Source organism: Arvicanthis niloticus, chromosome X (assembly GCF_011762505.2).
Source record: "Arvicanthis niloticus isolate mArvNil1 chromosome X, mArvNil1.pat.X, whole genome shotgun sequence".
NCBI lineage: Eukaryota > Metazoa > Chordata > Mammalia > Rodentia > Muridae > Arvicanthis > Arvicanthis niloticus.
The window spans coordinates 12,467,586-12,755,943 of NC_047679.1; the positions used below are offsets into that span (position 1 = coordinate 12,467,586).

Below are 288,358 nucleotides of genomic sequence, written 5' to 3' on the forward strand. Positions count from 1 at the left end.
CCATTAATTGCTTCAGACATTCCACTTTGAAGATATGCAGGCCTTAATTGGCTTTGCACAACTGGTAGAACTAGGGTTTTACATTTTACCGCATCTTTACTTTGAAATGCATGTGGTATTGCTTGGGCAACAGTCTTATTTGTTTTCTGTGCTTCCCACCTAACAGAAGAGGGAGTAGCATCCATTTTCCTTTAATGGGTTGGATGTACTATGTTATATTCGATATATGCTCTATTGTTGTTTCAAATTTTTTCATAATAATTAGCAATTTTAAAGTTAAATCCTTCATACATCTGTCGCTTACTATTTGCTGACATAATTAGTTTGGCTTTTTAGAAAAGGATTTATTTATATTATTTTTGCATTATGTGTATGTTTGTGTCTGGGTATCAGCATGTGAGTGCAGGTGCCTGCAAAGACCAGAGGCATCAGACCCCCTGGGGCTAGAGTTATCGTTAAAACACAGAGAGCCACTGAACCTGGGTACTGAGAAGCAAACTAGAGTCCTCCCCAAGAGCAATTCAGTGCTAGCAACTGCTGAGCCATCTACCCAAGATCCCTATGCAGATTTTGGTGGATTTTTCCCTTCCCATGAATCCTGTTATTGACAATTCCAAATGGAATTCCAATTCCAGATGGAAGCCATGAACCCTGAGTTACAAAAAGCAGCACTATGAACAAAATTAAGCATAGACTCTTGTTCCCCCTGGAGATTACATTTGAAGAAAAGACTCCAATTAAGGTTGGTACAAAAGGAATAAAATCAGACTATGATTTTTAAATCATTATAAGTAGGCTCAAATACATACTTACTAGCCAAAATGGAATGATTGGAAATAAGTTTTATTTATGTCTGTAGTGTAAAAATCCATGCTTAGGTTTTTTTTTGTTTTTTTTTTGTTTTTTTTTTTTTGTTTGTTTGTTTTACCAACTCTGAGAAATCATTTTATCCATCCTGCTGAATATTGAAGTATTTTGACGGGAAAAGTTGTTAAGATAAATAGTTAGTTGGCAGGTGTAACAATGGATAAGGCAAAACTGTTTAGTCCAATTCATTCAACTTTCAAAGTGTTGGTTGTGTGAAATCCAGCCAGTGTTGTCGTGGAGAATTGGGTGCAATCTATTGATTAGCGCCAGCTGTAGATGTTGAGGCTCTGCATCTCACAGATCCGCTGAGCATACTTCTCTGATGTCATGATTTTGCCAAAATTCAGAAAGCTGTAATGGATCATGTCAGTAGTGGACCACCAGACAGTGACTGACCGTTTGTGTATGGGAGGGGGGGTGCATGTGCACGCAGTTAGGACAGCTGGTGCATACAGGCCACTTTTTAATTTTTTTAATTTTTTATTGGATATTTTATTTACATTTCAGATGTAATCCCCTTACTCCCCCCCAGGAACCCCCTATTCCATCCCCCTCCTCCTGCTTCTATGAGGATGTGCCCCCACCCATCCTCCCACTCCCACCTCCCCACCAACGATTTCCCCCACACTGGGACGTCCAGCCTTCACTGCACCAAGGACTTCCTCACCCACCTTTGCCTGACACTGTCATCCTCCCCTACATATACAGCTGGAGCCATGGGTCCCTCCCTATGTGCTCCCAGGATGGTGGTTTAGACCCTGGGAGCTCTGGTTGGTTGGTATTGTTGCCCTCCTCATGGGGCCACAAACCCTATCACCTCCTTCAGTCTTCTCTCTAACTCCTCCATTGGGAACCCCTTGATCAGTTCAATGGTTAGCTGTGAGCATCCACCTCTAATTTGTGAGACTCTGGCAGACCACTAAGGAGACAGCTATATCAGGCTCTTGTCAGCATGCACTTCCTGACATCCACATCAGCATCTACCTTTGGTGACTGCACAAAGGATGGATACCCAGATGGAGCAGTCCTTCAGTTTCTGTCCCATGCTTTGTCTCCATATTTGCTCCCATGAGTATTTTGCTACCCCTTCTAGGAAGGGCCAAAGCACCCGCACTTTGGTCTTCCCTGTTCATGACCTTCATGTGGTCTGTGAGTTGTATCTTGAGTATTGTGAGCTTTTGGGCTAATCTCTGCTTATCAGTGAGTAAATACCATGTCTGTTCTTTTGTGATTGGGTTACCTCACTCAGGATGATATTTTCTAGTTCCATCCATTTACCTAAGAATTTCTTAAGTTCATTATTTTTAATAGCTGAGTTGTGTAAGTGTACCACATTTTTTTGTATCCATTCTTCTGTTGAAGGACATCTGGGTTCTTTCCAGCTTCTGGCTATTATAAATAAGGCTGCTATAAACACAGTGGAACATGTGTCCTTGTTATATGTTGGAGCATCTTTTGGGTATATGCCCAGGGGTGGTATAGCTGGGTCCTCAGGTAATGCTATGTCCAGTTTTCTGAGGAACCTCCAGAATGATTTCCAGAGTGGTTGTACCAGCTTGCAATCCCATCAACAATGGAGAAGTGTTCCTCTTTCTCCACATCCTCGCCAGCATCTGCTATCACCTGAGTTTTTTATCTTAGCCATTCTGACTGGTGTGAGGTGGAATCTCAGGGTTGTTTTGATTTGCATTTCCCTGATGACTAAGGATATTGAACATTTCCTTAGGTGCTTCTTGGCCATTCAAGTTTCCTCAGTTGAGAATTCTTTGTCTACTCCATTTTTAGTAGGGTTATTTGGTTGTCTGGAGTCTAATTTCATGAGTTCTTCATATATATTGGATATTAGTCCTCTATTGGATGTAGGATTGGTAAAGATCTTTTCCCAATCTGTTGGTTGTTGTTTTGTCTTGTTGACAGTGTCCTTTGCCTTACAGAAGCTTTGAAATTTTATGAGGTCCCATTTGTCAAGTCTTGATCTTAAATAATAAGCCATTGGTGTTCTGTTCAGGAACTTTTCCCCTGTGCCTAGGTATTCGAGCGTCTTCCCCACCTTCTCTTCTGTTAGTTTCAGTGTGTCTGGTTTTATGTGAAGGTCCTTTATCCACTTAGACTTGAGCTTTGTACAAGGAGATAAGAATGGATCGATTTGCATTCTTCTACATGCTGACCTCCAGTTGAACCAGCACCATTTGTTGAAAATGCTTTTTTCCACTGTATGGTTTTAGCTCCTTTAGATCAAGTGACCATAGGTGTGTGGCTTCATTTCTGGATCTTCAATTCTATTTCATTGATCTTCTGCCTATCTCTGTACCAATACAATTCAGTTTTTTTTTTTATCACTATTGCTCTGTAGTACAGTTTGAGGTCAGGGATGGTGATTCCCCTAGAAGTTCTTTTATTGTTGAGAATACTTCTCACTATCCTAGGTGTTTTGTTATTCCAAATGAATTTGCAAATTGCTCTTTCTATCTCTATGAAGAATTGATTTGGAATTTTGATTGGGATTGCATAGAATCTGTAGATTGCTTTTGGCAAGATGGCCATTTTTACTATATTAATCCTGCCAATCCAGGAGCATGGGAGATCTTTCTATCTTCTGAGATCTTCTTCGATTTCTTTCTTCAGAGACTTGAAGTTCTTGTCATATGGATCTTTCACTTGTTTGGTTAGATTCACACCAAGGTATTTGATATTATTTGTGACTATTGTAAAGGGAGTCATTTCCCTAATTTCTTTCTCAGCCTGTTTATCCTTCGAGTGGAAAAGGGCTACTGATTTGTTTGAGTTGATTTTATATCCAGCCACTTTGCTGAAGTTGTTTATCAGATTTAGGAGTTTTCTGGTGGAAGTTTTAGGGTCACTTAAGTATACTATCATATCATCTGCAAATAGTGAAATTTTTACTTCTTCCTTTCCTATTTGTATCCCTTTGACTTCCTTTTGTTGTCTAATTGCTCTGGCTTGGACTTCCAGTACTATATTGAATAGGTAGGGTGAGAGTGGGCAGCCTTGTCTAGTCCCTGATCTTAGTGGGATTGCTTCAAGTTTCTCTCCATTTAGTTTGATATTGGCTACTGGCTTGTTATATATTGCTTTTACTATGTTTAGGTATGGGCCTTGAATTTCTGATCTTTTCAAGACTTACCATGAAGCGATGTTGAATTTTGTCAAATGCTTTCTCAACATCTAGTGAGATGATCATGTGCTTTTTTCTTTGAGTTTGTTTAGATAGTGGATAACATTGATGAATTTCCAAATATTGAACCATCCCTGCATTCCTGGGATAAAGCCCACTTGATCATGATGGATGATTGTTTTGATGTGTTCTTTGATTCGGTTTGACAGAATATTATTGAGTATTTTTGCATCAATATTCATAAGGGATTTTGGTCTGAAGTTCTCTTTCTTTGTTGAGTCTTTGTGAGGTTTAGGTATGAGCATGATTGTGGCTTCATAGAACGAATTGGGTAGTGTTCCTTCTGTTTCTATTTTGTGAACTAGTTTGAAGAGAATTTGTATTAGGTCTTCAGAAAGCTGTAATGGATCACATCAGTAGTGGATCACCAGACAGTGACTATGACCTTTTGTGTGGGTTGGGGGGACATGCGCCTGTGGTTTGGACAGTTGATGCATACAAGCCACTTTTTATATTTTTAATTAATTATTTTTATTTTCTTACATCCAAATGTTGCTCCTAGTCTTCCCTCCCAGAGTTCTTTACCCCATTCCTCCTCCCCTTAGCCTCTGAGAGGGTACTCCCCTTGATGCCCCCTTGGATATCCTCCTTCCCTGGAGCATCAAGTCTCTACAGGATTAGCCAAAACTGTTCTCCCTGAGGCCAGACAAGGTAGTCTTCTGCTATGTATGTGCTGTGAGCCTTGAACAAGCCTGTGTGTGCTCTTTGATTGGTGGCTTAGTCTTTGGGAGTTTCCAGGGGTCCAATTTAGTTGATACTGTTGTCCTTCTATGGGGTTGCCATCCCCTTCAGCTCCTTCAGTTTTTCCTCTAACTCTTCCATAGGGGTCCTTGAGCTCAGTCCAATGGTTGGCTGTGAGGGTCTGCATCTTTCTCAGCCGGCTTCAGGTAGAGTCTCTCAGAGAACACTCAGACTAGGCTCTTCTCTGGAAGCACAAGATAGCATCAGTAATAGTGTCAGGGTTTGGTGCTCTTCCATGGTATGGACCCAAGTTGGGACAGTCATTGGATGGCCTTTCCATAAGTTTCTGCTCTATTTTTGTCCCTACATTTCTTTTAGCCAGAAAAAATGCTAGATCAGAAAGTATGAAGATGGGTTGATGATCCATCCCTCCAATCTTTTCAGATTCCATCTCCCTACTGTTGGGCATTTCAGCTAAGGTCATCCACATTGAGTCCTGGGAGCCTCTCACATCCCAGGTCTCTGGGACTTTCTAGAAGTTTCTCCCTCCCCTCTCCCACCCAAGTCCCACTCTTCTTCTGCATCCTGTGATTATTTTGTTCCCCCTTCTAAGTGGGATTGAAGCATCCTCACCTGAGCCTTCCTTCTTGTCAAACTTTGTATGGTCTATGGGTTGTATCATAGGTATTCTGTACTTCTTAGCTAATATTCACTTATCAGTGAGTGTATACCATGCATGTCATTTTGTGTCTAGGTTACCTCACTCGGGATCATATTTTCTAGTACCATCCATTTGCAAAATTCATGATGTCCTTGTTTTTTAATAGCTGAATAATAAGTATTCCATTGTATAAATGAACCACATTTTCTGTATCCATTCTTCAGTTGAGGGACATCTGGGTTGCTTCCACTGTTTGGCTATTATGAATAAAGCTGCTATGAACTTAGTGGAATGTGTGTCTTTGTGGCATGGCAGAGCATCTTTTGGGTATATGCCCAAGAGTGGTATAGCTGGGTCTTCAGGTAGATCTATTTCCAATTTTCTGAGGAACCTCCAGATTTATTTCCACAGTGATTGTACCAGTTTGCAATCCCACCAACAATGGAGGAGTGTTCCTCTTTCTCCACATCCTCACCAGCATCTGCTGTCACCTCAGTTTTTGATCTTAGTCATTCTGATTGATATAAGTGGAACCTCAGGGTCATTTTGATTTGCATTTACCTGATGATGTTCAACATTTCTTTAAGTGGTTTTTTTGGCCATGAAAGCTTCCTCTGTTGAGAATTCTCTGTTAAGCTCTGTATGAGTCATGTGGGAGAATTGATGGAAAGATTGAGGAACCCAAAGAGGACAGGGATTCCACAGGAAGACCAACAGTGTCAACTAACCTAGACCCTTGGGGGCTTCCATTGTCTGAACCATCAACCAAAGAGCATGCATGGGCTGTACCTAGGCCTTCCCTTACATGTGTAGCAAACAAGCAGCTTTGTCTTCATGCAGGTCCTGTAGCAACTGGAGCAAGGGCTGTCCCTGAATATGTTACCTGCTTATGGTTCCCATCCCCCTAACTGGGCCACCTTGTCTGGCCCCAGTGGGAGAAGATGTACCTAGTCTTATAATGACTTGATGTGCCAAGTTGGGGGGATACTCGGGGGCCCCTCCCACTTCTCAGAAAGGAAGGGGAGGGGAGGGGAAGATAAGGGGAGGAGCTGTGTGAGGGAGAACTGGGAGGAAGAGGGGGATGATATTGGGATGTAAAGTGAATAAATAAATTAATTAATAAAAAGAATTTAAAAGAAATTGCTTGGAATAGCTTTTGGCTTAATGTTATTACCATAGTATAAAATAAATATAAAATATATAACAAATAATAAGCACCTAGTAAAAACCCTGAAGCAAAAGAAAAACGAGCATTAAGATGATATAAAACTGAGGGTGACTCTAGTGAAGACACCTAGTAATGGGGGATATGGAGTCTGAACTGGCCATCTTCTCTAACCAGACAAGGCTTCCAGTGGTGGGGATGCGACATCAACCCAGCCCCAAAACCTTTGACCTACAATGTGTCCTGCCTGCAAGATGTGCTGGGGAAACAGTGGCACAGAACTTGTGAGAATAGCCAACCAATGACTGGTCTGACTTGAGGCCTACACCATGAGAGAGGGCCCATCTCTACAATGCCTAGAGAGCCAGGAACCAGAGGCTGGAGAGCCCAGAGACCTAAGACAGGGGGTAAAGGTCAGTGAAATGATTCCTAATGATATTCTCCTATACTCCTATAGATCAGTGTTTAGCCCAATTGTCATCAGAGAGACATCATCCAGCAACTGATGGGAACAGATGCAGAGACCCACAGCCAAACATTAGGCAGAGCTCAGAAACCCAAAGAACGAGGTGGGGGAGACAGGGGGGCTGGAGAACAGGATGAGTACACAGCCTGGCTCACAAAAATCAACTAAGCACAGCTCATAGGGGGATCACGGGAGCTCGAAGTGACATCCAGGGAATCTGTATGGATCTGAGCTAGGTCCTCTGCACATATGCTTGGTATTCTTATGAGACTCCTAATAGTGGGAGCAGAGGTTGTCTCTGAGTCTTTTACCTGCTTTTAGGATCCCCTTTCTTCTACTAGGTTGTATTGTTCAGCCCTTAATATGAGAGTATGTACCTAGTCTTATTCTAACTTGTTATGCTGTGTTTGCTTGATATCCCTGGGAGGCCTGCTCATTTCTGAAAGGAAAAGAAAGAGTGGTCCAAGGGGGAGGAGATGTGGGGAATGAGGGTCTGAGGGTCTAAGGGTCTGAGAGAAGTGGAGAGAAGGGAAACTGCAGTTGGGATGTAATACATGAGAGACTACTAATGCTATTGCTATTTCTAATGCTAATATTAATACCAATACTGATAGTACTACTACTAATATTTTTTTTTAAAAAGAAAAGATAATGTATAGCTGCCAGGCAGTGGTGGTACACACCTATAATCCCAACACTTGGGAGGCTTAGGCAGGCAGATCCTGATCTCTGTGAGTTTGAGACTGGCCTGGCCTAAAAAGTGAGTTCCACAACAGCCAGGGCTGTTAGACAGAGAAACCTTGACTCAAACCAAACAAACAAACAAGATGATGTATAACAGAACCATGTCCATCTATGAACTGATATCAAATTAAATCAATTTCAACAATGCAAAAATCACAATTATTTCGGAACCAACCTACTATGATCAAAGCAGTCGTACAAATAAATGTAAATTTGTGGCCATAAGACTACTACCCATCAGCTGGGCATGGTGGTACACACCTCTAATCCCAGTGCTCCAGAAACAGGGAGGCAAATCTCTGAGTTGAAGATCAGTGAAGACTACATAGTCAGACTCTGTCTCTAAAACACAATAACAACAAATTATTAATAGGGCATGGTAAGCAGTGTAATAGTTTTCAGATTATTGTTTTCAGATTGTAGTGTTTAAAATTTGGCTACTGACATTCTACTAATAGATTGGTTATGTTATCATCAGTGATTTGTGCTGTGATTTCAAATGGATGTCTACTTTTGAGGTGGCCTTATGATTTTCAGATCCTGGTATCCACAAGTCTGTTTAATCCGTTTCCTCTTGAGTGTAAGTGGGACCCCTTTATGGCTTGTTCTAACCAAGAAAATGTGGCAAAGGTGATGGATTTCATATTCTCGATTATACTATAGTAGACCATTTCTTGTTAGCCAACCTTACAAAATCTGTCCATCTATCTCTGCCTCTCTCATCCTACCCCATTGCTGATGTGCAAGAAGCAACCTGCCATCATAATTCTTAAAGCAAAAGTCCTGTAGGTTAGTAGAGGAGTAATTATGCTTTTTGCATTGTTGAAATTCATCTTAGCCTACCACAAGACCCTACTTGGAGTGGAATCGTAAACCTTCTAGATGACCATTCAGTCTTGACCAAGACTAAGGGGGACTCTTCAGGTAGTCATGACAGGGAAATGAAGCACAAAAAAGGTGACAACAAAAACTTGGTTAAGATTGATTTTGTCAAACTGGATTAAGACGTTGAGGAGTCTAATGCCAAGAGGTTTATTACTAGCATATTTAAACCCAGTATAATTTGGGGGAAAGTTTCCTGCTGTAGTACAATCCCCAGTAAACAGAGAGCATAACTACATTGAAACTCAAGTCAGGGTACATGTCATTTCTCCCAAGAAGATAGGTTCTGGAGACAGGCTACTTGTGTTAGTTTAAGAGCCTTTGGAAGGATCTGGCTTGGTCTCAGTTGTACTGATAGCTTAGAGGTCATTTAGGCTATTAGCCACATCTGGTTCTGGCTGGGGGAGCCTCTAGCTATATAGTTAATGTAAGGGTCATTTAGACTATTAGGTATCTCTGGTTTTGTTTGTAAGAGCTTGGAGAGTCCCTGGCTGTAGATTGCATTTAGATTGCTAGCCACTTCCAGTCCTGCTGGTCAGGACCTTGATAACTGGCCCAGATAACACAGATCACCAGGCTGTTAATTACCTCCAATTTCCAGCTTTCAGGGATGGAATAACAGGTTTTACATCTTTCCCATTGTAAAAAACAATCCTGTTTGCTTAGCATTCCTGGTTTCTCTGGAGGTCTGTGGGCACAAGGACCTTCTTGCTGTGTTCCCAATACAAGACCATGTTGACAACATTATTGAGACCTAGCCAAACTCTGTCTGCAGTCTTCCTTCATAGATATTGACATTTAAAATGTCTTGGATTTTTTTCAATAATTTAATTTGTAATAGGCTCAAAAGGAGGACAATCTCTAGGTATATACTAAAGCACACCACTGTCTAAACTTTCCTCGAAGTTTAAAAACAATATAACCAAAAGAAAAAATGTGTTTTAATTAAGATGATGCAGACTTTCTTTTTAAAAATATTGAAATGTCTGTTGGGAGAGTTGCTCTCTTTTGGGGACCCCTAGCCACCACATTTGGCTGGATTGTAGCTAGACTAATCTTGTCTTCCTTCCCCTCTTCTACTTTTGTCTCCCCAGACTACTCTTAGACCTACACCTACAATTGCCCACCAACATGAGTCCACCTCCATCCCCTCAGGACCTGGCCTCATGACAATTTCATATGCCTAGATGCCATCACAAAAACACACCATGAATAACCAAGAGAACATGGCTTCCCCAGAAGCCTATTGTAATGGGTCCTAGAAAAAACATTTTAGCTGAAGGACAAGATAAGGATACCCCTTAATTATTGACTGTCACCCCTTTCTACCCTATCTTCATTCTGTTGTGACTCCCCAACTACTGGCAGAACCACCCTCTACCAGGGAACCCACAAACACCACATTTGGTTGGAACCCAAAAAAGTTATTGACCAGAGATCCCACAGCTGCCACACTTGGTTAGGATTCAGAACTGCTCTTTGCCAGGCAACCCCCACTTGCTACACTTGTCTAGGATTCAGCCATTACCCCTAGCCCATCTCCATTTCTTTGTGACTCCCCATCTACCGGCAGAACCCTGCTCCATCAGGGACCCCCACAGCTCCCATGCTTGACTAGGACCCATGTTGAGATAATAGCAAAGAAAAAGAGATATCCATGTAAAAAAGGCATGGCCAAAGAGCTACTTCAAGAAACACCTCAAACACTATAATTCCAGAGAATTAGATGCCAGCATAAAAACACACCATAAATAACTAAGACAGTTTATGTTTCCCTCAGAAGCCTATTGTAACAGGTCCAGGGACAGGTAATTTAGCTGAAGCACAAGACAAAGATTTCAAAGTTGTAATTATGAGTATGTTCAAGAATCTTAGAGGTTATGAATAAATACCTTATTGAGGATCATAAAAATACAAACAATCAGATGAAATAATGAAAACAATTCAAGACATGAAAGTAGGATGTAAAAAAGAAATAAAATCACTTAAGGAAAGCCAAACTGAAATAAAACTCAGAGTGAAGAACCCAGGAAACCAGCAAAAGGCTCAGACTGAATGAAGAGGAAGAGGGCGTCTCAGGTATTGAAGGCAAGGTAGAAGGAATGGATATAGCGCAGTCCAAGAAAACATTAAGTCCTGGGGGAAAAAGTCCAGGCAGAAAACATCTAGGACATCTAGGACACTATAAAAGACCAAACTTAAAAAATAATAGGTATGCGAGGAAGGAAATCAAAGGCACAGAAGATATTTTCTAACAGAATCATAGAAGAAATTTTCCTTAATTTAAAGAAAAAGATACCTATCAAGGTACATGAGGTATACAGAACACCGAATAGTCGAGACCAAAAATGGTACTCCCAGGATACATAATAATCAAAGCATTAGCTTACTAAACCCCTTAGACTACTATGTGTATACCAGGCCCCTGCTCCCTACACCTTTATCTTGAGCATTGTTTCTCAGTCAATAGAACCCATCCTTAAGAAGGGTACTTAATACTTTCTACCTTGATAACCTCGACATGATCTAAATGACAGAGACCACACCCTATCCTAGACCCTTAAGCTACAGACCCCATCTTTATGGAAGAGGTCACGTGCTCTTTGCCTTAAGCTTTAGTGTGTACATGAGATTGAGATATTTATCAGAAAACATTTTTCCAAATTTTTACTGTAATTAAAGACATAATAATAAACTGCCTGGTGTCAAACTCTAGAAGTTTGAACCAATACCAACTACTGAGTAGTGTTGAATTGGATTTCCTTCTTGGCGCCCATGTATTATTACTCTGCCAGCCTCGGCATTTGTAGGAAGGCCCACAAGTACCAGATGGCTTCAGCATGTAATTCTGCTAGACTCACAAAGAGTCACAAAGACTCACAAAGAGCCAATCCTCCTCAAAGTATTCCACAAAAAAATAAACTGAAGGAACATTTGTAAATTCTTTTTTATGAAGCTTCTATTACTCTGATATTAAAAGAACAATAACAACAAAAGACCCAACCAAAAAGAAAATTATAGCTAGGTATGGTGGTGTAAACAGACTAAGAGACAAAACAAAACCAAAGAAGCCTCTAAGAACCAAGGAACCAAAAAAAAAAAAAAAAAAAAAAACCAACCAAACAACAAACCATATGATCATCTCATTAGTTGTGGAAAAGGTCTTTGACAAAATCTAATGTCTTTTCTTGATAAAAGCCCTGGAGAGACTAGGGATACAATGGATAAACCTCAATATAATAGTTTACAGTAATCCTATAGCCAACATAAACATAAATGGAGAGAAATCCAAAGCAATCCCACTAAAATCAGGAAAAAGACAAGGATCCCCACTCTCCCCAGAGCTCTTCCATGCAGTACTTGAAGTCTTGGCTAGAGCAATAAGACAAATGAAGGAGATCAAGGGGACACAAATAGGAAAGGAGACCGCCAAAGTATGCTTGCTTGCTGATAGTATAATTCTATATACATTTAGTGGCCTCATCAAAGACTCCACTTAGCAGCTATTCCGTAGCTGATAAATACTTTGAGCAAAATAGGAAGAGACAAAATAAGTACACGAAATATGTAGTCTTCTTATATACAAATGAGAAACAGATTGAGAAAGAAATAGGGGAGACAACACCTTTCACAATAGCCAGAAAATGTACATACAGGTAGCATTATATAGACTGAACAGGTTGTAGTGAGGAACATATATGTCAATGCATATACATATATGCAAACAATAACAATTAGAAAAAAGAGGCCATGAATCTGAAGGAGAGCAGGGAGGGATATGCTGGAAGATTTGAAGGGAAGAAAGAGAAGGAAGATGTATTGGATAATTTAAAAAAAATTTTTTTTAAAAAAATAATAGTATCTTGGAATAACTCTAACCAAGCAAAATAAATACTTGTATAATTAAAACGTTAAGACATTGAAGAAAGGAATCAAAGAAGCCAACAGAAGATGGAAAGATTTCCTGTTCTTATAGGCTGGTAGGGTTAATATTCTGAGGACAGCCATCCTACCAAAAGCAATTCATAGATTTAATGTCATTCCCATAAAATTCCAAGACTTCTTTTTCATAGACAGTAGTAGTAGTAGTATGAAGGACCACATCTGAATGAGTGAAAATATGAATACATATCATAGTATAGAGTGGATTCAGCTATGTGGGGAAATACTGAAGGAGACTTTTTCAGATAGAGAAAGCACAGAGCAATGGGGCTTCATAGTTCATCAGCAGAACGAGCCTGAGCCTAGGCTGAGTGTCAGGAAGCCTAGGAAGCTGTCTGAGCAAGAGACATGGACAGAAGGCAAAGCACATGTAAAGACTTAGAACTTCTTTGTCTGAGCAGCAAGACCATTTGGAAGAGGTTGAGTCAGTTGGCTGCTTGAGAGCCAGATGTGACCATGATGTTACGTACACCTTATTCTCAGAGTGTGGCCTAACACAGAGAGTTACTTCTTTAATGCCCATCAAATACCCCTTTCACTGAACAGAAAGGAACATCATTATCAGTTGCTGAGTGTGGCAGAGACAGTGTCAGGTATATGAGTTCTGAGTGTCATTCCAGAAAGGTCCAGAAGACAGAGATTGCTTACACACCAGGGTACACTTTGTAAAGTAGGGAACTGTTTATAAAAGATTTTTATTGTTTGATTCTTACAACAGGCTTATTTGATAAATAGCTACCAGCATGTGGGAATGTGACTAAATCCTGTCCAAAATAGATAGCATTATCTAATTCATTCACAATCTCATTAGTTTTCTCCGTCTGCCTTTATTTACTCTTACCTACTTTGCTAGAAGAGAAGTGATGTTTCTATATTTGTAAAAAGTCTTTAAATATATAGTCATTTATAAGTCTTTAGAACAATATCCCTTTAAACTTATCTCAAATACAGATTTTTCTCAATTAGAAGTTGTCATTTGTTCTGTCTACTAATGAGTTTAGTCTGCTGGTTCACACTTACCAAACTGATAAATGAAATCAATCAGGGCAGGGACTGGATAGTCTTTAAGCACTTTGATTGATTTCCATTCAACCCAAGGCATTTTAAAGTCAGGAAGATTCTTCATTCGTGGCTTTTTCCCAAATGATTTCCTCAGCAAAAATACAACCAGCTCAGTGCTGGGGGAGGTGAATTACATTAATATTTCTTTAAGATAGGAAATGACTAGTCGAGGGAGGGAAATGAAGATTCAAAGACATGCAGTTCTTTTACTTAGTCAGGGATAGTGAGCTACTTTAATATGGAGGACCACAATTCTGGAAATGAGATGCTCAGGTTACAGTCAGAGCATAGCATCTTACACTTGTCCAGAAGGTGAGGTATTTTGACCAGAGCCTTGTATATAGCCTTCAGCCATGATTGACCAATACACAGAATGGCAAGCTTACCATCTGATGTAAATTAGTATTTTTTTTCTAGTGGTAGAACTCAACCTTGTTGTCTAAAGGATGTTCTGCAGTAATACTTGCTCATCCCTTTGATAGGCATTTAAACATTCTCATTATGTTTTTTATTTAGTGAAAAAGTGAATATGTCTACAAAGCCTTGTATACTTAATAACATTTGCATATTTAAGAAAAATATTTGTATACTTAAGAACATATTTTGATATCTGTATATATAGTAAAGATATATATATATCACACTAGTAAAAGCCCCATTTTCTTTCATGTTTCATGGAAAGAGCACCCTGAAATTTAGGTTATCAGTAACTTTCCAGGATTCAATGCAGTACTGTGGCTAATCACAGTTGTCCTGCTGTGTATTCAACCTCTAGACTCACATCCTACCTTCATGGATATAACTTTGCATCATCAGCATCCTCATGTCCTTACCCCCAGTAATCACCAGACACTTGGTTTCTATAGGTTAAAACTTTTAGAGTCTGTATCTGCATGAGATCACGAAGCATTTTTCATACCATGTTTCACGTAGTTGAATTAAGATGATGCCTTCCAGGTTCATCCATCTTCTCACTAATAGTTGTTATCAAAAAGATAAAGGGAAAAAAAACCCAAGCCAAATGAGAAACCTTACACACGGGTGCTGAGAAGGTAAAGCAAGGTAAGCAGTAAGTGAGAAAAGAGCAAGAGAGTGCTTTGAAAATTAAAAGTAAGAACGTGAAGTGACCCAGTGATTTTATTTCTGACTGGATAACCCAAGGGAATTAAATCAGTATTTTGAAGAGATATCTTTATTCTCATGTTCACTCTACCATTAATCTCTGCTGAAATTTAATGGGAAATAGACTAGTTAATTTAATAGCAAAGATTCATGAGCTTAGTGAATTGTTTACAGCTGTGAACATCCAGAATTGTTTTTGTGCTGCTAAAACAAGATAAAGATTGATTGTATATTTTCATATTATATATATATATGTACATATATATATATATATATTGCTATGCAATCATATATTGATTGCTTTATCAATTTCATTAGGATAAAAGATTCATAAGAATGAGAACTTCTAGCTTTTCTGCTTTTAAATAGATGAATAAATCATTCCACACACTTCTCTCCACATAATTTACAAATAGCAAAACATGCTGATACAATCCTAAATTCTATTTAAAGAGATTAAAAACACTTAAAAATCACAAGGAAGTTTTAAAGATCAAATGAAGACTTTTCTTTTAAATGAATGCCTAGATGGGTCAATAGTGTGAACATATATGGCATAGGGTAAGGGAGTCCACATTCAGAAGATGGGATTGAAGAGCATAGGCTTGCCCACAACTCTCCTCAAATTGGAGCCCAGGTAGACAGCTTGCAAATTAGGTAGCTATTCCCCTTCTACTCAAAATGGAGCATCTTCTTCAGTCTGTATTCAGTCATCTTACAAGTGGCCTGTGATTTACCCCTGGATGGATAATGTTGATAATGGCAGTGTTATGCTTATCAGAAATTTTCCTTTCTGTGGGAGACTTCTTAGCCTGGAAACATTTTACCTGCAAGTGCAAGGAAATCTTTATCCTGTGTGCAGAGCACAGTGAGTGAAGGAGATGATGTTCTGTAGAAGTCCCACCGTATATTCAGGAATGAACTCTGTGCTTGGCATCATGATAATCAGTTTTTTTAAAAAATGGGAATAAGACTGAGGGAAACAAAGAATATTTTCTATAAAAAAACCCAGAGCCAATCTATGTATCTGTGACTAACAAAGTAAAACCACTTAATTCAATAGCGTTAGAGTACATTGGAAGAGTCATACAATCACGATGATGCTCTAATTTTAGAATGTTCTCATTATCATCCAAAGAAATGTCATGCTCCCTAACAAGCGTCCCTCATTCCCTTGATTTTTTAGGCCACGACAATCACTAACGTGCCCTTTGCTGACATAGATTTACCTATTTTAGACATTTTGAATAAACTGAATCATAGAATGTGATCCTTTGCTTTTGGTTCACTTTCACTTAGTAGAACATTTGTTAAAGGACAAGTGGGGCAAGGGCTGTCTCTGACTCTGTCCCCTGCCATTGGATCCTCTTCCCCTAGCTGGACTGCCTGGTTGGGCCTCAGTGGGAGAGGAAGTGCTTAGTCCCGCTGGGACTAGACATCCCAGGGTGGGGCAGTACCCAAGGGAGCCTTCCCTTTTTTCTGAGGAGAAGAGGAGGGGTTATGGAGGGAGAGATTTGTAAGGGTAGGACTGGGAAGAGAGGAGGGAGGGGCTGTAATTGGGATGTAAAGTGAATAAATAAATGAATAAAAAAATTATTTAAAGTTCATCCCTACGGTAGCATTTATCAGTATTTTATCAATTTTTATAGTTGAGTAATATCCCACTAAATGGATCTCCACGTTTGTTTATCTATTCCTCAGTTAGTGAGGTATTTCTTTTCACCTTTTCCTCTAATGCAAATAATGCTGACTTGAGCATCCATGTACATGGTTTAGTTTTAACATGTTATTACTCTTAGGTGTGTACAGAGGAGTAGAATGATTTCATCTTGTGGAAGCTTGCTTTACGTAATTTTGGGAAACTATCAAGCTGTTCTCTAAAGTGTCCCCATCACTTTAAATCCCTATTAACTATGTCTGAGCACTCTAATCTGTCCATAGTTTTACTAGCATTTGCTACTGCTTAGTTTTTATTAATCATTTTATTATAGTTACCTTGGCAGGTAAAAAGGATTAGCCCGTTATAGTGCCTGTCTAGATATTTGTATGAACAGTAAACTTGACCATCTGTGCTTATTCCACGCATGTTTCTACAGACTGAATATTTGTGGCCTCTTGAAATTTATATGATCTGCAAGATGAGGGCATTTAGAGAAGCGGCCCTTGTGAAACACTTCTGGGGAGATGAGATCACAGTCATGTGGCCATCAATTAGATTAGTGCCCTTATAAAAATAGAGACTTATTTCTCCCATGGTATGAGGATGATCCATCTGCACATGGTCCTTTATCAACACTGAAATCTGTTCTACCTTGATCTTTAAAAAAAAATAATTGTTTTATTCTCTAAAGATTTCATACATGTCTACAAATGAAACATGATTGCATTTCCCATCCTCCTTCCAAATCTTCTTGTATCTGTATCTCTCCAACACAGTTTTCTCCAACTTTACCCCTCCTACTCTTTCTCCCCCACCTTTTCTTGATGACCCACTAAGTTCAGTTTGTGCTGGCCATGGACTTTCTGTGTGCTCTAGAACTTAAGAAACCAATGGTTTTTTTTTTGTTCAATTTACTCAGTGTGATGGTATTATGTTACAGAAATGAAAGCAGATTGAGACATACATATTCTTTGGAGCAGTGTCTTTTATTCAAAGTCATGTTTCCTCTTTAGCTATCCAGCTATACCAACACTTTATAGAAAAATAATTGTCTCAATTTTATGTATGCATCTTATGTATGTATATGCACATATGTGTCACAGACTGTGGAGGCCAGAGGTCAACTCGTGATATTTCTTCTATTGCTCTGCACCTTGTTTTCAGAGAGAGAGAGAGAGAGAGAGAGAGAGAGAGAGAGAGAGAGAGAGAGAGAGACCTACTACTTACTGATTTGACTAGAGAGAGGCTAGCCAGTGACCTCCAAAGAGCTGCATGTCTTCAGCACCTAGCACTGGGAATATAGACATGTCCCATCATACCCTGGTTTCACAATGATGATGGGGATCTGAAGTAAGGCCCTCATACTTGCAAGCACATTGCCTACTGAGCCACATCCTCTGCCCCTCCTTTTGTGACTTGTTTCCTTTGTTGAAAATTACTATAATTTGAAGGTTTATTTTTTCTCTTTATTTCAATTTATTTATATATGTCCTTGCGCTTGTAAATAACTATCTCCTTTACTGTTTAATAACACATTTTGAAATTTGGGAGGCTAAGTTCTATACCTTGTTTTCTTTAAAGCTATTTTGGCTATTCTGAGTCCTGTGCAATTCTGTGTAAATTTTAAGATATTATTGTAATTTAAGCAAATGGAGCAAATTTTAAAAAGAATTAGGTTCAATTTGTTAATCAGTTTGAGGCATATGATCATCTTAGTGATATTATGTCTTATAAATGATGAATGTGGGGTATTTTTCTATTTATTATAGCTTCCCCAATTTCTCTTTATCAACATTTTACTTTTTAATGGAAAAAAGTCTTACATTTTTGTATATATATTTCCAGGTATTTTATGCTTTCCTATGCTACAGTGAATCAAATTATTTCCCCTTTAAACCCATTTATTTTGTATTTGGAATTTACTCACAATAATTGTACCTATTTCTGGGAATACAACATGACATTTCTATATATTAACAATGTGTAGATCAGATGAGGTCATTGGTATAGCCATCACCTCAAACATTTATCATGGCTTTCTCAGGAATTATTTTATTTCCTTTTCAGATAACTCCTTTGATTTTGTACACTGCTGTAGTCTGGAGGGGTCTCCAAAAAGTAGGTTTTGACAACTTAATGCTTACTGTAACACTGATGGGAGCCTAACAGGAGATGCTTAGGCCTCCACCTTCAAGACTATATTACTACGGATTATGAAAGGGCTTAAAATTTGAATTTGATCCCTTTTGCTTTCTCTCATCTTCTCCTTCTGTCGTGAGTCACAGAAAAAGGGCCCTCACCGGGTTCCAGAACCTTGATCTTGGACTTTTCAGCCTCTAGAACTATAAGTCAGTGCATTTTTTATTTACTGTAAATTACGGCCTCAGATATACTGTTATAACTGCAAAAATAAACTAAGAGATTTATCAGCCTTGTATTTGGATACCTTGATTGATTTGGACATCTGTGATTAATATGAGGCAAGAAAGACGGTATTTAGGATAAGCATAAAATTAAGACAATAAGATAGTCTTCCTGGTTATGTTTGTGACAAATTAGTGCTAGATACGATGGGTGATTATTTTTATCCTTCAGTAGTGATAGTAGGAATAGATCTTTGAAACCTAGTCCACTATGAGGGCTATAGCAAACCCTGTTGTTTTACTGGTGATAATGAATGGAGCATTATTAAAACCATCCCTAAGGTGTCAGGCTAGAAGTTTAAGGATATGAATAAGGCTTTGGTCATATAGCTGTGTGGGGAAGACTATAGATAAGTAACCACAGTCCTTTTGACTATTTTTCATCAGTCTATTAGAGGATTTCAACGCCACAAGCAAAACATCAGAGACGAGTCCTTTTGTCCTTAGCACCTTTTATTGAAATATGACCCTTGATGACAATATGGCAGGCATATCAATGTCAGCCAAGAAGGGAGTGGTGGAGGACGCAAATGTAGAAACAGTAAGATTCAGAATAATAACAGCATTACATGGAATAGACAATTCCCCAAAATTGTACAGCAAACACTGATTCTTATCTATATACACTGCTCCCACGCCCCACCCCCTTCTAAGGATTTAATCTTCAAATGATACAATATTCTGCCACATCTTTATTACTGGCATACACAGCTCCTCTGGCATAGAAAGAGCTACCAAGTTTCACACAGGTAGACATAGCCAGAAGTATACCCAATGTCCTCCATCTGAGGCTTGTTACTAGAACAGGAACACATCCAGGAAGCCTGGAGTTGAGGATGTGGTTCTGGTACCCCTTTAGGCACCTTTCTTGGCACATGAGGTTAAATGGCAAACAGAAATATGAAGCCAATCTTCAAATAGGCTTTTCATACTTTTACTCTTTCCTTTCCTATGCATCCAATTTCTCCCCCTTTTAGGGTTTTAATTTCAGTCTATCTATCCCATTCCCTTAGCTTCCACTTGGGTATTTACTTTTATGTCTTAGTTGAGCCTTCAATTGTGGGACTTGAGGGGACTCAATTATCTATAGCCCTGGGGATGGGAGAATAGGCATATAATCGAAATCTTGCATTGATTCCCTTGTATCTGCCACCCTGCTTTCCTATTATCCAATGATATTTATGGAAGTATTTGGAGGGAAAGAGTGGACCAACAGCAACCTTTGAGGGGGAGGGTCAATCTTTTAATCTACTTCTAAGCTGCTATCTTCTCAGAGGCCTTGAAAGATGGCTGATCCCAGAAGCCAAGACCAGAGAGAGATAACCCATGCCAAATAGTACTGGAATTTGGCAGCGATGGTCTTCACTGTGGGAAGGCCACAGCAGGAGTAGGACATACCAGTGTTAGTTCAATCTATTGAGCTTTGTAACTTGGTATCGTTTTGAAGTTATCTTTCAAATACTTCGGAAACTCAGCCCTGTATTCTGAATCCAACTATATAAACCATTTTGAGGTGGGACAAGATAAAAACTGAGAATTAAGGCTGGGGCTGTAGCTCAGTGATACAGCACTTGCCCAGTATACAGAAGGTGTTGGGTCCCACCTCTAACAATGCCAAAACAACAAACAAACAAACAAACAAACAAACACAAACCATAGCTAAGAGTATTTTTGGTATCATATACTTAAGGTATAATAAACCTAACAAAGGCTACACATACCCAGCCTATGGCCATGATATCCAGTAAAGTGACGACTGTTCCTTGTTCTACTGTAGCCAAACATATCTTGGAATGACAGAACACATAACTCTCACTATCCTAGTATAAGACATTTCAACTTCCTTATTGATTGTCCTAGGGCTTATCATATTTGAAAAAGGTAAGGCAAGTGTGGCTTTTATTCAAGCAGTTCCTAATTTTCCTTTGGGTAAACTCTCAGCCATCCTGAACAGAATAGAGCAGGACGGCATAACACAGCGTGGCACTGCACAGTACTTCGAGGCACACCACAGCACAGCCCTGCAGACCATAGCATAGCATAGCAGCTACTGAGCTTCACCGCTCAGTATACTTTTAGGGTCATGTTTAAAATAATTTGTGATCTTCCACTTGAGGGGAGAATGGTGGCACTGACAGATAAACAGTGCTTATTGCAGAGGCAGCAGTACTAAAAAGCACACCAATGGCTCATAGAAAAGGTTCCCATCCCTTAAGAATACCCTGACAGCCAAGATTCTCCCATAGCTGTCAGACACAGTGTGCAGAGAATGGAAGAGAGTGGCCGGGATTTGTAGCAGCCGCGACGTTTTTGTGGCAAATTCTTTGGTTGAGTGAAGTAACACTGAAGCTACAGGGAATGTCCAAGGACCCTGAGGAACTCAGCTGTAACAGGTGGCGATGCCAGGGCTTGGTTTTGGGCTTCTGGGGTATTGTTAGGCGATATCATCAAGGAATGCTCCCAGTTGGTGAGGAAAAGAAGACTGAGCTAGACAGAAGGGCGGGTTGGTGATGAGTCTCCTCTTGCTACTGCCCGCCTGAATGCTTTCCCAGGATAGAAGCTCGCTACCAATGTCGGGTCTTGGCGAGAGCAACAGCGTTAGTGCTTTGCATGTCAAGCCCTCTTTCCTGTGGTTTGACTTTCCAGAGTTTCAGTTCTCATGCTCAACCATGGTTGACAATACTAAATGGAACAGTGTAGAGTCAAGCGGTGATCAGTTTTAAATTATGTGCCATTCTGGGTAGTGTGATGAAATGTTGCTCCATCCCACATGGGTCATCAATCATCTATTTATCCAGTGTATCCATGCTATACAGGCAGCCTCTCTTTAGTCACTTATTAGTCTTCTCAGTGATGAGATTAACAATTGTGCTATTTCCAGGCTTTGGTACTATCGAAGATTTCAAGCATCCACCCAAGGGGATGCTTTAGTACATAGGCCCAGAAGACAAGGAGGGATAGCGTATGTCTAGATCCTGTATGAATCATAATTTGCTCTGAGGCCTGGCCCTGGCTGAAAATACTCTCGTGGTTTTGGTTCCTTGAGCTAGCCACTGGCTGGGAAAACACTTGTTTGAAGAACGCCTTCTCCACCCACCTTCCTTCATTGGTGCATCCTGTATCTTTCAGCTATCGGAGAGTACTCTGGTTTCAAAAGGCAGTTAAAGACCATTGAACTCTACTCAGCAATGTTAAGGTTATAGTCATCCAGGCCTCAAGAAAGCACATAGCTAAGCTATGGTTGGGAGGCTATAAGTTCAAGGGGAGAAATGTATTAACTATTTGAAACTATGGTGGGAAGAATTCAAGGCCTTGGCACCACTTTAGCCACGGTGAAGTCAGGCTTACGTTTTCCTTCTGCCTAACTTGTTTTTTTCCTTGCCTCATTAGTTAAGAAAGAAACAGAAAACATAAAAATCAATACAATCAAAGACCATTTGAAATATGATAAGAACCCTCTTCCCCAGTAACAAAGCTGTATTGCAAAGTCAACTATAATAGAGATACGATAGAGGCTCAGAGAGCGAAATCCTGGCATGAGACTCCTAGTGATATCAGGACAGGATACAATACAAAGAGGCAGTTCCATCAAGTGAAGACAGGGCGAAGGCCACAGTAACAATGCTATCAACTAGGTGTTGGGGAGGGTAGACACGGAACTACGTTGTTTAAGCCTGGCTATTTCCAGGGGGAAGAATACTCAGGTAGACTCCATGCTTGCTCCCCTTATATGCAGCCTCCTCTTCGGTGCCTCCCGCTGCCACATTTGGCAAAGGCCCTGAAACCGGTGTGAGGTGAATGTATTCAAGTCAAGCACATCTGTGTGGACAATGGCTAGCTAGGTCACTGTCCCTAGGGAAGAGGGAAAATTGCACAGGCAGCTTAGCTTTGGACCTCAAGAGGGTAGTATGGTGAGGGAGAGTACTGAGTGAAGTCTTTGGTGTTTTAGTACAGAGATGAAGGCACTTTTTAGTCCTCGCTCACTGGGAGTGAGCATGGCAGCGTGGCTGCACCCAGCTGCAGCTCTGCAAGAGAGAAGCTTGGGGCCTTCCCAGGCTCTCCTTGACGGCTTGCCAAGCTAGATGGCTGGACTCATCTGCTAAGTAATTTCTATATACTTGGCTAACAAACTGCTCCTGAAGACTGAAAGCCCTCTTCCACTGGGGATAGGCAGAGGTGCAGTGGCACACTCCTGGTGCAATTAGAAGTTGCTGGGCCCCAAGTGCAGGCTTTCTTTGAGGCATTTAAGCTGCTCTTCTCCAAGCTTGATCTTCTCCTCCAGCTCTCTCTGTTCAATGATGAGAGCAGACTTCATCTTCACAAAGTGCTGGTAATCCTGGAGCTGGTCCTGAGGCAGGTAGCGGGAGACCATGCCGAACACCAGCCTTTCCCTGCCGTCCACATGCTCCTTCAACTCCTTGGCATCTGCCAACTGGTTCGTCAGCTGCTGCTTCTTCTCTATCAGGACCAACTGGGGAAGCAGAGGACCAATTAAATGCCATCCCGGTCACGAGGCATCTGCACAGCAGTCTTTTACCAAGGAAGTAGCCACAGAGCAGCTACGCATTTTGGTAATTAATCAGCCTTAGATACCCTGCTCTGAAGTTCACATTCATGTACGAACCCCCCTTTTCCCATAGCCAGAGAAAGACAAGCACAACAGCTGTTTTGGACAGGGGTGTGCAACCACCTCTTTCCATCTCTAAGGCTGCCTTTAAACCATGGACCACTGCTTGGCTTGGCATAGAAGAAGCCTCTGACAAAGCCAACCTAAGTCCCTTCTATCACTGAACAAATTACACTATGGTGATGTTTCTATATGGTGCCTCTGTGTGAGTGGACATGCGTGGTTGTGTGTGTTTGTGTATATGCATGTTCACAGAGCTCTTACTGTGGATTCAAAGCTACTTGTATAGGCAAAGGTAATGGAGTTTCATTCAAATACAGTCACCAAATGAAATAACCTGTAAAATTGAGGGTCTTTTTGCAGCTCTAAGGGGGTCAGAGGCAAATTTGTTCCTGCTGCTCCTGCTGCTCCTGCTGCTCCTGCTGCTCCTGCTGCTCCTGCTGCTGTGGCTGTTTTTCCTGCTGCTGCTGCTTCTGCTACCACCCCACCCTTATCACCACCATCACCACATCCCCATTAGCAGCTAGCACTAATTCTATATTCACTCTCTTTGGGACCCTATTTTATGCAATTAACTTGGATTATCTCAATCCTCATAGAAAATACATGAAACAGATTGTACACTTATTTCATTTTGTAAATGAAGCAAGTGAGACAGAGTAAGGCTACATTGCCTATAGCCACACACAGCCACCATGCAGAACTAAAAAAGCCAGTGCTTAACACTTTTAATGCTGGTTTTTAGTCTCCCTTAAAAGTTAATGAGGCCATTTCTTCCATTCCCACCCCCAGGAACCCCATCAGTACCTTTTCCTGGTTGGATTCCGAATCGATGCTGTTGAGAGCATTCTCTACCCGGGCCAGTCGTCCAGAGAGTGACAACAACAGGTTGACCACTTTGTCCAGATCTCCAATAAACAAATGATACTTTTCAAACTCATTGGATTTGCAGACAGCTTTTAAGTTGGCCTCTACCTCCTCTCCAAGGGCAGCATTGGCACTGATGTCATCCAGTAGCCCACGCTGGGCCTCCCGCAGGACAGTAAGTTTTCGACTAATGCTTTCAATGAGCTGAATCTAAAAGAGTTATACAGAAGACAAAGGGTGAACATGGACATCAACAGAACCTGATCTGGGCTTAGCAGAGCACGTGCATTCCTAGCACTTGGAAGGTGGATGCAAGGGGATTACAACCTGGCCTGTAGACTGAAACCTTGGCTAAAGGGACAGATTACAAATGGAAGAGAGAGGGGCAAGAAAGGAGGGATGGAGAGAGGAAGGGACATGAGGGGCGGGAGAGAAAAGATAGGTTGGGAGTAAAACCTAAGCAAGTGATAAGTAACTCCAGTTTCTTGAGTAGTTACCGTCCCTCCCTGTTTGGCAGGAATCTCCATGCCACCACCAAAGTTCTTGACGTTAGATGACTGCTACCCATGGACCCAGATGACACTTGTAAAATGCAACCAAGACTACAATAAATAGGAGCTAGAGACCTTCCGAGACCCTGCCTTGGCAAGAACTGTCATCGTGTACTTTCTAGTTTAGGCATTCTGAAATGCTTAAGTTTGGAGTGTTCCTGTCTAATCGTTTGTTTGGAAATGATGAAGGTGACCAAGACTAGAAGGTTTCAAAGTTCACTGTCAGGAGAAGTCAGGAAATCATGATTGAGCCAGATCCACTGAGAGGCAGGAATCCGGTGATGTGGGTGGGAGACATAACTAGGTTTCAAAACATTCTCAACAATGTTGTCACCTTCCACATTCTCATAGAAAAGTCAAAGTCAGTGTTAAAGCGTGACCCTCTTGGATTGTCATTTATTCACGCAGGAGGCCAACCTCTGGGGACTGAGGGAAAAATGTAAATGGAAGGAACACTTTGCTCCTTAGTACCTTGGCTCTACGTCCTGACCCTTTAGCCTGGGGAAAGTGTACTGTATGAAGCTGCAGATTCATCATAGGCTCGGCCAGAGCTGATCTGTTTTTCTGGAACATGGCAAATTGATGACCTTCCTCCCCTTTCTCCCTTACACACAAACATAGCTCTGCCCCACCTGTAGTCATAACAAATCACTCTCTGTTATTTTGTTTTTTGCCATTTCCAGTCATCTCTCTTCCCTTGGCTAGACTTTCATTATGTTTGTCCCTGGAAAGGCCAGGCCTTGAATAAGCAAGGACCAGCTCTCTGCCATGTTCAAGAGACATAGACTCCAAGGAAGAGCATTTGGATCAATAAAATTTGACACTTCCATGGTCCAATTATCTCCCTGACATTTTGCTTTAGATGGGAAACTGGAAGGAGTGTTTTTGAAAATGGCCTTATGTTTTCCTACCAGTCATGTCTTGAAAGAGAAATATGGGCAGACGAACAATTTACATTGAGTTCACATGTCCACAAAATGGTAAATTGGGCCTTTGAGGTTGCCATGACAACTCTATCTGCTTATGAAATAAAATAGGTAAATGCAAGGGGTGGGGGCAAAATGATTCCAGGAAGCTGATTAAAAAAACTAGGCTACTGGTACTTAGAGGAAGAAAGGGAGGCTTGTAACAACAACCACAACAACAACATCCCCATTTATCTATTTTGTATTTTCAAGAGATAATTGACCATCATTGCAAATAAATAATAGTCTGCTAGCCTATAATTTCTCCTTAGTCAGTCTGTTCTCTCTCCCAGAAACTTACAGAGAATACAAATTAATGGCAGTGCCATTGACCAGAGCTCTGATGTACCTTAGGCAGTGAGTTAGCTTGCTTAATTCAAAAGAACAGTATGGCAGAGTAGAAAGCCAGTCCAGGACCTATAATTTAGTCTGTGACCCTTAGAAAAGGTAATCCCTTTAGCTGGCGAAAAATGTGGGGGCAACAGTAACACTTACCTTGCAGGGTTAGAGCCACAACGTAGTGGTCAACACTGGCCTGGCAAGTACAAGGCTCTGGGTTTAGCCCTAACCCTACCAGAGGTGGGGAGGGAGGGAGGGAAGCTGTTGGTTGGTTGGGGGTGCAGCTCAGTATAAAGTGCTAACACATGCTAGGGCCTATATTTGATCCCAAATACTTCAAATAATGCAACTGAGAGACTCTTTCAGGTTTTAGCATTTAGATCAACAGCAAAGCACCAGTTAAACATACATAAGGTCCTAGGTTCAATCCCCAGTGATACATAAATACATATACACACACATACACATACATAAACACACACACACACACACACACACACACACACACACTCCTACCAGGGTTCAGTGCCTAGTTCTGTCTGTCTGTCTGTTCCCCCTTCTCTCTCTCTCTCTCTCTCTCTCTCTCTCTCTCTCTCTCTCTCTCTCTCTCTCTCTCTCATACACACACACACACACACACACACTCCTACCAGGGTTCAGTGCCTAGTTCTGTCTGTCTGTCTGTTCCCCCTTCTCTCTCTCTCTCTCATACACACACACACACACACACACACACACACACACACACACACACACCTACACTGTGATGGCCTTAAGGATTAGACAGAATAATTACTGGAACTACTATCGATTAGAGAACAGACTGAGGAGAGACTGTTTGATTTCCATACTGAAACACAGGGATGAAAGACATGCTGGAGGGTGTGGAGAGCCGGTTGTCCTTCAGACACTTAACTGAATGCTAAAAATCTCTGGGATATACCAAAACCTTACCTTTTTTTGAGCCAGTTCATAGTCAACTCCCTCCTCTCCCAGGCCTGCCTCTGCCATCTCAGGCTGCTGTTTTAGCTTGTTCAGCAGTTCTGCCTTGGCCACAGAGATATTATAATAAGCCGAGTAAGAGGTAGGGATTCCTGAGGACCCCGTCGGAGGTGAGAAGTGCTGAAACTCTTGTCTGTGGAAACAAAAGGTGACTATTTGAGTACTTCTGTTGAGGGACCACGGCGATTTTTCTTTGCTTAGTTTTCTCTACCTATAATCTTTGACAGCACTTCCCATAGCTGGTATGATATGATAAAACCGAAAGCACCATTCAAACACAAACAGGTAGCACGAAGGTGATCTAAAAGCCAAGTGAACGTAAGCTTTAAGAACGAAGAAGTCTATTTCCATGTCCTTCTATGTCCCTGAACTTAGTATTTCACAGGACTTCTTTATCATTTGGCTTAGTCATTAACACCCCATTAAAATATAGACGAACTTACGAGACCTCAAAATTGTAGACTTCTGATGATAAATGAGTCCTCTTAATAATTCATGACCTTCAGCGAGGGGACACAGAGAAGTAAGTGTTCCTCTAAGCCTGGCGACCTCTCCTCTAACTAAGAACAAAGCCTGCTCACCCCAGCTCTATCTGATCTGCTTGTTCACAAAGGGCCCCTGACTCACCTCAGACTCTTTTCTTTTATCCTGATGCCACTCCTGCTTGAAATGGCCCCTTTGCTGTAGATGTCCCACAGCAAAGAGGTCACCTGTGACCTTAGCCATGGTCACCACTCTGAATGCTGAGATTAGCATCCCTACCAAGGACTTGTCACAGCCTACCACATTTCTCAAGAGATCTTCTGATACTACCTCTTGTAGGACAGCCCTTCCGCTCGAAAAGGGACAGCACCCCTCCACTTGTGGCATAGTCTCACTGGCCCCAGCCTTCTGTGTGGGTTCAGAATGACATGGAAGATGAACCCAGTGACGCCCAGGGGCTTGACAAGTGTCTCAGCAGACCTTGTTATCTTGGGATTAACAAAGCCCAAGGGGATAAAATTTTGCTTCTCAGAGCCCCAGCCAGTGAAAGAGAATTTCCTTTCAGGAAAAAAGTAGTTCTGGCCCCACCCTTGCTTGGATTTAGCCTCTTCTGCCATTAAGGCTTCTGGTCTGGTAGAAGCGAGGGAAAATGAAGGCTATGTCAGGTTTTAGTAATGAAAGAGAGAACAACTCTGCCCAGGGTTTATGCAAGGGCAAAGTCCACCCCACTTGGGTCCATATGTCTGTGTGTCTATGTGTCTATGTGTCTCTGTGTGTCTGTGTGTGTTCCCTTTGCTGGGCAGCTAGCTATTCCTACCATCCACCTGTCTGTATCACCAGCCCTTTCTAACCCCTAGCTGTTTGAAAGGGAAAATAGGAGAAACTCATTAGTCATTTCTGCAGCTATTTGTAGCTCTTAGATAAAGGTCAAATATAATGGCTAAAATGGCTCCAAAGCTATTTACTGATTCATGCTATGCTGTCTCTTAATTCATCACACAAAGGCAACCTGGGCATGCCAATATTCCTCACTTCTAGAGACATCTATTTTACACAGGCTTTCAAGATTAGAACTATAATACGAATATATACACAGTGCTTGTTTTAACCCAGAAACTGTCTTAAGACAGGTAACACACATATGCACATATGGACACACACACAACTGAATGATCATCGTAACCACTTTACAGAGAACTAACATGAAGAACCAAGAGGTAAAATGAGCTATCACCACCCCCTCCACAGTAGACAGTGAACTGCACACCGATAGCAATCTGACTCCATACCTGTGCCTTTATCGTTTATAGTTTGTGATAGTGACAAGTGAAGAACGTTGATACTCTACAAGCCCTTGTTTGTAAGGAACTTTCTAGCTGGACTATGTCTTTGATATCAGAGAAGAGAGAATATTGTGGAGGTAATACACACAAATGAATATTGAGAACTCCTGTTTATAAGAACTCATGGTACATGTCAATGTTCTGAGTCAGAAACTGTAAAGATCAAAATTCACGCACTCCATGGAAAGCCAGTTTCTCAGAAGCTATGGCCCTGCACCACACTACAGTAGGTCATGTTAAGCGCTGTGCTCTAGGGTTCTTTTTCTCATTATCTTCATGAACAGGGACGGGATTACAAGAAATCTCTAAGAACCTAATCTGAATTCGAAAGTAAACATGACGTGAAAGCTCAGAACCTTCCACGGAGCAATGACAGACGTGCTCAGACTCCACAAAGCCGACGAGATCTGTACTGGCACTAGTTATTAGACTGGAGCAACATTTGATTATTTCCATGACTTCCTTTCATATATGTCACCAAGTCTGTAGCTAAAACGTAAACTGTGGTACAGATACTGTGGTTTACCATGACTAAAATTTGGATGTCTTTATTTGTGCTTCACACTGAAAACCATACATATCTATTGACCCCAACACTATCTCGTACTTTCCTAGGGTCTGAAGAGAATCTTTTCCAGGATCTGAGATCCCAAAATGATGCTGTGGGCAATGAGTGAGACTCCCTGGTTTCTGGTTAGCTGTGAGCCTGTGAGAGACTTACGCCCTCTTTCTTACTTCCCTTTTCTCATCTGACATGTGGAGGGGGTAGTTATAACCCTTTCTTAGGTCTGTTTTGGGGAGACTAAATCAATGCCCCAATAAGCCCATCCTAAATTTAAAAGACTTATAACTACACCTGACCTTCCAAACCTCACAACTTAGCAGCACAACTTACTGTCGAATGTCAGCATTTCTTTGACGATTACAGGGCTGCCTGCCGCTGCTGCTTCCTAGCACCACAAAAGGTTGCCATACAGCCTCTTGCTAGCTTAGGAAAAGGGCAACACTTCCTGACCTTAAAGTGTCATTTCTACTGTGTTCATGTTGCATTTGAACATTGTAAACCCTAAGAAAGAGTGTATCGCATGTGAGGAATGATCTGTCTGTGAAAACACTTAAAACCATGCTCAGCACACAGCAAACAAGTGACGAAACATCAGCTGTGATGGAAATAATGCTCTTCTTTAAGTCTGTATCACTTGAAGAAACATCCAGAATTGATTTTGGCAGATAGAAGCCATGGCTCTCTCTCTGTGTGTGTGTGTGTGTGTGTGTGTGTGTGTGTGTGTGTGTGTGTGTGTGTGTGTATTCCCTTGCATTTTATAATTTGTTATAAATAAATCTTGGGAGTAGGTTATAAGATGCCCAGTAATAGTGATTTCTTTCTCAGTAGCCTGGGTCAAGACAATAACAGTTCATAAAGGAGAAAAGTCCACAGTCTGGAACTGTTACTTCTGGCACACATTACCCTATAAGAGAGAAGATAACGTAAAGCCCCAGCCAACTAGAAGAACAAGATCTTTCCAAGAGAGGTTGCAGGAGGAGGAGGAGGAGGAAGATGAGGAAGAGGAGGAGGAAGAGGATGAAGAGGAAGAAGAGGAGGAGGAGGAAGAGGAGGAGGAGGAGGAAGAAGAAGAGGAGGAGGAGGCGGTGGCAGCAGCAGCAGCGGCTATGGCAGCTGCAGCAACCTAGATTTAGAGGCAGACAGACCTGGATTTGAGTCTTCGCTGCATAATACTGAATTAATTAGTCCCTTATTTTGCTCAACTTCAGCTACCCCATTTGTCAAATGGATATATTAATGACCAACAGGGATGTTGGGAAGAATAACTTAAATCATGTACATTAAACGCCAGGCAGTGTCTGGCACAGAGAAAATGCTTAATTGAAGACTTATTTGATTATCTATTTTGTCTTTTGAACTATTAGTTCAGTGCCTACTATCTGCCAGGTAACCTTTTAATCTCTCAGCTGTGATACGTAACAACCACAGCACAGTTTCTGCAACGTATTTTCCAGTCACAATAAGGTGGCTTGAGCAGCAGCCACGTGTGGTCTGTTAAGGGCTTCTCACAGAGCCCAGGAGCTGGGATTTATAAATGCTTTCCTTATGGCACCTCAGAGAACTGCTCAATCAGCTCCAGATAACCAAGTAACAAGATTAGCCTGTCCATAAAAGTCACATAAACAAGGTGCTTCTAATAGCAACTCCTCCCAGGCAAGATCCTGCTATAAAAAGATTTAAAGAAAGCAATTAGGGGGACACCTGTCTGCTCATCCCCAGTGGAGCTCTGAAAGAGGCCAGGCAGAGCTAAGAGCCCAAGCACTGAGCAATGGCGATCATGGGGTTTCTGTTTGGGAGCAAAAAGGACAGACACACAGCGTGATATCCAGATCAGCACTCAAGTAGGAGTCAGTGGCAGTCCACAGTCCTGTTTTCATCTCCAGCTCACCCTGCCAACTATTGCCTACTGTCTGGCAAAGCAAATGCAAAGCAGGGGAACAAGAGGGTGGAAAAGACAAAGAATGCCCTTAGCTGTTTCTTCCGGAGTTGGGGGAAGAATTCAGAGGCCCAGGCTTCTTTCCTGTAGCACACAGGAGCCAGGGTTCAGGGAAGGCCCAGTAGAGACAAAGAACAGTTTATGCGTTCATGGTCGGGGACCAGATATTGATATATAGCTTAAAGATATATGGAGAACAACACCGTATGTTCTTAATGATAGGGATAAAAGCCTTAACTTTCACTTCCTGAGCACCTACTATGTAGCAATCATCTATTCATGTCCTTTACATGTAATATCTTAATAGAATTAGGTAGAGGTGGTGCATTATCATGACTTTTTCCCAAGTAAGACTAAGGATCAGTGTTAGACAGCCGGCAAGTGGCAGAGGAGAAATTCAATTCATGCTGCTGGCTGCCTTGTCTGCAACCCAGTATCTTTCCCAAACACTTACTTTGGGGTCACAGTAGCTTCTTTCTCACTTGTCCTCCATACTCCATGAGTGCCATAATAGCAAGGAGGTTGAACTTTCTCAGGCTGGGGTACAGTGCAGCCCCTTACTGGAGGCACAAAATTGCTGGGGTGTAGAGCAAAGGCCTCTTGCTCTTGGAGGCTTTGTGAACCCTGCCTTGAGGCTTCCTGGTGGCCCATCTTCAGGGACTGTGGCTGCTCCTCTGTATTAGGGGCACAGGAACCAGTGGTTTCTGAACTAAAATACTGGGGTGGTAGGTCCTCCTCTTTCTCTCCCTCCTCCTCTTGCTCCTTCTCCTCTTCTTCCTCTTCACATCGCTGCTGTTGCTGCTGCTGCTGCTGCTGCTGCTGCTGTTGCAGCTGCGCTGCACGGAAGAGCCTATATTTTTCCCAGTTGGGAGGAGGCGGGCGAGGGGGAGGAAAGGGCTTTTTTCGGGCCCCAGGAATATCTGGCTGAGTCTCATTGGCTTTACTAAATGATTCTCTCTGATGTTTCCCCCAGGCCCGGGTGTTTTGAGGCTCTAAACTGATGTGACTCTCAGAGAAGGCTCGGCTCCGCAGTGGGCGGGGCATGGAGGCAACAGAGCTCTCGTCCTCATAAACTGAAGATTCATCTGGTTTGTTCGAGGCACATTTGAAGTCTCCAAGGAGGTCAAGAGAAGAGACTGCTCGGTAGTTTGACAAATCCAGTGCTGGGTTCTCAATGCAAGGTCGGAAGGGAGTAGACAATGGAAAGCTGGCCTTAGAATGAGCCATTTCCCTGCAAAAGAGCAGATAAGCATTGACCAAGACAAGCATGGGATGGATGGGTCTCATATTTTAGATGACATAGTTCCTGAAAGGTTAAAATGGCCACAAAATTCTAGTATGTATAGTAAAAGTAATGGCCATAGTAGTAAGAATATAATAACAATGACAGCAAACATTTTTTGTGTATAAACTAAGTACTAAATATTAGAGCAGTGGTTCTCAGCCTTCCTAATACAGTTCCTTATGTTGTAATAATCCACCCACCGTAAAATCATTTTCATTACTACTCTATAACTGTAGTTTTCCTACGCTTATGAATTGTTATGTAAATGTCTGATATGCCAGAGATCAGATATGCGACCCCCAAGGGGAGAACCGCTGCGGTAGTGTATACCTTCAATGCTTGCCATGGTCCAATTGATTTTCTCCTTATGATAAGCCGACGAGATTGTTTTTACAGTTTGGATCTTATCATTTGAGAAACCGAGACATAGTCATGATAAGTCAATTGTCCAGAGTTAGAAAGGATACGTGGCACAGCTATGATTTGAACTTGAACTATTAAGTCTAAATATATACATGGTACCTCAGTTGGTTTAAAACACTCAGACTGGATATGAAATAGTCTAGGGCTTACAATCCTGGTTGTTCTGCTTCACTTGTTGATTTTCTCTATTTTTTAAATGAAAAGTTTCTCGTGTTTAGAAATAGTGATTTCCATAATGAATATCTATATTCCCATCTACTACCCAGAATCCACGCACTTTAATACTTTACTATCTAAAGTTCATGAGTTCTTTCTTTTGTGTCACTCCTCACTTCCATTGCCCCACTGCCAATGTGATGCAAGGTATGTTATAAATGAACCACATATAGCTCCCCTGCGCTTACATATGCAGTAAAAATATGAAATAAGCTATTCACAAGTATCTGCCACTTTTAGTAAAAAAAAAAAAAAAAAAATTTCCTTCTGAAATGTCAAAAGGAATCATTGAATTCTAGGCTTTTCTGAAAAGTAAGTCTCAAAAGTGAGCAGAGTAATCTATTAATTAAGGAGTATTCTGTTACAGAAAAATTGAAGATGGGATAAAGAAGGATTAATAGCATAAGCAAAGCTCATATGAACTCAAAGACTGAAACAGCAAGCACAGGGCCTAAACAGGTCTGCACCAGGCCCTCTGTGTATATATCATGGCTTTCAGTTTAGTATTTGTATGGAAGTCTGGAGTGTGCAAACGAGTGATTCTTGTGCCTTCTCTTGGCCTCTTTTCCTTCTTTTGGTTTGTCTTTGTGACAGTTTTTATTTTATCTTATTACATTTTGTTATTTTTAAAAAATGAATAGATGAATGAATGAATGAATGAATGAAGATCTAGCCACTATGGAAAAGGTTAACAACTGACCTGTCCTTGCTGGGAGAAGGAGAATCAGTTTTCTCCAATAGGGTGACATGGGGTAGATCAAGCACTCTAGGGCAGGCTTCAAGGTCATGGGTAGTTGACCAACATGTAATAGATTCCATAGGATTTTGTGTATACTTGTATTTGAGTACAGTTTGGATTGGGAGGGTAGTTTTATTTTGTTTTCTTGGTTTGGTGGGGGTTTGTTGTTGTATTAGGTTTTTGGTTGCTTTTTGAAAACGAAAATAAAAGTTAGGTAGGTATGGAGTGGGAGAGGATCCGGAAGGACTTGAGGAAGGGGAAGAATATGATCAAAATATATTTAAATTTAACAACTGTTTTAAATTACACACACATACATATATATCCCATGAAACAGCTACAAGTAAAAGTATATTATTAACAAAACAAAACAGTGAATTTATGCCTTTAATCCCAGTATTCAAGAGACAGGTGGGTCTCTATGAATTCACCGCTAGCCTGGTTTACATAGTAAATTCTAAGACAGTCAGTGCTATATAATAGAGAGACCCTGTCTCAAAAAAAAGAAAAAAAGAAATAAGGTAGACTATTAAAAACACCCTATTAAAAACCTTCTAAAACAAGGAGATAAAGATTATTCAGAAAATCTTTTGAGACAACATTTGATCAGTAAGTGTTATATATGTGCATATATACTTAATGTTCTATGTTTGTATAAATAAGAAAAATTGAAATATAAAACATGCTCTCTCATAAGGAGAAATAGTATTTTTTAAGTTATAAGAGAAAAATCTTCATTTATAAAATGTCAAACTTCTACACGGCAAGACTGATCAAAATTAAATGGCACCTCTTCAGCTGATTATAAAGAGTTAGGCCCTTTAAACTTATGATCTGATTTCCTATAGTAGCCTGTGAGCAATCAACATCATGCTGAGTCCTACTGCCAGGAAATTCTAAGGGTTCAATTAGACCAGCAGACAGACTATGCATTCAACAGTTGTGATGATGACTGAGACTATTTCTTTAAAAAAATAACAGTATACGTAAATGCTAACCAAGTTCAGATAAAATAGAAACGAAACATCATTGTCTTCATCACTAGTACCCACTTGGATCAGAAATTCTTACCCACATATGTTCACTACCCACATCTGGGTTTTGGCCTATTTCCTTACCCTCCCAAACTGTCCAACCTCGCATATCCCTTAAGAAATAAAATAAAAAGTAGTGGGTGAAGACGCCCCTCCTGATGACCTTCTCTATTAATCTTAATTACCCTGATTTTCCTTTGCATTCGTTTTCCTTGAAAAGAAAGAACACCATAATGCTAGCAACTAGAATACATGATAAAGATCTAATCACACTAAAGCTTTCCCTTTCTTCCTTCTTGTTCTTTGGGTGTGAGCTCTCTTTCTCTCTTTCTCTCTCTCTCTTACACACACACACATACACACACACACACACACACACACACACACACACACACACACATACACGCGTGCATGTTAGGCTAATGTTTTATCACTGATCTATGCCCCTAGCCCCCCAGCAAAGCAGTAGAGACATTCCTATCAAAACTGGGAGCAAGGGAATCTGCCCACTTTCCCAATTGGTACTTAATATTGCTTGAAAAATTACATGTGTGTGTGTGTGTGTGTGTGTGTTTGTGTGTGTGTGTGTGCTTTGACATTATGAAGACATTAACAGTGGAAGATATTACGTATAGATAGTATTATTTAATCTGAAAATTCATGATAAGTGAAAACGCAATACCAACAGCAAGAAAATTCAATAAGGTGTCCAGATATAAGATGAATATATAGAAATCAACTTTCTTATACATACAACAATTAGAAACTATTATGGAGAGTAAGATCGTACTGCACTTGGCACAACAATTAAAAAGATAAAATCTCTAGAAATAAACCTAAGCAGGAAATATTGTGGCCCTCTAGGCAGAAAACCAGAAAACTTTATTAAAGGACATAAAACAATACGTGCATGAGCGAAAAGACATACAGTTTCCTAGCAAGGATGACTCAACACTGTAAAGATATCAAATCTACCCAAATTAATATATAAACTTAATATGGGCCCAATAAATTTGCCAGCAGATGCAATTTTTGGAACATTATTCTAAATATTATATGGGAAAATAAAATTGTGGTGATTACCATGAGGAGCAGCAGAGAGTCCCAAGGGAGGACAAAATATGTTCTAAACTTACAGTAAATACGGCAGCCTCACAATTAGAGAGGTGGATTCTTGGTATAAAATACATAACACTGGCTGGAAGTAGTTGCACATACCTGTAATCCCAACATGTGGGGAGGAGACTGAAGCAGGTGGATTGCCACAAGTCTAAGGCCAACCTGGCTTTACTCTAAGTAAGTAATAAAAACAACCAAACTCATAGAATGCTAAAGTGGTAAAGTAAACTCAAACCCATGTGAAGTTTATGGTAAGCTATGCTAGGAAAGATGACTCAATTTGCACACAGTTTTGGGACAACTAGAGAGTTATTAGTGATGAAGTCAAATCTCTGTCACTCCAATTAAGTTCACACACACACACACACACACACACACACACACAATTTCAAATGTAAAAAAGACATTATTATAATTCTAGAGAAAAATAGAAAAACACAAGAAAAGCTTTAATCTTAAGATTAAATTCTAATGTAAGTCATTAAATATAGAAATAATCAAAGAAAGGTAATATAGTTGATTTCCAACAAATTAAAAATTTATGATGAGAAGAGTATCAGAAACAAAACCAAAAGGTGATGATGATATGCTAAGAAAATCTGTTTGTTCTCTATGCAACTAAGAGTCCAGTGCCTTTCAGGGGGTGGAGTGGAGATGGAGGAAACAAGCAACTAATAACTGGCCCAACTTGAGACCCATCCCATGGGCAAGCACCAATCCCTGACACTATTAATGATATTCTTATGCATGCAGACAGGAGAATAGCATGGCTGTCATCTGAGAGGCTCCACCCAGCAGCTGACTCAGACAGATGCACACACCCACAGCCAAACAGTGAATGGGGCTTGGGGACTCTTATGGAAGAATAGGAGGAAGGATTGTGGGCCCCGAAGGGGATAGGAACTCCACAGGAAGACCAACAGAGCCAACTAACCTGGACCCTTGGGGCTCTCAGAGTCTGAACCACCAACCAAAGAACATGGGCTAGACCTAGTCCTCTCTGCTCATATGTAGCAGACGTGCAGCGTGGCCTTCATGTGGGTCCTCAAAAACTGGAACTGAACAGGGGCTATCCCACAAGCTGCTGCCTTCATGTGAGAATATGTTCTCCTAGCTGGGCTGCCTCATTTGGCCTCAGTGGGAGAGGATGTACCTAGCCTCGTAGAGAATTGAAATGCCAGGGTAGGGGGTCTGGATACCCAGGTAGCCACCACCTGCTCAGAGGAGAAGCGGAGGGGTTGGGGGAAGAATCATGTGGGTGGTGTCCAGGAGGTGGCAGCAAGTGGAATGTAAAGTGAATAAGTAAAAACAAATTAAATTAAATTTAAAAAACAAATATATATGTGTGTCTTTGATGTGTGCAGCACACTAACCAACCCACAATAGAAACCAGCAACACAACAGGGAAAGAAAAAAATATATCATTCATAGCAAAATGAGAATGCCTTATCAACATAATAGAAAGTGTTCAACCCCATGTAAACTTTTATACTACATATACAAATGTTAATGAACTATTTTAAAATAAGAAGTTATATGGTGTAAGAACACAGGTGATCTCTTGGTGGAAGTGTAAACTGGTGTCATTTCTACAAAGGTCATTTGTAAAAAAAAGGAGACTCAAGATTGCTTATCATTTGACCCAGCAATTCAATTTCTAAGGATTTTATGTATTTATATATTATATGTATACATATATTCTATGTTTATATTTCAACATGAACTCGGTTGGATACGTATAAATATATTCATTATAGCTTCATGCATAATCACAATGATATAAATATTCTAAATGTCTTTCTATAGGAATTAAAATAAAATAGAAAGAACTAAATATGGAATACTCTAGCTGCTCAAAGTAATGCAATTGATCTGAGTACAACTTACACAAAAATCTATAGAACTATCACAAAAATATAAAACAAGATATAGAATCAAGTGTACAAAAATACACACTAGGTTTTTTTTTTTTTTTTTTTGCACACTAGAAACTTCCAAGTATTTGGTGTAGAACTTGTGGTGTCTTGAATAAAATTGGCCCCCACAGCCTCATAGGGAGTGGCACTATTAGTAGGCATGGCCTTGTTGGAGGAAGTGTGCCACTGTGGAGGCACGCTTTGAGGTCTCAGGTGGTCAAGCCACTCCCAATGTGGCATTTACTTCTGCTGCCAGTGGATCAAGATGTAGAACTCTCAGCTCCTCCTCCAACACCAGGTCTGCCTGCACATTGCCATGCTTCCCTCTATGATGATAAAGGACTAAACTTATAAAGCTGTAAGCCAGTCCCAATGAAATGTTTTCTGATAAAAGTTGCCATGGTCATGATGTCTCTCCACAGTAATAGAAACACAAAGACAGAGCTGTACTAGTGGAACTGATGTAATATATGTAAGTATATGATAATATAATGAGCATGTGATATGTGTGGGTAAGTATATGATACACTTGGAGAATTTTTCTTTATAAATTCTGTTACTATGTACAATCAATATACATCTATAAAAAGTGGAACTAGAAATTCAAAATATTTAGTAACATTCAAGGCTAGCAGAAAGCATAAAACTGATCCACACATACACACTTCTCTGCCTGGAGCCTGATGAATTTGAAAACACACAACCCTCGCTATGTTTTATGAGGCTCCTCTCTCACACTTCTATTCCTTACCCACATATATTCTGCTCCCTTTCTATCTCATTCTTTCTCCTTCCTTTCTGTGACTTGTCAAATTCACATTTAATTATCACTTTCCTGAGAAGTCTTTTTTGATTCTCCACTCAAGTGTGGGGCCAAGTGGATAGATAGTCTCAGAGCCCATCAAACTTCCTAATATAGTACTGCTTAGCTGCCTACCCCTTAATCATGACCATTCTGAAGGTGACAGCCATGGCATGTTCACTACTATATTATCACCAGGATCCAGAATGGCATCTAATGCACAGCAAGTACTCAGAAATTTCTTTATGATTATGGTAAAATAAAAGTCACATCTATTGTACTCTAGCGCCAAGGGCAAAGCCACTAAGCAAAAAGAACAATAAATAATAGGTACATCAGAGAGTGGCTTCCAACTTCTTTTGTATGTCTGTTGGTGGTAGACAGGGGAGTAGTATTTAGCGTATGGCTGTGTTTGCATAGCAAGTATGCTAAATTCCTTACTTCTTTAGAGTGCTATAAGCTAATATAAATTATTAATTTTATCAACCACATAATGCTCTCTAGCTTTATTACTGGCTTATGACTTCTATGGTAGTCTAGCATCACAACATTACTTCTAACGAGGTAGCTGAAGCACCCGTGCTGTGATGAATACTCAAGTCTAGTGAAGGTCTTCCTTAGCTACACATCTCGGAAAAATATGGTGCTTCCAAAAGATGCTACATCCTACTTGTCTGAGTTAGGGTTTAATTGCTGTAAAAATACACCGTGACCATGGTAACTCTTATAAAGTAAAATATTTAATTGGGGTTGGTTTACAGTTTTAGAGGTTTTAGCCCATTATCATCATGGCAGGAAGCATGGCGGGGTGCAGGCAGACATGGTGCTTGAGGACAAGCTGAAAGTTCTGCATCTTGATGTAAAGGCAGCATTAAGAGACTGAGTCACTAGGCCTGGCTTGAGCTTCTGAGAACTCACAGGTCATGCTCTAGTAACACTCTGATGAAGCCAGACGTACTGCAACAAGGCCATACCTCTTAATAGTGCCATTCCCGATGGCCAAACATTCAAACACATGAATCTATGGGGGCCATTACTATTCAAATGGCCATATTCCTTGCTATGGTATGGATCTGGAATGAGCCTCAAAAGCACACATGTTATAGGTTTGGTTATAACCTTAGTGCTATTAGGAACTGGTGAAAATTATTTAGAGGTGGTAACTAGTAGGAAGTCAGGTTGCTGGGCATGCTCCCTCAGAGGGAATTTCAGGACTATTAAGTTTTACACCAAACTGTAAGGTGAACAAGGCCTTCTGCCACCACATATTGTCTCACCATGGGCCCAAAGTAATGGGGCCAGTGGGTCAATCTTCAAAACTGCGAGCTGAAATAAACCCCTACACACTTTCCAATATGTGGTGCCTAATGCCTGAGGATTAGTGAAATATTAATAATCACTGGTACTTTCGTGGGTCCCTTTTCCTTTGTTTTGGTTGAGAGGTCTGTATTTTCAGAAAAATTAAACCATCTCTCCACTGCAGCTGCACTTTTAAACGCTTGACGCTAAGCCCTTACCCATTTTATTTTTGTCCAGGTCATCTCATTTTCTCAAGTCCAGGTGTTAGTGTCCATAGTATTTCATTTATGTTTACAATTCTTGATCTTGTGAATCAAAATGTAAGTATTAGGAAATTAGTAAATCTAAGAGATTTATGAGTAAACGATAATTGCTAGTCTATATCAGAGGTACATGTTCTAAAATTTCTTTCTGGGATATGATCCAAAAGTTGGACACTACTAGCTTTGGACAGCAGTCTTAATCAAGGTGACTCCTAATCAAAATTTTCGGGGAGAGACTGCTTACATGCAAATATATAGAGCTTTGTCCATTATTGGGATTTCAATCTCTGAGGTGGATCCTAGGAACCTAATTTTTAAACAGCAACTGAAGGGATTCTAAGCATGTGCTTCCTGAACCACAGTATAGAAGCAAAAAGCCAGGATGAAGTTTGGTAAGGCTGCTGCTGTTGTTGTTTGGGGGTATAGCTGTTCCAATTAGGTTAGATTTGAAACTAGTCATGCTGTTCCTATTCCTCATCATATATACTGAGTTGGCAATTCCTACATCCTGTGGTTGTATCTCTCCCCCTTCTCCCTCTTGATGTCCAATCTAGACCTTATACGATGCAGTGGTTTCACAAAACACTTATCACTTTCATCCTTTTCTTCAATTATCAAACCTAGAGAGCTGTGGTGGCACACATCTTTAATTCCAGCACTCGAGAGGCAGACACAAGTGGATCTCTTGTAAGTTCAAGGCTAGCCTGGTCTACAAAACAAGACAAAGCAAATCCAGGACAGCCAAGGTTCTGTTACACAGAGCAACCCTGTCTCCAAAACAAAACAAAACAAAAAAACAAAACACAAAACAAAACCAAAAACAAACAAACAAACAAAAACCGTGGAAAGGCAGGGACTAGTATGATGTTTTTCTCATTGATCATATAGAGCAATATGTGATGAGACCTCATTGTGGGTACTCCTTTTCTCTTGTCTATAAGCGTATCTGCTTCTTCTCCTCTCATGTAAGGGGCTCTTTAATGCTCAGGATGGCACTCTACACCTCGAGCACTGGAAGACCAGTTCTTTTCATATTAGGGCTGATTTATACTGCAACCATTTCCAGTAAGTAGACTTTTTGGAGCACACTGTCTCCAGATAAAGTTATGATACCATAAATTAGTACAGCCAGAGCGCTCTCCAAAAGCACACTCTTTTCTTCCAACTGATTTTTATGTTGATTACCAGGGGGTTAAATGATACAAGGCTGACTGAAATAATTAGTTTGTTCATTTCTGAAGTAAACAATTGTTGTATACCTAGTCCTCTGACTCTTCAGACTGCTCTTAAACCCAAACTTGCTTTAAGCAATTACTGGATTTTTTTTTTAAAACCAGACAACAAAATTGTCTTTGAAAGACAATAAAATATCCTGGAATAAACCCAACCAAGAAGATGAAGGAACTCTACAATGAAAATGTGAAACCCCTGAAGAAAGATAATGAGAAATACGCTGTGGAAAGACAACCTATGTTCATACATTGATAGAAGTAATGTTGTGAAAATGACCATCCTACCGAAAACATTTTATAGGTCCAATGTAATACCAATCAAAATACCTACAATAATATTCATAGGAAAAGAACCCACTAAAAATCATATAGAACCAGAAAATACCCCAGATAAATAATCCTGTTCTGAATAAATAGAATAATGGTAGAAGGATTGCCAGTCCAGACGTCAAGGAACTATATCATGGAACTATAGAAATAAAAAACAAAATGGTAATAGCATGAAAGCAGACATGGGGACTAATGGGATAAAATAGAAGACCCAAACATGAGTATTTGGAGCTGATATCTGGCAAAGAGGAACCATCATACAATAAATACACTATTTTCAACAAATGGTACTGGGGAAAATTCAATGTTTTCATGCAGACAGATGAGGTTAGATCACTATTAATTACTTGGCACGAAAATTAGGTCCAAGTAGATTCAATTTGGATCCCAAAATACTAAAACTTCTAGAAGAAAACACAGGCAGTACCCTACAAGGTATGGATGTAAAAAAAAGACTTTCCTGAACAAGACTCTATTAGCCAAAGAGATAAGGCCAACAGTTAACAAAGCGGGAGCCTACAAAACTAAAACACTTCTGTATAACTAAGGAAACAATCAACCGAGTGAATGAGAGGCCAACAGAATGGGAGAGAATCTTTGTCATCCATACATCCGACAAAGGGTTAATACTACCTAGAATATATAAAGAACTCAGAAAACAAAGAGGCAAAACCAAACAAATGACCCATTCAAAAACTGGGCTGAGGACCTGAATGGAGAGTTCTTAAAAGAAGAAAAGAATAGTTAAGAAATGCCTCCAAATAAAATGCTCATCATCCCTAGAAATTGGGAAAATGCAAATAAAAACGTCAATATTCCTTTCTCAGTCAAGAATGACAAAGATAAACAAAACAACTAAAAACAAATAAGGGGCAAAGAAACACTCATTCACTATTGGCGGGATTGCAAACTGCTTTAGCCACTATGAAAATCAGTGTGGAGAATTCTCAAAAAAGCTAAAAATAAATCTACCATGGCCCAGCTATATACTACTCCTTGGTATGTATTCAGAGGATTAAATATTCTACAATTAAGATTCTTGCTCTCTTTCTTTTCCAGGAGGCAGCTGAGTGGCAGATGCCAACATGCAGATCTTCATGAAGACCATCACTCTTGAGGTAGAGCCCAATGACACCATTGAGAACGTCAAGGCCAAGATCCAAGACAAAGAAGGCATCCCACCTGACCGGCAGAGGCTGATACTCGTCGGTAAACAGCTTGAGATGGCCGCATCCTGTCCAACTACAACATCCAGAAATAGTCCACCCTGAACCTGGTGCTGTGTCTACATGGTGGCATGATTGAGCCATCCCTTGGTCAGCTTTCCCAGAAGTACACAACTGTGACAAGATGATCTGCTGCAAGTGCTATGCATGCCATACCCCCACTTCTTACTGCCGTAAGAAAAAGTGTGGCTATACCAACAACCTGTTCCCCAAGAAGAAGGTCAAATAAAGCTGGAGCCATATCTGGCCTGTAACCTTGGAACTAAATAAAGTCCCTTTCCATCAACTGGAGCAGTAAAAAAAAAAAAAAAAAAAAAAAAAAAAAGATTCTTGCTTAGCCAGGTTCATTGTTGCCTTATCCACAATAGCTAGGAAGTAGAAACAACTTAAATGTCCTTCAACAAATGAATAAATAAAGAAGATAAGGTCTCTCTCTATACATATGCTCTACCATACTATTCAGCTGAAATTATGAAATTTGTATGCAAGATGATGGGCCTAGAAAAGATTCTAATAAGTGAGGTATTCCAGACTGGCCCCCAAAATGCTGCATGTTATCTCTCATTGGTAGTTTTTAGCTCCAGATCCTCAGAGGTGAGTGTACAATATGGACTAAGAATAGAAACCAGAAAAGTATAAGTAGACAGGTGATGGGGGATAGCAGAAAAGGAATAACAGGAATCAGACGATTCCAGAAATGGAATAATGAGGGGAGCTTCAAATGGGAAGAAGGGAGGGAGATCAAACCAGAAGGAGAAGGAAGGATGTGGAACATATAACGCCAATTTAGTTTGAGAAAGCCACAAGTAATCATATTTTATATTTGCCTAAAATTATTCAAATTTCTCTTTATGTGTGTACTTTCTTTCTATGTCTCTGTCCCCGCTTCTCTCTCTCTCTCTCTCTCTCTCTCTCTCTCTCTCTCTCTCTCTCTCTCTCTCTCTCTCTCTCTGTATGTTAAAAGAAGTTAACCCACTTTGACTGGCAGCAGTATTCCCCATAAGAATCACAGACTAACAAAAACCATAATACCAGGCATGAGAAACTTCTTTTGACTGTCTGGCTCTGGTAGTCCAAGCAACTCCTAAAATAATATAGATTATCAATGTAGCCCTTGGTTATCTCTCTAGGCTTAGGGGTGAGACCCTATCGCTGAAGATACCCCACACTTAGGACACAAGACCTAGATGTTCAAGCTGTATCTTACCTGAAAGCCTCTTTTCTCTGATCTAGATTTGTGGTTTCAGAAAATATTGTGCAAATCTATGAATCATAACAAGGACTAGCATGGCAAGATATGCATAAAGGTATAAGAAATGGCACTCACATATCTGTGGCAACCAACAGCTGTCTAGTTGGACTTAGGGCCCACAGAAGAGAACTCATGCCTAGCATTGGGAACCTAGCAAGCATCCTGGGGCTAGTGAGATTATAGACCTTAGAAATGATCTACTACCACAACTTTGTTATCTATTTGAGGGTGGGGGTTCAAGATGGTATCTGGGAGGGACAAAGTGATGTAATTCATTTCCAATGAAAATATATTAAAAATAGTTTTTATTAGCTCTTTGAGAGTTTTACACATATTTTGGGATCATATCCCTCCCTCCTCCCACAATTCTTTCCAGATACATACCCCATACCCACTCAATTTGGGTCATTAAAAAAATACAGCAATGTGTGCAGCTCCAATATACTTGAATGTGTATACTTCACTGGAGTGTGGTGAACTTACTAGGGGCTAACTTGCTTTTTATCAATGCATCCTTTTTACTGGATAAAAAGAGTGGGTGGATGAATCTACAATTAAAATCGTTGACAAACTAGGACATCCTGGCTATGTAGTCATTTGGCTGAGCTAGGAGCCTAGGTCTGGTTTCTTGACTGTTGAGCAAGGCTGAACTTAACTAGCAGGCAACACTGCCTAACTTCCTAGATATAAACAAGGATAGATATAAACACTGCTGATGAGTACAGCTCTGATGGGCTTATACTGTGCCTTTTGCCCAGTTATATGCTGTGGCCCAAGTCAGAGACCTCACTCTAATAATGATAATATGCTCATCTATTGGGAATCTTTCTATGTATCACAAAGCATTTCTATACCATTGTATATAGTTAATCTTCAGGAAGGTTTTGTGAGACAAGTATTTCTGAGACTAAGATGGTTACATATCTCATTCAAAGGCGTGTATCTTTTTATGTAAGTAGATTTTGAAAGTCTGCTAGAATTCAGATTCAAGTTTCTCCCACAATACTTTCTGCTCTACTCTCCTGCCTTCTTGGCTTTGGAAACGAATAGAATGTAAATTTATAAGTATCATAGACCAGGGTTCTTCTCAGCATTACTGCGGCACGATGATCCAATAGTCTTCCATTGAATTATGTTAAGCGCAAGCCAGGAATATCAACCTGTAGAGGTTTTAATATTGAAAAGGCACAGGAATTATAATTAGTACAGAAATCTGTAATGCTACTTTGGGACAAAGTAAGGATTTTCTGCTTGGAAGTCAGGGGTAGTCACTGATGGGCAGAAGCTAGAGTTCCTTGCTTCTCAATGCATACTGAGCCCTATTTTAGCTTTTTCACCCATGTAGTCTAATCAATTTTCCCAATACCAGTAAAGAAGGCAGCATTATCTAGTTTGTAGCTAAGAATCCTGAGGATAAAAGGACAAATCATTTTCTTAGAAAGTAAGAAAGAAGAATGTCCCCAGTATTTTGCTCTGGGGACAGTCCCATTGAAGAAAGGATTGCTAGGGAAGACTACTGCATTTGCCTCCAGGTATCTCTGAAGACTCTATTTAGCTCCTCACTGAAGAAAAGAGAGGAAGCATGAAATAAGCAAGGTTTTGTTGATACCAGTTAGGAGGTTATATGGCCGTATCTCAGAAACAAAAGCAAATGGCATGCCAAGGCTGTTCTCTTTTCCTTCTTGGCAGAGGTTGCCCTTTCTTCTGACAAGTAAGTTTTCCTTCTTTGTTAAAAATGTTACAGGGATCCAATTGAAAACTAAGAGCAGTACTGTCAGAGACGGAAAGATCTCCTCCTGCCTCTTCCTCCAGTCTTTTGAAGATTTCTTGCTTGGAAATTTTATTTTTAAACTTACCACAATAGCTTGGCATTCCAGGATCATGGTAGCAAGAGCATACAGGGCCAATGTCTCTTGCCTTTCCCTTCCCCACACAGTCAAGAGATAAGACTGCTCCAAGAGAAACAGCCACTCCCAGGTTATTATTGGAGGAAACATTTTCAAGATCCAGGAAACAAGACCAAAGGAGGCTAGGAAGGAGAAAAGACCCATAGAGCTTGCTGTTGTCATCTCTCCCTGACCCTGAGCTCACAAAAACTTCCAGTTGATAACAGCAAATGCTAAGTGCCAGGACTTACTGTAACCCTTCTTTCTTTCCCCCAAGAGGTGAAAATAAACTGTCATTCAATGAGAGAAACCCTTGCTTTGATGGAGTTGTCATGAGTAAAGCTTAGTTCTATACCCCCTGCCTAAACGACTCCAAATTCTACAAATGAAGATATCAAAGATATAGATGTTACACTGGTAGACAGAACACCTAAGTTTTCCCCCTTCCTAATAGGACAATGATTAGATGAAAAGAAATAAAAAGGTCTCAAGAAAATTATGAGAAGGAATCAGATAATATTTTATGTATGTATATGGGAGGAGGGTGGAATACTATGTCGCGGTAGTAGTGACGTATGTGAAGATTCATGACAGTCTGGTTAGGTATCCCTCTGGATGTCAAAGTTCTGGATTTAAATAAGCAGAAGTACTACCTGGTAGAAAGTTCTAGCAAACCAAATTGTAGTCCAGAGTGTAGTCAAGCATGCCTGGTGAGAACCTGTCTGTCATTGATATACAAATATTTGCAGAGCCTTTGATTTCAAACTTCCCAGGACTGAATGAAGCCGACATGGTCTGCTACTTCTTTAGACTTTCTTTTCATTTTTTTTATTGCAAATTCCAACATTTTGACACATACCCCAAAGCACACTATGTTCTTTCAAGTCAAGCTAGTTACATTTAATCAGATTTTTTTTCATGAATTTCCTTTCAAATTAAACACATGGTTTAGTGTTTACCTTTCTGGAGTAAGGTAACATTATTACATTATTATTATTACACATCCCCATTTCTGTGAAAAATTCAGTATTTGTTTACCTGTCATTGTTAGTGGCTGCTCTATTCTAGTCCATCATTTATGATAGAATACGTTGCTAAGCTTTTTCAATGACCACAAGTAGAAGTAGTAGAAACATTTTTCGAGAAATTAATTTTATCTTTTGGATTATTCCCTTGGGGGTATATTGGGACAGAATATGATGAGTAATGCATTCTTGTCACTATTTCCAGAATGTCCTCTAGGATAACTGAACCAATATATACTGCTTCCAGGAAAAAAAAACTATTTAAACATGCCTTGCCTAGGTAGGATTTTTATAATTTTACTTAGCATTTCTGCAAATTGTTGAAAGTTTAATAAGAATGCTGTAATAACTTGAAATTGATTTTATTTATATTTCTTTAATTGCTATAGAGGTTACAGTTTTCCACGGAGTGATTTTTACAGTTTGCTTTCCTTGGGTGTAAAGTAAACTGCCTGCTTATTTTCTTTGTCCACTTAGAAAGTTAAATCTTCAAACTGACCTTCTCTGTCTATATCCATTCTTTATATATTTTGGACAGGCAACTGTTATCAATAATGTTGTTCCCAGGCATTTCCCTCATTCTGCAGCTTAGCGTTTTATTACATTTTGTCGAACAAAGTTTTTTTCTAACTTTTTTATATTTCAACCCATCCATCTTGTCTCTAATGACATCTTCAACTTAACAGCCACAGATTTATCTTCTATTCTCAGCTGAAATAAATATGCTATTGCACTGCTTTACCTTCTAACTAGAATGTGCTGTCAATCTAAGTCAGGTATACGATCTGGAAGTTAATTAGCCTTCACTCAGATATCTTAAATCACTCCAATTTCTTAAAGAAATTAATTTTTTAAACCAGTTTTTGGTTGTTTCCAGTGTGTTCCATATTTTAAATTTAGCTTGTTTGTTCATAGAATCCTTTTAAAACTTTGTTTGGCATTTAAAGTTAACTATCATGTATCTGATAATGGCACAAGTCCATTATCTCTTAAATCTGAGAGGGCAAGTCCACTGTCATGCTAGATAATGTCTTCTTCCAGATTCATTTCACTATGGATTTGACAAGTTCTATAAAGCACCCAAGATGATTCTAGGTGTAGTACATTACATACTATGTATACTAGTTGTAGTAGATTAACTTGGGAGATTTGTATCATTACCTTATAAAGTCTTTGCAAGCTGAAGCAAATTGCAGATACTTATTTATTTCTATTGTTATTTCTCTCATTGGATTTCTATTGTTCTTTCTTTCATTGATTAAAATGTTGTGTACCCAGTGTTGTATTATCACCCATGTTTCAACACTTGAAATGTTTGCTTTGTCACACTTGTAACAAGTCTGACATGCTTCTAAAGGTTACAATCTTACCCGTAAGGGTTTCCTGGAAATTGACTATTTCTTATGCAACCAGATTCAACTACCCATTTTCTTCTACTCAGTCAGAAAATAGGAAGTGGATCCTGGATCCTCCACACCCAACCCAAGGTGGTATAGGATAGAGAAAAGAGAATCCTCAGCAGAGAGTTGAAACAACTGCACAGAGCTCTAATTTTGTTAAATACAATATAAACCCATGGGTAATGGGCTCTGGAATAAGATGACTGTCGAACCTTGGGACTGTGACTTTAATCTTCTTGTGAGTCAGTTGTCTTATTGGCAAAACTATGCCTTGAATAGTAATAATCACAGAAGTTCATAATAAGTGATAACACAATTTATGTAAAAGGGGTCTGAAAAATAGTAAGCACACAGTAAGTGCTACCTATCATACCTTTGTCTTGTCATTACTAATATAATGATCTCTTTCCTTCTTTCGGTTTCTTCCTTAGCATTAGGTTTCTCCAGAGTGAATTGGGTAAAATAAAGTATGCAATATTGTTGGGATTAACATGGCTGTGTATATAATAAATATATACTGTGAAGTTACATGCAAAAAATAAAAAGGATCCAGGTAGGCAATTACAAGTACAGAAGTCCAAGAGAGATAATCCAGAAAAGAATATCTGTTGGCTTTTAAGTACCTATAATTATGTAACTTTCTCCCCACTAGATCTACTCCTAATGTCCCCCTCCTACTAATACCAAAATGAGTTTGCATTCTCTCTGCATGCAGAGTCAATAACGACTGAGAGAAACGACTAAGAATGGAACGACTTAGAATTATCTGCTTTGAGGCAGATCCTGTAGCTCAAGATTATGCTTTTGATTCTCCCACCTACACCCATCATTCCAGTTGTGACAGAAATGACATAATAAATGTGAAAGTGTTTGTGTGTGGTACTAAGAAAAAGTGTGTGTTGGGGGAAAAGCTCCATCAGGACTTTTCCTTATAAATGACATATCCCCACTGGGTCTTTTCTAGTTCTTATCTGAAAAAAAAAAAAAAAAAAAAAAAAAAAAAACAATAACCCTTTCCTGTATCTTACTAAGTTTTAAGGTTAGCATATAAGGTACTACATCCCATTATGGCATTTCATACATGTATAATTGTAGTTTTCTCATGACCCTTTATTACCATATCCTTTGTACTCTGTCTCCACTGGTCTCCCTCAAGGGCCAACTCCAGCTGTTTTCACATCTGCCTATATATTGCTCAATGTAGAGTCCTCATATGAGGGGAAATACAGTATTGGGTTTTTCTCTTCCCCTTTCCCCCTTCTTCTCCTTGCCCATCTATTTAATACCTTCTTTTCTCTACACAATATCCTACTTTCATGTCATATATATATACACACACACAAACATATATGTATGTTCAACATGAGAGTAAACGTGACAATTCTCTTTCTGAATCTAATTTAATTCACTTAACACTATCATTTTCAGTTCCAGCCACTTTTCTACAAATGGCATAACCTTCTCCCATTATGGCTAAATAAAGTTCTAAAACTCTGTCTCTCTGTCTCTCTGTCTCTCTGTCTCTCTGTCTCTCTCTGTCTCTCTCTCTCTGTGTGTGTGTGTGTGTGTTTTATTATCTGTTTACCTGTCGGTGGGCATCTACACTGATTTCTTATCTTGGCTCTTGTGACTAGTATAGCAATAATATGGGTGCATAAACATCTCAGCTAGACGCTAAGGTGAACTGAAAACATCCCTACCTAGAACATTATATATGAATGTTCATAACAATAGTATTTGTAACAAAAATTAAAAGCAACTACAAATATCTCTTAGTAGATGACTGGATAAAGAAAAAAGTGATCTCATCATGTTATTTGGAAATAAAGAAAAATGAAGTGCTGGAATATGCTACCATGTAGATGAATGGCTAAAATACCATTCTAATTAATAAACATGAGACACAAAAGCGTGTGTGTTATGTGATTCCACCTAAATGAGGTAAACAGAGAAGAGCAAATCTATGAAGACCGAAAACAACTTAGCAATTGCATCAGGTTGAAAATGGGAATGGCAAGTGACTGCTATAAATAGGCAGGAGCAATCTTTGCAGGATGGCAGGAACATTCTAGAACTGGACTGTGGTAATGATTATACATCATTACCAAGCACACTCAAACTGCCTACTCAGAATGAGTAAATTCATAATGACTGAAGATGTTTTCATTTCTTCTTCACAGAACATCATTACAGGCAATCATGCCATGTATTTTCCATACCCAGTAGTTTGCTAAATTTGCTTTCCTGAAGGAACCTTATGACTGCAAACTGTCAAAGCCCATTATTGCTGTCTTCCATGATGGCAGTACATTGACAGATAATTTCTTCTACCACTTCTGCTTTATAATCATCTCCCCCTCATCTTACCCTGGCTGGATGTTCGACAAGCACCCTTTAAAGAATCTGCCTGTAGACCTCATTAACTTCATCACTAACATCTCGGTTCTAGGCTAGCATCTTCTCTAAACCTCCTCCCTCTCTGGACTCTCTCATTTATGTCTGTAACTTCTCAGGCTACCGGGACTCAGCTAGTTTGAATTAGGTCCTTTGTTCCAAAGTTCTGGAACCAGTTTTTTCTACTTGTCCTTCAAAAAGATGTCTTGTAGTTATAAGCAAATAATCTCACATTAACACATGAAAAAATGGTCAAACAAGAATGATCAAGGCAAGCAAATTAAGGTGATTAGCAGGTATAACTGTTGTGTTAGAAAAAGAAAAATTTTCAATGATGGCCATATTTGGTATAAAGAACTATTGTAGTATATTGCAGACAATAATGTAAAATGCCTCTTGAGGAAAGTTTGTTAAACCTGTAAAGGGTCTTAAGAATAATCATATATTGTGACCTTGTAATACAAACGCCAGATATAGATTCTTTAAGAATTGTTGTAGAGATAATTGTTTTAATGAGAAAATTCAAAATGAGAAAACAATCTATAGCTATTCAAAATGTTCTAGATAATAACATTATAGTATAAAAACCTTGAAAACAACTGGATTACTCAACAATTTAGGAAGGACTAAGCTAATTACTATACAATAAGCAGATGAAATATTCTATAGCTGTTAAAATTATAATTATTGAGGAAGCCTCAATGAAAATTATTTATCAAATAATGCCTAGTGTATCAAGATACAAAAGCTCATTTGCATAGTTATTACAACTCTGCCAGGGATAATCATCACACCTAGAGAAAAAGCCAACAGAAAACAGGAGTAGTAAGTAGTAGAAACAAGGCTACTTCTTCTTGTGCTTAATTTTCTGTGGTGCTGTTTCCATAACAAACAATTATGTTTCTCCCAAAGCATCACACACATTTATCTATCTTTTGTTCTGTATTTCTACTGCACCTCCACATCCACCCTCCTTGTCCATAACACATTTTAATCCCTGGATGGCTGCCCATCTTGGTTACGCTCCAACTCATTCAGTTTGCCAATGCTGCCAACTTGCCGAAAATGCCACATTTATCAAGTCAATGTGTCAATAATTTTTACTTTGAATTTATTTGGGTTTGAAAGTTTCATCGTCTTATAGAAGGAATTTTAGTCATTTTCCAGGTCCCATTCTCTTCTTTCATAGCTTTGAATTTATTTTGAATTGATATATATCTTAAGTTGTAGATATTAGTGGGGTACCAGGTATTGCTTGATACATATATACAATGAATAATTGTATATATTTGATATGATTACATGGAATGATTAAGTCAGGATAAACATCTCTCCTCAAACATTTATCATGTCTTTATGGCAAAATGTTCAAATCTCTCTTCTAGCTTTTTCAGATGTACAGTTCATTACTGCTGTCTGTAACCACCACATCATGCACAGCACATCAGAGCTTCAATGTGCTATCCAATCAGAACTTAGTAGTCACCAGTGATGCGTGAACAAGACTTGCTCTCATGTTGGTCATCCTATCTTGCTCTCCAGGCTTACCTATCCTTGCCTAAAGCTTCCTTAATTCTATTTCTCTACTCTGATTGCTGAGCATGTGCCGTCCCTTCTCCTCATCAGCATGACTAAGATACCTAGTGTTAAATTTTGATTGGAAGGGTTTCTCTATATTTACTCATTTGAGTCTCATAAATATTTGATGTTGTTGTTCTTATTCTATCTTACACATAAGAAGAGATGAAGACAGTGACCGAGATAAGAAAGAGATGAGAAGGAAAAGTCACAGAGAGGGAGGGTGTGGGGGAAGGAGCCCATGAACACAGATCTCAACTCAAGCAGTAGTAACTCCTAGGCCCTAACTTTAGTAGTAGGGTTGATTCCTCCAAGACACCTTGCTTAGTCTCCTCTCCTACCACCTTCAGTCCAGTTTTCTTATCCTCCCATGAACTGATGATAAAAAACCCACAATAAATACTTATCATGCGCTGGGGCCTAGTGTTTCTTGGTGAAACTTTGTGTTCTTTTGGAACCTTTGGTAAGGAAATCTTGCTTAAAAACTGAGCTGATACCCTTACCAGATCTGACCCTGAGTGGCTAACTCACCCTCCCTGAACCTCAAATCCTTTATTTGAGTTAGCAATTCTCAATGTGTGGTCCTAGGACTACCTGTGTTACCATCACCCAAGGATGTCAGTTAGCAATGCTGATTTTGAGCCCTACGTCACACCTGTGAAATTAGATTTTTCTGGGGTCCAACTAGCTCTCATGTTTCAACAAGCTCTCCGGATGTTTCTGTCACACACTCTACTCTGAGATCCCACACCCTGATCTAATACCTACCTGCTGGAATTGTTTTTTAAAAAAAAAAAAAAGTTCCGCCATAAAGTTGTGCAACCCAACCCATAGCACATAGGTTGTTTTGCAAGTAATAATATATTATTACCGCTGCTGAACTTTGTGTGGGCTACTCTTGTTCTGCTCAAGCTGTGGGCAGACAATGCTTCTCACTGCTCTTTCACTAGTAGCTCCCACTTTGCTAAGCAAAAGGCAGTACACATGCTAAGTTTTCAGTAAGACTCTTACTTCAAGGACAAGTGAGTAGGAGAAGCATTTTGGAGATTGGTACGATGCAGAATACTGTTTCTGAAGTGAGCCTACTTAGGCAGAATCAACTCATCAGCCGAGGGGCTTTAGGCAAATGAATGTGTTTGTGTGTGCCACAATTGCTTCTCTGTAATGCACGGAACAGAACCTGAACCCACACTGATTATACCCACCCTACAACCTCGCAGTGATAAATGCATTCCACGGTGCTTACAGCATATAACTGAGTTATTTACTGTCTTGGGGTATTGCTTTTTGGTGAAGCACTTGCCTAGTATGCACAAGATCATAGATTCTTTCCCCAGTGTTTTGGAAATTAGAAAGGGAAAAAAACAGGAAAATGTCAGTTAGCATTATTGTTTTTTGTGTCTTTTCACCCATGTAGTGGTAAGGAGATTCTATTTCTTCTTTCGGCCACCAGGTGATAAATACCACTTGCAAAACCTCTCTGTATTAAGCACATGGAATAAAGCTATGCCCAAGGTATAGTATCTTCTTTTAAAGGTTTCAACCTAATAATATATGAAATTTGACAGTATCACTAGATTAAAATAATATCCCCAAGGACATAGTATAAACCAGTCCAGAGCTTTTGGTGGAGGGAGGCTGATCAAGACCAGTGAAGAAACAAGTACCTAGAACTTGGACTCCTGAGACACTCTATTGAGGAACTTATTTGCAGGCTGTCCTTTTGGGATCCTAATGGAAGCAAGTGAAATGGTGAGGGAAAGGGGAGAAGGAAAGTTGGGGTCAGACTGTCTGAAATCTAACACTACCATTCACTATCTGTTACCTCAGTTAAACTATATGGCTTCTCTAGAGCACATCTATAAGACAGACAGCAAAAGTACTGTAGAGAGGAAATGCTAATTCAAATGTAGTCCAATCATCCCAATGACTGATGATTAATAAATATTGGGTATCATCCTCTTTCCCACTGTCAGAGAAAATGAGTAAGTTTCTTCTAAGTAGCAGATTTTCCACTAAGACCCATAAGCTCAGTATCCCTGGATAGTTGGCTAGGTTTCCAGTTCAAGGTATATTTTTCCTCTTGTTTGAATGGGCCTTAAGTCCAATGAGAAAGCTGTTGATTACCACCACAGCTAACTGTAGCTTTTATCCTTCATCAAAGAAGCTTCTGATTGGTAATCCTCACGGAGGATCCCCTAATTGGGTATCCAATACCAAGCGGTCACACCTAAAATCATATACATGCCAGCAACACTAAATAGACTCAGAGGGGTGCATTTATACGTGTGTGTGTGTGTGTGTGTGTGTGTGTGTGTGTGTGTGTGTATTTGACAATAATAATAAAAGAAAAAGAGTGCATGAATAAGGGGAGGCATTGAAGGTGCTGGAGGGAGAGGATATGGGGAAGTTGGAGGGAAGAAAGAGAAGGGTGAGATGGTATAGTTATATTGTAATTGAAAGTAATAGAGTATAATGTAGACCACCTGAAAGAATTCTGGACTATTTAGGGGCCAGCACACCAAGATTCTTTTCATGTCTCTTAGTGCCTTCCCTTGGAGAACAGGCATGCTTGCAACCTTCATTTCTGTCTTCTGTTTTACTCTGGAGAAGGAAATTGGACTCAAAATCATGGACTCAAAACCTTTTCTACTATCTGGCCTGGCTGAAAGAGCATACCAAGATGCAAGAAAGGGAGAGAGAGAGAAAGAGAGAGACAGACAGACAGACAGACACACACACACACACAGAGAGAGAGAGAGAGAGAGAGAGAGAGAGAGAGAGAGAGAGAGAGAGAGAACACCAGGCAAGCAGCAACCCAGAAAGACAGTGACTATCCACAGCTCTGATTCACTTAGAGCTCCTCATCTCTAGGGAATATGACTGTTGGCTACCATTATTCACAATTATAGGAATTAGACACTCTGTCCTATGCAAAGTAGTTCTTTTTTTTCCCCTTATTCCAAAAACGTTGGACAAAGAGCAATGTTTCTCTGTTGATTCCAACTGCTTGTGGCCACTGGGAAGGCGGGCACAGATTAGGTCTTCTTTCTTGTTTCAGCACAGTCTGGTTTGCTATGTCCTCAGGCGTATCTAGACATGGCTGCCTCAGACATACCTTTATAACACTGCTGACTCCTATCTATACTAAAATCTTCTCATCATCTATTGAGTCTATATTCAGATGGTAGTGTAGGGGGCACATTAGATTATATATGGCAACAATTCCTTGGTGTGAATAGCATATCAGTTTCATCAGGGAAAAATCAATCGAACCAAAAGCCATTATAATTTCTAATGAAGCGTCAGAAGCACAAAGTCACCCCAAATCCCTGAGTAGTCACTTACCTCCCAGAATGACTAGTTTTCCTGTTTCCTGTTATTGGCTTCCACTTGTCCACAGGAAATTCCTGTAAGGGAAAATTCTGATAAGTTAGGGAACTTTGAACAGCTAGGTATCTAGGTGGTTTCAAAAATAGCAGCCTGGCCAGGTTCCTTGGCTGGTAGCTGGACACTCCCAGACAGGCTACAGAAATGTGCAGTTGGAGGGCTGCCTTTCCTTTGGGAAGCCTGCTAAGCTACTGCACTCATGCAGAAATCCAGAAAGCATTCAGGGACCAGGGCTAAGAATGCTGAGTTTTCCTCCTGTTCCCCTCCCTTCCCAAACCCCATTCAAAAACCAGTTTAGCATGTTTGCTGTTTGCTCTGGCTCTCTTGCTTGTATTGAGGGATGGAGGTCTTTTTTTTGTTGTCTTAGCTGATGAACCTGTTCACTGCTCTTGCTTCTTCCAATACAGAAAGCATCTTCTTGGAAGCAAAGACTGGGGCGGGGCTGGGTAGGGGTCCTGCTGCAGAAACCCTCTCCCAGTGTGTGCAAAGGTAGAGTGGAGATGTCAGCTACCCTCATCCTGCAATTGCTCTTTCTCCTGTGCATACATCTTCAGACAAGGGCGGACATGAGCTCTTCTCCAGGCGATCAGGTATCGAGTGCCCTGGTTCATATGTTATAGAAGTAGACTGTCTACCTTGGATGCATTTCCAAGGTATGAATTGCTCAGCCATATGTGTCATTTGTAAAAATTTTCCTTTCTTCTCACTAGAACCTAAACCTGAATACATGTTTGCTTTTCAGATTCTTCCTGCTTTTGCATTTAACACCCCTCCACCTGGCGACTCTGAGCTTAACGTGAGAGAAGGCATTTTTCCTAAGCCGCACTGATCTTCTAAATTCATTTTGCTCTAATACTGTTATTATTAGTTCTTTCCAAGGTTTATTGCCTTAGCCCCAGTGGGCCTCTCTTTTGGGGACAAACACCTGGCAAAGCAGAATGAATATAGGTCTTTGGTGTCAGTTACACTGGCTAAGGCATTTATTATCTGTGCTATGTAACGGACATTCTGTCACCATTTTGAACCTGAGTTTGCTATTTGGCAAATAAAGCTTACTAGTGAGGATCAAATGGGATATGTACAGAATGCCCGGCACAGTGTATAGAAGCCTCTGTAGTCGCAACACTAGGGAGTCTATTACAGGAAGACTACTTGAGTGCACGAGAACAGCCTGAATAATACAGACACTGCCTCAAGGAGATGTTACTATGAAAAGGGTGAAGTTTATTTCCTGATTCCAGCTTCCATAAAACTGGAGAACAGTCTCTGGGGGTGGGGCATCTGAGAAATTCTAATAATTTACACTTCAGGCTCTGTCTGCCTTGACATATTTGTGAGAAGTCACTGCCCGCAAAGGGACCATAATTTGTTCAGCCCCAGAAAGCACCAGGATTTCCTCTCCATGTTTGGTCTAGTCCTGTGAAAGTGCTTAGAAAATAGCAGTGGGTAACCCAAACCAAACCCTCCACACACTCCTACAGACCTTCCCAGAGTCTCACCCTCTAGCATCTCCCACTGACCTTCCCAGATTCTCTGTGTTACTTTACTCTTTTGCTTCAACCACTTAGTTTCCTATAACTGGTCTGCGCTCCACCAAAGAAGCAATATTCACAACTGGTAGCAGTTGAGGCTAACAGTAGAACTTGCTACCTTGGTGATAGTGATATTGCTAGAAGCTACCCTGTTTGCTACATAGGAGAAGGCCCAGGCTTTGAACTCTACTCACGAAGAGGCAGTTAATACATACTCCAGCACATAGCCTTTGCAGCTAGAAATGGTGCTTTGGAATCCACATTTGCCTTCACCAACTGAATGGCCTACGCTCCCATTTAACTTAGTTATATGTTATGTTATACACACATACATGATACACATATATAGAATATATGTTATATACACATATAACATGCACATATGTTATGTATAAATATGCATGTGTATACATATGAATGTTTGTATAACATTATACCACAAATATATGGCACTTGCTATATGGTAGTATATTCATGACCAGAGTACCTATTTCTTGATTGCTAGAGGACTGAATGCATTGATAATCTAAGGTACCCAGAATCCAGTGGACAGCCATATATCAGTTATTTTTATGTTGTTCAAATCCTGGCTCTGCACCTTATAAGATGTGTGATCTCTGAGAATCAGTTTCCTCGGCTGTCCCATGTAAGTGTTCAGTGAAATCATCTGGCTATGTATGTAAAACTAACTGGCATAAAATATGTGTGTGGTAGGTATATGCAGATTTCCCTTCTCTAGACATTACTGAACCAGAGCTAGTTAGCTCCATAGCCTTCTTCGTGAGAGAAAGAGCAGTCTCAGCCTTTCTTTAGACAGACACCAAAGCAAACACTTTAATTGTCACAGCTGGAGTATCTGAAACCATGCTGTATGTCACACAGGGTCAGGAATACAGGATTCAGGTGACACGGGTAGAAATGGCACATTCCTATGCACAAGCCTAGTATCTAAGCAGGTAGGCTTAGCCAGTCTGACAGACATTAGGAACCCAATGTATTTTTTTCCTCCAAGTACAAGAGAAAGGGTATGGCATAGGCACAGCTTGTCTATATTGCTACAGCCAGCTGCTGCTACCTATCAATGGAACTTCCTTCTCTTTCCCAGGAGCTGGTCTTGAGACGACATCCCTGTAGCCATCTTTTCCTTCCCCTTCAACCCCCTTCCCCTAGTACTTGCTTATGAGTACTTCTTTCAGCCAAGATTTCTCAAGCCTAAGCCAAATTTCCCTTCATCTTAAAATAGCTTACTTATAAGATGATTACTGTCTGGCAGTCACTGTTCTAAAGGCTTTGCACATGTTCGCCATTTAATGCAACTTATGAAGCAGGTGCTGTTATTACCTTCATTTTTTAGATGGAAAAGATTAGGCACTATAAATTCTAGGGGAAGGAATTTAAACCCAGCTAGTCTAGTTTCAGCTTCAATGCCTTTTGGGCATTATGGACATTTCCTTTTCTCTTTTTGTTAGTATTGTGAATATTTTCAAACATATCAAAAAGAGGAAAGCAGTTGGCACAGAACAACTATGTCTCCTATCTAGATGCTACAGATAACGCTTGGGCTGTATTTACCTTACCACATGCCCGTCTGCTCTTCTATTCATCAACCAGTGCATCTTCCACTCCTAGATGCACTTCAAAATAGGTTCTAACCATTTTATCTGCATAAATGTCAATTTCTTAAAAGCTACCAGCTACCAAAGTACAATTACTGCAAGACTGTAGCCACCAAACTTCGCACAGAGAAACACTGAATACTGAGCACCAACGTTGCTCTCAGTACTGGGGGGACCCAGGCAAAGGCTCCTTCTCCAGGGAAACACATACACAACCTGGATCCTCTATTCTAAGATGTGCAAAACCTTCTATAAACTACCACAGAGCTATTAGAATTCATCAGCGAGTTTAGCAAGGTTATAGGACATAAAGCCAATGTACAAAGTTCAACTTTGTAGAAGTAACAAAGTGTTTTAATTTAATCTTCAGAAAACAATACTGTTTACCATAGCCTCGATGCCTATTAGAATATTAGGAATATGTAAATTAAATATGTGTAAGATGCATAGGTGGGAAATATTAAATTATATGCGTTAGTGTACTTCAAGAATACTTCAGCATGTATGTTAAAGCTTATCATTTGCTTATGCTACTTTAGGCAAAATGTGCTTCCTAGGACATGTACAAATATTAATGTAAATTTGCTGGCTGTTGATGAATATGCTTATGTAAATCTAATCCATATCAAGCTCTTTAATGTGCTTCCATGACTTGTTCCCTTCAACTTCTGTCTGACTACATACTGAAAACCACTGTTCTTCACCTGTTTTTCCCAACAGAAGAGCCATGTTATACACTCATCTTTGATGGTCATCTATGCTGGTTTGATTCCTCAGCTATTGTAAGTACTGGAACTATAACCAAGGGTGTGTATGTAAGTATATCTGTGGGAGGACTTAGAGTCTTCTAGATACTACACATAATATAATTTTATTTAGTCATAAAGAAAAGAATAAGTCATGACATTTGCAGAAAATGGGTAAAACATGTAAAGTGAATAAAAATAATTTAAAAAAACCCAAATGTGTAAGGGTGGGACTGAGAGGAAAGGAGGAGGGAGGCTGTGGTTGGGAGGTAAAGGGAATAAAAATTAAATTATTAAAATATTGAGAAAAGTGAGTAAAACTAAAAAAAAAAAACTACATTAAGCAAAATAAGCCACACCCAAGAAGCCAAATGGTACATGTTTTAGCTCATATGTGGATTTTACGTTTTAATTCCATTAGTACTAGCTGTCTTATAAGGTGGGCATACATTTTCCCTTTAAAATAATGCAACGTCAAATTATAATCCATTCATGGTTTGCTCTAGATCACTCAGATACTAATTTTACCATTTGAACCAATTCCAGTCCTGTAAATTTTAAGGAGCAAAAGTTACTTTTGCCAGCCTCTACAGCTGCATAGGTATGTTGAAATCTTGGTGGCTGGATATAGAGGAGGGGCTACAGCATTGTAAGGAGGTGTGATCCTATTTTAGAAGGGTCAACTTTACTCACCCAAGAACCAAGTCCTCACCTGTATGGCTGCCTTCCTGGATTTCCAAGCATTGCCAGGTGCCATGCCGCTGTCCTCATGGGCACCGTGCTGAGGACTGTGACAGCAACCTGTACACCGGATGCATTGGTGGTGGTGACATCTACAATTGTGGCATTTTGGCAACAAATTTCTCTTTAGCAAGGCAGGACAGATTTCTCCAGAACAACAGATGCAAGGATCATGCCTTACAGTTCCCTGAGAGCTGCAGGGATGAGAACAGGTCCTGTGGTAATCACAATCCCCGTGGTGCAGTGGCTTACAGCACAGGGAGTTGTCTAGGCCTTTGGTAGCAAAGCATTCTGGATAAGTGGGAGTTTCTGACTGAAGTGGTGACAAGGAATGATATGATTGGTCTGCAACATGGTATGGTTGGTCTGTGGAACGATATGGTTGGTCCAGAGGATGGCATCTTAATTCCCTATAGCTCACTGACTGGAAGTTTTGATCTATAGGTTTTGGTCTCTGGGTAAATGGCTTGTTGTTATGCGTGGTTAAGCCTGGCAAATGAGATGGAGATAAAGATTTGCTGCTCTCTTCAAAGAACTTTCTTCTGTCTGCAAATGGCATGAGGATGGCTTCCTCCTCAGCTTGAGGAGCAGACGCTTTCAATTCTTTGTTGTCACCTGGGTTGGAAGGACCTTCTGTGGATAGTGCCACCTGTGGCTGTGTATTATGTTCTGGGGACCATCTCCAATGACCTCTACAGACGCCGTGGTGAGCATTTGCTTTCTCAGTGTCTAAGGTGGAGGAGTCTTCCTTCCACCAGGTGTTCAGGGCCAAAGAAGACTGGCCAGACCTCTGGCCAGGGCTCATTCTTCCCTCTAAGCCTACCCTAGCTTTGGAGCTCTCTGCGGCTTGGCTGAGGCATTCTGAAGATCTAGCCCTGAGAATCATGCTTTTGTTAAAGACTTTGTCTCCAGGGCTAGGGGCTTTTTTATATGAAGGCAGAAGAGATGAGTTAGAAGCAGAGAGTGGAGGGCTTTCTGGAGGCTCTTGGGTCTCTTCCACGGGTTCGTCAGTGTCACACAATTGTGACAACGGGCTCTTACTTTTCTGGAGCTGGGCTTTCCTCCTCTGAATTTCATTCCGTAGATTGGTAGCAAACCTCTCACTCTTCCGGCGGTTTTGGATGGAGCGGCCCCGGGGGCCTCCACTTCTTCTGCCACCCAATCGGCCAGACTCCTTAGGCTCACTGTCACCTTCTTCAGTTGCTTCTGTGTGACTGACTACTTTATGGGCCGAAAAGAAGTCTCTGGTTTGTTGAACAGTGGAGCAAGTGGCAGAGGGCTGCGGGCTAGTCAAGTCACTGCTTGCTCTGCCTGCTCGGTTTGGATCTAGGTAAGTTCGTTCTGATGGGTGTCCATCAACCTCTCCAAGGGGGGCATCACGTTGGCTTTGGTGTACAGAAACCATCAGCTTGTCATCTGTGGGCTTGGTCTTCCTTTCTTTGCTGGTCTGGTCCTGGGTGCTTTCTGTGGGGACACCTGGACTTTTCTTCCCTTTAGGATTGTTGTGCAAAGGGGACACAGTCCACTGGTGTCCATCCTGCCCAGTTGTCAACTCCATCCCCTTGCTGCCTCTGGAATCAAGGCACACCTGCTGCAAGTGAGATGCCAACAGCTGTTCAGGAGCACTATGTCGATGTTCTGTGGTTCCTCGGAGGTGCGGAATGGCACCAAAGGACAAAGTGTTAGCCAGATCTGCTGCAGCCTCCTTAAGCAGGCCGAACTCTTTGTTGGAAACTTTGTCGTGGGCTTTGGGGGAATCAAGAGCTTTGGAGGAGTCTTCTATCAGTAGATGCTCACAGTCATCCTGGCTGGATTCAGAAGGCTTGCTGAGCTCATAGTTCTGGTGCTTCTCATCTGTCACTTGGTCTTGCCCACTAAGGCAGCAGAACTGGTTAGAGCTCCTTGGGGGCAGCACTGTCTCTAAGCCTGGTTGTTCCTTTTGCTGTAAGGAGTCCACAGGTTCAGATGCACGATGCTGCTCTCCATTGAGAAGTTGGGCTCTAGAGGCCTGAAGGCTGTCCCGCCTCACTGGAGGCTCTGGTGGACCCTGTACCATCTTGGCAGGTCCTGAGTAGTGGCCCTCTTCTGAGCAGGATGCATGAGAAGTGGAGGTCACATGACCCCCACTGGTACTGTGGCTACTTCCTGAGGTCTCAGATACATTAGCTTGGTCATCAGTGACTTTAGTTGGCCCTGGCATGACACAGTCTGTAGAGGGTGGTTCCTCTGGCTTAAGGGAAAGGGCACAGTCAGAGGCATTTGAGCTGGCTGAGAAGGAGCTGTAGGCTGAGTCACGCTGGCTGGGGTACATGTTCTGGTCAATGGGTAAGAGGTGGCCCTCGTAGGTTGGTTGACCTGGCTGTTCCAGGCTTTCCATGCTGCCAATAGAGCTGCTTTTCTCAGTGCTGCAATGCCGGGAGAGGGGGCACCACTGTACACTCACGTCACTGTAAGACACAAGGTATATGCATCAGTTAGCCAAGCAGTCAGACACCTTCCCTACTTCAGCTAGTTTGCCATGGAAGAGAGAGAGCAGGTCGAGCCAGTGCCACCCATGCTACAAATAAAAGGATGATGGGGCCTAAGGGAAAGAGTGGGAAATAAGTAAGGAGAGTGACACAAGGACACCATAGGACCATGACAGAATGAGAAACAGAATTTCATATAGAAGGAGAATGAACAAATACCCCAAAGACTTAGAAAGCGCCATGGCAATTATGCACTCTGTCACTGCTAACAGCAAGTGTGACACTGATTCTGGGTAGTCGCTGTCGAGTTAGTGTGTTTCTCTGCCAGGGGGGATAGTCCAGAACATTAGCATTAGAGAGGAAGGAACCCCCTTGGGGCTATGCCAGCTTCAGCCAGACCATTTCATAAACCCATGATTCTGAAACCAGAGTGTGCATCAAAATCACATGGAAAGCTTGTGCTAACACAGGCCACTGGGTCCCACCCCTCTTTTGGAAACCTCTGGTGTCAATGAAACAAGCTCCACGGAGGGAAGTGACTTTGAAAAGGCAATTTTTACAAACTCTAACTAGTGGCATAGTCAGAATCGGAGTGTAAACATTTCTTTATTCTTGAAATTCCAAATCACTTCATTTGTAGTGCTGGTGGTTAGGACTGGGGGTCTGGAACATGCTAGGGAAAGGCTCTGTTGCTGGGGTATATCCCAAGAACCTACTATATTTCTAGATAATAAAAAATCTGACTACTCACTGAGGCCCTTTACAGTCTTCCATTTGAAGCCCAAATGAGATTGTTTTCTTCACTTTCTAACTCTCGAAGTAAAGCAGACTAACAATTTCAGTAAGCTGATAAAAAAAAAAAAGCCAAACTGAGCTGCAATTGGAACCCAGGTCTCTCTCAACACTAAGTCTTAGCTCTTCTCTGATAACACCTTCAAATGGGGAAAAAATAGTACTATCTCTGCCAGAATGTTGCTGCGTAGGTAAAATTAGCTAAGAAATCAAGAGCCCAGGCATCACTACATGGCAGTAGTTGCTCTCAGTTCTCACTGTTGTTATCAATGTCCTTCTACTACTAGGAAGGATTTACGAGTGGGCTTCGCTCATCTATACATCCCTTACCTACTCTCAGCAAAATCACACCAGAAAGACCAAGGAGAAGACATAATCTTAAATGTTAAGTACCATTTCCCACACACAAAGCCAGACTGAGCCAAGAAGTTGCATTAACATTCTTTGCCTAGAACCTCGGAGGTTTCAGGATGCTCTCAAAAAGGCTATAGCTCAGCAAGAGAGTCACAACTGAGCTGTAACAGCATCCCGTGAGACCTCTAAAACCAGTTCTCTCTTGTTCATGCTCATGGCATGGCCTTACCTACCCTTCTCACTAGACTCTGAGCTAGGAATGCATTAATTTCATGTTGGCAAGGGAACCTGCTATTCACCCCACTTTCTGCTGGAATGCAGACATACATGCACACATGCATGCATGCACATAATCAGACAGAAGCCAAATCTAGACTATATTTCTATGTATTCTAGAATAAAGCTGCTTGGGCCATGAGTCCCTGGCTGCTAAAGCAAAATAAAAAATACCAAACTAGAGAAAACTCACTTCTTGAGTTTTAGCCTCCTTGAGCCCCAACAACAAAACCCATTCTTAGAGAAAAGATCTGATTCTTGAAGGGGAAATGCAGCTGAGAACTGCACTTGGGGAAAAGAAACCAAACAACAAGTGGTTTGTCCCTTGGGTGGTTGTTTCAATAAAAATGGACAATACCAGGCTCCTTGCATTGAGCTAGACCCTGTGACTTGGCGAGGCTCCTGCTTTGGAGAGTTTTGCTCTGTGCTGGAGCCAATGAACATTAGAGGAAGTTCCTGGTGACTGACTATAGATAGAGAAAGCTGCCTCTCACAGGAATCAGGAAAAGAGTCCTAGAAAAAACAGCTAGTGAAATAGGAGGAGAATCAAGACAGAGTGGTTATCTTTGCGATTCAAATTAACTACTTCGAAGACGTACTATGAAGAAGTAAAGATGCATGCTGAAAATCATAGTGCCAGCCCGTTAGCATATAATTAGTTAAGAACCCATGGACTCTAGATGGCCATGCCATTTTCTGTTATACCACTTCAGCTCTAAAGCATGCAGCAGGGATAAGATCAGAGCAAGGGTGTTGGTCAGGCACTCAGTCCTCAAGCCCACCTTGAGGGGAGAGTCCCAGACTCACCTTGTGTTGCAACCAGAATGCCAGGACAAGCTGAAGGCTTCAGAAGGAAAATGCATGGTGGTGGCCACGTCAGGGCACCCTTCCAACAGCTTGGCCACGTGCCATGAGTGCGGCCTACTCACAGGGGTGTTTCTCCTATGGCAAAAAAGAGCCAGGAAGTCAGTACTGAAATCATTTCCCAAGCAACTTCCGTACCTACCCCTTCTTTCCATTCAATGAGCTAGATTATCTTACAAGGAACTAGTGTGGACATCTAAGTGCCCCCCTCCCAACTCTACTCCTCAAATTTCCTTCATCCCATGGATAATTTCTAGTGACATAAAATGCGGGCGTCAATGGAAATGTTTTGTTCCCAAACATATCCAAGTATGCACACTAATGCTAAAGACACAGTAGATAGTCAATATTTGTGGACTACACAGGAACTGCTGCAAGCCTACCTGCATTTGTCTTTGAGGGAAAAACATCAAAACGACCAATATTCCCATTTTTCTTAGCAAAAGGAGGCAAGTGATTATGATGCTTGGATAAGTCAGCACTGGAGTCTGAATTGTTTAAATTTTCTTCATTCTATAAGTATTTATTGCATGTTTATTATACATTCTAAAATACATGCAGTTCTAGACATTCAGCCATGAGTTGAATGGTCTACATCCTTGAGAGCTTAGATAGTCATGAAAGAGATAGAGCTAATTAAACTAGAGTATCATAAATGCCCCTAGAGAGTGAAGGTTAATAAGATGGGCACATACCCACAGAAGTCAGATACTTGAACTTGTAGGCAAAGGCATGGAAAACAGTCCAAACTCTTACGAGGAGAAAAGGGACAGAAGGGTAAGAGGTTAGAGTGACAGAGGAGATCAGCTGTTTAGCATGTCAGGAGTAAATATCTGGAAGCAGGTCTGAGGCCAAGGCCCCCAATATAACTAGAGGTTCTGGTGCTAAAACCCAGAACAGTAACTCTTACATTGACTTACTCATAGAAGAAGCATCCATGTCAACCAGCACACTTTGCACTAATAGATGGCACCCCTAGAAGTGGAAAAGATAACCCAGGACATGGTAGAACTAGGACACAGAAAGATGACTGATGGGAAGGAAAACAGAAGTAGGAGAAGAAAGTCATAGATGAGAGGGCAGGAGGGGACTAGAGGGAGAGCATGCAGAAGGACCAGGCAGATGCAAGAAACCAGGAGAGATGACAGAAGAACAACCAAGATGTCAGAAGGGAAGAAACTCTGAGAAAGCTAGCTCACATCACAGCTCAGTCTCCTTGCTCTAATCATGCTCTGTAGTTAGCTCTGTTCTTTTCCAATTCGCCTTTACTTCTGTTCATTTTCCAGGAGAAATTATCCCAGTGATTGGACTGCTTTGCTTTGAATCCAATCTCTAACACTTGCTAGCTTCTGTTGCTGTCGGGAAGTGTCAACTTCTCAGAACTATCATTTCCAGAGCAGTAAAATGGGGATATTCCCAATGGTCATTAACTTGTACATCTTTATGGGCATGAGGCTGTAAATATTATACAAATTAAAGTAAATAAACATGTACTGCTAGTGCCATCTCCTCCGGGGAGTCCATCTCAAGCAATCTAGGTCTCATAATTTAGCCCATCAGAACATGCTATTTTGCATCGCCTATCACCATTTCATGTATAATTAGCTTTGTCCTACCAACAGTACTAAACCAGTAGGAAATGAGACTAAAACTCTAGCATTTTACATGTGTGACTCTACAAGAGTCTAACCATCCGAGTTAGCATTTTCTTGAGAACTGTTTCTTAACCTGGCTAGGTTATTATGGGAATCAGAAACAGTTATTCTCACCTGCCTACATTCCCGTGGGTATTAGAAGAAGTAGTCTCAAAGCATCCAGTAAATAGTCTAGTGTTTTACCTAGTGGTCAGTAAATAGCATGTAGTAGAATATTGGCTATTAGCACAAACTTGTCCCTTTAGATGGCTCAAGGGTACTTCCAACCAAGTGTGCTTGAGAAACTTCTATCAATGTTCTGCTGTACTGGTCCCTTGCCATACTTAAAACAGTGGCTTATAAAGGCCCCTTACTCTCTAGAGTTTCTCCAATAGTAGAAGATAATCCCAGAGGAGACTGAAGAATGCAGCAAGGGCTTTGGAGACACTAGAAAAACTGAAAGACTGGTAGGAAATCTCAGCAGAGAGAATTGGGGTCAGATCCAGTCCCAGCTAACCCCAGCATAAGAAAGAGAAGAAACACTCTTATAGAGCCCAACACCTGGCCTATTATCATTTGTGAACTGCCTTAAACTCAGCCCACACTTGTATTTAAATTCCAGTTGTGTAACCTTAGCCAAGGCATTTTCTGAGGTGCTGCATTTTAGGGCCTTGTACATTAGGCAAGTACTCTACGACACCACCAGAGCTTCAGTTATATATTCTTTATATGTAAAGTAGGGATGATGGCCATCTATTTCTCATGAGTTATGGTCTGGTATACATGCAGTCCCATGTATGGAACTGATTAGCATATTATATAATACAGACTTTCTATTAACTTATCAAAAATAAAATGGGCCTCTACTAAACACTGAAGCTATTTTAGGCACTCAGGACCTCACATCCATCAGCTGGTTTAACCCTCACTTCAATGTCATGTGTAAGAACAATTATTAGTGTCATATTATCAATGAAGAAAGAGAGTTGCAGAAAGCTTAAATTATTTGCCAGAAACACATAGCTAGTTAACCAGTTAAGGTTAGAATTTGGATCAAAACTCAGCTCTCAGATTAGCAAGCTGGTTAAGTATGTAAAGCATTTGTCATACCTGCCTGATAACCTAAGTTGAATCCCCAGAACACATGTAAAAATAGAAGGGAAGAGCCAAAGACACAAAGTTGTCTTTTGACTTCCATAAGCAAGCCCTGGTATACAAACACTCACATATGAGTAACACATTTGGAGAAAAGAAATAATTCAGACACTCAAGCTTTTTCTAGAATACCACTGCCCAAGGGGCTCTGTCTCCGGAAGTTTATATGCATAATATACATAAGGCTTGATATAACCATTCCTCAAGAAGCAATGACAAAGGAAGGTCTCAGTGGTTCTGGACTTAAGACCATTCCCTCTAGTGGAGAAGGGGGAAGATGAGAGATAAGCAGTGTAAAACTAAGCTTAGGCATCAATTATGCTGCCCAACCCCAATATAGGGATGACTAGAATCCTTATCCTTTTCCCTAAAGCTGGGTTAGGCGCTGTCACTGAACAAATTCTGTAAGTCACTATCCTCTATCCTCAAATGCCTGTATTCAGGAGAAAACCAAGACACTGAAGCAAGACATCAATAGGAAAAAAAAAGCTGGAAACTGTGGCTGTACCTACCATGGAAGTTGCTCAGAGATGAGAGATGGCTTATGAGAGTTTGGCGTATCCAGCTAGTTCACATTCTCACCGTCAACCACTCCAATATCTTCTCTTAGCTGGGGACTGTCAACCTTCAACTTAAGACCTCCTGGGGTGTGAGACCAGCAGCCCAAGACCCTATATGTCATCCAAGGAGTTCAGGGAGTCTACAAAGCACTGCCTTCAGGCTGCTTGAGTTTTTCTAAGGCCACAGCCTTATAGAATGTCAGCCCTGTGTTAAGGGCTGGATAAGAGTAAAGACGTTGCTCCAGGAACCAGCCAGCGCCCTAGTGGCAAAGAGAAGGAGGAAAGGCAGTTCCAGCAGTAACCCTTCCCCCACCTCATTCCTAACTCCTACCTCCTCTGCTCCCTGGCCCATCCCCTCCACAGCTCAGAGACCAATAAGGAAGCTGGGCCCCTGGCTACTGCTCGAACTCAGGAAAGGAGTAAGGAAATGATGTTTGGGAAAGATAAAGCGGGTGTCTAAAAAGAATTTTAAAAATACACGTAAGTGAGAGAGAAAAACACCCCAGACGCATACACTTAAAAGAATTCCTGCACTTCCTGGACTGAGTTGACCCCACCCAGCCATCTCCGCAGGTCCTCAGGGCCCTTAGCAGCCTCCAGGACCAGAAAAAAATGGCACTATATCTCATTTTTGGTAAATCTGAGGACCACTGACTAAGACATTTTTCAAGGTAAAGGTCCTTCTAAGATGCAAAAGTTTATAAATATTCCAGGCTTTTACTTCTAGGATGCAACTGAGCATCTGTTCCTTTCCAAAAAACAAAAACAAAAACAAAACAAAAAACGTAATTTTACTCTAAACACTCCAATTCCAGAAATGGAGCTTATTAGCAATACTAGAATAAAGGCATCTGGAGCATCCTCAGATCTTCCATCAATTTACTCTGAACTCTGGTAACCATATTTTTGTGGGCTTTTAGTTCTCTGGAAAATGAACTGTCAACTCAGTTGCCATGAGTGACCCTTACACCTATGGCATAACAGAGTGTAGTGGTTAGAGAGTCAAGCGTGATGTTCATAACAATATCCTATAGGCCAGAACCCACAGCATTATGACACAAATGTGTTATATCTCTAAGCCCAGGCCCAGGTATCAGAATCTATTTTTTTCTTAGGGATGTCAAGTTAGGGTTTTCCCATCATAATTAACTTGATCCCTACTCTAATTTCTTTTGGCCTCTGGCTTCAGTTCCTGTAATTTACGGTCCCCATGAGGGCTTATGCAAGCTCCCTCAAGACAGAAAGTATGCTAGGGCCTTTCCTCTCCGGGGAAGTTAGTCCCTTCCTCTTGCATTCCTCTGTACCTGCCATAAGTTTATCAATTTATAAAAGAACTATTGTACAGCTAAGTTTATAGGGAATGTGGATATGACTTTGAACCTTGACTCCACTTCAAATGGTCTTTCTTGGCCTAGTGGATGACACAGAATTTCACATTTCTCATCTATCAAGTACAACTGGTATGAAATAGACACTTGATAAATGTTAGATGTTACCAATATTAAACTTAACCAAAGAAGACAATGTGCACAATCTTATTAGTAGCAAGAAAATGGGTTTCTTCCATCCCAATCAGGGATGGATGAGAAAGGTCCAGTTAAGAGCAGGCTCAAAGTTAGACCTAGCACTCTCAATCAGCCCTTGTCAAACTTTCCTGGGTATGTGGACGGCTCATGAAGTATCATGTTCTAAAGAGCTCTAGAGTGATGCTGCTTCTTCCTCCTGTAAAACCCACGTAAGTAGCAATATACTGGCAAATAATCTCTGGTCCAAAACATTTTTAAGAACAAATAGTTTATTCTCATTTTAATACTCAGGCTGGGATACCAGTTTTTATTTGTACTCTAGTTGTCAAACATCTTTCTTTTTTCCAACCCTGGCCAAGGCAAGTGCTTATTTGATGTTTGTTGAGCCCTAGGTCTGAGGAAAATAAAGAAGGATTGATTTGACAACAGTCAGACCCCGTGGGAAGACAGCTGAGGCTGGGCAAAAAATGACTAGAGGTAGAAGTGTGTTCTTGGCTTTGGCTATGGCAGGGAGAAAGCGAGAAGAAGTTCAGATAGTCCTCAGGTATTCAGCTAGTCCTGTGGGCACACAGGCAGAGAATCTTTGGGCCAGGAAAGGTAAGACGGAACTCAAGTAATAGTCTGGCCAGTTTGGAATTTTCTAGAGGTAAGAAAAGTTGCTTAGTGGAGTAGAATACCAGATAATATGATATAATTTCCTGTGCCTGGAGCAATGTGCTTTCTTTTTAAGAACTGAGAAGACAAGAACTCAGTAGAAGGGCGGTAGTTACATGCAGGGAGATCATTCTGCACTTGTCTCCCAAAAGAATCCTTCCAAAGACTGTTGTGATGGGTAAGGGGATGGAAACAGAATAGTTCTGGAAGGAGTTAATCTCCAGATACCCTAGTCAGCTGTAGTGCAGAGATATTTTTACAGCACCTCCTGTCTTTGTTCTTGGTTCACCAAACCCCTTCAAAGAGAGTGGATAGGAGGTGACAATCCAAAAGGGAACCCTGGCTCTTTCCCACCCAGGGCAAGAAGAAAATGTGACCCTTATTATTTGGGATTGTGCTCTGGGCTGTAATGCAGTGTGGACTCTTTTCCTCTCCTGAAAGTGTTTGGATAAGGAGAAACACAAAAGGGTGTTGATGACTGGCTCTGTTTACTTTCTGTGGCTCTTTTAGCCACCCCACAAATAGTGCATTCTACCTTCTACACGTGGAGAAGCCCAAGCAGGCAGGAAGAGAAGCCTACAGATGGCTGGGGAGGAGGGGGCAGTGCAATACAGAACAATATATGGCTTGTTTATCTGTCAGAGAAGGGGAAAGGCTCAGTCATGACGGAGGGACACAGAGCTCTGAAGGCCTTTCCCTACTAGACAGCTGGCTGAGGAACATTGCAGCCTGCAGCCTGGGGATCCAGAGACCCAATCAAATGTGGGAAAGTGTCTGTTTCTCTCTCTCTCTCTGTCTGTCTGTCTCTCTCTCTCTCTCTCTCTCTCTCTCTCTCTCTCTCTCTCTCTCTCTGTGTGTGTGTGTGTGTGTATGTACATATATGTGTGTGATTTAATTTTTAAAATTCCTTTTATTCTTTGAAAATATCATATACATGTATAATATGCTATAATCATATACACTGCCCTTCTGCTGCCCTCCAATCCCTCCCCCTTTCTACCTACCATTATTTCCTCTCAATTTCATGTGCTTTTAAAAAAAAAAAAAAAAAACCATTCAGCCCACTTGGTTCTACCCATCGTTAAGGTGTGTGTAGGTCCACCTGCCGGAGCATGGAGTAAGCATTTTAGGGGCTACAACCCTTTATTCTCTCAATTGGCCATCATTTGCCAATAGATCTTCACCTAGAGGTAGAATTTTGTTACCTCCTCACACATCCATGCTGGAATTTTCTTTGGTTTCATCTTGCACAGGTCTTGTACTCCTAGGAACCCTGGACTGCCCTGTTATGTGTGACTGCCCTGTTATGTCTGGACAACATTGTTTAGCCATCCTCATGAAGTTGCTTGCTTGGGTTCCATCAGACATTTGTTTGTTCTCTCATTAAATATATCCCCATGTAGTTTCCCCTACAGGCTTTCTTTGTGGGTCTGTCTTCATTATATCCTATAGATTTGGGAGTGTTGTGTTTACATTTTTCATTCAACACTAGGAAACTCTAAACTTCGTTAACTTTTCAATTGTCTATTCAGTATCCAGAAGGGTGTCATTTAATTTCTATGACAATGTGTGTTTTCTGTGGTTTCTATTGTTTTATAGCTGGACTTAGTCCACTGGGGTCAAATTAGATACAAGAAATTGTTTCATCTGTGCTGTATTTGTTAAGAGAGGCTGTGTCAAAATATGTGGTTGATTTTAGCCATGGTTTAAGAGACCCACTAAGACAATGCTATATTTGCCCTTTTGCTTCTATCATTCCACTCTCACAGTAGAATCTTAAAATCATGGGGTACTTCTTTGTCTAAAATACTTGGAAGAAAGTACCTACACAAATGAAATGGGAGAGTTTATACAAGTTTGGGGGAGTAAACCAATGCTGGGAAGCTGATAGAATTCCTTGAGCATCAAATGAAAGCACTGGCTTTGCATAATCCCATAGGCAAGAAACAGGCTTTTGAAATTCCAAAGCATGAAAGAAATACAGCAAAGCAATATTCAGAAACATTGCCCTCACATCTATTGAGAAGAAAATTGATGTAGGCTGCAAGCATGGGTAGGCTAGTGTAACAACCATGATGAATGGCCAAAGTAGAACAATAACAAGTAGTGATGAAGCAGAGAGGAGATATATGAGACTTAGCAGGATTGAATGACTGATTAGCTAGAGAGAAGGGGAAGGAGCTGGCCATGAAGCATCTGAAGAATGATGACACCACTAATCTAGAAAATGTTATAGTCATGCACGCCTAACAACAACACACTACAGTACAGACAGGGTATGAATATTGGCCACTATCCACAGAGGTCAGGCTATACTAGGAGATATCACTGTCAAAGATGATATTGGCAGAATTGGCCCCCAGCCAAAATAGTTATCATAAATAAAACAAATAAAATATAAATGCTGATGCGGATGTGTGTTCGTGGGGGGTGAGCCCTTATATACTGCTAATAAAACTATAAGTTGGGCCAGTTACTATATAAATCAGTATGGAGATTCCACAGTAAAGAAAAATAGACTACCATATTATCCAACAATATCACTTCTGAGTCTATAACTAAAGGACCTTAAGAAAGATATCACAGAGATACTTGCACAGATGTACTTGGAACTATTAAACTATTTCAGACATCTGGAGTTTGCTCTCAGAATATCAGCCTAGCAAATGGCCTTTCCTAATAGTTTTTTTTTTCCTGCTTGATAGTAGATTACTTCACTTTGCTAATTACAAAAAAAAAAAAAAATCTATGTGACAGGTTCATTTTATTTGTGAGGGTATGGGGTAAGAATTGAACCTAGGGCCTCATACATACAAAGCACAGGCCCCATTCCTCACCTCCATCCTCTGACAAGATTTTATTCACAGCACTAACACTAAGAACTGATAGCTGCTACAAGATGAGACTGTGACTGTAAGGAATAAGTAGAGCATTTTAGGGGAGGCATAGCAGCAGAAAAAAGGGAGTCTACTGAGGTCAGTATCAGGACCATGCTCATCATCAAGTACAATGCGTGAAGCTGTCCAGAAGCTTATACTTGTATATGGTATATGTTGTCTATAAGGAACTTTCATAAACACGATCCCATTAAACCCCCACAATGATCTACTTTAGAAAAGGAGAAGCTCGGGCTTTCTAGACTTAATCACGTAAGACTTGAATGTATGTCCCTTAATCTGGTTTTCAGACGTTTTTCTAAAATACCAGCATTAGCATATCCTGGAAGTGCATCAGAAAGAAAAGTCAGAGGGCGCGCTTGAGAACTTTTGAATCAGAAACCAGGAGGAGGGCACTCACCTGTGTTTCTACAAGCTCTCAATGTAATTTGGTTACATGATCAGGCTTGAGAATCTTTACTTAACCATACATTTTGGAACAGATATTCAAATTGCCTTTCAAAGTACTAGTGATGGCCACTGGCTCCTGCTGCTTAGACAGATGTGGAATCTTGCCCTCTAAGGTAGGCTGAGAGTCTCCCTTCTGTTGGCAGTGCTAAACACATAATAGACAACAGCTGTTTGCAAAGTACCTGGCCTCTAGGGGTAGGAATGGACTTCTCTTTGACGAAGAAGGTTTCAGAACTACAAAAACAATTTCTGGGTCACAACTGTTTTTGTCAGAGGGACATATGGGCTGACAAGCAATTTCCATATACAAACCTTCCCTGGGAGGCCTCACCTGGTTGAACAAACCCCTGGGAATTTTTGAAGTCTGAAGTATTTCCAAACTTCTGGTTCATTAAGTTTCCCATTTCTGTGATTTTTTTTTCTTTTTTTCTGCTTTATAAAATTCACTTGACAATGACACATTTTACAAATGTCTAGTATTCATGATGATTTACATATGCAAACATTTAGTAATGTTTAAATTATGATAATAAATAACACAGGTTGATTTTGTGTGTGTGTGTGTGTGTGCCTATGCACACACGCGTGCATGCAGATGTGTGTGTTATGAGAATATTTAAGATCTAACTTAGGCCTTGGTGGTGGCACATACTCTGGTAGGGAATTCTTAACCTTCAGACTAACTATAAATACATAGTGAGATCCTATCCAGAAAAAAATGTCTACTTTCTTCTAGGATTCTCAAATTTAACAACAAAAATCCAGAGGATTGCACAGATATACTACTAATATTTTGTTTGAGGAAATTATTTAAAATTATTTTTAATATCATAATTACACCATTTCACTCTTCCATCTACACCATGTACAGCCCTTGCTCTTTTTCAAATTCTACAGAATCTTTAAGGAGCACTGATGGTGTTTCGAGAAACAGAAATTGAATCAAAGTTATTCTATGAAGCCAACAATATCATGTGGTATAAGAACATAGCAACAAGAAAACTATAGACCACATTCCCTTATGAACAGAGACACAAAAATTCTCAGTAAAAGCAGTTGAAAAGTGACACCTTAAAAACATCCCAATGCTCAGGTTGGTTGTATTCTAGGGACATATGGATAATATAACACATATAAATAAATGTAATAGCAAATAAATGAGGAAAGGAATGAGAGGATTATCCCAAAAGATACAAAAGCTCCCTAACAATGTCTCTAATATTGAAATAAATAAACGGTCTTTAATAACATCCATCCATGATAAAAATCCTAAAGAAGCTAGAAATAGAAGGAACATATCTCAACACATTAAGGCTAGATATGACAAACATATAGAAAACATTATTCTAAGTGAGGAAGAGGAAAACAAGAATTGTTTTCTCTAAAATAAGGAGGTTGGAGTGCCCATGCTCTCCACTCTTAATAAGTAATTGATGCTTAAAATCTTAGTTACAGCAAAGCAGGCAAGAGAAAGAAATTGATGGAATATAAATAAGGAAGACGTCAAATTATCCATGTTTGCAGATAAAATTGTACTATATTTAGAAGACCTTAAAGACTCTGTTAAAAAAAAAAGTCTGGTAAGATCTGGTAATTTTAGGAAAGTATCAGAATGAAAGCCATCATACAAAAGTAGTAGATTTTCTACATGTCAACAACAAGCATTTTGAGAAAAAAAATCAAAGGGAAACAAATTCCACTTATAACAGACTCGGAAAGAGATGAGGAATATTGTAAAAATAGCTATATTACCCAAACTTGTCTAGAGTTTAATGTAATTCCTTCTGAAATGCTAATGGCATTCTTTATACAACTAAAAAAAACCCACATCTTAAAATTCATATGGAGGCATAAAAGATCTGGACCGCAAAGCTGGCCAGAGCAGAAAGGGAACCTTGAAGAAATTACAATACCTGGTTCAACTTGTACTACAGAGACCTAGTAATACAAACAGCCAAAGTACTGCATAGACATAAATGCACAGAGTAATGTAATAAAACAGGAGTTACAGAAATAAACCCACAAAGCTAAATCCATTTGAGATATGACAGAGGTGCCAAAAGCAAGCACTGAGTAAAAGAGAACCTCATCAAGAGAAAGGGTGCAGGAAAAACTGGGTATCATGAGAATAAAAACAAATGTGGGAAGTGGATATAAAACTTGAGGCCACTACAATAATCATCCATATTCAGACAGGCAAATATTGCATTTTCAAACGTGGAATCTAGACTAACACACACACACAAACTAAAGTGAAGGAAGACTATTTAGAGGAGGGAAAGAACTAATAGAAAAGGAGAGAAAATAATCAGAATAAAAAATTGGAAAGGAAAAGAGACATATACAGTTTCATATGTAGAGCCTAGATTTGATGGCATATCTATATCCTGTACACAACAGAAAACATAAGCACATACAGCGAGGTGAATGTGAACAAAGTATGACAATAAAACCAATTACTCTGTATATGAAGTTTTAAAAATTAATCTTAAAAGAATAAGAAAAGGCTATAGAACACCCGAGAAATGGGCCTAACGAAGCAGCAGCATGTAGAGGCACAAGACAGTGTCTCCCAGCTGACTTGAAAGCTAAGTCAAAAAATTTTAGCTTGTATGACCAAAGGGAGGGGTTGTGGTGAAGATATTTGTATTAAGCATAGTACAGGTTTTCATGAATATGAAGCATTATACCTATAACAAACACAGGCCAGCGCTTCATGCAAATGAAGAATTGTATGTGCACCAACCATAGCACAGTCCATTATGCAAATAGACTGTGTGTGTCTAATAATTTTAGCCCTTCGATGTAAATAAGAGTTTATTGCTGCACCAATTATGGCCCAACCCTTCATGTGCATGAAAGGTTGTTTTTTTCCTGATCATGGCATAGTCCTTTGTGCAAACGAAACGGAGTTTTTGCAGCAATTGTGTCACAGTTCATCACGAAAATAAACAATTGTTTTTACACTAGACCTAAGCATTTTGATGGATCACCAGGAAAAAAATCTCCACTGTAACCTTGAGGAAACTAGCTGCAGAGTCATCTTTTATTCACAGAAGTTGCAATACACAAAATCCTATAAGAAACAACAACAACAAAAAAGCATAATATGGAGAAAGAAACAAACACAAACATTTCCTGTATTCTTTCAGATATGGAATATGTATCAGTGTGTGTGTATATGTATATATGTATATATATGTGTGTATATACATACACATACATACACATATATATGATGAGAGTAGAAAGGTGGAAAGGATAGGGACCAGTAGAACAAGAGATGGCAATAGGGACAGAAATATGAGCAAAGTAAAATGATATACATATATGAAAAACTATCATGAAATAAGTCATTTTATATATTATTTTAAAAATCTACCTTCCTTTCCATATTATTTTATTAATATATTAATAAATATATTATTTTTATTAATATATTGATATATCTCTGACAGAGATATTTAAGTTCTAAGCACCCCACAAAGTAGTAACACCCTCTTCTGCTGTGACTCCAGGCTCTTCCACCTATGGACCACCTGTAGAAGCATGTGATTCTTCTGTAGACTTCTGAGGCACTTCAGTAAGAACCTTAAAAGTCTACAGAAGGCTTATTGTGAGAGCCTGCAAAAGACCTGCACAGATCTACACTAGCCAAAATCCCTGAAGATGAAGTAGGCATAAAGCCCCATACCTAACCAAGAGCCTATTTGTAATTGATACCTGCTCAGTTGTTAAGAGCTCTTACAGAAGACCAGGTTTCTTTTCCCAGCACCCACATCAGATGGTTTGCAACTACTTATAACTCCAGCTCCAGAGGATCTAGTATCCTCTTCTGGACTATGGAGGCACCCATCCTCCTCCCATATACAAATAAAAATTGTGTGTGTGTGTCCGTGTGTGTGAAATCTAATTTTGTACTTAATCCTCAAATTAATATTTTGTTGGTATTTGGAGGTAGGGCCATTTAGAGGAAGTTAGGATTAGATACAGGCATGAAGGGTCATAATGATTTCATTTGTCTATTTCTAAAACACTGATCTAAACTACAAGGCTTGCTCTATTTTGCCATGTAATGATAAATACCCTGCAGGGTACTACAAAGACTACTACAGCAAGACCCCAAGGATGCCTCAGGTGACAAGACATCCCACCCTTGATAACTATAAAAAATAAATTTTCTTTATCAACAATCTCATATTTATTCTAGCAGAAGTAAGAGACTAAAATAGAACACCTGACCATAGATGTGATGGGTAAAGAAAAAGAGAGCCCAGAATGAGTATCAGGCCTCTTAGTACTCAACCTATCACCAACAACAGCAAAGAAACTGTGATTTTAGACCAGCTAGTTTGTAAAATATTCTAATTTTTAAAAGCAATACTTATAGAAGGCAAATCATCCAAATTTTAAGAAGATACAGATAATAAACAAGAGTCTCCCATGTTCCTTTAAAAATGTATTTACCCAAGCAGCAATATGATACAATATTAAAAACATGATTTCACACTCTAGGAAGGAAGATTGTTAATTCATGGGCCAGACTTGATAACTTCTTTGATCCCAAAAAGAAACATAAGCTCCTCCATCCTAACAATGGGCAAAGAGACACCTTGTTGGTGATGGTGTTCTTATAGCAGTCAGGGGCACAGCAGATGGCAGTCCTTTGTTCATCTTAGCTTGATGCCTGGCTTGATGGTCAAAGCTGTTTTATATATAGGACTCATAAAAATCAAATCCAGGTAGGACAGCACAAGTGGAGGAAGACAGATAGAAATTTGGGGGCCACCATGCCATCCACAGACCTGCCCTCAAGCACATGGCACAGGCAGGCCATAGACACCTACTTGTTGCCATGCCACATAGCATGGATAAAGGATATCACCCAGGGGCCCACCAGCCATGTGGCCAGCCTGCAACAGGAGCCACCACAATGTGCAACTATGTGGTGGTCAGATGGGAGAGAAAGAGAAGTGGAGCAGCTAGAGAATTATAAAGAGAGATGGAATTTGAGACTTATGAGTGGCCAACCCAGCCACCTGAGGCCAGGGTGAAGTCCCGTTCTGAGCTGCCACTGTGGAGCATGTCTGGGTCCTTGGCTATGTAGCAGCAGAGGTTGGTATCAAATGTCAGTGGCTCATACTACTACTAGAGAACATAGGGACATCCCTGGTTGGGGTAGCTGACAGGGACCACATGGATGTCTAGGGCCTGTGCAGAACTTGCCCCACCCCTCCCTGGCTGTGGCACTCTAGAGAGCTGGCCCCATCTCTCACTAGCAGGAGCAGCAGTACCCCAGGCAGCTGACCCAGGCGACATGGGTGTGAGTGAGCCATCCCCAGGCACATGAGTGTGGGAGGGCTGGGCCTGACACTCCTCTGCCATGGGTTAGCATGGGCACAGAGGTGATGCCCCCTGTCACTGCCACCTCCAGCAATTGGGAAAGATACCCACAGGGTCGTGAGCTCTGGATAGCTAGCACTGCACCTCACCAGCTTCAGCAGGGAGAGCAAGCCCTGCAAGTCACCTGATCAGCACAGTATAGCTAGCCCTGGTGGCAGGAATGTAGGGAAGCAGGCCCAAGTGTACACAAGCAAGGTAGTGCTGGCCCTTCCAATCACCTGCCATGAGCTGCCGCGGGTGAAGGGGTGATACCCTCCACCTCTTGCTCATCACCAAGTGCAGCACTCCGGAGAGCTGACTCTCGGGTCATGAGAACAGGTGATCTTGCCCTGTCCCTTTCTAGCTGCAGCACTTGGAAAGCTGGCCCCGTACCTGGCCAGGGTAGCACAGAAGAGCTAGCCCTGGTGGAGGGGGGCACAGGTGAGCCAGCCCCCGAGGATGAGAGTGCAGGAGAGCTGAGTCAACCGCTTGTTTGCGATGGAGTGTTGTGGGTTTGGAGGGGGATGATGCCCTCCCTTCCCCCTCTCCACCTGTGGTAATTGGGAGAGCTTTGCTCCCTCACTGGCTGTACCACTCAGGAAAAGTAGACCCTGCACTCAACGTGGGCAATGAAATGGAGCTGCCCTTGATGGCAAAGGCATAGATGAGCCAGCCTCTAGGGTGTGAAATCAGGAGAGCTGGCCCAGCCCCTCTCAAGTAGCACTTAGGAAAGTAGACTCCATGCCTTGACTGGGCAGCACAGTGGAGCTTGGCTCTGGAGGTGTAGGAATAGGTGAGCTGAGACCACTGGATGGTCTGGCTGCAGCACTGCCGGGGAGCTCACTCTGGTGGTGCAAATAAGAGAGAGCCTGCAGGCTCACCAGCTCAGCTACCATCCAGGCCCAAATCCAGGGTTCTGAGTTGGTCCACCTCAAGATCTGTATCATCTAGGAAGAGTTGGGACAAGTTAAAGGGCCAGTTCTGTTGACCCAAAGTTGCAGGATCTCCTTGACACAGGGCAACAACAGGATAACTGGGAGGAGCCCTGATGAGGATCCGATAGTGATGGCATCACAGAAGCCAGAGATCTCAAACCAGACCAATGGCTAATGGCAATAAACATTTGCAAGTGAAGGTTGTGTGGACAGAGGGGTACATGGTGAGACACACTGTGATATAGTACAGCTTCCACAACGACATGTTTCCTATGCTTTGCTTTTGTGGTGTGTGTTTTACTTTGTGGTGGAGGTTATAAGGGAGAAGGGCAGATATGAGGGGACTAGGAGATAAATGGGACTAGGATGCATGATGTGAAACTTACAAAGTATGAAACGTAAGTAAGCTCTAGAACCAAAGTGTCCGAGTTGAATTCACCATCCTTAACTATGTGGCCTTGGCTTAACAGCGCCCCTTCACTTACCTTATCTCTATAATGAGAGTAATAATAACGGAACAGAGAAAGTATATTTTAATACTGACTCAATTCTTGCTGTCTGTACTCAATATATATTGGACATGATTTTATATGCTAAATACTTTTTCAAAAAATTTAGTAACTGTGCAGTATTTCTTTTTTTTAAAGATTTTATTACATATATATATATATATATATATATATATATATATATATATATATATGACAAGCACACTGTAGCTGTCTTCAGACACACCAGAAGAGGGCACCAGATCCCATTACAGATGGTTGTGAGCCACCATGTGGTTGCTGGGAATTGAACTCAGGACCTCTGGAAGAGTAGTCAGTGCTCTGAACCACTGACTGAGCCATTTCTTCAGCCCAACTGTGCAGTATTTCATTGAAATTTCCATATAATACAAATAATGAATATTGAGGTCATTCCTAACTTTCTGCTAATAGAAACTATAATGCAAAGAGTATCTTTGTATTTCTTCAAACATATGTCTGATTACATCTTTTAGACAAAGTTTTGCACATGGAGCTCTGGATCTTAAGTTGTGTGACTGAGGTAATAAAAGCTCATTAAAACCAAAAGAGGTTATGCAATTTGCACTTCTACCAACAGTTTGTTAGATCTATGCTGCCCTTTAAATCCTCAAGGGCACCACCAAGCGATCTCTTTAAAATGCAGATTCTGGTTGAGTGGGTCTGAAGTGAAGTGGCTTTTCTAACAAGCTTTCATTTGATGCAGATGTTGCTGGTCTAAGGCCCATACTTTGAATACTAAGGTATTAGAGTGGATGTTTCTTGGCATTCTTGCTGAAAGTATATATTAAATGTTCAGCTTTTTGCCACGATCCATGAAAATTCTATCTTGTTTCTTAAATTAATCTAGATTTATTTAATTGTAGTAAGTTCCAGGCAAGCCTATGCCACATTGTGAAATCTTATCTCAAAATAAAATTATGAGTGTGGTGAAATATCTGTTCATTTATATTTATATGCCAAATTTCTTTTGATTTGAACTACCTCCTCTGAGGCTTTTTCCTCTGTAAAATGTTTTTTTTTAAAAAAAACTTAGTTTTATTTTTAAGAGTTCTTCTAGAAAACCAGCTCCCATTCCATAAACACTGTGAAACAAAATGCACAATGTCTTCATGTATCAATAACTCACACATACACACACATACACACACACACACACATCACCTTTACTTATATTTTTAGGGTGCTTTAAATTTTAATATTACATAGTCCAATATAAACTTTTCCTTTATGACTCCTAAGTTTTGTATCTTGCTTTAAAATATCTTTAATATTATAAAATGAACACATGGGGGGCTGGAGAGATAGCTCAGTGGTTAACAGCATTGACTGCTCTTCCAGAAGTCTGGAGTTCCATTCCCAGCAACCACGTGGTAACTCACAACCATCTGTAATGGGATCCGATGTCCTATTCCATTGTGTCTGAAAAGAGCAACAGTGTACACACGTACACACACACACATATACACATACATACATACATTCATACATACATACATGCTAGAAAAATTTAAAAGTGAACTCATATACTAAAAGTCATATATACTTGTCCTTCAGTATTTGTGAAAGATTGGCTCCAGGATATCCAAGTCCACAGGTATTCATCTTTTACATAAAATGATGCCATATTTCTATGTAACCTATACAAATCTTCCCAGATACTTTAAATCACCTCTGGATTACATATGGTAGCTAATGTAGTGTGAACAGCATGCAAATAGTTGTCTGACAATATTGTTCAGAGAATCATAACCAAGGAAAAAGCCGGTTCAGTGTGAATGCAACCTGGTTCAGAATGGTTTTGATCTGTGATTGGTTGAACATATAAATGTGAAACCTGTAGACACAGAAAGATGATTATTCTAAATGGTGTTTCTAGATCAATTTCCAGGCTTAATTATGACCTATTAATCAGTTTCTTTACATATCAGCACCAATGTATTTTATTACTAGTCCTGTTCTCCATTATTATTTTTTCACTCGACTGTTCCTGACAAATCTCATATACATACTTTAGAATCAGGTAGGACATGCTTGGCTGTGATGTGTCTTGTAGATAACATGTGGTTGAAAATCATAATGACTGGGAGTCACTAGTCATATAAGTTCATAGATTAAGACTGGGTCTGTGATGAAACTCTAACAGGTTTTTAGGTTCTGTTCTCAGATCAGCAACATCACTGTTGCCTGAGAACTTACTGAGCCTCTATGAATTAAAAATTCTATAGAGAACACAGTGGCAAAATATAGTTCATAATCCTCTAGTGGGATCAAATGTTTACTTAGGCTTCAGGATCATTACTTGAGAGACAAATTAAAGGGGGAAAGGGTTCAAGGTATATAGGAAGGAAACAAGGATAAAGAATTCTTATGATAATTAAATGAAGACATTTCTAGAAAGAAGTGTACAAAAGTATCCAATGTTGCAATAAAGAAACTAATACTTATGAATAAAGTACTGTTTCTAAATGGTTTATGTGCAGTGTCGTTTATTACATAATTCTGTACGGTAGATTATCCTCATTGTATAGATAAAAAATTGTGATTCAATAACTTGCTGATTGATAGATGACTTGATCATAGTTCTAATATACACAAGTGGTAAAGTTCCTTCCCCTAGTTTACTATACTGATAAAAAATACTCATTGGAAAACAAAGGAAGATAAGCCTTAATGTGTCAATCAATCTGGTAGACACTCATTCATCTCAGAACCAACAATACACAGAAGAGTGTTGTGGTGTTAAGTGTGTGACCAGCGGTAATGAGAAAATGGGAAGTGAGAAAATAGCGACAACGGATCTAAGAATATTTTTTGAGAGTTAAAGAGGCTTCATTGTGAAGGAAAAGACATTGGAAGAATGTGAAATTTTAAGAGAAGATTGTATTTTAAGAATAAAAGGAGCATCTGTACATATTTAAATGGGATTCAGATTATTTTAGCTTGTTAATAGAAATGTGTGGGTGGAAGACAATCTTTAGTTCTAGTCTTTCACCAAAACACTATGTTTCTATTTATTTCTCACAGTTTCCAATTGGATTTTTTAATCCATCCATTCACCTGCCCACCTACCCACCAGTCCATCTATCCATTTGCCTGCCCATCCATCCATCCATCCATCCATCCATCCATCCATACACACACACACACACACACACACACACAAATACCTATACATATATAGGGATATATAATTGATATATAATCACCAATCACAAACAAAAATTAAAAGCAACCTTACAGCTTCCTAGTTTATGTTTTCAGGGGGTTTTGTTCTGTTTTAAATCTTAAAGGCCTGACTAAAACTATGAGTGTTCTTTTTCTTTAGCACTTACACTGCATTACTCACCAGGTGGTAGATGTATGGCATCTCCACTTATTAATTCAACCTCCGCACTGCAATTGTCACTATTCCTTTCTCTCTATAAGCAATCACAATACATGAGCAACCTACATCTAATCAAGTTTCTTCCACTATTCTAAAAGTTGATTCTTGCTCTCCTCATTTTACATGTGCTTGACCTCCTTAATAATAGTCCTCAAACCTAGATTACTCTCTATTCTATCCTTACATCTTTATAAAAACCCTTTAAGCCAACATCCTTGTCTTTTTCTGCAAAATAGTACTATTTTCTTCCTTTCATTTTCGGAACTACTCAATACAGGTATTATTCATCTCAATCATCATCAACGTCTTTGTTCAGCTATATTATTTATTTTGTATTGCTTGTTCTTTAAAATTTCTTTCTTTCTTGACGCAGAAACACATGACATGGATGGTGTCTGAGAAGGTCAGGGCATTAGATCCCCTAGGATTGGAGTTAAAGGTTGCTACAAGCCACCCAATGTAAAAGCTGGAAACTGGAACTCTGGTGGACTTAGCAACTATGTCATCTTTCAAGCCCTTGTATTAGATAATCTGATTGATACATGTCTATAATTCATTCTATTATTCTCTCCCACTATCTTCTCTTACTTCTGTCCTACACATACACATACACACACACCCTTTTGTCATAAATCTTCCTATTATCATTTTCCATAGATGGCAATAATATTCTCACCTGTTCTCCACCACACTGTTTAAAATATATGCCAAGTACTCAAAAATGAAAATTATGTAATGAGAACCTGATAAGGGGATTTTTTGTGAATTAGTTTTTGGAAAACATTCACTTTGTTTTTAATCACAAATACAATATGGTATATATTCATATATGCTCAGTATCAGGTCCAGCACTGTTTCATGACATGACAATTTATTGCTTACCAGATACCTTTCAGGAGAGATGCATTGCTTTTAACCGCCATAAAGGTAAAACAATGTGATGTCTAAAGGTTTCTACAGTAATTCTATGATTTACACTCACTGCCTATAGACTGCATTTAAAATCCAAGCTCATTGCTCTAGTCCAAAAGACACAGATTCCTTTCATTTAGTTTTACTTTTAAAAACAGATCTCAATTGTTATTAAGTTATGAACATTACTTTTATATATTTGATGTAAAAAATCAAATTAAGAAAATAGGTAAGCAATATCTTGTTTAGTGTATAATTATAGTTACTATAAACAAGACGAAAATGTATCTCTATGTTCTTGAAATAAACAAAGGGAGATGAGATGCCATAAGGTACTGTATTATCACTCATAATTATGAATCTTGAATCTTGTGTTCCAAAATGAATTGTTTGACATCCATGGAAAACGATAATAGAAAGAAATATGACAAAAGGATGTAAGGTTAATCAACATGTAATTGACAATTAATTATGCACAATTTAGATGTTTTCCTTTATTGGTATTTATGATTTATTATTTAGAAACTCTTACAAACCAATCTATTGGAATACAATTCCTTATTAAAGGTACCTGAACAGAAAATATGCACATATAGGATGAGCTAATTTTTTATGATACATATTAAGATATATCACTTTAGGGAGATTTTGTTCCACCCATGTAATAACCCACAAATGATGAAATGGCAATTTTCTCCAGTGATACTTGGTCTAAAATATACACATGTACACAAACACATTCTTTGGAGGCAGTGTAAGTCTATTGGGAGAAAAAGCCTAGATTAAAAAGCACGTTTTCAGTATCTCCTAATGCACACATTATTAAACCGAGCACATCCCAAAGATGCAGAATATAAGCAACAACATTTTGCTCCCGACTGAGGCTGACTTAGCCTCTGGTCAGAAAAAGAAAATGCCTTCACCCAACAGATGCCTCATAATGTAAGCAGCAGCAATCGCACTGGTTCAGTTGTTAAGTAGTCCCTTGCCTAGAACCTTAACTCTAACCCCATCCAAAAGCCAATTAGCTCAGTTCAGTCTTCTGTGGAGACTGGAGGGCACTTCTGGTCAAGGCAAAGCTAAAGCTAAAGCCTACGCAACATGCAAGGAATCAATTATCATCTCAGACTAATTTTCACTTTCACTCTGGGCTCATACAAGGCTATTGCTGAGGATAACCTTCCCACAGTGAGGCAACTGAAAGCGTATGCACAACCTCTATAAATTGATACAAGGATTTCTGAAGAACTCAGCTAAATACTCGATTTTAAGTTTTCGAAAATATTACTGAGACACAAGTAGGTTAAGTACCACCTTACATGTCACCAGAGAACATACTGCATATGAAGACAGACATATTTGGCTATAAGGGAGTGGACATGTCCCCTCATTCACTCCTTTGGAACCAATCTCATCTGTAAAGCAGGAGGGCATTCATACCTAGTCCTCAAAAAAGATGTATGGCAATTAAAATCACACAATGCACTTGAGAACTACAAGCTTCTAGCACTGTAACTGATCCATAGCAAGTGGGCAATAGACAGAGCTAACATTTGCAGAGGGTCTATTAAATCTAAAATGATCTGAGTTCTGGCCAATCCTCTTTAATGGGAAAGTTCCTTGGAAAAACTTTTCATTCTACATTCAAATGTTTAAGGGCAAATTCTCAACACATTTAGACCAACAGTTGGTTTTGGACTGATAGAGCATTATTTCAATGAGTTACAAAATTATGGTAGTCTTGGTAACTGGAACTTCAACAGTGTCTATATAGTGGGGAAGAGATGGTGTACACATGGGTATTAGATTTGAATTTTAGTTCTAACAGTTATTAGCTGCATAGCCTTAGACTAGTGATATCCATTCTGAACCCTGGTTAAGCTTCATTATTTTGTTCTATAATTTTACAAGGTCTCTGACAAAGCAAACTTTTTCCTCTCCTTGGCTATACTACACAGGTAATACAAAGCTACTTTCTTAGTCCAGCTATGACAGACTAATGGCCAATGTCAGTGCTTATATGGCACACAAATTTTTGTGATGGATGTTTACTGTGGCACAACAGGGGCTTCTTATAATTCGTCCTGCTCTGGAAGATTCATTTTAATGGCTCTCCTGAACCATATATAAAAGATCATTCATTCTCCCCATCACTTCATGAATATGTTTTCCTAGTCATCCCTTAAACTTTCCTTTATCAAACTGTCAACGTTTCCAGAAAAGACAAGGTTATATACAGAAAACGAGCAGGGGGAGGGCAATGTGCTGTCTAGTTTTTTGCTAACTCGACACAAGCTGGAGTCACTAGAGAAGAGGGATCCTCACCTGAGGAAATGCTTCCATAAAAGTGGGCTGCAGACAAGCCTTCAGGGCAGGTTCTTAATAGTGACTGACATTCGAGGGCCTGGCCCATTATGAGTGGTACCATCCCTAGGTTGGTGGTTCTGGGCTCTATAAGAAAGCAGGCTAAGCAAGCCAGTAAGTATCACTCCACCGTGGAGTTGTGGGCAAGATGAGGGAAGTGACTGAAAAAGAGAGGAGAATGGAGAGGGAAAGGGAGGGAGAAGATGAAGAGACCAAAGGGGGGGGGGAGAGGGAGAGGGAGAGAGAGAGATTACAAATGAAACCTTCTTAATCTCTTTAAACATGCATTCACCAAAACTAGTCTGTAAATTTGTTTTCAAAGTGTTGTCTCCAACAGTCTAAGGAATTTTAGGAAGTCTCTTCTTGAAGCACAGAGGGGCAGTCTCATATAAAGAACTTCTACTATATGTAAATGAACCATTCTTATGACTGAGATAATGAGGAGGGAGGTAGATTTTTTTCTGTTCTTTCCCTTGAAGGGGGAACAAAAGCAATTTACCCTATGTAACTTCTCAAAGACCATTCAAAGATATACATTAACTTTATACTTAGGAAAATTGAAAAATATTCTGCATCCTCATCACAAGAAAAAGGGGCAAGAATATATTAAGAATATATTGCTGCATTAGGAGCCAGAGACATAATCATTTTTAGCTGCACAGAGATGCCAGAACAGCCAACTAATGCTTTCCCTTTGATTAGCTGGAAAGCAATCAATGCACTCTTGCTAGATTGGAGCTTCCACTCAAAATAGAAACTGGCCTGAAGTCCAAAAGGCTGGGAGCTCAGAGACAAATTCCCCAAAGGGATCTTGACACTTGCTCAAAGATCCAGACTTGGCAAACTCATCAGGACCTAACTTTAAGGTTTCGACTTAAAGAGGCTGTGAAATTCTAAGGCAGCATCCTCAGTGTCTTTAGGGGTTATAGGCTTCTTCCATTTAGGTGAAACAAAACACTGGCAATGTATAAGGTTTGCTTCATGTGGCTATTTTAGTGAAGACATTATTCCCCCTTCCTTTTTACTTATCCTCCTCTCATAGAGTACCAACCCAACCAAGCACAGTTTTCCCTCCCTTCTTTTTTCCTAGTCCCTCCCTGAAACCTCCCCCCCCATTCCTCTTCATTTCAGGCCTCCCAGGGATATCAACCAAAAGTGGCATATTAAGATGCAATAAGACTAGGCACCTTCCCTCTTATTTAAAGCTGGCCAAAGCGACCCAGTAGGAGGAAAGGGGTCCTAAAATCAAGCAAAAGAGTCAGAGATAGCCTCCATTCCAACTGTTCCAGGAGAGTCCCCCAAGAAGACCAAGCTATACAACCATAACATATATGCAGAGTACCAAGGTCAGACACCCATGCAGGTTCCCTGATTGGAAGACATGATTTCTTAATGAAAATTATAAACAGTATATGGAAATAATGCTTATAATTCTTAAGGAGTGGCACTAAAATATTATCAAGACTCCTGCTCAGGGAAAATGAGATAATTTTGGCCTGTTTTTTTAACAAGTAAAATAATCATTAAAAACACTCTTATCTGTCTTTCTCTGATACCATTCATTAAGAGAAAATATTGCAAACATATACCTGACAAAAGAATAGTATTTTAAATTAAAAAGAACTCATTATCAACCTCATTGTAAAAATTCAAATCACGGTGTAAAAACCAAACCAAGAAATCTCATTTGAACAGTCTTAATGTAATGAAGATGGTTTTTATTACATGAAGCAGACAGACCACTTAGGAAAGGTTGAGTGCTAGGGCATGGCACAGTGTCAAATTTCCTGGGTTTTCTTTTGTGCTCTGTGGAGTGCAATGGTGGGTGCAGACAAAACCACCCCTATGATACATCCATTCCCATCCCATAAAGAGGAGCATCCTAGCAAGATACAGAATGTCTAGAAAATGTCTACTCTTCTCTGAAGAACTACCACAGGAAATCTGAGGCTCTGTCCTCACTCATTAACAAAGGCTAAATGACGAGCCTGGATTTCCACTCTGGCACTCTTTAACAATGTAACCCAATCCTTAGCCCACTGACTACTCAGACATTGGCAGTAAAGGCTACATACAGGATCAGGACTTCTACACACAGTGGCCTTCATTGACCCACAGGATCAATGAGCATTTCAGGGAAAAAAAAGTGTTATCTGCCTTAACAGGTCAAGAGCAAAGAGCTTGTCCTTCTTCCTGTTGAGGTGGCATCAGAAGAAGGTATACAAAAAGCAGCAAAGGACATTTGAGTAGACATCTGGCAGGAGCGAAGAACCTTTTCTTGGGTGTTGTTAATAGAGATCAAATGGACAGCCTGGACATCTGCCTACATGTGGCATGGGCCCTATCCTCTGAGAACGTGGTATAGGAGGAAACTAGCAAATGCAAAGTTCAAATGAAATCATAATTTATAACAGAATCTTCCAAAGTGTGCATTTTAATGGAAAACCATTCACCAATGCTATAAACCAGGAAGATCTTAAATTTAACAGTAACAACTAAAAGATAATAGATACCAACAGTAAAAGTAAGACATGTTACCAGTATATAACAAAAGCATCCATCATAAAGATACTTCAGTAAGTAATTACCAGGTTGCATGAAATGAATGACAAGTAAGAACCTCTCAGCTAAGATATGGCATGTCTTGACAAAAATATATAAATATAAAGAAACATCAAATGGCAATTTTAGAACTTAAAAAATAAAATAAAAGTTCCTAAAGATTCTCAGAAGCAGTTTCAGAGGCAACACAAAAGGAATCAATTAAACTTTAAGATAGCATTAGAAATTACCCAGTATGAACAGCAGAATGAAAATTGACTACAAGATGACTATAGCCTCAGGAATCTTTGGGCATGTCATGAAAGAGCTGATATTCATATCAGTCAACTGGAAGGAGGGAGAGGGAGGACAAGGCTGAAAAATGTCCTTGTAAAAGAAACAATGGCCCCACGCACAAGTGGCTGAACCTTTCTGTATTTGACAAAAGATGTTTTGCGGTGAAGAAATTCTAAGAGTTTATTACTGGAAGACTGACTCTAAAATAATGGTTAAAACTAGTTATCTAAATGAAAAGGAGATGAGCGCAAAGTCCTGGTTATCAGGAATAAGCAACATGACAATATATGCATTAGACCTTGAAGAACATTGTAAAATAACATCAACAAAGTAAGAAATTATATATGAGTAGTATACATATACATCAGCCACTAACAATCCATATGAAAAGAAACACTTAAAATATTAATGATGCCCACCTATGATGCCTCTGAAGCACAACAATAGTATCAATTTACCGAGAGAGCATGCGCGTGAACACACACACACACACACACACAACACAACACACACACGCCTACATATAATTCTAAGAAGTAGAATTGGAAAAATGGAATTGAGGTGGTTTTTTTCATCTTTTAAAAATTGTTAAGATAGTTGAACAATTACATAAGCTACTTCAAAAGTCAACAATTGAAATATGATTGTTAACATCTTTGTAAAAATGGAGAGGTATTTCTATGCTTTAATGCTTTTTGGTTGTTAACATAATTCAAGTTCTCCATTGGTTCATATTCCAGAAGAATAGTTTATTTTCAAAGCTTGCCAGTCTCAGAAAACTGCATTAAGAGAAACAGAACACAAAGGAGAAACAGATCAACCCACAGTTATCCACAGTGCTTAGATATTTCTGTGCTCTTCTATGAAGAATGGATAGGGAAAAGATTAAAATCAATAAGGAAACAGTAGGATTTAATCATACAATTTACCAATAAGATCTAATTGAGATTTATAAGAAACATTACATAACAAAAGAATGCAGATTGTTCTCAAGTGCTCATGAGACATATACTGCAATAGATTATATCTTGTTCCATTAGGTAAATCAACAATTTTTAAGGAATTTAAATCATATGTAAGTACATTTTCCTTACACAATGAAATTCAACTAGAAATTAGCAATAAAAAAACAACTAGAAATGAAACAACACATTATAAGAAATATATGAGTCAAAGTAGCACTTTCCCAAGCAATCACATATTTCATTAACTAAATGAAAATAATAATACAGCAGATTAAAATTTGCAAGGCACAGTTGAAGCAATACTTTCAGGAAATTTATTGTCATGAATTACTCGGTTAGGACAAAAAGAATGAGGCTAAACTAATCAGGCAGAAGGGCGAGAACAACAAAAAGTATGTAAGAGCACAGCTCAGTGAAACTGAAGCCAAAAATTACAGTAGCCAGAGGCAGAGGAATAGTGAATTCGAGGCCAATCTGGGCTATGTAGCAAGTCTCAGGCCATCTTGTATATTAAGACACTGTCTACAATGAACATTAGAGAAGAAGTATATGAATTACCTAAAAAAAAAATTAGCCCCAGTTATACATAAAATCTTTCTGAAGAAGGAACAGGGAACTCTTCCCCAATTCACTTTATGAACTGAGAATGGCTTACATGTGAAAACTAGACATAAAACAAACAAACAAACAATCCCACGAGACTTCATGAAGAATGAAGGACACAAAAATCCTTATGAAAATATTATAGAACAGCGTTCTTTATTGTACAATATTATATGTGATCAGGAATAATGTATTCCTATGATGCAAAAGCAGCTAAATATTTAAAAACTGGTCAGCATCCTATGCTCTATCAATAGATTAAAGAAAACTCAAAGGATCTATTGTATTCACAAACTGAAATGCATTTGATAAAATTCAGCATCTATTTACAACCTTCAGCAAACATGGAATAAAGCAGAAATTTAAAGGGGCCCATGAGCTAGGGCAAAATGAAGCTTCAAGGAAGAAGAGTGGAGAGGTTACTATAGTGCATGTAACATGAATATTGGAACAGAATGGCAAGGAGTGGATAGGTACAAGTGTGTGGGGAGAGGATAAAGGAGATGTGAAAGAGAGGGAAGACTCAATTCATCCATACCAAGTATATACAAAATGACATAAGAAAACTTGGTACTTCATATGATAACTGCAAGCAATATTATATAGAGTGATTGGGTTGCACTTATGTATTTAGAAATATATATGCATATACATATAGATATATGTATGAAACAATACTTAATAGGGAAAAAGTGCCATGAATTTGAAAGAGAGCAAGGAGGGTTTACAGAAGGGAAAAAGAAGGGGAGATGATATAATTTTATTATAATCTCAAAATAAATGAAATAATTAAAAATACTAATGTAAAAAATAAAAGATGGGAGTTTTATTACATGTTAAAGAAGATGTATATAAACTCTGCCATTAATATCATACTTAATAAAAAGCTGGCTGTTTTTCTCTTAACATCAGAAACAAGGGAAAGACAGACATTTTACTCATTCTTCAAAACACTGCTGCAATGTATAAAGATACAATAGGAAAATTTAAAATATGCTGAAACACAAACAAGATGGGAGAAAAACCTCTTCCTATTTACAGAGGACATGTTAAAATCTCAAGAGATCCAAAACAAATAAAGGAAACTCAAAGAACTAATAAATGCAGCAGATTGAAGTATAGACTCAACATTTAGAAAGTAATCATACTTTGAGCAGTAGCATCAGACATGTAGAAACAAAATTAATTATTTTTATTTTTGCTGCCAAAAATAATAATATGCTTAGATATAAATATAACATAAATGTATAGGATGTGCACACTGAAAACTACAAATAACTTATGAAAAAAGTCAACATATATCCAAATAAATGGAGAGACACTGTGTTCCTGGATTAGATGTGTCAGTGTAGTAAAAAAAAAATGCAATTCTCAAACTCCTGTACATAGTTACTGAAATCTGTATTGAAATTTCATCTAGTATTGTAGAGTCCATCTGCCACATTTCAAGAATTATACTTCAGTAATCAAGGCTAGGTGGTATTGGTGGAGACTTATACAATCTTCCACAAATGAAACCAATAGAAATATCACTAGATATATGAAACTTATTTCTGAGAAAGTTGCAAAATCAATTCAATAAGGGCTAGCTAGAAAGATGGCTCTTGCTCCTCTTCCAGAAGACCCCAGTTTCTAGTAACATTATTCGACAGCTCCCAACTGCCTATATAACTGCAGTTCCAGGGCGTTCTGCTTCAGGCCTCCATAGGCATCTACATGGATATAGAGTGTATGCATGTGTACATGTAAGCATGCACAAACATGTACACACGATAACAATAACAATAATAACTAAGAAATTCAATAGAGGAAAGGTGGCGTTTTGGGAAGCAACATTGTCACAACTGTGCAACTATACATCTGAAAACAAATTTCAAGACTCATAATTATGTACAATGCACCCACATTCAAAATGGATCAAATATTATTTTATGTAGGTGTAAAAGTATAAACTTTTTATCTTTAGACTTGGAACCAAATATCAAGATTCATTAAAGGAACTGATAAGCAAATTGATAAGGATTTTAAATGACATAACTCATTATTTTAGTAATATTTACCATTGACTATGCTGCTTTAGGTGCTGGGATTTCAATGGTGATGAAAGGATATTCCCTGCCTTCAAGGAGCTCACAATTTGGCAGGGCATAAGGATGACAAAACTGATGGCTAATCCTTTTGTGTCCTATGGGAATAGTGGCTAGTGATAAATGGTGGAGCGTTAATACAGCAGAAATTTTATTAGTCAAAGAACAGGTGGGAGGACATTCAAAGCAGAGTGAATAGCATTGTGCAAAGGCAGAGTCCTGAGACTGGGCACCTGGTTAAGATGCTGAAAAGGGATAAAAGAATGAGATTTAAAAGAAAACCTATTAGAGGTAGTATTAACAGGATATTGTCGCTGATGTGATAAAGATGAAGTAAGAAGCTGACAGAATGGAGAAACTGAAATGCTTCATGACATCGTACTCTAAGGGAAAAGGCCACTGGATATGATCAAGCCTAGGAAAGAGAGGAGGGAAATATCAGGATATATTGCATTTGAACTTTCTATGTAAAAGTATGGTAAGAAAACTGGAACTACACAGTTGGCATTCAGAAAAGACTTTAGGGCTAGAGATATAAATGCAAGATGCATCAGTGTTCAGGTAGCTGAAGCTATGCTAGTGAATTATGTTTTATACTCAAAGGACAAAAAGGAAAAGCATATTCATTTTCATTCTCATTCTCTCTCTCTCTCTCTCTCTCTCTCTCTCTCTCTCTCTCTCTCTCTCTCTCTCTCTCTCTCTCTCTAACAAAACACTTCATAAATTGATAGAGAAAAGTCCAAAGTTCTTTTCTGACTGCTTGCCAGTTAGTGTTCACAAAAGTAGTTTCTTCAATGCATCAACATTTAGAGAGAACTCTGGCTTAAATGAGAAGAGATGAAAAGGCTGTAGTTAATTCATTTCTCTGCCATTGCTGCCAACTCCCTTCTCCTCTGTCTCAGTAAGACTTCCCTGGGGAGGAAATAATTTGCTGAAGTCAGTAAAGAAAATTCCATAGCTTTCCTTAGTGCATTAGCGTTGACTACACAAAGTGACTTACAAGTCCCCTAGAAGATCTGGCTAAAATTTCTGCTGCTACAAATGTCGCTATGTCTTGTGGTCTTTAACAGAAAAGCAAGACAAACATTCTCTTGTAGGTATCACTAATTGTGTTTCTGGTATGGATTTCAAGAAAAAGATTTGTCAAGAATAAAGTGGCTGGTAGAAGGCCTTAGGGTTGACAAGGAAAAATGGGTGGATAGAAGAAGCCATGCGAATCAATTCCTGGCATTCTAAAGGGGTATATTTTTTTTCTAGAGAATATTTTCAGTACTTAAAAGCTGCTCATAAATCATTTCTTCTTGTCTTTTGAAAAACAACATGTAAAGAACAAATTGAGCAGGGTGGTACAACTCTGGAATCCTAGCATTCAGATAGGAAGAGAAAGAAGCTTGTGAATTTAAGATGCGCCTAGACTACATAGTAAGATAGTGTCTTAAACGGAAGCATCGCAAACAACACAAAAAATTCCAAACGAATACAAAACAATAATAATCTCAAAAAACAGGCTTTGTTTGTGTTTGTTAAACCATTTGAGCAAGCGTTGACATTTTTCTAAGGATCAAAACCATTGTCTCTTCAGGTTGAAAAACCTCATTTACAATGCTTTCATTTGAATGGCTTTTCTATCCATTGATAATTTTCTAGCACTTTCATGATTGCTCACTAAATTTTCTGTACCCATCTTTAGAGTTATGATAGGACCACTTACCTCTCTGATAACAACCGTTTGACTGTTTTTCAAAACATTCTGTTCTATGCAAGGGATATGAGACTCTGGGAAAATAAGACATTTCAGAGGAAAAAAATGTGTCGGACACTGTTGTTAAAGGAAGTGAGCTGGTCTGGGATGTTAATTAAGTCCAGTTATTGTATCTAAATTAAAGTGGTGTTTTCCTAACTGTAGCGTTAAAAGCTCAAAAGTGAAAGAGATGTGCAAAAGAGAAAAGGCTGAAAAAGTCTCTTGTTTAAGGAAAGTGAGAAAAATCTACTTTTTTATCCTTAGTGCTGTCACTTCCTAATTGAAGCTATTCTTTTTTTTTTTCCTAGCAATTCTGTCTAATGGGGCAGGACAAAAATAAAACAAGGAGGAAATTTGAGAGTGAGGCAGCGAGACATGTAAATTTGGACCTTCCCACTGGTTAGTACCAACAGCCAAGGCTAGGGGAACAGCTAGCTTATCAGCTGTGACCAACTTGGTGAGAAGGACACTTAATCACTAAGAGAGGCAGCCTCTGGTATTTGAACAAATTCCAAGAATAAAAATATGCTGCCAGGAGAGCACTGTCATTTTATTTTAATTTAGATTTGTGGCAGACTGATAAAAGACAAGGTGAAAGACCACCGCTCTTGGTAGTGTCTATATACATGTATACACATATGCAGGTAACAACGGTTAATCAAAAAGAGGCCATGGATTTAAAAGACAGCAAGGAGGAATACTGGGATGGAAAGGAGAAGATAATGCAATTACATTATAATCTCCAAAACAAAAATAAACATTTTTAAATTACTCTAAAATTTATTGTAGACATTGGCTAATGTTAAGCTAAGCTGTTTTTAATATCAATATCTGTGATTCTTTTTTAAAGAGCAAAGCATAATTTTCTCTCAGTGTGACAAAGCAAACAGAAACTTCTTTGACTTATATGAGAGGATAAGTTGGAAAAAAAAGAGCTAACACAACTTAATATGCTGGAATCCAAGTATACTACCTAAATTCTTTAATTTCATCCTCAGAAGAAATCGTTGAAAATGAAATCAGAAGGTGACTCATAAAGATAACAAGTCTGACCTATCAGTTCATTATCTTATATTGGTATTCCTAGCTGTTCTCCCCCAAGGGACCATTCATTAATTAGCCAACTTCTCATTTACTCACTCAATCATCAAATGCTGTCTGTCATCCAGGCGCTTGAAGCTACATCCTGGAGATAGATGGTCAATAACTCAAGGTTCTAACTTTATAGTGCTTTAGGGGTCTCTGACTAATTTTTCATGTTTTATGGAGTTCTGCCTTTCAAGCTACTGGATTCCTATTATACATTCTGTTATCTTCCTATCAATGGGAATTCTTTCTATGGATGCCTGTGGTCAAGTGTGAGTCATTCAACAGAAGGAAAACAAACAAAATGATCAGCCTGTTTTTTGCTCTGACACAATCAACCAAATTAGTGTAGGAAAAAGCGATTAGGTCACATCCAGTCTACCCCTCTGGGAATAGAGCAAAACCACTCCTTGTATTATGTTACATTATTTTCAATGACATTGTCCTGTCTAATTGTTAATAATTAAAATGACTCAGTGGCAGAGTTCCAGTATTTCTTTCCAAAGTTTAGCCCACAACACAGAATTATTTTTGCTGTCAAGATTCAGTTTCTCTGAGAGTTAGCTTAAACATCTGTCTTGATTTCCTCTACCCATGATCTGATCTACCCTGATCTCATTCCATGCAATTCCTATTTGTGGCTGACTTTATACCATTCAAATACAGATATAAACCTATTATACACACTTCCCTCTCCCGTCCACTGTGGCTGTTAAGCTACTTTGAGGGGAAACTGTAACTCAATACAGCTTTGAGTATCAGTATTTCCTACTCTCTGCAGAGAAACACCAACTAATCCCTTTTGTAGTTCTTGGGTTAGACTTGTCAGATGTCTATTTTTTTCCTGGGGAGAAGGTAGGTACTAGAGGCCCTAGATTATATTTGAACTATCTCTTGTCACCTCTACTGCTTTGCTTTGCTCTTCTGCAGTAAAGGAACATGTCTTTAGATCTCTTTTTTCAAACACATCTTTTGGAAGAGGCATAATAGACAGTTTTCTCATAGGATACTTTAAGAGATTCTGTTGACTTTATATGGGTACAGGATTTGTGAATGTATTCACTCTCATGCTTCACATCTGTTGGAAAACAGCAGAGTCCTATCTTGGGCAAGTGACTATAGAAAGGCTATATGACTTTGATAGGTCACTCTTCCTCAGGAAACAGTATAATACATGATAAGTAGATTCCGTTCTGCAGCTTACTACTTCTGCCACCTTTCACTTGGAGAAGGACTGTTGATCTGGGAATGTAGCTCAGTGGTACAGTATTCGTCAATCATGTCCAATGCCCAACACCCTCCCTATACCACAAAAAAAATTGTCTACATGTATAATTCCTCACCTTCAATTGCCTCTTCTTTTGGAGAGGGTGCTGGGGATGAAATTAAGGGTTTGTGGGTATTAGGGAAGTGATATACCACTAAGTTACACACCCAACCCACTCACATTTCACTTCCTAATATGTTAACAACAGCTTTTCTGCCAAAACCAACTAATAACCTCTAAATTCCACAACCCAACAGTATATTTTTCAGTGTTCATCTAACTTGACTGCAATACTTGACTCGACAGTAGTGGTTAATGAATCGCTCCTTCCCACTCCCTTGGCTTGCATGATACCACCCTCTTCTACTTTGCTTCCTCCGTGTCTAACTGCTTTTTTTTTTTCTATCATTTTAAACCTCTTTACTCCCCAAACTCTTGGCTCTTTTATTTAATTAAAAATCGGAAGCAATATATAAAGAGGTCTCTCCCCATCACCATGTCAGCGATTAACCTTTACTTGCCTTGCTATGAAAAGTAAATTGTGCTCGTTGACCAAAGGTTTTTTTTTTTTCTACTTCTGTTCTAATATTCCGAAAGACCTTGCTGTCATTATTTCTTCCTTTCTAAATTTATCTGTTTTGACAAAATTAGTCTCATTAGCAGTTAGATACTTTATGGTTGTGATTTAAAAGAAAACTTCTCTCTTTATAAAATGAGTAATTGTAATAACTGGCAAATAAAATTTTTATATATTTCTTCCAACTGCCTCTTACACTAATACTTCATTTCTTTACCTCCCATTAGTTTAGCAAACAATCCATTTAGGCCTCTGTCTCCAAGTTCCATTGTCCAAGATGCTAATAACCTCTATGTTGCCAAAATCAATAGTAAATTCTCAGAATTGGTGCATCCCCAACAATTGACACATCTGAGCATTCCCTTATGTTTAAAATCAGTATCTTCATTAGAGCTATGAGGTTTTTGTAGCATCTCCCTGTCTCAACTTACTCTTTTTTTGTTACTCCTTTTCAACCCGTCTAAGGGATGTGCAATAATGTCCCTTCTTTGCTGTTTATATCTAATCCATTACTGATATAATCTACTCTCAAATCTTTGGTGATTAGAGGTAAGTCCAAAATTTGGATATTCAATTTGACCCACTTCCTGAGCTGAGCTCTAGATATCGCTATTACTTAATATTAGTAGACTTGCCAAATTTAATATGCATAGAATCCAAACAATTAGGTTGACCTTCCCCACCCCCATCAAATGTGTTTGTAAACTCTCCAGTCTTTTCTGCCTTAGCAACTGGTACCATACCGTTATTCAAGACTAAATTGAGGAACTTCTTTAAACCTTTACCTTTTCATTCTTTGCCATAACCCTGTTCAACTCACACTTCACCTATCAAGTCCGAAGAAACCAATTGTAAATCCTAATAATTTTTGCCATCTTTTTGACAAAATTTAAGTCAACCGACCACTATCTCCTACCTGAATCATTGCAATTAATCTCCTGATTTTTGATGCCCTCTCTCCCTGCTCCCTCTTTCTATACAGTAGCCAGAACAGTCTTAACATTGTCCTATTTGGAACCCTTTCACAACATGCCCATTATAAACCATTTAGAATTCTTATCAGACCCTATAAGTCCTTATGCAAGTGTACTTCTGATTACCTCTTCAACAGTCTTCATATTGCATTTACTTGGTTACTGTATTCCAGTTTCGATTTTGTTGTCATTTTGTTTGTTGTTTGTTTGAAGCTTTGGTGATACTATGTTTTCCTACATTTAGAGGTCTTTAGAGTTGCCATTCTTCTACCTTATAAATGTTCTTCTCCATAATTTTCATAGAGCTGCATCTTTCTCATCATTTAAATTTTCACTTACCAATCTTCAGATAGAGGCTGAGAAGATAGCAACGTACCTAACATGCAAGCAAGAGGATCTGAGTTCAGCTCACTCAGACTGATGTGAAAGTCAGGGGTGGGGGCACGTGTCTATAATACTAGTGTGCAGGTGGGAACAAGTAGATCCCTAAAGCTCTCTGGCCAGACCATCTAACCAGCTGGTGAGCTCTGGGTTTAGTGAGAGATCCTATCTCAAAAAAAATAAGGTGGAGAATGATAGAGGAATGCCTATTTTAATCGATGGCCTCCATGTACATGTACATGTACACACAAACACACACACACACACACACACACGCCCCACACACCTGCAGAGGGACCATCCCTGGCCTAGTTAAAGTTTCTTGTTGCATCTCTATCTTTTTTATTAATCATTTTATTCATTTACATTTCAAATGATATCCCCCTTCCCAGTTACCCCTTCACAAACTGCCCATCACATCCCCCCTCTCCCCCCTCCCCTGTGCCTCTATGAAGGTGCGCCTCCACCCATTCACCCCCTCCCACCTCACTATTCTGGCATCCCCCTACCTAGGGGCATCAAGCCTCCACAGGACTAAGGGCCTCCTCTCCCAGAAATGTCAGATAAGGCAGTCCTCTGCTGCATATATATCTGGAACCATGGATCCCTCTATGTATACTCTTTGATTGGTGGTTTAGTCTCTGGGAGTGCTGGGGGGTCTGGTTAGTTGATCTCAGTCTTCCTATGGGGTTGCAACCCCCTTTAGCTCCTTCAGTCCTTTTCCTAGCTCTTCCTTTAGGGTCCCTGGGCTCAGTCTGATGGCTGGCAATGAGTATCTGCATCTGTATTGGTCAGATGCTGGTACAACCCACAAACCATATGAAGCTTAAGAAGACGAAAGACCAAAGTGTTGATGCTTCAATCCTACATAGAAGGAGGAACAAAATAATCACAGGAGATAAAGGGAGGGAGGGAGGGATCTGGGAGGGGGAAAGGAGGGGGAAAGGGGGACAGGATCAGGTATTGAAAGGGACAGGAGAGAAGTCCAGAGGGTCAGGAAATCGACTAGAAATATGTAGCAGTGGGGGATGGGGAATTGGGGGTAGCCACTAGAAAGTTCCAGATGCCAAGGAAGCAAGAGGTTCCCACAGGACCCAACAGGGATGACTTTAGCCGAAATACCCATCAAAGGGGAAGAAGAGCCTGTAGAGACCACCTCCAGTAGATAGGTACGGGCCCCCAGTGGAGGGAAGGGAAGGGGCCACCCACCCATCTCAAAATTATTAACCCAAAAATGTTTCTGTCCAGAGGAAACACAGGGACAAAAAATGAAACAAAGACTGAGGAAAGGCCATCCAGAGACTGCCCCAGATGGGGATCCATCCTACATGCAGACACCAAAACCCAACAACACCAGTGCTGATGCCAAGTATCACCTCTATCTTAATAATTTCTGTGCTCTTAATTAAACGTCTTCATTTTCCTTCTTAGCACCTATCACTACTATCATGTATTTGCTTCCCTATGGTATTTGTTTATCTATCTCCATTAGATAATCAGATTCATGTGAGGAAAGATTAGTGTGCTCAATGCTGTATCCTCACTTCCCACAGTAGTACTTGGCATAGATAGAATATAAATTCAATAACTATCCTCATATTAATTAATGAAGGGATCTTCTCCCTGTGCCTAGTTAATAAATATATGTCACCAAGCATTAAGTACTAGACTTTTTCCATTTATTTTCTTTTACTTCTGTTTCTGGAAAATACCATCCATCTCTGTGGCTTCCATTACCATCTATCCGAATAGCTTCCCATGTAATTGCTGAGTACAAACTTCTTTACTATATTCAAGAACCATAGTTGTAAGTACCTATGATAATTTCTACTTAGAGTGCTTATATGGTTCAAATCCTGCATGGTCAAAATTCAATTATTTTCCTTCTTTTTAATATAACAAATATAATCCAAGAAGTAATGGTGCACACCTTTAATCCCAGCATTTGGAAAGTGGACGTAAGAGGATTTCTGTGAGTTTGAGGCTAGCCGGGTCTACAGAGTGAGTTCTAGATAGCCATAGCTACACAGAGAAACCCTGTCTTGGAAAAACCAAGTGTCTAGTGCAATGCTCACTATTAATGTCTTATAACTCCATCTAGCCTGTTATGGAATTTTCGACTTACATTTGATTCATATCTTTCCTTTACTGAGTGTACAACCTCAACTTTCAAGTATTTGTATACCTAGAAATTCAACACCCCTGATATTCTTGGCTTCTACTTTTTATAACAGAGACCCTCATTTACCTTGCTTGGGACACACACTTTCAACTCACTTAGCAATACAGTAGTTGCTCAACGTGTAATCAATTTGCTAGGCACTGGGATGGCCATGATGAAGATACAAGAATGATCACCATATAGATTTTGCCCAAAACTCACCTGGGAAAACAAATAAGCAAGCATGCTATCATAGTCCTTAATACAGGAAACCAGAAGTGTTGTCTATGTGAGAAAACAGAATACATTTCAAAGCTGCACTGGCTCAGGAAAGCTTAAAATTGATTCGGAATGGTTGAGTAAGAGTAAGCAAAGCAAAGCAAAGGAGACAAGAGTCATGATTTTGAATTAGAAGGAGCAGATGTGAAAAAGGCCAAGGCATATGAGAAATGATGGTAGACCTGGAGAAGTATGAGCAGTTGAAAGTGGCTGTAACTTAGAGAGCAAGTTTCTGCACAGATGGTGGAGATACAGAAAATTAAGAGGCCTGTTCAACCATGTTAAGGAGTTTGAATTTTGTCCTGAACGTAATGGGCAACCTTGGGTGGTTTTGACAATCGATGAGTTCATCACTAGATTTGCATATCAAAAGATGACTCTGGTTGTGACACAGAGATTAAATTTAGGAAGTAAAGAGAATGACAAGACTGAAGATAGGTTAATACGATACTACACGAATAAGAAAAAAAATGGGAGAAACTTTCAGCAGATAAAGATGAGCAGGACTTGACCAATTAAACATAGAAATCTGAGTGGAAAAAACTAGATTTACTGTGAACTATTTATGTTTATAGGGGCACACAATGAGACAGGGTTTTTTTTTTTTTTTTTTAAATACATTTAAAGGTGAACACATATTTTCAAAATGGGAAGAACCCATGCAGGTTTGTAGCATTAGAGAAAAAAGAATCACAGGGAAAAAGGATGACAGGCTAGCAATACCACAACAAGGAGAGTAGAAATTGGAGAAGTATTTTTTCAAGAAGAGGACAATAAGAGCCCCAGCACAGATAGAAGAATGTGCAAAGGGAAAGTTGCATTCTTGGATTCCAGGAAGACAAGATAGAAAAAAAAAATCTCACGTGTATCCAGCTCTGGAGCATTTATGCTAGGACAGAGCACTTGTATTTATTTCTGGAGACAATTGGGGCATATTTGAGAAAGGGAATTACATGACCCAGGCTGGCACAATAGAGATCTCATAACTCATGAGGTTTACCCGAAGAACAATTATTGCTGATTGAAATAAATACTTCGATGTACTTTAGGAAGATTAATTTGGCAGAAGTGCAAAGAATGGGTTGGAGGGCATCCAGATAAGAGGTAATGAGTCCCAGGCAATAGTAGGAAGAAGGTGAAGGAGATGGATGACACGGATATTAGAAACACTGCAGAGGAAACTCAGAAAGGACTGGGGGTATAAAAAAGAAATTGAAGAGATTCTCTCGTTGTGAGTTTGACTTATAGAGATGGGAACAATGCCATGGGGGTGGTATAAATGGGCTATCAGGACAGAGGTAATGCACATCTTGGAATGAAAATCTGGAGCTCAGGAAGAAGTAAAAGCTGGAAAAAGGCTCTGGCAGTCTTCTAAATCCAGAGTTGTCCAAGTTCAGGTAAAAGATTGACTCCCAGGCTTACTTTAGGTACAGGAAGGAGTTGTGTCTCTCAAGTGCAGGAAGGCTCCCTAGAGGAGACAGCAAAGGTGTTGCAAACCTCCTGAAGTCTTAGAAAGACCAATTGGTAGACAGAAAGTGTGGCTTTTTAGTGCTACGTCATCCTTTTGCATTCCATGGCCATAGGAAAGCCCTTCCTCATTGTAGGTCACCGTAGGGTTCTGGAGTACAACCCAGTAGACTTACATGAAATAGGAATTGCAGGTACTTCTAACAACGTAGCCCCCCCTTTGGTTGAAGCTTCATTCTGGTGTATGGCCAGTCTTTGGTTTAGCAAAGAAATGTAGAAAACTTTCTGGATGGAGGAGCAACACAGCAAAGAGAAAGGATGGGCAAGTTGCAGGTCTGAGGCTCAGTGCTGTAAAGGGACAGATACTAAATATTTATAAAAGTATAAATATATAAGGTATTTTTATATTCATTTTCTAAAATACAATATTTTTATTAATTCTTTGGGGATTTCATATGTACATACAATGTATTTTGATCCTGTTACTCCTGCTCCTAACCCCCAACTTTTCCCAGATCCACTTTCTATTCCACTACCCACTCCTAAATTCTTACCTTCTTTTTTCTATAATGCATTAAGTCCAATTTTGTACTGCACATATTCTTATGGGTGACGTGTCATCACACTAGACATATCCAGGGCCACACCCTTAAGAAAAACTGACTCTCCAGTCCCCAGAAGCCATCAACTGTCAATAGCTTCTCAGCTAGGGGTGGGGGCTCATTATCCCCTCCCCACTCTACACTGGAATGTTGCCTGACTTGATACTGTGTAGTAATTGTGCAGGAAAACACAGCTGCTGTGAGCTCATGACTGCATATAGTTCTGTCATAGCCAGAAGATACTGTTTAGTTCTGGGCATGCCCAGAACCTGACCTCTGGCTTACAATTTTTTGTCACACACCGCCCCACCCCCTCTGCTTCCACAATGGTTCCAGAGCCCTTGGAATAGGGGTATAATATACATGTCCATTTTTATATTTAAGTTTTATAAACCAAAGTAGACTGGAGAACTGTTTTTTACATCCTGCTATAGGGACACAGAAAAGACTCAAGGATTTTTTTGAATATAGTCTGCTACAGGGAAGTGGCTATGACTAGCACTACATGATAAAGACATGACAATGAATAAAGACCATCCTCAGCCTTCATGATTCTTGTAGCCTAGCTGTCGGAAATTTTCTGAACCATACGGGTTATACTTGCTTATGATTTATTGGTCAGGGAGGCCCCAGAGGCATCCTAAACAACATAGGCTATTACCATTAGCTTTAGGTCACCCACTATAACTAGACAGTAACACCATATTGCCAAAGGCATCATAGACTTCCACTGCAGGACACAAAAAATCAGTCTTGAACTGACAAGAAAGCTCTCTGTTAACCAGCTTTTGTAGTGTTGGAAGGTGTTTTGCAGGCTGCTGGGGGAGAAACGACATTATTTTGTACAGCTCTGGACTCTGTATGCTCCAGTACTAATGTGCCCAGAAAAATGTATGCACTGGGGTCATAGCTGCAAGACTGGTTATGAGGGCTAACTAATGATTCTCATCATTGAGATTTTTACCTGATCCACAGGAGGGAATTCATACCTGGTATTATATACAGGGATGAAATACATTTGAACATGGGTAAAAACCCATGTCTAGGGAAGTCATAGGCCCTTGGGCAGAACATATTGATGTTATTATTCTAAATAGTAAACTGCCTTTTAAATATTTATGTTTATGTCCACAGATTTGTGCTGCTTCTAACCTTTGTTAGAGAAGCTTCTTATGTGAGTCATAGTTAATATAGAGACTCAGTACTGTTGAAATACTGGGAAAAAGAATCTGTGTGTGCTCAACCATAGACAGGAGACCTATATCAACAATGTCTCTGCCCCCAAAGATTAGGAAACATTGCAAAAGATGGGGCAAAAAAATGTGAGTGCCAGAGGATGAAGAGATATGTTGGGAAATGCTAGCCTCTGGATTTGATATGGCTGTTGCACAGAGGAACTCAGAGAAACGGATCTTCACATGAGCAAGCCAGTTAGAAATTCCAGTAATGAAAGGGAAAGAAACTCTGGAGGCCCTACCCCAAGCTGAGAAGATCTACTAACAGTTAATGGCTGCTAGGAGATGGATAGTCACTTTTCTTTAGGAGGTTGGAGGTATGGCCACTGGTGCGTAGGTTCCTCATGTCCTAATATATGATCTCTTACCTATGTGCATAACGGAAGGAAGGAAATATGTAACTGGAAGGGAGATATGATAATGGGGTCCTGGGTGGGCAGTTGGAGGAAAAAGTGAGGGGTGGTTATGATCAAGATACATCATATACATGTATGAAATATTCAAAGAATAACAATAAGAAATACAAATAAATAATACAATACTCAGTTAGCGGGCTGTAATAAACAGGTGGTAAATTAGACTAGCTTACTAAACCCTGGTATAATCCTGTGGGGAAAATACACTAGCAGTTTATTTCAATGTATTGTGGTACTGACTAAAATTCTATGGGAGCCAGAGAAGGGCTACTTGAATCAACCACTGGTGTCAGAAAAGGTGTCCTAGAAATGGTTAGCCCAGGGCTCTGCTTTCAAGCTTGTGGATGTTAATTTGAAGGAATGTAGAAAAAGAACTGAAAATGGCCAGTTCTGGTAAGAAGTAGAAAATTGAGAATCATACAGTTGATAATCAGCATGGAATCCAAGATTCTTGCAAACTTCATTGCTTCAGAATAAATAAGCAACAAAGTATGCTAAGAGAAGTTCAAGTGTGAGCAGAGATGATGATAAATAGCTCACTGTCTTAACTGCCCTCTGAGCAAGGAAGGTCAGAGACGTTTTCGGCAGGGGATGGATATAATTGGATCAGTATTCTGGACTCATCTTTGTACTAACACCTTAGTAGACAGATCTAAGACAACTGAGAGGACAATAAATAGTTCAGAGAAGAGACAAGGAGGGACTGGACTGGGGTAGTCACAGAGAAAATAAAGAGTGAAGATTCTGGAACTGTCTAAAGGGCAAATAGAGCTCTCAGTGACAGACAGCAAAGACTAAAGGACTATTGTGTTTCTCACCTGAATGTCCAAGTAGATGGTGGTGCTATCAACTACTATTGGGGGCAAGGGGTACGAGGTTACAGGATGAGTTCAGATATATACTTCCCACTGCAGGGATTCTGGCCATGTACTGCACCCTCCACTGTACCAGCCCTTCAGCAACAGGTTTCACATGCACCTTAGAAAGCCAGAATTGGAATTTCCTGTGTGATGAACTGTATTGGTCTTCTGAATGTATGAATTTGAATCTGAATAGAGAAGAGGTTGTTACTGTCGAGTTGCATTTAGTTTTTCTCTACTGATTCTGGAGAACTGAACCCTGATGCCTCAAGGCAGTGTTTCTCAAACTGTTGGCTTTTCATTTAGAAATGTGATTAAAATATGTAACTGGAAGAGCTCCCACTAACCAAGAGTTTTCACTCATTAGACCCAATAACGCGTCCAATAAAATGCATTTGTAACAACTTCCTATGTGATACTCACTAATGAGTACCAATTCTAAAACATCTATCATATAATTAATTTCTCTCTAATGGATCTATGCATCTTCCCTAGAAAAACTGAAACAATAGTCACAAACTATACTCTCTGTTCAGTGACTGAGGAACCCTGAACAAGAAAGACTGTAGGTATCAGGGGTCAATGAGAACAGGGACTAAAACCATGTTCTTCAGGATTGAGTTTGCAGACTCAAGCAAAAGACAGGCATTTAATAAATAATTGCTGGCTTAAATGCTTGTAAGAGCTAACTATGGTGCTTCATGCCTATAATACCAGGACCTTGGAGGCTGAGGCAGGATGATCATGAGTTCAAGACCACCTTGGGTAAGAGTTTGTTTCCAAAAGGGGGGAAGAGGTTGGCAAGTTCCATTGCACAATCAGGAGAATCAGTTCTTGATACAGAAGGGGAAGTATTCCTTAAGATGACTACCCAAGACTATGAAGTGTGTGGCCCTTTAAAAAGAACAATGGAGTTTCTTAGTATTATGGCATCTTAAATTGTGATACAAAAGATGACCATGAATCAGATGCAAAAGTGCATCATACAAATGGAAACATCATCTGGAGGTTGACTGATAATACTTATAAGGAAAATAGGATAATAAAGACTGTTGTAAATTTCAAAAAATAAAAGATACCCCAACAGAGTAGAGGAGTAACTAGAGCAAGGCAAGTGAAGATACTGCTCATTTAATTATTTCTAGGATTTTGTTTTGTTTTGTTTTGTTTTGTTTTGGAGGCAAGAATCTCATGTTGCCTAGGCTGTTCTTGACTTCACTATGTATCTAAGGCTGCCCTTGAACTCCCGATTCTCCTGTCTCCACTTCCCAAGTCCCACAACCACTAGTACTGGGATTATAGGCATAGGCCACCACATGTGGCAAAACAAACTAGTACAACTGAGAAAAACACGACAACAAAAACAAATGCACAACAAAAACCTATCACAATATTGTATTTTTATCCATTATTTTTCTTTTCTTCCTTTGCCCTCTAGGCTTAGTTTGTCTGTTTGTTTATTGATTTTTGCTACTGGACACTGAGCCAAGGGCCTTGTGCTAAGTAGGCACTCTACCACTGAGCTTTGCTTTGTGAGACTGAGAATGGAAAACTGAACTTAGGGTTTCACATATGGCAGGCAAGTGCTCTACCAAGGATCTGTAGCATCAGCTATTTAACTACCACTTTATGCAATGTCTGTGGGGTATTCACATAATCAAAATTATTTGTGCACGTTTTCAGTGGAACTTTGGTTTTGAAAAGTCACTCATATATGGCCTTTATATGACATGCATATTTCTTTTTAAGGACACTGTCAAGTGTTTTGCGTATGTAGCTGATACTGTGAGTGGGAGGTCTTTCTTTGTGTAGTTTTTAACAGGTCATTGCAGTCTAGTGTTATCTTCAAATTAAGTTTGTTTTTCTTTGACTTCACCTTTAAACTGATTCCAACACCTTACAGTTTGCTCATTAGAGTTAAATAAAGTCCAACATGTGTTCATTTCTAAGTCTGTATGAGTCAAGATTTTACCTTTTTTCAAAAAGTATCTTTTTGGCACTTGAAATAAACTATTATCCTATGGTTCTAAATTACATTTCATAGGCTCATATTTATGTCCTTTTATCAAAACTCAATAATTAAAGGATTGTATGTGGGAACAGTGCATTGGGTTCTAGCACCAAAGTAGTGCTGACTTCAAAAACAACCTGAATAATTCGGCAACAGTCTCAGATTTATAACCTTGTGATGGAGTCTAGGCTTTTGCAAAAACCTTGAAGGTATTCACCAATTCAAAGTATGTGAACCCAAATTACTTCTGGAAATTTCTGTTTGGGTATTGGTACTGTTTTCAAAATCCTTTTATTATACAGTGTCTCAATAGTTTTAGCATTTAAAACTGAAGTAGATATGTTCAATTTCTCTGTGATTTCAAGATTTCCTAAAATATAGTCATTGTAATCTGTAGTTAACTCCAGAAACTATTTTATGATGTTATTTATCACTTATCATTTAAATTTTATTTATGATTCATCTTTGTTTACTTGATTAAATTTGGTAGAGGCTTATCTATTGAATCCATCTTCCTAGTCCCCCAAATCAAGCCCTTGGCATCAATATTATATTAGATCCTTAGATATGTAATTGTATTCTTCATTTTTAATAAAGCATCTAATGTTATAAATTTACTTCTGAATACTAATCTCAAAGTTTTGACAAGTCATGCTCTCACCTTTATTATTTTTATTAGTTTGCTATTTTTCTCTGATCTGATATTTGCATGCAAATGTGTTCTGATGCATAAAAGCTCTTAAAGATTTTTGTTTAAATTTGTAAAATTTGTACATTATCAGAAACAAAGCCAATGTCACTTCTGCTGCTAAAAATTTGCATATATTTTCTCTGCAGCATATCATGTAATCATTGTTAGATGTTCCATGAATACCTGAAAATAATAAACTAGCTATAAAATATTTATAAATTGCATTAATTAGAATGAATGACACGTTTTCCAACTCTTCCAAGTGTTTGCATTTTGGTATTCTTTGTTTTCAAACTTAAGTTATATCAATGTCTTCAATACAGATATTTTCATAATTGGTCTTTTTACAGTGCTAACATTGTTTACTTCATATATTTAAATATCATGATTTTTAGTTCAAAATGGTCACTCAGTCACAGAATCCTAACCCTAGCTGAGGAGCTGGTGGTACTCAAGAGCTGCGAGGAAAGGAAAAGGTAGATTCTTTGAGTATGACCCCCGGTAGATCAAAAACAGTGTACAGGCAGCATTGATTAGATTGGTAATTATTTTAAAAATCCATGAAGGTACAAAGATGGGTGAATATAGAATTGGGGTACTGGATCTGGGAATAGAGAGGGAGGAAATGAATATACTCAGAATACAATGCATAAAATTCTTAATTAACAAAATATTCAAAATAGTTTATGACTATGATGTCTTTAATGTGGTTTAATAGTCTATCCATGTATAATAAACCTTTTGAAAACAGCACAGCATTATGGTTCTTATTTTTCTTACTCTTGTCAAGTAGAAAAGTGGCCTGCTAAGATGCCTTTTCAGGAGCATGGATTGATTGGAAAGAGATGAAACTGAATGCTGAGAAGCCAGTGGGAAGGCGCTCAAAATAGTACAGGTGAGAAACCAAAACTGATTGAATTAAGACAAAACAAGAGAGGTTTAGAGCACGTTAGACATGTCATGGCTTGAAATTACTTACATTGGAGAAAGGTGAGACAAGAGGAGGCTCAGAGATAGATCCTTGCCTAGCATATACAAGGCCCTGAACTTGCACACATACAAACATGTGCACACAATAGATAGATAGATGATAGACAGACAGACAGATAGATAGATAGATAGATACATACATACATACATACATACATGCATACATACCTAGATACATAGATAGAGATATAGATAGATAGATAAGATAGATAAGATACATACATACATACATAGAGACAGTTGGATTGGATTTTCAGAATAAGCCATTTTCTAAAGTCTCTCTGAATGTTCATGAACTTCAAAGGACTTAAGGCAAGACCTAAAGCCCAGCATTGTCAGTGATTTACTTAAACCATGTACGCCATGGTTTACTCATGTCTAAGTCAATAAGATGAACACAAAGTATAAGCACATCGCACTTCTTTTATGCTCCAATTTATGATGAACGAAGACCTCTTTCATAAACTGGAGGGGAAACTGGGACTAAAGTAGTGACTATAGCTTCCTACACCATGCCCACAGCAGGCCAGAAGGGAAGGTTAAGTTTTCCACAAGAGGGCAGCACCACTTCATAAATTATGCATTGAATGCCTCAAGCAGAAAGGGTTGAAGTGGTGGAGGTGCTGCAAGGTAGAAAAGGTAGGCAGGTACTGAAGCTTTTCACACCATGAACACCAAAGGTCCCTGCTATCTCCAAGTTTATAACCATGGCCACTCCTAAGTGATGGTTTGTAGTGGCAGCTAGTGCTAGTAAAGGGAATGAAGACAAGGTGAGAGGTTAAAACCCTGCATCTTCACACTCATCAGTGGGAGTAAACTCAGACTTCTCTGATGGTATTCATACTCTAAAAGTGGGTTTGCCTCTCTACAACCAGCATCTCATGGAGAGTATTGTTTTCTGTTCAGATACTGGCTGCCCCTAATTGTTTTCCCAGTAAATCAGACTCTATAGACTAGGATGCAGTGTACGCTGCAGTTCTAATATATTTCCCATCTAACAGTGTTTGCCTACCCTGATTATGTTTCTCTTTTACCTCAGAGAAGCGAACTGAAATTCCCTGATCAAGCATTATGTACCTCTGGTCAAACCACCTTATCTTGGAAGCTAAGCACGTTCAGATCTAGTTAGTACTTGGAAAGGAAAAACCATTATGTAAAAAAACGTTTTGTATAAGTTATATCATTTCATCTTCACAATAATAACACCATTCAAGGAACCCAAATCTCCATGTGATAGAACAAAGGAGTAACATCCATGAGCCTATCACATAAGGAAGAACTCTTATCAAGTGATCCTTCCATGAAGTCTTAAAATATAAATCATAACCAACCCATAGAGGAAAAGACTAGCACAGTCAAGGCCATGGATTCCATCCCTAGGATAGGAAAAGCAACCCTTCATACAAAATGGAATCAGTGATAGATGTAGCTATTATGTAGTATACAGCGCTACTTACTATGATGCCTACATTTGGAAAGACAGGACTTAATGCTAGGTACCAGAAGATCATGCAATAAACCAATGGGATGCTATATAATCCTCCCAGTGTAACCCAAACTGTTACCTTTTCTCTTTTAGGAAAAGACTGGATAAATTCACTATTACATGAGATCAATAAAAGAACTGATGCTAGCTCTCCTTCTGGCTTGGTTGTTGGGGTGTCATGGAGATAGGAAGCTTTTGTGGACAATAAGGTGATGTGTTAGGCTTGAAGCAACATACTGGACTTGGAATGCTATAGGTACATCTCAGTGTAAATGTCCAAGAGGAAACTGGTTATATGGTCTGGAGCAGAAGAGACAGAATCATCTACATACAGATACAAATTGAAACAAGAGGAGCTGGTGAAAATTTCCATATAATAATTTCCATATTATGATGAAGTTAGAAAAGGTAGAATGGCCAAAGCCACAATATTTTTAAGACATGGTCAAAGTAATGGTCAAGTGATAAAGGAATCCAGTTAAAATAGGAACCAAAACAGTAGGACACAAGGACATAAACAGATGATGATAAAAGTCGGAGTTTCATAAAGGAGTTTCATAATGTGGACCAACTGAATCAAATGTCCTTTCCAATGCCATTTATGATAAAGACTGAAAATAATCTACTGGCTCTGACAATAAGGCAACATTCTGTGAGTTTGATAGTCATTACACTTGAATTACAGATGCCACAGGGATCTTAGAGTTAATGGAAGGTAAAAAGGTACATGGAGGAAGGACAGACTCTGCTTTTGAGACTAACTAAAAAGAAAAGGAGGAAAAGAGCAGTAGCCAGAGGGAGAAAGAAAGATCATAGGAGGTAATTTACATTTTTCCACTAACAGTATATTGTAAATAATTTATACCATATGATATGATGTATTATAATGATCACTTTTTAATAATAACAATGGTGTAGAAACTTTGGCATGTATATAAGATAAAAAAAAAAAAAAGGAAACTAACCACTGAAAAAGAAAAGGCCCAGAGTAGAAGTACCTTGTACTTTTTGAGTCCATGAATCCTCAGAATAGCAAATGAGTTCTCAAGAAGCATTTGTATGAATGTGTGCAATGAGTGTATGGCAGTGTCAAAATACGAACCAAAGGTCCTTTGTCTATTCTGCTTTAGTTGTCTGCACAATTCTGCTCAGATGAAATACCTGTCTTCTTGATGATAATGATAGAGTACATTTCAATGGCCTCTGTGCCTGTGCCTTACCTCCTGACAATCAGCTTGAGGATCCTGAAGGAGCCTTTGATAAGGATGAGGGCCTCTTGGCGGGAGCCATACAATGGAGTGCCATTGATATTCACCAGCTCATCACCAGTCCGCATCTTCTGGGACAAGGCCGCCTTGCCTCCATCTTCAATCTGTGTTGCAGAGAACAAAATAGAAAGCAGGTGGTGAGGGGACTTCTGCAACGTAATTTTATGTCCTGACTTCTCCCAACTTGCAGCCACAAGTAGGATTGGGAAATAGTTCCATTTAGTTCCAAGAAGTGCTGAGGAGCTGATAGCAGGTTACTGAAGGCTCTTGAGAAAGGAGGCAAGACAGAAATAAGGAAATTCCTCCCTAAAAGAATGAATCTGGGAAGCCAGTATTTCTGAAAAATAAAGGGGTGCTTAGAAGGAAGTCCATACAGTAGCTGAAGCAGCCCCATGGCATTGCAAGATGTGCATACAAGTCAAAGCTCCATCCAAAGCTGGCAAATCTTTTCCTTCCTTTACATAAGCTTTGAAATCTGACGAACGTGTGTTTGAATTCTGGCTCTACTCCTTTCTAGCTGTGAGATCCTGAGAAGGTTACCTAACATCAAATTGCCTTATATGCAAACTGGAGAGAGAAAAAGCACCCACCTCACCTGATTGCTTTATCACCTGTTTGAGGGCTCAGGGTTCTGAACTCGGCATGAGTTCTGATGATTATAACAAGGAGGCTGATACTGAAAACCTGAATGGTGACTTCCAGTTCAAAATTCTGTAATCAGCATCCCTAATTCTAAACATATGAAGTAAGAACAAAGTAGATTATCTTCATCTCGTCAACACATTCCTAGCATACTACTTGCCAAGGGCATTCGGCAAAAGCTAGGTATGTGTTTACTAATCTACCACAATCTAAACATTCCCTGTGAGGAGGGTAATCTTGGCAGAAGCAGTTTTCAGGCTGGGGGACTCTGAAAACAAAACTAGGAGCAAGAGCCACTAAGATAGGCAAAGCAACTCAGAAGGGCCCTGAAGACCTGGCTTTCTAGTGAATTTTGTACATAATGTTCTACTTACCGCAGAAGTGAATTCCACCTGTTAGACTATTAATTCCATCTAGAGTAATGGGGACATCGCATTCATCATTAACCTATTCCCCAAGCGCTTAATGTACTTTAGCATGCACAGAACAATAAACACACTAAGTGGCAGAGATACACAAATTAAAAAAGCTCTCAGCTCCCAGCCCCAGAAGGGAATTATTGTCTAAAGTTTATATGCCCACTGAGAGCTCTGGTTAAATAAAAATCCAGCCCACCCACATTAAGTGTTTTGGGGAATATGGGAAGTAAGAATGATTAAATCACACAATTCTTAGGGGATAGAAGCCTCTAAGCGAGATCACTAGGGGCTGACTTTTACTGTGGCTATGTTTATACTTCTTCCATTCTAACCTTTGCCCTCAGTCTTTTATCACAGTCTCTGAACCTGTGTCCACACAACAAAAGTTAGAATATTGCTTTAGGTTGCTCAGCTTTTGTGAACTGTCAGGTAGGATCTTTTGAGTTCAAAGAAAAAAATATATTAATTCAGGATTTTTTAAAGCTCCATTAAATAAACTGAAATTCTGGGTAACTCACAGACTTATTAAATATATTGCTGATAACCCAGCATTCTTTAAAAAAAAATGAACCTTTGAGAAATTAAAGGCTAGCCAATTCTCATTCTCTCTCTCTCTCTCTCTCTCTCTCTCTCTCTCTCTCTCTCACACACACACACACACACACACACACACACACACACACACACACACTTTTCCAGCACATGGACAACCATTCAATATAAAACAACCTAATAATGGCAAATGGGGAACAATTCATAGCAAATTAATTAGGATTACACTGTTGTTTCCTTGTTATTAGCATTACTGCTTCATAAGACACTACTGCTTGCCTTAAAAAAATTATTTACTAAGCCACATGTAACTACACATACTAGTGAAGGGAAGGCAGAAGAATCGGGAGTTCAAGGTCAGCCTTAGCTATCTAAGAGTGTTTTTAAAAATTCCAAGAAGAACAACAACAAAGAAATGGCAGAGAAAATTGAAGGAAAGTACTGTAGTTGAGTTTCAGAAAATTGACTTGAATGACTCATTCTTCTGGCTTGCATGAGAGGCCCTTAGCTTTAGGCTTTTTTCAGTTAACAAATAATCATAAACAGGACTAACTAATGAATGCTAATAGGTTTTTCTCCACTGATGCACATTAGTCTTAATTTACTGTACACATTTTGTATTCATACAACTCAATTATCCATATTACTGCTACCCATAAAAAGCCGTCTCTTCTATGTATATTGATGTTAAGTAGAACCTCTTGTTAAGTATTCAGTTATAGCAACGAGATGTGTTTTTTCCAGGCCACAAGATAAAAAAAAACCTTTTAACCTAAAATGCTTAATTAACACTACAATTGAAACTTCCCTATTGCTATGGTAGCCACCACTATCTGCACTTAGGTAGAGACTATTTATTTTTGAACTATGCTTGTAGGCCACCTGTTTGCCTTGTTCTGTATTCCACATCCCTTTTCAGTCACCAGCAGAATATTCCTCACAATAGATGTGTTCAGTACAATTCTGAGGATGCGCTGATAAGAAATAAGTGATTTTTTTTTTTTTGTGGTCCAGCACAATTCCAGATCCCAGGTGTATACACATTAGGAAATAAAGTTCCATTTAATTGAAGAGCCATTGAAGTATACCTCAAACTAGTCACTTTTCAGTGGCAGGCTATTTGTTGGCCTGTATAACTGACTCTGTACCCATCAGGATGTTTTGCATTAATGCCCATTTCCTCTCCTCTATATTTCCCCTCTGCTCCATGTCTGGATTCTTCTATTTATTATTTATCCCTCTGACAGCTAGACTTCCAGATCAGTAGCTGAAACACACAGTTATTTTTATAGACTATAAAAATGTTCATGTTCTTAGTAAGGAAAAACTAAGAAAAAGAATGAAAAAGAATGAGGAGAAAGACTAGAGGGGAAATCCAGCAACATAGAGGAAAAAAATAATCACAGTGGATGAGAAACTAGACAGCATATTAGAAAGAGTCAGCAAGGAAATTGATATTAAAGTAGGAAAAAACAGAAACGTTGGAAAATGAAAAGCTCAAGCAACCAAATAGACTCAAGCAAGCAGAAGAAAGAATAATATAGTACAAGGTCAAGGAAATGCCACACCCAAGCACCAATCTGGACAAATCCAGACAAAAATGATCACAATAACCCAGAAGTCCAGGACATGATCAAAAGACTAAGCCTAAGAATCCATGAAACTAAATTAACCAAAGGTGCCTACAAGCTGCCAAAAGGGGAAACCAGTGAATTCCTACCCAGCTGCAAAGCCCAGGAACCACAACAATGACCAACATAGCAAGATGTCCTCAGTGGTGCAGTAATGGCACTTATATTTTAATTGGACTTAAGGTCTGCTCCACAAGACAGAATTCATGCCTGGCATTGTAAACTTAAACTATGGAGGTTATGAACCATAGAGAATTTACTACTGCCAATTTCCTAAACCAGTATAATTTCTAACTCTATTCTAAACTCTCTCTCCACCTCTCTCTGTGTGTATGTGTGTGTGTGTGTGTAGCTCTCACCCATCATTAGTGAAGCTTTTTCTTTAATTTGGCAGCAGGTAGAAATTCTTATAGAAACTTACAACTGGCCAAATACAAAGAACAACTGACTGTGTGGTGCTCATCCAAAACTGACACATCTAAAACACAGAGAATATTACAGATGAGAGAAACAGAAAGATCTTAAGAGCCAGGGATGAGATGGTGTCTTTTATGCACGACAGGGAAGCTGCACCCATGAAATTTCAACAATAAAGTCACATACACAAGACTTGCTTATGACAACACCAGTAGACCTGCCAACTCAGATGGGGAGAAAGCTCCCAAGCCCTTGCCCATAGATGAAGGAAATAGGAAATTAATGACCTCGGAGAAAGGGAGAATCAGTGTTCTTGAGGGATGAGCTTCCTGATAGGTTATCCAAACCTTAGCAGTCAGCCAGAACTAAATAGACTCAGGAGGGTGGGGGTGAGGTGGGGAATGGGAAGTGGAAGGGGAAGGGGGAGGGGGAGAGGGGTAGAGGAGAGAGAGAGGGGAGAGGGAGGGGAGGGGGAAAGGGAGGGAGGAAATATGGAGAGAGAATGGATGTAGATAGTATGTGTATATATGTAACAATAATAATTAAATAAGATGCCAATAATTTGAGAGGGAGTAGGGGAACATGGGAGGGGTGGGAAGAGAGGTATGAAAATGATGTAAAAACAGTACTCAGGTTTGAAATTCTCAAAAATAAATAAAAATTTAAATTAAAAACAAAATAAAATCTCCTAAAAACTAGAAGGCAAATAAGCAATATTAAAAGGTATACTGGGGAAAGGCTAACTCTTCAAGAAAAGCAGAACTATCAGGATAACGTCAGATCTCTTGTCAGTAATGCTTGAAGCCACACAAGCATGAAATGACATACACCAAATGCTGAAAGCAATTAACAACTAAGACTGTTATATCCAGCAAATTTATAATTCATAACTGATAGAAAATAAGGACGCCGAGAAACAATCACAAGGTGAGGCTGTTCATGACAACCAAGGCAGTAGTCCAAAAATACCAAAAGAAATACTAAACACAGGCGAAGAAGAATGTCTCATTCAAAATAACATAGGAAAGATATGAACAAACAAAAAGGAAAGGTAGCAAGAAATCCATCACTTCTAATATAGCAAATCAGAAACCCCTAATACTAATGCAGGAGAAAGTAAAGGAAAGAGCAATAATCCAGACAACCAGAAATGCCATCATTAAAATAATAGAAATCTGTAATCATCTCTCAGTAATAGCCTTAATTATAAATGTTCTTAACTCACTATCAAGGAGACACAGACAGGCTCCCTGGACTTAAAAACAAAACGAAAACAAATCTAGACAGAGCTAGCTAGCTCTTGTCTGTAAGAGATATATCAGGATTGAAGATGCCCACTGACTGAGAATCAAAGGATGGAAGTCAATCTACCAAAGAAGTAGAATCTGAAACAAGCTAGTGCCGATATTCTGCTATTTGATAAAGTAAACTTCAAACCAAAATGAGAAGAGATAAGGACTATTACATATTAATAAAAGGAACAACAGCTTATTAAGATGTAGCAATTGTACATAGTGTTTCATTTTTAAAAGTCAGTGGGCATAAAAGACGGTAAGTCCTGATAACAGTGGACAGTTTCAAAAGTTGACTCTTATCTTTAGATAGGTCATCCACAAAAATCATCCACAAAACTAAAGAAACTTCAGAATTAAACTAAACCTTAAATCAAATAGGCCTAACAAATATCTATAGAATACTACAACCACCAAAACCATAATACACATACTTCTCAGAAGTTCTTGGAATGTTCTCTAAAATATACCACATTCTAGCACAAAACTAGATTTAATAAGATTTATGGTTTTGAAATTATGTTTTTAATTATTTTATGTGAATGTGTGTAAATGTGTTCATAGAGCCCAACAGAGTATTAGGTAATTGTGCGATGTTCAAATGTGGTTGCTAGGAATCAAACCCCACTTCCCTGAAAAAGTAGTACAAACACTTAACTACCTGAGCCATGTCTCCACCCCGAAACAAGTCTTTAAAAAGTCCAAAGAAATCAAGATTATCTCCTGTATTATCAGAGTGTATTTAAATAAAAGAAGTCAACAGCAAGAGATACTACAGAATCTACATACATACTTAGAGATTGAGCAGTATACTATTGAATAACCAATGAGCCATTTAAAAATCAGGGAGGAAAAATTTAAATTCCTATCATAAAATGAAAGAACAATTTGCTATATGCACTTTATATATGAAATGTGTATAGTTATGAGCGCTTACAGTTGTTTAAGTCAGATATATTTCACATAAATATCCTGATGATGCAACTCGGGATTTTAGAAAAATAATCATAAGGCAAACCTTAGAGCAGCATGTAATAAGAAATGACAAAGATCAGAACAGAAATTAATGAAACTGAGACTGAAAGAACAATAAGTAACATCAATCTTTTGTACAGTAATTATGTAGGGGAGAGTTTAAAAAGCACTATGACTAAGGTGGCATACAAGAGAGTTTATCTAGGCTTATAGTTCTAGAGGGTTAGAGTCTTCAATAGAGGCATAAGGTCATGGCAGCAGGAATAGGAATATGATATGGCTCATATCTTGAGCCATAAGCTTAAAACGGAGAGACTGAACTGAAAATGGCACAAATATTAAAATTCTCCAACTTTTCTTCCAATGGCATGCCTCCTCCAGCAAGGCCACACCTGTAAACTTCACCAACTGTCCTCAATTTCAAACAGGTATTCAAACCCCCAAGACTATGGAGGACACTTCACATTCAAACCACAAATTATAATTAATTAACAAACAAGACTGATTAACCCCCTAGGACAAACTAACAAAATACAAATAATATCCATATCAATAAAATAAGAGATGAATGGGATTGTTAAAAAAGATTCCATGGAAAGCCACAGGTTTATTTGAAAAGGTAGGAAACCTAAGAAAATATGGACTTTCCTAGACATATTTAGCCAACCAAAATTAAATCAAACCTATATAAATAGCTTATGCAAATCTCAGACTGAATCAGCCATAAAACTCTCCCCACAAATAAAAGCTTCAGCTGCCTAATTCTACCAAATCTTTAAGGAAGAGCTAACACCAATATTCCTAAAACTGTTCCACAATATAGAATGTGAAGGGATACTACCAATAAAACTATACATCAATCTCACTAATGGTCATAGATGCTAAAAATTCTTACAAAGTGTATATAAGAAAAGAATATCTGGTGTGTTCTGAATGTAAGGTTTTGGGCAACTGTTGGTATCAATATACATCACACAACTCAGTGTAAATGACTGTTAATACAGTCATTCAGGGTTATGACTTGGCTAGTAGAAAATAGCCATGTAGCTCCAAAATTGCATAGAAAAATCATACAAAAACCAGGTAGTTTCTTCAATGTTAGAATGAGTTGACTGGCCTTGGAATAGTCATTTTCCCTCTTTGTAGACTCCCTTCCTTACCTTACTGATAAACTCTGGGGGCCTGACTAGTTGATCTCTTTGGATATGCCATCTCTGGGATTTTACAGCTCTAACATTTAATGGTGTGGTAGTTTGAGTGACAATGACAATGGCCTCCATAGGCTCCTATGTTTGAATGCTTGGTTCCCAGTTGGGAGAACTGCTTTGGGAAGGATTAGGAGGAGGTGTGACCTTGTTGGAGGAGGTGTGATATTGGAGGTGGGCTTTGAAGTTTCCAAAGTCTCCTACCATTCTCCTTCTGTCTGTCTCTGTCTGTCTCTCTGTCTCTCTACCTCCCTCCCTCTTGCTTGTGAATAGGATGTAAATTCTCAATTACTGCTCCAGCCCCATGCCTGCCTGCCTGCCTGCTGCCTGCTGCCATGTTCCCCACTGTAATGGTCATAGACACTAACCCTTTGGAACCATGATCCCCTAAATTAAAGGTTTTCTAAGTTCTCATGGTGCATTGTCACAGCAATAAAAAAAAAGAACTAAGACAGTAGCCTGTGTAAAGTTATCAAGGGCAGGTAAAATTCCTCTGCTAACACTCTCTTGGCTTCTGTTCTCCTTGTTCTTTGGCTTTAGCTGTGTTCTACTCCACCCAAACTGATTAGCATCCATCTCTCAGTTCTCTTCAGTTTTCATCCTTTGTTTCAGAGTAGTCTTCCAAGGTTAGAATAGTTAATAAGGCACAGTAGGGACAATTTAAAAAATCCCAGAAAATCTCACTCTTTTTTTTCTGCTAATGAACAGGTGATTTGGAAATATTAGAAAAATTCTCTGAAAGTTGACAACAAAGTGGTAAGTCATACCCTTAAAGGCAAAGGCAGAGGACAATGGGCTTAGCAGAACGTGCTGAACTTTAGTTAGCTAAATATGAGCAGATATTTGTTTGGATCTCTTAAAATAATGTTTAGGAGATATACAAAGGCCAAAGAAAGAAACAGGTAGCTTAGGTTTATATTTTAAAACTTCATTCAGTAGGAAAAATACCAGTTCTAATAATAGCCAACAGATGCTGAATGTTTTGACGATGGTGTAAGAACATCATAAAAAATATGAAGAAATATAAATATCCAATAAATACATGAAAAAAATAAGAAGAAATATCTTTAGCCAGTTGGGAAACCTAAATCAAATTTAGATTTAGGGGCTGGCAAGATGGCTCAACAGACAAAGGTGCACACGGACAAGCTTGACAACCTGAGTTCAATCCCTATGGACAACATGGTGGGAGGGGAGAAATGACTACTGAGAGTTATTCTCTGGTCTCCACATGTGCACCCACACACATAGAAATAAATTTAAATTCTAAAGTTATATTAAGGCTCTATCTTATTCCAGTCAGAATGGGAATCATAAAGAAAAAACAAAACACTTCAACAACAAATGTATAAATTTGGGGTAAAGGAACTTATACATTTTGGTTAGAATATAAGTTAGCCCAGCCAGTATGACATTCCTCATAAGCTAAAAATAGAACTACTGAATTACCCAGATATACCACTGCTGGGAACAGACTCAAAATGAATCAAAGGCAGCAAACTACAGAGGTAGCTGCATACCCATGTTTGTTATACCACCATTTGTAATAGTCAAGTTATGGAATCAGTCTAGGAGCCTAGGTACCCACCAAGAGATGAGATTTAAAATGTGATATATATCTATATATGTGTGTGTGTATTGATATGTGTATATATGTACTTATATATGCATAAATATGTACATATATTATATATGTATTAATATAGTATATAAATACTCAATACACACAGTGGAGTTTTATTTAGTCTTTGAAGAGAAAATATTTGTGTCTCTGACTTATTTTGCTCAGTATTATATTGCTGGTTCTACCTTGTCTTAGTCAGGGTTTCTATTCCTGCACAAAACACCATGACCAAGAAGCAAGTTGGGGAGGAAAAGGTTTAGTCAGCTTACATTTTCACACTGCTGTTCATCATCAAAGAAAGTCAGGACAAGAACTCATACAGGGTAGGAAGCAGGAGCTGATGCAGAGGCCATGGACGGATGTTACTTACTGGCTTGCTTCCCCTGGCTTGCTCAGTTTGTTATCTTATAGAAGCCAAGACTACAAGCCAGGGATGGCACCACCCACAATGGACTAGGCCCTCCCCCCTTGATCACTAATTGAGAAAATGCCTTACAGCTGGATCTCATGGAGGCATTTCCTCAAGGGAGGCTCCTTTCTCTGTGATAACTCCAGCTTGTGTCAAGTTGACACACAAAACCAGCCAGTATACACCTATTTTCCTGAAAACAATATATTAATAATATATTTTCTCTCATATGTATCAGTTATACATATGAATAACAAAGTTATACAAATGAAACTGTTTTTGTCAATTGTCCAAGATTCTGGCCAAATTACTAGACCATAATCCTTACTCCACCAGTTTGTCTCTATTTTTAAGAAAGTAAAAATCATACCCATTTGTTGATGCATTCTTTCTATAAACAGAAAAGATTGGCCCATATGTATGAATACATACATATACAGAAACACAAACACAAAGAGAAGAAACTGTCTGTCTGTCTGTCTCTCTCTCTCTCTCACACACACACATACAGAGAGAGAGAGAGAGAGAGAGAATAACTTTATAGCATCTTTGAAAGATTTTCAAGTTTTAATAACACTCAAACACATGTTCTGCACTCTGCCATTTTGGGCTATCAGTGGAATAAAATGTAGAGATGAGGATAAGCTGGCTTTGGCAAGTTCAACTATTAGGAAATTCGCTCACCAAAGAACAGGTTAAGTCCTTGCTCCTTCAGAAACGTGGTGTGAAATCATAAGCACACCTCAGATTGTGGGCTGTTTCTGATCTTCCCCCTCTTCTCTGATGCTATCTGTTAAGATCTCTTCATGCCACGAGAAATTAATCAGGGTGCCCTGAAAAGAGCAGATGTGGGCTTTGAAACCTCTGCAATGCCCTTGCCATGGCTGTCAACACTTTGATTCTAGTTTATAGACACTGTCTACCTTAACTTGTCTCTCAAATTACTCTCAATCACCAAAACTGTCTAGGAGAAAGAAAACAAGACAAAACAGAACAAAACAAAACAAAGATTTCTATTGCACCTAATTTCATCTTCCCTATTTTATTCCATAGAGACAAATCAGAAAACAAAAATCTGTCTTTTACATACATGCTAATTCAAAAACCACAGGCAGTTTAAAATATGTAAGAAGTCCTATTTAAAGCAATAATCTGCACTCTAATATATCTAAAATGAGGAAATGGACATCCGGGGAGAAGCCTGTCGCCAGCTAAGAAGCAGGTAAGCAAATCCTACAAGGAGCTGTCCTGTGGATCTGTCCCAAGCACTCCCCTGATCTTGGGTCAATAGAATTCTGATGTGGCCCACAGTGTCCTCTATCCCTACAGACAACCATCTTTCCCAACTGCTTAATCACCATCTAGTTTACAAAGCCTCAGAACAAAGGAATTTAAAGCTTTGAATCATTCTATTTCTCCAGGGATTAGCCCAAGTCAAATTCTGAGCATCTTTGCCAAAACCTCTGTGAGCCCAGAGCCAAGCTCAGCTCTAGGAATTTGTTGATAAGAATGAGGCAAGGCATTTAAATGTGGTGTCTCTACTCAGCAACCAAAAGTAAGACTGGTTTTGTTCCTGCCAAAGGAGATGGTCCTACTCCCTCCATGGGCCAGGTAAGACAAGACTGTGTATGAGAATGAACAGAGGGTCTCTTTCACTATTAGCAGGGATGCTGATAGAGGTCTATTTGCACTTTAGCCACGAAGCCATTTATTTATGATAAAGTCTTTTGCTGATATTAAGGTCATTAAACATTCATTATATTATCGGAAAGTAAGATTCTTTTTATTGGGTATGTATGCTGAAAACAATTTTACAGGTAAAAATGCTTACTAAAAACTATAGATCATAGACCTAGAGAGTTTAAAAAAAAAGAAGCTTGTAGAAAATATCATAGGAATAATATTTTGTGACCTTGAAGTGGGTAGAGGCTTCTTGGTAAGGATGCAAAAGTCAGAAATCACAAAAGAAAACAAAACTTGTATTTCATCAAAGATGACATTAAATAAAGTAAAAAACACAAAGCACAAGGAAGGTGGGAAAATATTCAGAACACATATCTGACAAAGGATTGGTGGGAAATACCTAGAAGAGGTTGTGGGAGGGGAAAATATGAACAAAATATATTGCACAAAAATTTAATAAAAGATAGAAGACTAGAATATATTATACACTTAGAATACTGAAAACTGCAACCAACAGCCAATTAACAATTGGCAACAAATTCTGAGCATTCACTCTACTAAACAAGAGAGCCAAATGCCAAATAAGCACATAAAATATGCTCAATATAATTTTTGATCATGGAAATGTAATCTTAAATCACAGAAAGTATCACAGTGAGTCCTCTAGAATGGCAAAAGTAAATAAATAAAAGACTCAAAATACTACCTACTGAAAGGAATAAAAAGCAACTTGAACTCTTAATATTGCTGTATACAACTATACAACCACTCTAGAAACCCCCATATCCAATATATACCTAGGGATACCCAAGGGAAAAATGCCTATGTTCATTAAAAGTTGCTTATTCACAACAAAGGAAAACTGAGAACAACTTAGAAGTCCACTGGTACATATATTTACACAAAATAACATAGTATATAGCAATAGAACACATGAATCTCAGGAACATCATATTGTGTTACGTGAAAGAGACCAGTATATTATATGAGTCCATGTGATATGACATAAAAATCAGGAACAGTAAAAGGTAACCAATGGGGAGAGGGTGGAGATAAGAGACAATGGTTAAGAGTGTTCATTAGTCTTATAGAAGATCCAACTTTGGTTCCCAGCACCCACTTTAGGTTGGTCACAACTGTCTATGACTCCAGGTTCTGGAAATCCAATGGCTTCTTATACATGAACTCACACAAAGACACACATTGACACAACTTTGATGGTTTGTACTATTTTAGTTCCAATCATACTGAGTAGCCAAGAAGCGTGGGCAATCTGATGAGAGGGCAGTCTTCTTGAGAAGACTTACTTTTCCCGTGTGACTTGGCCTGGTGAGGTTAAGCTGCTAGAGATGTGTGTTTTCCTGGACCATAAGAAAAAGATATATCTGTGATTGACAAGAGGAACAGCAAAGGATGACTCTAACACTCAGTGAGGACTGATCCTATGTTTAGGATATGCTGGGATAGAAAGTGACAAGAGCTGTAAAAAACTAAACCAAACATTTGCCCTTTACCAGTTGGCAGGTAAAAAAAATGAAGTGTTGATCCTTGTTTTGTTTTTTTTTTTCCTACAGAAAATGTCAACCCCAGGTGCAGGTGTGGATGAAAACTGTCTCAAAACAGAGAGAATCGTAGAATGTGTTCATACATTAAAGCTCTATTATGGAAACTACCATTTACAAGAAATGTTTTGTCTTGCGGAAATATAAGCTTTCTTCTACTCTAGAAATTTTTAATGTTTTAAGGACTGATTGACATACAGTAAAACACACAAGTCTCAATAAATATTAAGACATGTTCGTCTTCTATAATCAACAGTTAGATAAATATAACATTTCAAGCACCCCCAGCAAATTATTCACATGCCTTTACAATCATAGTTAGCTAATTTTCAAAGTTACCTTCATTACTTGTTTTGGTTTGTTTGTCTTTTGGTTTTTTTTTTTTTGTTTCTTTTGTTTTGTATTTAGTTTTAATTGCCCATGACTCCTAGCTGCTTGGTATGATTGAGACTAAAGTAGTACAAACGATCAAAGAAACTTAAAAAGTTGATGTGATAGAGAAGGGATAGGGCAGACCAGGGTAGATAAAACCAAAGGAAAGAGTGGACCTAAATACTAAAATTTGGCCTATCTTTCAGAAGAAGTTGTCATTGTTACATAAGACTAAAACTATCTGGGATAAACCAGAAACTCTAAATATCCTCCAATATGAAGATGGCACTATATGAAAACGTAGAGGATAAGCCTAGGAGACTGAAAGAACTAGCATTATTTTACACAGAACCCAGTGGAGGAAGGAACACTACACTGGGAGTTGCTTTCCCATTTATAGCTCAATGGGAAAGCAACTATGTAACATCTGTATGGCTCCAAGTACCAGCCCTGGGATCTTAAAAAAGAAAACAAAACAACAACAACAACAAAACCTTATATTGACATATCAACTCATTGGCATTCATGAACTATACATAATTACAAAATCAAAACAAGGATATATGTTAAAGTCTAACAGATTATTAGACAGATGATAATTATTTATGCTTAGATTATTTCTATATTATCAACCTATTGCTAATATGCAAACTCTTAATCGATCTGATCTAAACCTACTTTCAAAATAGCCTGCTGAATGAAATAGAAATGACCTTCTGATCCAAAAGGACATGATTAACTATTTTGAATCTGAACCATCTGCAAGCCAAGTTTATTAAATAACTCAATGGTAGTTCTCCAAAGCCATTATTCATAACCTATTATGCAAAAAAGCCAAATGTTTGTACAGTCTAAAGAGTGTACAAACTCAGCATTAGTCATTCCTTTCTGAAAAGGGATTAAAACATTAAATAATCTTCAGGGGAGAGACTAAAAGGCATCCATGGAAACCAGTGGCCTGCTTTGGTATAACTAGAAACCACTTGATCATTTTGCTAGGTACTTGAGGTGCTCCACCAGATGTGGAATAAATGAAATGGAGCTTGCTTTCTGATTTAGCTGGCCATCTATATTCTATGTCCAAACATTGCTCCTGTCTGGGCTCCCTTTTCTCAGCAGTGATTTGAATCTCTGGTCTACATGTATCCCTCTGGTCAGTGAAAAATTAAGAAGAAAAGGATTGTTTAACTCCCCTGCATCCTCTGCCAGGCTACCAAAGCCAAAGGCTCTCATGGAAAAACAAAGCAGGGTGTATGTGTACAGTGTAACAGTAATATTCTTTATTTGCCTCAGGACAGATCTATCTTTAAATTAAACTGCCACAGTTACTGTGACTTTCACAGAGGGCTGCAAATCTGGGAGTAAGTGAGCCATCACACTGTCAGTTCTGAGTTTCCTGTTCGAATAGGAACTGTGAAGTGATGGCACATCGCCTACCTGCTCTGTGAGATCCACAAGTCATGGATTATAACAGCAGATAGCATTTTCCCTTTGTAAAGCCAGGATTAGCTTTGGGGTGGGAGAGAAACTGATGGACATTTGATGCCCAGATCTGGGGAACCAGTAATGCAGAAGTAATTTCTTTCTGCTTTTGAGGATTGAGTTTAGACAAAAAAAAAAAAAAAAAAAAGAGTAAAGCATTTTATTTATTGTTATAATTCCTATCCCTGATTATTTGTAGTTCTCTAACCTTAAGTTCAGCAGTTAAAGCCTTGTCTTTCACCCAATGACAATGGAGGCCATTTGCCAGGAGACACCACATACCTTGGCGCTGAGGGTGTTCTTCCCAGGCAAGATCACTATGGTGCTGCTTTATGTCTCTCACCTAAAGAAATGTGATTCAAATCTTCCTGAGCCATCCATCCCTCCACTTCTCTCTTACTCCTCTGCTAAGGCATTTCAGATTGTCTTGTGTGTCTAGTCCTCCCTAGTGTCCTCCTAGCTTTTCTGCTCTGTCTTAGTCCTTCTTCCTGGGCCTCCTGTATAAACTTAAACTTAGCATTATTATCTGGTATTCATGTTCACTAATTAAATCAGACAGACTAAGGAATGCTTCTTACAATGTAAAAATCTCAGAAGTTCAATGGGATCTGACTATACACATTTTACTGAAATCCTTTCATACAGTTCCAACACACACACACACACACACACACACTAGTCATTACCAACATTTTGTGCTACAGAGAAGTAAAGAAGTAAAGCCTAAGGATCTTTGCATTTCCTGTTGAGCAGACTGAAAATATTCTTTGTCTAGATCCCTATGTAGATCCTTTCAGCAACCTCAAGTCATGACTTCTCAGAGGCCTTCCTTGACCTTCTCTATTTTCCCCATACTAACCTCCATTATAATAGCTCAACCATAAAACATCATCAGCTTATATCATGCTATTTATTTCTATATATGTTAACTTTCTGTCAAGATTATAGTGAGAGAGAGCCATTCTATTCTTACATATCTATTGCTGGCATCTAAGACAAAAATGTCAGTACAGAGCAATTTGCAGTTACTCAATAAATATTCATTGAAAATAGAAGTGACAGCAGGATATCGTCCAATTTATTTGCCTGGTTCGTCAATTTAATTCTATTTTTACTTTGTTGATCATCTAACTGAGTGAGATTTAGGGATATCACATGGCTTGATCAAGTTAGATATATTAGGTATAAGAATTTCCTTTGATGAAATTGTGACAAAACTATTTATTTTGCATGGATAGGTTGCTATTCCAGGATAATTAACTTTGAGCTCAACATTCCTTGTTTGTCATGAATTGCCCAAAGAGTAAACATTAGATTCCTAATTTAATGTAAGGAATGAAGCCTTTAAGGAAACTTAGGTGCTTTCCAATAAATACCTTGTGCCAAGATATGATTCTCTTTAGGTTTTTTGTTTTTTTAACATTCTAAGCTTTTGAGATATCAATGTAACATATATATAAGCCTTTACAAAGTAACCATGAACATTGGGAGATTTAACTACCCCCAGCATCTGGAAATTCAGAATAACCTGTATTCTACCTGCCTGCCTACAGGCATTACAACAGACTTTTTCAGTCTATTATTTCTGGAAAATTCTAAGAGCAAATACAGACCATGAGTATGAATCAGATTTTAACTAGTTCTTTTCAACTCCTAAAAGTTGTGTCTATGGGGTTCTCCAATGTTTAAGGAAGAGTTTGCCCCAATCTGACTTCAGGTGACACTAGTTCCTATTGAAAGGCCATTTGTTCAGTAGATTAAGAATTTTATCACCAGGTGGTGGTGGCGCACACCTTTAATCCCAGCACTTGGGAGGCAGAGGCAGGCGGATTTCTGAGTTCGAGGCCAGCCTGGTCTACAGCGTGAGTTCCAGGACAGCCAGGGCTACACAGAGAAACCCTGTCTCGAAAAACCAAAAAAACAAAAAAAGAATTTTATTGTTTAGTGGTTGCCATATTTATGCCTTTTCGTGATTCTCATATAAACAAATTCATGGGTCAGAAAACAATCCTCTATCAAGCCATGTTTCCAGGTTTGGGGTTTATTATGGCTATCATGATATAACTTAAAATACCTGAATATCTGCAGTATGCATTGGGAACTAATGGACAATAAGTGATAGTGAAGGTTTGTCAGGTCTGATCCAAATTACCTGTGGCTGCTGTGAATTATATGGAATTACACAGAGTTTAATGGTTCTCTGGCAATTTGCCTTGGCCCAAAGCCAGGGTTGCTAATGCTTCAATCAAAGTGCTCTCCCTACCCCCACCCCAAGACAGTTTCTGGTCCTGCCTGTGAAGAAGCCTTCAATGCCTCTCACAAATGCCAAAGAGTTCCCTGACCCTCATCTCTTCATCCTCCTTTTGCTCCTCCTCCATCTGTACACCATGACATATTAATGGCCTCTGCAGCTTTGCAGAGACACATTGCTTGGCTAGCAGTTACAAAGAGAAGACTTTAAGATTTGATTAAAACAGAAGAGCCAGCAGAGAAAAGATGAGAAGAAATATCAGTTGGCTCTTGCCCTTTCTGCAGTAGGTACCATCAGCTAGATCAAAATTATCCCGATGGCCAAGAGCCCTGGCTCTACACTGCAGCATTACCTACAATAGCAGGCCTCCTGAGCCTCATCACAACCTTTAAATGGCTGTGGGAACACATCCCACCATGAGCAGGTAAACTGCCCAACAAAGAGAATCCCATTGTGCAACAAATTGCCATCCTCTGTTTTAGAAACCTCACGAGGCTGGGATTCTGCCACAGACTGTTGCCATCACTTTGACTGGGTTGAGAGAGTGGGAAAAGGCCAAGTATGCAAAGGCAGAAAAGAAAGAAAAGAAAAGAAAAGAAAAGAAAAGAAAAGAAAAGAAAAGAAAAGAAAAGAAAAGAGGCTTTGATAAACCTGCAAAAACATAATTTAAAATCTTGAGATGCACTGTTTCCTCCCCTGATTCTTCTCACCAATCCCTGCTCACCACCAACGCCAGCCAGTCCTCCCCAATTGCTTTTAAAACTTCCAGTGGAGCTTCAGGACTAGTAACTCCTATTCTTTGGCAAAGGTGAGGCCTAGATGCTTTGTCTAACCAATTCTAAAGTCCCACTTACTGGCTGTACCAGGGAGAAAGCTCATTTAAAAAGACTAGCTGCCATAGCACCAGCAGGAGGGAAGGGCAGAAACCACAGGATTCCTACTCTGCACTGATTGCTGCTAACTCATTTCAGCTGCTAAGGAGAGGCCCTGTTGGGGGAGCCACAAGAGGAAATGGGTTCTATGTACAGTCCACCTTAAATTGCTCACAATTGTGTGCTTGAAAATAGGCTCCGCTAAACAGTTCACATGCCTATTAGGACAAGCTGTAAAGCTTTAGGCTTTGCTGCACTTTTCGCCCAGATTGCCTGAGTCACTTTCCTATGGCAAAGATGATTAAACAGTTGGCAAGTGAGATATGTGCAGGGAAGATAAAGGAGCTCCAAGGATAGTTAAATCTGGACCCAGAAAGGATGGTTTAAATAACAATGACTTTTGGGCACATAAAGGATTTAGAGGATGAAGACCAACTGTTCTCAATTTGATTGAAAACAGGGTGGGGGGAAAGGGAAGAAACTGAAATGATAATAAGAGGTCCTATGATAGAAAGAAGGAAGAACTTTCTGCCTGCAAACAGATCTTAGATGGTGCGGAGCGGTCAGTCGATGATGGCTATGGACTATTCTTTGGAGTGGCTCTTCCAGTGGTAGAGGGGAAGAGTGAAAGGCAGCTGAAAGTGACACTTCAGGACTCTCCGGTACCCAGACTTTTCCTGTCTGTAACAGTTCAAGATCTTGAGAAGGGTCACTGGCATACCCAAGGGGAAAAAACCAAGAGCAATGCGCAGCTTACTGCTGCTTCCAAATGTTGAAATTCATCCCTGACTCTTTAGACATTTCTATGAGCCAAGTCTGTATGTACTCCAGTCCCCACAATCTAAAGGAAAAGGAAAGGCTCACTTTTGACTTGCCAGGGCCCCTAGGCCATGCATATGGGAATAATAGTTTCTGAGCCCAAAAGCAGGACATGGTCTAACAATTATATTTATGGGGACAAAAGGACAGAGTATGTGAAATCAGAGCTGTCCTTGGGAAATGTGGGATGTATGGTCTCTATAGCCACATATTATCTCTTCCTGAGGGTTCTGACACAGGAGAGAGCTAATTAAAACTGTGCTGTGTTGTTTGGGCCTGGATTCTTTCTTTGTCTGCAGCAAGATCAGTTAGGACTGTGAAAAGCCCCAGCACGAACCTAAACTCCTCCTGTGTAGGTCGCTGTGTATACTCCCCCATTTCAAAACTTCATAAAAGGGCCCTGCCTGTTAACCATAAGCCGCTCTATCAGACATTATAGAAGGGAAGAAATGTAACCTAGTATAAGAAATACCATTCATTCATTCATTTACTAATTCCTTCCTTCCTGACCGCAGTGGTTCTCAAAGCATCAGCCCTAGAGCAGCAGCTTTATTGTCTCATAGATGCTGGTAGGAAATGAAAATCACCCTAGCCTAATGCCTACTGAATCACAAATTCTGGGGTGGAGCCAGTAATGTGTGTTTTAATTCCTCTAGGTGATTATGATGAGTGCTAAAGTGTGAAAATCCCTGGATTAGGCATTCTCCTGGGGATGCTTACATTGATAATCAGCAACAATGCCATTAACCAAGAAAATGAAAGCCACAGGCATGTTTGTTAAGGACAAGGATTAGCCATGAGTATGTCTGACAATCTAGCCTATAATGTCTCTCACAATACTGGGATTATAGAGTCATCTGACCCTTACCAAATTGCTGTTCGACTTGAAACTACATAGGTTCCATGTCAGTAGATTCAACCATTTGTAGACTAAAAATAATTCAAAAAGTGAGAAACTGTCTCTGGTTTGGTGATTCTTAGATGTCTCTTCTTTTGCTATTTCTTAAATAATACACTAGAACAACCATTTGCACAGCATGGGCACTGTATTAGGTGTCCTGGATAAACCAGAAATGCTTCTCAGTGCAAACATTATGCCTTTATATATGAGGTACCTGAGCATCCCGAGATTTTGGGTATGTGTTTGGAGGGTTTCTGGAATCAATCCTTCATGGACGCTTAAAAATAAATAAATAAATAAAATTAAAAAAAAAAAAAAAAAACAGGGCTGGAGAGATGGCTCAGTGGTTAAGAGCACTGACTGCTCTTCCAGAGGTCCTGAGTTCAATTCCCAGCAACCACATGGTGGCTTACAACCATCTGCAATTAGATCTGACGCCCTCTTCTGGCTTGCCTGAAGACAACTACAGTGTACTCATATATGTAGAATAAATAAATAAAATCTTAAAAAAAAAACTTTATAAAAATAAAAAAAATTAAAAAAACAACTGTAATCAGAGGCTGGGGTTCAAAGGGATAACTTGTTTTTGCTAATAGTCCTTTTTCAAATAAGCCAAAGGGTTTCTCATCTAAATGCTACTCAGATATGCACACACTACTCCTGAGCATTTGTGACTATATTAGCCATTAGCCTCGATGTGAGTCTGAACACACTAAGGCTCACTCTACCGACTGAGCCTGGAATAGTTTCTGTTCAGCGGCAGTATGTTTTACTTTGAAAGACCCATAGATAAAAGCACAACCACTTAATGCTGGTCCTTAAACCTTACTAACATTAAATTACAATTAAATAAAACAATTATTGTTCCATCCTGATCTAAACTGATCCATTTAATCATAATGTCTGTTTAAACGGGGGGGGGGAGAAATGCTTCTGGGTGAATTAATTAGCAAAGTGAAGGGCACTGAGCACCAAATCTTATTACGTGCCACCTGCTTCTCCCCTACAGGATCAGTTAGTAAGGAAAAAAAGAGATCTGAGCACAGCCTTGTAGTTAATCAACTACTTCTGGCTGCCAGTAAGGCTGCTGGTTCTGTTAGAAAAGACACATAGCATAGTTAATTCAAATCAATGCATGAGAGGCAGACACCAGCCTGGTCGTCATAGCAAATACCAGACCAACCAATATTACACTGTTAGATTTGATCTTAAAAAAATCAGCACATGAAAATTTCTGGGCCAACCTAATATTTTATGTATTAGTAGAGATTTCGGGGTACTCACATGCATAGTGTATCAAAACTTACCCTTTGGTACATTTAAGATTTCTGTATTTCATTACATATAAATTTTGCTTCAAAAGAAGAGAATTTTAAACCCCGAACATTGGTAAGTAATATACATATTGCAGCTTTTGTGAGGAGCAGTTCTTAACTGACTTGGAAATGTGCCAGAAAATAATAGACCTACTAAGTGTAGTAAATAAACAGGTAATTAAATCTATGCTAAAGACAGTAAACCACCACAGACTTTAATAAAACTCCAGTGTCAGGCAAGAGAAACCTCCTCTCCAGTTGTTGGTCAAAGGAATTCAAAAGACCCAATAATAATATAGGATTTTGCTGCATTTTAGCTGTTTCCCAGATATTGAAAGGCAGTCGCTATTGATGGATGAAGACTGAGGAACTGGTCTGAATTCGACCTGGATATCTTCTCTCTGAGGACTAGCCCTCATAGGATTAGAATGATAGATGCAAATTGCCATGGAAGAAAAGCAATCAATAGTTCTGTCCAGTTGTAAAGTCTACAAACCACAGCAGTGGCCAGTATGGAAAGAGATCCCAAAAGGCACAACAGTGGTACTTGTATTGGAGGGGTAACCAACAGCCACCTAATTGATCCAAGTCCCATTCAGTATAAGGGCATTTATATCTGGCACTGTAAACTTAGCCAACTGCCCACGGCTGGTTGAGGTCATAAATCTTAGAGGAGAACCTACCAGTATCACTTTCCTAAACCAGAACAATTTCTAACTCTATTATAAATACATATCCTTACATCCACAAATAAGTGTAGTGTTTACTCCTTCATCAGAAAAGCTTCATTTTGCAGAAGACAGGGACCATTACAGAAAGCCACAATGGGTCAAACAAAATGCAGATATCAACTGATGATGGGTTGCCCATCCCCAATTAACACATTTACAATGTAACTTCAACACGTAAGGATCAGGAACCATTCTGGAATAGAGGGCAGAAAGATTATAAGAGCCAGAGGACTGGGACTAGGTAATCCTTTCTAAAAAAAAAAAAAAAAAAATGATCAAAATATGTTTTATGAAACTCTCAAAGAGTAAAAAGAATTTATATTTTTAAAATATGGTAAGATGTTTAACAGAATCTAGGTGGTAGGTGTTTGAGAATTTAATGTAAAATTCCTTCCCATTTTTGTATATTTGAATTTTTCCACTATAAAACGTCAGATATAGATGCAAACAGCCTATTGGTTTAATTATAAAACAAACCTTTCATTAATTTATTCATTTCACAAATAATATGTGTGTGTGTGTGTGTGTGTGTGTGTGTGTGTGTGTGTGAGTTACACACTAATTCAAATCCTGACTCCCCCATATAGTACAACAGTGTGACCTTGGGCAAGTCACTTCACCTCTCTGGAACCTGATTATTTAACTATTAAATTATTTGTTTTTTTTTTAAATGGGGATAATGGGGACTCAGAGTAGTTACAGGTGGAATAGCATGTAAATTGCTGTCCACTTAATGAGTGCTCTGTTAACTAGGGAACTCCGGCTAAAATGCTCCAGCTAAACCATACCACTGTTTTAGGCTAAGCCTAAGCTCTGCAAATGGTCACCTCTGGCTTTAGTGAGTCCTGTGGCAGGTTTAGAGCAACCTGGAAACTGGCTGTAACCCCCAAGAAAGCAAGGTCAGACTCCTGGGGGAAGCAACTTAACAACAGACTGGTGAATGACAGTCTCAGGCTTTTATAGGGGTTAGAAACTGTTAAGAGTAAAGCATACAGTCCAAGAAGCTCTTCAAAAGAACACATTATGAAACTGCTGTACAACAACATGCAGTACAGGAAACCATACCCCAAATGTGCAGCCAACGCTTTCAAAGTTTAAATCCAATCAGGCTATGATTAAAGCATTTTAAGGAGGAGACAGAAGAGAGTGAATGGGTCTCCATAAGACAGTGATGTCAAGCAAGTCTTGGGCCTTAGCATATACTCAAGGCTTGCTTTAGAAATTAGAGGCCACAAACTGACCTGTCCTTCCTGTGCCACCAGCAGCCCTTTTACAGTATACAGAACTCTTAATACACTTGAAAACACCAACATATTGCTGTATATCTAAGGATTACTGACCACTTTAAATGCACTTTAACAGTTTGCAAATATGATTTAATTTACTATATGTTAAGACAGCCGTAACAAAGATAGTGGTACTATTTAATGATAGGATCTAGGAGAGTATCACTAAATGATCTTTTCTTTTTAAAAATAAATAATAAATAAACTCCTACAGAAGCCCCAGCCAGTTATCATGGACCCGCGCTGTTTGTGTGCTGCAGAAGATCATGAGGCAACTTCAGAGAAACCTGTTCTGCCCTCAAGGAGCAAAACACAGTGATACTTTGAGACTTGGTTACCACTGAGGAGTGTTTGCAGACTACTGATTAGGAGCTGCAGGAAACCTTGGTGGTTCACAACAGATGGCTAGGAGGAAGAAAATAAGAAAAACGATAGTGCATCTGTCAATCATTAAGAGAGTGAATTTTATCTATTCGACCATGAAAATGCTAGTATGTATATGTTCATTAGCTCAAGTTAGCCATTCCACGATGTGAACAGATTTTAAAACATTTCTGTTGAATACCATAATGATACTTTTGGTCAACTAAAAAAGATGTTTTAAATTTTCAAATTTACTGTAGCACGTGCCCCAGATACTTGTGGGAGTGAAGTTTGAGACCAGTTTGGTCAACAAAGTGAGATGCTGTCTCAAAAACAAATGCAAAATATATAGACCTTCAAAGTGTCTGACATTTTGTATGCATGACAATATGTTCTAGCGTCTTACAGGATCCCTATTGCCAGCCTTCTGGAAAGCACATTCCATATAATAAGTCCTGTGATTTCTAACAAAAAGAAATGAATTGTATCAGAGCAGCTAACCGAGTCTCCCAAGGCCAAACAGCTAATATGAACTCACGGATTCTGAAAGGACACAGCTGTTCTCCAGGGTACACACTGTTCATCTATCTATTAAGACAGACCTGAGAATGTCTTGATACTTACATGGTGTTCCTATTCTGTCTGAACTCCACCTCCACAGTTACCGGGCAACAACCAGGTATGCTCCTCCCCACAGTTACCTGGCAACAGCCAGGTAGGCCTGGCCCACTATAAAAGGGGCTGCTTGCCCCCCTCTCAGTTGATCTCTTGCCTCTAGCTCCTCTCTGTCCCCTCCCCCTCCCCCTTCCCTTCCTCCTCTCTCCATGTGGTGGTGGCCAGCCTCTACTTCTCTGCTCCTCTACTTCTCTACCCTCTCTTTCTCTGTCTCTACTACCCTCCTGGCTCCCCTCCCCATGCCCTGAATAAACTCTATTCTATACTATACTGGTGTGTGACTGGTCCCTCAGGGGGAAGAGATGCCTCAGCATGGGCCCACTGAGACACCCCTTCCCCCATACCTCTCCACACACTCACAGAACGTATTCCCTTTGTCTCTTTATCTTTTTATAAACACTTCACATGGTTTCCTGGACTCCATAGTTCTTAGATCCCATTTTACTCAGCTCAATAAGAACAAGGCAATAATTTACCCACTTGTTACTATCGATCTTCATGATCATCTGAATCAATCTGAAGCCTATCCTTCCTTCAGACTTTTATATTTTAGTTACTTGAAGCCTACCTGGTTATTTATGGAGTGGTTCCAACAAAGCCAAGTTAAGTAAGTGTGTGTAAGAGTGTGTGTGTGTGTGTGTGTGTGTGTGTGTGAGAGAGAGAGAGAGAGAGACAGAGAGAGAGAGAGACAGAGACAGAAAAGGAGAAAAGATGAGGAGAGGAGAGACAGACAGAGACAGACAGACAGACAGACAGACAGACAGAGTGGAGACTGAAACAAGGGCCTTGTGCATGCTATGCAAGTACTTAACTAAGTTACATCTCTAGCCTTCTCAGCTCTGTTTTCACTTGTTATGACAGGGTCTCACTAATTTTTTCAGGCTGACGTTGAATTTGGTTTGTAGCCCAGGCAGGGCATGAAGTTGTTATCTTCTTTCCTCAGCCTCCTAAGTGACTAGGATTACAGGTCTGTGTCCCTACACCTAGCTCAGAAAATCTTATTTCTTAAAGCTGGAGTTCAGCCCTACTGAGTCTGGCCTCTATAGTAATCAAAGCCTGGCTTGCTATTGTGAGCTACTCTCTTGTGGTGCTGAAGACAAGTCTCAGTGGGAGTCAGAGAAGTTCCTGAAAGGAAAGTTATGTTGGAGCTTATAGTAGTGCATGCTTCTATTAGAACCCCAGCCTTTGGAAAGCTGAGGATTATCAAAAGCTTGAGGACAGCCTGGGCTACATAGTAAGTTCCAGGTCAGCCTGGAATATGGAGTGAGATATATCCAAAAACAGTTACTGCTTAATAACTACCAGTTATTAAAGCCATGCTAACCCATAACAGCAGCAGCTGAGGACCAGATCAGAAGAAAAGTAATGTATTCTTCATATCAACCCTATAATTCCTTGCCCTCCTGGCAGTGCTAGGGGTAAGGAGGCAAGAGCACTTACATCCGTACCATTTCCAACAAGTATTCCTCATTCCACCTTAGATGACTTCAAGTTGACTCCTCTCTGGAAGGCAGCAGTCTTGAACTGCTTGCATTAAGATGGAAGTTTTCACCTCCAAGTCCCAAAGCCTTTCTCACACTGTAAGGCAAAGTTCTACAGAGGTGTCTATATATCTCCGTTCTATTAAACGCTTATTGTATGGTCAAGATGATCCTGGAATATCCATTTATTCAATAATAGAATACAAAGAGCCTGGGCCTGTTCCTTCTAAGTATACTAAAGCCATGAAACACATTCATTAGATTTGTATAAAGATCTGAAAAGTACCTTTTACTACCCTCAGGCCCCAAGCCTGGAGTTATTTATAGGATTATGAACAGGACTAAACAGGGCAGTCCAACATAGCCACCATGTATGCTGAGTGGCCACTGTACACTGGGATCTGAGCTGAGTTTGGGGGTATGAAGATTTCTGGATTCCTAATACCTGTGGGGAGAAGCGTTAAACAATGAAACTAGAAAAACTTAGTAAGGATGGGATGAATGTAGAGGAGATTTTCAAACTACTGAACAAACAAACAAACAAAATAAAACCAGTTCAACTGGAGCACCAAACAAGCAGAGTGAGTCCAGACAAGAGATGGAGCAATGTCACCAAGGCCCCTTATTGAGCTGGACACTAGAGGTGGCTCCAAGAACAGGGAGAAAGTCAGCTGAAGGCATAAGAACTCATAGGAGAAGCCATTATCAAAGTATTTGGTGTGTATGTGTGTGTGTGTGTGTGTGTTCATACATATATACATATATACATATATATATATGTATATATATATATATATATATATATATATATATATATAAAACAATCGTCATTGTCCTATCACTGCATCCCAGTAGGATGCAGCAGTTCTTAAATGCCAGTAGAATGAGCATGACAGTTACCTTGTGAAGATCCAGGAATATGGAAATGTCATGTAGACTGAAAAGTAAGTATCCTTAGTGACTGTTTTCACTATGGGAAGATTATCAGCAGTGCAAAAAGGCTTTGAAGGCACAGGGGAAGATGGATGATAGGCTAAATTACTACAGTGACAAAAAGCATGTATTTATAGAGAGAGGTCCAAAGACGCTTACACAAATCCTCAATTCTACATATAATCTTTGTCCTCAAGGATCGCCCAAGCCTTTTGCTTTCTGGTTTGGATTCTCCATCCTATTGCATCCTTACATAGTCTCACATGCATGAATGCATGCACATGGGGATGGGGTGTACACTTGTTTGACAGACTTTACTTCAATGTACATACACAACTAGTAGCTGTCTGTCAGGCTGTAAGTATAGTAGGTAACAGGCCTAGTAAGAAAATTCCATTTAAATTCAGAAGCCCTATTTCTAGTTGTAAGAGACTAGTTTTAGTGTGGTCAACTGCCTTCATAATCCTATGCTTTGAATAGGCCACTCTACTATTCCAAACACAGTCACATAATTATCTTGCTTTTTTCTCTTAATAATGGCCCAATGCAATCAATAATGTTGGCACTGTATGGCTCTAATAGATGAAAAAACTGAGCATCACAGAGAAGGAACCTCCAGAAGATCCCTTACAAGAACTAAATGCCTTCTGCATCCTGGTTTCATGTTCTTTTCATCCTCTATATGGTCTATTTTGGATACAACTTAAAAGTATTCTTTCCACTTCCTGTAAACCAGTAATTATTCTATCCATTTTAATGATCATTTCTAAGATAATACTTAGATATATTAGTTAAACATATACAGTAGGAATAATTAGAACACTTAAAATACACAGATGACTCAGAGACACCAAATCTATTCCCTAAAGTCTTGCTCAGGTCTCACCATTGCCAACCAAGAATTTTCCCCTGTTGACACCAATTCAATAAGCTCAGCCCATTGCCTTTTAAATGTTTACCCTCAGGTTATCAGGTGCTTTATTCTCTACCATTGTATGTTCTGATAATCAGTCTCTGGTTTCTAGTCTCTTTGTTCTCCCTTTCTTATCCCCATCTAGCGCAAAGCTGGATACAAAAAGGAACACTTACTAAAGTGTTATTAATGGATGGCTTGATTCATTAAAGTCAGTGTCTCTGATTCCCAGGTCAGCAATGCATTCTAAATGTGTGTTTATGTGTATGTTTAAGAATGTGTGTGTGGGGGGGTGTAGGGGCTACGTGCATTTTGATCCATTCACCACTCATCCAATGGCCCTGAGGGTCACTAACTCAATGCTGTCAAAATGCAGCATCAGCACATAGTTATTTTACATTCCAGCAGGAATTGAAGCAAGGAAACTCTTACCCCTAATTTTTCAAAATAAATATTTCTCTTGATCCAAGTGGTACATTTTTGACATCTTGTGTACATTTCTGAAATAAAGTCCAGATGAGAAACCAGTTCATATGTATGTCCATCCCAATATAAGAGTAGTCAATTCCTGCTCATGGTCACTCTCATTTCTAAAACCCCAAGTGAAATGTGCACAGAGACAGACAGACAGACAGACAGACAGACTGACCAGGGCATCAGGCTGCAGGAAGATGGTAGGTCAACATGCAAAAGATTGTTAAAACAATCTCATAGAGGCTTGTGGCAAGTCTGGTAAGACTAGGGCGTGGGAAAGACAAGAATAAGGTGCTATAATGGCATCTGTCTCCTCTTGTGCCTGTCCACGTAGATTTCTTAAGAGTCATAAATGAGAAGGCAGCTACATTTTGTACTTAATAAGACAGGACACTTGTATAATACCCTTTAGAAATAAGGGAGATCAAAGAAAGTAAACCCAAAGAAGCCAACTAGATGACTACAATACAAAGAACATCAAACTCTTGATCCTTTGGAAAGAAAGTTCTTATAGTTCTAACCATGGGTGAAGGAATATTTTTTCCTATTTCTCTTATAGTATCCATCACTGTCCAAGTACACAGCATTTTCCAGGTATATTGAGTGACAATATCAATTCTTTTTTTTTCCCCAGTATCAATTCTTTGGTTTCAGAGGTATTATTATTCTCATTTTACAAATGGCAAAACTGGTACAACTTTACCCATTATCATAATTTTAACACAGATTCTATCAGTTTTTCCCCTTATGGCTGTGCCTTCCCAGTGTACTCACACACTTGGTTTTAAATACTGTGCAGCAAACCCTAACAGAGAAAAAGCAGGCAGGGCCATTCATTCCTTGCTAAAGGAGTAGGAGATTCAAAGAAAGAAGAAGGATATTCAAGTAAATGATAAATACCTCCAAAGGCTTCCCTTAGGGAAAGACAGGCGACAGAACATGAGGCAGAAACAGATGGAGCCAGATTGCAAATAGGTTCCTGTCCCACATTAAGTAGTGTGGATTTTCTGCTGGGAGATATGTGATAGAGTAGAAGAACCAGAAGGGGTCTCTAGTTGGGAAAAGGCATGGTGGCACTGAGGACAACTGATCCTAAGGAGCAAAGGAAGCACCAACTGCAGGAATATGAACAGGGGGACAAGAATGTATGGCAATAGTCAGTCTGAGGCCCAGCTTTGAAAATGCTACTTGCAGTGAAATCATCACCCCCCCACCCCCCCCCACCCCCCAGTATTCCATTTCAAAGCTGGGCCTGCAGGCTTTGCAGCACCCATCCTCCCAGCCTTGCCTTAAACACTACATATGTTACTTCGACATACAAACTACTAACAAGTTTTGTTTGGTCCTTTGGGGCTTCCTCATTTGTCTCCACTTTCTAAGCTGAAGGCTTTGTAGCTCCCCTGGGCCCAGCTTAGCCCAGATGGCTGGGGCAAGCAGAGAGAAATCAGGTAGGCTCCAAATACAAAGGGCCTTGATTAGCACTGTTCGCATTCCTCACATTGCATCGCAATTCACAGCGAAGCCCTACAGGAGGGTTTTATGAAAGGTTTGGGATGAGTTTGGGGCTGCTTTTTCTTTCTTCTTCTTCTTTTTTTTATAAGTGTGTTTCTGGGCTATAGCTATTTCCGCTGTCCTTGAGTTAAATAACAGCAGAGGGAAAGAGTTTACAGCAATGCAGAAAAGATGTTTTTTACAGGGACTAGGGATCCAGCATGAAAGACCACAGCAATAATCACAAAAGGACAGGGAAATGAGGCTGCCTGGGGTAGGGCTGATAGGGGAAGTCTCAGCTAGCACATGTGTACAGAAGTTGGGCAAAATTACCTGCTTGATTCTCTGGCCAGCTCTAACCCTCAGTGAATTTGCAATCAACATGCAGAGCTGAGTTTGTTCTGGTCATATGCACCCAGTAGAGCCCTAATATAATCCTAAGGTGTGGACTTTCTCCATTAACCAAAGAAACTGAAAGCATACAATGAGTAACATGTATTTCATGGATAAAAGCAGTCAGCAAAACATTCGTGGGAAATCCTCCCTTCTAAAGGACAGGATGCTCATAACAAAAACCTCCTAGGCTTACATCTTTACATGTAATATATTGATTTTCATTATCTTTGTCTCACAAAATAATGGATTCATTACATTTTCACTTATGTGTATCACTGTACTTTGCTGATATCTGCTATCCATTACCTACCCTTGTGTTCCCCAAAACTGGTTCCTCCTCTACCTAAATAATCACCCTACTTTCCTGTTCATATAATATATACAAACATTATACTCTACTATAATTTATTATATGTTTTTGAAATAGAGTTCGGGTGAGAAATTGTGTATGTATGTATGTATGTATATATTTATATACATACATACATACATACATACATACATACATACATATCCCAGTCTAGATTCATATACATGAGCAAAGAGCAATTTCATTCATTCCTGAAATCTCAATTGCAGAGAAAAAGTGAGGAAAGAAGAGTTTATTGTCTTTTTTTCTCTCTCCATTTCTGTCATTTCATTTAAGGCACACACACACATAAACAAGAGAGACACAAAGACAGAAGCAAAGAGATACAGAGGGAGACAGACATAGAGACTGGGGAAGAGACTGAGACAGATTCTTTGACCATTTTGTAGTCAACACTTTTATTGAAATATAATTTATATATCATGCAATTGTCATATAAAGATTCATTCATTTTAAATGCAATGGCATTATTATATTTTCAGACTAAAACAATGATGATCATCAACATCTCATAATGACCCAAAAAGGAACTTTTTAGCTCATATATAACCTGTCTCTATGTTTCTATATCCAGTCCTATGATGCCTCCACAAATCATGGCTCAATAAATTTGCCTCTTCTGATAAATTGAATAATGGTCATTTATGCATCTCTCTCTCTCTCTCTCTCTCTCTCTCTCTCTCTCTCTCTCTCTCTCTCTCTCTGTGTGTGTGTGTGTGTGTGTGTGTGTGTGTGTGTGTGTGTGTGCATGAAAGCCTGTCAACTACAGGTTTTATTTCCTGGGTGCTGTCAATGCAATTGTTTTCACGACATCTCTTGTTTATTGGCCTGGAGCTCCCCCAGTAGGAGACTGGCTAGCCTGCAAGCTTCAGGAAGCCACTTAGCTGCCTTTCCAGTCAGATCACAAGCACCTATCTATATATAGCATCCAGAGTTGTTCCTTGGTTCTGGGGATCAAACTCAGGACCTCATGTTTACACAAAAGCATGTTACCAACTAAGCTATCTACCTAGCCCTGGTTTCTTTTACTTAGCATAATATTTCCAAGCTTCATGCATATCATGAAACATATCAGTATTTCAATTCTCTTTATTAACAAATAGTATGAGACATACCACATCTTCTTTATCTATTGACCTCTTGAGGGACTTTTGTGTTACTTTAGTGTTTTGCTTTTGTGGATAAACATTCATGTATACATTTCTATATTGAAGCATTTTCATTCCTTTCAGGTGGTAACTAGGAAGTTATGATGTACATTATAGGCCAATGTAAGTTAAGAAAAAAGCAAAGGAACTATGAACATGTTTTCCATGTTTCCCAACATGCCTATTCAATTTTATATTCTTATCAACGTTTATAAAGACTGGCAATCACTTAGCTTGCAGAAACTATGAAAAAGTCAACCATTTAAAGGCCCTTGAAATTGTCCTAATGGCACACAGGAAGTGGAGAAATGGTTACCCAACTATATCTACTGAACTCTGGTAAGAACAGTACGGCTCAGTGGCATTTATGACATGACTTGTTGCTAGGCCACCTCTTTTCCAATGTTATAAAAGCTCTATTCCAGACAAATATGTTAAGAGACAGGCTCCCTTTATCCTCTAGAGTTTCACTGCATCAGGGGAGCAGGTTGCTTCTGTTAGAGAAGTATAGCTCTAGGATGTTACCACTAAAAGGATGGGTGTTGTCCCCCTCCCCACTTCTACCCATAAGAATGCTTTGCTCCAGGAACTAATGAAATAGCAAATGCTCCGGAAGTCTAACAGAGACACAGCTAAACAGAGCCCTCCTGGGGTCACCAACATCTGGAAGTCTGGAAGTCTGTGTACATATGTGCTTATTTGGGAGCAATCTAAGAAGGCAGGCAGCATGTAAAATATTCTCCATCTACACAAATCGATCAGATCAAGGGTCTTAAACACAACCTTGATAAAAACAAGCTATTCTTATCCAGGATCTGCTCATGGGAAGGTAGATCTTAAGAAAAATCACATTTGGCCTGGTGGTAGTGGCTCACACCTTTAATCCCAGCACTCTAGAGTCAGAGGTCAGGTGATCTTTGTGAGTTCGAGGCCAGCCAAGCTACACAGAGAAACCCCTGTCTCAAAAAATAAAAATAAATAACATTCAACTCTAGAAGCCCAGATAGAAAGAGAACATCTGACTAAATTTGGGGAGGGGGAAATCATATATATCCTGAACTCTGAAAATGAACTGCAAACTACACACAAGTTTAAGAATGAAGAGTCAAAGTCTAACAGACTGTGGGGAGTAGGCATGTTTGATGGATAAATGGTTCATGTGATCTCTATGAAGAGCGATCTCGATGAAGCTAGGTTAAGAGATAAAAACAAATAAAAATGTAAGCATGGACATCAGAGAATACACATTGTAAGAGAACTGGACTTCACAGAATTAGTCCAAACATCGTCTTTGTCATCGTTGTCATCATCATAATCAACAACAACAGCAACAACAAAATCAGATGGTTAAATAAATAACAAATTATAGATATTTAAGGATAGCATGACCATGATCTAAAACTGGCACACAATTTCAGTGACAGAACAAACATATGGCTAGTGCACACAAAGCCCTGAGTTCAATCCCTAGCAGGTTTATTTGCAATTATATAATGAAAGAAACAAAAAACTCTTAACTCATATACAAGAAAACACAGACATTGAAAACAGCCTTTAAAGAAGCCCAAATATATGGCTTATCAAAGATTATAAGGAAGGTATTATATCTTCTTTTTTCCTCTGGCTGCTAGGGATCAAACTAGGGCCTTGCCCGTGTTAGGTAAGTGCTCTAACTGAGCTATACCCCAGCCCTACCAGCTGTTAAAGATACGTTAAAATCACTAAATCAATGCATATTGAAAGACTTAGTAAATTATAAGCAAAAATCAAATAAAAACTACTCCAGTAAAGGGACCAAAATTATAAAGAGGACTATACAGAATTCTGGAGCTGCAAAGTACAACTACGCAAATGAAGTACACACACACACACACACACACACACACACACACCAGAAAGAACCCAAAATTCTCCTGCTTGATTTCCCTTCTTTTTTAATTTAGCTGCTCTCCAGACTACAATGCCCTTTCTTCCCTCCATCCCAGAAGGTAGCTTTCTTCCTGGGAGCAAGAGGGCTGCAATGCTCTCATGTGCACACAGCTGTGCATGCTTAGGATAATTTCCGGGTAATTGAGGTAAAAAAGTGAGCACCCCTGCCCTCCTCCAACCCTCCATGCAGGTACACCAAACTTTGACCATGGTTAACTTAGAATACAAGAGACCTAGTAGTCCTTCTCTGAATAGCTCACATCAGGTGAGGTGAAACCAAAGGGACCACTGGCCACTGACACCTCTCAATCTAACATTTGGTTCCTATAGTGAGAGTGTCATGCAAGGGGAAAAAATGCCATTTTCCTCACCAGAGTCCTGGCTCTGATACTTTTGACTGGCCATAAAAAAGATAGCTGCTGGTGAGTATGGTTATAGACTCTTGTAATTGCAGGGCCCATGAGGTAGAAAGAAAGGGATCACTGCAAGTTCTAGGCCAGCCTGGGCTACATATTGAGATTTTTTTTTTATCTCATAAAAGTGAATAATAGCTGGGATTAGTGATGCAAACCTGAAATTCCATCTGTGCAAGGAACAGAGACAAAGAGTATCACAAGTTCAAAGCTAGTTTGGGCTACAGAGTGTGTGCAAGGCAAGCCTAAGAAACTTACTGACACCCCAACACACACACACACACACACACACACACACACACACACACACTTCTTAAAACTTAAACAGGCTGGGGCTGGGAGCCCTTACAGTAACAGAATGCCTGGAACTCTGGGCTCAGGCTCCAGTATTGTGAAAAGCAAGCAAACAAGCAGGCAATCACAAAGCCTCACTGCTACTAACCCCTTCCCAAAGCTGCCACGTTTATACTCGAGACAGCACCAATAAGAGTAAACCTAGAAGCACACTAAGAACTGCAGGTTATAGTGAAGGGAACTTGGAAGAAAGAAGAAACATGATCTATTACATTACAAGTGAGATCGGGGATGTTGTGTGGTGAGAGAGCTGGGAGGAGCCTTTTTAGAGTCAGAAAAAAAATCAGTGACCCCCCCAAATTACTCTGTAGAAATAAGACAATCTGTTTAAACTGATAGACTTCAAATCCAAGGACAGTACTATAAACAACAGGACAATTGGTCATCAACTGGTGGGATTTCAGAGCTGGATGTGGCCAAGGAAAAAGCATAGAGAACCATACAAGTGTCTCCCAAGGTGGTTCAGAGCACATGTAATGCTGTGTTTCCCTGAGGTGTAGTATCAGGGATTTGAAACAGTATATGGAGGCATGCTTTAAAATACTCCAGCTAGTCATTAAATAAGCAAAATAGCAAGCTTCAGAAGGGTCCAACAGGCAAAGCATTCTGACAAAATGTCCTGAGTGATAGAAAGAAACAGCAAGATGTATGACACATACACTGGAGGCGGGGGGAAGTAAGCAAAAGAAAAAAAAATCCTGTGACAGTGACCAGATGTTAGATTTAGGAAAAAAAATATTTCAAAGTGACATCATATATTCACATAACTAAGGAAAGCTTGTTCAGCAAGTAAAAGGTATAATATAGTTAAAATGTCACATGCAATAGAAAATATCAATAAAGAAATAAAAATTTTATAAGATCTCTCTCTTTTTTTAAGATTTATTTATTCTATGTATATGAACACACTGTAGCTGTTTTCAGACATACCAGAAGAGGGCATCAGATCCCATTACAGATGGTTGTTAGCCACCATGTGGTTGCTGGGAATTGAACTCATGACCTCTGGAAAAGCAGTCAGTGCTCTTAACCGCTGAGCCATCTCTCTAGCCCGGAAATAAAAAATTTAAATGGAGATCCTTATATGTTGCCCAAGCTAGAGCTAAACTCGTTGGCACAGGTGATCCTCTTGCCTCAGTTTCCTGAATAACTAATAATATAAAGGCATGCATGCCCTAACATGCCAAGTGGAGGTTTTCATATTAATATATTAAGTAGTCCACGTTTCATTTAGTATATAAAAGTAAATATCATCTGGGAGAATTGTCAGATGAGGAACTGAAAACTCTGAGACTATCCTTTATCCACTCAAATATATAACTACCAATAAGGCAGTTCCTCCCACACCCCAAAGCCCTCCATAAAAGAGAATTCAAAAAATTATTGCTTTTCATCAATGTGGTTCTGAGTCCTCTGATTTATATTGCACTTATGCAACCTCACATTGCCCTGTTAGAGGAATTAGGAGCACCATTTACATAAATGCCCCTCTTTCAAAAAAAAAAAAAAAACCCACAGGTTACAAGCATATTATCGAGAAAACCTGTGAACCAATTCAAAGTCAGCCCCATTCTCTGACTGTTTACATGACAGTGCACAACAAAATGTGGGTTATATTCCAAAAAAAAACATGATGAGTCCCTTTGAATCTTGTAATATTTTTTAAGTTCTCGAAAAAAGCTACACCTATAAATATAGCCCTCTAGCTGTGGTGTTTGGTTGGCAGTGACAATGGTTTTCGGTTGGCAGTGACAATGACTTAAATGCTTTTACAAGGGTCACTTTACAAAACTGAGACCATGCCACCATCCTCCAGCTTATGCTGCATCTCGAGCAAGATATCCATTGTCTAAAGGCCTAAAAATGAATGAAACTGAGCAGGTCAATTTTGCTCAAGCCAGAAAGGATTCAGGTTCAAAGTACTTACTATCTCTTCTCAGTAGAGGGCAGTGGTGGGCAGGGTAAGGCTAGCAGTAAGAATAACCAAAACAATAATAGAGTGCAGTGGTGTACCCACTAAGTCCTCAAATACAATACTTTAAGTTTTATAGACAGGATTACATAAATCCTGATAATTATCCATAAAGGAAAGACCATTAACAATGTAGCCTCCAAGAGGTTAAATAAAGGAAACACAGATCTGGTGCCCTCTAATTCAAACTATATACTGTTGTTTCCTAAGAACTATTAAATTGCAAAGTCCTCTAACTGGGAGCTTATAGATATGAACTCTAAAGGAGACTTATGTAGGACAGAGTAGGGCCCACATAAGGTATAGACATAAGATATAGGTGATGTTAAGTTATCTGGGCTGCATAGAACAACAATAAATGTTTAACACAGGTAACATGCAAAAGGTATAAACTTTGGAGCCAGATAGAAACTGCCTAAACATAGTTGAGATTAAAAACTAAACCATTTCCCATATGGGTAACAGTTGAAAGATCCAGAGAACATCAATCCAGGACATCTGGCATTAAGAAGGTCCTCATACACGTTTTGGAGAAAAGTGAATGTAGAAATATTAGGGGAAACCTAGCACTTGGCCTTAGCTATTCAAAGTGAAGCTACTTGTTAGTGCTGCTGCCCTTGGTTCTCTCCCAGAAGAAGGTATGACCATATTGCCGAAGACACCACACATTTCAGACACACTATTTAGAAGAATGGAGCTGAAACTGACCTGAAAGCCTCCTCCCTTAGACTATCCAAAGGTGCTATGGAAGCTTTCAAGGAAGAGAGAATAATCAACGGCCCTACTAGCCACAACAATGGCCAGCAAGGCAAGCCATCTCCAATGTTTTACAGGTTACCAACAGCCCTCTAATAGGACTTAAGGCCCTCTCAACAGGAGGGAAATGGTTCCTGATTGCAAACCCAGTAGCTGATGAGGTCATAGACCCTAAAGGAGAATCTCCCGCTGCCATTTTCTTAAACCAGTATAACTTCAAATCCCATTCTAAATATGTAAGGAAATAAGGAAGAAGTCACAAAGTTGAAAAGGAGAGAGTGGCATAGCCATGACGTAAATACAGAAGTCATGCATGGGAGCCCGAGTGGCACAGTCTGTTAGTGTGCAGTATTTATACAGAACTCATGTATGAAAGTCTCAAGGTTAACAGGAAAATAAGTGTAAGAAAATGGCACGAACAGTTCTGTGTGGCTCGAAATGCTAGGTCCTGAAGCAACAAGAAGTAGATGAAGATGTGATCTTCTGAGACATAAATCTTAATAGAGAGCAACTCAAAACTGGCAAGAGTCACTGTGTGAGACTTGGCCATAAAGGTGGACTCCAGGAATCTTCTCTTCTCTCGGAAGCTCAGATTCTGAACTAACAGATTTCTACCTGATTGCGATCCTTCACTCGTGTTATGTGGAGGTCTTAAAAATTCCCAAGGACGGGTGGGTGGGCATATTCTTAACAGGTAAAAGCTACAACATTGGAATCACGAGAACAACTCTCCTTAGAGAGATCTGTCTACAGGGCTCCTAAGAAACTCTAAGCGAAATTCTAAGGGTACTTCACACGAGAGAGCCAGTACTGCTGCACTGGAATATGTGCATTGGACAAATTTGCTTGAAGGCTACAAATGCACTGTTTGCTCAAAGAAAAAAATCACATGGTCAAAAGTTTAAGTGTGGGTACTATATGTGATACCCAGGTTCAATCCTCAGTGAAGGAAAGAGTCCCTCCCTTAAATATACACATGTGGGGTATAATAGCAAAGCTTAATGATGATATAATCTAAGGATGGGGAATTATAAACATATCTGGGTAAATGATTCTCCTACTCAATCAGCATTTACTTGGATGAATATTTACTTGGATGAATATTTATATGTCAGGATCTGTCCTGGCCAATGCAGGAAACAGACGCAAATTGGGCATAACTTCCAGTTTTAAAAGGTCACAATTTAGTAGAAACATGCCCATAGACATTTTTTTCTCAGTATGATCAATTCTAGTATAGAAATATATACAATAGGTTGTGTGACTACAGAAAAAGTAGGGCCGGATGAGAAAAATGTTAGTGTGCATTCCATATGAGCTGGACCCTGAAGAAGAGCTGAGCATTCTCCATGTAGAAAGGGGGAGCAGACATTCTTGAATAAGGTAGAGCATCTACAAAGGCACAGAGATAGGATGATCTTGGTATGCATAAGGCAGGCAATTTAGTTTTATAGCTCATAGGAAATGCTTGGTATTCCTACTATAGGAAACTTTGAATTACTGATCCCTGAACTGGTTTCCAGTGCTAACTCAAACTTGGCTGTTCCCTTGCCATTGGAATGCCAGCAATTTGATGACCACTATCACAAGAGTTATCAGAGATGTAATAGCCTGCAAATGAACAGCAGAAAAACCTCTTGAGTGCACTGAACCGACTGTAATGCACCAACACACATAAGTAGGCATCTTAGTATCTCAGCCTCCTTCTGGAAATAATTCCAGAAATGGAATGCTTGGTATGGAGAGCCTTGCTAGAATCTATACCCAGATCTTGCCACCATAAGAACTTAATACTGAGAAACCAAAAAGGAATGCAATCCATGCTAGGCCTCACGGTCAACAGCCACTATTAAGCACATCCCTCCCATGCTCCGCTGGCTACATAGCCATGATGAAACTCAACAAAGTCTTAGTTAGAACATTATGAGATTTGCTTTTGTTTGTTTGTTTGAAATTCAACTATATGGTTCTCAAGTATAAAGTTTATAGATTATAATATCACATCACGTTGTCTAAAGTTTGGGCAAGAGATATTTAAAGGACTCTGATCAGATATCCTGGCTTGTGGCATTATAGACTTTTCCTCAAGAAGTAAACTTCCAGAGTTAGGGTTTTAGCTCACTGGTACAGTACAAAGCCATAGGTTCAGCCCCAGCACCAGAGAAAAATAAATGTCATGGAGGAACTTATAAATTTATGAGTAGGATCCTTTTAAGAAGGGTCAAAGAACTACTGTCTCATACCATTGCCTCTTCTAAAGCAATCAAAACTCTGAATTATTTCTAAAGTGGATCTTAATTGATCTCAATTATTTTCAGGACTGTAAGAGAAGAAAACGTATGTCTAATACTCATCCCTCATCCTTCTGAAGGATATCATCGGGCTGGAAAATGGTAGAACAACTGTACAACTCTTGCCATTTAATAAAAGCTCTCAAACACACCATGATTTAAAGATAGTCCTGAAATAGGCAGCTAGAAGATTCCAGCTGCTAAGACTTGTCAAGCCATTAAGACATCACTCAGTACGTTATAAAATTTCAAGACTTGTCTTCAATATGTCACTTAAGTTTCTATAAAGACATACAAATGGGAGAATATAATTTGGTGTCAAGTTATACATCTTTGTTCATTTTGACAAGTCACCTGATTTTGTTAAGGCTTGTGAGGCAATGATTGGATTCTAGCTGTAGTTGAAATCATAGAGTCATGCCAAACATGGTTTGCAATATGGATGGATCTATGTTGTACCACCACTTTGAATGACTGTGAAATTATTGTTCCTAGGCTGATGTGATAAAAGACAAAAAACCAGAACAACGGAATCTTTATCTTCAGAAGTATCTCACATTCAGCCCTCAGCTATACATCCTGGAAAAACAATAGAGAACTAGTTTCTCCACCCACGGGTAGAAGAAATCAGCTCTAAGTTGCCAAAGGGGTATCTACCAATCTGATACAAGAATGCTAGCTAGCTAACGTGCTAACACTAATCTTCTACCCAGGAAGAGCTCATTGTCAGGTCTGGGTCCAGCACATTTCTACAGTGAGTTAAAATAAGGGGTAACTATTGCTTTTAGCAACGTTGGGCTATCCTATTGACAGCTTTTTGTCTACTCTTCTACCATTCAACATAACAGTCTCCAATGCCATGAGGGAAAAATGGTCTTACCACAGAACTGTTTCTGATCATGCCTATACACGTTGTCTAGACAGCATAATCATTGCTTCCTTATAATTAACATAGTATTTTATTTTCTCTGACTTTTTCTTGAGCTAAACAGTAAGGTTTAAAATAGCAGGTTAGGTCAGTGGGAAAATGGGCCAGGGAGTAAGGCCTATCTAATTCTGAACTGCTCCTGCCCTTGAGTAACTACGTAAGTCCCATAAATCTGAGTCTTAGTCTCCTTATCTATGTAAAGTAGACAGAACAAACTGCGACACACAGGATGCCCTAAAAATATGTAAGGGCTGAACACATTTCTGTAAATAGAATTTACCTTGCCCTTTCCTTTGTACTGTTCCTACATCATAAAAGAGCACAGGATGTTCTGAGCAGGTAGTCACTAAATCTTGAGTAAAAATAGAGTAAAAAATCATTGTTCTGGGCTTTTTGTGCCCAACCGTGGAGATCAAGCTGTACCCTGCTGTATGGTACAGCATATACAGAAAATCATTTTTAGACCATGCCTTATCTCCAGTGACTCCATTTTATGAATCAGAAAATACTGAGGCAAAATAACCCTGCGCTTCATTTGTACAAGTGATCCACTATGATTTGCCTCGCACAAACTCCAGGGTAAAGACTGATAAATAAAACATTAGCAGCTATGAACTTACCAAAAACTAAACCAGGAGCACATGGACGCATGAGCCCCTGGGCTGAAGGTATAGTTCAGGGATGATGCTCGCCTAGATTTGATCCCTAGAGCCAAAAGAATGTCAAAGAAACCAGTGTATGAGTTTATCAAATATACCAGATTCTGAAGAAATGATGCAATGCCCAAACCTGGTTCACATAAAAAAGGAGGCACTGAATACTGATATCCAGTGGCAAACAGAACCCAGTTATCAGCTTATCTATCGACACCCAGTTGAGGTATGTTTTATGGATAAACAGATAAAGTCCCTTAGCCCCTTGGCTTCCTGTGGCCCTCTTGAAGAGCAGTTCCTCCAGACCCAACAAGACTGGAAGGCCCTTTGTGTTTTGAACCTGCCCTGTACTTTGGCTGCACAGTGTTAAAAGAGTTGTTTACATTCTTTATGTTAATACCTAATCCAACCACCTATGGAGACTCTTCTTTGCATCTCTGTCCTTCCTCCTGCTTTCAGTGAGGCCTAGTTGAATCCTGTGATATGTTTAACCCATTTAAACCCAGTGTTAGCCATTCTGTTACCCAGATATCACAGAATGAATAGTGAGTGGCATGTGGTCTGAGGGTTCACATTAGTAATTAAGACAGGAATCAAGGAACCTGTGTTTACCAATGGCTACCATTACACTTGAAATTAAGAGAGAATTAAAGCCAACAAACAAAATAGCCACAGCTTTTGAAAACTTAATTAAAAATCCAAGAGATAAATGTGTCTGTCTCTGTTTCCTTTCGGACTCGGGTTGCTCACCACAGCAATCTTTGAGTGACTTCCTGCTCTGATACCCTTCCCATCTTAAAGCCTGGCTTGGTTTCCCCTGGATTCACACTATTCTTTGAGGCAGACTCTGACTGGTGGGAAATGAATTCTTTAAGAACCTTCTTGTCTGACAGACCAGAAGGGTATATCTCACCCACAACCTAATCCTAAGAAATGTGCCCCTTTTTCCCTTCTTTTTTCTCTGGGTTTGTGTCTGTTTTGGAGCAGAAAGACAGCCAGCTGCCTTGACTTTACCAGACTGCAATGACTATCGGACTTGGGGGGGGGGGGGTAGGGATGATTGATATGGCTTATTGAGAAAGGTTTCCCCTGAAACGCCATGATTCTCATGTCTTACCTTTCCTCTATACATGGAGAGAAAAAGAAAGCCTGCCTTCCCTGGGGGCCCTCATTTAAAAGCATATTTCTAAGTCATGAAAAAAGAAAACCTACTGAAAGTCTAAGATAATTCTAAAAGCCTTTTATGTGAGAAAATACATTTAAATTACTGTCTTCTAAAAGAGAAAACCTGCTAATTCTGAATCCTATGTTGTGTTAAACTATCTGTACAACAACAAAAAGTCTAACACAGAAACTGTAAGGTCAAGTCAGAGCCTAAATTCCTGTTGCATTACTTCTTCCAAGGGGACAACCACGACAAAGAACCTTGTTAATTATTTCTTTACCCTCTGTCCCAGAGGTATGTTACAGAGCTGAACCATAGCAGTTATGAGAGTGCAGCTTACAGACCAGCATCCATTCACCTTCTTAACAAATACAGTCATATATCTTCCACACTGGAGAAAAATGATGGAATTCCAGAGAGATGGACTGTTCTAGAACAGAGGTTCTCAACCTTTCTAATGCCACAACCCTTTAATAGAGCTCTTCATATTATGGCCCACAACCATAAAATTATTTTGTTGTTACTTTTTAACTATAATTTTATTACTCTTATGGATCATAATGTAAATATCTGATATATGCAGGATATCTGATATCACACATATACCCAGTGGTCATGTCCCACAGATTGAGAACCACTGAGTGAAGAACCACTTGGTGAAGTGGGTTCTTCTTTGGTCTTTCCTGTGAATTAAAGAGCATAATTGACTAGCAGGTAGTTCTTTGATGACCCTGAAGCCCCTAGTTTAAATCACTTTCTGCTTTAGTTTGTAGTTAGTCTGCAGAGGTTTGGGCTGGCCTTAGCTCAGAGAATGTTTGCAGGATGAAAATGATGCTGTTTTAAGAAATCTTCTCTCCCAGCAGGAATGAAAGGGACCTCGCAGCTCTAGCATCTTGCTTTTCCAACAGCTTATGATCTTTACATGCTTGAATTTACAAAAGAACCAAGGAGATAACAAGGTGCTTAACAGTAGTAAAAAGGAATGGTGTGTTCTTCCGCAAGTTGGATATCCTGAGATTCCAAGCCTGAGATGGAGATATGTATTGCTGCGACTCCTGCATAATGCTTTAAAGCCCATGGTTACTTCTAAGTGCATCAGTTGCTTTGTTTTTGTTGCGCTGAGAATTAAACATACTATGTAAGCACTCTACAACTGAGCTACATCCCGAACTTGGATTTTGTGGAGCTTTCACTTTTCATTTTCAAAAAAGGGGCCTTGCTGGCTGTGTTGCTCCTGAAGAGACCCTTATACTTCAGCCTCCCATGTAGCAGAAGTTGTGCTTCTTTCAAAAAAATATTTTTGAAAGGCAAGGCTGTACAATATGATCCTTACTCAATTGATTAAAAAAAAAAAAAGAAAGCATTTTTGATAAGGTTTCAAGTGCTGAAAGCCAAATAAGAATTTTGAGAATTGGAGATAGTGGAGATTAGGTTATTCCCTAGTGTAAAGCTACTTCATATATAACAGCTTTCAGGCTGTGTCTTCAACTGAGTGATTCAATTTTGCAAAGCAGCAGCTGCCTGACTCTATTTTGAATACAAATATGGTGACATATTGACTTTGTATCTTCTTTGTGCAAGACAACCCACCACCTGTCCAGCACAAAGGAGGAGGCATAGATTAGATTAATAAATAACTTATTCCTATAAGTTAAAGGGAACAAACTGCAAACTAATTCAAGTTGAGGGGTATAGATGCACTCTTTCAGAACAGTAAGACACTCCCTTGAATATGAGGCCCACAAGAAAAGACTGCCCATTTACACTTTAGCCTAGACAGCAATCCTGGGTGGGGGCAAGACCTGTTCATACAGGTAATCCCTTTCATCTGGTTAAAGATCTACTTGGAACTTTTAGAGCATCTTAGGAAGAAGGCCTTGTTTTATACCAAGGTGGTAAAATAAACTCAGAGATGCCCATGCCAAAGATTTATATCTGAGGCTCCGGGAAATTATTACACATATATTCCCTGGAAAGACTTATTCAAACCTCAGAAGAGTGGAGTGAACACAAAAAGTACCAAACCTGTGCTTGTACTTCCATGTCTGGATATTTTCACTGTCACCTTGATAAGATTTAGAATTACCATAGGGGTGTGTGTGTGTGTGTATGTGTGTGTGTTTATCTGCTGTCTGTGTCTATCTGTCTGTCTGTCTTCTGTCTGGTCTGCTTCCAGAAAGGCTGATCACCACAAGGAAAATTCACCTTGAATGCATGCAGTTACCATTCCATGGGTTAGAGTCCCAAACATAATAAAAAAAAAAATAGAAATGAACTTTTTAGCACAAGAACGTGTCTCTCTGTGTCCTGACTACAGATACAATGTAACTCGCTGCCCCATGACTTCCAGACCACGATGGACCATAACCTAAAACAATGAGGCAAAATAAATCATTCCCTTCCTTCAGTTGCTTTCGTCTGATATTTCATTGTATCAACTAGAAAATTAGCTAATACAGTTCAGTTCACAATGATGCCTGTTACTGGGTTTCAAAACTGTGGAACACTTCCAATGCATTAGGACCTTCGTGGCTTCTTATGCATGACTAATCTGGGAATACCCTAACCATAAGATGGAGGGCTTTCTATGTGGCCAGAGGGATCTATCACAACTCAGAGGTCTTACAGTCTTTCCTCTTAGAAATAAGTATTTCCTCAAGTCCCCCATTACACTGAATCCTCAAGAATTAAATAAAACTGATCCTGATATAAAAAGGGGGGAAATAAGCATATATCATGACTGGATGGAAAACACCATCCAGCTCATGATATATGCTTGAGTGATAGAGAAGTTTGGGGCAAAAAAAAAAAAAATCAAAAGGACCTACTTGGTACTATTTGTTGTGGCTCTTAAGAGGAAACAGAGGATCTGGGAGGAAGCTAGGACACACGCAAAATCCATTGGCTGTTTGCCTGGAGTCTGCCAGACTAGGACTGAATTATAAAACCCCTAGAGGAATCCATAGACATAGGCTGACAGTAGAGAGCATCTCTTTGTATGAATGAAAAATTGTATTAAGAAACCTGCTAACTATGGTAGAACCAGAGAGGTTAGTCAGGAAGGAGAGACAAATCTTGTCATATTTCTCATTGGGCTACTGAAGAAGGCCTTTGAAATATTAAGGTTGCCTCAGCTGTCCCGTTCTACCATTTATCTTTGAACAGAGAGAACTACATAAGTTAAGTAAGCATAACAAAGCTTTATCTCTTGACATTTTTTACTTCCATCCAGGGCCTGTCTGTTGATATAAAGTACCTACATTATGTTTACTACGGCATATATTATCATTTAATGCAATTCTGCCCGATGCTCATGAGAATCACTTTGTCTGTGTGTGTCATCCTCTGTCTAAAACAGTATGCGGCAGAACTCAATAGATCCCCAGAATTCCTGAAAGTGAGTGTGGCAAAATCTGAGGCCAGTTAATTTTTCAGTTTGTCACTCATTCCATGTTACAATTTTTATGTGTGTTTGTAGGCATGAGAATGGGTATTCATGTGGCATGGCACTTGTGCGGAGGTCAGAGGACAACTTAAGGAGTCACATCTCTCTCCCCATTGTGGTTCCAGGGGTTGAACTGGAATTGGAGCTGGGTCTTTAGAACTGTGGAGCAAGCACACCTTGTACCTGCTGAACCATCACTCTGGCCCTAAAATTTCTACTCCTGGCATGCCTAGTTTATAAAATGTGTCTGAACATAAACTTTTAGAGATGATTTTTAGCTTGAAATGATGGCATTAAGATTTAGGACCTATATTACTTAGTGTCTGTTCTTCGTTCTCCTGCCCCAGGGTTTCTTTGGCAGACACACACACACACACACACACACACACACACACACTCATTTCAAAATGAAGCTGCTGCCACCACCAACTGAGCAACCATTAAAAAAAAAAAAAAAAAAAAAAAAAACCTTGAAGTTTACTTATGTGGAAAGGTAACCCAAAGATGATGAACACAAATGAAAAAAGAGATGACAGACTTTAACCTTGCCTTTAGTGAAAAATGAAAACACAAAATATGTAGGGACTAAATATTTTGCTTGTGTTTCAGATACAGTTTCTTATACTTTAATTCCAATTTAGTAATTTTATTAAGAAAGGAATGCTTGGCAACAGCCTGAATTGTTTGGGGGTTTCCAGGGCACCCCTTTGGCCAACAACTCAATTAGATGTAACCTAATCTTGGAAACAGAAGTTTCATTTGCTGACATGTTGGGACTCTGCCTCTCCCATTATTTGGTGATTTCATTTAGATCTTCATATATGTATATATTGTAAGAAGTTTCTGTGCTATTAGGTTTCTATATTACTCCTCAAATACCCCTTACTTTTAGCTTTGTCTCACCATATTATTTCCCTCAAATTCCTTTCCCCTCTCCATTTGATCCTCCTGTTCTTCCACCCATTCATAATCATCTATTCTATTTCCCTTTCCTAATGACATCTCTATGCACCCTCTAGTTTCTTACTCTATACCTACCTTCTGTGGGTCTACAGATTATAATCTACAGATTGGAGCTGGTTATTATGATTAGAGCAGCAATGAATTAGCAAGTGTCTCTGGAGTACAATGAAGCATCCTTTGGGTATGTGCTCAAGAGTGGTACAGCTAAATCTTAAGGTGGGTCAATTTTATCTTTCTGATATTGATTTCTATAGTGGCTGTACAATTTTGTAGGTCCACCAACAATAGACAAGTATTCCCCCTTACTTATTCCACAGGCTTGCCAGCATTCCTTGTCACTTGTTTTATTAATCTTAACCATTCTGACAGGTATAAGATGAAATTTTAGAGTCATTAGATTTGCATTTCCCTGATGGCTAAGGATGTTGAACGTTTCTTAGCCATTTGAATTCCTGTATTGAGAATTCTCTGTTTAGATCTGTACCCCATTATAATAATTGGGTTGTTTTCTTGATGTCAGTTGTCATATAAGGGTAGCTTTTTTTTTTTTACATATTTTTCTCATATTAGCCTTCTATTGGATGTGTAGTTGGTAAAAATAAAATCTTTTCACATTCTATAGGTTTCTACTTTGTCCAAATGATGGTGTCCTTTGCTGTTCTGAAGTTTTGCAGTTTCATGAGGTCCCATTATTAATTGTTCATCTTAGTACCTGAACTATTGGTGTTCTGTTTAGAAAGTCATTCTGTATCAATAAGTTTGAGGCTATTCCCCACTTTCTCTTTTGTCAGTTTCAATGTATCTGACTTTAACGTTGAGGCCTTTGATTCATTTGGAGTTGAGAATTGTGCAGGGTTTTAAGTATGGATTTATTTGCATTCTTCTACATGCAGCCATCCAGTTAGACCAGCACTGATTATACAATTCCATGCTATTTTTATACTATGCCTCTGTAGTACAACTTCAAATTGGAGATGGTGCTAAGTCTAGCCTTCCTTTTACTATTCAGGATGGTTTTAACTATCCTGAGCTTTCGGCATTTCCACATGAAGCTGAAAATTGTTCTTTCAAGATCTATGAAGAATTGTATTGGAATTTTATGGTGATTGCATTGAATCTGCAGATTGCTTTTCAGATGGCCATTTGTCCTATGTTAATCCTACTGAGCCAGGATGAGCATGAGATATCTCTTCACCTTCTGATATCTTCTTCAGTTTCTTTCCTCAGTGACTTGAAGGTTTTATCCTACAAATCTTTCACCTGTTTAGTTATGTTACCCCCAAGATAATTATATTATTTGTGCTATTTTGAAAAGTATTACTTCCCTGAATCTTTCTCAGACCATTTGGCATTTGTATATAGGAGGGCTACTGATTTTTTGGTTGTTGCTGTTGTTAATTTTTTAACCAGCTACTTTGCTGAAAGCGATTATCAACCTTCGGATTTTTCGTAGTGAAATTTTTTGGGTCACTTATATATAGTATCATATCATCTGCAACTAAAGATACATTGACCTCTTTCTTTATAATTTGCATCCCCTTGATCTCCTTTAGTTGTTTTATTGCTTTAGCTAAAACTTCAAGTACTATATTAAATAGGCATGGAGAAAGTGGCTAGCCTTTTCTTGTTCCTGATTTTAGAGGAATTTCCTTGAGACTCTCTCCACTAAAGTTAATTTTGTCTGTGAGCTTGCTGTTCACTGCCTTTATTATGCTGAAGTATGTCCCCTGTATCCTCAATCTCTCAAGGAATTTTATCATGAAGGTTATTGGATTTTGTCTAAGGCCTTTTCTGCATCTTATGGGATGATCATGTGGATTTTGTCTCTCAGTTTGTTTATACAGCAGATTGCATATGTAGGCTGAATTTTCCCTACATTCTAGAATGAAGCCTACTTGATTATGGTGGATGATCTTCTTTTGTGTTCTTGGATTTATTTTGTTAGTATTTTATTGAGAACTTTTGCATCTATGTTTATAAAGCAAATTAGTCTGTAACTGGATCTTATTGGGTCTGTATCTAGTTTTGGAATCAGGGTAACTGGGACCTCCTAGCTTGAACTGGGTAATGTTCCTTCTGCTACTATTCTGTGGAATAATTTGAGGAGTACTGGGATTAACTGTTCTTTGAAAACCTTATAGAAGTTCATGCTAAAGTCATCTGCCTTTGCCCCTTTTTTGTTGGGAGGCTTTTAATGACTGCTTCTATTTTACTAAGGGCTATAGGTTTGTTCAAATTACTTATCTGATTTTGATTTAACTTTGGTAAGAGGGATGTATTGAGAAAAATATTAATTTCTTTCAGATTTTCCAATTTGGTTTTTAAAGTACGTTATTATTTTCTGGATTTCCTCAGTGTCTGTTGTTATGCCACTCCTGTTTCTTTTTAAATTTTGTTAATTTGGATATTCTCTCCCTGCCTCTTAGATAATTTGCATAAGGATTAATCAATCTTATTGATTTTTCTCAAAGAACCAACTCTTTGTTTCATGAATCTTTAGATTGATTTTTTTTGTTGTTTCTATTTTATTGATTTCAGCCCTGAATTTTATTATTTCTTGTCATTTACTCCTTTTGGGTGTGACTTCTGTTTGTTCTAACACTTTAAATTGTACTGTGAAGTTGCTTGTATGAAACCTCTTTGTAGGACCGTGAAAGACAGCCTGGTTCCTGGTTAGAAAGGCTACCAACCCCAGTGACCTGAAGGTACAGAAGACATTTCACCCTGCTCCTGTCATATAGCTACAACCACATACCCCAGCCCTCCATAGATGTGTGGCCCCAAGCCCCGCCCCCCCACCCCTAGGTAGAGGCCATGACCTGTATGTAGCCTCAAGACGGATCTCCATTTTAATGAGGTACCTAAAGACCTGGAGGACTTAGCCAATAAACTCTACTTTCTAGACACTCTTCCCTGCAAAATGTATTTAACCTCAGGCCCACACTGAGAAGTGGGGTACAGTCATCCAAATGCCTTAAAACCATGGATTGCCTCTTTTCACTGGGATCTGCTGTGGGGAGCCATGGTAAAGGCCTACACTTAAAAAGTCGCCATCTAATCTCCTGCTGAAAGCCTCTCTGCTGGGCTCCAAGCCATGACCAAGACAATCCAAACCCAAGCCAGCTGTCCAACAACAAGCCAAGGACTATGCCCGCGGGACCAGCAGGAACTCCCCCTTCTTTGCCCCCTCTGCCCCAGGCAAGATACAGCCCACAGGCCCCAACTCTGTTCTCAGCTTTTCCATGGCTCTCAGTGGCGCTTGAGTGTCCAAGAGCCTGAGAACCAGACAGCTCAGCCCTCCTTGCAGGCCCGGGAAACCCCAAACCAGCTCTGGCTGTCCTGCACCTCAGACTGTGCTCCTCCACCCCCAGAGCTGTGTTCCCATAGCCCGACACCCACCAGGCGGTGAAAGCGTGGGGTAAGCATGATCAAACTTCCAGTGGCCTGCCTCCCTGAGCAGCCAGAGCCCTGTGGCAGAGCAGATGCAGGACCCCACTAACCCTACACCTCTCCAGGGTTTTTGTTTTTGTTTTTGGAAGGCATTTAATGCTATGAACCTGACTCTTAGAACTAACCTCCTTGTGTCTCAAGTTTGGGTATGTCGTATATTTATTCTCATTTGATTCTAGTTCTTAAATTTTTTTGACCTGATTTCCAGTTATTCAGTTTCTTTGAGTTTGTAAGCTTTCTGTTGTTTCCTGTTGTTGATATCCAGCCTTGTTCCGTGGTAGTCAGATAGGATACAGGGTGTTATCTAAATTTCCTTGTATCTGTTGAGACTTGCTTTTTTTGTCAGAGTATGTGGTCAGTTTTGGAGAAAGTTCTATGAGGTGCAGAGAACGTGTATTCTTTTGTGCTTGGATGAAATTGGTTGCTCACCACAAACTGACTAAAGACCAAATCCACTACTAAAGACTACACCACTACTCAAGAGAATACCTGACAACACACTGACACAGACAAAAACTGACAACACATTGAACATGGAGAAGCCACGCTGGTGCCTACACAGAGCCACTACCTCCTACCATCATTGGTACAAGAAGGTACTCTGCATGCTACCAGAAGAGAAACATAACACCAAGCCATCCACAAACCCTTTGATCTACAATGTTTGTAAGATATGCTAGTGCAATCATGGCAGAAAGCTTGAGTGAGTAACCAACCAACATCTGATTTGACTCACATCCCACTCCATGAGACGGAACCTGTATTCTACACTGACCATGAACCAGAGACTAAATAGCCCATTGACCTAGGATAAAACCAAATGATTCTGGTCTAAAACAGATTTTTAAAAAAAAAATGTGGAAATAAAGAAGCTCCTAATGCTATTGTGCTATACGGATGGATCAGTGCCTTGTTCAGCCATCAGAGAAGCTTCCTTCTGCAGCAGACAAGAATGGGTGCACAGTCATATATTATAGGCAGACAGTCCTTGGAACACACAGCTCTAAATTAAATGCCTCCAACAAATCCCTCCCCCCTCAGTGCTCAGATAAGCCGTGGAATAAGAGGAAGAAAGTGTTTAAGAGCCAGAAAGTGGGGAGGGATTTAAAGTGGCAATGGCTTGAGGGACCACAGGTGAGTCTGCAGAGCTCACAGCATCTATGGAACAATTTTTTAAGAGGTAGGATGATTTTTAAAACAAAATGGACTCTTGAAACTGGAAGGAGAGATGGCAGAGCAGAATCTCATGCTCAGTGAAAGATGGGGAGACGAGACAATGATGATGAAGGGCATGGAGCACAGCATCACTGGGTACCCACTGGCTCTAAGCACAAAGATGGCACCAGGTGAGCCTGGGGGTGGCTGGCATCAAGGGCAGGGAGGTATGTGGTAGCCTGGGACCTCTCCTGGAACCTACCCCTGAAGCCCTGCCTAGTCACAACACTTCCCTGACTGGGCAACAGCAAGATATATGAAATGAGTCTTAGTGATGGCCCACTATTCATGGTGCTACAGAAACAAGAAACCTTGAACCAGACCACTGGCCATTGTAAGTTTGACCATGTTCCAGTGAGTATATGGGCAACACAAATTGGTATATTATCTTTTTCTTCTTTTGGGGGACAGGAGGTCACAATGATGGGGGTGAACCTGGGAGGACTGGGAAGTGAATGTGATTGGGGTGTATTATGTAAAATTCTAAAATAATCAATTAAATCATTATGCTGGGAAAAAAAAGCCAGAAGGGATGGGGGATAGAGAACAAAGCTCTCTGAATCAGCTGAGCGGAGATCATATGAACTCACAGAGACTGAAGTAGCATTCACAGGACCTACATGGGTCTGCACCAGGTCCTTTGAATATATATTATGGCTTCAATTTTAGTGGTTTTTATGGGACATAAAAGGGGAAACATATGGGTCTCAGATTCTTTGCCTTCTCTTGAGCACAAGGAAGAAAATGAGGAGGAGAGAGAGCAGAGGAAAAAGAAGAGGAGGAGGGAGAAGGAGACTGAAGAACAGGAGGAAGAAAAGGAGAGGAAGATGCTAGTGGTGGTACCTATATACCTATATGTAAGTAATTTGATATAAAGGGTTTTTTCTCCACCCCCCCCCCTTGGATACTTTATCTCATCTGTCAATATGCTGCAGGCATTAGAAGGAAATTGCAAAAGCAGGCAATGGGCCCCCAGAGAGTTCAAATTAACTTTTGACTTTGGCTTTGAGGGTTATGAACAACAGAGATAAACTAGAGACAGTCTAAAAGGCCCAGAGGAAATTAGTATAAACATAAGAGCAATTCTAGTTGGTAGCTTTAGCTCTGCAAAACAATACATTTCCCCAGGCAATTCTCTCACCCCACTACTTTAGAGAAACTCCAGGCAGAAGAGCACTCTAAAGGGGCAATGCTTTCAACAACTGTGAAAAACCAAGTGTACTGGAAAGGAAATAGCCTCAGTATGTTCTAAAACCTCCAGTGTTTCATATCCTCTGCAAAAAGGGAAGATTACTCTAAGAGACGATATCTCACCTTCTGCAGGGAAGAAGATACTTCAGCTCCCATGGTGACTACTCTTAAAAGACTGAAGCTGCAATAGGTTTTCTAGCAAAAAGCCCCACTCAAGTAACTACAGACCACCTTTGAATTTGAACTGCCTCAGATAGCTCTTGACATGGTACATAAAATTGTTAATTTTTCTTTTTAATACTAGAGTTCCATTCTCTGGCCTAATCAATAACCCAAGAGCAAGAAACAGCCCAAGATTAAGAAATATTGAAAACTCAAAACAGTTACTTCTAGCCCCAGGATTACAAACTGCCTTATATATGCTCTAATAATAAGGTCTAACATTGAAAACCCTCACCTGAAAGTTAAAGGCCATTCCTACACCCACACCTTACTTTTCCAGCTACTCTGAGCCATGCTATTAGGAGGCCTAAAAGCCACAGATATTACGCAAATGCTTTTAATAAGATGAAACTTAATAAAAATGGCTAGTGGGTTCAAATGAAATACAGGATTCTAGTGCTCCAAATGGGTCAAAGAAAAATTACTGAGGGACTTTGTAAGTCATGTCACCTGGTAAGAAAGATGTTAACTGTTTTAGTCAGCTCTGCCTTTGGGGTAAAGGGTCTATAAAGTCTACACTCCACAAATTGGTAAAGGCCTGATTGTTGTTTTTATAACTATGTAAGAGGAGGCACTAAGCCAATACCTTTCATTAACTGTTTCAATATCAACGATTAGATTATGATCAAATGTTTCCCTGCCAAGCATATAAACATTATCTTCTGATAATGACGAGACACCGGCTTGGGGTAGATAAAGGCTTGCCTCACCTGCAGTAGAAAAAGTAAAGACTTTATTCTCTACACCAAAACATTTTCCTTCTCCACAGTGTCAAGCATCTTAAAATCGAGGACTCTTACAACTGTGAACTGTTAAGGCTTAAAAATTCTCTTCAAATAAGAGAAAACTTCTTGAAATGTGGAGATAAGCCTTATTTATAGGTCTATCAGTAGCTACAATCTGAAAGTTTTAGGTTTGTTCCCTCATTTTTCTTTAAGTGTGTTAGCATGATATTATATCTAATATAGTTATTGCATAATACTGTATTAAAACATTATTTTATCCTTTAAATCTATTCCACCACTGTATTCCTTCTTAGAAATATTCTTTTCTATTTGGTCACATTCTCTCTGTGTAAGCATCAGTTTGTCTATTTATGCTTGTTTGTTTTACAGCACAAGAGATCTTCCTCCTAAACTCAGAATGTTAAAATGAGGACAGATGCAGTACAAGACCTGATGTTCTCAGATATTAAAACAGAAGTTCAAGGTGGAACATGCCTAATGATCAAAGAGAAATGCTGATTTGAGGCTAACAGGATACAGCAGTCCCAGACAAAGCTTCTTGTGCTACAAGGATTCCAGCCAATCCCTACCACAAAGGAACCAGACCTCCCTTTCCAAGATATGCAGAATACATAAGAGTTTATGGTTCCTCTCAGGTAGGGAATATATCCCACTACAGGATAGAAGTTATACATGATGGATCATCATTTGGCTTGCCCAAAAGGCTTCTGGACTCCAGCTCTCAGTGAAGAATTAATGTCACAGAAAGCAATAGAGAAACAGAAAAGACCTTGTTCAAAATGTCATGGAATTAGGACATGAAAAAAAATTAGGTAGCAATGAGAAAGGCTGCATACAAACAATGCAGCCCAATGAACACTAGGCAGCAGTACTGGTGCAGGTGCACAGGCACTCCTGATTGTCCAAAGATAACCTCTAGCTCATTAAAGTACCTAAGTACACATTCCTGTGCTGCAGATGCTAGATGTTGATACATACGACACAGAAGTTGTATGTAGAACTGTACATAACTGAACAAGAGTGAAAAGCCCACACTGTTCAAATAAGCCAAAAGTCCACTATGCAAATGGTCCAAAAATATCTCACTAGGGGACGTCCCCAGCTCTTAGTAGGACAGTGCTAACTGGGCCACTAGTCCCCTTTTATTCTTCCCTACATGTTACATGGAAAATGCATCTTTTCCTAACACAGAGACTGCTCTGTTCCACTCATGTGTCTCTGCTCAAGTTCTTGTTCAAAGACACAAGAACCTGAAAATCTCTGCCCCGAGGTACCCTGAAATGCCCATATGAGTCACTATCGCTGTCATCTGAACACCTAGTGTATATGCCAATGGAATGTTGGGTAGAAAACTTTTAGGTGTCCCCTGGCTTCAGTGCAACAAGTCTCCAGTGCTAAATGTGGATCACTTGAATTGCTGTTCACCCATGCTTCTCTCCATCTGGACTTTGTCTTCCACCTTGAACCAGGGTCCTAGGCCTTTGTGGCTTGCCTTTACCCCATTGAACGTATCTTCTACTTGCTTCTACTAGTTCTGTAATTGAGTTTCTTAATGTTTCTTATTTAACCACCTGAAGTGACTCTCTTTTCATCATTATCAACTGTCTCTAAAATTTACACTTCTTAAAGAATACTTTTTTAAAGCCTGTGTCTATATGGCCCTTATTCGTCTCATACAAAATAAGCATTTTATTGAAAGCATCTCATTTATACAAGGAAAAAATTAAAACTTTGGGAGTTGAGAATTGTAGGGATTCAGTGTCTATGTCTGATTTTAACCCTTTGGTAGATACTCTAAACTACACACACACACACACACACACACACACAATGTGTAAAGAAGCATGTGTGAACTGAGCGTTCATCTTAGTAATTAAGACTGAAGTAATGTGTCGGCCGTGGCAACCATCTTCCAGTTAACTCACCAAAACGATGAACACAAAGGGAAAGAGGAGAGGCACTCGGTATATGGTATATGGTATATGTTCTCTAGGCCTTTTAGGAAACATGGAATTGTTCCTTTGGCCACACACATGGGAATCTACAAGAAGGGTGATATTGTAGACATCAAGGGAATGGCTACTGTTAAAAAAGGAATGCCCCATAAGCATTACCACCACGGCAAAACAGGAAGTCTACAATCTCACCCAGCATGCCGTGGGCATTACTGTAAACAAGCAAGTTAAGGGCAGGATTCTGACCAAGAGGATCAATGTGCAGATCGAGCACATCAATTGAGCAGAGACAGCTTCCGGAAGCAGGTAAAGGAGAACAATCAGAAGAAAAGGGAAGCCAAAGAGAAGAGTACCTGGGTTCAGCTGAAGGGCTAGCCTGTGCCACCCAGAGGAGCACACTTTGTGAGAACTAATAGAAAAGAACCTGTACTGTTGGAGCCCATTCCATACAAATTCATAGCCTAATGAACAAAAAAGAAATAAAGGACTCGGACTGCAAAGTGAAAAAAAAAAAAGATTAAAGTAATGCTTCTTGCAAATTTATTGTTATTCAACTAATCCTGACACTAATCCTGAAGAACCAAAACATATCCATGTATTTGTGGCACAGTGGACTTAAAACAGAAATGATGGAGTCCATAAGACAATTGCTTAGGGCATCATTTATCTTCTGGTACTAAATAAGATACTCCCACTCCAGAAACCTTGCTTAAGTGCTGAGCAGTGGGAGAACGTGAAGCTATTTAACACATCCTGGTAATTCCAGATTACCAGGCATTGTAGTTATGAGGAACAGGAATAAATGGAATAAGAAAATATGTTTTTACTTGATGTTTTCACAGTGTGAGAGTCCTCCATTCTTTCTGAATATCCAAATTTCTGACATTCAAGATTTAATTGGGATAGAGAGATGGCTCAGTGGTTAAGAGCACATACTGCTATTGCAGAAGATGGATCCCAGTTTGGTTCCCAGCACTCACACTGAGCAGGTCACAACTGCCTATAACTCCAGCTCCAGGAGCTCTCATATCTCTGACCTATGTAGGCACCTGCACTCACAAGTGTGTGTACAAACGCATGCACATGTACACACTTTAAAATAGTAAAAAAATGAAAGTTTCAAAGACTTAATAAATATTTCCTGAATCAATACAAATCACAACATGGAAAGTAATGCAGTATAGTGGAATACATATGCAACTTACAGTTGCAGAAAACTGTAGTTCTGGTTTCCAGCATCTCTACATACTATGTAGTACAGGACAACCTCCATGAGTTCTCCAGGCCAAATAAGTGTGTGTGTGTGTGTGTGTGTGTGTGTGTGTGTGTGTGTGTGTCCATTATACAAGATATATATTGCCATTATAGGGCCATGGAAAGGAGAACATAGAAGACACAAAAGATAGAGTTAACATTCAAGAAATAATATTTCTCTTCTTCCCAAATTATATATTTTAAAGTTGGCAAAGATTTTGCCTGCATGCATGAAGACCGGTAGATGGTTAATATTTAACATGATATGTTTTCAGATTGGTGTCAATCATATGTGTGTGCATGCCTCTGTGTGTGTGTGTGTGTGTGTGTGTGTGTGTGTGTGTGTGTGTGTGTGTTGACATGTTTTCATTTTTCTTAGGAGTGAAAATTCTGGATCATATGATATGGTAGTTATCCTTTCTTCTTTGTGAAAAATTACCTGATATAAACAACTTAAACAAGAAACTATGTATTTTGTGTAAAGGGTTCAAAGGCTTCAGACCACAGCCCTTGGTTCTGTTGATTTTGTGCCTAGGATGAGTCAAACATTGTGACAACAGCAGGATGTGCCTCATGGTGGACAGGTATCACACAGAGAGAATGGGACCTGAGACTGCATATGACCTTCAAAATCATCTCATTAGTGACCTAATTCTCCCAGTTATACCTTACCTCCTAAAGTTTCCACATAAATAGCACCACAGCTGGGAACCAAACATTTAACACATAAGTCTAAACATGGATTTCATATTCAAATTGTGGCAATCTACTCTCGGCCCCCAAGGGCAAATGACCATCTCATAATGAAACCTTCACCTAGACCATCTCCAAGCATCAACAATATCTGAACACTTCCAACACTGTTCAAAACTCCAAGTTCAAAGTCTCTTCTGAGACTCAAGGCAAACACTTAGTGAGCCCCTATCAAAGCAGAAAGTTATTACTTTGCAACATAGAATCTCACAGGGTAAAACAGTTGTATTCCAAATTGGAGGAATATGAGAACAGCGAGGAAGAACAGGGTGATTACAAGACCAAAACTCAGCATTAAATCCTTTAGTTACAGGTCAACATCTGGAGCATGTGGTATTGTGATCTAAGTTCCAATGAGGCTGGGTGGCCAAGGCTACAGTTTTGCTTGCTGCAGTACACATGGCCTCTCTTCTTGGCTGCCTCTGCTCATTGCTAGCACCTTTACTCAGTAGATGTTCCCTGTCCTTGGCATCTCCAACTTCCTTGAGTCTCCACTAGAAGTTAGATGTCTGTACCCTCACAGCTTGATGCACTGTCCTTTCAGAAGTTTTCTGCAACGATCCTGACTGTACCACGTATTTACTGCCTAGCCTCCCAGTCAGTCCTTTGAAATCTGGATAGAAGCCCTTACGCCTCTATAACTTCTGCATTTGTAAAAACGCACCACGTGCATGGCATCAAATTCTGCTAACAGATGAAGAGCAATACAAACACTTGGATAATGGTTGTAGTGACTCCTGAATGCTTGTATGGTTGACCATGGGTTAACAATTTCCGTAGGTGGCCCTGTGTAATCGGGGAATCCACGAGCTCTTTTCTCAAAGAAGTCTTTCAAATTAATTAAAACTCTTGCATTATTTAGTCTAGCTTGGGATGTAGAGTCTTGAGAATTCTTGGAACAACATAGAAGCATATTTTCTATTGTCTGGATGCAAAATAATTGGCTTCTCTAACTGATCTAATCTCCATCACCACAACCTTATTAGCAATTTTAAACCACTTCCTTTTCTGTCCAACTCTGGATTTCAAATCCTTTCCTAATTGAGTCTCACACAAAGTCTCAAGACAAGGACAAAATGTGGACAAATTACTTTGTCAGAGTAAAACATGAGGCTTTTATCCCAATTCCTAGCTGTGTTATAGTTCCCATTTAAAACTACATGAGCACAGCCCTCACTGTCAACACCCCTATTAGCACCTCGGCCATCTGAGCTCCCACTAGACTACACATTAAGCTCTATTTAGAGCATAGTAGTCTTCCCCTAGGCTGTTCCTCCAAACATTACCAAATTTCTTTCACAGATTAGCAAGTACTCCATTCCTCATACCAAATTTCTTTGTTAAGTTGTTTTTTTTTTTTTTTGTGGTTTTGATAAAATACCTGCCATACCAAATAACATATTCAATTTTTTTGAAGGTTACAGGCCACAGTCTTTGGTGTCATCCATTCTAGCCCAACGGGAAACAAGAACACCATAGAGACTGGAGCATGTAGCAGAAGATACTTACATGGTGGCAAACAATAAGCAGGCAGAGAGAAACAAGTTGAGTGCTGGGTATAACCTTCAAAGGCTGGTTCCAATGATCTACTTTCTCTATTTAGGCCAGACCTCCAAAAGTTCCCTCTACCTTATGAAATAGAATCACCAGCCAGAAGCAAACACTCAAGGCTTGGAGAAAGATATTTCAGAATCAAACCACAACATTGTAACTTTGTGTTTAACATTCTGAAGAGCTGCCAACTCTCTGCCAAGGAAACATACCATTTCGTATCTCCACCATCAATGTATGAATACATTTTAATCCTAATACTCTACCATTATCAACAATACCCAGCTTTAGTTTTTTTCATTGTAACAATTTTAAATATGTGAAAAATGCTGTTATAGTGGTTCTGACTCTATTTCCTGAGTGACTAATGTTGCCGAGTAGCTAGCTATTCATGTGCTTATTGGATAATAGCCTATGCACTTTGAGAAATGCCTATTCAAATTCATACCCTGTCTTTGAAAGCATGATCTCACTCAGGATGTAAGAGGCCTTTATATTTTTTGTCTTTACTATCTTTCACTGGTATGTTTCCTTACCATAATCACTCTGTCTGGCTAATCTGAAAGGTCCTTTAGAACAGGGACTGTGTTTTGTGCGTAGCCATCTTGAGTTCCCAGTAAAAGTCCCAGTAGAAAATTCATTGCGTGTTTTTTTTTCTTTCTGAATAAATGAAATATTGCCACCAGAATACTTTATAAATGTCATGTCTACCTTAAATCTTTTACTTATCTCATTTGGGTAGAATATCGGAGTTTGTTACATTCCCACAGCTTCTGGATGCTAACATTTGCATGTGTGTGTACATATGTGCGTGTACATGTGTGTATATGTGCATATGTGTATACATGTGCCTGTGGTAGGAAGTGTACCAGGAATCAAATCCACAACTTCATGAATAGGAAGCAAGCATTCTACCTCTGAGCCGCACTTCCAGTTCCTGCTCCTAACCTTTCAAATGATACCTGTCATAATTTTCTCTGTACTTTATTATAGTTACATAAATATATACATTATTACAGCTATTACTGTGCTTCTCTTGGGAGAAAGATGGAAAGGAAGAGAGAGAATGCCAAAAGTGTGTGCTGAGAGAAGGGGGAAGGAGGGAGGGAGAGAAGGAGACAGATATAGGAAACAGACAATCATAGATATGGGGAGCATAGTCTTTGCTTCATTTAAGGGGAAACAACTGTTGTGGTACAATGCTAAGCACACAGAAGGAGTTGAAGCAGTATCTGCCAAATTGAATTGCTAAAACATTTGGATATTAGTATGGAGATTTTACTTTAGATCCATACCTCATACCATATACTTAAATAAATTCCAGATGGGCCAGGAATTAAACACAAAAAAAGAAAAAAAAAATACCCTGGGGGAATAGGGAAGACAGAATCACATATTTGTCCCATCTGTGGTGGAGTGGTAAATTTTTGAATATTGAAAAATGAAAGAAGCATCACAGGCAGGATGGATGTATTTGAATACATAAATGTAAAAGAGAACACTTTTCCATAGTGAAAGATGATAAAGCACACAGAAAAATGAAAACAATAAAATTGGAAAAATGTGTGACAAATACAAATGATAAAATTGGCTACCCAAAATATAAGGAATGGATAAAAATATACAAGATCAATGTCCAGACTTCCTTGAAAAGTGATGAAAGAAAATGACAGAACAAAGACACAGTAAATTGTGACATTTAAAATGAAAAGCCTTGTTAAATAAATTCAAAAGGGAACAAACGGACAGTATATTTACTAACCCATCAAAGTAGCAAAGATGTTAAAATGATACCACTCAGTGTGCCGGGGTTCTGTGCAAACAGACACTCTTATAGAGTATAGAATTTGGAAATACAGTCTGGCAACATACTATCTATCTATCTATCTATCTATCTATCTATCTATCTATCTATCAGCAACAGTAAAGCAGTTTTACCTTTCAGCTGAGCTAATACATTTCTTATAAGAAACTGCAGAAAGCAATAACTTTCAACAAAAGAAATACAATTTTAATTGCAACTATTCACAATTCTATAGTTCATGTGTATAAAAATTTTTAAATAATTTAAAATGCCCAGTAATAGTAAAATGCCTTAGCAAAACCTCGCAGGCATATTAATATCACAATCTTGAATTTTAGCAAGGAAAGCTCTTTGCCTCTTTTACATGGTCTGTCTTCACTGTTGTGGTATACTCATACTAGTTGTCCATACTCTGCTTTGACTGTACCTATTTCTAGAATATTCTACCTTCCCAAACTTACCCACCCTGCTACCCCTAATTCTAATTCCTTGATTTGATTCTGCTATTACTAAAGAAGTAACAGACTCCCAGAAACATGAGGGTCAGTGACACACACCTATAGTCCCAGCTACCAGGGAGTCTGAAGTGGAAGGACAGCATAAGCCCAGTTCAAGGCCAGCCCTGGCAACAGAGACAAACCTTGTCTCAAAAATGCAGACTGAAAAGAAGGTTAGGGATGGAGGAAATAGGATGGATAGGAGGGAGGGAGAAAGGGAGAGAAAATGAAATAAAAGAAAAGAAGGAAGGGGTGGGAGGGAAGGAGGAAAGAAGAGAAAAAAAGGAAGGAAGGAAGGAAGGAAGGAAGGAAGGAAGGAAGGAAGGAAGGAAGGAAGGACGGACCAACCAGTGGGTTTCTTGACAGTCAGGACACAATCCTCACTCCTGTACCACAGGTGTTACGGCAGCTATTTCCAAAGCCCCAGCCTTTTTAAAAAACTACAACTGTGATCCAAGCAATGTTAGGAGGAGCTTCAAGAGAAGTGAGGAATTACTGAAAATGGTTTGCTTGAATTGTAGGCTCTTAGCAAAAGTGTTTGCTTTTAATGAACATGAAGCATTTTAATAAAATTCTTCTTGTTCGGCCAGGCGGTGGTGGCGCACGCCTTTAATCCCAGCACTTGGGAGGCAGAGGCAGGCGGATTTCTGAGTTCGAGGCCAGCCTGGTCTACAGAGTGAGTTCCAGGACAGCCCGGGCTATACAGAGAAACCCTGTCTCGAAAAACCAAAAAAAAAAAAAAAAAAAAAAATTCTTCTTGTTCACAATACAAATATTTTCATATGAAAACACCTCTAGTCAGGAAAGACAGCATTAGCCTCTATAAATTAATAATATTAAGAAAAGATGTGGCCATGTCAGGAATAAAGAGGAGCCTAGGAACAGTCCACAATAAATTCATTTATTATATTCATGCTCATTTGTCTGTTATAAATGAAAATACATTTAAATGGATGTCTGTTTTATTTATTAAAACTCATTATTGCTTCAAAATAATGCACTTGACTTTCACAAATATATAAACATTACACCATCTTGCTGATTCTCTTTGGGGACCCAATCTCAAACTTACATTTATAAAAACAAACTCTTAGCTCAATTAGAGTTGCTTCAAGACTGAAATCAAAGCAGAACAGACATAGACTCTCCCATAATCACCTTAGAGCTATTTTTGTGAAAGAGTGGGGCACCAGCAATACCAAAAAAAAAAAAAAAAGGTCAGTGCACACATAAAAGTCAGCGTACATAGTAAAGGCAGTGGGAAACAAATAGAAGACCACTCATTCTTGGTGGGAGTGTTATAGAATGCTATATTCATTTTGAATAGTACAACCAACAAAAATCAAACATTCGGAAGAAATTTAAGCTGTGCAAACTTGGCCTTGATGGCAAGGAGATTAAAAAAAAAAAAAAAACATAATAAAAACAACCACAGATTCTCCTCCTGGGACCTGCTCCCTAGATAGGGGTGGGTGTTGAAATTGCTATTTGCTGTTGGAAACAAGAATCTTAAGAGCTTTAAAGGGCAGAAATAAGAGTGATACTTGAATTCAGGCACTCTGTGAATGCATGTATTTCTTCTACAGAACAGTACTGTTCATGAACCCCCCAGGTTTTTTCTCTACCTATGAGCATGAGCCACTTAGGGCTTTGATCAGCAACAGTTCCTGCACTATTAACTCAACCTTAACTGTGCAGTGGCTCCCATGTGCTGAGCATCTGAAATAAACATGCAGTGCAGGTTGATGGGCAGGAAAGGAAAGAGCTCACAGATCCTTAGCAGCACACCCCTTTTCAGAATCCAAACATGCTCAAGTCTGGCACCAACAGTCTGGTAAACATGCATATGAATTAGGTTGGCAGGTTGATAGATTTCTCATCACAAAGTTAGGTTTCTTGAACTCTCCAGAAAGTGGAAGGGAATATTTGGCCAGCAAGCATACCAGCAACAGGGCAGGAGAGTGAGACCTGAGGATGTTGGTTCAGCTATTTCCTGAGCAGATCAGAAGGGAATGCTTTCAATTATTGTCACACAATGGGCCAGAGGAACCCTAGTCTGTTCTCCCAAAACAAAGGAAAAAGGAGGGAGGAGAAGAGGGAAAGAGGAGAGTGCAGGAAAACTAAGGGAGAGACAGAGGGAAGGGGGATAGAGATGGGAGGGGGAGGGGAAGAAAGGGAGAAAACAGAAGGAACAGTGGCCCTGGGAAATGATGAAAGAAAGGAGAAAAAGCACTACAATTAAGTCAAAGCAAGGATTAACAATTGTAATAACTATAAAGGTTACTTTTGCATAAAATGAAAATAGAAAAGGTCAGCTCAGGAAATGGTAACACACTAGCTCAGTCACTCACAGTTCATAGGCCTGAGTCATCTGGCTTTGCGGGCCCACAGAATCTAGCCTTGTTGCTTGGGCTTTTATGAGGCATATCTGTCCTGGTGGCAGCTCGCAGACTGGCAGGGCTACAACTGGCATGGCCTCAGGTCATAAACTAATTATGGCACAATCATTCCTTGTTCTAGCCATTCTGCCAATTACTTCATGAGTGGAGAGGGCAGTTCTGAACACAAAACGTCCCCTCCAGAGCCTTCCTTCCTGGGGTGTTACTTGGGATTTTGCAGGGCCATCAACAAACTCAACAAGCCTGGCTGCTGCTCCTCCTGCTTTAACGTTCCCAGTCATTGTGTCTCTGTGCTCTATGGATCTAGGATGGAAATCTCAAGACGGAAGTTATTTCAAAGGGCTTAGAGTCTAGAAGAATTGGAGAAGATAAGAACCATTCAAAATCTTTCTCCCTCAGTATCAGCATGGTAGCCCTGAAATAATATACATACATGCAACATTACACAGGACGAGGAGGTTATACTTATTCATTTAAGGATGTGTTTGTTTTTCTGTGTCCGTGTCCGTGTGTCCGTGTCCGTGTGTCCGTGTGTGTGTGTGTGTGTGTGTGTGTGTGTGTGTGTGTGTGGAGAGTAACAATGTTTTAAAAAAACATGCATTTGAAAGACAGAGAAACAGAGGCGGGGTTGCATGAGAGTTGAAAGACAGAGAAAGAGAAGTGGGGGTTGCATGAGAGAGGTTGGAGGGAGGTAAGGAAAGTAGGGGGTGAAGTAATTATAATTTAAAAAATTAATTACCATAAATTTTTAAAGTTTTTTCTTTGCTTTTCTTTAGTCCATTTGCATACCTCAAACCCCAACATTTTCTAACTAGAAAGTCCTTTTAGAATCTGGACACTGGATTGCTTTTCTGAGTGTACCCCTCATACTTTGAGGGAGAAGGGGGGGTGATGAAGACATTTTCTTCTACAGTCAGTGCAGTTGCCTTTTATTCTTCCCTTCTACCAATGGAGGATGAGTTTCCTGCTCTCAGGACTCACAAGTCAATTAAAGCTTTATGGGACCCTGTCTATCTAAACAGGGGCTTAATTACTACCCTCCAGCATGACACCTCCCTGCCCCGGGGTCTGCCCCACTGCACTCCAATCAAACTTCCTGACAAAGTGCACACAAAATACATGCCTTTACACATGCATACCCACAGACCATAGCCAAAGACTTCCAGATAGCCCCAGGGAGTCAAGAATGTGTACCTAGATATGCACGCAAACACATGAAAAGGTATGCACGTTAGTTTACTTGCAAACAGAAGAGACGGTACACTGTAAAGGCCTGGTGAAATTTCACAGGCCAGTGAGCTGGAGAATTGAGTAAAGAGAAGAAAGAATAAGTCTGAAATCTTCACAGAGCAAAAGGCAGGCAGCATACACGTAGCTATTGGCCGGTGACAGGTAATCTGCTAGGACTGCCAAAGAATGGATTCGGAGAGAACTCAGGAAACTTTAAAGATCACCAGGCTCCATCAGTATAGTATGCTGCTGGTGATTTGACAGTAATACAGTCGAGGTCCCAGAGTAAATTACTTCCATGCTTATTATTGCTTATGGAGAACATCACCCAATTTAGACTTAGACATTTAAACACTCCTAATCCCTGACACAAATCAGAGAAAGCATTCCTGCCAGGAGTACCCTTTGTAAGGTGGAGCCTTGCCAAGCACACAGGCATCTGCACCCCTCTGTGGTCACATATTCTGCCTATTTGCCTCATATAGGCCCCACAGTCTGTTTGCATTCCCACACCTGGCCCCACCTTCCAGCAGAGGCCAAGAGCATCATTCCTGGACCAGTGCCCAGCCTTTGAAGTCAGAGAGAATGTAGCCTGTTAGATGAGGAGATCCAGATTCAAGGCTTCTCAGCATACACTTCCCCCCCCCCAGCCATTCTTATAGAAAGTTAAAGTCAAAAGGCACTATGGCTGTTGGGGGTGGGGAGAGAGGGAGAGAGGGAGAGAGGGAGAGAGGGAGAGAGGGAGAGAGAGAGGTAGAGAGAACAGAAGCTAGAAGAGTGGATGGGTGAGTTAAGCCTCTATTGGCTGGCCAGAGACTTAAAGATTGTCAGGTTCCTTAGAAATGTGAGAATCTTTACTGAAGGTGTGGCTAAGGAATTCTTAAATAGGACACTAACCCACAAGCTTCCCTTAAAATGTCTTTCTCAGCTGGGAGGGGTGGTGAAAGCCTGTAATTCCAATACTTGGGATGTGGAAGCAGGAGGATTAGGATCAGGGATACAAGATTGTCCTTAGCTATACAGTGAGTTTTAGGCTCATCTAGGCTACCTGAGACCCTATCTCAAAATAAAACCCACAGGGAAAAACGTCACATTCTACAACACTATTGCCACTAGTACACACAGAGAGAAAGTAGCCAGTCATATAGGTTTAACTTGCCATTTCTGGCCCTACATTCTAGCAGTGGCCACTTACAGTTAGCACAACTCAGGCCTAGAAGGACCTCTGGAAAGCCCTGTGTACTTCAGTTTCCCTAGAATTTGGCATTGCCTAAAAACAAGTTGGAGCTGTTGCATGGAAGTAGTCATATTTAAAAGCAACTGTTTCTCACTGCTCAGCCATCCATGAATTAACATTAGAAATGACATGGCTTCATCAAAGTCACAAACCTCTTGTAATCAAGGCAAGAAGACAGGTCATCAACGACCAAAGGCAAACCATTTTGTAGTAAGACCAGTTGTGAAAGTAGAAAAAAAGCAACTGTTTCTCCTTAACAAGTGTTTCTTCGTTTTGGCAGGTTGGTGCCAAATGCATGTTTTTAACTATATGCATTTCACTAGAATTGGAGCAATTAAGCCTTCCACTTTTTTTTCTAGTAAAACAACCCAGTAAGTATATGAATATGTATGTATACAAACAGTAATTCAAGCACTGTTTATAGTAACCAAATATTAGATGGAAGTTAAATGCTAATTATAGCATTTATACTGTGATACTGTGTGCTCCTTGAAATGATTACATATAGAATTAGAAAGTTATTCTGCAATACACTGTTAAGTATAACATCATGAAGTATAAAACAATGTACTTCATATTATCTAGTTAATATATGTATGAGCACGTAGGAGTAAAGTGTGTGTGTAATAGATACATTCTACTAAGTATGATTTTAAGGAATCAGAGTGTGGTCAACTTTCATGAATTATTTAAGTTAACAACAAAACAACAAACATAACTTCTCTCAATGATATTTTAAAAAATAAAGCTATATTCACTTGGAAAAGAAGCAGAGATATACAGGAAAAACAGTAAGAGTAGCCAATACTTACTTAATAATTATTACTATTGTTTTAAGTATGCTTATATTTTAATCCCATTACAACATTGTTAGGTAAGTAAGGTTTCTCCTGGTTTGATTAAAATCTTTTCTTCCTCTCAGGAAATGCAGAAGCACAAAGGTGAGTGAGGCCAACTCCCTGCCTCCACATACTATGGAATCTGGTCTCCAGCAGTGTAGCATAACAGGCCTGCTCTCCTGTAACGCTGACCTGAGAGCAAAGTCTGGAATAAAATGTGTCTTGTGACCAACGGTTCAGTGAAAGAAACAAGGTGATTGAAAATACATGGCCAAATTCTTCCTTCCTACACTTTGTAAGCTACATACACACATACACATATACACACAGACACACACACACCAAGGTGCACAATGTCTGGTAAATAATTAATAATCTGGTGCGTGCATGCATGTGTGTGTGTTTGTGTGCACGTGCATGCAGGCACGCACGCTATGTTAGGTACTGTCCCACATCTTAAAGTTCCACTGTTACTACTACTGTTAGTACACCTGATACAAAAAAATGGTAGCTAATGTTTTGTCACATCCTTACTGGCTGTGACAGACGCCAGGTAAATACTTTATATATAATACAAGTTGTACAACTATAAATCTATTAAAGGTAAGGATTAATATAAAAATAAAATCGAACAAATCTAACGGACAAAGTCTCTAGAAGTCTCCACAGATTCCCTATTTACCACAGGGAAGTTGATAGTCATCTTAGAGGTAAAAATGTTTAATTACTTGGGTACCTGCATACATTCTTCCTTTTGACCTTTCCTTAAGCCACTCACAAATTTAATAAATTACTGTATACGATTCTGGACAAAGATGCAATCTTGCAATTCAATGGTGGGTCAGTGGTAATTCCAATTCATACTTGTTGCCTTACATGCTAATTTTAGTAACTAACTGAAAGGGTACATCAGATAATGATAATATAGTTCATGTCTAGTAAATGATAGACATTGTCTTGATATCTTGAGATTCAAAATACCCCTCCCTATCAGGGAGGTGCCCATTTTCCAGGTAACAGTTCAGAGAATTGTGGACCCTACTGCTTCAGTGAAAGACACTTCCATTCTGGTAAATAATCATATTTTAGCTAAAGCAATAGCCAGGTTACGATGAGTAAGAAAGGTCGTAGGTAATGAGCGTGAAAGCTGATCTAAGGAAAAGGAGTTAACCTAAAAGTGATATTATTAAAGCTAAGCATGAGGAAATTAACCTCCACCAAACAAATGGGCAGGAAGGCACAGTTTAGAGAAGAATGTCTTTTGGCCTAACGGAGGCCTTCAAGGTACACAGTGTCCAAATGAAGACCAGTTGTCTCCCTGGATGCCCAGTCTCAGAACATAAAACTACATTCTTGGAGATGATATGTGTGGTGCTAGAGGTCCGGGTGTGGGTCACTATCTACAAACTTTACACAGAAGCAAACATTTCAACCTCCTTACAGACTCAGAATGCTGCCAACTCACAATGTTCTTGTTCACAGGTCCGAAAGGTGATTGTATTTCACCTGAATCTCAGAAAAAGCCATCGTAAGGACTTGAGAATAGAAGTCTGGATAGCAAAAATGACCAGAGGCCATGCATGTAGAGTAACCCTCATTCCCCACAGCCCAAAGTAGGTTGTGGAAGTGCTTCCTCACAAAGTCTGTGGCTGTTGTGTTGGTATTTCCTACTTGGAACATTCTTTCCTGGAGGGAAGCTTCTTTAAGGCTCAGGAAATGAAATCTAAAAGTCCCAGGAAGCTCAAAAATCCTAAAAGATTCTCAAGGCCCCTTGCCAGAGTCATATAAGCAGTAATAATTGTAGGGAAAGAAGAGTTTCCCACAGGCTAAGCTGTGTGGGCCAATGCTATAGAAAGCACATAGATTGGGTTTTTTTTGAGTTCCTACCCATGCTCATGTGGACTTTCCCATGCTATAGCTGCCTTTGAATCCTCCATGCTCCTAAAAGGGACCCTGATAAACTCACTTACCAGTTCACTAAGCTCTACTTGGATAGAGTAATTCCTTCCGTTGGTCACTGGTACCCTATCTGGGTTGAATAGACATATGTTGAAGTCTTCCCAGAAAAAGCTGTACAACATTTTCCCTGTCCAGAATATTTCATATTTCTGCCCATTTTCTAGACCTACCAGGTGGCCAAAAAGATTTACACAAATTTGGAAGATTTTTTTTTAAAATAAGTCTTCGAAAAGACTTATTTTTTTCCTATTTTTTTTAACATTTATAACAATTTTCAACTTTAAATATATTTTGATCATATTCTTCCCCTCCCCCAAGTCCTCCCAGATCCTTTCCCCCTCCCTATCCACACAACTTTGACTTCTTTTTCAAATAACAAAACTGAATACAACAATAAATTTCTCCCAAATCAAGAAAACAAAATAAAACCACACACAAAAAGGAAACAAGTAAAAAAAATTCTAAACTACAACCAAATAAAAACACTCAAACACCTGTGGAGTCTACTACATGTTGCTCGACTACTCCTGAACATGAGGCCTGTCCTGTAGTGGTTGACATACCCAGTGTCACTCAGTTGAAGAAAACTGATTTTCCCCCTCTGAGCAATTATAAATGACAGTTCAGTTGTTAAGCCTTTACCATAGTGGCTCAGTATCCATTCAGTTATTCGTTCATCTATCCATCCATCCATCCATTCATTCATTTTTTTAGAAAACAACAAAATATAATAAGATGAAACAAAATTATCACATTGAAGTTGGACAAGACAACAAACAGAAGACACAAGAATCAGAGACCCATTCATTCACACACTGGAGAATCCCATAAAAACACTAAATTGGAAGCTATAATATAAGCATAGAAGACATGGTGCAGACCCACGTAGACCCTGTGCATGCTGCTTCAGTCTCTGGGAGTTCATATGAGCTCTGTTCATGTTGATTTAGACGTCCTTGATCTCCTGGTGACTTCCATCCCCTCTGGCTCTACACTCTTTCTGTCTCTTCTTCCATGGGGTTCCCTGAGCTAATGTTCTAGGTATATCCATGCCTCGTATACATGATAGCCCTGGGTCCTATCCCCAGAAACAAAGAAAAAACTGATAATCAACAGAGAAGAATAAGTGTGAGTTTAAAAATAAAAACAGGTATTTCAGAGAATGGTAACCAGTTAACAGGAACAGAGCCTGAACAAGAGCTCCAAAGCTCAGAGAAATATTGAGCTTTGTCACAAATGTCTCCAAGTCTTACCCCAGCTTACCAAAGAGGTGGGGCAGTTTTAGAGGCTAGCAAACAAAAAGAAATGCCAAGCTCAGGAGACAAGGTGAAAGAAAGGGAAGAGGACTAGAATGTCTGGAGAGGAAAATTCTGCTCAGTTTTGCTTACTTAGGCTGAGAGAGCAGCAGCTGGCTTGGATAACAAGGCAAAGGAAGTACTGTTAGGAACCAGGTCTCAGAGAGTATGAGACAGGGGGAGCCCAGTCCCTTGCTCAGGTAGGGGAAGCACTGCAGGGTGTGGTAGGGGAAAGGGAGGCAGAAATGCCAGTCAGAGAAGAAAGGGAAGTCACATTTTCCTCTCAATCGTGGGCCAAATAGAAACGGACTGAATTATTTCCCCCAACTGTCCTTCCAATGATTCTGAAACCTAAGCGTAACAGCCATTTGATGAGAAAGGAGACATGAGACTCAGGAAGGTGCTTACATAAGTTGCTCAAGTGTGCCTGTGTAGGAAGGAAAACTTTGTGCCCTTGAGCCCAGGTGCTGTGGCTTCAAAGCTTGTCCTCTTTAACTCACACCACTCAACACTATGAGTACTATAGGAACCAGACTCTGAACACTGGATATGGAAGGAGAGGGAAGCAAGGTGGAGTAATGCCAGAGAAACACATCTTTCTAATAGTAGAGCCAGTCAGAATTAAATTTTTTACTTTATTATGTTTCTACTTATTTTATTACAAATATACCCTTCCCATATGTATTTATATTATAAATGTGTGTATATATATGACTATTATGCATTTAAATAAAAGAAAAATGTATGTGTGAACATATAACTAAATATATAGAATACGTACTATAACACAAATCTTATATAAGTTGTAAATATCACTCTAAATTACATGTATTTCTATAAATGTATTAAATAGTATATTATAGTATCATTTATGTTTATCATAACATAATATAAATATTATATAGAGTCCAGCTAAATATAATTATATATGTATGACTTAACCTTTTATTCAAATATATAATGATATTCATAACATGCTATGTAGTTCTTACTGAACATGACTGTATGTCAGGTGAAGCACTAAGTACTTAGTAGCTGGGATCATTTGTGCAAATTGGAATGTCTCCATATAATCCATACTATTATCTTCAATTAACAGATAAAATGGGAACCCCAAGGTCCCATGAGAAATTAGTGACAGAATTTCACTTGAACTCTCTCTACCCTCTCTACCTTCACATTCAAATAACCACAGAAAATAGTGAGGAGCAAAAAGGACATAATAACATCCTCCATTATATCAGCAATATATTCATTTTTCCCCACAGCCTAGCCAGGGTTTTGGATCAACCTTTTCTTTAATTTCCCCATGTTTCTGGTCTCTTTCCCCAAAGAACCACAAAAATCTTTCACAAGCAGTACCTGGCCTTTTTCTTTTTTTTTTTTTCTTGCATTTCACCTCTACCCTGGTTAAGAGCCCAATGGACAGTCACGTCTTTTATTGAGTAGTCAGGGTAAGATCAATGGTGACACTGCAATGCAGATGAATGTTCCAAGAGGTGACTTCCTGAATGAAGAGGCCCACTGAGAGTTCACTTGCTAAAGCAGGCAAGAGATCCTTAAGCCCTTAGTTGATCTAATCCTTTACTGAAGCATTAAATCAGACAGTTGTAAATGAGTAAAAAGACTTTTTAAATACTTGCTAAGGCTTCAGGTAAATTATTATGTTCTCCACATTTTTATTCTGATATCAAAACAAAAAATAAGGAAACATAAATGACTGATTTCATAGAACTAGTAAATTAAAGTATGATGCATCTACATGATGGGGTATTATTAAGAAGTTTTAAAATAATGGCAAAGAGTCATACTTAATTAAGCAGGAGAATTGCTTTTCCGATCTTTTTCAGGGTGCAGGTTGTTTGGTTGGTTGAGTTTTTTTGTATGTTTGTTTGTTTTGAAACAGGGTTTCTCTGGATAGCCCTGGTTGTCCTGGAACTCTCTGCCTGTACCTCCCAATTACTGGGATCAAAGGCATGCAGCACCAGCTCCCATAAGCAGGAGGATTGGAGAAAAGGATAAAGATATATCCTCCTTACGCCATATAAAAGATAATATGACTGTGTAGTATAATCTTAAATGCAAGTTCCCTTTTATGCCAAATATTTTACTATGTTAATGAGAAAAAACGACAAAGGTCAAAATGAACAGTTCTACTGTCTTATGCCATCCATACCTTGTCAATTGCAGTTAGGTGGGGCTTTCCTCAGCAGGTGATGTTTGTAAAGCAGGGATGGGTGAAAGTAACCACTAATCTCCCAGAGAGCTGTGCTGATGAAAGAAAATGATGCACAGGGAAAGTGCCCTCAGCCATTAGAGTGCCCTTCACCTCATGGCTATTGAGGGACGCGTAAGTGCTGCATAGCTGGTGGTTTGTGGTAACTGACCTGTCTTTCAGTCAGCCCTTATTGCCCATTTCCATCAGCACAGTTACACTCCAGGTCTTGACCCTCTTATTGCTCAGATTCCCTAATCGTCTTGGAACTAGATCTCCTTTTGCTTTTGCTGCCTAAGCTCACCCTCCACTCCGCATCAAGAACCACCTTTCTGACCACATTAATGCGTTGCTCAGACTCCCACAGAGGATTCTGAATTCCCAGCATTCCAATTTTTAACTGATTTTTCTATGGCATTGTCCAGCAATAACTCTGGACTGTACATAATCAAATCAAAAACTTTCAATATGTCAATTTTCTTAACCAGAAAGTACTATACTATATAGGACATCTTCTGTTGCATGCGGCCCCCTCACACTCAAAGTATCATCTCTGAGCTAGTACCACTAACTTTACCTAAAAATTTGTTAGGCTACATGGCTCCATCTAGACTTAATCTAAATCTACATTTGAATATCCCTCCCCTAGGTGGGCTGAATGCACAGCAAAGTTTCAGAAGCAATGATCCTAAAGTTGGTTCATGAAGTAATCAACTAGCAGATTCATTCTTTCTAGAGTGTCCTTATGGCTCTCACGTATGTTTGTCTATTAGATAGAAGATCATTCAAAGCCAGGCAGTGGTGGCGCATACCTTTAATCCCAGCACTTGGGAGGCAGAGGCAGGTGGATTTCTGTGTTTAAGGCCACCCTGGTCTACAGAGTGAGTTCTAGGACAGCCAGGGCTACACAGAGAAACCCTGTCTCAAAAAAACAAAAAACAAACAAACAAAAAAACAAAACCAAACAAAAAAACAAACAAACAAAAAGGAAGAAAATCATTCAAAGGATTCTTTCTAGGTTATCTTTATGGGCTCTCATGTATGTTTCTCTCTTAGATAGAAGATCATTCAAAGGATCTTTCTCTTCTTCTATTCCAAATGCTACCATGAAGAAGGTACTCACTAAGTGTCAAGCAACTAAGAATACTTTCAAAGACCATATTTAAGAGTAGCCTTAGCTCCCTTGAAAAAGGGCATCTTTTTAGAAACATCTAAACCCTGACACCCAAGTGGAAGAAGAAGTGAACAGGCAGGCTGAAGCTAAATAGATGATGAAGCGGACGTCCAATGAAACTAGGTCACTAGTTACTGTACATCCACTGGAACCAAAAGAGCACAAATAGAGATTATCTGTGACCAGGAAAATTATGGAAGTTCATGTTACTATTTAGAATTTGTCACCCAATAAATACAGAACTTCTATCACTAAGCACCAAGACATGTCTAAGAGAAATACTTTGCTTATGTCCAAAATAATCCCAACTGTACCTTTTCCTTCTATGTGTGGCATTCTGTAATAATCATGATACCCATTGTAGCTAAATGTAATACATAAAATAGTTTCTTCTATCTCAGCTAAAGAATCAAATCATAAAAATATGTAAGAAGGCATAGCTGATTTAATTTCAACATACTCATCAGGACTAAGAAACCTGAAATCGGCCTTCCTGAGATCAATCGTCATTTTGTAATACTTTTCAACTGTGTGACCTTAGGCATGTACCTTAAATCAGTATGAACCTTAAGTTTTTCATCTGTGAAGGTGGAAGTACTATTTATATCCACCTCAAAAGCTGTTGCAAGTTAAATATACGAAGAGACAGAAAATTGTTTCAACAAATCTGGCAGCCATATTTCAAAATGAAGGCCATTAATGATCATGTCAGAACTGTGTTTATGATATACAGTGTACTAAAAAGTTAACATACAATAGTCTCACTGAATTCGCACAATCCCTCAGAAAGTCTTTGTTTTGTCGGGGCATGGGTGTTTTAAGACTATCTCACACTATTTCCTGCGTTGACTTGCAATTCACTATACATCCCAGGACAGCCTCAAACTTTTAGCAATCTTGCTGGGTCAGCCTTCCAAATACTGAGATTACAGATGCAAGCCACCACACCCAGGATGATACCCTTATTTGTCTAGTGTGTGTTTGTTCACAAGAATATCACACACTCTAAGCAACTGCTTTACCTTGTAGCTACCCATGTAGCCCACCCTTATTTTGACAGAAGGCAAAATACAATGTACTTTAATCCAAATGTGAAGGGCTTCAAAGTTCATGTTGTTAACATTTCAAAGCAATGGGTTTTATTAGTAATAGAGGAAAAAGTAGTTGGTGGTTTATAGACAATATAGAATTAGGCGAAAGCTAATGACTTTCAATTATTTGGAGTGCTTAGATTTTCAAACTCAAGATTTAGCTGTATAAGAGCTCATAAACACACTAATAGAGATAATCAAAATAGTATCATAGATATTGTATTCAATGACCCAGACATAATGTGAGCAGTTTGTGGAGAGAAAAGTAATAGGAATCAATTGGGCACATGGGATTTTCTCCTTAAGTACTCCAGGCCATAGAGGGTTAATGGAAACTTTGGCTCCCCCATTCTCTAGACTGCCCCTGGCCAGGAAATAGACACAGATATTCCTGTGATGGAACCAACGAGTCTGGAACACACAGGAAGAGGGAGGAGAGTCTCCTACAATGTATCTCCAACCCTCAACTACAACTACGGGATGTTGCTATCTTTGGTTCTTCCTTCCTGTTTTAGCAGAGTTACTCAGCCACCATTGCCAATCACCACCAGTTAGGGCAAATCTCTGTTGTTAACAGGAGTGTGGGGTTGGAAATAGTTCAAATTAGGTTTCAAGTAATGAGTGCAGTATATGGCACCTTCCCTGCTTTCTGTGACTTAAAAACTTAACCAGTTGATATGTGGTTAGATTCCCTGAGGTCAGAAACCATTCGTCCTTTGTATTTCAATTCTACATCCCAGAAGAACTGAACAACTGCCTCAAATAGTCAATCTGCCAACCAACACCAAAAGGAAGCTCAGAAATATAATTCTCAAAGCCAGGCGGTGGTGGTACACGCCTTTAATCCCAGCACTTGGGAGGCAGAGGCAGGCGGATTTCTGAGTTCGAGGCCAGCCTGGTCTACAGAGTGAGTGCTAGGACAGCCAGGGCTATACAGAGAAACCCTGTCTCAAAAAAAAAAAACAAAAAAACAAAAAACCAAAAAAAAAAAACAAACAAAAAACAAACAAAAAAACACAAAAAGAAATATAATTCTCACACATGGAACTTGGGAGAAAATAAGTTAGGAGACACTCTGGACCCGGTGTGTAGAGGAACACTGGAATAATTTAATAGTAATGCCACTAGGGTGTTTCTTGTCTCCTTATACTAAATTCTCAAATGGAACTCATACATGGACACAAGTCTCTCCCTTATCTCTACCCTACCTATATCTACCAAGCTATTATGAGATAAATTGGTAAATTCCTTTCTATTCTATGGTGGCAGCTGATATTTGACTTTATTACCAAATTAAGCTGCAAAATTACGTTCATTACACATCTTCTGAGTTACAGAAAAATAATAACAAGCCTAACACATGATGTTCTATAAGCTGCTTATTTTCATTTTTGCATAGTAAAAATACATACTTTTTGCCTATACTTGCTATGGTTTGAATGCCTGCTCCCAATTCATATGTTGAGAATTTAGGCCCCCAACTAATATCTCATGGCATTTGAAGGTGAAGTTTCTGAGAGGTGCTTTAGTTAGAAGAGGTCATGACCCTATGCTGAGATCGGTGGCTTTATGAAGAGGAGGTCTAAGCTTCCTTTTGCACATTATCTGTCATGGGTTGAATCTGAAATGCCACCTCCCAGAGGCTTACTGTTCAAGGATTGACCCTATAGGTGTTGGTGGTGGTATTTAGGGAGATTCTAACAATTTTAGTAGATGGTGCCCAGCTCAAGAAGATAGATAACTAATGCCCAGGATTCTTGTCTCTCTGTGTCTCCCTCCCTGCACCCATCCCTTTCATCCTCCTCTGACTTTTACACAGTAACCAGGTTTTTGTTGTTGTTTTGTTGATGTTATTGTGGCTATTCTTATTTATAATGACATACTACCAAAAATCAGGCTCAGAACTCTGGCAAGCAACAATCATTCTGCTTTTTCAGTTGTTCTCAAGTTCTTTGTAGTAGTAACAACAACAGGAAAAATAAAGAACCTAGCATACATGATTCTCTCCACTGCAGCAAGAAAGCCATCACCAGATGTACCCTGTGGATCCTGGACTCCCCAGATTCCACATCTATGGAACAGAAAGAAAGCTCTTGGCTCTATAAATTATTCAGTCCTACATAAAATGCAGAAGCAACACATACTAAAATAATTCAGATCTGGAACCCCTGCAGGTCAGGGATGGGTAGTCAGGGAGACTGGCAAACAATCCTCTAAATATGCACATACTTCTAGTGAGGATGCTTACTAAGAGATGCAGGGATGAGAGTGCAGTGGAGGAGATTATGTGCTGAGAGACAAACAAGAGCCAGTTCCTCAACCTAGAACTAACCTTAATACTTGCATGTAATTGAAATGGTATAAAAACAAAAAGGAGGAGGGGGGATGGGATAGGGGGTTTCTAGGGAGGGGAAATGGGATGTCATCTAAAATGTAAATAAATAAAATATCCAATAAAAAAAGAGTTTAAAAAAAAAAGAGTCTGCCCAAATACTCTAGCTCCAGTGTCAGTGGCTCAGTAGGCACAAGTATGAGGAAATAGCAGTCTATGTTCGGATGGGGTCAGGATCTTCATGGGTTCCAAGCTATCAGTTATAAACAGGAAAGAGATTTGGAAGCCATCCTATGCTGTTTCTTAAAGGAAAAAAAAAAAGCACCAAATGATATTTGAACGAAAACAATTATTGCTCTATTCAAGTCAGAAATTGTAAAAACCAGGGGAACTGTATGCTATTTTCTGTCTCTCCTTGACTTTACCCTGTCCTCAAGTCTTTCGTCTTTGGCTCGTCGTAGTTCTGATTACTATATCCCAGGGATGATAGCAATGAGCTGAATAAACTCAAAGAAAATGTTTACAATGATAAATGTATAACAAATTCAATAAATATCAATTTTATTGAATTAGTAAACTTAGGGAATATATCAAATCCAAGGTAGAGAAAAGCTTAACTATATTAATATACATAATCCCTTTTAAAAATATAAATCATTTGATGACAGAAACCAAAATAGAGCTGACTTTTTAAAAAACAGCCGGGCTCTTAAAATGAAGAGTTGAGATATATATATTCATATTCTGCCAATCCCTCTCTAGGAAAAATGTATGTATCATCTCATTTAATCATCACAAGAACTATAAATCTGTACTACCATGATCCTCATCTTACTGGCTGAGGAACTTGGTATCTAAAACAAGTTAAATGGTGTAAACAAGTGGCCATGAACAGATGAGTAGACTTTAAAACATTGACACACACATAAGTGTACACACATATACAGTAGATTAAACAGCATCTGTCCTGTACGAAAGGTGGCATAGTGGGTACAGGTAGTTGCTGAGCAGTCTGACCACTTAAATTCAATCTACAAGACCCCACATAGTAGAAGGAGAGAACCAACTCCTGAAAATTGTCTGCTCACCTCCACACATCCTCTCCCACATAAATAAATGATAAGATTAAAATTAAAAAGGGGATTGAAGGATGGTTAAGCAATTAAGAATATCTGTTCTTCCAGAGGTCCTGCATTCAGTTTCCAGCACTCATGGAGTGTCTAACAACCAATGGTAAGTTGAGTTCCAAGGGGCCCAACACCCTGTTCTGGCCTCCACAGGCACCAGGCATGCAAGTACTGCACAGACAAATATGTAGCCAAAACACCCATACATATAAGTTTTTTCATCAAAAAGTTTTTAAAAAGGAATCCTGTAACATGACAACATGGAGAAACATTGAAGACATTAATAAATCAATCAGTGATTTCACTTCCATGTGATACTGAAACAGTCAAACTTATAGAAATGAAGAATAGAAAGATGACAGTTAGGGGCTAGAATGTCACTAACCAACTGGCATAAAACCTCAGTTATACAAGAAGGGTATTTTCTAGAAATCAGTTCTACTGCATTGTACTTATAGATAACAATACTATATTGTATACTTACATATTATACTAAGTGCTCCTAGAAAATGAAATAAAATAAAATGAGAAGCTACATGCCATCAAGTCATACACTGAGAGCTAAATGGAGTCTAGATATAGATTAGATAGGAAGTCAATTTAACTTTGTTTGGATGTCATATGAACAATTTAGGTTAAAAATGACTCCAAGGAATCTATGAAAATGATAGTAGGACTAAGAAGTGAAATAAATAAGATTAAGTTGAATATATTTCTACATAATGGAAATAAACAGTAGGTGAAAATTTAAATATAAGTCACTTATAAAATAACATCAAATGTGAAAATGAGAAATTTAACAAAATGTGTCTGAGACCAGTAGAAAAAAATTACAAAGCTTGGCTGTGATTAAGAACATAGGATCTAAGCAAATGTAAAGCCATCACATCACCAGACTAGAATAATCATTAGATTAGTATCAGTAAGGTGGTAATTCTCTCTCAACTTTATCTACTGATAGAATACAACTCTATCATAATACCAACAGTCTTTTTAAAAAAAGATTGAAAGACTGATTCTAAAGTTTATATGAAAAAATCAAACAACTGAGAGTCAACAAAACACCTTTAAGACAACATTGGAAGAGGACTTGATCTAAAGATAGTACGGTATCAACTTGAAGATAAACATGTAAGTTACTGATATGTAACATTTCCAAAATAAAACCTTGTTTGGGAATAGGACCGATGAAAATAAATGGAGACAAGTTAATCACTTTAACAAATACTACTAAAACTACTAGATTGTGGGGGGGGGCACAAACAACTGGACACAATGACAACACCTATAATTCAGTACTGAAGAGGCAAAGACAGGAAAACTGAGCGTTAGAGGCCCACCTGGGCAAAACTGTAAGACCCTGTCTCAGAAATCCAGGAGCCAGAGATGTGGCTCAGGGGTAGGGTACTCACTTAGCCAGCATGTGTGAGTCCCTGTGTTCAGTCCCCAATGTTCAAAACCAAACCAAACCAAACAAAGCTCTCAGTCCTCTCCTCTACAACATACAAATATCACAGCCCCCAAACTTAAGCTCAAGAACTGAAATTATATAACTTCTAGAATCAAATACAGGGGTACAGAAATGTTCATCTGTACACTAGCATGCGCAGGATGCTCAGGGCTCTAGATTTGATCACACTGTTAGAAAGGAGAAAAATATATCAAAAATGCCAGATTATACAAGGGCAGAAGAAAACTTTGTAATTTCATAGATATCTGAATTACAATAATAGTTTCATAGGCACTGTTAGATTTAATGAGATTATATATGCATTTGCAAATATTTTATTGTAGATTATGTATTCCTCAATAAAGGCATAAGATACAAAATCAAGTTGCTTCCTAAATACCACTTCTACAATAATACTGAATATGCTAGTAAAACTGAAAATACTTCTAATATTCACCCAATAGAGATCAATATACAGAGTAACATCAAGAAGACAACAGAACAGGAAGCCCTTAACTTCCTCACAGTAACCTTCACCCCAATTCAAGAGCAAAACAGCAACAAACTCCTTCACAAGAAATCCAGAAAGGGCCGGGCAGTGGTGGCGCACACCTTTAATCCCAGCACTTGGGAGGCAGAGGCAGGTGGATTTCTGAGTTCGAGGCCAGCCTGGTCTACAGAGTGAATTCCAGGACAGCCAGGGCTACACAGAGAAACCCTGTCTCGAAAAAACAAAAAGAAAGAAAGAAAGAAAGAAAGAAAGAAAGGAAGGAAGGAAGGAAGGAAGGAAGGAAGGAAGGAAGGAAGGAAGAAAGAAAGAAAGGAAGAAAGAAAGAAATCCAGGAAGGAATAACAAGATGGCTCAATGGGAGCTCTTGCCACCAAGTCTGAGAATGTGAGCTTAATCTCAGACATTTGTATGACAGAGGGAATGAACAACTCCATGAGTCCTGCTGACCTCCCAGCCTGCAGTAGGTGTACATGCACATGTGTGAATGCACACACACTTATACCACACACCAAACAAACCAACAAACAATCGTAAAGAAAAAAAAACGTTTTAAATAATTGAGTCACTCCTGGACCAAGTGGCTATGAATGAGTAAGTGGCTAAGCTGAGTATGAGAGTGGTAGAGAATTTGAAACACCCTCTCCTAACCATTACCTATTGTACTACACTATATATCTGATAGAAAAGTCCTCAGTTTATAATTTCTACCCAATAAGAGAACATGGGAGCATATATCTAACACTCCAGCTTTTCTGGGAACTGTTTGAAAGAACAGGTCTAGCTTTATATTACAGTGCTGGTGGGAAGGGGCACTGTAGCTACTATGTGATCAGTGACATTAGAGACAGTAGTTAAGGACAGTCATCTCCAGCATTCCCCTCAGAGAGTACAGGGCCCAACAGATGAAAAACTCTAGGTCTCAGCTTCTCCCTGAAGGAAAGAGTGTGACCACCCACCCAATGCCCCAACTTCTTTAGGAGACACATGAAATCTGCTGTTGAGTCTACTACTCTTCTAATGCATCTTGTGGTTCAATGATAATATTCTTCAGCCCTAAGTCTTGTCTGTCCTGAAGAGCTACCAGAACCTGGAATACTCTTTAACTACCAGGTTCACTGTGACCCTAGATGGCAGTTTATGCTGGCAGTCGCCATAGTGCTACCAACAGACATGACACAGAGAAAACAGGAAAAAACAAAACAAAACAAAAACTGTAGTTTCTCTTTTGGCTGGAAAAGAGATGAATACTTGTCTATTGATGCAGTTTTTCCAGAGGTGGTCCTAGAACATTGGCCTCTGTCTCCTTATGCCAGACTGCTAACTAGACTTGGTGTATTCAGACATCCTCGGGGACAGTAACAGCAAAGAATACAGATTAGATTAATAGACATGCTGGAAAGCCATCAGAATCTAAGGCTGAGCTAACTGATGCATAAGGACTACCTTATAAGAAGTAACTGTCTATCTGATGAGCAGAGAGTAACACAAAACTTCTAAGAATGTGAATCTGAAACAGAAGAGAAAAAACAAATCTCCAGAAATAAACCAAATGAAGTAAGGATATATAATTTATCTGACAGCATCAAAATAACCATCATAAAGATACAGGAAGTGGTAAGGATACATATACAAAGTAAAATTTTCAACAAAGAAATGGGAAAATAAGCAGAAATATTGGAGTTGAAGAACAGTAACTAAACTGGGATTCACCAGAGAAGTTCGACAATAGACTAGATCAATCAGAAGAAATAATTATCAAACTCAAGGTTAATTATCCCATCTCAACCCATCAGGGGAGCAAAAGAATAAAAGAGGGAGCAAAGTGAGATTAAGGCACGCATAGGACACCATTAATGAGATTAATATATGCATTACAAGAGTTCCATGAGAAGAGGGAAAGGTTTTCCTATAACATATTAAAAAATAATGATCCATAACTTCCCAAATGTAGAAAAAAATTCATACCTAGAGTCAATGAAGGGTAGATACAATAAATGTGAAGAAATCCTCACCAAGACACATTTTAATTATTATCCAGAGAAAATAAAGAGATAGTTTTGAAAGTAATGAAAGAAAAACAATGTGTCTTATACATGGCAACTTCCATTAGATCATCAGTTGAATTCAGAAGAAAGATTTTACAGGTCAAAAAGGAATGTGCCACACAGATTCAAAGTATGCCATGATTAAAAAGAAACTTGCCATCACAAAGTGCCAGTTAAGTGATTCTGTGAGGACTGGAGAGATGGCTCAGCAGTTAAGAGCATTGACTGCTCTTCTGGAGGTCATGAGTTCAATTCTCAGCAACCACTTGGTGGCTCACAACCATCTGTAATAGGATCTGATGCCCTCATATGAGCAAGCGGGGCCCAGAGTGAGCGGGCCGGAGCAAGAGGAAGAGGGGAGGGGAAAAAAAGAAACCTGCCAAATAAGAATACTGTACCTGGTAAAATAAACACAATAAAGGAGAGGAAGGGATAGGGATAGAGGAAGGAAGGGAAGACAAGAACTGGAGGAAGAATAAGAATGGATTATTAAAAGATCTGCCTTAAATATTAAAAGAGTAGGCAGAATGTAAGAAAAACAAGCAGAAGCATGTGAAAGTCACTGAAGATAAATATACAAACAGAAAGAGACAATGTACAATAAAGAGAATCTGTAATATTATGAAATTATTATGTAAGTCACTTTGAATTCTCATATAAACATAGAGAGAAACATTAAAAATATATTTAAATCACAAAACATATATATACACATACATGTGTATGTATATATACTGGCATCAATATCACAATTTATGAGAGTAAAACTGTAGTTTTATATGTCATATGTGATTCAACTAAGTTGTTATCATCTGTAGTAGTCTGAATATGCTTGGCCCATGGGAAGTGGCACTATGACGAGGCGTGGCTTTGTTGGAGTAGGTGTGGCCTTGTTGGAGGAAGTGCATCACACTGTGGGGGTGGCCTTTGAGATCTCTGTACTCAAGCTCTGCCCAGTGCAGAAGAGACCCTCCTGCTGACTGCCTGTGGAAGACAGTCTCTTCCTGGCTACCTTCAGATCAAGATGTAGAACTCTCAGTTCCTTTTCCAGTACCATGCCTGCCTGCATGCTGCCATTGCTTCCCACCATGATGACAATGGACTGAGCCTATGAAACTGTAAGCTACCCCCAATTAAATATTTGCCTTTATAAGAGTTGCCTTAGTCATGGTGTCTCTTCATAGCAATGGAAACACTAAGACAGAATATGTAGGTTAAAAATTGCATGATAGATTATATAAACCTATGCCAACCACAAAAGAACATACTTATAAAAATGCACAGAAGGAAAAATTAACAAAATCCCATTAATACCAAAAGAGTAACAAATAAAATACAATGGAGGTCACCAAAAGGGAAAAACAAAGCAAAAAATAAGGACCAACAATCTATAAGATATAATGAATATAATGAACAAGAAACAGCAATGCTATATCATTTCCTATCAGTAATTACTCTAAATAGAAACCACTTATTCTGCAATCAAAATAAGCAGAATGGCTGAAAGTATAAGATAGCAAGATTCACTAAAGTGATCTACAGCCACTTCATTCCAGGACATTCAACTCCTCTACACACACATACATAGGTATACACCAAAATCTGCAGATGCTCACAAATGTTACAGAAAAACACAAGATCAATGTGTAACCTATGCACATCCTCACTATAAATCATCTCCAGATTATTTATAATATATAATATGATATAAATATTATGCAAATAGAATTTGTTAAATGTCAATGATTAATAACAATGAGAAAAAATGAAACCAAGACATATTTATTACAGATTAGGTTTTGTTGTGAATATTTTCAAGCCTTGCTTGGTTTAATCTGTGAGTGTCACACTCACATATGTGGATGGCTACCTACATTTGCCACCTATAAATGACTTGGTGTTGATTTAAGACAATATATAAGCTGAAAATAATGAGACAGAGAAAGAAAGAATGACCCAGAAATGACTATATTTACATCAAACAAAACAGACTTTAGGCCCCAAACTGTCAGAAGTTGTAAAGGGGGTGGGAGGTTGTCAATTAATTGACAATTAATTGATTTAGTGATGATGAATATATACACATAAAAGAGGCCCCAAATGGAGAAATAGCAATATTGCCATAGCATGAGGCTTTAATAACTAACGCTTAACAATGGATAGAATGTTGACACAGATGCTCAAGACAGAAATAGTTGACTTGAACAATACTACAGACTAAATAGACTTAATGGAAATAAGGGCATTCCATTGACATCATCAGATCACATATTTCCTCTCAAGTGCCCATTAGAACATTCCCCAAGATAGAGAACATTCCAGGTCACAAGGTATTAACTAAAGAAGATTAAAATCATACTAATTATGTTTTCAAGCACAATGTGTTAAAATTTGAAATAAATAGCAGAAAAATAAGTAGAAATTGTAAAAATAATTTACAAACAAGCACACACTTGGACCAATGGAACAAAGAATAAAATATGTTTAAGAGTTCTTTGTTATGCAAATAGGTATTTTGCTTGAATATGTGTTTATTCATCATGGAGGCCAAAAGAGGGCGACAGATCTTCTGGAACTGGAGTTACAGACAGTTGTTAGCTGTCAAGTAGATGCTGAGAACCAAAGCCAGGTTTCTGGAAGAGCAACAACCGCTCTTAACCACTAAGCAATCTCTCTAGGCCTCAAAGAAGAACATTTTTTTTTGTTTTCTTTTTTTGAGACAGGGCTTCTCGGTGTAACTTGCCCTGACTGCCCTGGACTCACTTTGTAGACTACACTGGCCTTGAACTCACAAGATCAGCTTGCTTCTGCCTACCAAGTGCTGGGATTAAAGGCAGGCACCACCACAACTGGGTAAAGAAGAACGTTTTTTAATATTTAGAATTACAAACCTAAAGCAGGAAAAATCCCAGGGCCAAATGGATCTACTGGTTAATTCTACCATACTTTTAAAAACAGTTGATGCTGATCTTTCTGAAAACTCTTCCCAAAAACTGAAGTAGAAGGCACAATTACAAATTCAATTCATGAGGTCCGAATTATTGATGTTAACAAATCAATGATAATATAAAGAAAATAACGACAAAACACAGGCAATATCCCCAGTTAACATAGATGTAAAAATGCTCAACAAGTACATGGAAAGAATGATACACCATAACCAAGGGTGACTCAAAATATACAAAGCAATAAATATGAGGCACATTAATAGAATGAAGTATGAAAATTACATTATGATGTTAATATTTACAAAATTACATAATATTTAATAGGCTTTCATGAGTAAATCTCTCAACAAACTAGGAATAGGAGGGAATTATTTCGACATAATAAAATCCTTGTTAACTACAGAACTAACATCATTGTCAATGTTGAAAACAGTGAATGGTTTTTGTGTAAGGCAAGGCTGTTTCTACCATTCCTAGTCAATACAGTAGTACATATCCTGTATTAGATTACCAGGCAAGAAAAAGAAAATTTAAAAGAAGCAAATAAAAGCATCTCACCTTGCAGACAATAGGAGATCATGTGTGTAGAAAATTTTAACTACTACCCACACATACAGAGAAATAATAGAAAAAAAATAAGATCTGTAAACTTATAAAAGTTATAATGTGTTATATGTCTAGGCATAGAAGTGCATGCCTATAATCTCAAAAAATACTTAGGAGGCTGAGACAGAATGATGGCCACAAATTTGTAGCCAACCTGAGATACACAGTGAGTTTCAGGACAGCCTTGGCTACATAGTGTGACCGTGTCTCAAAAAAAAATCAAATAAATAAAATTCAACATGCAAAATGAATTCTCTTTCTACATACTAACAAGGAAATACAGAAAAAGGAAAGTAAGTCCATCCAATTTGTGTTGATGTCAAGAACAAAATATTTAAAGACAAAATATAAATAAGAAAATGAAATGTATGGTAGGTGGTTGTGGCACACACCATTAGTCCCAGCACTCAGGAGGGAGAGGCAGTCAGATCTGTCTTTGAGGTCAGCCTGGTCTACAGAGTTGAGTTCCAGTATAGTCAAGGCTACATAGAAAAAAACATGTCTTGATAAACCAAAATAAAATAAAAGTGAGATTTATACCCTAAAGAATATAAAAACATTGATGAAGAAAGCTACAAGTAAACAGTAAAAGCATTTTATGGTAAAGCATTCCAAGCTAATATGTATAAGACTTAATGCTGTTAAAATGCCTATACTATTTACTCTAGTTTGCTTTTGATAACTGTTATAACCATGACAACAAAAAGCAACTTAGGGTCAAAGGGTTTATTTTATTTCAGCTTACATTCTGTAGTCCCAATCCTGATCCATGATCACTGGAACTCAGGGCAGGAACCTGAAGGCAGGAACTGAAGCCGAGGCCATGGAGGGATGCTGCTTACTGCCTTGCTTGCTTAGCTTGCTTTATTATAGAACCCAGGACCACCAGCTTAGGAGTAACAATGACCTACAGTGAGTGCTCTCTCACATCTATAATCAATTGAGAAAATGCCCTACAGGCTTGCCCACAGGCCAATGTGAGGGAGCCATTTTCTCATTTGAAGTTTTCTCATTTGAAGTTCTCCCTTCCCAGATAACCCTAACTCATGTCAAGTTGAAAAAGAAAACTAATCAACACCAAAAAAGCAAGGAATTTCAATCTGTTAAACTTCCAATAGCATTATTTTATAGAAATAGAAAATAGATAAAGTTCATAACGACTTGCCTAGGGCCCTGAATATAAAAAAAAAATAAATCTTAAAAAAGAAAAAAAAATGCACACATTTAGTATGGCACTATTCATAATAGTCTAATTATAGAATTATACTAGATGGCCATCAACAGATAAATGATTAGGAAAATGTGGTAAATATACATGATGTAATTTTGTTCAGCCATAAATAAAAACAAATTTATATAATCTGCAGGAAAATAGATGAGAATGGAGTTATGTTAAGTAAAACATGATAAAGCTGAATGAAAATGTTATTATAAAACCCATCATTGTGTACAATGAGCATATGCTAATAATATAAAAGATGAAAAAAGAAAAAAAAAAAACAAAGCTGGAAGCATAAGTACCTTGGCTTCAAGTTACACTACAAAACAACAGTAGTTCAAATGCAATGGTAGCAGCATAAAAGCAGACGTGAGGAGCAATGAACCAATAGAGAAGCCCAGAAATAAATCATTGTTTCTGGTTCACAGTGATGAACTAATTTAGAAGCCCAGAAACAAAATCTTGTTCTTTGACAATGGTATCAAGAAGACACATTGACCAAATTAAAGTCTCCTCTTCTGCATAATGAAAGAAACAGAATGGAAGAGCAGTGAACAGAATGGGGAAGAGTATGTGCAAACACTTTCTCTGTTATGGGATTAATATCCAAAAAATATATGGAAATCAACAGCAAATACCTTGATTTGAAATGACCCAAACTCAAATGCATAGTAAAAGTCAAATTCCAGGGCAGTGTGGGCAACTACCAAGATCTTTTCTCATAAAAAAACATGGACTATGGGCCAAAGAGATGGCTCAGCAGTTAAGAGCACTGACTGCTCTTCCAGAGGTCCTGAGTTCAATTCCCAGCAATGGCCAGCTGTAATGATACCTGATGTCCTCTTCTGGTGTGTCTAAAGACAGTGACACTGTACTCACATAAAATAAATAAATCTTTTTAAAAACAAAATGGGCTAGCTGGGCTAGCCGGGCGGTGGTGGCGCATGCCTTTAATCCCAGCACTCAGGAGACAGAGTCAGGCAGAGCTCTGAGTTCGAGGCCAGCCTGGTCTACAAAGCAAGTTCTAGGACAGCCAGGGTTACATAGAGAAACTCTGTCCCCATCCCCAACCCCCAAAATACCACACGGGCTAAGAATATGAGTAGACGTTTCTCCAAAGAAGTCATACAAGAATATGAAAACATGAAGATGATATGACTAATCATAGTTTAAAAAAATCAAAAATAAGTACTGGTGAGAAAATAGAAAAGCCAGAAATACTTGTACACTGTTGGAGAGAATAAAAAATAGAACACAACACTAAATATGATCCAGAAATCCAACTTTCAGGTGTAAATTTAGAAGAAATTAAACCAAGACCCCGAAAGAGATATTTGCTTCCCCGTGTTTACTACAGCACTATTTACAATAAACCAGATATGGAAGCAATGTAAACGTTCATCAATGTATATACAGATAAGGAGAATTCTATACACTACACAATAGAATGTTCTTCTGAAAGAAATTGATATAGATGATTATGGAAGACCTTAAGCTAAATAAGACAATAATCCAGTCACAGAAGAGGAAATGCTATGTGATTTCATTTACACGAGTTATCTCAAATAGCCAAAGTTAGAGAATGGTATATAATGGTGGATGTCAGGGATAGGGATGGAAATGGGAAGCTTCAGTTCCACGAGTCCAATACTGTAGCTGTATAAAATGAATACCTTTCTGGAGATATATACATCTATACATGATGCCTGTTGTTTATATATTTTCCACTTAAATTTGTTCATAGTATAGATTTTAAGTGTTCTCATTGCAATAAAAAGTTAGATGAATGTAAAAATTTAACAAGACATATGAATATTGCCATGGTTTGGATATTAAGTGCCCCCCAAAGGCCTATGTGCTAAAGAATTATTCCCTGGTTTGGTGCTATTAGAAGGTGGTGAAAACTTTAAGAGGTAGGGTCTGGTGGGAGGTCCTTATACCATTGAAGGGATGCCAAAAAGGGGTTATGGGACCCAGGTCTCTTTTACTTTCTCTCATTCTTTCTCCCCTACTTCCCTCTATCCTTCTTATACATTCAGACAACACACACACACACACACACACACACACACAAACACACACACACATCCTGGCCATGAGATGAGTGGATTTGATTCACCAAGAGCTACTTCTGTGGTGTGTCACCAATGGATTAAAGCAACAGGGCCAACGAATCATGGATTAAACCTCTAAAACTGTAACCAAAATAAATATTTTTCTCTCTGTAATATCACTTTCTCATATATGTCTTATGAAAGCTGATTATCACAAATATACTTTCTGAACTGAAAAATGTAAAAAGTAAAGACTGAAAACCATCAGTGTCTTTATTTTGCACTCAAAAGGATTGTAACCAGAAGGCACAATCCAGTCTTGAAGAGGCAACTACATATAATGACTCCCAGACCCTTTTAATACAGAATAGTGTTAGTTAAAAACATACTGGGTCATAAAGGCTGCATACTAATATATACATCAGTAACTAGTATCACCTGTTTGGAGAAATAGATTCAGGTGTCAGCTGACTGTCTTGGATGGTTAACTTAAGACCGGCTACCTGGTCCTAAGCCTTTCAACGGTTAAAAAGTAATCTTTGAGCTTTTCTACTCCAGACAGTGGAGGAAAAACTAAAATGTGTGCTTCCCATATGGTTCAGTAATCAGCACAACCAGTCCCTTAAAGAGCCTGATGAAATATGTAAAGGGAGAAAAAAGAGGGCCCTGTGAAAATTGCACAGGGTAAGGGTGGTGGTAGGGGGGAGGTTGACAAAACCATGGATCCAGAGAGAGAGAAATTAAGAGGAAAATTTTACTCTGCTGAACCAAACTAGACACTCTTAAGTATGTTACTTATATTCATGTAAAATACCAGCCAATACATCAACAGGAATTTTTAAGGACCCACTAGTGATTTATGGTTAATACTTAGTGAATTGGAATGCTGCAACTGGAACTACTTAAATATTTCTTGACTTCTGAAATGCAATTAAACTGGTACATACAGGGAATTAACAGTAGCATCATGGCCCTTTTACAAAAGGATATGTTACCAATTGAATTGGCCTGTCTGTCTATCTGGAGAGTAAAGCATGTTTTGGACTAACACACTAGATAAGCATATCTCATTCAACCTAAGAGTCTGGCCAACTGCAGATGATAGAAGCCATTTACAGAATACACATGGGAAATTATGCCTGTGTGGGAGAGAAACATGGAAACGAGAAAGACAAGGTATGAAAAGACTAGAAGAGAAAAAGAAAAAAAGTTCTGTAGGATACAGAATTATAAAGGGGTTTTTTGGTGTAAAAAGGTTTACTTCTCCAAAAGATACCACTCCACACATCTCTATATCTGTTGGTTTGCCTATCTCCGTCTCTATCTCTGTCACTCTAGTCTGTAGGTTGAATAAAGAAACATCTATACTTTCAAAAACAGCATTTTTATCAATTTCTGTAAAGAGTAGTAATAAATGTTAAGACCAAGGGAGAGAAAAGACCAGAGTGCAGATAAACAATGCAATAAAACATTTCTTTTCTCTGTGGTTCATTTAGCTCTGGGTATATAGGCCCTGGGTTCCACCTCTGGCATTATAAAAAAAAATCCTTTATTAAATACAAAATGTATTGAAAAAGAGCACCGTGAGCATCTGAGAAAAAGTAGAGAAAGCAGAAGTTAGTGGAAGGAAGAATCAAATGATGACTAGAATATAAGAAGTCTTGTTTGGGATAGCCTCACCTTAGGTTGAATTTTGTTAGGCAGGTAGGACTAGGAATGTGTTTGAGCACTCAGCATGTCCAGGAAATTGTGACCTGTCACAGGTAGGCCATGTACATAGCAATGACTGGGAAATAATAATCAAGTATTGTGAAGGCAGATCAATAGGCATCCGTTTGCATTAGAAGATATATAAAAACTATAGCTACATGAAAATCCAAAGCCCTGGCTTGTTGTAGAGTTGCTTCTTGTTAGTGGGAGCATGTAAGAGGAGCACAGCCAAGCAAAATTGGAATGCTAGAAACGCTCAGACAGGGGTCAGTGTGGCTGGCCTTCCTCTAAGACTTTTCTATGGGAGTTGATTTAGGTACCAATTCTAGGAAGAATGTAATTCCAGCAAGCACTAAAGAGAAAGAAAAGGTGTGGCAGCAGTGGGAGGCTGAGATACACTATTTCAACAATTTCTGAAGAAAACGTCAGAGATACAAAGAACTTCCGAGACCAACCACTGAGTTCAGCTTCCCTGTCCAGACAAGGGTTACTACATGACTCAAATACAGGAAATGACCTAGAGGATACATTTAAAAGGGGTGAGCCTGGACACAGGGAAGCTAGCCTGTAGTCCGAAAGTCCAGACATAAAGTAACAAGGGCTTGAGGGAGGGTGGGAGGAGCGAACCAAAAGGGCTATTTTGAAGGAAGAAAGACCTGACAGGATGTGATAATTAACCTGATATACGGATGAGTAAGTGGTGACTCCGAGATTTCAATCTAACCAAGTGGGAGGTGAAGAAGCCAAGGACGACAGCACTTCTGCAAGAAGACAATAATAAGTTCCGTTTTAGACTTTAAAGTTTGAGGGGGAAAGAAAAGAAATAATATCCCAGCAGACATTGCCCACCAGATAATTGAAACGGGACTTGGGAGTCATAAGATTTCTTCACTGAGTGATTCTAAAAGAACAAACTGTAACTAATGGTAACTTTAGGGTAGACTTGGCAGGGGAAGGGGGTGGAGCAGAGACACAGAGACAGTGTGTAAGGTCTAAACTCTGAATCTTGATTCATACAGAGTAATGTGAAAACAGTAGTGAGAGGGTAGAGAAGCAAGGCCATTCAGTGCCACAGAAACCATGCTGACAACAGGATTTGGGGGGCAACCAAGTCAATATAGTATAATAGAAACAATACAAATGGTAAAAGACATTAAGGGTTGGTTAAACAATTGCAGATAATAGTTGTTTTTAAGTGGATGGTAGTTCTCTCTATACTGATAATGAAAGACCTCCAGGATATACAAGTGGGGGGGGGGGGTAGGCATAGAAGACTGTTTCAATATATTCCCTTTTGTGGAAGAAGCAAAAGAATGTGTGTGTGTGTGTGTGTGTGTGTGTGTGTGTGTGTGTGTGTGTATGTATGTATGTAACACTGGCCTGGGTATACAGAGAGATACTATGAAAAGGCACAATAAAAATAAATTCAGTGGGCTGGAGAGATGGCTCAGTGGTTAAAAGCACTGACTATTCTTCCAGAGGTCCTGAGTTCAATTCCCAGCAACCACATGGTGGCTCACAACCATCTGTAATGGGATCCAATGCCCTCTTCTGGTGTGTCTGAAGACAGATACAGTGCACTCACATAAAGAAAATAAATAGATAAATCTTTTAAAAATAAAAAATAAACTCAGTTGGGGGAAATAAAACTAGAGAGATAGGAGATCAAAACGAGCAGGAAATTTTTCCTCGCCTGCCCTTTCATGGTAAGCAGTCTTCAAGTAATGTACCAAGAAATCAAGAATGGAGTCCAGGGCAATGTCAGTAAAGCTGGCCTTCATGTAGGCATCAGTTAGTCACACTGGAGAGAAATAAGGAAGTCACACACAGGGAAGAAGAAAATGGAAGCACTGAAGAGGACATAGGGAATTGCTATCAGCAGTTGCCTCTGGGAAGAAAACAAAGGTGGTTTAGGGACAGGGATGAAGAAGTAAGACGTGTCTGTTTCTACCTTGTTAATTTTGGTCCCTGAACATTTATCACACCTCTAAGCTACTAATTTAAACTGTGAAGGAAGCCAGGGAAGGAAGGAGGCTACCCATTCTTTTAAATTGTTGGCAAAGATAGAAAAAGTTTAAAAAATAAAAGACCGGGAGGGCCCAAGGTTGCCACACCCAGTGTTGTTTACTAACTCCCTTTCCACTTTGCAAAACACCAGAAGCACTGGGAAGAACAGGAACTCTCCCAAAAAGAGAAAATTCAAAATTTGAATACTGAGCCAATTGCAGACTGGATGAATTCTGGCAAGGCAATAAAACCTTTCTGCCCCCATGTCTATGAAAAGGGACATTACTAAGTATCTTCCATGCATTGTACACACACAGAGACACACACACACATACACACACACACACACACATACACACACACATACACACACACACCCTGAAGAGTGTTTAATTTGTGCCTTAAATGAGCTTCCCAGGAAAGCTTTGAAATGACTGGTCTGTGAAACTCAACTTTGTCTGATGTTACAATGCAAACAACATAGTCTCACCATAGTGAACAGTGGAATCAGAAAGATAATATGAAGTATAAAAATGGGATCTCTGAAACAAAACTGTAAGGTATCATAAGACAAGCATGTGATTTGGAGTTGGATTAAGGTGGACTCACATTCTAACTCTACTTTGCTTTATCTGAAGAACAATGTTTTGCCTCTCCGGACCTCACTTTTTTCATCCGTGAAATAGGACCAGTATGACTTAATTCATGGCAGTGATGATATTATACTGAATATGCATGCATAATGTCAAGAACACAAAAGACACTTAACAGGAACTTTGATCATCAACGCCCCAGAGTTAAGGCTCCCAAGCACATAAAAACTGCAATGCCAATTTCCTTTTGTGCGTTCCTATTCCCTTTCCCTTTCAAACCAGCCTTCAATACATAAAAGCACATCAGCTAGCCCTTTGATTTTTCAAGCACCTATGAGGTCACCCAAAGAATTCTCTCCTGCCCTTTGAACCTTTAATTCCTTCTTAAATGATTTACTGGCTGTCTGGCCTCTAAATGACCATGCTAACAGCAATGTCCCTCCTATCCAAGGCTCTGTCCCTTTGATAACTAAGGTGCCCCCAGATGGGGTTTACCATTCTTACACCCTTAAAGATACGCTTCCCTGAAAAATGTAGAAGTAAGGAGCATGGTAATATTATCTAAATCTCCCCCCAATGTATGCAACTATCTGCTCATTTCCTAGTTAAGAATGTCTCTAATTATTCATACTTCTTTCATACTTACAAGAGATTCTGATAAGGGTCCCTTCCTGGGTCCCCTGACAGATGAACTCTGAAAGTCCGCGCCGTAAAACACGCTCAGCAGCAGTAGACTGATCAGAAGCAAACTAAGCACTCCTGGTGTTACTGTGCTGTCCCTGGCTATTTGAACACTGATTCTTAACCTGTCCCCTTACTGCCCCAAGATAACCTGACCGTCATGCAGAGAGCACCAATGACATTAAACCTCATTAGTCAGCTCCTTTTTTCCTTTCTTGGTGTTCTCAGCTTTGAGTGAAACAGTGAGAAAAGGAATGTCATGGTCAAATAACGAAGACACTTAAGGCATTATGTATAAATACCAGACAGTGACTCACAAGCAAGTCCAGTGAAATAGAACACGTTTGGGCTTGTTTAAGCATAGGTAAACACACACGCACGCGCGCGCACGCACACACAAACACACACATACACATACGCACATAAGCACGCAAGTGCACATACATACACACACTGATTTAAAAAGTCTTCACATTTCAGCTAAAGGAATGAAGTGCTTCAATCAAACACAAAAATGACTATGCCCTCTCTGAACACAGAATAACAAGCAGAATGGTTGTTGTGTTACAAGTCGCATGGCAATACTTCTCTACATTTTAATGAATGCTCTAATCCTCACTCCCTAGTTTCATCCTGGGGAACACAGTTTACATATGCAGCAAGCCAGGCAGCCTAGAGACACCCTCATGCCCCCACTACTGTCACCCCTTTTCACATCTCAGGTTGCACTGAGGGGGTCCCTCTTAACTTCCCCTACCATCATTATTATCATGCGTTCCCTCCAATTGCAGCTAACATGTGAATTTGAGGTTCACCACAGTTTCTAGGGGAAGTTGGTCATTTCCACCAGGAGCCATCTGGGATGATGTCCTGGAGAGCTGGTGCTCACAGTGGTTGGACCCCACAGAGGAACACAGAGAAGAGGGGAAGTAGAGGATGACAGTGTAAAGCATGGCTACCACAGGAAGAGATGCCAGGATGGAGACGGCAAAGGGCAGAATTTCCCAGTGAGGAGCTTAAGAACAGAGATGATATCATTCTCCCTGAAAACCTGGAATCTAGTAGAAATAAAAAGTAAGACTAGAGTTAAAGGGAAAATGGTCTGTAATACCCAGCAAAAGTAGTCTGGGCTCTATTCTACTGGCAGTAGGAAACTATTAATTTCAAGGGGATGAGAATGGTCAAAGGGTGGAAAACCATTTGAAGAGGCAAATATACTATTGTAGCTGTTCCTCCAGAAGGAAGCCCCATTCTGCTAGTCCAGTTTTCTTGAGATCTTCTTTCAAGGCTGCCGTTTCCCCCACCTGAGCTCACCATCTCAAAGCTCATTACCACGCCTCTCTTTTGGGTCTGGAGTGATACCAATAATACTTTTTACTTAGATTAAGACTCCTAGATTTTTGTCCTGAGGTTGGCTCTGTGAACTGGCAGGGTGGGGTGGGAGAAGCTTCTGTAAAACCCCCAGTTTAGAGGAAAGCAAGGATGATGTACCTTTCTTCTTCTCCAGTGGTAACAACTTGACTTGGTCACTAGAATCTCAGCCTCCTCTAAGCTGGGAACAGAACAGGAAGAAAAAGATGGAGTGAAGAGAAAGACAGGCAAAAGAATGGGGAAAAGAAGACCCAGCATAGGGTAAAACTTGATTATCAGGGGGCTATTCCAGATCACCATCACTTACAGGCTCAAAGCAGAGTTCAGCCTTAAATTAGGACTCCAATCTAGGGTGTGGGAGATAGAAGCATCTTTACCTGGGTCTTAGCAGTGGAAACTAACTCTCCCTGGTTCTGCCCTTCATTCCTTTGCTTTTTATTAGGGGCTGGAAAGGGAAAGTCTGTAACTCAAACCCTATTGCAGCTGAACAGGGCTAAGAGCCAAAAGCGTCCCTTAAGCAGATCCAGTATGTACAGAGCCTGAGCACATTTCTCAAGCCAAGGGCACGGAGAAAACACGAAAATTACACATTGAGCTCTTTACATCCAGAAGAGGAGAGTTATCCCCCACCCCACCCCAGCTCACACAGCAGAGCAGTCAGCAAGCTAGCTCTTGTAAGAGCCTAGCACTCAAGCAATCTTTGCCACCAAAAAAAAAAAAAAAAAAAATGTCTCCCCAGCAGCTAGGTATTTGAATGGATTTCAAATATAAATTACAAGTTATTTTACCTGGTCAGAGAAAGGAGGCAAATTAAAGAACCTACACACCCATTAACCTTATAGCAAACAGTGTCGCTTCATCTACAAAGAGTTGGAAATGGGTTTAGACCAATTTCCATAGTACAAGCATCTGTAGAAAGTTCTGAGTTTAGTTTCATACGGTGAAGAAAAGCAGATGCAGTTGCACAAAAGTAGTAATGAGCTAGAAAGTCGATTCATGAAGGATGGGAAGCAGAAGAGACAGGCTGGCCCTCAAATTGGCAGGTACATCTACACACAAATTGAATTTCCTAAGGCATTCTATTAAGTATAAACATAAAGAACATCAATGCTATAGTTAATCACTCCAAAGTTTTAAAGGTTTCAATGATAATTTTTTTTCCAGCCAGATTTAAAGCAAAAGAGGTTGTGAAATGAATCCCCCCCCCCGTCTCTTTATTTTAGGGTGGTAAAGATACCACCTAGGCAATGAAATCCTATACAGAAGTTGAATAATATTTTTAAAGGTCATATTGAAGAACACTTACTATTCTGAAAACATCAACAATGATATTCACAGATTAATAATAGCTCATGCCAGACAGAGAGAAGAATGCTTCTAACAATCAAAATGGAACATAAACTTGAAACTCCAGTGGTTTGAGGTTTGCCTCACCAAGCCACCACATTTTGTTTTACATATACAGAAAACAATCCTTAAACATCTTGGCAAAGTCAACTGATATGTTTTAGAAGCCTCAATCCACTTTATCGTGTCCATCTGAGGTTTGGATTTTTTTTTTTTTTTTTTTTTGGTTTGCTTTTTTTCCCCTACAATCTCATTGAATGTTCTATTTATATAAAAAGAACTCCAGCTAGCAACACTGCCACTGCCTAGGCATCCTGCAGAGCAGAGACACTAACAAGACAAAGCTAGGAATGCTCATTAAATCACAACAGGCCAGTTTCCTATGTCTTTGGGGCATAGGATTGTCTGGCAATTAACTGATTTACACAACAATCAATAGATTAGAAAATTGTGTGTTGACCACAGTATTCCTAACAGAATGACTTGCCATTTCAATTTATTGAACCCCTAAGTAAACAAATATAAACAAACCCCTTTCTCTTTGGCCTCATTTCCTTCTAGGCTACCTAGATTGATTGTCCCATAAACAGTATCAGAAGATCCAAAACTAAAATACAAGCTGCTTCCCCTTTCCAATCCCCATCTTCTACATTTAAAATATAGGCATTACCTTGGACAACATCTAACACACTATCAGCACATTGCCATACTGTTTCAAACGGTCGCTTCCTAGCTATTGTTAACTTTAGGTCTCTCCTCAGCCATGCAGTTATGTGACTGGTACTGTACTGGCTGGATGCCTGGTTTAAATACATTAATTCTGCCTGCATCTTTAAGGCATTCATCCAACTAGAACAAACTCTCTTCTACCACCCAAGATTACCTAAGTACCATGCATGTACCCCTCAGGTCCAGCTTCAATTTTTACTTTTCCCACAAAGCCCTCAACATTGATCCATGAACAAATCTTATTAAATTTTATTCTATAGTCTCAGCACCTAAAGCTTTTTGTTTCCTGGACATAAAGTAAATAGTTATGTCTAGGGAACAATACATAAATAAACTTCAATAAACTTGTCATCTCTTTGAGAATCCAAAGATCAGGTCTACTCTGGTGGTCATCTCTTGAATTTTGTAGTTTAGGTGTAGGCACTCTGCCAAGTGCTCAACAAATCTGTGTTGACTGATTGATCTGTAGATTGGTTGACTGGTTGATTGACTGATTGACTGATTGACTGATAGATTGAAGTATTAATTGAGAGTTTTAGGACAACCAAGCAACACAGCTTTTTAAAGCTTGTCTTTCTACCTCTGGCAGTTGCAGACATCACTAAAATTGTCCTGTCATTTCATGCACATTTGGCAACTTCAAATATTTTAGTGTTTAAGTTCAGCGTTCTTTGACAAGAATTTCAGTTTAATAAGGATACCTAGGAAATAATCTATTTCCTTCTTGAATCACATATACCTCTGGTATTTATATGAAGCAAAGGATAAGGGGAATCACCTCTATTGGAACAACCGTACAAGTTCATTTTATTTTACATTTGAAATTATAATTAAATTATATTTGCCCCACCCCCTCATATACCACTCCCTGCTCTCAAATTCCTGGCTTCTTCTTCTTCTTCTTCTTTTTTTTTTTTTGACTTCCTGTTATTGGACCATACAAGTTTGATAATTTTCATTTGAGAATCATAAAACCTAGACACAAACAAGGAAAATGACTTACTTAAAAGGCTCACAGATGAGGGGCAGCTGTAAGACTAAGATTCTGATCTTCTGAAGGCTACAGATGTAACTGTAGCTCAGAAGAGAACTGTTCTGGAAAAAAAAACAGACCTGGGATATGACTCAGTTTGTAGATCATTTGACTGATCCCTTAGCATGCCCCAAGCCCTAGGTTCTATCCCCAGCACTGCCAGGAGAGAAACACACACACACACACACACACACACACACACACAATTTAAAACACAAACTTTTCTTTGATCCTATCCCCTGAGGTACAATTATTGACAACATTACCAGTTTCTTCATTAAATTTCATTTTCATTCCTCTTCTTTCTCCCACCCAACCCTCCTTATTTTTAATATATATAAATGTGGCATGGTAAAAAAAAAAAAAAGAAAGAAAAAAAAAAAGAAACTGAGACTTGGAATAAGCCAAATGTTTGAATGCCAGAGGCTTAGCTCAGCAGTAGAGCTTTTCCTAGCATATACCCATAGGCCTGAGTTCTATCCACAGCACTGCAAAAAATCAAAATAAATGATTAAAATGAAAATAATACTGTGGTGGCTCTGTGGACTGAAACTACACCTCTGCCTCCCAAATTAAGTTTCAATGCCAGCTCTCCCACTTGGCATAGAATTTCAAATCTGTCACTTAAACTTCTCTTGGGTCACAAGCCCTTCATTTGCATAACTGAGACATCCATATCCACCTCAAAGACCTGCTATAACAGAAACCACTGCCCAACAGCAGGTTCTCAAGATTTGTAATCCCCCCCACCCTTGTGTAGGCTCTGACCACCCTTTGCAGCCAACCGATTGCTGAACTACAGCCCAAACTACAGGTCCTCCACTCTGGAAATACCTGCAAGTATCCAGATCCTTGCCTGATCCACGTTTCAGCCTATGGTCTTGACCTTTCTTAATTAACAATTTAAATTAAGAAAGTCCCAAAGTCACAGTCAACTTCTCCAAAGAACATGAGTCAGGTCTGACACACACTCTCCGCTTTGTAGTCAAAACATCAACACTCATACTTTCAATTAGAGAGAGAGGGGCCATTAAAAGCTACTTGCCTGTGGAAGTTTGGGGAGGGGGACGTTTACTTAAACACACACACATACACATAGAAATGGAAAACAGTAAGACAGCCCAACAAAGACAAGGCTTTAGCTTGTCATGGTATCATAAGCAAAGATGAGGCCGTAGCCATGAATATCTAACCCTTTTCCTGAATGACTAGTCAAACCAGCTTTGCTTCTAGCTCTACCTCCAACCCCCTCTTCTCAAAAGACAGATCAGTTTCTGATAGACCATGAAAGGCAATAAATATAAGAGAACTGTTCAAAACTTTCCTGCCCGGGGCTTACAGGAAGAAAAAACCAAAACAGCTAGAAATCTGTTGGGTGGTATTAGAATGAGGGCCAGAAGATACCTCAAAGAATCTGTTCTTCAGTGGGCTTAACCCTTGGTCCTGTCAAAGGACTCCTACCTCCCACATTCTTTAGAGAGGGAACATTAAAAGACTTGAGTAAAAGTTAACAGACCATGCCTGTCTCTGAGAACACACCAGGAAATAGCCACTTCTGTAAAGATAGGAAGCCGGAGTGTGGAGAGACGTGGTGTTCTGTAAGAGCTGCCTGCTGTCAGTCATCCTTCACATTGCCACAGCAAGAACAAGAAAGGACACTCAAGCCCTTCCATAAAGTAGAGGTTTACTCCCTGAAAGTTCTTACCAAAAAAAAAAAAAAAAAAAAAAAAGAGATTGTCACAAAGAGGTAAAAGGAACATGCCAAGATTACTCAGGGAATTGCTAAGCATTTCCAAGTAAGGAAAGGTGACAAAAGATGTGTCCTTAACTCAGACAGGACAGAGAAAGATGAAGTATGAGAAATCTTCCCTCTGTTTCTATTTTAATGTACAGAACGGTTTCAAGCTTATTGGCCTCAATTAGCCTCTCTCATCGCCTACCAGAGCATGCCTGAGCCAAGAGACAAAGCTGCTATAGCAAAGCAGAAGTGCTCCATGGGGACCAAGAGGGGAAAATGGGTTTTGGATAGAGGGCAGGACAGCCAACGAACAAGGAAACAGAGAGCCAATGGCTCCTGAGTCAGTCCAAGATGGAGGCTGTAAACAACCAGTGCTTGTGGGTGTAGGCTGGAAATCGAGGACTGGACATGAAATAAAGCTGGATGGATGGATGGATGGATGGATGGATGGATGGATGGATGGATGAAAAATAGGTTTCTTCCTCTTAATGAGGAAGTACTCATTCTGTCCCAGAGCATATGCAGACTTATACTGAAAGAGGAGGGTGTGGAGGTGAAGAGCCATGGGAGGGGTTAGAAATTACTTTGAGAGCTCAAGTCATCTTGATTCTTGCCACTTCGGTGCCCCAGCAGGATGGCTCTGCCCAAATAAACATGCCAGTGTGGTGTGAGGAAGAAACAGATCATCTCTTGCAAAACTAATACACACGACAATGTTTCCACTCGCCTATTTACACTGAAGGTGTCTAAGGGACATGAGGAGACAGAGTTTACTTCATCCCTGGTCCTTAGAACATAATCTTTAGCTAGGAGAAACTGTATTCCAATTTACTCATCAACAACTTAATTAAAGAACATCAGTAATAAATATTTTAGGGAGCACCAGGAAACAAAATATTTGGTTTCATACATGCTAAGTGAAAGTGATCTCATTATCAACACACCCAGAATAAAACAGTTGCAAGATAACTCTCAGGTGAACCTATATACAGTTCAGCATCCAGGAAAATATAACACACATCTGGTCCTAGTACTGACGGTATGATTACATGAAGCATTACTAGCAACAGAAATCCCAATGACACCCAGAGCTGTATACTAGAATTCTCTAGAGTACTTTTCCATCACTTATAGATGAATTGTTTTCCAAGAATACCTTGTGTAAGTAAGCATCTTGGAGCTCTGAATTCCATTTCTTATAAACAATATCATACAGTATGGTTATGTTGAATAATTTCATTGCTCTTACACTATGGATTAAGTAGGCCTCTCTAGAATTGTTCTGTGTGAGCCTAACTACTATTGATTGTCAAGTGTCAGTATTGACATGTTCCCTAGACTTCAATTTCCCTTCCCTTAGAACCCTTAGGCTCCAACAATGAAAATTAAGCCCTGCTCCAATCTTCTCCCTGGTCTAGATGTTAAGAGTAAAGAAAGGCATTTCTCAGGTAATTAGTGGGGAAATACGGAGAGATAGATTGTTAAAAGCCTGTGGATACAAGACCTCCAGCAGGAGTGACTTCTGTGGCAATTCCAACTCTAAACAGAAGACCCTAGAAACCCAGAGTTGCAGGAGTCACTGCAATCAGTGCTAACACACACACACACACACACACACACACACACCAACGACTTCTGTGGCTATTCCAACTCTAAACAGAAGACCCTAGAAACCCAGAGTTGCAGGAGTCACTGCAATCAGTGCTACACACACACACACACACACACACACACACACACACACCCCAACGACTTCTGTGGCTATTCCAACTCTAAACAGAAGACCCTAGAAACCCAGAGTTGCAGGAGTCACTGCAATCAGTGCTATACATACACACACACACACCACACACATACACACGAACACCCCCACACTCATAGATGTGTGTATATGTGTATGTATATGTGTGTATGTGTGCGTGTTTGTGTGTGTGTGTGTGTGTGTGTGTGTGTGTGTTAGAGACTACTTACATATCACATATGGCATATGGTTGGTATTTTCAATTTTGAAGTTGATTACTTTTCCTAGAAGAAAAGTTCAGAGAGGTAAAAAAAAATGGAATTTTGATTCTGACAATACTTATTAAATACCACTTCCTACTCTGTTAACAATGTCTTTGTTTAGACATATACACTCCATGAAGGTCTAAGCCCCCCCCCATCTTCCCTGGAGTGTCTTTCTCACAGCTGCTCTGGGCTAGGGGTGGGGGAATTCCATATAAATAGTAGAAGATGAAAAGCGTCACTCAAAATATATTATATGTGGCTAAGGAGAGGGCTCAGTAGAAAAAGTATTGGTTGTGTAACCATAAGGAGCCAAGTTCAGATCCCTAGCACCCACAAAGAAGCCAGGCATGGTGGTGCATGCCTATAACCCAAACACTGGGGTAGGGTCAGGGATCAGATGTTCAAAGGCCAAGCAGTCCAGGCCATGAAAGAGCTCTAGGTTCAGAGACCCTGTCTCAAAACAATATAGTGGAAAGCCACAGAAGCAGACATCCAACATCTGCCTTGACTAAAACACATATAAAAGTGTGTGTGCGCATGCACGCACACACACTCTCTCTCTCTCTCTCACACACACACACAATCATATAGCTTTCCTCTGTGCTTATTTAGACCTTGGACAAATATGGATTACCAGCAGCACAGTACTTCCTTCAACTAATAGACATGGATACAGGGCCTTCTTATGACATTGCCACCAGAAAAACATACCCATCTTTGGCTATATATTTTCTTTGAAAAATACTTATTTTATTTTATGAGTGTGTGTGTGAGCATGCGCAAAAACACATGCGCATACAGGAGCCTGAGGAGGTCAAAAGAAGGGCAACAGATCTGGCACTGTTATACGTTTGAGCTGCCATGTGGATAATGAGAATCAAAGGAAGGTCATCTGCAAGAGCTATAAGCCCCCTTAACTGCTGAGTCTCCTTCAGATACAGGTTTTTTTTTTTTTTTTTTTTTTTTTTAAAAATAGTCTGTAGCTGGATACAATTCTCAGCACAAAAAAAGGGTCTCACTTAATTTTCATAACTTTCTCCAGGGGATGGCTATACTGTGTGTGGGCCCCATAATTTAAGAGAGACCCAAGGAGTAGGGATGTAGCTCAGTGGTAGAGCACTTGACTACCATGTGTAATGTCCTAGGTTTGATCTTGAGCACCAGAAATTTGAAGAGGGGAGAGGAGAGAACAACGGACAAGGTGTAGTGAAGCCAGAGTGAATGGAGTAACCTCAGATCTCCTAAGAGTTGAGAAAGCACATACATTTTATTTTTGAAAGGACAGAGGAAGAGGCTGAATTGCAGACCCCAGAAGAAAAAGGTGAGGAAGCCTGTCATTTTTATTCCAATCTCTCACGGGTTTTTCTAAAAACAGAGGAACTACCATTGTCCTGTATGGCCCGAGATTGCAGGGCTTCGCCCCGTGGATGAGAGGCAAGAGAAATGTTTGCAACTCAACATGGATTAAAAACTGTCCACAGATTAAACCTGACAACAGAGATGTAGGCAGGCTTAAATACACACAAGATCCCCCTTGACCAGTGGAGACCATAATCAGAGACCCTCCACAGAAGGTTCCTTAAATGATCTTACACTAGGTGATTTCCAAAGACTCTCAAAACTCTGTTTCTAGGTCCCAACGAGGAGCAGCAGCAGTACAGCAGCCCTTAGTTAAGCCTGCCCTTTGGCACAGGGGCAGTGGGCAGACAGCACACCTTCCTGTAATCTCTGCTGTTCTCCATTAACTTCTCCCAGATGGGTCAGCACATTTTCCTCTGGTTTGGAAGAAGCCTAACCATAAACATAATCGTGTTCTCTCATGATAATTACCCCATAACTAGTAGTCTCTGTCCGAAACTGTCTTTTTCTCTTTAAAGAAATTCCTGGGGAGTGTTCTGGGAGAAGCAAGGGAGAAATGTTTTAACTGTTTAAAGAATAATGCTCAAGTGTCTTCCAGCTGGAGTTAAAAGTATTGTCTTTGAGATTTGGGAGAGGGAAAACCCTACAACAGGGATGGACCCTTTTCCTTTACAGAACAAACATGGTCATCAGCAGGGTACTAGGTATATAAGACAGACCTAAAACCCTATGTATGCAAATTACTTATGACAGGGTTTAAAATTCTATGTATGCAAAAGGTTAGCCAAACTTTGTGAGACATACCATACAGTCTTTTTGTTCTATTCCCTGTATACCCTTACACAGATTTCTATTCCATGCTGTGTCCTTTCTGGAAGAAGGCAGATGCCATGAAACTGAAGAAGGTGTCTTTGTTGATTCTAGTGGAAAAGATCAGGAAGGGATTCATATAAGTAACCAGGCTGCATTCATCTCCATCAACATACCCTGTAAAAAGACCTTTGGGACAGCCAGGCCCTTGACTTGAGCAGGGACTGGGGCTGGGGCTGAGGCTGGGACTAGGTCTGACCTATAACACAGCTGGAAAGATGTGAAAGGTATATCATTGCTCACATAAGCTCTGCATCCAACAAGAACTCAAAAGGCACAGTCAAATTTACTTCCAGTTATAAGAAAACATCAATCTGATCATTTGGCCCAATTTCAAGTGCTTCTTTTTTGTAAGTCTATAACTAAGATCAGAGTGAGAGGACACCGGAGCTGACAAAGAACTTAAAGGACAGGTAGGTCCTGCCTTTCTATAAGGTCAAGGATAGCAAAGGGTTTACCAAATCCATTCTCACATCCTCTGTGGTAATGAAGACGGAACAGGTATGCCTACTGTTAGTTTGTAAACAGCGACTTAGATCGAACATGGGTTAAAAACGACAGAGGGATATTTGTGTACATTCCATAGGCTTTTTCCTTTAGACTGTGCTCCTACTCCGCCCTACTTTGTTGGAGATCAGTGACTAGCTCCCACTTGCCTCACTGTGTCAAACTGAGACTCCTACCAAAAACAGGCTAGAAAAAAATCAAATACGTGGGTGAGCATAGACTCCTGGCCTGTCTTTTTTACCGTAGTTATCCCCCTCCTTTCCCTGCATCCTGACCACTGGTCTCCGATCCTTTCTTTTCCATATGCTTATTTAGCTTCAGGGCACATTTTTAATAACTAGACATTAACACAGGAACCTTAGGCTGCAGCTCGGTTTTTCTATCCTTTGTCTCTTGCATGCCCCCATACCTACACACACTGCTTGAGTCTCTGAGGCCTCTAATAGGGCCTAAATGATACAGATTCATTGGTGCCAGAACTGTTCACTTATCTGCCCCACCCACTAAAGAATCATTTTATGCAGAGAGTCAACTCCATGGATGACTATCTGTACTGTAGACAAGGATACTACACTAAAACAGACACATCTGATTTGAAGAAAATCTTTGTATCATGCAGACAATACCTTCCCTGGTCTAGTATGAGAAGCTAGCCAAAGAAACAAATAATATTAAGATCATAAGACCATTCCCTCATGGTCACCTTCTCTCATATATCATGACTTCACTAGTACTACCATAACATGGAAAAATCACAAGCTACTCCCTAAAACTTGTGATAATCAACAGGATGGCCTTTAACATACTGTCCTTTTTTGACACTTGATTATCAACACATAGCTATACAAGTCTCCATAAACCAGGCATCTGAATTCTACACATCCAGGAAACCATATTAGCTAGTTCCACTGGTGACTTTCCCAACCTGACCATTTCCTGGTCTTAAAGGTCTGTCCATAACAAATGAAAAGTTAACTTTCCTATTGCATGGCTTCTCCTCCTACTGATCACCTTTTCTTAAATGTCTCCATCTCTCTGTCCATACCTTTCCTAAGCAGGTATATGGCACATCAACCTGAACTCAAACTACCTTTGTATTTCCCCAGAAGCAAAGGAGGTCTGCTGCCATTTTGCATCGTGACTCTTGGCTCGTTTGTCTTTCACAAGCCCAAGTTATTCAGTTACCAAAACAATCTTGTCCCCAACCCCCATCTTGAGCCCAGACTTCACTAGTGTACGCCTAAAACACAGTCGCCATGGATGACTTCTTGGCATGGAAAGCATTACTAGAGTTAGAGGCTGAGCAGACTAGATATAGCCCTGAAAGTTATTAGTCAATGCTCTCTCACCACTTGTAGTACAACCAAAAGAGTCACTCACGATATAGCAGTTCTGGCGAAAAGAATGTCAGGGTTATGGCGATGGATTCACTACCAAAGCATCACAGTGCCATTTAAAGACTGCCCACTTCAAATGCATTTTAGATCTAGGGATGCCCAGGCCCAGGAAAGGCAAGAGATATTCCCAGGATTCCAGAAGATTGACAAGGCAAGAGTTAGAATCCAGAGATTCAGAGGGTTGGTTGTTTGTTTTTCATTTACCAATTCAATTCAACTTCTAGTCCATCCTCACCAGTGGATACAGACTTAAAAATCTACCTGTGGGGAGGACGCTATATTGTTCTGAAGCATAAAAAGAACCACACTAAGGTAGAAAAATGGGATATCCCAAATAGTATCTTGTGAAGGAGGAGGAGGAAGAGAAGGGGGAAGAGGAAGAAGAGGAGGAAGAAGAGGAGGAAGAAGGGAGGAAGAGGAAGAAGAGGAGGAAGAGGAAGAAGAGGAGGAGGAAGCAGAGAAACAGGAGGAGGAAGCAGTAGCTGCAAGCGTTACACTAAAAAGATAAAATAAAATACCTTTATGTGATGTCCTGGCCAACCCAGTTATACCTGGTTTTTACTCCTGCATATCCATGCATGCAATAATAAGCCTTCATATAATAGGGGCCAAGTGTACATTCAGCAGAAAGGGAATCATTAAAAGGCACCCTGCCTCTCCACACACGAGGCACTTCCTTAGCAGTGTGGCCAAGAAAACCCTCATATATCCTCAAATAATCCCCCAGCCAGACCACAAATTGCTGGCTGCCCCATACTTAGTAACACCCCCTGCCATGCTCCTATGGGCTCACAAAATAATTCAGGACCACAGCAACAAGCACTCTGAGAGGTGCCTGGCAGGTTGGGTCAGCCTGGACAAAGCTGAAGAAATGACCTCTCCAGGGTCTAAGCAGACTGGAAAATTCTGTGAGCGAGCTGGCCTGGGGAGGAAAAGAGGGGGGGGGACTGCCAGACGACCGAGGGCTGCATATCCTATTGTGACCTTGGTGGGAAGAGAGGGGAAGAGTTTGATTGAAAGAAATTCTTCAATGCTGAGGTTCCTCTCTCCAAAGGAGCTGTTTAATAGGGTGTTGTTATCGTTGTTATGTGTTTGTTTGTTGTTTGTTTAAAAAGTAGTTTGCTCCAGAGACTATCAAAAGAAGGATGTAAAAGGGCAGGATGTGAGGGTAGACCACAAAACTACCTATCTCAATCTGCTTATACTGGCCGAAGATCGCCTGGTTTGGGGGAGGTTAAAGATCCTCTGGAGGTCCCTGCCAATCCTCTCCAAAGGTTGCCTCAATACACCTCAGACAGTCAGAGCTGACTGATTCACACATGAGCAACACGTTGCCCCAACACCTTAAAGACACCTACACAAGTTAGCTAGCAAGCCATTCCAACGCATGGAGAAAGTAACATAGATTGTTATGCGGTGGGGGGTGGGGGTGGGGGTGGGGGGAGTAACTTTCAGAGCCCAGCTGCTATGTTAACACAGGAAACAAAAAGAATCCCTATAGCTACATTTGTTACTTTAAAAAGCTAGATCTTTCCACCCCACCCCCCACCACCACCAGAATCTCCATCTACAATCTCAACTGTCTTCCCGGTGCATTGGAAAGGCTCGCTAGCTGAGTTTGTAAGAGAAACAAGAAAAGTGGGTTAAAGTTCATGAAGTCCCTCCACCTGGCAATCTTGTGCTCCAAGGTGAGTAGTCTTACAAGTCACTCTTCCCAGGAACAGCTCCAATTATCCCCCTCCCCGCCCCATCCTCCACCCTCACTCCCATTGGAGACGCTTGGGTTTGGAGGTTCCAGAACTCTTGGGAGTGCTTCTCTTCCCTGGCCTCTAGCTGCAACTTGGTTCCAGCTGATCACAGGCTCTTAAATCAAAGCAACCCTAGTGGCCGCTTCGGCACAGCTGTGCTGTGGCTCCATGGCACAAAAGTTCCCTCCACACTTCGCAGCGTGCAAGAAATCTCGCTGGCGCGGGGCAAGACTCGGGAGGGAGGGGAAAGGCCGAGGGGGAACCGGCAGCAGCAGCAACGCCCCAGCTCTGAACCGGAGTGTGTGCGTCCGGCTGTGGGAAGAGAGGCTGCTGAAAAGCCAGCGATGCCTCATCACCAGCTCCGCGCCAGACCCCCAGCCCAGCAACCTGCCTCGGGCGGGACAGCCCGAGGGAGAGCCGGGAGAGCCAGCCCCGAGCGCCCCCCCATCCCCCCGCCCGTGCCCTCAGCCCCTCACTGTCCTGCCCGGCTCAGGGGCCTCCAAGGCAAGGAGAACCCCCAGCAGCCGCCATTTCCTGCAGCCCACACGGAGGTGAGTGGCCTCCTCGCCGTGGGGGGAGCGAGGCTGCCCGGTGCCCCGGGAGTGTGACCGCACGCAAAGCTCCGGCGGGGGGCCGGGCTCCTCGGGTCCCCATCCTCCAGCCACCCACTTCGCTCCAGTCTCCTCCGGCAGCAGGACCCCCTCCGTGTGGCTGCAGCCCCTCGGGCTCCGGCCGGCCAAAGTCGCAAAGTGGGGCTGAGGCCCGCACCCCGCGCACTCTGCGCACCCGCTAGCCCATTCAAAGTTGGACGCCGTGAGGAGCGAGCCACCGCTCCTTACCTTCGACACCGTGAGCGGCTCGCAGTGCTCCAAGCCCCCCTTCAGGGTGAAGCCCCAGGGCGCCCCCCCTTGCAGCTGCACCGGGACGTACTGGAAGGACCCCGGCCGGCTCTCCATCCTCGGCTCGGCTGGGCAGGCGCCGCCGGGCTCCTTTTCCGCGGGGGCTACGGAGCCTCCGCCCCCAGCAGCTCAGCCACCATCGTCCTCCAGCGCCGCGCCGCCCCGCTCCGCCTACTCTCCCGGCTGGAGACGCTCAGGCAGCTAGTGAGCTCTAGGAGGAAATGACACGGGGCTGGAGAGAGGGGGAGAGGGAGGGGGAAGGAGAAGGGGGAAAAAAAGAAAAGAAGGAAAGAGAGGCGGAGGGATGGTGCTTAATGGACAAGAAAACGGAGCAATGGGGAGGGGCAGGCACTGGGACCTCGCCTATAGGATCGCTGAGGAGTGGGAGCCAGGCGAGGCCTCACATCAATTGTTACATTGTTTCATTCAAGTAGGCCCCCTCTTTGGTCCTCCTCTTTACTGCGGAGCTACCCGCCCCTCCTGCAGCCCGAGCGAACCGAGGTGAAAGTCAGTGTGCATGGGCCCTCGTGGCCGAGTGCACTTTTCTGATTAGAGACTTCGTGTCTCTCTGACTGCCTTTTTCTTCTGAGGGTGCTGGGACCCAGGTCCTGGGGTGTGGGGGGAGGTGGTGGTTACAAGGCTGCTAACCTGTAGACCTTGCCTACAGGGGTGGAAAGTGAAATACACCCAGGACCAGCAAACACAGCGGGGGTTGTGCATGTAGGCTGCTTCATGTACACACTAGTTGTGTGGAGTCATGATGGAACATTGCCTAGGCGCATAGTTTAAATAAAGAAGCACTGAGATGTCCCCTGCCCAGGCTCAGCCACAAGCTAGCTCCCTACTGGTATCTACGGGAGTACTGTTGGTTGTGTGAGTTCCAGTCATCTACAAAGTTAGAACTAACCAAAAACAAAGAACATCCATAGATAAGCTGGCCGATTAATAATGTGCCTTTTGGATGACTCTGCTTATACACAGGGTCTGAAACCTCTCCGATCATCTGTTCTTGGTTGAGCCTACTTCTCTGGCTTTTAGAATAGGCCTAACAGCTACAGAAACAGTCTTTAAGAGATAAATCTGTTACTTCATCTGATGCTCTAAGTTCTTAGCCTTGACCTAAGCAGTTTATCTCCCCTCTCAGGAGGTGTTTTCTCTGCAGCCACAAGTGGGAAGTGACTTTTTAAAGGGCTTCACACTAGCAGGGAAAGTGTTGACAAGCCAAGGCTGAATCAACAGTGTCCCTTGAGTGTCCTTTCCCGTGCCTATGTGCTTTCTTCCTAACCACAGCAAACACTATCTGGTCCCTTCCTTCCATGGGAAGCTTTCCACAGTTCAGGTGTCCACACTCTGCTCCCACTTCCTCACTGTGTCTTAAGCATCCTGCTGCCTGTCCTATGCCCCAGCACGCCAAGGAAATTTCTCATGGTGGTCATTTGGGATGTTTATAACCTGCCGTGTGTCCTTGGAGATGATCCTACATAAGAAGCCATGAGTGACCATTTGCACAAACCTAAGGAAAACCATGATCATGTTATTAGAAATCAGAAAATGTGATCTCAATTTGCTGATTCCTATGTTGAATTTATTTTTGGCACTAAGGATAGAACCTAGGTAGGGCCTTGTTCATGACAAGCTCGTCTTGAGATATATCCCCTTGCCCCCCACTTTGGGGATTAATGCTTTTTATACTAGAGACTAAAACAACTTGGTGTGTGTGTGTGTGTGTGTGTGTGTGTGTGTGTGTGTGCATGAGTATAGTGCTGAGTCGTGAAACAGTGCCTCTTACAAATGCTAGACAATCTTATCACTGAATTACATCCCCGGCCCCAACTTGTCAGTTTTCAAGTTGCGTATGGACTGAAGCTGAAATGTATTGCTCTATCTAACTTTGAAACTGAGCAACAGTTCTGATTGGAACTCAGTGCAAACTTGGCAGTTAGCATGCTAAAATCTGTAAACTTCAGTTTGCAGGGAATATGATCACTACCCCTAAGACTATCAGAATTTTGGTGTCTAAGACCCAGAGGTATTTGTAAGCAGGAGACATACTTCTGAGCCCTGGCCTTGTCACTAATTAGAGAGGTGGCCTTGAACAAATCACTGAGCTAAGCCTTTGCTGTCTTATTTTCTTCATCTGTAAAGTTTTGCTAACAAGCTCTGACTTTCCGGCCTCTGAGACCTATTGAGAGACTAAGATGAAGTAATACATATGAAAACACTTTGGAAAAGAAAAAAGCAAAAACTTCTCTTGACCTTAATATGAATCAAGGCGCTGAGCTAGCCTTGAACCAAACTATTTGCCATCTAAGCCATACTCCACAGGGCTGTTGAGTTCTTCATCTTTCCCTTTTCAACATTAAAGGAGAAGACTAATTACTTCATTCTTTGCATAAATAACACAAAAATAGTAGACATCTTGTACATATAATGGAGATATCATCTGTCAGCTTTCCTGAAAAAAAAAAATGCTACTTTCTTTTTACCCTTTTTTAAAAGAGTCTCACTGTATAGAGGAGGGCTGGACTTGAACTCACAGTTTTCCTATACTGGAAAAACAAGTATGTACCACCATGTCTGACAAGAGAAAATGGAATTCTAAAGCTGGTTATGCCATGAGTTAGCAATGTGGTATTAAGCAAGTCAGCTTTCTTTTCTGTCAAATGGTAAGGGTTGAGCTACTTGATTTCTTGGATTGCTCTGTAATCTACAAACATGCATGTATATACACATGCATATGTGACCAAAACCTTGCTGATGGAAATGAATCAAATGAGAATACAGCAATAGCGAACAGTCATCTAGTACACACACTGGAAGCATAACACAGATGATGAATTCCCTCAATGTTAAACTGCAGGTGGTCAAAAAAGTGGAAACTATAAGATGTGGGGAGACACAGAAAACTATATATCAACAGAGGAGTGATGACTGGTATTGACACATTTGGCTTGTAATTAAAGCGACTTGGAATAGATCATCTCACCCAGAGAAATCAAAAGAAGGAAAGGGGGATTTATGTGGAATCCTATATTATGCTAATAATTAAAAATATTATGCCAGGGTTCGAAGACATGACTAAGAGCCAAGAGTGCAAGGGATCCACGTTTGGTTCCCAGCACCTATCTCTGGCAGCTCATAACTACCTGTAACTACCTCCAGGGAGATCCCAAACCTCTGGTCATCATGGCCACCTGCAGTCACACGCGCGCGCACACACACATACACACACACTTTTATTCTAAAAATAATGAAATATTTACAGTATTAGGATAATGTTTTAAAGTGGAGAAGGATAACAAATGGGACAGTTAGAAGAGACCAGGCTAGGTGTTTCTATCTCCTTTTACCTGCACAAACCTGTACAGAATCAAGCCTGACGGCATTCCAGCATGAAAGGTGGGAGGAGATCAAGCCTCTTCCCCTAACTGAGGAACTATTAATTGGTAGTGGCGACCAGGGGAAGGAGAGAGTTCGTTTTCTCTAAGGGGATGGCCCCCTGGCAAGCTGACTATGCTCCAGTAGATAGCCCCACACCCATGAGTAAGTGAACAGCGCAAATTGAACATAATGAGTTATTAAGACAAAAAACTGAGTTGGGAATGTATCCCCTAGGGGTTAGGGGGGATGGGAATGAAGTGCTCCAAATGCATCATATGGTTTAGTAATTTAAATATATAATAAAATAATTGTTATATTATTGTTATATTATTTATAATAAAAAATAATTTATAATTATAATAAAAATAATTATACACACACACACACACATATATATATGTATTCTTTTCTTCATTAAAACTTAATTCTTCAGTTTACCTTTGGGGAAGGAAGAAGACTAAAATAGTATTCCTGCGAACTATTTAAGAACTTCAAGCATCAGTCTCTAGTTTCCTTCTGAACCAAGGATCTTTCAAGAGCCTGAAGTGACCTATGTACTTTCTACCTCAGACCTACATAGAGAGCTGGAGGTGTGTGTCAGTAGTGAAAGAGCACTAGGAATCCTGTGAGGGCCTGGGCTCCACTGGATAAAGTCAAAGGGGTGGGGGCAGAGGTAGGGGAGGAAGACAGGCGAAGCTCCCTGGAATAACGTTCTCTATCATCTGTATATTGTAATTTTCTCTTTTGCAGGGGAAGAGGTAATCAGTGTCCTCCATTTTGTTCTCATAGTGTTTCCATTGGGAAGGACTTTTGATGAACACAATTTGCATTTTCTCTCCCCTTTCATGTGCTATTTATACATGCACATAGCCAAATAGAACCATTAAGAAACTAATAATGACAACCTTTCTGTTTCCTGTTTCTCCAAACACATTTTAACAGCTATAAATTGATATTTTTTAATCTTTTCCCTCTGTCTATCAATTTGTTCTTAAGTTGGGAGTAGAAGGAAAAGAATTTTATAATTACTAGTCCCCCCCTCCAAAATATATCTACCCAACCCTTATCTATACATTCTGGGTGTCTGTCTTCTGCATGACGATTCCATATTGTCTTCTGAACTTCTATATGTATCTGTTTCTGAATGCACCTCAAATTACTTAAGTTCGTATGTCTACGTAACAGGGATTATGAGTAGCCCAGCATCCATATGGTTTTAAAGGGATTGAGCTTAGCATGTGTATTGAAATGTCCCTTGAACTTAGATGCAAGGATAATTTTAAATTTCATCACACCCTTGAGAAGCAACATGCCCGAATAATTACTGTTTGATAGATGAAATCCGAGATAGAGTAGGTTTGCTGCCTTTTTTAATTATCTCCCCAATGCTATAGCAAAATTTCTAGCGTTTGTGTTTGTGGCCACACTTGTTTATGTCTCTTGTTTCTTAGGCAAAAGGGGACATGGATGACCTTTTTTTTTTTTTAAAGCAAAACAAATCTTATCAAAAATAAAATCAAAAGGTGTTTTGTAAATTGTTTTTTAGTTCTAGAACTAGAACCCAGGGCCTCATGCATACTAAGGAAGTATTCTACCACGACACTAAACCCCCAGCCCAAAAGATGTTCATCCTTAGGTTCGCTAGTAAGATCTATTGCACTTTTCTTGTACTTGGATTCTAGGGCCTTTTTGATCTCTCTTCATTTACCTTAGCCTGACTCTCCTGGCTGTTACTCACGGAGAGAGATCTAGGGCGATGATAATTGTCAGTGGAAAGGAAAGAAAATAGTCTGACGTTGTAGATATTATTCATATACAGGTCATGAAAGCAGCAAGCTCCTCCTTTTAAATTATTCATTGCTAAGAATGTAAGGCAGTTGGGGGTGGGGAAGCATAGCAAAGGACAAGGCTAAGTAGACTACCCTACTAAAGAGTGTTTCTCTAATTCCTAGGGAATTTTGCCTAGGGCTAGAGAAAGATTTGTGGCTGAGATTTGTTACTTCTTAATTAAACTAATTTTGTATACTAATTTAACATCAGTATACAAAATGCTATAGCCTAGATACCATTTTAGTCAAATAAATCCTTGTGAGAATATAACTGCTAAAGAAATATGGCCTTTATGTTTCTTTGGATAATGTTGTAAAGAGTACTTCCCTTGCTTAAGTGTGCCTGTTAGATCAGGCCATTCTTTTATACATTGAAAAAAAATGCAAACTGTCTGAAGAGCCATCACTTGGTATTGAGTTTAAAAGTATAGATTCTGAGTTTCTTCCTCTTAAGCTGATCATTCTGTTTCTCTCTCTCTCTCTCTCTCTCTCTCTCTCTCTCTCTCTCTCTCTCTCACATTGATTTGCATGTGTTCTAAGCATACTAGTATCATCTCAATTTGAATTTGGGGAATTCAGGCACTTGGTCCTGGTTCAGCTGAGCTCTGATGAATGTTCACCTTTGCTCTAGAGCAGCTTCAGCCAGTGCCTGACTCCTTCCTCATACCAAGGATGTCAAAATTACATGAACTGTTCAGGTCTGGTACGTAGACTGTAAGGCAAGGTCTTCTTGGTACTCAGCACATGGGCCACATTTTGCTTGATACTGTGTGCTCACCAATCTGTTCCATTCCTCAAATACTGTTTTCAGGGAGTCTTTATTTATCCATTCATAAAATAAAACCTGAGTGCATGTTAACCTTTTTCTGCTGATTCCTCCAGATATGGAAAGAAAAAAAAATCACATGTGCCAAAAAGTCAGCACTTTTCTTTTCAAAACATTTCCATCATTTTGCCTTCCTATAGGGGTCCAGAAGGTAGAACAACTCGTTGAGCATGTAAACAAAATTAAGCCCCTAGTGTGTTTTTGGTCACGCTCTGGCAAAGCACATAGCTGACAGCCAACAGAAATATATATGAGGCCTGACAGATTGCTTAGTGTGTAGAGCATTTGCTGCTACAGTGCACACACACACACACACACACACACACACACACACACACACACACACTTACCACATACATACAGATGCCTGGTTCAGTGATAAATGACTCCAGTCTTGGCTAGCTTGGAAGGCAGAGGACCATCTGAGGCCATGAGTTTGAAGCCATCCTGGGTGACATTTTGTGATCCTGCCTCAAAGTAAGTAAATATGTACATTAAAATAATAATAAAGAAGTAAGAAGTTAGACATAGGTGATATAGATTGTAGACAGATATATGGGTAAAGGATGAGAAGCATTTGTTTTACCTGTCATCTCCCAAGTAGACATAGACATACTCTTTTCTTTGTAGTTATTTATTTTACTCTAAGTAGAAATAAATCTACCTATGAAATATTTACTTGAAAAAAAATCATTCTAACTTATTTTTAGCTTTTAGAGACAGGGTTTTTCCTGTGTAGCCCAGGCTCTCCTGGAACTCACTCTGTAGACCAGGCTGGGCTTGAACTAAGAGATCTGCCTGCTTCTGCCTCCCAAGTGCTGGGATTAAAGATGTGTGCCACCACTGCTCAGCAATTTAATTATTCTTTTATCTCAAATTCATAATGACCCAGCACAACAAGAAAAGAATAAATAGTTGCTTTGTCTAGGAATGATTAGGTAGGTGTCTGGAAAGGATTCTGGTTTTGTGTTTTTGTTTTTAAATATTTCTTTTGTGGGATGTAATTAGATGCCTAGGTGTGGTTCACATACAATATTCAGCTTTATAGATGCAGAAACAAACCCACACATGAGATTTAAAGTCCAAGGATACCTGGTCATTTTTCAGAGGACCTGACAGCTCATGTTACTGAAGCTAAAGGTCCTTGAATCCTCAAAGGTTGTCAGGAATCTCGGGTCTGTTTCTTGATGCTCAAATATATAGGACACTTTTAGTGTGTTTCTTTTCATTAATTTAGGTTAAACTTCAGAAACCTAAACAGCATCTATACAAACATCAGACATAATCATTGCTAGTCCTAAATTGATTCTCAAATCCATCCACGTCTCTCCAGGCCCACTATCACTTCAGCATCGTCTGCAGTGTTTCCCAGCTGCTTCGGAATCCATTCTCTACTCTGTAGCAGAGTTGATCCTTATAAAGTACAACCAAGCACAAAATACGTCACTTCCTGTGAGGTTTCTCTAATAGTTCCCTGCTGCTTACTGAGTAAATGGTAAGCCCTCTTAGTCTCTTCTTTATATGGATCCTTCCTGTGTAGTATTTATCCTCTATGACACCCCCAATTCTTCACTAATCTACTCCTACTCTTGGCTCTGCAAAAACACCAAATTATGAGTGTTAGTATTCTGTCTAAACTCCACCTCCCCAGTTACCTGGCAACAGCCAGGTATGCTCCTCCCTACAGTTACCTGGCAACAGCCAGGTAGGCCTGATCCACTATAAAAGGGGCTGCTTGCCCCCTCCTCACTCTATTACTCTTATTCTCTTACTCTCTTACTCTCTCACTCTCTCTCTCTCTCTCTCTCTTACCCTCTTGCCTCTCTGTCCCCTCCCCCACCTTCCTCTCTCCACGTGATCATGGCCAGCCTCCACTTCTACTTCTCTCTTATCTTTCCACCTTCCTCTCCCCACCTTTGCCCTATCTCCTGAATAAACCTCCTCCCCCTTGGAACCGTGTGGTCTGGAGTGGTCTGTTCTGAACTGCAGTCGGACTTCTTAAAACAACTAACATAGGTGCCTAGACTCGGATACGAATACTTCGGGGACTGTTGTGCTGCCGGCTGCTGCAGCTGCTAGCTGCTGTGGCCAGGTGGGACCGACGCCGAGTGGCCTGTCTCTACCGCTGCCATCATCACTTCTACGCCACGTGGACTCCATCGCTTCTACCTGCCATCACAGACCTCATAAATTTCCACTGCTGCTGCGGACTAACTATGCCTGTGACCCACCACGTGTTACTCTGCCACGTGGGTTAGGCAGCCAGACACGCCCACACAGACCTCACGGTTCCACTTTCCTGATACCAGACTGCATAGGCCTACAAACACACACCGGCATATTAATTGGTAAGGAGATTCCAATTGGCGGGAGGGACCCTAGACGCCCAGATAAGGCCTGGCCAGCCTTCCCTGGGCTGAGAGGTGTTGGCATTTGTCTGCCCCAGTCCCTATGACTGGCCTCCTAGCTGAACTACTACTTAGGACATTGGCCGCTGGGTGACTTCCCCCCACCTCGAAAGCAGTTTACAATCTCCCTCCCCACTCTGAGCTCTTGCAGCTGCCGGAAATCCTGGTACCAGGTTAAACTGCTTTCGGCGAACTCTGGGAGTTTGTCAGGGCCTATAGGTAATCTCGTGACGTCCTGCTTACCTAGGCTGTTGCCTGATTTCTTGCTGTCTTTCTATTGGGACACCGTTATGATAGCTCGGTAAGCACTCCCTGTCACCCAATGGGCGCTACATTGTCTTCGGCCGCACCCTCAGACACCCCACTGGGTTGTCTCCTTAAAAACCTCAGATCTCTAAAATTAACGGCTGCTTTGAGGCCTTCCAAATTGATTCATCTCTGCAATAAAGTTTGGATTCCATACCCTTTAGATAATGGTTTAAAATGGCCACCTAATGGCATACTAGATCCACTCATTTTAAAGGGTCTTCATACATACATATAGCAGTCTGGTAAATGGAAAGAGGTTTCCTATATCCAAGCATTCATCTACTTTCGCTCTAATCTCTCCATGTGTTCTGCCTGTTCCCCACCTCAGTTTTTTTTAGCCATCCGCCACTGATCAGAGTAACCATCCACATAGTCCCAGGAAAGATTTCTTGAGCTCAGAACTAACCCTGTCTTCCCTGACCCTCGTTCTAGAACTCCTCTTGGGTGAGACACTTCCCCTCTCCTCTTGAGACAGTTTCTTGCAGCTGAGTACCCTAGGCCGGGCCTGGATAGACTGTTCTCTCTCTCAGGAGCACTGGCTCCAAGCTCTAGTCCCTAGCGTGTCTCCCCCAAGGGTCAGTCTGCCGCCTGCTGATGTAGGCCTCTTTCCCACTTTGCCTTCTCCATCATTTGCGGCTGGCTGTGACCATTTGGCTGAGCTGGTTTGCCTGAAAAGCAGCTGGTCCGGGACCTGCTTGCTCCCTTCCCCTCTGTTCCTTAGCTCTGCTCTGGGTCTACTTCTTGCATTCTGCCAGGGACCCTCTCTGGGACTTGTTTCCCCCATGCACAGCCACCTGAGCAAAGGGCTTAGCTGCCGGTACACTTGCGGGAGGCTCTCTCTCCCTCTCTGCCTGGGACCTGTAAAGTGAGTGCAGACCCTAGCCCCCAAAGGCACTGGGAAGTGACTTCCGCTGCTAATAGGAAGTCCCGCCCTACCACCACAGCTGACCCGACCTGCAATAACTATGCCCTCAGCTGCAGGCCCATAGCCCCAACATGCCAGCCATTTGATCGTATGCCACTATTGCCAGCTTTCTTATTCTGTTCCTAGCCAAATGTTTTCTTGCTAATACTAAAATGTGCTTTTCTCTACCTACAGAACCTGCCAAAGCTACTTAAAACTCTTTCCTATCCTGTCTTAATAGATTTTTACTACTGCTATTAAATTCTATTCAGTTACAACCAAACCTTATGGCTCTCAATCTTGTCAAAAGTCTGCTAATACTATATTTAAGTTTATGGCCGACAGAATTCCCAAAGCCTGTCACAGTTGACCCAAGATGGTTTCAGAAGACTTGGACACCTAGAAGATATAGCCTGGATTGCATGCGATGATATTGTCACTAATGTAGTGGACAAAACTGGATGCCCTGAGTCAAATGACTTGGCTAAACCAAGGTAAGTCATTTCTCATGTCACGTGTATCCATCCCACAGAGAAAAAGCCCTGCATCTTCTGTGCTTGGAAGCCAAACTGACTTCACCCAAGAGACTATGGAGACCACGGGAACTGTTGGCTAGTGGATTCTGTCAGTTTTTTAAAGTAATAAATAACTGGTAGATTATTGTTTACTCTTTCAGACTTCTGACTACATTGACAGCTAAGCTTTCACAGATATTATCTGTTACCTCATTACCTAAACTCAGTTGCCATCAATTAAATGCTTCATATTTCCTCTTCTTGCTATGCCACTGTCCTAATATTATCTGCGTTCCTATAAACTTGCCTACCTCTAATAAAACATTCCACTATACAATCCAACAAAGGTTCATCTTGAAGACTGTTCATGTTGTTAACTCATGCTGTTATCTCTTTTGTAAACTTACAAGCTACAGGAAACCCACTCAGATCTACCTCTCATGGACCAAATAGACGCCATCTGGATAAGTATATCTGCCTAAAGTTCCCACTTACCTATTCCAAAGGCTGGGATCCCTCTGGGCTTCAAATGTACATCTTAGAAAAATTTTCTTTCCCCCAAATGTACTTAATCTTATTCCCTGTATCTTGTCAAGTCCAGGAACATCCAGAACAGCTCCAGAGAAGCAACCTCCAGATACTCCATCTCCTGTCACATACACAGATGCTTCTACTGGACCTGTTCCTTCTGACCCATCCTCAGATGGCTCCACAGACCCTGGACAGCAGGAAACAGCCAACTCTCCTAAGACTGGACAAACACCCCCATACACATTCTTCTAGGTTCCCCCTAGAGACACGTCACCCCCAATGCCAGCAGGAAGTAGCCAGATATCACAACATCCCTATTCCTGCTTCACTGTCACCTTTTTCTAATTTTTCTTTTTAATTAAACCAAAATGGGGGAATGTTAGTATTCTGTCTAAACTCCACCTCCCCAGTTACCTGGCAACAGCCAGGTATGCTCCTCCCCACAGTTACCTGGCAACTGCCAGGTAGGCCTGATCCACTATAAAAGGGGCTGCTTGCCCCCTCCTCACTCTATTACTCTTATTCTCTTACTCTCTTACTCTCTCTCTCTCTCTCTCTTACCCTCTTGCCTCTCTGTCCCCTCCCCCACCTTCCTCTCTCTCCACATGATCATGGCCGGCCTCCACTTCTACTTCTCTCTTATCTCTCCACCTTCTTCTCCCCACCTTTGCCCTATCTCCTGAATAAACCTCCTCCCCCTTGGAACCGTGTGGTCTGGAGTGGTCTGTTCTGAGCTGCAGTCGGACTTCTTAAAACAACTAACAATGAGCACTTGGGCAGTCCACTAAAACTAACCTGTTTTCACATGTCTCTCTGCCTTTTTATTAGTGATCTGGGGACAGAACTTCAAGTCAGAACAGAGTTCATAGAGAAGAAACTATCATCAATATCCAGAAGCAACCATCAGCTACTCTTGATCTTTCTAATTTACTGTGGCCCTGCTCCTGTCTTACTGAATGTGTTTCCTCCCCTGGAATCCCTGTTCCCTGTGGGTGAAAGGTAAGCTACCTAGTATCTAACATAGGATCTGCTCACACTTGCTGCTCAATCATCGCTGAACACATGACCACTGGTCCTTGAATACCAAACACAATTTTACTTATATGAGAAGAAAAATTTAGGATAGTATGTTGATACATTTTTTGAAATCATGGAGTAGGTGAAGATTGCCCCACCCAGAGCAGGCAGAAAAGAGGACACCTCAAAAAAGCTCCTCTAGTGACCCAGAACCCCAAAGGGATCTTGAAATAGTGAAACAGACCAAATTTCTGCTTTATAGAGCTGTCTCAATTGACTCTATTTATTGATGTATGATACTATAGAACTAATAACTAGAGAAGGATGGAAACATTTGGCTGGGTTGTACATAGAGCATGTAAGAAATAGTTGCTGTAATCTTTAAAAATTAGTTCTGTAGTTTAATTGTTTGGAGTTTAACCCCTTTGTGCGTGTGTGGTGCTGTACGTTCAATCTGAGGCTTTTCATATGCAGTGCATGTCATGTCCTTTACCACTAAGCCACATCCCTAGTCCACTGTCACATTAGTAACATAACAATCCAAATGTTCTGACAGCCTCCACCAAATGTAACTTTGCCATCTGGCTACACAAAATTTTTACAGTACCCCTTATGTTGGACATGGGAATTTTTGTCCTACAATATAACTTGATTGTATTTCCCCTCCCCCACCTCCACCCAGCTCCTCCCCACCTGCTGATTCTGTCTCCTCCCCCTCCTTGAAGTGCCCTTTCCTTTGTTTAACTAACTTTTACTACCTCTTTGTTGCTGTTTTTTTTCCCCCAAACAAGAGTTTCTCTGTGTAGCCTTGGCCTTATATAGACCAGGCTAGCCTTGAATTCAGAGATCAACCTACCTCTGTCTGTCAAGGGCTGGGATTAAATGTGTTGTATCATCATGACTCGCTGAAAACTTACTTCATGCCTCATTATTTTGAGGATTTCTTGTTCAATTAATCAACACACACACACGTGTGGATTATATGAATTAGAGTTATGTTGCTTGCAAGGGACAGAAATATATCACAAACACGTTTAGGTCAAAAGGGTTTTTTTTTTTGATACTAATAGTAAAGTACAGGGCTATCTTCATCATAGCTAAATCCAGGTGCCTCAATGATGTCATTAGAAATCAGTTTTTCATCTCTTCTCTCTGATATCCTCTGGTGATTCAGTTCTCAGGCAGGTTCTCTCTTAACTTGATTGCCAAAATACTGAGAACCAAGCACTTTAGATTTATATCTTACCACTTAGCAACCTCAGTGGAAACATAGATCTATTTTCTCAAATAGTCCAAGTAAAATGTCCAAAAATGAGTTATCACTGAAACCAACTACAATGGCCAGAGAGATAGAATCCACAACTAGGTAATATACCCATCTAGATGGAACAGACTACTTTGCCATAAAAAGGCATGCTGGGAAGCAAAAGTGCTATCTATATATTTGCACTTTTATCATCTCTCATGTTCCAACCTCTGCCAATCAGTGTGCTCAGACTACACCATCTGATGTGTGTGTGTGTGTATGTGTGTGTGTAATGTTTCCTCCACAACACCGTTAGATATTATGCCTCTTTATCTCTGTATTGCTAGAGATAGTATAGTGATTTGGCCTCTAGAAAATGTTCTCAATCAATAAAGGATAAATGAATGGCTCTGTTAGGCATTTTAAGCACATGATTAAATTATATGGGGCCACACTGAAGGCCAAGTCCAGGAAAATAGTTTAATTTGATATTTAGAAAAAAATTAATAACAAGACATCAATTTACTTGGTTAAATGTATAATTGTTAACTGGGTTTCATGGTAAGTAGACATAGTGAACAGTTCATCCAACATTCCAACAATTATGTAATAAATGCTTTCTATGAGTCAGGGCTTTGCTGGATACCAGCATTAGCCTCCAGCTATTCATTACACCATTCCTATTAATGGAGATAGTGTAGCATTATTGTATGTATAGGCTTTAGGGCCCTGGAGTAAAATCCCAGCAACTTGCAGTCACTAGATTGATGCCTGTCAGCTTACTACTTAAGCACTGTACTTAAATATTCCTCTTCTAACAAATGAAAATAGTACCTAGCTTAGAGGAGGTTGTAAGAATTAAGTACAAGGATGGATATGAAACACTAAGAATAATGCCTGGACTACTAAGTGATTCCTAAATGTTAACTCTTGTGATTATTAAATACTAGCATCTTTCTACCTAAATGTCCCAATTATACTTGACCTAAAACAAGAAACTTAAATTTTGTGGCCTTTGAGAAAACGAAAAGAGGCAAAAAGGAGAGGTAAGGATGTTTACTACAGCTCTGGAAAGCCATAATTTGACACAGAACATAGGATATTGGCTTGCTTACTGGCAAATGATCATGCCCTACAGCCTGGGTATAGCTCTGTGATGTAACTTTGTAAAGGCCCTCATTTGATTCTGAGCACTGCCAGTGAATACAAGAAGTGCTCTTCCCACAGCCAAGAGCTGGTAAGGGATAATTTTCTTAAATCTTGCCATGGCCAGTACTCAAGGCTCTGCATGAGAAACAGAACAAGCAAATACTTTGTGTGGCTATACAGGGTGTGGTAGCAGCATATGCTAGTCTGAAGAGGGCCATTTGAGGTCATGGAGAGAGGTGATATTCAGAGGCCAGCAGACTGGTACTGGGATCCAAGGTTTCCTCTTCCGTACTTACTGTGGGGCAATCACTGCTCAAAGCACACTGAGTCTATTGCTTCCTTGAGCCCTTGAGGCAACCTTAAAGGTAAGGTTTTCGTATCATTTTCTCCTGCAGGTGGGACAGATTGCAGGGTAGAGAAGTGAAAATCCTTGCCAAAGGTCACAGAACTATTAACTGGGGAAAACAGATTTCCCTCCCAGGCTTGAGAACCCGTGCTAATGATCACGTCTCCCTCCACTGCTCCAAATGTAATCCTTCAATCTCATATCCAATCTGTGGCAGACTACCCGTTGCAACCACCTTCTCCCTGGCCCCCCTCTCCAGGGACCACACAGATCTTCCCCTCCAAACTTCCTCCCCTTTTGTTTCTTTAGCCCAGCCCCCAGTAATCTAGGAGACACTCCCTGAGAAACCATAGAGTGCTCTTGCTAGGGAAGCAGGTGGGATAACTGCAGATCTTCACCTTTCCCCTAGTTCTTGTGAATGCAATCCCCCAATCTTCCCTCCATCTCAGCAGAACACCTGGTGCAGCTTGCCTGCCCTCTCTGCTCCTATCTCTAGTGGATGACACAGACCTTTTCCAGTCTCCTCCCCACTCATCCTGTTAGTCTAGTCCCCAACTCCAGCAGGCCTTCTCTAGAAACTCTCCAGCCAAGCCTGCCAGAGAAACAGGCAGGAAAGCTTCAGATCCTCCTCCTCCCTCTTCTCCATATCCAATCCCCTAGTACCATCCCCAGCTCCTAGCTTTCCTCCTTCACATCCTCCCAACTACTCCCCATTTCTAAATGTTAGCTCCTAATGCCTGGGGACAAATTTTATGAGGAACCTGCAGTGGTCACATTCTACTAAGAACCAAAGAGAACACCAGAAACCAAGGCACAAAACACCCAGCCAACAAAGACAGTCCAGATATCAACACCTAGAATTACAACTTTCCCAATCCTGGATGCCTAAACACCAGCATAAACATACAATAATGGCCAGAACAACCATCTCCACTAGAATCCAGCAACCCCCTGAGTATTGTAACATAGCTAAAGTACAAGACAAAGACTTTAAAATACTATTTATGAATATGATTGAAGTCCTTAATGAAAAACTTAGTAAATCTACAAAAGAAATCTATGAAAACACAAAGAGTGGAAGAAAAGTAATAAAACAGGTCAAGGCTGGAAAGTGAATATAGAATCAATAAGAAAACCCAAACTGAGAAAAATCTAGAAACTAAAAAATTAAGGATTCCAACAGGAACTTCTGAAGCAAACCTCACCGACAGAATACAAAAGAGGGAAGAGGTGATCTCAGGCATTAACGACACGATAGAAGAAATGGGATCTGAGACCTCTGGAATAGTAGTCAGTGCTCTTAGCCATTTAACCACTGAGCCATCTCCCCAGCCACCACAGGAAGTATTTTTAATAAAACTATAGACAAAAATGTACCTAACCCAAAGAAGATTTGCCTATCAAGAAGTATATAAAATACCAAATAAATTGAACCAGAAAATAAAGTCCCCTCAGCACATAATAATTAAAACAGTAAACATACAGAAGAAGGAAAGAATATTAAAAGCTGTAAAAAAGATAAAGATCAAATGATCGAGTAACATATAAAGGCAGACATATTAGAATTACAATTGGCTTCTCCTTTTTTTTATATAGCTGAAAGAAAAGTACTTTATGTTTTTGTCTTCATATTTTTTCATTAATCATTCCATTCATTTATATCTCAAATAATATCCCCCTTCCTGGTTACCCCTTCACAACCCCCTATCCCACATCTGCCCTCTCCTCTTTCCCCTTTGCCTTTATGAGGGCACTCCCCTACCTACCCACCTTCTTCCTCCTCACCGCTTCCTATGGGGTACCAATCCCCTTCTGCTCCTCTAGTATTTCCACCAGCTTCCACACCAGGGTCCCTGAGCTCAGTCTGATGGTTGGCTCCAACCATCCATATCTGCATTGGTCAGTTGCTGGCTGAACCTCACAAGGAACAGCGACACCAGGTTCCTGTCAGCAAGTGCCTCTTGGCAACAGCGGTTTGTTGTCTGCAGACAGGATGGATCCCCAGTTGAGGCAGTCCCCAATGGCCCTTCCTTCAGTCTCTGCTCCATTTTTGGGTCCCTGTTCTTCCTTTGTACAGGAACATTTCTGGGTTAAAAACTCTGAGATGGGTGGGTGGTCCCATCCTTCGACCAGGGGCCATGCCCATCTACTGGAGGTGGTCTCTACAGGTTCTATTGCCCCTTAGCTGTGCATTTCTGCTAAAGTCATTCCCAGAGGGTCCTGGGAGCCTCTCATTTCCCTGGCCTCTGGGACCCTCCAATGGCTATCCCCAGTTTCTCATCCCCCCAGTGCTACATATTTTCATTCAATTTCCTGACCCTCTATACCTCTCTCCCATCCCCTCCAGTACCTGATACGACCCCCCTTATTTCCTCCCCCTACTCTCTCCTCCCATGTCACCCCTCCACCTCCCTCAATCATCCTGTTCCTCCTCAATGCAGGGCTGAAGCATTTACACCCTGGTCTTCCTTCCTCTTAAGCTTCATATGCTCTGTGGGTTGTATCATGGACATTGTGAGTTTTGGAGCTAATATCTACTTATCAGTGAGTACATACCATGTGTGTTCTTTTGTGTCTGGCTTACCTTACTCAGGATGATATTTTCTAGTTCCATCCATTTGCCCAAGAATTTCATGAAGTCATTGTTTTTAATAGCTGAGTAGTACTCCATTGTATAAATGTACCACATTTTCTGTATCCATTCTTCTGTTGAGGGACATCTCAGTTGTTTCCAGTTTCTGGCTATTATAAATAAGGCTGCTATGAACATAGTGGAGCATGTGTCCTTGTTGTATGTTGAAGTATCTTTTGGATATATGCCCAATAGTAATATAGCTGAGTCTTCAGGTAGTACTATGTCCAATTTTCCAAAGAACTGCCAGATTGATTTCCAAATTGGTTTTACCAGCTTGTAGCCCTACCAACAATAGAGGAATATTGTTCTTTCTCCACATCCTCACCAGCATCTGTTGTCACTGTGTTGTTTTGGGTCAGGAAATAAATCAAAGACTTCTTAAAATTAAAATGAATGTACAACATATCCAAACTTATGGGACACAATGAAGGTAGTTTTTTTATTTGATATTTTATTTATTTACATTTCAGATGTTATCCCCTTTCCCCATCTCCCCATTAGTCCCCATCCCATCCCTCCTCCTTTTTTCTTTTATGCATTTTAATTACATGCAAGTATTAAAGTCAGTTGTAGGTTGAGGAACTAGCAATACAATAGATGCAAATAGTCAAGGAACAAGCAAGACAATAAACCTGGATAGTCAAAGAACAAGCAGGACAATAAACAGAGTCCCATGATCACTCCTGTGATCACGATTTCTAAGGGTTTGTCAGGATGTCCAAAATACCTGAGCCTACTTCCCTCTCCTAGCCCAAAGTCATTTCCATGCCTGACTATTCTACTTCTTTGTTCTAGCCTAGGATTTAGATTCCTGCCTGAAATCACTTCTTTGTTCTAGCCTAATGTCAGATTCCTGCCTGCAGTCCATTTACTTGTCCTCGGCCAATGTCAGATTTCTGCCAGGCAACCTCAAAAGCTCTCCACATCTCCCCCCTTTTTTATTGCATAAACCAGACTGAGCCTGTCTTTGGTGGTTCTGACAAGAATTATTTCCTTACCCATGGCGGAATATACATTATTAAAAGCAATGCACTTCAGTCTTAGGTTGGTAAGGCTCTGTGCAGAATCTTACCCGTCCTTGGCTTGCCAGTCTGTTAAATTAATAACTCTGTTTGGGGGTTGATTTTCAGTTTCAAGTCATGTACTTTGGCTGCCAACATGATGATGTTGTTAGAGACAAGCTTTAACATGATGGGCAGGAATAAAGTTATTACTAGGAGGAAAAAGGCTAGCATGATCAAGCTATATATGCCATCCTTGAGGTTTGACGAAATTGGAAATACTGACCTCAAGACATGGATAATTTTATCAGCATTATCTGCAGCATCAAACCTCAGCAGAGCATCATTCTTTAAATTCATAATCTCACTATGAAAAGTTAAAATATTCAGAGAGGTGTTAGGATTATGCCAAATACCCTATAAGTGTCTTAACTTTTTTCTAATTATAATGACTATTACTATAAATTTTAGAAGTAACTCAACTCCAATGGTATTTGGCATGACACTCAAGATGGCTCCTAACTCTTAAACCCTAAACCTCCTTCCAATAATTTGAATAGAATATAGAGCATCAATCCATTGTTCCATACACCTATATAAATCCTCTTGTATACTCAACACATTAGTAACATATTTTTTTTGCTAAATTATTAACAAAAGTAGCTGTCTTAACTTCTTGTGTCAAAGCTATTACAGAAGCAGTGGTGCTAGCAATTAATGAAATTAAAGCTGTTATATCAGCAATAATAAACCTACTACCACTTGCTTCTGCTTAAAACTTAACTCACATCTTCCCTCACTTGCAAGCTTTTTTCAGAAAATCAAGGTTTTCTAAAACTTAGGGCAGTAAGTCAAAAGCTGGTTGATGGAACCCCCCACCCCCCATAACAGACATGCCACACACTAACACAATTAGAAAGTATACAGTCAATGCAACTTACAATGAATACTGTAGAAGAGACAAAAGTAACCTTAACTTGACAATTAAAATAACTTTTTTTTTTTTTTTGGTTTTTCGAGACGAGACAGGGTTTCTCTGTGTAGCTCTGGCTGTCCTGGAGCTCACTCTGTAGACCAGGCTGGCCTAAAACTCAGAAATCTGCCTGACTCTGCCTCCCAAGTGCTGGGATTAAAGGTGTGCACCACCACCGCCCGGCCTAAAACATGTACTCTATCAAATTGGAAAATCTAAAAGATGGATAATTTTCTCCATACATACCACTTAAAAAAGTTGAGGTTAAATCAAGACCAGATAAGCACTTTAAACAGATCCGTAGCTCCTAGTCAAATAGAAACAGTAATTAAAAGACTCCCAACCAAAAAAGGCCACGGCCAGATGGCCTTGGCCCAGAATGAAGAGCCAATATTCTTCAAATTATGCCACAAAATAGAAAAAAGAAGGAATATTGTGTAATTCAATTTATGAAGTCACATTTCCCTAATATTTAAACCACATAGAGACCTAACAAAGAAAGAGAATTACAGACCAATTTACCTTAAGAACATAGGTACAAACATTTTCAATAAAACACTTGCATGCTGAATCCAAGAACACATCAAAAAGATCATCCACCATGATCAAGTAGGACTCATCCCAGAGACATAGGGAAGGATCAACATATGTACATCAATAAGTGTAATCCACCATATAAACAGACAAAAACTGTATGATTGTCTTACTAGATGCAGAAAAGGCCTTTGACAAAATCCAACACACCTTCATGATAAAACTCCTGGAGAGCTTAGGGAAATAAGGGACCTATCTGAACATAATAAAGGCAATTTATAGGAAGCCTTTAGCCAACATCAACTTAAATGGAAAGAAACTTAAAGCAGATCCACTATAATTAGGAACAAGACAAGGTTGTCTATTTTCTCCATACCTATTCAATATAGTACTTCAAATCTTAGCTACAGCAATAGGACAACTGAAGGGGATACAAATTGGAAAGAGAGAAATCAAAATACCTTTATTGCAGATGATATGATAGTACAAACAGTTGGTCCAAAAAATTCTACCAGTAAACTCCTTTTGTTGATAAACACTTTCAGTAAAGTAGCTGTATCACCGTCCCAAAACTCAAATTGTACTATAGAGTTACAGTAATAAAACAACATGATATTGGCACAATAAACAGACCCCCTCTATAAGGAGAATCAAATGGAAGACACAGACATTTTTCTATACACCGATAGATATCCGATTCTATTTATAAAGAAGCCAGAAATACAAACTCAAAAAAGACAGTATCTTCAAAAAATTGGTGCTGTTTTAACTGGATGGCTACCTGTAGAAAAATCCATACTCACCAGCCTGCACAAAACTCAATTCCAAAAGGATCAAAGACCACAACATATGTCTAGATACATTGAACATGATAAAAGAGAAGGTGGGGAATATCTTGAACTCATTGGCATATGAAAAGACTTTCTGACTAGAACGCTGTTTACACAGGCACTAAGATTAACAGTTAAGAAATGGGACCTTATGAAACTGAGAAGCTTCTACACAACAATGGACATCATCATTTATACAAAGTGGCACCCTTCCAAATGGGAAGATATTTTTACTAACTACACATTGTATAGAGTGGTAGTATCCCAAATACATAATGAACACAAACACTAGATATTAAGAAAACAAATAACCCAATTTTAAAATGGAGTACAGACCTAAACAGAGAGTTTTCAATGTAGTAATCTCAAATGGCTGAGCAAGACATAAAAATGAAAATGATCAACACCTGTAGAAATTAGGAAAATGCAAAACAATAGTATTTTGAGATTTTATTTTATACTCATCAGAATTGCCGAGACCAAAAAAAAATAAGTGACAGCTCATGCTGGCAAGGATGTGGCATAAAGAGAACATTCATCTGTTGCTAGTTGGATTTCAAACTTATAGTCACTATATAAATAAGTATGACAGTTCCTCAGGAAGATGGGAATCAATCTACCTCAAGATCCAGCTATACCACTCCTGGGCATGTACCCAAAGATTGCTTCATCTTACCATAAGAACATTTGCCCAACCATGTTCATTGCTGTTCTAATCATAATAGCCAGAAATTGGAAACAGCCTAGATGTCCCTCAACAGAACAACAGATAAGAAAATATTGTACATTTACACAATGGAGTATTGCCCAGGCATTTAAAAAATTAAATCATACAAATCACAGGTAAATGGATGAAACTAGAAAAAAATCAACCTGAGTGTCGTACCTCAGACCCAGAAATACAAATGCATGCATTTACTTGTATGTGGATCTTGCCTTTTAAGTTAGTGATACCCAAGCTACAATTCATAGAACCACAGAGGTTACATATGGAGTAAGGGACTAGGTGGGGCAGATGGATCTCCCTTAGGGAAATAGAATATATAGTTAATGAATGGATTGGGGCAGGGAAAGACTGGAATGGGAGAATCAAGTGAAGAGGGTGAGGGAAGAGTGGGATTAGGGAGAGAATACTAGGAGAGACATCTGAAATTAAGGTCCATTTGAATGGTGGTATAGAAAACTAACATATCAGAATATACATACATACATACATACATACATACATATGTTATATGAAGTTGATCAAAGTGAAATTGCCTAATAATGGAGGAGATAGGACCCCAAATGGTCATCTCTTGTCACCAAATGAAGCTTTTAATTCTGGGATTGAGTTACATCTAATTCTAATTGAGTTGTTGGCTAAAGAGGTTCCATGGGAACACCCAAACAATCCATGCTGTTGCCAAGTCTACAGATTGCTTGCTCTTTGCAAACTGACAGCAAGGCTTCATTGCTGAAGGCCTCATTTCGAGCCCCATTGTCGTTGACCAACAAACCTTACTGAATGTGAAAAAAATCAAGCTGTTGCCCACAGAGAAACTTCATCCCTGCCTATCAGCATCTTTGGTACATGAAGGTTCTTTGCAGGCTACCAAAGAAATATAAACACCAAGCCAGCCACAAACCTAATAGTGTCTTGCTTGAAAGATGTGTTAGTGCAATGGTGGCACAAAGCTTGTGAGTGAAACTGACCAATATATGATTCAACTTAAGGTCCACTCTAGGAGATGGAACCCATACCCAACACTGTCTCAGTGATCAAGAACCAGAGACTAGATAGCCCAGGATAAAACCAAGTATTACTGTCTAAAACAAACATTAAAATGATTCCTGCTGGCATTCTGCTCTACATACAGATCAGTTCCTTGCTAGGCTATCCAGGGAGAAGCTTCAGCTCCTGTAGCATTTGTGAGCCAACATAGAGACCCACAGTCAGACATTATGCAAAGAGTGAGAGAGACCTTGGAACATGTGCCTTCTTTTGGGTTCTTTTCCTTCTGTTTTTGTTTAATCCAAATCCAGTGTGTTAGTTTTTCTTTTATCTTACTATACTTAATTTTATTATGGTCCCTTAGAAGCCTTTTTTTCTTTTTCTTTCTAATGAATGACAGAAAGGGGATAGAATTGGATAAAAGAGGATGAAACTGGGAGGAGTAGAGGGAAGGAAACTAATCAGGATGTATTATGCGAGAAAAAGTCCATTTTCAATAAAAGCAGAAAACAGAGTAGGAAATGGAGGAAGGTTCTTGTTATATTTTAATTGGGAGCAGGGTGCATTTCAATCATGGATCTTGATTAGGTAAATGAAAATTGTTGCTCATTTTCTGAATCACTCATTTGCTGGGTTGGAGTCTGATTTTGATGCAAATCATTCTAGGAACCTAACTTCATTTACTAGAGTCCTTGCATTCAGTAACATCTCCTCTACATGGGAGTTGGGTCAGAGCTAGAATGGATAAATGACTTCTCAAAGACGAGAGAGGTTTTCACCCCCGCTGCCTAGCATTCAGGGTGCTGTAAGGTGGCATGAATACTACCAGAGGAGAAATGTAATTATCAGTGTCACCCAGCTATGAAACCTTCAACCTACAAAAGTAAGTAAACTCTAAGTCCATGGTTCTCAAACTTCCTAATGCTGTGCCCCTTTAGTGCAGGTTCTCATGTTGTGGTGACGCCCCCAACCATATAGTTACTCCATAACTATAATTTTGCTCCTGTTATGAATAATAATGTACATATCTGATATGGAGGATAGCTGATATGTGACCCCTATGAAAGGGTCATTCAACTACCAAAGGGGTTGCAAACCACAGGTTGGTCTTGTTGGAGGAGTTGTGTCACTAGGGATGGGCTTTTGAAACCACAAAGCCCACACTAGTGACACAAAGAGAACCACTCTTTCTCTCTACCTTTATCTATCTCAGGCATAAGCACCCAGGTACTGCTCCAGCACCATGCCTGCCTGCCTGTTCCCATACTCCTCACATGATGGTCATGGACTTACCCTCTGAAACTGTAAGCAATCCCCCAATTAAATGCTTTCTTTTATAAGTTGCCTTTGTCATAGCATCTCTTCACAGCAATAGAAGAGCAACTTAAGACAGGGAGATGGATACTAGGTTATTTACAAAGGTGGATATCTTGCTATTAAGTAGCTTTTAAAATCTACCCATAAAATGAGAGCTTACCTTCTGTTTCCTAGAAACATGAGCCACTGGGTCTTCAGTGATGACTGATGCTTACTGGACCATCACCTAACATTCCTACCTCAGTTGAGCCTTAATTGAGCACATTTCCACCTGTCATCCCATTATAGAAAAGTGGACATAAAAAGGATGGAATCCCAGCTTGCTGGAAAACTCAGGACATAAATATAGCTGAAAGGAATTTAAAAATCCATTCCATGCTGCTATTTTTTTCTTTATAAGACGCCTTCTGTATATTTTGAGTATATATATATAATATTAGTGATAAAGTTGAGACTAAAGGAAAGCATAAAGAAAACATATGTAAACTAAAAGTGTTACGTGTGATGAGCTTCCACCAACATCTGCAACTCACAAAGGCTCCAATTCCTTGGGAAGGCATTTTAATAATTTCCATCAATTTTGTTCATGCCCTTTGATGCTGCAATTTCCTTCTGGGGATTCTTTTCCAAAGATGGATTTTAGTAGAAGGAAAATAAAAATCTATAGGCCCAAAGGCATTATTACTTATAATAATGAGAAACTGAAAATATTAATATGTTAAGCAATTTGATATAAGACCAATATGAAAATGAAATATGTACCATAAAGGGTTTACTCTATAATATTAAATAAATGAAGCAAATTGTAAGATAGTGTCAGTGTTGTAAACATTATAAACTTGTCTTGAATAATACAACACAGAAAGAACTCTAAAAATATATAGAATAATCCTGTGTTAAGAAATGAGTTCAATGATCATTTACAGAATTGGGAGGTTTAATTATGTGTTTGGATGGGTGATAAGAATTGAGAAGTAGTTGGAAAAGAAATTTCAAATTTCAGACCCCTAAACTATTTCTTGCTCATCATCTTACAAGTAAGCCACATAAGTAATTGAGAGAATTTTATCTTTAGTTAAAAAGATAGCTAGTGCAGAATTCTACCAGATGTTCAGAGAAGAGCTAATACCAGTACTCCTGAAAGTCTCCAACAAAATATAAACAAGAAGGAACACTGCCAAATTCATTTTATGGGGCCCAAATCACCCTGATACGTAAACCACATATAGACTTAACCAAGAAAGAGAATTTCAGACCAATCTCCCCTATGAATATTGATAGAAAAATACTCAATAAAATACTCACAAACTGAATCCAAGAACATATCAAAAGCATCATCTACCATGATTACAGGCTTCATCCCAGAGATGCACGGATGATACAGCATATGGAAATCTATCAATGTAATCTATCATATAAACAAACTAAAAGAAAAAACCCACATGGTCATTTAATTAAATGCTAAAAAAGCCTTTGATAAAACTAACACTTATTCATGATAAGCATGTTGGAGAGATCAGGGACACACACACACACACACACACACACACACACACACAGCTAAATATAATAAAGGCAATATGTAGTAATGCCAAGTTAAATGGAGAGAAACTTAAAGCAATCCCACTAAAATCAGAGACAAAGCTGCCCACACTCTCTATGTATCTATTTAATATAGTACTTGAAGTTTTAGCTAGAGCAATAAGACAGCTAAAGGACACCAACGGGATATAAATTCGAAAGTAAGAAGTCAATGTATTACTGTTCTCAGATGATATGATAGTATATGTAAGTGACACCAAAAATTCTACTAGGTAACTCCTATAGCTGATAAACACCTTCAGCAAAGTGGCTGGATACAAAATTAACTAAAAGAACAAAACCAAGAAACAGTTACCCTTCTATGTACAAACCATACATAAATGGGCTGATGGGCTGAGAAAGAAATTAGAAAAACAACACCCTTCATAATAGCCACAAATAACATAAAATATCTTGGTGTGAGTCAAACCAATACCTGTATGACTAGAACTTTAAATCTTTGAAGAAAGAAATTGAAGAAGCTATCAGAAGATGGAAAGATTTCCCATGCTCCTGGATCAGTAGGATAAACATAGTAAAAAAAAAAATGGCCATCCTATCAAAAGCAATCTACAGGTTCAACACAATCCCCATCAAAATTCCAACATAATTTTTTATAGACCTTGATAAGCAATACTCAACTTCACATGGAAAAATAAAAAATGCAGGCTAGCTAAAACAATCCTGTATAATTAAAGAATGAGCTGGAGGTATCACCATTCCTAGTTTCAAGCTGTAGTACAGAATAATTCTGGGGCTGGAGAGATGGCTCACAAGTTAAGAGCACTGTCTGCTCTTCCAGAGGTCCTGAGTTCAATTCCCAGCAACCACATGGTGGCTCACAACCATCTGTAATGAGATGTGCCCTCTTCTGTCCCACAGGCAGAATGCTGTATACATGATAAATAAATCTTAATAAAAAAAAGAATAATAGTAATAAAACTGAATGTATTGGCATAAAAACAGACAGGTTGATCAATAGGATCAAATAGAAGATCCAGAAGTAAATCCACAAACCTACGGACAAGGGATTTTTGAAAATGAAACCAAAATTATATAGTGGTAAAAGAAAGCATGTAAAAATGCAAATAGATCCCTATCTATCACCCTGTACAAAACTCAAGTCCAAGAGGATCAAAGACATCAACATAAAATCAGATACACTAAATCTAACAGAGGAGAAGTTGTGGAGCAGCCTTGAACATATTGGTACAGAAGGCAACTTCCTGAACAGAACACCTGTTCTGAAGGAACACCTTCAGAATAGCTCAGGCCCCAAGAACAATTAATAAATGGGACCTCATGAAACTGAAATCCTTCTGTAAGACAAAGGACACTGTCAAAAGGACAAAATGAAAGCCTACAGAATAGGGAAAGATTTTTTTTTTTACCAACTCCACATCTGACAGAGGGCTAACATTCCAAAATATATAAAGAACTCAAGAAACTAGACATCAACAAAAGAAATAGCCAAATGAAATAGTGTACAGATCTAAAAAGAGAATTCTTAACAAAGGAATCTCTAATGGCCAAGAAGCACTTAAAGAAATGTTCAACATCCTTAGTCATCAGGGAAATGCAAATCAAAATAACCCTGAGATTCTATCTTATACCCATCAGAATGGCTAAAATAAAAATCAAGGGGCAGCACATATTGGTGAGTATGTGGACCAAGGAGAACACTCCTCCATTGCTTGTGGGACTGCAATCTTGTACAACCATTTTGGAAGTCAATTTGTCTATTTTTCAGAAGACTGGGAATAGTTCTATCTCAAGACCCAACTATACCACTCCTGGGCATGTATTCCAAAGAAGCTCCACCATACCACAAGGACACTTCTTAGCAGCTTTATTCATAATATCCAGAAACTGGAAATGACCTTGATTTTCTACATTTACACAATTGAGTATTATTCAACCAGTAAAAAATGACATTATGACATTCGTAAGCAAATGGATGGAACTAAAAACTATCATCCCTAGTGAGGTAACCCAAACAGAGAAAAACAGTCTGTACTCACTTATAAGTGAATATTAATCATAAAGTTCATGCTAGCCATGCTACAAACCACCAACCCAAAGAAGCTAACTAACAAGGAAAGCCCAGTGGAGGATGCTGGAATCTCACTGAGAAGTGAGAATAGATTAGATATAAGGGTGCAAATAGGGGAACTGGATGGAGTAGGGAGTGCGAATAGGAACAGGAGGGATGAGGTGGGGGAGGATGGAAGGAGAGACTACTGGGAGAGACAATAGATTGGGAGAGGCCATCTCTGGAACAAGCTAGCAACCTAGGACAGCTGAAACTCTGAAGAGTCTATAAGGATGACTGTTGGTATCAGGAACTGGCTTTACAGTTGCACGTCCAGTGATGACAGTGACATCACCCGTAGATAACAGGGACCCATGCATATGTTGCCATGGCAATCACCATATGTTCCCAGCATCCATCTGGTTTACCTCCCTCATTTACCTGCGAGCGGTTATATCACAGCCTGAATAAAAGGTAGACCCTGTTGTCTCTCTCTCTCTCTCTCTCTCTCTCTCTCTCTCTCTCTCTCTCTCTCTCTCTCTCTCTCCTTCATCTCTGTTGCCCCCTTTTGCCCCTTCCCCCACAATAAACCTCTCTCATGTGGAACTGCATTGGCTTGGTGTGGTCTATCCAGACATGAGCTATGATTCTATCACAACAGTGACCCTAGCTAAGACTCCTAACAATGGGACATAGGGAATCTGAACTGGCCATCTCCTGTAACCAGAGAGGACTCCCAATGCAGGGATGGGGACACCAACCCATAAAATGTTAGACCCATGATTTGTCTTACATTCAAGATGTGCAGAAGTAAAAGATGGAGCAGAATTTGAGGGAAGGGTCAACCAGTGAGTGGCCCAGCTTGAGATCATGCCATGAGAAGGAGCCCATCCCTGACACTATTAATGATATTTTGCTCTACTAGAAGACAAGAGCCTAGCATAACTCATCTGAGAGGCTTCACCCAGCAACTGATGGAAACAAATGCAGAGACACATAGCCAACTGTTAAGTGGAGTTTGGGGAATCCTGTGGAAGAGAGGGAGGAAGGATTGAAGGAGCCAGAAGGGTCAAGCACACCACAAGGAAACCTACAGAATCAACTAACCTGGGCCCATTGGGGCTCATAGAGACTGAACTGTCAACCAGAGGGCATACATGGGACAGATACAGACACTCTGCACATATGTAACAGTTGTGCAGGTGGGACTTCAAGTGGGACTTCTAAAGCAGGAGCAGGGCTGCTCTATGACTGCATTACCTGCCGTTTGATCCCTTTCCCCTAACTGGGCTGCCTTGTCTAGCCTCAGTAGAAGAGTATGCACCTAATATTACTGCAACTGATATGTCAAGGCTGGTTGACATCCTTAGGAGGCCTCCCCTTCTCTGAGGCGAAGAGGAGAAGGGGTGAAGGAGGTGGGGAGGGAAAGTGAAAGGTAGGGACAAGAAGGAGAGAAGGGAGGGGAAACTATGATTGGGATATAATGTAATTAATAATAATAAAAATAGTAAGAAAGCCAGGCGGTGGTGGCACACACCTTTAATCCCAGCACTTGGGAGGCAGAGGCAGGCAGAGTTCGAGGCCAGCCTGGTCTACAGAGTGAGTTTTAGGACAGCCAGGGCTATACAGAGAAACCCTGTCTCGAAAAACCAAAAAAAAAAAAATAAAATAAAATAAAAAAAGTAAGCAAAAAAGATACGCAATGGGCAGATATGGTCATCCTGTCAATTATGCATATTTACCTGATTCTCAGTCCTTGGGCCTTCTTTTTCTTGTCTGGTTGTGTTATGACACAGGAAGAAATAATTTTATACTTGCACCTCTCATTGTTACTAATGACTCTGTGACCCAAAATACGTTAGATTGTCTAAGCAAAGCTTTACTTCCTTCACTTGAATAATGGGAATAACAGTGTTATTTACATTGTAGTTGCTATGAAAATTCAGTAAGTTAATTCATAGAGAATGCTTAACACAATATGTTCTAGAGACTGAACGTTCGTGTGCCCCTCCCCTCAATTCACATGTTAAGACTAACTCCTAGTGAGAGAGAAAGGTTTCAGAGCTCCAATTTGGTAGGATACTACAGCATGGTGTGTCCAGTTCTCACAAATAGGATGGGCGCCTTTATAAATATAAGGTAGGAGAGAGGCGTCAGTTCCTCTGTTCTGTGCTGTGTAAGGACAAAGCAAGAAGATGGCTGTCACTCTACCAAGAAGCAAACAGTGCATCTAACACCACATTAATTTTCAACAGTGCGCTTGTGGGTGTGAGTGTCCACACACACATATCTGTGTCAGTACCTACAGATGTCAAGAGTTCCCCTGGAGCTAGAGTTACAGGTGGTTGTAAGCCACTGTGTCAATGCCAGGAACCAAACTCAGTTCCCCTGCAAGAGCAACAGGGTTCTTAAACGACGAGCCATCTCTCCAGCCTATAAATCTCTTTTCAAAAAAACATAGAAAGAAAAAAAAAAGAAATGAAAAATAAGTAGGATGACTCAGAGACTGTAGAAATTCAGAGATGCTCCCAAAGGCATATACTGAGAGGTCAGAGGTCAATCAGTCTTTTCCTCTTTATTTACTGCCATCCAAATCCTCACCTTTCCCCACAAAGACCTATTATCACAGTATCCTGTCTGGAATCTTTCCCTCTAGTTTTTACTTCCTTGTCATTTAAAATGGTAAGCCAACATGATTCTTTTTGTACTGCCCCCACTTTTTCCATAAAGAAACCTCTACAACTGACTGACATTCACTCCCCACCTACTCTGTCTAACCTGTTACCATAGCACTGACTGCTGCCAGTCAGATTACTCACTTGATTTTTTTTTTTTGCTTGTCACACTCCTCCATTAGTGCTGACTCCTTATGACTAGGAGTGTTTGTATGTGATTACTGTTATATGACATCAGAACCTTGCACATAGAGGTTATATTGGTAAAGAATAATATCTGTAGCCCTGAGGATAGAACCCAGGGCCTTGGGCATGCTAAGCAAAACACTTTCCAACTGATCTGTACCTAAGCCAATAAACAGTTTGTTTAAACCACTGTCAAAGATATGTGCTTTTCATGTACAATCTCATCCAGTCCCTATGGCAACCTTGCAAGGTAAATATTAGAAGCACTTAAGTTTCTATTTCAAAACTGAAGGATGTGAGGTCTTCATTACTTCCACAAAAAACAATTTATTTTTATTATATTAGTTACTTTGCTTGTTGATATGACCACATCCACATAAGGCAATTTCTTAACTGCAAATCCCTATAAAATTAAATAAGTTATATACTTCTAACATACAGTAGCACAGAGTATATATTCCTCTTATTTTTGTAAATGCAGTGAGCACATAATTGACAAGACAGGGAGGAGGAAATTATTTTGGGTCACAGTTTGAGGGGGTATAGTCCATGTGGAAGAGAAGACATAGCAGTAGGTGGCTCTACAGTAATGAGGGTATATATCAACTGCTTGTTACGTAGTATTGCTATGAAATTAGAGAACACAGGCCAGAGCAAGGCTTAGATAATGTCTGCCATAGTGAACAAATTAAAATGACTGTGTAGTCCTTTCCCAGATAGCTCAGAGAATCAGTTTTGCAGTAGGAATGGTAAATTATACATCTGTTGTCTTGGAAGGACTCTAGAGAGCTTTAGGAAATTCTATAGCAGTTATGAGATAAGACCACCGGAGAAATGGTGTACTTTTTGCTGATGAGCTTCTAAGTATTTGCAGAGAAAAATTAGTCTGTGCTGCTGACAGGTCAAGTGCCTACTATATGGCTTCTTTTAGTTACTTCTACACCTACCTACCTCCATAAAGATAGATGATAACCAAGTGCTTTGTAAAATGACATTCAAAGTTGCCTAAAGATATAGTCCAACACGTAACCATTTTATCTAGTTTGGTTAAATCTCAAGAAAGGTGGCATAACGCCCACCCTTCAGAACTGTGATTGGCCTCCATAGCCTCTCATTTTAGCTGATGTCTTCCAGATCACATCCATGTCTTGTATCCAATTTTAGAGTCTTCGATCTAATTACATCTAGATGAGTTAGGCGGGGAGGAAAATATATTAGGACAGAAAGAGCTGATTGTATGGATTTGGGCCCCTTTTATGGCTTTAGAGGAGATTTCTTTGAAAATGTCTCAAGAATGTCCATCAGCACCAATTCTTGAAACAATCGGCATTTGTATCATATATTGGACTTTGTTGAATTTTTTGCGCTTCTATGGAACACTTCGCTCATCATCTTTATTTTATAATGGAGGAACTAAAGCTAGGGGTACATGGTTAATGGCCTCAAGGGTAGAAAATAGTAAAATTTGCTTTGTGAGTCTAGACAAGAGCAAATCTGACTTGTACATCCTGTCTGTTACTAGACATCTCTGTTGGGATATTCCATAGGCCCTTAAAGATTACTATAGCGACAACTCAACTCATTATCTCTGTACCCAACGTCCAAAATACTGTCCTATCATGGAGGATAAAGCCTACATCCATGCTGATGTTTAAGTCAGGCACCTGGAATTCAGCTCTGACTTTTGCTTCCATTACGTGTTTTGAATGTTGTCTCCTTAGTCACCACCCTGCCCTACTACCTCGTGTCAGACACTCGTCATTCTGAACCCATCAGATAAACAACCTCTTCACTATCTTCCTGCCTCCAGTTCTTATCCTGCGTCATCTCCAGACCAGAAGGGCCTTTAAAAGCACAAATAAAAAGCAAGTCATGAAAACTGTGCAATGCCGTTGGGATAAAGTACAAATTTGCTTAGAATCACAGTTTTTCTTCTCTCTGTATTCTCAGTCATATACCCAGTACAAACCTCATTGAAGCTTTTAGTCTCCCGAAAAGGATGTGAATCAAGATAAAACTTATTGGGCCCCTTTTCTATGCTAAATTGTGGCCTAAATATATCAAGTTTTTTGTAAATGAATGATGAGTAATTGTCTTATATGGGAGTTGTCATCAGCCCCATGTGACCAGGAAGAAACTGAGACAAGAGTTAATAAGTAGGCAATTTGGGGCTCAAGTCTTACTTGGAAGGTATTCTAATTTAAAAATAATTTCTGTTCTTTTATGAGATTATAATATAATTGCACCATTATCCCCTCCCTCTTCTTCCAAACTCTCCCATAGATCCCTCCTTACTTGCTGTCAAATTCATGGCCTTCTCTTTTTATTTATTGTTGTTTTACACACACACACACACACACACACACACACACACACACACACACACACCAACTTGTGAGAATGTATTCTTAACACATACTCTACCTTTTAGTTCCTTTCTGTCAAGAATGTTACCCCTTCCCACGGCTTGCCAGACTAAACCCTATAATGTGTAGGTAAAGGTCTTCTCCGGCAAATGTTGTCTGACCTCTCCACATTCCTTTGCTTTTTCTGATTCTCACCTGAAGCTGAATAAGGTATCTGTTCTCTGAGTCCTCCTGGAATCTGTGCACATTTCCAATTATAGCATTTGTTCTCAGGTCCCGATCTTCCGAGGTCATGAGGCTTTGTACTGTTGCCTTGGATCTGAGCACACACATATAGCCTAGTGCTGGCATATGGAAAATTCTCACTGCTCAATTCTGAAAGACCTCTCATGAATATTTACCAATACGTATAAATCCATAAGTTACATCCTTCACTATTCGAAAACCCTAGTAGCCACCACAAAATTGAGCAGGGAGTGGGCTTGTAAGCAAGAGAGAATGTAAAATAAGCTCTAGTTTTAATCTTTTATATTGATACACTTTCAGATGTACAGAAACATAATAAGATATGAATTATATAAAGATCACGTAATACAGTTTACTAGTATTTACCTATTGCTACTGCTTTTCCCACTCACTTTACTGTTTGTTCACTATATCTGTCAATCTATTAATTTATTATCTATATATACATATCTAATCATTGAGTTTTAGTGAGCAACTTGAGAACATGATATATGTGTCCCTGACCCTTTTACTCTTGAATACATCACATTTTCCTCATACAACTTCAGTTATAATTATCAGTGTTAACAAATACTGATATATAGTTTATAATTGACCTTAGATCTGGAACATTTAATATTCCATTCAGAGCTATTAACTGTTATTTGTAGCATTTTCTGTTTATTTCTGCCAGCAAAGAAACCCATTTAGAATCTGGTATTGAATTTTGGCGTCACGTACCTTTACTTGTCTTTGATGTAGAACAGCTATAGTGCTTCTGTCTTTTGTGATATTAGCATTCTTTGAAGAATATCACCTACTCATCTGTTGTCTTTAAAAAATATTCTGTTCTTCATTGTGCATATTTGTAGTGTCCTTGAGGTTAGGTATAGGTTATGTTATGTTCCATGATGGAGTGCCACACACATGATGTTATGTCCACCATAGGGAACTATACAGAGAGTCCTATCGTATCCTTGAGTACCTAGCTTATATTTGAGCTTCAGTTTCTTGTGGTGCCTATATAAAATTGAATCTTATTCAGCTGAAAAGAGACGTTCTGAAAATTGCAGTAAAATTACTCAATCTTGTAATTAGTTTACTAATCAAGTTGATGCAGATTCAGAAAGAAATGCTCCTAGCTCTCAAGGTCTGTATATGTGTATGGAACCACATGAGAGGGAAAAGAGTTGTTGAGGAACAGGAGGCCAATAGGACACACTTGACACATGAAAGTTAAAAGAAAGCTACTGGGAAAGGTCATGGGGAGGAGGTAATTGGGAAGTGGGAAGACAGGAAGGAAGGGGATTAACAGTACAAACTTTTGTTTGAAAGAGCCATAACAAAACCTATTGCATTTTCTAATTAATAATTACTAAGGCATACAATAACAATCAGTGAAAACAGAGTTCATGAATCTGAACGAAAGCAGAGAGGAGTATATGAGAGAGTTTTGAAGCAAGAAATGGAGGGTATAAATGTTGTAATCATAATCTCAAAAATAAAATAAACATCTCTGGTATAAACAGTGTAAATGTGAGTGATAACACCTGCCTTAAGGTAGACGTCGGAGAATTAGGTGCTGTATCGTCCACATTACAAAGTCAGAGCTGTAAGTTTATTCACAGATAGACAACCACAAACACAATCATTTTGGAAAATGTTTCATAATTCTGAAAAGACCTCTTAAACAGCCTTATAATCCATTCATCCCCAATGCCTGATCCCTAGGCAACCAATTATCAGTGTCAAGTCTATATTGATTTTTCTAAGCAGCAAACATCATATAAATGGAATTGAATAACATAGATTTGATCCATACTCTGTGAAGCTGAGAGTCTTTAACTCTCTGAAATTCATTTTCTCTATGATAAACAGAAGCAATGTTTCTGCCTCATGGGCTTATAATGACACTCAAATAAATTAATGCCTATGAAATATGTAGCAGGAAGTTACATTTTATTGCTGCTTTTAAACATTGATTTTCCTCATTATTGCTGTCCAATTTATCTGGTGTGTTCTCGTTGGGGTGAAATACAGCCGGGCACAGGACAAGAATTTAAATGTTACCCAACGCATACAAAATGCCATTTAAGAAATAGACATTAAAGCTGAGACACTGAAGTAGTTCCTATAGGGTCTGAATTGTGCCTGGGACTAATTCACTACTTTTTGAAGTGGCGAGGTCTAGGGTCCAAGGAATCCTTACAGTAATAGAGGAAGCATTCGGAGAACAGTGGATGCTGGGATGCTTCTGTTTATAAATCAGTATAAACTATATTTGCAAATGTACCACCCAGTATAGCCCACATAATGGCTGTATATGGGGCACACTGATCATCTTCCTTGCTGTGGCCACCCTACAGTAATACATACTACGTTCTCATTGCTTTTGGTAGCCACACCAAGATGCAATAGATTCTAATATTAAAGCCCTCAATTTTTTTGTAAAACAAAAAACCCAAAAAACCTCAAGCCACTGCTGTACTCTACTAGTTTGTGATTTTGCCCTAGATTCAGAATCTTAGATTTACATATGTAATTTGGACTGATTGGATTAGGCTCTGTGCTTAATAACAGCCTACAGAACCTTCCAGGCTTCCAGGAAGGGAGGTAGGTATGTCTGAGAGTGACAATGATCCCACCCACCAACCACATAGTTTTTGGCTTCTCTTGAGTGGAAAGGGATCCCTTTAGCCTTGCCCTTGTTCATGGTCAATATGAAGAGCAGATGACCTGAAGGAAGAGCCGGTGATGGGAAGACTATCAGAAAGGGGCGCATCTCCAGCCTAAGCAAATGCAGGCTAAAGCCAAACAACGTGTAACCCTGGTGACTGGAATCAACATTAGGTGGAAACAGATCAGAGATCAGCAGACAGGAAGGAGACTCAGCAGTACAGGCAGACTGAGCCTGAGGCAAAGCAGACAGATTTCAGAAGCCTGACTGAAAAGAACATAAAGGTGACCTAGGTAATTGACCCTAAAACCAGGGTGGTACAAGGGCTCATTCTTTCCTTCTGGAACCCAGACCAGCAAGGATTTGTTTTTTCTCTGTGTAGCCCTGGCTGTTTGAGAACTCACTCTGTAGACCAGGGCGGCCTAAATCCCACAGAGGTCGTCCTGCTGGTGCCTTCTGACTGTTGGAACTAAAGGTGTACACTATGCCTGCCTGGGATTTAATGTAGATTCTCATGTAGAGGCCTGCTTTGTGTCTGTTTGCTTGTTTTTCCTTTGTTTTGGAGTTTCTTTTTTTCTGTTTGGCTGGCCAGCCTCTCAACAGTACTGAAAATAGAGGTTGGGGGGGGGGAGGGGAGATGGCTATTGGGCTGGGTTTATCTCAATCTAGGGCAGGTACATGGGATGGCTGTGTCCCAATGTCAGCAACTTGTCAAGTGAGGAATAAAGAGATTCCTTGAATTAAACTAAGTAGTTGGTGTTAGTATTCTGTCTAAACTCCACCTCCACAGTTACCTGGCAACCGCCAGGTAGGCCGATTCACTGTAAAAGGGGCTGCTTGCCCCCCCCCCCCCCACTCTCTTACTCTCTTACTCTCTTACTCTCTTACCCTCTCTCTTTCTCTCTTACCCTCACTACCCCCTCCCCCACCTTCCTCTCTCTCCACGTGGTCATGGCCGGCCTCTACTTCTCTTCTCTCTTACCTTTCCACCTTCTTCTCCCCACCTTTGCCCTATCTCCTGAATAAACCTCCTCCCCCTTGGAACCGTGTGGTCTGGAGTGGTCTGTTCTGAGCTGCAGTCGGACTTCTTAAAACAAACAGTTGGTATACCAAAGGGGATACTGCTGGCATCTGGGGGCCTGGTATTCAGAAATTTTCTTTTCAGAAGACGTATATACACACATACACACACACACACACACACACACACACACACACACGCACGCACACACACACACACACACATCCCTTAGATATAATGCTCACTGATATTTATCCTAATCACAAAAATTTCTATTAAACAGTATGCCATGAATACTGACCATACCAAACCTTAGGGCATTTAATAAAGTGAAACTGTGGTTCCTAAGTCAAACATCCACAGATAATTTCTCCAGATTATACCCTATCACTGAAGCTCAGTTTCTTGTTGATTTAATCTGGGCTCAGATTAATGATTAAAAGTAGATTATCTATGTGTGTGTTCAAATTCTATACTATTTATTCCTAGTGAGTTGATTAACCATTCTGTGCCTCAGTTTCTTCAACTACACAAACACTGTAAGGGGATCACCTGACTCTCAGCATTACTGTAAAGGAGCAACACACACACACCAACTGCTGCTTTAAACAGGCCTAGGCATGTGCAAAGAACTCCAAGCACATTATAGTTTGATTTCTGGTTCCAAGTGTGTCCTAGCCAGCTTTGCTTCACAATATTATGAATGTCTTTGAGTAAGCTACTCAGAAAAAATGCTGCAAACACAGAAAGGAATCCCTCTGTTTCTTTCTATCAGCTTCTTATTCTGGGTCTGGCACCTTCAACTGGTTGTTGTCTCACCTTCACTCTCCTAGGACCACTTCTTTTTTTAGGGTATGAATAAATCCCTTTTTATTGGATATTTTATTTACATTTCAGATATTATCCCCTTTCACCATTTCCCCCACCCAGGAACCCCTATCCCATCCCCCCTCCTGCTTCTATGAGGACCACTTCTTATGTTCCCATTAAATTACCATTCTTCTTCCCCCAGGATGCTGCTTTGCCTGTCTTCCTTGCTATCTCTGTCTTCCTCCTTCTCCTTTCACCGACCACCACTGCGTTCAGACTTGCAAGCCAGGTATCTAACACACAATCCTAGATCAGAGGTCAGCAAATTTCTCTGCAGAAAATAGTAAACAGTAAATAGCTTTGGTTTTCTGGACCACATAATGTGTCAATTTCAACCACACACACTCATACACACACACATTCACACACACAGACACACAGACACACACACACAGACACACAGACACACACAGACACACACATACACACACACACACACATGTCATAGAAACACATAAACAACTGGAGTGGCTATGTTCCATTAAAACTAACATAGACATTGGGGCTATTTAATCTGAAGACTGTAGTTTCATAAGAATTACTCCTAAATATAACTTCACTTAAGGCCACCCTGTTATTAAATTCATTAAAGGATGTCCAATTTGTCTAATTCTTGCCAGCTCTTTTGCATCTGCTGTAGACCACGTCATTATCATCTTATCTGGGTCATAAATTACAAGAGCCTCCAAATTGACACCTCTGGTTTTCTTCTTGTCCTTCAGTGCATTCATAACATCTGCTATTTTCCTGTATAGTTCACATCTTTTTACATTATCCTTCAGTTTAAAACCTTTTGATGGATTTGTACTTATCTTAATTCAGAGACTGAAATCATAATATGGTATGTCAAAGGCTACATGATCTGACTCTGTCTTTTCAAACATTTCTATTACTGCTCTGCCAATGACCATGTTTTAGCCACACTTTGAACATGCTATTAACATGTTAAACATATTAAACATATTAAAAACAAACATATTAAATAATATTTAAAAACCTGTTCTTTGTATTGAATCTGCTTCCTTCCTATCTGTAAATATATATATATATATATATATATATATATATTAGTATATAATTCAAGCTAATTTATTCATTACTCAAAGATCATTTGCTTAGAAAAGGGTTAATTATTTCCATATTAGCAAACGCTCAATATTTTTATATTAATATTTCCAAGATCTTAAGTTTTTCTTGCTTAAAACATATCTCATGTTATAATTATGCTATGATTTGATTTAAAGTCTCTCACATACTAGTTTATAAGCTCAATGACAGATCCTAGATTAGTTTTTGAGAAATGGTCTCACTATATAACCTATGTAGTCCAGTTTGTCCTCAAACTCATAAACTGTCTGTTCCCGTCATTGAGGGCTAAGAGTGTAGGTGGGTGTCTATGCCTGACTCAGTGGAGACTAGATCTAACTTCTATCTTGTTGACACCATCATTAACTAAACTAGTTTTTAATGAGTTTTCATTTAAAAAGACTGTTGATATATAAATGGTATAAAATAAGCTGTACATATTAAAATATACCTTTAATAATTCACATATATATGGGTGCATAGCTAAAATCATTATACTGCTTATACCCACTCCCCAAAACTTCTCATGGCCCTTTGTAATGTCTTCCTCCCAATGCAACCATTGACCTGCTAAACATTAGAAAAGTTTGCATTTGTATTCTCAACTTTGTGGTCTTGCTTTTGTAACTGGGAAGTTACTATTATTTTCATATTTTCTTATCCAATTAAATCACCATTTTCCTCCTTGTTTTTTAATAAATATATCATATATATTTACCATTTTAAGTGTACAATTCAGTAACACTGTCATAGTCACAACTAATGCAATGATTACCATAGTGTATTTCCAAAACATTCTCATCAACAAAACAGAAACTATGTAAGCATGAAACAGTAATTCTGCATAACCTCCTTTCCTCAGATACTGATAGCTACTAATGAAAGTTCAACTATTGCATAGAAATAAAATGAAAACATTTTCATTGTATTTAGTCTATTTTACATGTTTTCCACATGCATGTATGTTATAGCATGTTCCAGAATGTATTCTTTTTATCATAGATAGATGCTATTCTATTGTGTATATGGTTCACATTTTGTTCATCCATCTGTTGATGGACAATAAGATGTTTTCTACCCTTTGACCATGATAAATAATGCTACAGTGAATATTAGTATAGAATATGTGTTTGAAATATGTTCTCATTCCTTTTAGATATTGTTGGCATCATAAGCGAGCCTCCAAATCCAGGGGTGGCATCACCCATAGGTGATAGGGACCCACACATCTGTTGCCATGGCAATCGCCATACATTCCCAGTGTCCACCTACCCTCACCTGCTGGGTAGTTATGTCATGGCCCAAATAAAAGACAAAGCCCCCTGACATGCTCTCTCTCTCTTTCCTTCTTCTTTGTTGCCCCCTTTGTCCTCCCCCCCCCAATAAATCTCTCTCACAGAACTGTGCTGGCCTGATGTGATCTGTCTAATGAGCAGCCATTCTCACACAACAGATATGTGCTTAAGAAATGGAATTGCTTGGTTATACAGTAATTTTAAATTTAGGTTTTTGGGAATAGCAATCTATTTTCCACAAATATTGAGTAACTTCACATTTCTACCATCAATGAATGAAGGTTTTTAGTTTCTTCCCATCACCTCATATGCTTTGTGCTTTGTTTTTCTATCCTAAAACCATTGAAGTAGGTATCAAAAGGTATCTCATTGTGACTTTTTGTTGAGTCTCTCTAATGAAACAATAGTGCATCTTCATATCCATGTGCATAAGGTGTCTATTTACCTTAAAGTAAAGGTAATTTCATTTCCTTTCAGTAATATTTAGTAGTTATCCGTGGGCATCCTTGCTTTGCTCCTGATGTTAATGAAAATAATTGTAATCTTTTTATCATTCATTATTGACTAACTGAAGTTTTCCCAAAATACCCTGAACATATCATGTTGAAGAAGCCTCTTCTGCCTGTATTGAGAAAGGAACTGAACTTCACCCAATGCCTTCTCGACGTGTATGGTAATGACCATGTAGGCTTTCCTATATCATCCATTACTAGGATATAGTCCACTGATTGATTTTCTTATGTTGAACACTCTTCTATTCCTGTGTTAAACCCTACCTCATTGTGGCATATAATTCTTTATTACTATTTTAGTGAAAATTGTACTTCAATATTCATTAGAGATATTACTTTGACATTTTCTTTTATTATCTTGTCCGGAGGTGTTATCTGGATAGTGTTGGTTTCATAGACTAAGTTTGTAAGGTGATCTTTCCTCTTTTATGTATTGGAAGGGTTTGAGATAGATTGATATTCAATTGCCTATGACTGTTTGACAATATTTATTTTTGAAGCCATGGGTCCTGTATTGTTATTTGCTGGGAGATATTTCAATGTTTTCTGGGGTTTTGTAGATGTATTTAGATTTTTCTACTTACTTCTTAATTGGTTTAGGTTGTTTTGAGTAATTCATATTTTTCTAAGCAATCTAACATTTTGGTGATGTGATCATAGTACCTTTTTATTTCATTATGATTTTGGGTCTCTCTCTCTCTCTCTCTCTCTCTCTCTCTCTCTCTCTCTCTCTCTCTCTCTCTCTCTCTCCTTACTTACTGAGACCAGATCTTGTAGTTCATGTCGTCCTATAACTCACTATCCTTCTGCCTTAGCTATCAGAATGCTGGGATTATAGGCATGGACTGTCATACCCAACTCATAATATTCTTTTATAGTCCCTTTTTAGAACTGGCAGTAATTTCCTGACTTTACTTCTTTATTTTAGTTAATTGTGTCTTCTCTCTTTATGTTGTTGAGAGAATAGATTGAGAGTTATTACTTTCAGTGATTTTTTTTCCCAAGAAATAACTTTTGGGTTCACTGATTTCCCCCCCCACCCCCCGTTTTTGTATAATTTATATCCTCTGTATTTTCTATTCTTTTGTCCTTCTGTTAGCATTTGTCTTATTTTGTTTTTCATGTTGTATTTCATCTAATGATTGGGTTCTTTATTTGAAATGTTCTATTAGTAGCTATGAATTTCCCTCTGAGCACCACTTTTTGTACCTCCTACACACTTTGGCATGCTGCATATATTCACCAAAAGGTCTACTTCTTAACTTGCATTAAACTAGGCTTTTGACAGAGAATTTTTAACATCCATTTTAAAACAAATGAAGTTATTTAAGATAGGCCAAAGGATGAGCTTAAAGTAAAAGCGTAGGACTGTTTCACCTTTTTAAAACTATGTGCTTTGTCCCCAGTGTGGTTGTAATCTTCTAAATTCCCCTTTGTTTTTTTTTTTTTTTCTTGAGTGTCCTAATGTTCTAAAGAAACACTTTCCTGTTCTTGTTCCCAGTCTTATACAATCTGCTGCTAAGTTTGAAAACAGTGTTGTGTGTATTCAAGTTGGCTGACATGTATTTGCAAATAACAACATATATTGTTCTATCTGGAGTTCTAAGTGAAAGAGATGTATCCCTTGGTCTATCCTTCAAGAATAGCCCCCAGTCAGGTTAAAACAGATCCATGTCTGTCTGTCTGTCTGTCTTTATTATCACTAGTTTACAAAGAAAGACTTCTCTTCTCCCTCTGTAATTAGGGACCATGATCCCATGCTAGGGATTTAGACAAAAACTGGTCCTATAAAAAGGAAAATGCCCCAAAGCTTTCCTACCATTATATAGTTGTGTTTTTTGAATTAACTGTTTTCTTAAGTTCTGACAAGGTTGTTTCTAACAGTTTTTACTTACTTTTCAATGTTTCTGTGGGAAGACAAGTTTCCCCTAAACACACACTGGGTGATTCTGATGCAAGGTATAATTGAAAGCTGCTGCTTTACATCTATTGGAAGGTTTACAAGATATGAGGCATTTTTCTACTGTATAGCTGCAGCCTTTAAGGCATTATCTGACATCTGCATGTCTTGATCATTTGAGAAAACCAGACTAGGTTCTTAGGTGACCACCCTTTGTGTCTCTATTGTGCCCAGATGGAAAAGTTAGTCATGGTCACTCAACATTGACTCCAGAGTACTTTTAGTGTATTTTTAGGTAAGTTAATCATAGTCTGAGTAAACCAGATCAGTTATGGCTAGAGACAAATCTTGTCTTAATCCCATTACACAATGGCAGATTGCTTGTCTTAATAACCATGTAAAAGACCATAGGCCAAAGGCTCAAAGACTGATGAAATTCCAGTACTGAAAAAAAAAGAATATCCAGGGTCAATAGAATCTCCTGAATTTTAAAGTAGAAAAAGCTTTTAGAGAATTGTTCAGTCTGTAGACGGGTGGTGTGTGTGTGTGTGTGTGTGTGTGTGTGTCAAGCTAGATATTTCCCACTACATTCTAATTGCATGGCAGATACAATATTTTTAATCTAGTTGCTATGTTTCTATGGTGGATTTGCTACCTATCTCTAGCCTAATGCTAACAAGGTATCTCTTCACCAAAATGACTGATCATCACCATAAATGGACTTGAGGAGGTGAGAGACAAGCTGTATGAGTCAGCAACTTATCTCCAACTTCATTTCAGACACAAGGTTCACCTACGCAAACGTTCGTAAACAAACCGTCTAAACTGGAGTCAGCAGACTGGAAGACATGCGCATTCACCCTGCACTCATGCGGTTCTTTGAGAGTCCACATACCATACCCCCCACACATGCTGTGAGCTCAGACAGAACATGATTCTACCCTAAAACAACAACAGCAAGCACATTTAGTTCAAAAAAAGCGACAAGGTCATAAGAAAACATCTGTAATAATTAACTAAGTCCACGGAAAACTCATTTTAAAACTACCCCCCATGGAGTTTTGGAACAAAACAACTTAATGACTACTCAGTTATAGGGTAGAGCTACTTCTTATGCCCTTGTTTTACTGCTGGGTTTTTTCAGCCCTTTCCAATTCTTGCTCAGCACCAATGGTTCAAAGATTAAAGTCCAGTGTGTGAATGAAATTGTCCCATTCTCAGTACTTCGGTGTTGATATTTTCTAGTTTTTACCCCAGGAAAGGTAAGTAGGAATGACAGAAGTTTGGGAGACCAGTTGAGAGCTGCAATACTAAATAGAAGACCGTAAAGCAAGATTAGAAGCCTTCTTACTACCTTTAGGGTAGCAGAAAGACAGGGAGGAGGAAGAGCTACTATAGTTCAGGTGCCAAGTTCATTGTAGAGGCTGCCAGGCAGAAGCCCCAAGAATGAAAGAAAGTCTTGTTAGCAAACCTAGAACTTAGAATATACTCCTATAGCCAGAAATTCCATTTAAATGAGAACACATTCTTCTAAATGTAGTTTGCTTTTGTTCAACTAATATACATTCCTAAATAGTTTGATTCTGATAGTGATTTTCCTTTCCAGGGACGTGCTCATCTCCTATGGGATACAGTTTTGGTGGTAGTTCAATGAAGGTGTTTTGTTTAACTCTAGGCAGGGTATGCAATACAGGCTGTGCCAAACATGTCCTCTCTGGGGAATTTGAACCTTGGGCGTTAGAACAGAAAACATTTGGAACTGCTTCAGCCACATGACAGTACTTTGAAAAACACTTTAATCCATTCCTTTCTATCTAGTCCTTAGAGATTCTCTAGCTTAAGTTTTACTCCATGAAGGCCCACTAGTAATGCTTTCATTAAATTCCATTGTTTGCTCAACACTACAATCTTACAACTTGGAACTACAATGTGCCTACCATCCCCCTTAACCTGTGTACTAAATCTCTTGTTTCCAAAGCCACAATGTCCATCCATGGTTCCTTGTCTTTAAGAATGTCTGTTTCAATATTTAATCCAAATATTAACTTCTGTAGAAATGTTAACAATTCCCTCACTTTAAAAATAATGTTTTGTTTTCTATATGTTTTACATTTTATTTTTTATTGGATATTTTATTTATTTACATTTCAATTGTTATCTTCTTTTCTGGTTTCCCCTTTGCAAAGCCCCTATCCCATCCCTCTTCCCCTGCATCTATGAGAGTGCTCCCCCCACCCACCCACCCACTCCCACCTCACCACCCTAGCATTCCGCTACACTGGGGGCATTGAGCCTTCACAGGACCAAGGGCCTCCCCTCCCATTGATGCCAGATAAGGCCATCCTCTGCTACATATGTAGCTGGAGCCATGGGTCCCTCCATGTGTACTCTTTGGTTGGTGGTTTAGTCCCTGGGAGCTCTGGGTTGTCTGGTTGGTTGATATTATTGTTCTTCCTATGGGGTTGCAAACCCCTTTAGCTCCTTCAGTCCTTGCCCTAACTCCTCCACTGGGGCTCCTGTGCTTAGTCCAATGGTTGGCTGCAAGCGTCAGCATCTTCTCTAATACTACACATATCTGCTTCAGCACACACAATATCTGATTATGCTGTGTTTACCAATCAATCTGCCTTCAGGACTGTGAGGTTCTTGAAGAGATACATTTTATTTATGTCAGCATCCTCAGTATAATGAATGCTTGATAAAAACATGAGTAACTGGATATTGCCAGCATACTCTCTCCTCCATCATAGTGAAAATGATATTTCTACTCTTCATATTTAAAAGGTGTTGGGACTCATTGCCTTAAAGGCCCAAAAGCCCTACAAATGTGGGGGGGGGTGGGGGGGCTAGGTCCAGCCCCTGCATGCTCTTTGGTTGGCAGTGTAGTTTGTGTGAGCCCTCATGGGCCTAGGTTAGTTGATTCTGTAGGTCTTCTTGTAGTATCCTTGACCCCTCTGGCTTGCTCAATTTTAGCCCCCACTCTAACACAAGACTCCCTGAGCTCTACCTAATGTTTGACTGTGGGTCTCTGTATCTGTTTCTGTCTGTTACTGGATGAAGCCTATTAGGAGACAGTTATGCTAGGTCTTGTCTGCAAGCATAACAGAGTATCATTAGTAGTGTCAGGGGTTGGTCTCTTCCATGGGATGGGTCTTAAGTTGAGGCAGTCATTTGTTGGCCATTCCCTCAATGTCTGCTCCATCTTTATCCCTGCTCATCTTGTAGGCAAGATAAATTTTGGGTTGAAGGTTTTATGGGTAGGTTGATGTCACCCTCCTTCCACTGGAAGCCCTGCCTGGATACAGGAGGTGGCTACTTCAGGCTCTATATTCTCCACTGGTAGGAATCTCAGTTAGAATCACCCCATAGACTTTCCATAGCTTCCCCCTTCCCAGGTCTAAAGCCAGTCCCAGAGATGCCACCCGTCTATTTCCATTGTCACTCCTAGCTCTTTCCTGTCTTCCTCCCCCTATACCTGATTGCCATCCCTGTACCCCTCCTTACCCTGCTCTCACTCAGTTCTCTCTCTTTACCTCTGCTGACTATTTTGTTTCCCCTTCTGAGCGAGATTCACACATCCTCTCTTGGGCCCTCCTTATTACCCAGTTCCTTTGGGTCTGTGGATTGTAGCATGCTCTTAAAATAGATGGAAAACAGAGGTGTCTATGTGAGGCGTAGGTGAAGGATAATAGCAGATTACAAAGCTGTACACACGAATACCAATTGGAGGCATGGAAATATGGAGAGAATTCATGGTGTTCCACTTGAGATGAAATCCACAGAGAATGAAAGGAGGTAAAGTATACTGGTAAATATTTCACATCCAGCTTTCTGGGGTGGAGAAGGCCTTTCTTTGCAGAATTTGCCACTTGGAAATGTTCTTACTGTGGGTGATTTGAAGTTGCCAGCATGGTGTCACTGAGTGCACAGTTGAGAAGAAATGCAGTATGGTATATTGTTATGTAGGCTTTATAGAAACTTCAGAACCACAGGCAATAGTTAAGGTGCCCAAATAGTAAGATAAGATAAAGAAATACAAGAAGGGAAGTCAGGTGGCAAAAAGCTATTTTGCATATATGTTCCTAAAATTAACTGCCCCTAAACACTCCATTAGAAAATTCTTAGACCAGAAAAGCACTTTGTAAAGGGTAGCAGGGTACAACAGTAACATGGGACATTAAAAAATATAGTAGCATATTTTGAGGCAGAGTCATGCTATACTGCCCATTCTTCACATGCTTGGTTCAAGTAATAATCTGACCTCAGCATCCCACTACTAGCTGGGATCCAGACATTAACACTGTATAAGGGCAGAGCAATGTTTGAATTTCTGGCCCTCCATCCACTTCCTGAATGTTGGGATTAGAGGCGTATGCCAACACATCCGGTTTTTATGCGCTGCTAGAGACCAAAGCAAGGCCTTTATGCATACTGGGCAAGTACTGTAAAAACTGAGCTACTACTTTGTGCCAGAGTAACTTAAGTCTCTCAGACACTGGACCACCAACCAGGTAGCATATGCCAGGTGATATGAGGTCCCAACACATATACAGCAGAGGAGTGCCTGGTGTGGAGTCAGTCAGAGAAGATGCACCTAACCATCAAGAGACTGGAGGCCCCAGGGAGTTTAGAGGTCTGTTGGGGTTGGGGTGGGGACATCCTTGTGGAGACAGGGGGTGGGGAAGAGGTATGGGATATGAAACAGTCAGAGGGTGGACTGGGAGAGGAATAAAATCTGGAGTTTAAAATAAATAAATAAATAAATAAATAAATAAATAAATAATAAAACATAAAGAAAGAACAAACAAAAAGTAAAAGGGATCACGTTATTATTTTTAGTGATCTTTATTTTATTTGCCCATATATATGTATATACATATGTATATATGCATATACACACAGACACATACACACACATAAATACATACATACATATGTATTAGATCCCATGGAACTAGAGTTGCAAACAGTTATACATTTGTGAGCCACCATGTCATGGGAACTGTTAACCAAACCCAGGTTTTCTGTAAGACCTGCAAGAGCTCTTAACCTCTAAGCCATGTTTTCAGCCTCAAAACAGAGCAACTTTTAAAGCAAGTAAATTCGATACCTGGATCCCTTTCTCTTACCGCTTACTTTTGTTGTTGTTGTACTTTTAAAAGGAAATTCATTCTCAACAAATCAGCACACACTTACATTGAGCATCCATTGGATTGTTCACCTGAGGATGCAACTCCCTTCCTACTTTGTCTCCCGTTTACTGTGCATAAGTAGAAGGAAATGAATAAGGAAGAGGAAGACGATCTCTTTCCTTTAACACTTTCTTCTTCCTTGCCATGAGAGAAAGACACACTGCCTTACTTATTAGATTTATTCTAGTCCAACAAAAATGTATAGTCACTTTACCAGAAGAGTTTTTCTTGCTTGTGATTTCTTGCAGTTTTTCTTGCTTCTTCTCCCTCCCTATTGAGTTCACTCTGCATTCTACTTTGGTTTTTGTTTTGTTTTGTTTTGTTTTGTTTTGTTTTGTTTTGTTTTGTTTTACTAGAAAATCTAAAGCACAGGGCTGCTTATGTATTGCTGAGGTTCCTGTTTAATTTCTTAGCTTGCTTCCTCTAGAATTTCCTGAAATATTCACACACCACACACACATACACACACACAGAGAGAGAGAGAGAGAGAGAGAGAGAGAGAGAGAGAGAGAGAGAGAGAGAGGCTTCTGCTGAACATTAAAATAGGTCACATATATTCCACACAAATTAATTAGTTTAAACTTAAAGTTTAAACAAGTTTTATTCAGAGACCTTTCCTGTATTTCTTCTCCTTGATGCTCTAAGCATCTGCCTTTAGAAAATATGCTACATTTCCCACAGTATAGCTCTGCAAAGGACACATGATCAGTATACCCATATGGATAAAAAAGAAAAGCTAGCTGGAGGCATGTAGAACAGTTGGTAGTAGTTGCCTACTTTGGTTACAGGATGGCCTCGTAGTAGCTATAGAAATAAGGAAGAGAAGAAAAAGGGATATAAATGGAGAATTGAAGAAGTCAAACTGACCATATTCTCAGATGGCATGATATTATACATTAGAGGTCACAAAACTTCTGCCAGAAAACTTCTAAAACAATAAACAAATTAAGCAATATGTCAGGATTCAGACTAGTTTGCACAATCAATAACTTTTCTGCACACCTACAATAAACACCTGGAGAGGAAGATCATGGACATATTCCCATTCATAATAGCCTCAAAGAAAATAAAATGTCTAGGAGTAAACCTAACCAAGGAAGTGAAAGACTTCTACAATGAAAACATTAAACCTCTGAAGAAAGTGATAAAGACATTAGAAAACTGAAATATGCCACGCTCCTGGATTAATAAAGTTAACACTGTGTTACCATTCTACCAAAAGCTATTTATAGACCCAATACAATTTTGATCAAAATCCATATGTCATTTTTCACAGAAATAGAAAAAAAACAACTATCCTAAAATTTATATGGATACATAAAAAGACCACAGTAGCCGAAACAATTCTGAGAAAAAGAACTGTGCTATTGGGATTGCAATCACTGATCTCAAGATATATTACACTGCCATACTAATAAAAATAGTATGCTACTGGCAGAAAAATAGACATGAAGTTTAATGGGAACAAAATCAAACACCCAAACATGAATACACTTAACTTCATCTATTTCATATTTGAAAAAGATACCAAAAAACATACTTTGGAGAAAAGAGAGTGTCTTTAAAAAATGGTGCTGGGAAAAACTGGATGCCTACATGAAGAAGAATGAAATTAGATCATATCTAATTGACTTGCACAAAAACTAACTCCAAATGGCTCAAAAACCTAAACTTGAATCCTGAAACACTCAAAGAGCTAGATAAAACTGAGTGCTCTACATGATAGAGGTATAGGAAATGACTTCCTGAATAGGACTTCATTTGTCCTAGAAGTAAAGTTAGCAATTGACATGTACAACTTTATTACCCTAAATAGCTTTCACACAGCAAAAGAAACAGTCAGTATTGTAATCACGATACAGAGATGTGGTTTTACTATGACATGGTTTCTCCAGTAAAAAAAGAAATTCAAAGGCTCAAACTCTTGGCAGCTGAAACATTTGTGGCACATTTTAAGCCACTCAAAGAAATCCTGTTACAAAAATGCTAATAGTTAAGACTTCAGATGATAAACTCAGGCTGTGCCAAATACACCAAATACAGTATATATTGCTGACATAAATGATCAGGCACTGTACCTATGATATTTTCTGGTGTTTTATCTCTATCGTGAGTAAATACTTTACACTTTACTGTCAAAAAAAAAAGTTCAGAAGAAAATCTTTTCCCTTGGCGAACATAATAAACCAGGGCTCAAAGATGGCCTTGCTCTTTGTTGTCTCTTTCTTCACTTACTGTCATAAAAAGAAGAAGAGTTGAGAGAAGGTACATTATACATTATCACAGTCACAGCCTTGCCTCTTTGCTTCACCATTGAATTAAAGTCACGAGGGATATCGTGGCCCACTAATGTTTCTTGGAATAGAGCTAAGTGTGAACAGGCATTCTGCTACATCTTTTATTCATGTAGTAACTTTCCTTGTTACATTGTCATGGTTATTGACCCTGAGCACTGTGAATGTTCATCTTAGCTTGAATTCCCGCCACGCCTATCAAACATTGTAAAATTATCTTTAACTAAATATTATTTCTCTCTTGAAGACTGTTTTACAGTGACAAATGCTTGGCTTATTTTATTTGTCATAATGCCCTTTAGATACATCTTATGACAAATGACAAGATGGCTTCTATTTTAAAAGCAAAATAGTATAACATTAACCATTATTGTCATTATATATATATGTATATATATATATATACATATATATGTGTGTGTATGTGTATATATACATACATATACATATATATATATATATATAATTTTATTTAATCATTAATACTTTGGTAGGTACCTAGGCACATTCTGCATATTGGCCATTGTGAAGTGCACTGTAATTAATGAAGGAATGCAAATATTCCTTCCATATACTACCTTTTAATTCTTTTGGATATATATTCACTGCATCCCTTAAATAACTACATTTATTAAATATTTTGAGAAAAATATTCATGATGACTTAAGGATAACCATGTCACTGTATCTGGCAAGCCGTGGAACAGAATGTAAAAACACTCTGTTACCTGAAGTGAAACTATTTTATACATTGGAAATTTGAGTCTTACAGAGGCAAAGAGATTCCCTAAAAGTCTCACAGGTCTGAATGAAAGCCAGCTTTCCCAAGGTGTATATCCATGTTTGGGAATTGGCATTGAATGGCACTCCTTTGGCACCAAGAAGGAATGACTGAAGGAGATGAAAAGAAATTGCTAACTGGGGATTAAGGGAAATGCTGGTAGCTGTGTTCACATATGGGAAGGAAATACCCTGTGTGCTATCCTGCCTGTCTAGTGATCCTGAGCACAGGTGTGACACAAGAAGCAAGAAGTCACAAAGAAGCAGGCTTGGTTCATCAGCTAGAAGGACAGCCACTCAAGTGGCACTGTGCCTGCAGAAGCAGAGAGCATCTCAGTAGGACTCCTACTACTTTGCTTGAAAGCTGGGTGGAAAAATCTTAGCAGGAAGGCTGGGGAGGGGAGAGCAGTCAGAGAAGGTAGGACTAGGTGATCCAGAAGCTTTCCTACCTTGGTTCTGAGGAATGTCTGGTAGAGGGCAGATGGCCTCTAGGTGTCTTCTGCACCCAGCACTCTGGCATCTTGAATTACCTTTGTCTGTTTACTGGATGCTCACCTTTGTTCCCCTACCCCTCTGTTTTCAAGTTGGCCAAGGAGAGCCTGTGAGCTCACTATGGGAGATTGGAACCTCTACATTCATTAGACACAAATGGGTTCTTCTTCATTCACAGAATCCAAGATCCACATGGTATCCTCTCTATGTATCACCCTGAGAACAGAACAGATTCAGGTTGGGATGGACTTAGGTACTCAGTGTTAGTGCCTCTCATTAGACCTGGAAACCTTGTTCATTGCATGAGACTAGCCTTTGAGTTCCATCAGGAGTATGGGATGTTGTGAAGTGAATTCAGGAAAGGAAGAGGCAATTAAGAGGATAAAGCATATGGATAAGAAGCTGTAGAAGTGGTATGAGACAGTGAAGCAGCTACCCACCTAGCTCTAGCAGTATATTCTGTAGTAATTGCATTAAAATTACATATGACATGCAACAGTGCTCTATCTGCAGTCTGAGATCTCCTGGGTGCTTTAAAATCACACTAAGGCCTCACTCAGCAGCTTCACTGAACTGTTTCTGTGGCCCTGTGCTCCTGTACTTGTCATAGTGAGCACTGGAAAAGAAGAAGATCGTATACTCAGCTTCACATCAGCTCACTGCTTGCACCCTTCCCAGGCCCCCGTGCCATTGTACACTCTCAACATATCCTCCCTGAGCTCTGTCTCGCAGTCCAGATCTACAGAAACCTCTCTGTCCCTTCCTTCCCTGTCACTTTTCTACACACACACACACACACACACACACACACACACACACACACTGACCCTTAAATCTTCATCAGCAGCTGCTAGCAGTAAGGGGCTCTGAAAACACAAGTGGTGATTTTTCAGATGTTTCATGCTTTCCTCGCTATTAAAAAAAATGTGCTTTGCTCACTTGAAGTGATTGAACTTCCATTGCCCTCAGTGAGACGTGAGGTACTTGTCCCAAGCACAGCAAAGAAAGTGTACAGCCTGTGCAAAAGTAGCCGCCCTTCTCTCTGGAACTGCTGGTAAAGTATTATCATCTCAGGCATTCCCTATGCACTGTCGTAGGAAGTTTAGAGCAATGAGTGGCTGTTTCCTTCCTACCCACTTTCTTCTTGGGAACTAGAGTTGCTATGGTTGTGGCTGCCTGACTCTTTGTCCCCTACTCCACTTCCCTTTCAGGGTTTCCAAGCCCTTCATTTGCATCATCCCATAGCCACTCTGCTCTTTTAGTGGCTACCAAAAAGAAAGCAGTAACTTTTTTATTCAGGCTTCACCTCCCCTTTCTGTTTATTGTGCAGCTTGATGTACTTCTGTTTCTTTTGCTGCCCAAGGACTCCTTTGGACAAGTTCTGACTGTTTCCTGGCCCTTTACAGGGCGAGATAACAATTAACTAAGCAGACTCTGTAACACATAGTTTCCCACTTGTAGTGTAGGAGCCCTGGGCCTCTTAACCCTGGCAGAAGTACTCTCAATCACTTTCTCCAGACTTCTTGGGCATTTATGCTCACTTACAGATGAAAAGCTAAAATATGTGGAACTTGAACTTCACAAGAAAGTCTGCAGAACAAAAAAAACAAAACAAAACAAAACCCCCAACAACTGTCAATATTGTCCAAGCTTAGCATCAATGCTTTGTTTGCCAGGACAAGGGGGTATTGTTACATTTGTCACCTCACTGGATCTTCATGATGACCTGATGAGGTGAAGTTTCTTATCCCAATTATTATTTTATTCTTAATTAAAGCATGGTCTCATTATGTGTCCCAGGCAGATCTTGAACTTGGGGTTTTCTTGCTTGGGGTCCCAAGTGCTTACATAATAGATACATGCCACTATCTGGCTTGCCTTCATTTTTTTTGAAAATAGTGCCACATACTAATAACACGGATGACTGAAATTCACTGGATACATGCAATGTTTCAAGCATGGTTTTAGAACTATGCATACTAACTCATAGTTCCCTCCTAGCATAGCAACGCCATGGCCAACTCATTACAATTACTCTAATGTTAAAGATTAGGAAACCGAGATCAAGAAGAGGTATAGAACCAGCTGAAGGCCAAATAGATAATAGTAAAAGTGACTTATTTTGAAACTTGGTAAACTGGCTGCAGAGCCCACCTGTGTGAATACCATTCTATTTAGATGGAACTGTTAACTACTTGCACAGAATCACAAAAATCTTTAGGTCATAGCTATACTAAAATTTACATTTCTCACTCTAAATTATGTAATTTTTTGCTACATGTTCATTTATTTATCCATCAAGTAAATGTTAATTAGACAAGACAGTTACTAAGTCCTGTGCTGTATATTCATTGTGTATGAAGTGTGATTCTTCTGGAGCTTAAAGTTTAGAGGGGCAACTAGATGGAGCAAACAAAGCCTACCATGAGATTAGGAAGGTACATAATAGCAAGAGGCCCTGAAGGTTGATATTCTCATAAATAAGCCAGATCTGGCAATACCATTTCATTCTTAATAAGATTATTTTTGATTCTTTTCTTATCTTTTATTAAATTCTAGTGATGGGGATAGAATGGATTAATACATGTGTACCCATGCACTTGGAATGATATTCAGAAGATAAGTATTAGATGCTATCATATTATGGGTTTTTCTGTTCCTATAAGCATATCTTTGAACTAACAAGGCCTCAAGCCAGTGTTTGAGGAAACCAGAGAATACTTTCAAGGAAGAGCAAGCCGAATGATCAACTTCTATGCATGGCCTGGTGGCTTCCAGAATGAAGCAAATGTTTTCCTTCTAACTCACATCCATGGGATGGAATGGGTACTAGTGGCTACTACTGGTCTCTTTTCTAATAAACTTAATCCGTCAACAGTCTTCTGTTCCACTTGACAACAACCATAGTTCATCCTGTAACTTCCACAGCCTCAGACAGTGAGTTGAGGAAGTGATGCGGCTACCGACAGAATGCTTTTGGAACTGGCTTCTGAAAGTCGAGGATTTGGGAGAAAGTGAGGAGACAAAGGGTGAGCCATCACATTGGCCTTCCAGATAGTTGGAGGTCAAAAAGAAGCAGAGGGCTTGGGGATTATTTCTAAGGTATCTTTCAGATAGCTTGCAGTCTTTTAGTATGTCTCCAGGGAGTGCGCTTCAGAAAATGGTGTTTTCCAACAGGGCATCCAACCAGCTACTGCTAAGTTTTAGGAGCACAGGTTTTCACTGGTTGGTCTCTACTTTTCTTTTTCTCAAAGCCACTTGGTTTAGCCCTGAGCCATGGTGAGAGCAGGGTGGAAAGTAACAATTATTTCTCACATTCACTATATTCTAAAGGTACTCTTGAGAGAGAGCCATGGCAAGCAACTCCTGGTTTACAGCAAAGACAGTGGCAGGCACATAGCCAGAACCACATCAGCAGGTAGTGGTGTAGCTAGGACTGTGGGAGGTCTCAAGGCCAGATGACAAATGACCACAAATGTAGCCACTTAAAATACCAGATGATTTTTATGTGGCTAAGTTTTGTAAAACTCTAGGTCTAGAGCCTGATGTGGTGCCTTACACTTCTCACCCCAGCACTTGAGAGGCTGAGGCAGGGGGATAGTTAGTTCAAGTCTGGAATACATAGTGAGGCCGTGTCTCAAAACTAAAATAAAAACAAAACAACATAAGCAAACAAACAAATATAGATATGGCTTGATGACTCCTCTACTTCAGGTGCTACAAAATTGCAACCAAGATGTTGACTGCAGAAAAGAAGGCAGAAAGACTGTAATAGCCAATAGGGATGGAAGACACCAAGGAAAGAAAGCGTTCTAGACACAACAGGACTGACATATGTATAAACTCAGAGATTGGGGCAGTATGTGCAGGGTCTGCACAGGTATAAGCCAGATGGGGTCTCAGGGCTGAGAGGGGAAGTAGACATGAGCTCCCATCCTTAACCCAGAAGCTACCTCCACCTGATAACAGCTCACAAGAGAAAAATTAGTTTTCTCCAATCGTGTCTCACTGGGCATACACTTAAGGGTCCAGGTTAGCTGAGACTGCTGGTCTTCCTACAGGGTCAACCTCTTCCTCAGCTTCTTCCTGTTTTCCCCTAATTCGACCACAGGGGTCAGCAGCTTCTGTTCATTAGTTGGGTGTAAATATCTGCATCTGACACTTTCAGCTGCTTCTCTGGTCTTTTGGAGGGCAGTCATGATAGGTCCTTTTTGTGAGCCTCAGCAATAGTGTCAGGCCTTGGGGCCTCCCCTTGAGCTGGATCCCACTTTGGGCCTGTCACTGTTGTTTTTATGGGTTTTCTGGTTGTGTGAATGTGTGTCTCATCATCTGTATGTGTTTCTTGTGCCTTTTCTTTGGTTCTTTTTTTCTGTTTTGCTTTTGTTGTTTTGTTTTGGCCAATTCTGTTTGGTTTGTTTGTTTGTATTATTTTTAGATGCCTGTTTGTGTTGTAATGAGAGAGAGAAACAAGGAGTATAGATTTGAGTGGGTGGTGAAGTGGAAAGGACCAGAGAGGAGCTGGAGGAGGGGACACTATCATCATTGTAAGGAAAATATTATATTTCAAAAAATATGTTGGTGTAGGATCTACGAATTACCAATGTCCTCCTTTATGTTGGCATTGTTTAGTACCTTGTAGCAGTTTGCTTCTTTGAAACTGGCAAGAGTGACCTTTCTGGCAAGATTGTCATACAATGTAAGATTATCATAAAGTTACAACATGTTTGCCATACTCAGTTGGTTAGAACTAAATCATAGGTTTCAGTCACACTCAAGGGCATGGTATTACACAAGGGAGCTAAAACTAAACTGAAACCAAAGATGGCCCTTTTACCACTTTAACGTTTGTTTGCCATAGATGCCTATCTAGCTCTCTTTGGCCCCACATCCCATGGTCTCAGCACTAGTGATGTGTGACAACTATTCCCATTCCTCCCCAGTGCGCACATACCATCCCAAGGCACATTTTTCTAGAAGAGAGTAGACTAAAGCTAAGATGTCATCTCTGCTTTTGAACTTGTGTCATGGGTCACAAGGCCTAGCATACTAAGAAAGGAATGTATGGATGCACATCACACCTTAAGATGGAATGTTGTTTGGGGGCAATTTTTGTAAACTCTGGGCTTTTTTATTTTCAGAAAAAAAAGCATGTCTTCCCAGTTCAGGAGACTTCAGCTCTTATCCTGATGACTTTTAATTTGCTTACAAAGGCAACAGGAATCAAACTGCTTCTTTTGATTTTGTGGCCAAGTCTCATTATTTCAGTCCTATTTTTACTGTCAAGGAAGATGTGCCCCCTAAAGGAAATGGGTTAAAGAGAACTCTTTAAATCTCCAGCCTGGGCAGAGAGCTGTCTGTCATAGCTTCTGAAGTTTAGAGATGCCATATAGCTTTATCTTTAGGGGCCTCTTCTTTGCTGGCAACAGGAACCTCTTAAGCTATTCACTTATTCATACTGGGAAGTATGGGGAGGAAGGGTGGAGAGAAATTGGTCCATGCAGAATTCTGTGCATGGAGGTGTACTCCAAGCTTGTGGGGGCTCTTTCTGATTGGATCAGGAAATAGATGTGCTTGCTCAAGATTGCAACTAGAAAGATTCTAAGCCAGACAGATGAATCAAACAGGTGAATCTAAGGGAGAAGCAGAATTTGTACCAAACTGGAGGGAGTAAGCAAATAAGAACAGTTAAACAACATATGGTTCTAATAAAACCTGGCCTGCAGCCTGCCAATTTATGACCCCAGCATAGACAAAGGTGCTAGTGTTTATGCCTCAATGGAAATGACAAAAGCATAATGATTACTGTTTAGCAAATACTCTTATAAAAACCCTAAAGGTCTAAACTCATTTAATTTACATGTCACTCTTATTAAGTAGGTAAATTTATTGGGCCTGTTATACAGACAAAAATAACAAACAAAAACAGAGGCCCAAAGAAGTTAGATAATTTGTCTGAGGTCACACAACCAATAACTGTAAATGAAATTTAAATTCAGGCAGTACGGCCTCAGAGAGGTTGTTCTAAATGTTCATGTCCCTAGTCTAACTGGATGTCTGCATATAGAAGAATGCACATAGATCCATATTTATCATCCAGCACAAAACTCAAAACCAAGTGGATCAACAGACTTCAACATAAAACTTGTTATACCAAATCTAATAGAAGAGAAAGTGGGAAATAACCTTGAACATATTGGCACAGGAGACAACTTTCTGAACAGAACACCAATAGCTCTGGCACTAGGATCACCAATTAATAAATGGAACCTCATAAAACTGAAAATACCCAAATTCACTCATTATTTTCAAGTTATATTCTACATAAAACACTAGAACACAATTTAGCCAAATCTCATGCCCTATGTAGGAATTTATTTTCGTCCAGTTTCTGATATCTTATTGTATCAGCCCCTTGACTAGAATCACATTTCTGGTACACGTATCTTTTATGATACTCCTTTCCATCTTGCATAAAGAGGATATTATAATTTTTTCAGGAGAAATTATGTGACCCATGTATTCAGTGGTAACAATAGAAGTAGCAAAATGTCAAGAAGTTTAAGATACTATGCAAAAGTATAAAGTTCATGGGATCTAGGGACTAAGTACAAAGTGTAAATGAGAAAGGGGAATCAAGTGTAACTCAACTGCAGGTTGAGAAAGTGATAAAGTCAATAGTGGGAGGGACTAAAGGATGGGTAACTAGCTCCAGCAAGAAGACATGTGTGGTTAGGACAGGTAACAGTCAGAAAAGAGGAAGGTATGTCCAGCTGGTCGTAAGAAACAATAATTGGTCATTGAGATTGAAATAAGGTTTAAAAGGTACTTAGAATGATCATCCATGTTGTGAGAATGAGGTGGTAAAGAAGGAGTATATAAGGAGAGAAACAAGGATTGGAGCCAGAAGTACACAGAAGACCTGCTCTGCATAAGCTAAGAGGGAATGAGGTCTTAACAGGCAAAGGTCCTGAGAATCTAAGAAAGGTGATGAGAGCATGATGTGTGTTGGTTCATAGTAGGCTTGCAGGTAAAAGTGTTTCAAAGGAGGCTGGGCAGTGGTGGTGCACACCTTTAATCCCAGCACTTGGGAGGCAGAGGCAGGTGGATTTCTGAGTTCGAGGCCAGCCTGGTCTACAGAGTGAGTTCCAGGACAGCCAGGGCTACACAGAGAAACCCTGTCTGGAAAAAATGAAAAAAAAAGAAAAAGAAAAAGAAAAAGAAAAAGAAAAAGAAAAAGAAAACTATGACCCAGTGAGGGGCATTTCAAAGGGCATATACCTAGTATCTCAGCAAAAGTTGAATATGAATAAAGTGGGCCCGATATCTATTTTCCCTTAACTTTTCTTTAAAGAAATTAATGGATCATGTTTTAAACAAGCCCATAGTACTTGTTTGTATTTTATTTTCTTGAGCATTTTTTCCAACTAATTATTTAATTTCTTGTGTCCTAAAAATAAAACCAAACCACTACCACTACCACCGCCACCACCACCACCAACAACCACAACACCTGATAGAATTGGCCAGTATGCTGGGAATGTAGCCCAGTAGTAGAGTACTTATCTAGCAACCATAAGAATGTAGATTCCATAATCAGCCAGCCCTATCACAACATCAAAACCTAAATGATTAGAAAATATGCATAGTAGTTGAGAGGGCATGGAGTATCAGGGAGAAAAGATAATGAGGTATGAATTTTGTACTTTCTATCTCCCAGGCCCTTGTAGAAGAGCAAAAAGTCTTTTGACCTGAGATATGCAATCTAAAAAACACTAACCATAGCCAGACCAGAACACACCCACTGGACTATGTGGTTTTGATCTCCTTCTGGCTAGGCCTAAAAGGGGCTGTGAGAAGGGGCTGCCAGATGTGAAATTTTCTTGGCTTGCTTACCAGGTTTATGAAATCTGTGAGCCAGACCTCCCCCATCTCTCCATCGGTATTATGAAAAGCCTGGGACTTTTCTGGGACCAATTGTTTCATGGATTTGGCTCTGCTGGGGGATCCTAATCCATCTGCCTCTCTCCATCACCATCAAAGGGAGGTATTCTATCTTCAGAAATAGTGTGACTGCTTCCCCTACTACTGTCTTTTACTGATTTTTTTACCTTGAGAGTTTATGATAAGGAATATCAGTGATTTTAATGGTTCGTAGATACAATGGGATGATTCAAATTTCTAAAAGTTTATTTTAGGCTAAGATTCAGCCTTCACCCTGTACTAGGACAGCATTAGATTGGCTTGGTTTTGCTCCAGTGGTATCATAACATCAGTTCTGAGCAAAATGATACTGTTCATTGTTTTCCACCAGCTGCCTCCCAGTTCTAGTTTCTGTGTCCTGAACACTCTGTCTCTATCAGAAGCATCACTTGCTCAAGAAAATAAAACTCGTAAAAAGTACAGTCTCAGTACAGATTAGCAGGAGTGAGGGCAGAATGTAGGGAGATAGTTAGGGAAAACTCCAGTTCTTCACTGGGGGGATAACTGACCACTTTATGGCTAGGTTTGAGGCTTGTCACATGAAAAAGATCACATGCCTGATATTATATACCTGCTTAAAAGGTCTCTGGGGAAGGTCTAGGCCCAAGTAAGGAAAGCACTACTGTTGTTTCCTAAAATGAGCATATTGTCAAGCTGCTCTCTAAGTATGTGTTATATCCATAGGTCGGCTCGGAACCTCGGCCAGTGAATCTCCTTTTCCCCAAAAAGATTATAGTTAATGGAGACACTCATATCTGGTCAAAGTGCTGAGGGTAAGTAATTAATGAACAGTCATCCTTAAATGGGACATGTTTATCACCTCTATCTTCAATAACCAGGAGACATTATAAAAGAGAGAAGAAAAAGAGTTTAAGAGCCAAAAGATTGATAAGAGTATCATAAAAGTCTGCCATCTAGATATGATATTACCACTGCAACCATGAACACACAGCACTTATGGATACCTATACGATATTGTGCCCCCAAACTGTTTATTATGGATAGACAAGGCATGCATGAGATCCCGTCCATTCCAGAGGAGTTAATGGTGGTTAAAAGTTGCTAGAGAATAAGGTATCATTTTCTCTAAAATGGTATAGACACTGGGTGCCTTGGTGGGATGAAGAAGGGGTGCAGAGGGAGAGGAAAAGATATAGCAGATAGTAATAATGGGTGAATACAATCACAATATATTGTGAAGTGTGTGGGGAGCTGACACATACTTGAGCCATCCTTGAGCCATATACCCTGACAAGAGACTTGATTACATCAGCCTGCAACAGCTGAGCACACTCTGATAACATCCTGCTTTAGGTACCCAGGATCTTTACTTGGGTGTGTGAGACTTAAAGGTGTGATTTAGAGCCGAGGCTTAAGGCGTGACTTAGAGATCAGATTTACAGACAAGCCCTAAGGGCATGACTTAAAAGCGTGACTTAGAGGCATGGCTTAGAAGTGAGACATATAAAAGGCAAGAGGCATACAGAAGAGTTCAGTACAACTTGCAGTTAGTTATTAGACAACAGATTGTTAGGCAGACAGAAGAGACAACTTGGAACTAGGAATTAGGTTAGAGAGTACAACTTGGAGTAGGAATTAGGCATTGAGGAAGAAGACACTTGGACTAGAGAACTCGGAAGAAGATTATTCGGTATTAGGCACTTGGCACTTGGAGGAAGAACTTGGAATTAGACATTAGGCACTTAGCACTTAGAAGAAGTAACTTGGAACTTGGAGGCACTAGGGACTAGGAACTAGGGACTAGGAACTCATGACTTGGGACTTGGAGAGAAAAAGATAGACTGAAGAATAAATGGGATTGAATCATACTCTGTCTGGTCTCCATTCTTCGCATCCGTCCTTACTCTCTCTCTTGCTGAACCCTGACCCGTGGAACAGAGCTGCTTGGGGCAGTGTGGGCTAACAAGTTAGTCCCCAAGGCTTTTGGCACTGTGGGTCCCAACACTGACAGAACGGTCCGACACACTTGGGCCCCCAAATATGGGGCAGCTCGGGCCGCAACAGAAGTGGAAATTTCTGGTTTCTTTGGAGACTCAGTTGTATCATGTGATGTTTTTCGGGAAACTGTCTTATGAGAGGATGTTTTGCTAAAGCAGACATGCAAGAGGATCTTTTGCTGAGAACAGACACATCCTATTTTTCTGGAAGCTGCCTGGAAAAAGAGCATGTGATGTTTTCCTGGAACAGACACTTGAGAGGGCATGTGGTGCTTGGAAAGGGTATAAGTATAACTCAACAGACAGTAGGCAACACTCTTGCATTTGTTCACCTTGCTACTCTTTGCTGGTCTTCCTAGAGCTTTGCTGACACTGGTCTTCACTGATGACACTGTGGCATTGGTCCATTTTCCTTCTTTGCTGATCATTGCTTGTCATGACTTTGTAGATAGAAACACACCAAAGAATTTCTCATGATAGCTACACAGTTTCCGCAGATTTGGGCAGATTGACAGAGCCTTACAGTTTCTTCTAAATCAAAGTGCTGTAGGGGATTTGTGGGAACTGAACTGCTGATATCCTGACCACAAAGATTGGAATAACCCCCAAAGAACTATTTCTAAACAAAACGATACCCCCTTTGCCCTATTAACCTTTTCTTTCTACTATCTCTGGTGGGTGGTGGGCTATAAGAAATGTTAAAGAGTTTAAGAACCCTTATTAAACTAGGTTTTGAAAAATCTAAGCCTAAATATTGCACACCTACAAAGAATTAAAAAATCGAGATAAAAACCAAAATATTTTTCTTCAGGTTTCTACGTAAACATCATGACTCTGTACAACCACAAAGCACTTCTCAAAATGTGCCAAGAATTGGAGGTAATCTCATTCACCCATTAATTTTGTTGATCACATCAACTGCAGACATTTAAGAAAAATGAGGATGAGAAACAGTAGCGGGGGCAGAATTAAAGGGGATCCTGCTTGGTTCAAAGACTGTTAATGCTTTGACTTAAATATTTCCAGCGTGCAATTGTAGACATGAACATGATGAGCTCAGAGAGAGATATGTATGTCATATCAGAAAGAGACTTGATTGTTATTTCTAGGAGTCTGTAACTGTTTCAGGAAGCTAGATGGGGATAATTGGAATATGTTAAAAAGGACTGTTCCGTGGTTAAATATTTGTTTTAGAAAGATTATTTCAGTAGTCACAGTAACGACGTTACATAAAACTAAAGACATGGCTTAAATATCATCAAAATGAAAGACTATTAAAGTTACTGGAAAAAGATTATCAGGTGAGGATAGGGAAGATAAAGACATGTGGAGTCAATAATAGCCCATGATTTTCCTGTATACCATTCTAACATAATTTTAAAGATTTAATTATTTTGTTTTTAGTTGTGTTTGTGTGTGTGTGTACATGTGTGTGTAGGTATGTGTGTATTTGTGCATGTTTCTGGAATAGAACTTGGGTCCTCTGGAAGAGAAGCACATACTCTTAACCACTGAGACATCTCTCTAGCACTTAACATAATTTTAAATACTTATTTGTGAGACCAATTTCTTCTAAAGCATGTACTTGTCTGTTAAAAAGGGATGCTGTTCTGAGTTTGGGAATCAACCTTAGTGTCTGCTGAGTAGATACTCTGAAAGACTGGTGACTAAGAAGATCTCAACTATGTTCTTAGTTTCATCGTTCCTGATGCAAATGAGTAGTGGACTTTCTTGTTCTCATCTTGTCCTCTGGGTTCTTTTTAAGATGCCCACAGGAGAGAAATACACCAGCTGTCTGTCATGGCCCTGAAGACATCCAGAGGCATGCCCACTGCTTGTGGCACTGAGGGTACCATTATGAAGAGCAAGTGTGTGGTGGGGATTTGGGAGTGAAAGAGAAGCAGAATGGTTTGTGCACTTTGAAGAGAGGAGGCACTGGAAACAGAGTGGTGGTGAGGAATAGCCTGATGTGAATAGCCTGTGCTGCCACCTAAGGCCATGGTAAGGTTCCAGACCATGCTGCCACCAAGAGCCATGTTTGAGTCTATGGCCCTGAAGCAGAAGGAGCTGTGTCAATGGCCTTGGCCCATGTTACCACCAAAGGCCATGTGGAAGTCCCTGATCTGCACTGCCTCCTAGGGACAGCTTGATTGTCCCAGGGTTGCACAAAGCTGGCCCTGCCTCTCACCAGCTGTTGGGAGATCTGGATCTGCCCATTTACTGAGCAGTGTGAGAGTGCTGGCTGGAAGGGCATCAGAGCAGGAGAACCAGCTGCAGCATTCAAGAGAGTGGCCCTGCACTTTACCAATGCAGGACAGTAGAGCTGGCCCTGGTGACCTGGGCATCGGTGAGCCTGCCCTGAGGGCATATGTCGGGGAGAGCTGGTCTTGCTCCTCACCAACTATGCCCACCTGGACAGTGGTGGAGAGCTGGCCCTGGTGGCATGAGTAAAGGAGAGCCCATCCAGCTCCTTGCAGGCTGCAACAAGCAAGAGAGCTGGTCCAGTCCCTCACCCCTCACTGAGTAAATGGGAGAGCTGGCAGGCTGACAAACTCAGCTACTACCCAGGCTCAGATCCATGGCTTTGACTTGGTCCACCTCAGTATCTAACCTATGAAGTGCTAGAGCATCTGAAGGAGCCTGTCCTGTAGAACCAAAGCTGCAGGATCTCCATGACAGAGGCAACAGAATATCCAAGAGGAGTCTAAGTGAGGATCCAGTATTCATACTGTTTCAGAAGCCAGAGGCCTCGAACCAGACCAATGACTCATTGCAATGAGCATTTGCAAGTAAAACTGTTTGGCCAAAAGGGTATATACCATGTGACACCTTCTGACCCACCACAGCTTCCACAGGGAGATGTTTTTTGTTATTTGTTATTTTTGTTGTTGTTGTTGCTTCTATTTTACATGTTGTTTTCCTTTGAGGGTGGATGTTGCAAAGACAGAGAGTGGATACAAAGGGACAGGGAGATGAGTGGGATTTGGGTGCATGATGTGAAATTTATAAAGAATCAATAAAACGTTTTAAAATTTTTCCACAGGGGAACAAAACCACAAAGCGACAAAAAGATAGGCATAATAAAATATCATCTTTCTGAAAATCCAAACAATTTGAGGTCTACTTAGATATTTGAAGTTTTGGTTTGTCTCCAAGTTTAAAAAACAAATTAGTCTAGAGCTAATTCAGTTGTTGATAAGTTTGTTTACTTCAACTTTCAGTTACTGTGTGTTTGTGTGTGTGTGTGTGTGTGTGTGTGAGAGAGAGAGAGAGAGAGAGAGAGAGAGAGAGAGAGAGAGAGAGAAACAGACAGACAGATAAAGAACTGAGCTTTCATTATAGCTAAACCTCAGAGCCCAAGATTGAAAAGCTGAGATAAGGGATGTATGACTCCAAACCTCATGACACTCAGTGCTCATGTCCCAGATATTCTGTCTCCCAGGTCTACGCAAGTCATACAGGAAGTTTTTACCACAGAAGTAGGTGAAGGGAACACTTAGGGCCAGTGAAAGAGAGAAACAACAGTTTCTCAATTTTGTTCCAGTCATAGGAAATAAAAGCAAGATGGAGACCTTTTCAGCTTTAGCTAACTCAGTTAGGACAGAGTCAAAGATCTGTCACAGTTAGAAAGTGAGCATTCTAAGTTTCCCTTCCTTCTGCTCTTGGTCCCAAGTGCTTTATTTAAGTGCTTAATTATGCTCAGGTTTCTTGCTTTTCAGCATAAAACTTGAGACTGGATTTTGAGAGAAAGACAAGGTTTTATTGTACATTTGAGAGTGGCTATGGAGTCCTCTAAGATTCTCCATTTATTTTTCTTTAACAGCTGACCAAGGATGACACCAACAGATAAATCAAAGTGGTTGGAGTACACTCATGAGGTCTCAACAGTTTAGTAGGAATGCGGTCTCTAGGCTAAGAAGGCCGGGACAATGTCTATTCCCCACTCATGAGATCAGTGACCCCTTTTCCTGTACATGACTGGAAAGGGAGGACTTGTTTCCTTGGGGCCTCTAGAACTTTTAGAGATGGTCAGGTTCACATACCAGAAATAATGCTTTTCTCCAAAAGCATTGAAAACAATGGTAGAATGAGATTGTTTCTGTTTTCTCTACCTCCAAACTCAAGAGCTTTCCCTGTGTGTAATTTTTCCACAACAGTTTTCTCATAGACCTCTTTTACAAGCAATGTATTAAGCATTACAAAGGTGAATATGATAAGTACAGTATTGGCCTTCACAGATCTACATCTTAGGGCTATGTTTAGGAAACTCTGTGGGGCTGACTTATAAGGGAGTAAATGCACATTAGCAGATTCAAAAGTAACCAGAAGGTTCAAGGAGCAGACGTTCTTAAAATCAGCCTCCCAAGTGCCCAAATTTTAGCAGCTTTCCACTACTCAAACAGCGCTTAACTTTGGGCAAGTTACTCTTTCTGATTCTCAAGCTTTACATCTGTAAATGGAGATGGTACCTAGCTGACAGAGTTGACATGGTTATGTAAAAAGATGTCACCCAGATCCAAATCAAGAAATACTTTTGTAAAATATATAATATTCTTCTGTTTGGACTGGAGTTTTAAATTTTAAGCATATCTTGGAATCATTTTCTAGGAAATCAAAGCAGCAGGGGGAAAGTCATAATGATTCCTATATTATGGCCTTAACCAGGTGCTAGCTTCTTGATAAAGAAATACTTCTCTCTTGGCATCTCCCAGCTGACCCCTGTGTTTTGAAAATTGCCTGAGAGTGCTGCAGATACAGCACTTCTCTGATGTAGTTCTGCACTCTCAGATTTGGGAATAGTATCTAGATCACACGAATCCTTATTAATAATTAAATAATCCTTAATAATAATTAAAACCACCCTCTAAAATAGTGTTACTATTATCTTTGTTGTTAGATGAGGAAGTAAGGAACAGAGAATAAGTCAATTGTCTTCAAATATTTAGCAAGTTACGTGGTAAAGCTGGAATTTGAATCCAAGGTGTCTTCCCATATTTTTAATATATAGAAAGTACTTGGTTGATATTTGTTAAATGAATACAGCTATGAAAGTGTAAAGTATAATAGTGTGAAGAAAGAGTGTCATTATATACACATGGGCACTGATTATAATAGCCTTGTTCCTAGAAACTGGGTACCAATCTACTCTTTATAAGTCTCAGACTTTTTACTAGTGTGCCTAACACTGTGTAGTTTGAAAAAAATGAATCCACAGTGCACATTAAAAGTTCCTGCTGCTTAGAATATCTTACAGTGACCTGTCTCCTAAATTGTCCCATTTATCCAGTTAATCTTTTCTCAGGTAGAGAACTGGTGAGTATCCTTTACTGCAGTGCTTCTCAACCTTCCTAATGTTGGGCCCTTTAATACAGTCCCCCAACCACAAAATTAATTTTATTGTTACTTCATAACTGTAATTTTGCTGTTGCCATGAATTGTAATAGGATTGTATTTTCCAATGGTCTTAGGTGACCCTTGGGATCAAGGAACACACAGATTGAGAGCCACTGCTTTAGAAGATTCTTCTCCATTCACCTCCAATACCTACCCTAACCTCAAAGAACTGTAGAGTTATACAGTTAGTGCCCTCTTCTGGGGGGCTGGAGAAGTAGCGTGTATTGGGCCAACCAGGGTACATTTCTAGCAAACACACATGTCAAATTCCTTCCTTTTTCATTCAAATGATAGGAAGAGATTTGTTTGAGGGTCTTTTTCTGAAAACAAGATGAACTTTCCC

General features: G+C 39.7%; 1 protein-coding gene, 1 non-coding gene and 1 pseudogene across 3 annotated transcripts; 2 read left to right on the top strand and 1 right to left on the bottom strand.

The window, feature by feature from the left end:
* Positions 1 to 19,306: 19,306 nt before the first annotated feature.
* Shroom4 (shroom family member 4) lies at positions 19,307 to 222,219 on the bottom strand. 2 transcript variants are annotated; one of them, XM_034485508.2, is made up of 9 exons: positions 221,976 to 222,219; positions 114,069 to 114,220; positions 65,691 to 65,825; positions 60,965 to 63,440; positions 56,317 to 56,378; positions 32,004 to 32,780; positions 27,175 to 27,355; positions 24,306 to 24,575; positions 19,307 to 23,342 (listed from the first exon to the last, which is right to left on the bottom strand). In XM_034485508.2, the coding sequence occupies exons 1-9, from the start codon at positions 222,090 to 222,092 to the stop codon at positions 23,073 to 23,075; spliced, it is 4,440 nt and encodes a 1,479-aa protein (XP_034341399.1). In that variant the 5' UTR covers positions 222,093 to 222,219; the 3' UTR covers positions 19,307 to 23,072. The 2 variants fall into 2 exon arrangements, with proteins under 2 accessions (XP_034341399.1, XP_076775129.1); XM_076919014.1 differs by lacking the exons at positions 114,069 to 114,220; positions 221,976 to 222,219 and adding an exon at positions 69,049 to 69,369.
* LOC117694548 (ubiquitin-ribosomal protein eL40 fusion protein pseudogene) lies at positions 43,293 to 43,662 on the top strand (annotated as a pseudogene).
* On the top strand, positions 79,210 to 79,352 carry LOC117695610 (small nucleolar RNA SNORA48). The gene has a single exon (XR_004604661.1). It is a non-coding gene; the product is annotated as a small nucleolar RNA SNORA48 (small nucleolar RNA).
* Positions 222,220 to 288,358: the final 66,139 nt, after the last annotated feature.

What these genes read in the sequence shown, in the direction of transcription:
- Shroom4 (XM_034485508.2), bottom strand. Translation starts at nt 222,092, where the DNA reads ATGGAGAGCCGGCCGGGGTCCTTCCAGTACGTCCCGGTGCAGCTGCAA. An exon ending in CATTCTGGTTGCAACACAAG is followed by an intron (nt 63,441 to 65,690) that starts GTGAGTCTGGGA and finishes TGTGTCTTACAG; the next exon opens with TGACGTGAGTGTACAGTGGT. An exon ending in CGGAATCCAACCAGGAAAAG is followed by an intron (nt 23,343 to 24,305) that starts GTACTGATGGGG and finishes CTGCTTCCCCAG; the next exon opens with TTGGTCCTGATAGAGAAGAA.